This window comes from Chaetodon auriga, chromosome 5 (genome assembly GCF_051107435.1).
Source record: "Chaetodon auriga isolate fChaAug3 chromosome 5, fChaAug3.hap1, whole genome shotgun sequence".
Classification (NCBI taxonomy): domain Eukaryota; kingdom Metazoa; phylum Chordata; class Actinopteri; order Chaetodontiformes; family Chaetodontidae; genus Chaetodon; species Chaetodon auriga.
The window spans coordinates 15832462-16117251 of NC_135078.1; the positions used below are offsets into that span (position 1 = coordinate 15832462).

The following is a 284790-nucleotide window of genomic DNA, read 5'->3' on the forward strand; positions in this document are numbered from 1 at the left end:
TTGACGTATTGAGGAGGAAGCAATTAATTAATTAATTAACACACACACACACACACACACACACATTTGTGTTAATTAATTAACACACACACACACACACACACACACACGGGTGCAAATGCGCGCTCCTTACGTCTCAGCTGCAGCATCTCTGTGCACAATTACGCATGTGGTGTTGTCTGCTTGTCTTTCGTTTGGTGTCATACAAGTTCGTCAAGTTCGTGTGTGTGTGTGTGTGTGTGTGTGTGTGTGTGTGTGTGTGTGTGTGTGTGTGGCCAAAGAGTGTTCCTTTTTTGGAAGAACGGGGAAAATGGGGTGAGGCCGTTAGCGAATTAAATTAACTCCCGCTCATAATTGTTATTATTGTATCATCAACATGGTCTGCGACGACTATAAATATGCGCGTTTAACCCTCAAAATCATATCGACTCATCATGGATTTGGATGACATCGCTGTGATGTGTGCTGTGCCCGCACACAAGTGAGCAATTTCTCGGCATCCATGACGGAACTAGGAAACAAAGTTACATGCGTTGTTCTTTGGGGCTCGCTCGAGCGAAGGACACCTCTACTCTGATTGGTTGCCGCCGGTTGCCGCTGAACCGCGTCATAGCTAATTACCATAAAGTTAACCAAATTTCAACTTTTCATCTGGTGCCGCTTTGGACGCTTTAGCCGCTTTGGACGCTCTAGACGCGCGGCTGACGGCGGCTACGCTTTGGCCGCTCAGGACGCCGGGCTCTCATTGAAAATGTATTAACTTCCGGCGTCCTTGCCTCTTTTGCCTCTTTTGCCTCTTTTGGTGTGAACGCACAGTAAGGGTGGGTGGCATAATGGTTTTGTCACGATTGTGAGAGTCACCTTCTACCATGACACTGCAATACTGACATTACCATGATACATTTTTTAGCATATTAAAAATAATGTGCTTTAATTTGGCTGTTATAACATGCCGGTCCTGGGCTATAAGCACAGAACTGGAGTTACATCCAATAACTAATACTGTTTTACTACTATTTTCCTCACTGCCAATTTCTCTGTTGTTGGCTGCAAGAACAAACACAAAAGTCTTCATCTGTTCACACCATCCTAGGAAGTGAGGACCCAGCAGATTAACTTGATGGAAATGTTCCAACAACAACAACAACAACAACAACAACAACAACAACAACTAGGAAGCTCTTATTCCACATGTGTGCGCTAATTATTGTATGTCAGACTTCTTTGAGGGCCAATACAAAGCAGGATTTGCTACTTAGAACCTGTGATTTTTCATATTTTATGTTGCTTTACTATTTACTTTATTGGTTAGCCTGTTAAATTTGCCGTTAGCATGTTCCGCAGCTAATGTGGCTCGTAGCATCTATTATAAACCCACACGCTGGAGCAATGTTGTAGTATTGAGGCACAGTCGAGACACTGTGTGGACATTAAGCCTCATTTGAAGCTGATTAAATAACCAGAGTAGTAGCTTGGACACGGGAAAATGTTTTTTCACATTGCTTTTTGTGTCGTCTCACATTGCCAGAACTTTATCTCCACACTTCATACTGCAACCCAAGCTCAGCTGGTTTTGTTGTTACAGGAAAGCCCCTTCTGCTGCGTGCCATGTTGGTGTGTGTGTCTGCTGCTGCCGTGTGTAAATGCACTTGATCGACATGTCCCATGGTACACTGACTGTTGTACTTGTATACTTTGGGTTTCTGCCAAATAATGCTGCTGAGATGCCTAATCCTACCCCTTGTCTAACTCTGAGAATGAATCACATTACGTTACATATATAAGCCTATACCTCATTTTCATTCCTATTAAGAGTCAATAAATCCCCCTTTTTATTTTATGCAATACCAAGACAATACCGTCTCAGTGAAAAACAAAACAAAAAAAATAATGTGATATAAATTCTGGGTCATATCACTCACCTAAAATACCAACTATCTATGACTGCCTATATGTAATATGGCCCTGCCGATATGTAAAATGTATTTATAAAATGTATAAAAATCCTATGAGTCTGCTGCAGAATACAATATCAAACAGACTAAGCTCTGACCTTTGCTGTACCTTTGAACATATGACAGGGGGCTCCTCTGTCACAGCTCAGGTATCTCTCAGCTCTATCTGCTTGCTACCATTACACACTGCTGTACAGTCACATTTGGGGAAAAAAAATAATGAGCATGTTAAGGTTTTTCAGCATGAGTCATGCTGCCTCTTGGTCAACCAATAGACACATTCAGTTTATGCAATCCAATACAAACAGAAGGTTTGTGCTGTTTTGTGAGGGAAATGCTCAAACTCTGATTCTAAAATATAACTATCTGTGGTGGATTAACTCAATTAAGCTTGTTGTTGGCTTTATCTTTGAATTAAGGTTGCCCAGAGCCACCATGTAAGCTAGTTACAGGCATTTCCCACACTTTGAGACGTTGATCTCACACTGAACTAGGAGTCTGCATCAGTTTGTTGCACATCAATTATACACTGTGGTAGGTTGCTCAAGGGATTTGCTGTTATTAATAAGGTGGTTGAGATAGCAACATTAACCAAGGTCAGGTGAGACTTAAGATAAGGCAGTTACTATCAGCATCTGAATAAATTTTCTTAAAGACAGATTCCAGCTATATTGGTCATATTTTGTTTGTGTTCATACCACACAAGCCCATATAAAACTATGTGTACATGACTAGAAGATGTACGGTTGAGAAACCCTTTCTGTACTTCTTTTCTGTCTGTCTGGCTGATAATTTGTCAGGTCTGATCATACTCAAAGTATTGGTTAACTATGTATACACTAGACGCTGTCATATGTCAGTGCTTTTGAAAAACAATCAAGCAGCAGCAAAAACCCCTCAGGAAGCTTATCTCAAGGATTTATACTGCCAGTAGCTCTGCACACAGGAAGTAAATGTATATCTACAGATTTATAGGGTGAGGAGAGAAATTACATTTGGCAGAAAGAGAGCCCTGCAGGAGATTTAACTCATATGAAATATGCCTTCACCTCTGCTGTATCCATGGAAGAAATTACTATTTTATATGTCTCTATACCTGAGGAAAAAAGCATATGCTACCACAAAAATGAGAATAATTACTATCATCATCATGTTACTCGGTTGTACACCCACATATCTGTAGACGTGCTCATGTATTTGGCTGATTAACCTCAGGTGGACATTTCCTAGAAAAGATTAGTCATTTGACTGAAGACAGCAAAGGTTGAGACGACCCTCCTCGGGCCCAGTGGAATCCATTTTAACTTTTGTGTTTTATGATTATAGCACATTTTGTTCTCAGAAAGAGGGTCTAATGTGGTGGATGAATGAAACTTCAATAATCCAAGATATTCAACACAACAGTATGATTCATCAAAGAGATCTGCAGGACAGCCTCCTTATGAAGCTTGAACACAGTGGGTAAGTGGGTCTGACGAAGGCTATTCTCACATTCTGGCAATGCTCCTCCCGTTTACGATGCGTGAGCAGAAACGAACATCGCTTTTTTATTTTTTTTTACAACAGAATATCTGACTGTGCAAACTGCATAGTTTTTTTCCTGTTCATTCCACTTCAGTGCTATGATAAAAATCCATATTTTTATGAACTGCATCCACGTTTTGGCAATTTCCACAATATTCTGTGTTTTACAGTTAGTTCCATTTTTATTATCAAGTTCCACGATTCTGTCTGTGTTTTCTGCATAACAAAAATCATAGGTCCCTAAACCCTCCTACTTAACATCACCCGAGTACATCTGACTTCAATACACTAAGAAATTGGGCATTTAAATAGCTGGCCCTAACATAAAAAAGAATCAAAATTGAATGCCATTTGGAGCACATTTGTGAATTTTCCCCTTACCCAGTATTACAGCCCCAATGTTTGCCATTTAGCAGCTTGTTGGTACCTGTCCAAAGAGACACATTACGTTTTAAGCTTGACCTCTGAGTACCTGTGCACTCGTGTTATTGAACTTCAACAGCTCTGCGTGCAATTTCAGTTCTGTGGGGACTAATAGCAGCAGTTGCAATTTCATCTACCAGTAAGCTTTCTATCCAGGCTGTAGGCTGTCTTTATATATTTTAGATTTTATGTGTTATAGGCTGGGAAATGTGTTGTCTATTACAAGACACCTGGTATGACTTGGCACCTGTCGACAAAGAAGAGCAGTGTACTATGAGTATGACTCTACAGTTCTCCTGATGTTGTTCATTAAATAATTCTAACAGTGACCATTAAAAACACTTTTAAATCCTGTATCTGCTTTTCTGCCTTGTCAAACTAATCCTCACAAGATCCTTCACAGCAGTGTTTTATTCCAATCGAGCCATTTGGTGCAGTTTTCTGATTTTAATTTTAGGTGTCATAATGAAATTTTCATTATTTATGCTTATGTGGCAGCTGCAATAGAACCCAGACAGATGGCCCTATGTAGGGGAAACACTGATGTCAGTGTTGATTCTTGAATCTCCTAAGTCACTTTTACCAAATGTGACTTTTGAGTTTTTATATTTCAACATCAGTTCCAACACATTACTGAATTATTAAATCACTTCAAAAACAGTTGGCTTGCATGTTCATTTTCATTCTATTTAATTTATTGAATAATGCTCAGAATATGATTACTCAGTGATTTTTATACTGTTCGTATGAACTGAGACAAGTGTTAAACTGAAAGAGAGGGGAAAACGTAAGAAAGATGTGCTTTGGAAAATGGTTGGCTAAAACTTTTGGCCAAAGGTGATCACCTCTTTGTTCAGGTCAAGGGTCATCCACCAATTCACCAGGCAATTTCGCTGAAAGGTAAGTTTGCTGCTATGTTATAATCATTTCAGCTCGAAGCTCTCTTTTTTATTCCCCTGGTATAGTCTGCAGTTATATCACTATGGCTGGTATTTAAAACATTTTTTATCATCAGATGATCTGCTTAATGAAATAGCTTCAGCACAGGCTATAGGGAGGAGACGTAAGGAAAGATGATTTGAGTAGGTAAAGATGGGCTTTCCATCACTGTTTACAGTATATTTTGGGAATACAAAAGAGGCCAAATTTTCACAAAAGTGGCACATTTTGAGCATTGGTACACCTTCAAAAACAATTCCTTGTTCATTTATGAAGTGTGAACCGGTTTAAGATACACCTTTGTTCAAAGTGAAAGAGCCCCAGAACTCCTCTGTCCTTTGTCATGACCCCTTAAGCTCAGAAAAGTTGGGTTCAAGACTCAAAATCTTTTTCATTTTTTTCTTCCAATGCAATTTCAGTCAAGCTGAAACTGCTACAAAAAGACACAGAAGTCAGACATATGGCACTATGAGAAAGTTGTTCGTCTACACACAATAGTTTGAGATTGTGACATCATTCTTTCAGAGTATCAGAGTTTCTTTCCTCAGATCCTCTCAGCCAAATGCAGTTTTATGTGACACAAATTTCCAATAACATGTCATTTAAAGCATGAAGTATACTGTATTAGAAGAAGAGGGCGAAGGGAACTCCAAGACAGACGGATGTACAGGAAAAAGGGAAAAAAGACACTGGTCAAGGAGCAGTAATAAAATGTTGGAGATGTGACAGCAAGGCTCACAGACAATGGGAGGCACTGGACTGTAAGATCTCTCAGATGAGCTCTGTGAGGCCAGACCTCAATCACCTATATCCTCCTCCACCAGTCTATGATTAAATCAGACAGTGTTCACTAGCCAAGACTGTTTTTAAGATGATAAATCCGCATTAAGGTCTTTCACTCTCAGGCATGTAATCTTTAATAAATAAAACCTGGTTAAATAATTAATCAAATATGTGTTTTTCTTCTCACACACTGTTGTTTTCGCAGTATGGTCCCATGATAGCAGCTTCTTAGCAATAATTAAAAAAAAATTTAAATAGTTTGAGGTGATTAACCCATATTAAGATCATTAAATGTTCAACACTATTCACCCAATATGGACGTGAACAACCTTAAAGCTTCAAGTTTGGAATTTAACATCATAGCCATTGTCTCATTTCAAATTCAGTGTGCTGGTGTACAGAGCTAAAACATCTAACATATTGTCGTCCTAACAACATCTGACTGCACTGTAAATCAAGCTGAAGTCAATCCAAAACAAGAATATCTGAACTTGACACCTAAGCCACAATGCGAGTTACTATTCAACATTAGCTACACACCCCATATAGTGTATGTACATGACGTCTGTGTGCATGTTTTTTTCCTACAAAATAATATTTATCTGTATTGTCACCAGGGCTTCCCGCAGAGTATTGTAGCAGAAGCACGGCGCTTCGCCTGTTATAATGAGCACCTCAGGTAACAGCAGAAGATATTATTACACTTTCATCAAATGCAATATGAAAGTTTGAGCAAAAAGAGCTGAGGTGCTATATCACCCAGCACCGTGTATTTAAAGAGTCAGGCAATTGTTGATTTGGTTTGGTCACACTGTATGCTCACTTCGTCATAATTTATCAGAGAAGTATGTCACAATGACAAGTTTTGTCAACAACGTTTTCCCAAAGTAAAGGTAGATGCAGCACTCTCATTTACCCATTCACACACACACACACACACACACACACACACACACACACACACACACACACGCTCACCCAGCAATGATGCCAAGCTACCGTGCTAACCATTGGGTGCAATTAGTGTTAAATGTCTTGTTCAAAGACGACTGTGCACACAAAACACCACAGATTTGGTGACAGATTACGCACATTTAATCTTGACTCTTGTACAAAGGAAAACAACATGACTGATACTTCTTTAGTCAAGCACATCAATAAGCAAGCAGATACTGAAAAGGTAATCAGTCACTGCGGTGCATCTTATCTGTCACAGCTATGTGAGTCTGAAATGAAGACGTCAGAGAGCCTGAAGTGACGGTGAAGACACATGCCATAGACGACTGATAACAGACTGTAACGTAACAGGTATGCTGATACTGGTCTGCCAATCAACCAACTATTAGTCACTACCTCTTACCAAAGACATTCATTCTCTTAGCAGGTGTGACCCTGTCTGCTCAAGGGAACTATTAAAATAAGAAAACTATCTGCAGAACAATTATTATACTAACTCTGCTATTAAAATATTTTCACAAATCAATATGTCTTTCTGAATGTCTTTAAAATGCAATCATCACCATTATTATTATATAAACCTCTGCATTTATTTGAATATCATGGACAGAAATATGCCCACTTATTTGACATGATTCACACTTTGTGATTGTCATGCTGCTATGCATCTGCTAGTATCAGCTAAGGTTGTCAAAAGTGTCAATACTTCAATACTTTTTGGATACCAGGTGTTTAAAACGATACTATCTCCACTAATTATATATTTGAGAGTATTCAACTAAATAAAGCTATATAAAAAAAACAAATCTACAATCAGATTTCAACCCAAGGCTGGCTATTGCTGACATATTCAACGAAAAACATACTGATTTAAAATCGGCACATTAACATACTAAACTGACTTTGACATTATCATTATAAATAATTTTACAAAATAATGCTAGCTGGTCTATGTCCTGCTGCAGTCTTAAGCCCTATTTGCTAGAGACGTATACTGGGGAACCTATTTAGAAATTACCCCCTGTTTGGTGTGGCACGGGCGTCTGTTCTTCAGCAGCCACGTTAATGATAAACTTATTTTGTCCACTTTCTGTCTGTATGTGTTTTAAGCATAAAATACAGATTTGCAGCTCATTTAGATATAGTAACAACAGGTGCTTCGTGAAGGTGACTGAATATGACAACCTTTAGTTATGTCATCACTCATGTTTAACTCAATGTCACAGCACAGCAGTTGACTGTTATTCTCAACATATTCTGAGCCACGATCAAATTTCATCGCTGTCTGACAACAGAAAACAGATGGAAAAGAAAATATATGACCCCAAATCACCAGCACAGGGAGCTGATAAACTAGCTCTTGCCATGCGACGCGCCATTAACAGTTACCCAATAATTAAGCAGAGACACTGATTTTCAAAACACAAAAGCGTCATGGTTCAAGTGACTCAATAAACAGGACAAAACACAAGGTCAAAGAACGTAGAGGGACACTGTGGCGACAGCCTGTCTACTAGCCAGAAGCAGAGAGCTCATACTGAAGTTAGCTAACGGCTAACGTCAATTAGCTAACATTAAGCTACCTTACTTGTCCTTCAAAACAAAGAAAACAGCCCATTGCGCAGTTTCCCCTTAAAGTTACAGAACAAAAACAGGTTTAGCTACTTACCACTTAAATTGGTTAGTACTGGTCCTGTGTCTCAGCATCTGTTCACCTGTCTCACGGTGCTCCGCCGGCTGCTCCGCCGGCTGCTCCCATGGCAACTGCGCCGAACTAGCAGCAACACCTATAACCATGTCACCGTAACATTATCAGCTTTAGTCAATCCCTGGCAAACTTTCACACCCAGTCAAAAAATGTAACAACACTTAACTCAGTTTTAAAGATGGGATGATGAGTAAAATATTCAATCCGTAAAACTTTTTTTTTTTTTTTTTTTTTTTTTTTTTTTTTACTGTAATTGCGTCTTCTGATCTAAAGATGGTTGCCGGAAGTGACATCGCATCTTGCTGATGCGAACAACGTGAACCTAAGTTTAAACGTTATATGATCATATAGTTCATATTTACATGCCTGTCAGCCCTTGCATTTTTCTCAATATATCCCGTATTTTACTTTCTTTCCCGCTGACAGGAAAAAAAAAAAAAAAAAAAAAAAAGTGGACGGGAGGCATGAGATCCTATTTGCTTGCTAAATCCTCCTCCGGTCCAGCAGGTGGCAGTATATAGAACATTACACACCTCGAATTAGAAGAAGAAGAAGAAGATGATGATGATGAAGAAGAAGAAGAAGAAGAGAATCATGCCACCTTCTTCTGTCAGTTGTCTCAATTGCCAGTAGTCTCTCTCAAAATTACGCAGGGATGTTAAGAGCATTTCACTTTTAACCAGATGTCCAATTTTGACCATCTAATTGTAGTCTTAATGTAGAAACTAGTTAACCCAATCTTTGTTGTTGTCTTATTTTAAAGCAAGTGGTTGCTTAGTGGTAATTTTAGGATTCACTGTGTGTAGTCTTGAGTAAATATAAGGCATAATATGGACAGTGGTAAGGGTGATGGGATGGCCTAGGGTGAAGCACTGAGAAAAGTTGTCTTATTTTCAAATCCAAGTGCTGACAGTTATGTATTTTTAGCATTTGGCAAGGCACAAAGCCAAATGGAGTGCACATACCATCAATGGTAGCGGTTTGGAGATAACACTGATCTAAATACAAACATAAGCAGTGGAGCTTTTAAGTTCATTCTTGACCTTGAAAATCCTAATAACTGGGATTCAATTCAAGGTCCACTTACTGGCTTTTTTGGAGTTTTCAGCCACTCAAGATACGACTATTTTCTGAGCTTTCAAACTTTTCAAAAACAATACCATCCTTTGGCATGAGTCCTGTATTATTTCATGTCAGTACAAAAAGTACACATTTCTTGCATGCAACTGCCAGCACAGTAAATTAGAAAAATAAGTACAAGTAAACAGTTTGGTAGATATAATATACCATACAGCGTGAAATATTGGCACAGCCCTGGGTTATGGAGGTTCTTTTATTTTTAAAAGAACTAGTCATTGCCAAATAATGATGCATTTGTGCATTTATTATGCTCAATAATGGACAGTGTGTGAAGCGATGGCTGTTGGCATTTAAAAGTTTTATTATGCCCATTAACAAATTTCGTCTTTCCTATCTCATCTGTTTCCTATAATGTAAAGCCCCCAGCCTGACTTTTAACCCTACAATGAACAAACGTTAGTGTGAATGGAGCCACATGTGCAGATTTTATGTCTGAGTCTATTGTGGAATCAGGCCACTCTCTTGTTTGAGTTCCACTAGTGACACCTCTGTCTGTGATTTGGTTGCTTCAAACAGAGCAGGTCATCACGCCAAGGCAAATAAATTGTAGCTCGTCTAAAAGAGAGGCTAAAATGAGAATAGGGACAGACAGATAAGAGAATCACAGTCAGTTGACTCATCTTAAATATAGAAGCGCAGACACTGTAGAGCCAAGACATTACAAAATCAAAGCACAGGAGGTTAAGCTGTCAATAGAGTACCTAATAAAATGAATAAATCGAACTTGACTCAATGGTAAGCCTCAAGATTCTCTCTGAGTATGCATCCTGTTTGTAGTGTATTACTGAGCCAGTTTAAACAGATGGGGAAATGAGGTCGCGCACACATTCGATTGTGCACACAACATCATGCATTCAGTGCATCTCAAATATTTCTTTACCCCGTTTAATGAGAAGACAAGTCCATGACACCAGGGGGAAGGATTTTCTCCCCTTCTTTCTTCCATTGTAGTATTGGCCAGGCATTGATAGATTTGAAATTCATCCAAGGTAATTTTACTGATTAGTTGCCGCTCTCTAGGTGAAGGTATGTTAATCAGTGAAATTACCTTGGGTGAGGCCAAAAGGTCCAAAAATCATTCCTGTTTTCCTCTGTGACATTAAAAACGATGCTACTCCTGAAGTAAGCTATGCACGAGGAACAGATGCTTCCTCCCCATAGAGCCTTTTCAGTTTCAAATCAGTGGGCTTAACTGGGACTACACGCAGCATTTGATGCCACTGACAAAACATAATTAACAAATCAGAGATCAGTACATCACAATATGTGTGATTGGTCTCATTTTATTCCCGTTTTAGATGAGTCATTTAATTCCTGTTTCAAAGCTGCATTGATTAATTTTATCATCCCTGGGGGATGAGATCACCACGCTGACATATTATCACCTTATAAAGTAGTTATGTGGAAACATTGATATGATCCCTGCCTCCTTGTAGGCACAATCGCCTCACCTATCTCAGACGGTTACCCTCCACACCCTGAAGTAAAGAAATCATGCCCACAACAAGGCAGGGATCATTTCACTGGGCAACACTACACCTGGCATTCTTTTGGTTGGGTGTGAATCGATAGTTCATACTCTAACATGAAAGGACCACACTCTTAAATAAAGATAGGAAAAATGTAATAATACGTTAGTAGCCATTTGCCTATTTACACATCCAACAGATGTGAACCAGCATGAGCATTCATTCTGAGCTATGTCTCTTGTCACTTCACCAAAGTAAATCCAGTATTCACTCATCTTGTAGCTCTGGTTTGGTCTCTGCCACAGCCTGAGAAAAAAATATCTGGCCCCTAAGCTGCTAAACCCTCAAATATGTTCACCAGCTAGTCACAGGCTTTGGCTGCCTGCTAATTGGTGCTGGACAAGTACTAGTTGTGGGATAATTCCCTGTGAGTTCATCATTGTGAGAGAGCACTTTCATATGCATATACCAATGTGATCTGTTGTTAAAATATAGTATTGATTTTTGCGACTTTAAGTAATTCATCATGAAGGTAAAGGGAAATGGTTTGAATACTGTATGTCCCAGGTGTGCATGCCAACAGCCCCTCCTACTTTCCACCTTATTTCTCTTCTTGTCTTTACTTTGTGGGACAAAAAGTGTGACACTGACGGCGAGGAGGAGAGGTGAAGGTCCTATTGGAATTACTGACTCACAATAATTATGTATTTCCTAATAACATACTGATTTTAGGCATGGAAATTTCACAGGTTTTTTAAGCCAAGTGTCTCTCAACCATCTTCATATTGCAGACACATCACAGACTGACTCTGACTCACCATATATGCTTTGAATATCTTTAATTGGTATCTATTGCATGTTGGTGTTCATCTGCACCCTATACATGATGTCAATAAAGTATTTAGTTTACTTTCAGTCAGGCAGAATATTGAGATAATTAGGCATCCACCCACAGATGAATTGCACAGAGGGCCCACATACACACACCAAAGCTAGGCTGGTACATGATGAGCCTTTCCAAGATGTATCAGGATATATCACTGTGATAATTGCCTCAGACAAAATATGCTTTGGCACAAACATGCCACCGTCGTCATTACAAGGCTCACTTGTGTGTACAAAATTACCTTCAAAGCTAGTTACCAAACTGAGGAGATTTTTCCCGCAATGCACCAGTGTGATTATATCTGGTGATGCCATTTGCGTGGAAGCCTTGTCTCCAGTTACGTCAGGCGTTAGAGGATGACTCTTCAATTGCATGTTTTGTATTCACCAAGGCTCAGCTGATTTCAGACTCAGTATGCATCAGTAGGTTCACTGGTCTGTTGGTCTGCTGCTGCTGCTGCTGCTGCTGCTGCTGCTGCATGAGAACTTGCACAGTTACTTTTGCAGCTAAAGAAAAGTACCAGTCTTAATGTGACTGTGTTCTGTGTGTGCTCACACAGGAGTGTGAGAAACACACACTCACAGGTAGATAGAGAGTCACATATTCTCCCTGCCACAAGTACCAATAGATGGCAATGTGTGTTTGCCCTGTGTCATGTTTCATTATTGATCATTCCATCACTCAGTGGCCCAGATGCTTAATAGGCAATCTAGAGAATTTCTCTGCTGTCAATCACTAACACCCATCCCTATCAAATTACCCTCTGCTCTGCTGGCTTCACTCTTGTCTCTGATCACACAGTTAGCTGCTTCTGTCACCACGCAATGACAGCGAAAGGAGGAGAAACAACCCCCCCTCCCATGTATTATCCTGGAATAAGTGTGTGAAATGTCTTTGAGAGGATCATACATAAAAACATGAGCACACACACGGGCACATTTGGCTCTGTGAGACAGACTGTAAGTATACTGTAAGTGATAAGCTGTGTACAAATGTGTACAAGTATAAAATTTGCAGTCTTACATCATTAGTGTTCTTAGGTGGCAGGTAAGTGGAACTTGAAAAAGTTTGTCACTTATGTAAATTGTTCCATCTCACTCATTTGCAGTGTGAAAATCCTCATAGGACTGAAAACTTTGTTCTATCACGATAACAGCCATTAATAAACAGGCTGTTTGGAATTAATTGACTTAATAATAGCATAAATAGTAAACTAAAAAAGGGCTTGTGCTGTTTATGGCTTAGCCACCTCCACCAAAAGAAACAGTAACTGCTAGATTTAGAAGCAAGACAGTGTCCAGTAGTTTATAAATGTCATTTAGACCCTGAGGGGAAGAATTAGATACTGAATATCTTAGAATGTCCCTGTGTGATATCACACAGAGGGGTGGTTTTACAGTGCTTAAAAATACGTATTTCTGGCAGCACTCTAAACTACATAAATCTTGTCTTTAAGCTGATAGCTGGTGGAAGCTTTATGGTTTTACTCTTTGAGGAAAAATCCCATCAACATCTTATAAAATTGCTTTGACATTCAATATTACCAAATGACTGGCATGGGAACACTGTATGTGAATCCGTGTTACCCTTTTCTGGAATAAGGTTTATCTCCTTGGCACAGGGAGGCTTACAGGAAATATTCATCTTAGACATCTCGTATGACTTGTCTCAATCAAATCTATCACCATGTGATAGATAGCAAACAAGGGTTTCCACACTGTGTAGTTAGACTCCCACATGTCTGCCTGAACACTGTGGAGTGACAGACATCAGAAATATTCAAGCTTCAACACAGAGTCCAGCTGTAAATGCCACCAGAATGGAGCGTGTTCTTCCCCCGGTGTCATCACCTTTTTCAGGCAATGTGGATTAAGTGAAAATGTAATATTCAGTGCTGTGGGCATAAAAGTACCCACACAAAAATACATGAATGTATGTGCTGGGTGAATGTTTTATGGGTACAGGAGACGACATCTGAGACCTCTGTCATTGAAAACCTAGCAAAAGAGAACCTATGTTGTGTTAACAGAGGCCAGTGTCTGTACTGTCTTTGTCTGCTGGCCTCATTCTTGTTTTTCAAAGTGGACTAAAAAAACATATTGACACAAAAAAAAGGAAAAAGTGAAAAGCTTTGAAACCCTAAAAGAGATTCTTGATACAAAAAACCTAAACAAAGATTGAGTGTTGAGACTGTGATAAGGAATAAATGCCTCTTTCTCTTTGCTATGCTGGATGCTCTCCTCCTGTTAGTCACATGGAGGCCTTCATCCACGCTAATGATGACAGGCCAACCACTGAAATCAGTTACTGTTAGGGCTTCAAAGCAGGGAGGACAAACTGTGGGGTGATGCCAGGAAGCTAAGGTCAGCACCGTCTTCTCTAAAATGGTGCTATAGTTAAATTTCTTCTCTTGTTATGGTATGAGCAGAAACCCACAATCAGGTTGCTGCTCTATTTGCAGTATAAAAACTTACTTTTTAAAGCTGTACTGTGTTTCAAAGAACAACCTCAGATGGGTTTGAGTCAAGTTTTCTTCTGGTTGTGTTGGGTTCTTCAAAAGTTCAAATAGATCACACCATTGCTATACATTTACTGTTAAAGGAGAAGAATTAATACTTAAATCCAGTTTGTTTTTGTTCAGGGTACAGTATGACATTTTGGAAACATGCTTATTTGCTATCTTGCTCACATTTAGATGAGAAGATGATCTCACTGTCATGTCTGTATGCTAAAAGTAAGCCTGGAGGCAGGAGACAGTTAGCTTAGCTTAGCATAAAGACTGGAAACAGAGCCAGGCTCTGTCCAGAAGATAAAAGGATCTGCCTACCAGGCCTCTAAAGCTCACCAATTAACACACTGTATTCCATTTGTTGAATCCCATGCGATAACCAAAGAAAGTTTTGGCCTCATGACATGACAACAAAACTCTAGGGTGAACACATAACCTGCATAAAACTGCAATTTGCCATTTTTACTTGACATTTTTTCCCCCTAAATAAACAGACAAGATATAACATGTTAATTAACGAGCTTTAGAGGTGGTGGTAGGCATGTTTTGTAACTGCTGAGCATAGCCAGGCTAGCTGTTCCCCCTGTTTCCAGTCTGTAGGCTAAGCTGAGCTAACTGGCTCCCGGAAGTAGCTTCATGTGTACTTGCCAATAACTCTCAGCAAGGAAGTGAAAAAGTGCTCAACTTTTCCTTTGAAAACATGACATAAATTATGAAAAATGATTTCTTTTTGTTATAATAAATAGACTTCCAAATACTGTAAATATTTGTTCAATCAAACTCAGGAACCATGCCAAAACTACATCTGTTAAAGTAATCTCTGTTCTGTTGGATATAGTTCACTTGAAGTTCATATACTGAAGGTTCTTATTGTGTCCCTTACAAAACAGTCGTATGCAGTGTTTTTGTTCTGTGTGCTTTTTGTGAATAAAAAATAGGCGTCTATGGAAAGTGATTTTAGAACTTACATTTAAGTGTAAAAACACACCACTTTTAGCATTTCATTGAACCAAAATGGTACATCACGCACCTGGAAGGAGTCTCAGATTGCAGACATCAGCAAAAAATAAAGAGAGAGTGTGAACATGGTGGTAAAGATGTTGGAGCTCCAAACAGCCCACTGTATTGACTTCAGTTTGTCTTGTGATTATTTACAGAAGATTTGTGATGGAAACTGTACCCAAAGTGCGATGTCCACTTAGCTTACTGTACTACTGTATAGCTAAGAAAGGACATGACACTTCACATCTAAACATCCTGTTCCCCTTCCTGTGCCAAAGTCTCTCTCTCTCTCTCTCTCTCTCTCTCTCTCTCTCTCTCTCACACACACACACACACACACACACACACACACACACACACACAGTCCACTACAAAAGGATTTTAGAGAAAAGTTTGTGATTGATGCACTGATTACTGTGGATCAATAAATGAATTATACAGTAGAACATTACGAATGCTTGAGCTGAAAATGACTGTGTCAGAAAATCAATGAGGATCAGGTGAATCATCTGTAGTCTATTTTATTTTTTGCTGCGGTCTGCGATGGTGTGTGTATATGTGTTCATGTGACAGCATACTGTATGTGTGTGTGAGTGTGTGCTGACATTCATAAGTGTGTATCTGTTTGTGCAGTTGAGTGTAAGTCATCTGTTCCTCTATTTTAAGCTTGAGTTTGTTTCTCTTTGTGTGTGCTTTGTGTGATTTGGAGTGTGTGTTTGCCTTAGTGTGTGTGTGCATGTCTGAGGGTATGGACGTGCATGTCTGCGTGTCAAAATGAACTTTCTGACCTCTCCATGAAGGCCCGGCTAAATAAAGACACAGCCGTCTTTCTCCCCTCTTCATATTGGCAACATTGCTTGGAAGTCTCACACAACTTCACAAGTCCTGTTACTTATTGTGTGTTGATCAACACATCAGCTGCAGATTTTATGGCTGTTTCATAGCCTGTGCCCATACTTTTCAATAAGATGGTTCAGTTCTGAGTTAGATTCTTCTCAGAGTTGTGGCTTGGCTTCATTTTTTTTTTTTTTTTTAAGAAATACAGTGCTAATAGAGTTATTACAGCAGAGCCTGATGCTGCACATGATAATGTGACAATTTTGTCCCTTGATTATTTTCTTTACCAACACCAGAAGGCACAATAATGCGTCAGAATTTATATCCATGAAAAACATGAAAGAAATTGTGTCTACAGGGAAAGCAGAAATGAGGCTCATTCCTAATTCAATGACGAGGCCACGCAAGAACATTTTCCTTTCAGCTGGGAAACTGCACAGCTTTTATCTTGACTCATCTTTTGTGCGTCAATTAGTGAACTTTTATTGTATCGTCGAATCTGGTTTATTCAAGCTCATACACTCACATAACCACATCTGTACTTGTATACTTGTGAGGACCCTCACTGACATAATCCTTTGTCTAACCTCTAAACCTTATGCATCTGTTACGCTCATCCACAACATGCAATAAAAACAGTAACGTATAGAGCCGTATCTCACTGGAACAGTCTGCCATACTTGACACTCAGGAATCTAGTAAAAAGGGTCATAAAAGACGATATGTCGTGGTCCTAGCGGTGATCAAATTCAGAGCCCCTGCACTGTGGACCCCCTGCTACTGAACTGAGACACACTCAGTCTCTAAATTCTTTTAAATCTCTGCTTAAAACTTTTCTCTTTGTGAAAGCCTTTGGAAAAGTTTGGTATATGTTTTTTTTTTTAAAGCTGTTTTTATTCCTATTTATTTTAACTTTTTCAGTTCATTTGATTCTTATTCTTTAGTCTGTACTTGCTCTGTGCTCATGTTCTCGGCCTTTTTCTTATTTTGTCTGCCTCATCTACTTTTATGTTTTCTTTTGTAAAGGACTTGATAGCATTGTTAAATAAAGTGCTTTATAAATAAAGTTTGTTCTTCTTCTTCTTACTATTATTATTACTTTGATATTTGATGTAAATTCATTATGTTCGGAACTCAGTTCAGTTCACTTCAATACAACTTTATTTGTCCTTGCAAGGGCAATTGTTGGCAGTGACTGCCATAAAAAAAAAAAAAAACAAACTTCGACACGGAAATAATTTTTCCTCCATGCAACTTTCACGTTGCTGGCTCAATTGAAATTCCCTTTGATTATGTGTGGCCACAGGAGGGCATACATAATCAGCTAAAGCCAGGAGGTGTTCGTAGTCAAATCGCCCATGTCTTCAAATACACACACAGAAAAAAAGGCACTGTTAATCACAAAGCTAGAACAGTCAAAAGCTGTGAGCTTAAACACTGTATGTGGATTGGTAATAAACACACTAATAATATTATATGTATAAGTACACTGAAATAACTACACAGGCAGATAGAGCGACGTGACATCCTGAAGGCAGCAATGAGAATTCACTTGGTAAGACGTGATCAGGAAGGCATTAGTGTATTTTATGTGTAAGCTTGTCTTAATTTTGTATTTTTTTTTTACCTCAACAAAAGCAGGTTGTTTGCCGAGGACACGACAAATGGAGAGTACATGTCTAACCCAGGACCTAATTGTTTCCATCACTTTTGGGGACATTACAGACTTTATTTCTTGGAGACTTACCATAACCATAACCACGACCCACCTGAACCATAACCCCGCAAGTCTTCATTCTAAAATTCCCCACAGTGTAACTCTGTAAACAGATTTCCCACAGTGTGAGTACTACAAATCCACACACACACACACACACACACACACATTGAGCATTGAGTACTACTCCGTTAAAGTGATTCTAATCGTAATTGCCTGTGCCCTCTAAAAATGATGTTTTTATCTCTCAGTTCACAAAGAGCATTTCAGTACCTCCACCTTCAACAGGGAGAGAGATCCTATGTAAGTTCTGTCTCTCGTATTTCATCCTGCCTCTTGGGTGTTTTTAACAGCCAAATTACAGTGAGGAAATCTATCTGGCGTTATAACATGCAGGAGATTGGAAATGGAAAATGCTCAGCGCTGGAACGCCCTCTGAACACATACATATTCATATGGTGGAATGCTACATCCATCATAAATTTGAAAATGAAAGTTAATGTGCATCTTCCTGTGTTTGTGTGTGTGTACACCCCTCCTCGTGCAGGAGCTCTTGTGTGCATCTTTTTTTTCTTTGGGCTACTATCTTGTGTAAATAAGAAGCGAATGAATGTGCTGTGTTTGATGTCAGTCGGACTCTCTCCATCCTCTATGTGTCGGGTCCACAGCCACCTGCTTTATATTCCAGCTGAGGCTAGAGAATAAGGAGCTTAGGGACACTGTGTCTGCATGAATATACAACACGGTAAACATACACCTCACGGCTCCCTACGCCTGGCAATGATAAGTTATCTGCTCACCTCCTCGTGCACCTCAAATCACTGCTTAGCAATGAATATGGAAATTAAGCGGCAAGGACGTAAATGTGTGCCATCACTTGATGGTGTATCTTCTTTGAGTGGGAATGTGTGTGTGAGAAAAACAGGACAGGGAGGCATGATTTGGTGCTGAGAAATCCCTGAACTGCCCATCAGCATAAATCAATTACAATTCACCATAGGCCCGCTGACCTCAAATACAACAAGCTGTCACAACAAGTGTGGGAGAGTGTGGCTGCATGTGTGTGCGAGAGTGTTTCATGACTGGAATACAGTATGTGATACTTGGTGCAGGATGACACATTCAATATGTGTGTGTGTGTGTGAATATTTGATATTTGGCAGCATGATCTAATTCCTTCTAGACTTGGCCTATGTTGGCACTAGACAACATTATGCTGCTTCTGCTTCGGCCTACTTCTCGTGTCCCACTGATAGGAGATTTTCCAATGACATCTTGAACTGCCATCAGCTCACAATGTTATGGACTATTTCCTGAGGTTGTGTTGCCATTCAGGGCTATTTCATAACGGCTCGAAATTGCTTTAGATTGCACTTCAGGTCAACACGTATGTGAGAAAACCATCGTTTGGTTAAAAATCTCATATTTGTGAAACATCTTATTGCCAATTCTGTTTCTGGAAATTATCCATTTTTTCCTTTTCCCTCATCCCTAATGTTGCATCATGCGGAAATATATGAAATAAAAAAAAAAACCAAACTGGGAAATGACTCATGCTTTTCAAGTAGCTTTATTTCTGAAACTGGAGAAAGATGATGACAGATGGGAGATAGAGACTGTAAAGCTCAGACCAGTTTGGCCCAAACATTGTAGGAGAAGAGACAATACAGGCAGTTTCAGGGGAAAAGATGGTGATCAAGAGGCAGATTACTGCATCTGTCACCTTTAAGCCATAATTCATACTTTTTAAAATAAACAAAGCAGCTGTCTCACCACATAAAGCCATGGTTGGGGGGGGGGGGGGGGGGGGAGCAGCATTGTAACTCATACTTGTTGGAAACAGCCATGACCTCTGTGGCTATTTTTGTCGTAATTACATTGCTATAGATGTTTGTATTTCTGGAAGGAAAATAATCATTTCAGATGAGGACAGGGAGCAGATGTACAAGTGCACGGAGCTCTTGATCTCAATCATTTTGTTTTTATTGTGTTTGTTGAATCTCCAAGCAGATGTGTGTGGTGTGGACTGTAGCCTTAATGTCCTGCACAAAGCCTGCAGATCATCCAGCTGAAACAAGCTTCGGGTGCTACTGACATTTTCATGTTTGCTTACTTTTTCAAGAAAGTTCTGACAAAAAACACAGAAGAGATTTTCCTGCTGTATGCTTGATGAATTGTACATCCATTAATGGGTTTGTATCTCTGATTTAAAATCTTATTGTACTATAACTAGATGAAACAATAATGACAAGTGTTGCATTGCAGGTTCTCCACACAACTCAAAGTTCATGGTCTGTCAATGTAAATAGATCCACCAAGCTCAAACATAGCTCAGTCTCACATAGCAAGAGCTTGATGGCGTGAATCAGTTTTGCTCTTATTCAAGATATGAAAAATCTGTACAGTGTTCTTGCTCTTTGATCAGTTCCACTTTGCTTGATTTTCAGAGTAAAAGCACAGTAAATGAACAATAAATAGGTAACAGACAGAGAACACAAAATGGCTTAAAATAAATAATACAGTGTTTTCACTCTTCAATCAAAACAAGTCATTCAAGCAGAGAGCCAGATGTTACTGAGTCAGGCTGGTGTCCGATAAGGCTCTTTGGTCCTTTGAGGGTGATCACTAAAAAGCCATGTACTCAATATCGCCGACAAACATTGACTTTCACTTCAATAAGACTTTCTTAACATCGTGATATAATACTTCCCATCGAGTAGAAACTTTCACATGACAGACAGCAAAGTGATGCCTGCACCAGGAAATCTGGTCTCTATTCTTATCAATTTTACAGTAGATCTGTAGCACATAGCAGCCAGAGGAGGCACTGACACTTTCTACAGAAAAACATCAAAGTCAACACTCACACACACAGACACACACACTCACACAGGTCAGCAGAATTAGACAATTAGTAAATTGAAGTGTTGCTGCTGACAGCCCTTGTCCCATGAAGTAAATATGCCTGTGTGACATTCACAGTTACATACACATTTTCTTTTTTCCTTTTTTTTTTTTTGTTTGTTTATTTGTTTGTTGAGGAAACTTACAAAGCCTCAGCCTATTGGTGAGAAAAATAAATGTATCATTCATCCTCTCGCTTCTTAGAGACAAACCAAATGTGCCATGTGGAGGTCCGCTGCAGGTGACGATGGGCCAGAGGCGTTGGTAAAGAGTGAATCAGTGTAATGCTTGTCAGAATAAACCATGTAGTCATAATTAGGGGTAACCTTACACATCGCAGTGATAGTGTGTCCTTTCAGTCGATGTGAATGTCTAGCTGCTAAATACTGCTGCTCGTCATGAAGCAGGGTAGACTTACAAACTTACAGAATAATGTTCACATGTTAAATAGTCAGTCTTCAGCAGATGCACCTCCCATTACTCCCATTACATACCGTGAATAACCCCTGAAACACTTTCCAGAGGCTAGACACAGTTTTGATTATTACTTAAATGTCCAAATACTGAGGCAATTCAATAGAGGGGTTGCTCAGTCCGGTCCATTGATAGTCCAGGATAAATTAAAAAGCAGGAAACAACAGATTAAGAGAATGAGGATGGGTCATACTATTTTTCTTTTACATGTCAATAACATACATGTAGTCCAACACCCACCCCACTTCAGCTTATTCTGTATTTTAATGAAAGGTGAAAGCCAAACAATGTCATTACAAACAACCTGAGTGTCCATTACCACCCATACTGAGCCAAGAGCAAGGGGTCTCACGTGAGGGCTTTCCACAAAAAGGTCCACAAGCTCAGTTTGAAAGGGTGCCCTTGTCTGTGCTATCACATTTGAGACTTGTCAGAAACCTCCTCTTGTTGTTTGCACTTTCAGCTAAAAATCGAGGACCACATGTTTGCCCTGCAGCTGGGCAAATTAAGACTGCAGACGTAAGAAATCACCACTAACCTTGTGTGCTCCTTGTGCTCTGTATTGATAAATAAAGGGCCCTAGGCTCAGAGGAATCAAAGGCCATTTTTCCTTCTTTTTGCCTGTTTTCTTTACCCATTAGTCCTGGAGTTCTTAATAAGTACAGTACAGCACTTGTTCAGGAGTTAATTCTTGTTTGTTTCCTGCATTCTTCAAGACCTTCTTCCAGTTTTATCGTGTGTGAAAACCACTTCCGTGATTCACCACCACTCCCAGTATGTGACCTGGAGATAAAATGCTGTAAATTGAAGTGCTGACCCTTTCAGTAACACTGCCTCTACTCCATGTTCTGTTTTCACCCCACACCCTATAAGAATGTATGTGCGTACCAGCTGCAAACTGGGATTTCACAGTCCATGTTGCCTGTTTGCACACACTGTGGCTGTAAAAGAACAACTCTCAGCTCTGATTCTGAAATTTCCACATTTCAACATGTTTTTAAAACAGCCCTTTGAGTTTTTTTCAAAAATGGAAATGATTATTTTTTTCTCTTCCTCAGAAATTGTAATTTTTTTCATCCATGTCCTGTACATTGGATTTGGATGCTAAAAGAAAGTACCCTTTGTGCCTCTGCACAATATCTTTTTGAAGGCCTTCCTGAAGTCTTTGTTGAAGATGGTGTATATGACTGGGTTGAGTGAGGAGTTGCAGTAACCGATCCAGAAGAAAAATGTAAAGAGTGGATCAGGGATGGCGCACGTCTCTGGACAAACTGCCTGTAGAGAGTAGGAGAAGAAGAACGGGAACCAGCATACCACAAAGACACCGATGACCACTGCCAGAACAAAGGTGAAACGTTTCTCTCTGTTGACCATCGCTTTACGCCTCGCTGCTCCTGGGTTGTTCTCTATTTTTGACTTTCTTCCTGGCACCAGCCGAGCCCCCTTTGAAGTGGCGATCATGTCCCGGTAGCGCTTGACTGAGGCCGGGGAGTGGATGCCCCCTCCTGCAGGTGACCCTGGCATGCTGGTGCTGCCTCGGCCTCCTCCATGGCTGTGCTCCATATCACTTTCTGTGCTCGAACTGTCACCATTGTTATTGTCAGCTTTTTTCCCTCCCTGCCGCTTGCCCTTCCTCCCCTTCTCTTTAGTTTTGGCAGGGGCAGACTGAGGCACAGAGGAGGGAGTTGAGGGGTCGTGAGGAGAGGTATCAAGGGAGGCTGTGACAGGGGTCATGGCTGGAGAAGGGGATGGAGGTTGCAGAAGATTATTGGAGGTGGGATTCTGGGAGGTTTGAGACTCTCCAAGGGAAGGAGAAGGGGTGATTGCGAGGGTTGGGGGTCTGGCGTTGGAGGTTTTGTTGGATGAAGGGGGTGAGCTTTCTTCATCATCTTTCCCGTTGGCTTGTACATGTCGTGGAGGCTGACTTGGTGTAGCACAGCCGACCCCATCCTTCCTGGGCTCTCCTGGGGGGCAACGTGTCCTCTGTTTGGCAATTTGGTAGATTCTTATGTAGACCAGGATCATGATGAGGCATGGAGCAAAGAAGGAGCCGATGGTGGAGTAAAGGATGTACCAGCGCTCATCATTCAGCTGGCACTGAGGTCCCCTCTCACTCGCCTGGTCCCCTCCCTCACTTTTGTTGAGTGAGAGCAGGGGAGGAAAGGAGATGATGGCAGAGATGAGCCACACCACCACAATAGCGGCTTTGATGCGTTTGGGAGTCCGCTGACGCCCGTAAGTAACCCTGGAAATTGACAGGTAGCGGTCCAGCGAGATGGCGCACAGGTGCACAATGGACGAGGTGCAGAACAGCACATCCAGCGCCAGGTAGATCTCACACCACAGAGACTTAAAGTACCAGTACCCAAGCAGTTCATTAGCCAGGGAAAAGGGGATGATGAGTGTAGCCACTAAAATGTCTGCAGCAGCCAGTGACACTAAGAACAGATTCTGCGGACCTCGGAGTGACCGGCTGGTCAGAACAGCGATGATGACCATAATGTTCCCCACGATGGTGAAGACGACCATCAAGGTTATGGCTGTGGCAAAGGCCGCCGTGGCTTCGGGGGAGTAAGGGGCGAGCTTCAGCATGCTCTTGTTGCATGGAACGGAGGCTCCGGCGCCGCTCACACTGCTGTTCCAACTGCTCAGCTCCATGGAGCAGCCGCTGTCCGGAGCCGAGGCCATGCTGGGTTTATCTTTCCAGGAGTCTTTATAGATTAAAAATATGTTCGGTCACTGAATAAGATTTGCTTATAGAATGTTTTTCACTGTTTTAATAACTATGTTTGTGCAAAATAAAACACCGTGTTTACATTTTAAACAATATACAGTGAATATAATGAATGATAATTTGCGTAATATTTACCTCAGTTGTTCTCGTGTTGTCTCTGCGCTGTTTCCAAACGTTAGCTCCCTCGCATCCTCCACGGCAGGTCTACAAAGTCCATTTTAAGCGCACAAACCAGTCCTGGACAATGCGTCAAGACACGGATCAGTGCTTTTCAATTAAAAAGACTTGCCACTTTGTAGAACAGATTTCCCCAAAAAACAAATGTATTTTTTTTTTTTTTTTTTTTTTTTTACACTGACTGCTGTGCATCAGCCTTTGCAGAGCTACAATACAGCCCGAAGAACTTAAACTTCTTTTGCGCACGAAGTCTAATCATTTTCCCCCCTTAGTGGATTCATGGTTGTCTTCAAAATGTGAAGATTTGATTTAGAGTAATGTGATTTAGGGTCGTCTACAGCGAGGCGACACTGAATATAACAAATCGAGTCGGATTAGAGTAAATAATGACGACACTTGTGCGATCTCCGTGCGTCCTCGTTTGGAGACGCAAAGTCTAACCTGGATAGCCAACACAGAAAGGCTTCAATAAAGTTGAATAAAGTTCATATTTACAATGATCTACTTATGAAAAGATACCAGTATGTCCCTGCAAAGGATAGTTTGACTGATGACAGCGTTTCCAGTCAGAAGAAAAGTCAAAGTTAACCTCAAGCTCTCCAGCCCTGCAGATATGCAGTCAAAACGCGCTGTTTCGTCAGTAGTGAAATGGTCCCCGCAGAGGGGCGATAGTTTGTGCGTCTCAGGAGTTGTCTCTCGGTCCTTGGTGCTTCCGTCTCCCCTGGAGTTCACCGGGATGCCATGATTCAGCCTCTGCGCCGGGGCACATCGCAGGCTGCCTCACAGCGACGCAGCAGCATCTTCACTTGTGAACAGGACCTTAGCGACGAAATCTAATAAGTGGGGTGCCTCCCTTCTCCCTCTTGCGCTTCTTTTTAGACCCGGTGATGTCACTGTGGAGATGTGGGCGTAATGGGATCCTTACTTTCTCTATCCCTGTAGCCCCTCCCTCCCCCTTTGACGCTCTCTCGCATTAAATCTTCACCCAAGCCGCTCAACCAACGCAGTTATATTAGAAATGGCTTGTTAAGTGGCACCGCTCCGGTCAAGTGACGCTGAGGTGTCCAGCTGAGAGCAGGAGAGAGCAGAGAGCAGGAGCTGGAGCCATCTGCTTAACGGAAAACATTAGCCCACTTCCAGGGACTCCTGCACTTTTTAAAGCTACTCAGTGATTATCATCATCATCATCAACAGCAGCAGCAGCAGCAGCAGCAGCATCATTATTATCATCAGCATCATCATCGCCATCAGTCGATAGAATACACTGTGGGGCATAGTGCACGATCAATGCTTTTCATTAAAAAAAAAAAAACCTGTGTGATTTCTGCAACGTGATTCTTCCCACCAGTTTATGTAACCTCCAACAACTCATTTTGAGTCAATGAATGTGTTTGCTGTTACTCAAAGACACCGATCCTCACTTCCACAAAACCTGGTCACAAGCCCGTTGAGAGCAATGTTTGAGGCTGCACAGGCCCAAATACTACACTTAAATCTCTGAGGCAAGGGTAAAATTTGTGTACATGCTGCAGTGTCATGTTGGGAGTCTTATAACACATTGTGACAGTTATCTATGTACAGATACAGTACAGCTGGAACACATGAAAGAAGGGCACTCTAAGTCAACCCTTCCAGTACATAAAAGGTGCACACATTTGGGATTTTCTAGTGAAGTGAAAACCCGCATTTTGAGAAACGCTCCCCTCGAGAGGTCTTGATCATTGAAGCATTAAACTGAACCACATATTTTATGAGGTTGCATATTTTGCATTATAAAACTTTATTAGAAACTGCCAATTACAACCACCATATAAATGTTACAGTAAAAGTGAGTTACTTCCTTATGAAATATGGTCCAGTGAATTTCTAAAGCCTCCTTGTGCTCAGTTATTTCTCCCTCAAAACTGAGGTAAATGCACTGTTACCTTCCACCTCTGCCCATTGTGCGAGGTGCAGGGCAGGGACATAAGGCGCTTGCTTTCTGTGCTCATGCATTTACATCATCACTTGACTTCCATTTAAATCCCTCTGCAGTATGCGCCTTGCATCACTGCCTCCCCCAAGAAGCACATAGAAGTCCACAACGCCCCTCATGATGCGTTCCCTCCACCTGAGGTCAAGTGCTCGATTGTTCAATTATCGAGTGAAACTTACGTCACGCTGGCTGTTTTACTGAGCCATAAATCAAACAGTAGCAGAGTTTATCCCATGGTGTTTGAAAGTATGTAGGTGGCGTCTGTGATATAAACTCACACAAATAAACAATATACACGCACACACACACATTCACCAACCCACACATGCACACACACATTCACCAGCCTACACATACACACACATTCTTATGAATGGTGTGTGGGTAGGAGGTCCTGTTTACTTGTTTTTGTAGTGCGTCCCCCACACATTGCTGCTTTAATGAGAGAGAAGCCCAGTTAGCCACCCATGGAATTACAATTGGAAGCCCTGCTCTGTGATTGTGTGACCTGAAACCCGCAGCCAATAATGGTCGTACATTTTTCTCTCCACGCTACACATTCTAAATATAAAGGGAAAGAGAATAAAGCTTTTAGTGGGAGAGAGCACTCCAATCAAGTGTCTCTGTTTCCATGGGTGAACCATGCTTAGTAACACGCTGAAAATGCATTCTGGGGGAGAGGGGTGTGTCACTGATGCCGAGGTTATGGAGACCGAGAAGCAAACAGCATTCAGTGCACAGTACATCACTTCTGAAGTGCTTGTTGTGTAAGAACATGTGGTGTACAAATGTGTACACGGACATATCACAGGAGTCCAGAGGAAACTCTGCTGCCATGCGTCACAGTGGTCACAGTGAATCTTGCCTGACATTCAGGCTGGAAAAGTTTGCACCTGGTCTGGAAAGGAGAACTCACTGTATGAGAAAACTTTAAAGTGGAAAAGTCTTCACAACAATTCCTGAAAATCTCTTGGTGTAGTAAAATGAAACAAAACTAAGATGAAGTGAAGAGAATTTGTCTTTAAAGGCTGTTTCCCAATTGAGGGCCAGATAACTGCAGGTCAGCATGATGCAGTACTTTGGTAGGAGTGCACGTTATGGTTCAGGTCCAAATCAATTACAGCTCAGTACTTTCAATTGAGACCTTTTTGAGTTATTGGCTTGATTCTGCCTCCTGTTTTCTATGTGTGTGTGTGCCCATGTACCTCTACCTTTGTGAGGACCAGTTTGATTTTTAGAAACTGAGAGTGAGGACAGATTTGGAAAGTGAGGACATTTTGGCCAGATGCTTAAGTTTGGAATCAAATTAAGGTGCTGGTTGGGGTCATGCATGTAGTTGTGATGTTTAAGGTTAGTGTTGGCTTGTGTGACCTTTTCAAAGAAGTAATGTTGACTGCAAGCAGGTCAACCACAGTGATTTTCTCTTCTCAGGTTTTTAGAGGCATAAAGAGGTAAAAGTAGTCAAATTTTCACAATAAAAAAAAAAGATTGGAAAAGCAGTCAGAAGAAATATATGCAGCAGAAAATGTTTTTATTTTATTTCCCAACCGCTCATGCTCTTGGGACGCCTTTCTCTGGACTCAGGCATGCATTGCATTAATGAAGGTCCTCAGAAGTATGTGTAGCATTAAACGTGTGTGTGTGTAACCTGCAAACAATTACAGGGAGCGCTCCCAGATGGTCATACAGTAATTTTCCTGTCTGCATTTGTAATCATGACAACTACTGCTTGTGTTTGTGCCTGAAGGCCAGTGTGTATGTGTGTGTGTTATATCACCACATTCTAATTCTCCAGCTAACAGTATCACACATATTGCTCATTTTGTCTATTAGCATGTTTCTCCGCTGGGAATTTCTTGTTTGAGTGACACAGTGTTCAGCTGCAAATACTGTAATTTATCACATTGAACAGAGGTGCGATACATGTGCAAATCCCTAATCTCCCATGCTCTAGTTTTTATACGTACAGCACAGGCACATGTACACACATACACACACACCACTGGGTGGTATCACCACTGCCTGATCTAATATGATTGATCATGACATTAGTTTAATCTGGACATGGGGCGTGAGTAACGGTCTGAGTCTGATTTTATTAGGGAGAGAGAGAGAGAGGGGGGGGGCATTTGAATGAAAGGGAGCTGGAACAGTGAGCTCCCACAGATGAATAAATGATCAAGTGAAATGACACCAAAAGTCATTTAAATGTGTTAATGCACAATCACTTATTAGGAGACAATACAGATACAGGACGTGTGTGTGTTTGTGTGTGTGTGTGTGTGTGTGTGTGTGTGTGTGTGTGTGTGTGTGTGTGTGTGTGTGAGAGAGAGAGAGAGAGAGAGAGAGGTGTATCATCTTGATGATAAAAAGATTCCCACATTTAAGACAGTCTGCTGGCGTCATCTACAGGACACTTTTGAATCATCCCGATTTCTGGTCATTTCAAAGACTGTCACTAGAGTGCGCTGTCTCACAACAAACTACCAGCCAATGCTGGTTGTGGCTCTGATGTGGCCTGAACAGGCACTATTTTGACTGAATTTCGTTTTTTAATCTACCTGCAGTGATCGGAGAAGTACTCAGATTCTTTACTTAAATATACCAGAAGAACAATGTAAAAAGACCACTGTGTGATTAAATATGAGATTATTCATTCTGATGCATGAATACGTCAGTTTAATCAAGCAGTTTCCTGCCAAAGGATCATGAGATAAATATATCTTCACACATTTTGTAAACTTTTCTCTAACTGCATTTTTTATGAAAGATTGCATGATTTCAACTCTTTTGGCCTCAAATTAAACCATGTAAGAAGTTTAAAGGGCAAGTGCAAGTTTGGTGGAACTGCTAACAACTCCAGAACATGTGAAACATGACGAGGCCTCAAATAGACGGTGTTTTTGATGAAGGTGTCACAGGCCAAAAAGGTTGAAATCGACCAGTTCAATAACTAACCATGCATCATATTTTATAGGCTCACTGGTTTGTAAAACCTTATCAAATCAAATTGAATAGTAACTAGTAACTATAGCTATCACATTAATGCAGTGGAGTAAAATGTACAATGTTTCTACAGTACTATAAAGTAGCATAGAATGGATATACTCAAATAAACTACAAATACTTCAAAATCATACTTGAGTAAATGTAATTACTTTCCACCACTGATGACCTGTACAGTCTATAATAACATATGCACTAAAACTGACTTAATATTTATTGATCTTCTAACTTTCATTCTTCCTGTTTTTATGACTTTCATTAAAAATAAAAAAGTTAGAGGAAGTTTCCATTCTTTTTTTTTCTTGGCATACAGTAAATAGGTTAATATTGCACAGATTACAGAGTGTGGATGTTTCTCCATCATATACAGTGAATCTCAGCCTATTTGATGTAAATATCCATTAAAATGTGTTAGAATTCATGTATATACTTCAAATGATATGAACTGAAAGTGACTGTGACAGTCTAAATGAACACAAACAACAGCAAATGTTATTTTTCTGAGTTTCAGTTGAAGTGAACTCAGTCTTAATCAAACCCTGAAAACTCCAAGGTGCATTTCTCTGCCCTCTGTGGTGAAAACTGTGGCTAACAGAAGGAAGTCGAGCATAACGGTCATGCTTATGTACATGTTGAGCAAAGGACACTTACTAGTGATAGGAAGTGGATTATTTTAGCTATGGCTGACACAGTTGTGTGGGTGGCACAATTGTCATGAGTGGGACTAGCTCTTTGACATTTCTACCTGTTTGGCCAAGTTCACAGTTAATTGAAATTTGCTTACAAATACAAGGACATAATTTATAACCATTCAGTGATCAAAATAGTGACTTGCTGTGAAGTGAGAGGAAATTCATGTATATCAAAATAACTGAACTGTCTCTGATACTTGTGTGACCTATGGTTCATCTGAGACACAGTTGTTGACATGTTTGTATGTAGGTCACTTTGGATGTAATAATAGTAAAACTGGAATCCTACAAACATCATTTATTCAGACAATAAAGTAATAAAGCAACACGCAGTACGTAACAATGTTTTACTGGTATGTTTGTGGGGTGAATAGTTCTTCAGCTGCCTCCCTGGACTTCCCAAACTTCCTGATAACAAACGTCCTTTATGTCCTCTCATTGTTAAAAATAAAAACCTTGCCACAAATGTCCACAACTTGATTAAGTGGATGTGAATTTTTTGTTGGTGGCTGATGAGGTCAAAAGGACTTCATACTGAAAAACCCATTCTCCGTGGATAATCCTCCAAAATACTCAGCAATGCAGTTTTAATACCTTGTGGTTCAGCAGGAGCGAATGGAGTGCAGCAAGGTCAGTGTGTGAAATTGCGCATTTGTAATTTGTTCTGCAGAAAGACTGCAACACACTCGGTGCTAACGGGCCTGAGAGCATTGTCTGTCTGCAATGTGTAGCGCAGCACAGAATGTATGGAGTAGGGCCATTACACAGAATAAACAGACTCAGTGTTCTCTCCAGCTTTTTTTTATTTTAGTGGAAAAACAGCAGGAATCAGCCAAACCTTGTAAGTATAAAGTGCAGTGACAGACAGTAATAATGTGTATACTGTCATAACAAATGTTGAAGTAATAAATAAAAATAAAAACTCTACTTACACAATAAAAATAACTTCTTCCAATTTGAGTGTACAAAGTATAACATGTCTCAGGATACAGAACGATTAGACTCACAATTATACACCAACTGCAGTTAGTGCATTTTTATAAATTAGACAACAAAACTTGAGATTCATCCAGTATTGCCTTTAAGTAGTTAACACAGTGTTGTCTCACAAAAAAAAACAGTCATGTCACAGTGGTCGCAACTGTGAAGGAATGACTTTCAGTATGAAAATAAAGACAGCCCTTGCAAAAGGTCAGGCACGTAAGTCAAACACAAACACACACAAAACCAGACAAGCAGGCACGATTCCCTCAAGTAGAAAACGTCAGGGAAATTACCTCATAGCTGCTCCAACTTGCTGGCTCAGAATCACAATTGTTCATAATGTCGTTCTAACAGTGGAGCTTATATTGCCAACGGCTGTTTGTTGTATCAGGGTCCCATTTGTCAGTTTCTCCTGAAAATAGGAAAGCCACCAGATTTGTGATGCCAGCAGCACAAGTAGCTTTCCTCTGAATGTACAAAGTATACACTTCTGAAATGTAGTACTTTCCATAGTACAAACAGTACCTTTGTACATATGATTTGAGTCCTAATAATGCTCTGAGTCCAGCACAATGCCTGCAAGAGGCAGGAGAATTAATCAAAAAAGTACAGTCACGTAAATGTCCTCCCTCTCAATGGGCTTTCATCCCTGGCAGAGGACGTCAGTCTCAAACTGCAGCAGCTGTCCCATGAAGGCCAGGTTGGGGGAGATGACTTGACGCCGCTGCTTCACAAAGTCAAAGGCCTCGTCCAGCTTGACGCGCCGCGTGTGCATGAGGTAGGCCAGACAGATGGTGGCAGAGCGGGAGATACCTGCCTGGCAATGCACCAGCACCCGACCACCACTCTGCTTCACTGAGTCTGTGGGCGGAGCGAAAAACACAGGATGGAAAGAGGAAGAGTGATCAGCATATTATGTTCCATTTCACATCTGTTTCTTTGACATCACTGAGAGTATTTGAGAGAGGAAATGCATATGGCGCTTTAAAGTGTTTGACTGAAGCACAAGTCTGCGCAGAAATGTGTTATTATTCACCACGCTAATGGAAATTCAACCAAGTTACGTCTTATAAATTGAACTGTGTCCTCTCCTCAACTAACTTTGCAAGGTGAAGGGTTCAAAACAAAGAAGAAAGAAACGTACATGTTAATACATTTCTGTTGTGCAGTATAATCCAGTTGTTTTGTAATCAGATGATTACACCGTTGGCCCGTAAGTCTAGGCTACAAAATAGATTATGGTGTACAAGCTGCTTAGAGAATTTTTGGAATGTTTTATGTTTCATCAAGTGTGTAAAAAAGATGGATTATTTAACCAAGATGAAACTACGTCACTGTGTGTTCACTACTTGTGTTTCTGGTGGTTTATTAGAGGGGAAACTCACCGATGAAGGCTATGGCTGTGGAGAAGCAGGCTCTGATGTCAGCAGCAAGGCTGTCCTCCACAGTGAGCCGCAGGTACTGAAACTCCCCCTCGTAGAAGTTGGGGCACGTGGAGGAAACATTGAGCACAGCCGTGATGCCTGCTGCTGTGAGGGTCTCTCTGCGGGAGGAGTGAATGGCACTGCCCAAAAACAGGAAGGGCAGCAGCTCCACTGGACCATCCTGCAATTTACAAAATCGAGACAGAGTCCATGTTTAATGTCAAAAACAGTCACTGTGAAGTTTATGCTGTCTTTTTCATACTTAGAGAGCTTTTGGATACTCAAGTTGTGTTGAATTATGTAATTTATCTTACCTGATCATACGCTGGTGTTGTCCTCCCCGTCACTGTTGGCTCCGGTTCCACTGTAGAGAAGTGCTTGCTGGCAGAGTTGTAACACAGCTCTGGATAGGCCTCTGAAAATCCCTCAAATCCACCTAAATGGAGGTCACATAAAATGAGCTCAGCCACAAGGTTCCACCAAAGTCCTCCTTAAAAATGTGTTGAATGTGTGAAACAATAATAATGAAGTCGTGAACATGACAAGGAAGCCTTTATTTCCATGTTTTAAAGCACAAGTTTGTTTATTCTTTTTTACACTTACAATCAAGTTACAGTCTTAAATGGATAAATATTAGTAAATATTAATAGCTCACGTTTTTTTTTCCCCACTAAGTCAAAATCTTAATTTCCTCAGAAGCCTAAAATAATATTTTGGTGTATAAAAATTGATCAAAAAAGTCGTATTACCTTGTAGAAAGCAGATCTGCGTCTGAACTTCGTTTTCCAGGGCGGTGAGCAGCATTTGGGCCACACTCTCTGCCTTCAGCTCGGCCACAGAGACACTGCGCTCATCCACCACCACCACCGGGGAGAACTCCCCGCGCCGCAGCCGGCCCAGGAGAGACTTGTCCGGGATGAGCCACTCCAGGGCCACCACCGAGCTTTTAGATCTGCGGCGCAGCATTGAGTTCCAGTTGACGTTTCGGGACTCGCAGATGTGCGCAAAAGAAAAATCAAGGAACGGCCTGCAGTCCAGCACCACACACCCAGCAGAGGTGTACTGGTCCCGGGGGGTCCTTAGTATGTGAACCAGCTCATTGCCAGTTATTTCCAAAGGCTCGCTGCTTGAAGTCATGGCTGAAAAGGTGTATTTAAAATAATAAATAAGAACTGTTTGTTCTTCACAACGATAAATGTCAAAGAATAAAAAAAATAAATCCGGTTTTAGTGTTTTCCTGTGAGAATTTTACGCGCAATAGTTGCTAAAGTACTCTTGGAAATGACTTCAAAATCTGCTGTAAGTGCACGGAGAGCTCTGGTACTTGAATTCTCCGTCAGGTCTGTTAAAATCAGCTTTAGATTGAGAGTTTCACTTGTTCATTGATAACAGCTGTGCGAGGGGCGGGGCAACGGCGACCCCGCCTCATGTTCCACAGAAAGAACGTCGTCAGAGGCGGAACGACCATATATGGCCTGCCCGGCACTCCTCATATGGACACTGACGTCAACCCTGATTTTCCTACCGCGCACGTGGTTGTTTGGGGTTATCCCGTGTTTTTGTGCTGAATGACGTTATGCCGGGAGTTTAAACCCAGCCCCCCCTCCCCTGGTCTCAAACAGCAGCCTTCAGAGGAAAGAGAGGAGGCTGACTTTGGTTATTTGGGCTAGATTAAGCCTGAGCTTCTCTGAGCCTCTGCATTACTGCTCCTGTTTTCTTGTCCACTGCAGATCACATGCAAGAAACACTTTCCCGTCAAAGCTTTGCCTCTGTTTCTCTCTACCTTGAGGAAAAGTAACATGTTGCAATAATCAAATACCAGAACAGACTTAAGTTGTTTAATTTCTGCTCTGCCGGGAAATCTAAAGCATCTATAGCTACTGGAGGACACTAGAAACTATCAGACTGAAAATCAGATGCACAGCGCACTGGTGTCAAACACACTGATACAATACAGCTATTATTTAGGCTCATTTCATGAAGAGTCAGGCCTGTGCCAGTTATGGATTACATGTTTTTTTTTTATAACTCTCCCACACACACATGCACTTCATTTTGCATGTGGGGGAGGTGGAAAGTAATTTATCAAAAACAGTCCCTTATTTCTAACAGAATAACTTTTTCATGCACCTGGAGTCCATTTGACTTAAAAGTCAAAGAATAAGTTTGGACTAAAATCCACAATGTGTCATTTTAGTGCACTGAAGACATCAATCTTGAAAACAAAGTCAAGAATTAAGACTTGAATTTCTTTAAAAGGCAAAATAATTTCCTCAGCGGTGGAGTTGGTGCAGTGGCGAGAACGTGGGACGGACTTAAAATTAACCACAGTGCTTCATCACAGCGCGTCTTTGGCTAAGACCAATCACAGCTCCACAGACAAGACTTCTGAGTGGAATCAATTTATTGTTCATTTTGGTCTTTTCCAAGATTGTTAACAAAAAGAAAAATATAGATTATTACCAGACTTACATTTAGACAGATCACTGGTGAAGTGTTGTGTTCAACAAGACAGAAATTTGAGGGAGGCCTTGTTCAGCAAACAGGATGATTTTGTCAGTTTTTTGTTTGAAAGCTTTCTAATAAGGAAAAATTGGTCACCACTCATCAAACTCAAAACACCATTCACTTTTCAATTCGTAATGTTAAATATTAAAGATTAGACATCACAGAGTACTTTGTAAGGCAGTGAGGATCCAGAGATGGCTGCTGGGATGGACTCATGTTGAGGTGGTCATGGTCTGGATTTTCTCAGTTTCTTGCTATGAGTGTTGGGGTCCTACATGAACCTCAACCCTTCTTGGGACAGTTTTGGTGATTTTGCATGAGTAATTTCTGTATTTAGTTTTTGTCTGTCATCCTCTCACTGGATTCATTGTTGGCGGGGCTCCGTTGGAGGAGGTGATGTTATCTACTTCTGTGCTGCAGTCAAGTTTTAGCACTATTTGGATCAAAAAATAATGTATACCCATTTTAAAGAACTTTAATTGTTGCTTAATTAGTTGTGAATGTTTAAAGATATATAAAACTTGAAACTAAGTTTTAGAGGCTGTAAGTACATCTCAAGAACCAGCAATTCTAATTCATTCACTGCCCTGTTACACACAGAATATACTTTACGTGCAGTGTGGGATAGTTTACATCGTAATATGTAATGTGACGTCTTCATTTCCTCATAACCCACATTCAAATCATCCTGCCTTCCCACACACATCTCCCACTCAAACCTCTGACACCACTTTCTTCATGTTCCCACTTCCCTTCTCCCCCTCCCTCACCGCTGCCTGCCAGTCCCTCAGCAGCACTCCCACTTTGTCATGCTCTCTCCCTGCTGAGGCTGCAATTTCAATCCACAGCAGTGCGCGCACACACACACACACACACACACACACACACACACACACACACACACACACACACAGTTTATCATGGCTGTCAGTGGAGCTGCTGAGCACGCATTTACTGTAGCCTCAACCTGCACTTTCGGCTTGAACACACATATATAAGCCCACAGTGAAGTGATGAGGTCTGTTGAGTTGCGTGATTATGACTGGAGTGTGTCTGTATGGTGGGCGTCTTAAAAGAAGATTGTTGTTTTTTTTCATTCACCCCCATCTCAGCAGCCCGACAGGAAAACAGCACCACACATGCATCCTGCTCGACCTCAGGATCCCCACCCCCCCCACACACCTACACTCATACTGTACCATCACAGCACTTGTTATATTTGTCATGGCTCATGTGACTTCAAGGGTAAAAAGGTTTGTCAGGAACTACCCTAAAAAACCTGAGCAATGATTAATTACTTCAGAGGTGACTTGGTTACTCATTTCCTGGATGAGGTGATTCATGAATAATCAATCACTCGCTTTCATTTGGTTCAAATGTTTCATTATCTTTCCAATGTTATCAGATCATTCGGTCCTATTAGCAGAGAATCAGCCAAGAATACATCTGGCCTGAGACAATGCTGAGAGATGGGTGTGCATTGGCTGCTGTTGACGATGATGACCTTTTACCATCCTATTGCCGGAAACTTGACTTTCACATCGACAGCGAGCTAAAGCACTGACGTAGCACCAGACATGAAAGATGAAAAAGGCAACAGCGAGCAGAAATATGACACGCGAGCTGATGACGAGGAGGCGGTGGAGATCATGACAAAACTTGTGTGAACAGAGGTGAATATTTTTCGAATCAGAAGCAGCTTATGTCAGACTGTGGGCAGACAGAAAGGAAGAATTACAAAGTCCGGTGATGGTGTTGCAAGAAAACAGTGACTTCAGTATGATAAGATTATTACCAGTAATGCAAAAGTTTGCCCTTACTCAGACTCTCTGAATGAATATATGGGTAAGTAAACATTAAAGGAAATCCTGATGAAAACATCTGCTGCTTTTACCCCCTCCACCCGCCCCCCTCCTCCCACAGGGGATTATCCAGGATTATTTGGATGGCTGGGGCTATTAATCTCTGAAAAACAGTAATCCAGAAGATTGACCTCATCCCTGATTTCTCTCCTAAATGCCCACGTGACAACGCCATCGCTTCATTCAGGGGGAACGTGTCCCTGCTGGGGTCAGATCATTGATGTGTGCTGGCGAGCTTGTGCTTAATGCTGCGGAAAGTTGAGTGGTTTCAGGGGGATTTTGTATGTGTGTGTGTGTTAAAGTGTGTTGTACGCTCTGGTTTTATTGCACCACAAAATCTCTGTTTTATGAGTGAGAGCTCAGAGTTTGATTCACCATGATTCAAACACTGAATCTTGAGTTGTTGTTGTTTTTTCAAGGTTTAACACGGCCACCCTACATGATTAATGTAGCCACATGTGCAATAGCTAACATGTTTTCTCACTTCCATGTCATCCCCAGACCTGACTCGGCACTTAGTGCTGGGAAATTTATTTAACCACTGAGAGAAATGTCCAACCTGAACTGAGTAAAACCCTCCTGTGTATTTACGGTACATCGTATCTTTCATTGCACCGTGTTCTGTGCATTTTTTCCCTCCTTCTGCCTTCTTCTTGTCTTCTCTGCGGCGCTCCTCTGATTTATCATCAATCTATGAAGATCACAAAACACAGTAATCCTAACTAAACGCAAACATAAACGGCAAATAACAGACATGGCAGCCCATTGTGTGACCTTTGTGTGTGTTAAAACCTACGCTAACACTTGTTGATTTTTGCGCTGAGGTAATTGACGTCACTTCCTGGAAGAAGTCACGATACTTTCAGAGAAAACAACTTAAGGGCGTGGTTGGTTCAATGGTAAACAATGAAGTTATTTGTAAACCTGCCTTATTCTCATAAATCATGATTAAATCCTCAAACTATATGACTACACGGCCACTTCCTTCGTCTAGTATCATTTAGTTTGTCTTGCTCTCCGGCTGCTCCGTTTCACCTCTTTCACCTCCACCCTTCCTGCTAACCTCTCGTGCCCTCTTTTTGTCCCCTCCACCCACTTAATGTCTCTCACCCCAGGACAGCTGTAAGGCCTACGCTTGCTGCCAGACTCAGTGCAGTAACCATGGCGATGACTGGCACCAGCAGGCTCTCAGTGGGTTGAAAAGGTGAGTAGTTGTCTCCGTGAGGCAGAGGAGGCAGAGCGATGATGGGTCGGCGAGTTTGGTCAGGCAAAGGGGCGACTGTGAAGAAGGAGGATGAAAAAACAGAGATGTGTGAATAGAGGTGTAGAGAAATATTTGTGTAAAGGAAAACATTCGCAGGACTTAAAGCTTTGCTCTTGATCGACCATTAGCAGGCATATTCACATATTCACCACCTCCAAACAGACGCACAGTTGACCATGTACCTCCTTTACAAAAGGTTTTCTCTGAGGGATCCTCATACTCTGAGATTAATTTTGTTAATTTATCAGGTCATTGTTGGAACTGTAGCCATTAGGCACCATTGGGGAGAATGGAACTACTTTTTAGAGGTAGCTTTTATGCATCCTCTGGTTGGGATTAGTTTCTGAGCAAATTTTACTTACAGTACAAATTTAAAGTATATAGCAGATTTAAATACAGGTAAACCCACCATGCTTTTTATCTAAATCTATACAGCAATCAGGAACATGTATGGAAGAATAAATAAAGAGAATAGAAAGCCTACGCAGCAACATGAGATGAGAGAAAAACCATCCACCCTCTTAAAGAAATTGACACACCCTGCATCCACGCCACAAACACAAACCACAAACACAGCAACGAATTATAAGCTGTACAGAACTGAAATGTGTTCAGGGTACTTTTCAACATATATGCATTTGTTGGAAAATTAACTGCTGTGTTTCTAATTTTGCTTTGGGCCTCCTGGATATCCTGAATATCCCCCTGGGCCCGAAAGCTAGATTTAGTGGCTCTTGTAGTAGAATACCAAAACTGGGACATTTGTCTCATCTCACAGTTTTACAGCTGCGACAGTTTTAAAGTGTTTTATTCAGTGCCACTTCTTTATAGCTGACAAACGTTGATTGGAGAGTTTGTTCTCTTATGTGAAAACTGTTCAAAAGTGGTAAATTAACTCGGATGTGCTGTTGCCTTTTGCCCTTTCAGACTTAAATTATCTGACAAATTTCCTGCGATGATGAATTTAAGAGCTGTACTCTACCAGTGAGTAGGAAAGTGACTCTGTAGAAGATGGTTCCATTTCTGCCCTGCACAGAGCAGCGATATGTTCCTTGTTCGTCCACAAGCAGCTGATTTAAAACCACAGATGAGTCGTCTGTCACTACCAAGGCTTTGAAGTCACCCTCATTCAGCTGCACGCACAAATTAGGAAGTGATAGTTAAGTGGGTGTAAAAGCTGGCAGTAAATATGCTTATTCATGATGATACTGTATGGCTAAATAAGGGACACAACATTATACAGGAAGCATGTAAAGTGGGACTCTATTCAAGTGGTTCTAAAATGGTAAGCTACTACTTATGCTTCTGTTAGACCTTTTTAGTTCCTGGCACACCAGGGGCCCAGGAGTAGTAGTACTCTGGTCTTCCCAACAGAAGACGATGCCATGGGAGGAAACAGTTCAGCACTGCCTGGCCTCCCTCCTCAGCCTGCACTGGGTACTCTGGAGGAGGGGGTGGGGGGGAGATGCTTCATTCATTTGCATCAGGATTACTTGAGTAATCTTTTTCATTAGCCTTGCACATGGACAGGCAGCATCAGTGCCTCGCTTAGGAACACATTTACACGCTCGTGACAGCATGTGTCCATGCATGGAAGGGTGGTGTACCAATACGTATGACTAGTCCTAACTCGCTGACCAGCAACATGCATACACACAAGGGAACAGAAATAAACATACCACCGCAGTCATGCTGGCCAGAGGGAGAGGGACAGATGTACATCTTGTAGCGGCAAGTGAAGCAATCCATTACTCTTCTTCTCAAAAGCCCTGAAAACCATAGCACACACATGCATACACACGTGTCCTTGTACTGAATATATAGCATGCGCACATTGTGGTTCTAAAAGGATTTATATACGCACAGAGGGCAGGATCACACATAACTAACTTACCACACTTGTTAGGGCACAATCCTGAGGGAGAGACAAACAAATGACCTGAAACTAATGCATCTCGTACACAGCAATGGCTTACACAAAGTGCCCTGCCTCATACTGTGCAGAGCACTCTGTTATTTATGCCAATTACCATCACGGCTGAATGTGTCCAAGTGTTTCTGTAAGATCTTCCGCCCCTTCTCCATGATCTGGATGGCTTCAAATGTTACAGATCCTTTAAAAAACAGGGCACGCTTCTTAAAATCTGTTGAACGCTGAGTTTGTTATGATTAACATATGTCTAACAACTACTACTTCTAACAACTACTGTTTTTTACATTTGGAATGAGTAGTCATGATAATGACTTTGATGATTTTTTTTGTTGTTGTTTCTCACCAGTGTGCTGGGTTTTCAAGAAGCGGTCAAATTCACTCTGGTACTCTGTTCGGGTTCTGTACAGAGTGGTAGCATCTGAGGAATGAGAGACACACTGATTTTTATCCTGTACAAAATAAGGCCCATAGTAGTAAAAGCTTCAGTTGCCAGATCATCAAAAAACTCCAATGGCATGACAGTCTTTTAGAAAGAATTACCAGTATACTTCACATTCTTGCCATGTCATATGGCTCAAAAGCCAGTACTTCATCTCACCAATGACTCCCTTCCTTTTCTGGCTGGTCTCTCTGTAGGTCACATAAGCATGGTCACAAATCTTTTTCATTTCGATCTGGTCGTCCACGGTGGGAGCAGACAGGACAAAGTCTTCATGAAGGAGCCTGATCCTGCGGTCACACTGCAGACAGGCCTTGGCTGCAGGGACACTGCAGAGCAGGGACACCAACATGAGCAGCATCTCCATCTGCACCCTCAACCTCCCGCACACCAGGATGAGTCACTGTGGCTGATGTGGTTCTTCAGTCTGTGCAAGTTCTGAAACAGAGTTGCCAAATATTATTGCTGATACAAACATGACTATGTGTGTGTTTGTATGTGTATATATGACTTACAGCAATTGGTACTTTTACTCTTAGTACTGCTGCCACAAATACTAGTGTTACTCCGATCACATTACTATCATTATATCTTCTGTAGAGTTGCAAATTCCCCAACTAAACTGCAGTCATGAAATTACCAGATATCAACTGGCATGTAGTGAAGCTGGGACTTTTGTGGCCCCTGATGATCTGGGGCCCCAGGGCAGTTTCCCACATCACCCAGATGGAAAACCAGCTTTGACCTGCTTCTGCCTCTAATATACAAATACTTTACAGATACAACAACTCTGCTGCTGCTTAAGCTAATGCTACCACAGGTGCTACTAGCATTCTGTCACCAGTGCTTGCTACAGCTAATGCTAATAGCTAGTTTAACTTAGCAGTTGGTGCCTCAGCCAATGATGTTAGCAAACAAACAAACAAACAAACAAACAAACAAACAAACAAACAAACACTAGTACAGTTAACTACTAGTTAAATTACTTAACCTTTGTCAACTGGCACAAGTACTACTAGCTAAATGGAACAAATATAACAGCAATAAAGGGCAATAAAGATAAAGAAGGATAAAAATAGAGCTCTACCATGTGTCGTCATTGTGTCGATCAGCGTCTGTGCTCATAGCTTGTTGCTGCCACACAGTGGTAGAAATCACGGACATGTCACAACAACATTATTTGCTCTGTTTGTTCAGGACAGCACTGCAGTCTTGCTCCCCCGCCAGGCTATTTGGCACACGGTCAGATTCTGCCACACAAACCGCCCAAAAAATTGTCCATTCACCCTTCAAAATCATCAAAGACAAGTAGTTAATAACAACAAAATGCTGGTAAACCACACAACGCTATATCCACAGTACTCAGTAGGTTGATAAACCCTAAAATACCGCGAATTGCTTTTGATATTTGAAACGTTTCCATGGACAACGGTGACATATAGAATTAAAAAAAAAAACACAAAGACGATAATTTCAAACTAAGGTTGATAATTTAAGTTAACATTGAATGTCCTTTTTTTCACTGTCCTGTGGGTTTGACAAGCTGAGAGGAAAAAAAGTGAAAGCCATGGTGTGTGTGTGTGTGTGTGTGTGTGTGTGTGTGTGTGTGTGTGTGTGTGTAAATGTACCTATGACAGTAGTCTTTTTGGGGAAAAAATTCTGAAGACTACCTTATTATCACACTACATTTCCCAGAAGCCCACTGGATGATATAGTGTGCGAGTGACAAATACTTTGACGAATCCACGTCTACGTTTTTCGATGTTGGGCGGGACCATAGAACTTCAAACCGCTCTGCAGCTGCGCAGAAGTCTACTGCGCTCACAGCTGTACACATTGACCCGAGAGAGTCAGATGCGGAGGTAAGATAAACGTATTTGTTATGATCACAGTGACTAAAATGACTGTTAATGTGTTGTGCAACTTATTCGTCATACGTCTACTTATTGAGGTAGCCACCGGAGCTTTTCACTGTGAACATAACCGTTTTGAAACCCAGTTCGTGACAACTAGTCTGGCCGGTTACATTGTTACTGTAATGTCCCGATACAGCGTCGACAGCAGTGTAGACGAGTGCTTGTGGGTTATCGATCAGGCACATTGGAAGCGTTTTGTCAGTGAGTTTCACGTCTCCTTGACATTCTTGTTTACTACAGCGCTTTGGTCATTTCAGCAAAGTCAGGTGACGGTGTTTTCAGTGTATATCTTAAGCAATTAGCAGTCACTACGGAGGAAACGTGTGCCTGTGTTAATTAGCTCACTGCCCGCTAAGAAAAAATACATAACCCACAGAGAATAGCCTCCTGTACTGCCCTGACCAGAATGGTTATCTCCTGCTGTGTAATGAAACAGTTAGTACTTAGCATTGCATACATTTGGTCGCCAAATCCAGCAAAATGAATCGGAGTTCTGGTCACAGTGTGGAGGCTAATTGACATGGACTGAAAATGGTCTGAAGTGAGCCACAGAGGATCTCAGTCTGAGCCATGAATTCAGAATTGTGCCCTAAACTAACCTAGAATTTCCATACACTTTAAGAGCAATGAGGGCTAATATTTGGGACTTGGAAGTCAAAGGCTAACACCCCATCATTGAATTGTGCCATTGAGATAACTGTTTTTTTTTTTTTTATCACAAGAAACCAAGTTAGAATTGATCCAATAAAGGAGCCTTGAAAGGGTGGAAGGTCTTGTGTTCATGCCACGCAGAGTGAGATCTCTGAGGCTACAACAAAGCAGAGTTCGATTATAACATGCAGTGCAAAGTACAGGAAAAAATCAAATTAAAGCTGGTCATATTAACACAATAGTGCAGTTTTGTAATTGTACACACAGAGGAGGTAAAGGAGCATATTCTAATGAAACTAGCTAAAAAGATGAAGACATGCCATGCAGCAGTCTGTCTGTGAAATACCGGTTTAAGTCCAGGAAACCAGTTTTTGCAGGGTTTGCATTTGCAAGGTTGCAAGGTTTCCTTCCTCTCCTGCTGCATTGACACTAACCTACATCAGAATGAAATGATACGCTGGAACATAATGATACCTGTTGGGAGGTTAAATATGGTTCTGTTGTGGATGACTGGCCTGGGCTCTGTCTGAAATCTGTGGGGTTGCTGCATCACACATATTTGAGGGCTGCCTCTTAAATATTATTTACTCATGTCCAAGGTGCTCTTACGTGGGAGGTGAATGTAACTGACCCATGCTGACATGGTGTCTGTATTTTCTCTGATCATAGCCTGTGTTTATGGTGTCACTGGTTCTGTTACCACCAATTCCTATGTGGCTACAGGGCCTGGCTTCCTGCCATTTACCAGAGTAAAGCTTCTGTGGTCTTTCTCTCTCTCTCTCTCTGTTGGATATTGCTGTTGCTGCTGCTGCCGCTGCCTAACTATGCTGCACTTGACAGCAAGTGCACACAGTACAGTGTCATGTAGCTTTATTGGAGAGACGAACACACAAAATGCGCTGAGGTTACAGACATGTTTTGTGAGTACGTTTGTATATTATGTATGTTTTTTGTGTTTTGAAAGATTCAGGAATCATTGCACAATACATGTTTTTTTAGAGGCATGCAGTGTGGAGAGCTCTAGAGCTATATATAACTATAGTTTCTGGATACTGTCAGTGGTGATAACTGCCTCCAAAATAAAGAACATGTCCTGTGTGGTGGGAGATACAATAGAACAGCACTGGATTTGAAGGTCCCACACTAATAATTTGGAATTTAAAGGACCAGTGTGTATGATTTTGGGGGATCCATTGGCAGAAATTGAATGCAATATTCATCTGTATGTTTTCATCAGTGTATCATCATCTACCCTTGGTAGCAGGTGGTGATTGTTGGAACAGCATAGAGATGAGCCAGGAAGGTTTTGGTGAGTTTTATTTTGCACCTGTCAAGTTGGAATGAAGTGTGTTTTATGATGATAGAATTGCTGTTTCTCTGAATGGAGTTTTGTGGCTTTGGCAAGAGCGATACAGCAGCTGTTCCTGGTTAAACAAAAACGTGCTGTAAATGAAAAACACTGCAGAGCACCAAAACAAAAACAACACAAAGTTTAAAAAACAATGCAAACTTTGAGAACAGCAACAGAAAACAGCGCCATATCCAGTTGGCACAATAGAAGTTCAAAGATTCTGTTGTTTTTTTTATGTTATGTCACGTCTTTACTCCACCTTTCTCTCCGCTTCAAAAACAAATACTGTCATCTGGTCTCTCTCTTTCTCTCAGGTCGAAAATCAAGCTGGTTCACTTAGTGCTCCCCTCAAAGGCCTGGAGAACTTCTGTTGTGTTGGCAGGATATGGAGCATTTTTCTCGCTCTTGCTCAACACTGGAACAAGTACAAACATTGCTGTTCTCAGTAGTCACTTTCACAAAACCGACACAAAAATAATGGTGTCCATAAACACAGATAATTTTTGACCATGATTTCCCTCATTTGTCCACGTGTCCGGGACATTGAAATCATCCCGGACATGTGGACCAGCTCGAAACCCTGATGCACAGTGCAAAGTGCCAAGTTTGATTACTGAAGAATGTGATTAATGGTTTAAAATGACTCTTATATACAGACAATGTTTAACCTGATAGATTAAATTGTGCTAACGTTTGACTGTTTTCTGAGTGTTTTCTTACTTTTAGACTAGTTGACTGGTCTAAGCCTAAATGTTTGTTTAACTGTCAGGGAACATCCTGGGTTTCCAGAGTAGCCCAGAGTGGACAAACCAAACGCTGGCTTTTGAGAGGGCCTTTTGCATTTTTAGCATTTTTAGCATTTTTAGCATTTTTAGCAGCCACTGTAGGTTTTCCTACACTCTTGGAAAGGGAGGGTGATGGGAGGCCTTTTCAATTGCTTGCAATCTGCAATGCCACCACTACATGCCACTAAATCCTATACAATGGTCCATTAACCAGTATGTCTGTCAATATATGATTTTGTCACTTTGCATATACACAGTTTATTTGTGTTTTCTCCCATTTGGGAAAATCAGGTTGATCATATTTGCAGTGGCTCATTTATTTTTCCTGACCCTTTTTGACCTTTGGTTTTACACGCTGCACCATAACTGACTGTTGATCTCTGCCTCTGTCTGTCCCGCAGGTTTGGACAAATCGGCCCGCATTCTGAAATGGAGACTTTACTGAAGATCTGCAGGTAGACACTCGGCTTTCCTTCACCTCCACTGCTGCCAGTGTGAAGAAGATACATTCCAGACATTTTCACCAACACTGACAGCAAGTTAACTAGAGCTGTCCACTGCTGACAGTCCTCCTCCAAACCTGCCTCCCTACTCACCTCGCTGACTAAAGCCTACAGCATGTATCAGATTGTCCCGGTGGCTCCTGGAGAGCAGCAGACGGCCGGTGGAGCTGGTGGTTCTCCACTGAAGAAGAAGCTGGCTCATGAAGGCCGTCCTCTGGTGATGGCCGGCATGTTGGGCTGTGTGTTGGTGCTGGCTGCTGTGGTTGCCTGGTGCTACTACTCAGCGTCCCTCCGTAAAGCTCAGTTGCTGAAGGCTGAGCTGTTGGACCTCAACAAGGATGGTTTTATCATTCGTAACCAGGCGGGGGCAGTCATCTTCAGTATGACCTTCAGGTGGGCATTGAGGGATTATTTTCATTATTAATTAATATGCTTATCATTGCCCTGTGGATTTTTTTTTTGCCTATAAAATGTCAAAAATAATGATGACATATGTACATCGCAGTTTTCCAGAGACCAAGGTGACATTCACGTTCATAAATCTCAAAACAGATTCAATTTACAATAAGAGAAAACAGATAAAAGCAGAAAATACTCAGATTGGAGAAGCTGGAATCAGAGAATCTTTGATATTTTCTGCTTGACTCAAAGGATTAAATGATTATCAAAACAGTTGCAGATGCATTTTCTGTCATTTAAATAATCATTTCAGCTTTACTAGAAAGTTAGGGAAATGTAATATGAACATGGTAAGGATGGCCATTTCAGAGCACTCAAAATAGAGAGTGGCCAGAAAAATAGGAAGATTTCTGCATTGTAATGCAATCCAGCGCGTTCCTGTAATAAAAGCTTTTGCTTGTGACACCGGCCACCAGTAAATCTTGGCTAACAGTAACCCTTGTAACATACTGTATGTGACTCTTTTTGTCCTCAGCACAGTTGTTCCTCTTTGGGTGCTGAACCGTACTAAAACGCTGCACTGTGTGGATGGATAATGGAAAACCAGACGAGACAGACACATGATTACACCCTCAGGGAAGACTGATTTAGTCACGTCCTCTATCAGCAGAGCTCACATCGACCGATTTAGTATAGTACAATTCCCACACTTGCAGAGAAATAGACTAATATAATATAAAATAGAGCAATAGTATATAAGATATTGAATGCTATATGATAACTTAGAGACGTAATATTTTTTTATTGTGTCCGCATTTCTTTTCTGTTCTCGTATTCTTAGAGTTGCAATCATTTTGGTGAGCTTGATATCTTTTCACCAAACACAAATATGACCTGCTAATAACAGTCGCTGGCAAGTTCATTCATTTTTTCTTCCCTTCTGTCAATGCTCGGTCTCAGGTCTGGCACTCTGGATCTGGACTCCTGCTCAAAGGAGGGAAATATTCTCAGCTGCACTCAGTCAGATTCTGGCAAGCTCAACTTCTTTATCCAGACGGTTCGACCAAAGGACACGGTGATGTGTTACCGTGTTCGCTGGGAGGAGCTGCAAAATGAGCATTTGGTGGAGCACGCCATGGCCTATAATGACTCACACTGGTACGGAGGGGCAGAGACAGCAACTCAGTACTGGCCTGTCAGGATCCAGGGAGAGGAGGAACCACAGCCCTTCATCACCGGTGATGTCTACTCGAATCGGAATGCTTTTGGGGGAATCTTAGAACGCTATTGGCTGTCCTCGAATGCGACTGCCATCAAGATTAATGACTCAGTACCGTTTCATTTGGGCTGGTCAGAGAAGGACAGGACACTCAGGTTCCAGGCCCGGTACCAGGACTCTCCCTTCAGACCACCAGAGGGTCTGCAGGCCTTCCCTGAGCTCAGCTATAGAGTGTGCGTGGGGTCAGATGTTACCTCTATTCACAAATACATGGTGAGTATAGACACACTGTGTTTGTTTTGATGAAAAGAGCAAAATCACCCAATTATATTTCCTATAACACTTTCATTATTCATGCACATCACTGGTACACAGGTATGCAAGCATGACAAAAATCAGAAATGCGTAATGGCCATAGAATTTCTAGTTATAGAAGTGAAAGATCGTGAATGGGATCACTTTGAGTGGTCACAGTAAATAGTTTGCACTGTGAAGCTTTTAGTCCAGAGTCAGCTTCTCCCAGTTAGGATTCACCCAGGAGGCTTCTACCAGATGCTGGGCCACCTGCAGACGTCTCCTCCTCTCCAAAAAGACCAGACCTCATGATTAAATCTGAAAAAGAAAAAAAACAACCCACTGAATAAGCAGTTTCATGTTCAAATCTGTGTTTCTCACACGCTGTTTGATGAAGCGAGCCAGCCACAGTTACGTTGTCACGACTGTGAGCGGTTCTTGAAAATAACTTTAAAATCCATGTTTGATGACTGAAATCTTCAATCTGATTGAAAGATGTTGTCACAAACAACCAAGATCTAAAAAGTGTCTTGTAGAAAGTGGCCTAAACTGGTTAAAAAGCCTCTGCTGGGTAAACACAGACGCTAATGCATGCACTCTAATTATTTTGACTCATCAATAATGGACCGAGTGGGTAGTTGCTTATGTAACAAGGACTTGAATCAGATTAGTTTGGATTTGGACACAAAACTGCTGAAGCCTCTGCAAAGTAGTATTTGAAGGAAGAGTTTGACATTTTGGAAAATATGCTAAATTCTTTTCTTGCCCTGGTTTAAATGGGAAGAATCTCATATCTGTGCTGTAAAAGAAAAAACTATAGAAGTCTCTGCTCTGTTTGCATGTGTTTCTCTCAGGTGCGTCGGTATTTCCCGAAGCCTATCAAGGTCCCGTCTCCTGAAGTGTTCAAACAGCCACTGTGGTCCACATGGGCTCTCCACAAGACGGCTGTAACTCAGGAGAAGCTGCTGCGCTACGCCTCTGACATCACCAAGCATGGCTTCACATGCTCCCATCTGGAGCTGGATGACCGCTACACTGCCGACTATGGAGAGTTCGACTTTGACCCACAGAAGTTCCCCAATGCTAGCGGTATGTTTGACAAACTCAGAGAGGACGGGTTTCAAGTGTCACTCTGGACTCATCCTTTTATCAACTACGACTCCATCAATTTTGGTGTTGCTGTGGAGAAAGGACTGTTTGTCCGGGAGCCAAGTGGTGAGCTGCCCGCTCTGGTTCGCTGGTGGAACGGCATCGGAGGAATCTTGGACTTTACCAACCCAGAAGCCCGCGAGTGGTACTCCTCACATCTGCGTATGCTCAAACACCGCTACGACGTGACATCCTTCAAGTTCGATGCAGGAGAGACGAGCTACCTCCCACGCCAGTTCAGCACCCTGGTCCCACTGTCCGACCCCTCCACCTTCACCCGCCGCTACACAGAGATGGCCGTACCGTTCAGTGAGCGTGCAGAGCTGAGGGTGGGTTACCAGAGTCAGAACATCTCCTGCTTCTTCAGGATCATCGACAGAGACTCTGTGTGGGGTTACGAGCTCGGCCTCAAGTCCATCATCCCGACTGTTCTGACCATTAGCATTCTGGGCTACCAGTTTGTCTTACCTGATATGATAGGAGGGAATGCATACCCCAACCGCACCACAGGTATGATACTCCATAACATGTGGCTGCAGAGAGTTTTAGAGACAAACGTGAGTCTGACATTTGTGTTGTATTTTAGGTGCTTCAGATGGCAAAAATGGTCTGCCAGACCGAGAGCTGTACATCCGATGGTTGGAGTTGTCTGCTTTCATGCCTGCCATGCAGTTCTCTATACCACCGTGGGCCTATGACAGTGAGGTGAGCAAAGTGAGACTCGATGTGTGATATTAGTTGTAAAAAACACCAATGGAACAAATTAAAACTACTTTGAGTACAGTCTTTATGTGATAATTGCAGCTTTACAAAGGGTTAGGTTCCAACTTTTTTGGAATAGCAACAAAAGACAATAAACTGGGAAATGGGATTCAAATATTTGGAATGTCAGATAGAAATGAGTGGGATCTTTGGGAAGCATTATTTCATCTTCCATTATCTGAAGGGATTTGTTTTTCCTTGAAATTGTTGCAGCATTCTTCTATTTTCAGTCTTTTTTTGAAGAACCACCAGAGGGCGCCATCACTTAAACTTTCAGGTTGTACACACAGTGGTTTTAGGTAATTTGGGGGTATGAAACATAAAATTTTACAGTGTCAGTTTGAGTTATTCACAAAATGACCACTGAGCTGTGTCCTCTCACTATCCAAACACCAGAATCCAGATGGGTGAAGCTCTGAGTTGATCAGAATGTTTAACTGCTAATCTGTGTATATAAATGAATACAAATACAAATACAAATGTATATAAATGAAGAATGTGATGCTAGTGCTAACAGCATATGCTTGTGTGTTCATTTGCAGGTGGTACAGATAGCACAGAAATTCACCGAGCTCCATGAGAATCTGGTGGCCCCGAGGGTTCTTGAACTAGCACATGAGGTTCTTGATACAGGGGACCCAATCATAAGGCCTCTCTGGTGGATCGCCAATGACGACGAGGCAGCCTATAAGATCGACTCTCAGTTCCTGATCGGCGATGACCTGATGGTGGCTCCGGTGTTAGAGCCGGGAAAGCAGGAGAGGGACATCTATCTGCCTGCAGGACGCTGGAGAAGCTACAAGGGGGAGCATTTTGACAAAGGCCCCATGTACCTCACTGACTACCCTGTGGACCTGGACGAGATAGCTTTCTTTACATGGGTTCACTGAAAACACTAAAGAATTAAAGACACATAAACTCACACGCATACACACACGCACACACACACTCTGTTTGCACATGTACATTCTCGTGAGCACACATGCCAAGAAATAGCGGAAGATGTTTGTTTTTCTAAAGGAAATGACCACTAGTGACCTGCTGCCGCGGAAGAATGTGATTTTGTTAAAGACTAACCTCATGTCTACTCTGACCTGCTCTTTATGTGGACATCTGCCTGCAGATAATAACCGTCCATACAAAGAATCAGAATGAAACTTGTGTTCACTTCCGATTCTCTTGTTCCATCCTTAAGCTGATCCTCATTCTCATGTGCCTTCCACAGCCAACAGTCAAACCGATCTCAGATTGTATCACCATCGCAGTCTTCCACCTGATGGACATCTAGATTTCTAGTCCCACAGCTTGAATGGTTTGGTTTTAGGGTGAGAGTTAGCTTTATCCTTCTGCGTGAATTTCAATTAAATGATGGATAATAAGTGTGATAAGGTAACAAGCGTATGTCTTAATTTTGGCTTGACAGGGTTGGGCGCCGGCAATAAATCCGCACTTGTCACCTGAGTTGGGCAGGTGCGCTCCAGCTCAGCCTCAGCCTCAGCTTATGTCAACATGACCACTGTTGTATTGTGTAAAATCTCTGTGTTAGCTAGCTATGTTTAAGCTAACATGCATTAATTTGCATTGCACTGACAATAATAATGAGTAACTCATTTGTGATTCACTTGCTCTTTATGTTAATTAACTCTTTTCTTTAGATTTGTGGATAGTATTTGATTGTATATACAGGAAGTTCGTGTTCTGGCTTTACATTTTGAGTTCTTCTCATGATCAACAGACAAATAGATTTATTTTCATGTTAGTGTGCTTTGACTTGTAGTGCCACTCTGCCATTTCACTGCCAATATCTATCTACTGATTTACGCTGTTTTTTCATCTGCACAAGTTAAATTCCCAGCTCAGGGTAGATTCAATAGAAAACACATGTTCTGTTAGAATTCATTTTGTTGATCCACAGTAAGAAATAGATTTATTAGACTCCTGGTTTGCCTTGTAAAAACAGGTCTCAAAGATGCCATGATTAAGTGCTGTCCATGTCTGCCTTGTGACTTTACTTGCCTTATCAGTTGAATTAAGCTATGCCAATATTAGCACAGAGAACCAATAAAGTGATAAAACACTCCTTGAAAAAGAATCATTGAGGACGTGCCCTCATTCCCAATGATGTCATGAGAACAGTTGCAAAACATTTACATAAAAACGCACACAAAAACAAAAATGAACGAGAAAACAAACATACAACAGACTGACAGGTACAACTGTGTGAAGTATGAATGTGTGTTGTGAGCTGTTCCAAGTGTGTGCAGCTCAAAAACTAAAAGCTTTGAGTACCATCTAAACACCTGAATACTGATTATTGAACCAGTTTAATAAGGAAGTGATATATGATGGCATGTTGCCATTAAGGGCTTTATGTAGAAATAGACACACAGTGATCAGCTCGATGCTTGACACGGTCACATTTTTAAGCACTGACATTGCAAAGCTCATGAGTAGTTTTATTGTAAAACAAGCCATCTGCCATCTGAATACATGTCTGTCTGCCCTTACACAGTGTTTGCTGACAAGAGAGTAAAGCACACTATTGGCAAAGTCATCAAAATACCTTATACAGTAAGCAGTGAAATGTTAGATAGAGTTGTTATGGGATTCTAACATATTTCAAATTATTCTGATGGTTTTTGTTTGTGCAAAAATGAAACAATCTTGCTGTAAACTGATGGTCTTTGTGTTGCTTTCTTGCATTGTTGATACGACCACAAAGTGCTGCCAAAGTTAGATATGCTCAAATCTTGGCACACACTGGCTTTGACCCCTGAATTAGACACAATACCACAACACCACAATAGTATGTTGTGTAATTTGTGCACGAAGACATGACTTGGTCAATGTTTTACCGTTAGAGGTTTTTGTGAAATCTGTGTGGGCATTTCCACTGTGACCCAACAGAGTTTGAAATGCTGAAGGGAAGTGTTTCTTTGGTAATATTAACACTCCTTTTTATTGCTGTTGAAGAAAACTCCCTGCATTATAAAGGAAAATTGCCAAAGAAAACAAGAAAATTGGTTGTTGTGCATCGTCTCTGTACATACACGAGATGTTGCTGTGCAGAAAGCTTGACAACCAGTGAATAATGACAGAGGTTTCAAAGGTCACTAATGGTTGTTGCCACCCTAAACATAACTAATCCTTACAGTGAGCTAAAAAAAAAAAAAAAGTTTCACAAGGCAACAGCATTATGCTCCATTTTACGTGGATTACTCAATGAATTCACCTTTATTTAAGGTCCGCTGAACAAACTAAACTGACTTTGGATACTATCAGATTTGACTCACTATGTATTTCCCTCTTGCAAACCACAAGCTTTTTGCTTTACCTGACATTATTCTCAGTGTCATTTATGCCACATTTCCTGATTTCTTCATTTTCCAAAAAAAGCTAAAGAACAAAAGCTAAAATAATACCTTTAGCAGGTCCAAGTGCATAAAGAAATATGTTATTTGATGAGTGCATCCAGTTTCATCTCTTATCCAGAGCACATCAAATCTTTTCTGCATTTTATTTGTGAATCATTTCTGGTCAGTGTCATTACTCCTGAGGATTAACAGTTAACCATGATTCATTTTTTTGCTGTCAATAGTGAGGTAAAATGCAGAGTCTAAAGAATTAAACAATTCAATGATCCATCAGATTGTGATTTTATTGAACAAATCTTGATCTGCAGTCATTCACAACTTTTACACACTGAAAATGTGCTGATTCTTCCTGAGTTGTGTAGATTGGATAAAAAAAAAAAAGTGGAATATTCTCCAGAGCCTCAGAGAAAGAGTGTGATGATAGCTGAGGATACCAACAGGAGGAGGACACTGGAACCAGTGGGTATGGCACCGTTACACAGGTCCCCTTCACAGCATTTTATGGGGCTTCTACATGCTGTGCTGGCAATGCAGGTCTTGACGATGGCATCTGCAGGATATGATGGGAAAACCTCATTTTCAACAACAACAAAAGCCACCAAACATTCAGAGCTCTGTCTATTTGAAATGCTCAATATGAGCTACAGATAATTCAGGTGTGCAACATCAGTTTACCCCCGTTCTCGGTGTGTGAACAGCGGTCGAATCCGAGAGGACAAGTTAAAATGTTGGTGCATTCTTTGTAGTTGGTGGTTGTGCATGTGTAGCATCTCAGTCCATATGCTGCACAGAGATACAACAGATTGTCACACATGGTTCAAGTAATGCTATTCCAAAACTAAAAATCATGCTTTTAAAAAATTCTCACAGAAAGCACCATCAGTGTAAAAAGATGCTTTTTAAAACCATGTTGGTTTCAGGTCCTCATTCAAAAACCACAGAATATTTTCCAGAAAGAGAGAGTGAGAGAAAAAGGAAACCAGCTGCCACACATGAATCCTAAATCCCTCTAAAACAAAAGAAGCAATCATTAGACTTCAGATATTTTATGTTGCAAATCTCATTTTGTTCATTTCCCTCATGTTTCAGTGTCAAACAGGCTGAAGTGTGTCCTCTTCTCCTCCCTGACTGCTCATTAACAACCAGACTGTTTGCTCTCCTGACTCCACAGTGATGGAGACGAGCCCTGACATCAGGACCACAGCCACTCTGTACATCTTCAGTGGAGGACTGGAAACTCATCTGTTCAGACTGAACCTCGGCCCGTAAGACGCACTCTTTCCAATCTCTCACTGTTTCTGGTGTGGCACATTTGTTGAAGTTGATGTACTGTAATGATTCTTGCAATTTCTGGGTTGTGTCCTCGTGGTTGAATACACTTATTATACGTTGCTTTGAATAAAAACGTCAGCTGAATGTAATGTAGGCTTATGTATTGTATGAATCATCGGCTTACCTGCAGACAGAGTCCCCATCAGGACCAGAACTCCATAAAACTGCATCGTGAACTGTGAGAAAACCTTTGAATCTGTGAGAGATGAACTGGAGGGAAAATGTCACGTCTTCCAAAGCCTGTCTTTTATAGTCCAACTGTCTTCTTTCAAAACTTCACAGTTACATTTCCTCACAAAGCATCCTCCCATGTGAGCTCAACATCCCAGAGACAGCAAGGTCGATCTGGCCCTGGAAACTGTGGTATACATATATAGGCTACAGGAACTGAGAGTGAAATTAAAACCATCTTCAGTGGCAGATATAATCTGTATAAATCAGGACATAAATGTTACTGTATTCCACTTCAAAATATTCCATTGATTACTACATTAACATCCGACATTACACATTTATTTTGTAACCTATGTACAAATTATAGGCTACCACACGAGTGATGTAACTCTGAACGTAATTCTTCCCCCCTTACAAAGTAATGCTCTGGTTTAAAGATGCTCCAGCAGCTACAGTATGCATAGGAGCAAGGGTGTGGGATGGGACGTTACGGATGAGGGGGACCAATGTGGGAACTTAAAGGTGACTTTCAGTACTCAGATTTTTTACTTAAGTAAAAGTAGAAATAATACAGTGGAAAAATACTTAGTTTCAAGTAAAAGTCATTCAAAATCTTACTTTAATAACAGTAGAAAAGAATTGGCGTCAAACACTTCACATGTTCATAATGGCCCCTTTCAGACCAGCTTTTACTGGATTATAATGACTAATATTAGAATACATGCCCACAAGTTTAAAGCACTGACAATATAAGCTCTGTATAAAGTTTACCAAAATGTAAATTTGTAAGTTTGTTTTCTTGCAGTAGTTCATGTAGTTTCACTGAGCCTGCCAGAAAGACGTGTGTGTGGTTCTTTTCCTTATTATTCTTTTGCTGCTGTTCATTTTCAGAGATGTTGCTTTGTCTGCACAGCCACTCTGCACAAAATGTGAAAATCCCTTTTTTTTGGTGCCATCTTGTGAACATCTGATGGTAGTAAGTCTGAAAGGCTAAAGTCTCCAAGTGAATGTTCATCAACCTAGTTGATGAATTTCGAACGACATGCAGAATATGTTTGTTGTTTGGTCTCAAGAATCTGCTTAAAATGTCAGTTGAAGTTGAAAATAAATGAATATTTGAAGGGTTCAAAAGCTGCAGAGGCCAAAATTTTATTGTCACCTCGAAAAACAAACTGTGTGATCCTTAAAATGAGTTGAAAACGAGCATCACCAAAACTGGAATCAGAAAGTTTCACATGCAGCAATATGCTGCATCACACGAGTTATTCAATGAGGGTGTTTTTGTTTAATAACAAAATTTGCTCCTGATTCTTAATATTTCATGTCATGTTTTTTCATTTTTCTTTCTAGTGAGCGCCTCACAAGGTCATAATTTACTTTAAATAGGTGAAGGTAAGAATAATAAAGGTCAGTCGTTGGTGGTCATGTGCAGCTTTTTGGCTAATTATAAACTCTACATTAAAAGTCTTCAGCAGAGAAGCGGCTATGTATTGTCATGTATTACATTACATTTACTTTATCTAGCAAACAATAAATTATGATGTAGACGAGGAGGGAAGGAAAGGAGGAAGCTGAAAAAAGGAAAAGGAGGAAAACCAATAAGAAGTACAGGAGGGTCCATCAGCAGAACTGTCCAGAAAGAAACTGCCATTAAACCTTGAAGTCATGTGTCTCTAATTCACACAGCACAATGACTGAGTAAGTATAAGATGCTCATTCTGCATCACCTGTGTCCTGAACTCACAACTGAGATATGGTGAAAATGGAAATGATGTCAGTGAAGTGAGATGCCCTTGTGATGAGATTTGTTGAATTGAGTCTGACATAATGATGGTATGCACTTTAATTTATGGGTGAATGGTTCAAGTGATCTGAGACACCAATACTCAAACTACAAACAAGATGAAGAATGAGGACCATTTTCCAACTACTAGAATGCGACAGAAACAGCAACACGTTTGTAACATACACCAAAGTTAAACTGCTGTACTACAGAAGTCCCAAAGGACAAAGTGTGCATAAGGCTAATAGCTAAGCTAAATGAACCTATGGAAAAGTGTGCAGAAAGGGTATTTTGAGCAGCAGAGAAGAAGAAGAATGGGAGGATGTGGATGAAGAAGAAGTAGAAGAGGAAAAGGAGGATGAAGAGGAAGGGGAGGAGACAAATGACAAATCGGTCAGTGGAACTGCCTGGACCATAACTTTAAATTAATAATTTAAAAAAATCCTTGATAGCATGTCTCTCAAATCCACACAGCGCAATGCCTGAGTAAACATTAACATGAACTCCAAGTCACAACAACCTCTGACACTAAGCGCAGGCCATGATCTTGTTGGGCCACATGCCAAATGAGAAACTATAGGTGACTTCACACTATGACCAAGACAATCACAAGTGTTGCATGTGGTGGTGTATTTTTAACTAGTGCCAATAACAAAATTCTGAGAATTTGTGTACCTCATCCAGACAACATAGAGATGCCTGTAGTTTATTTTTACAGTGATTAATTCCTCCATAATTGACAAACTGATGTTTAAAGATGCTCTATTCTCATTGACTGCCAGAGTTTACATGAGGATAAAGGTCAAAGAACACTGACAAGTAGGACAAATTGTCCCTCATAAGTGTGATAAGATGACAGATATGTCTTTATTGTGGCCCACTGGCAATAAATCCACTCTTTGAGTTGGACTGATGGCCTCCAGCTCAGAGGTCATGTCTCACTTTATGTCAACATAACTGTTTCTACTTTCCCATTATGTTTCAGATAACATGCATTCATTTGCATTGCACAAACAACTTGCTCTTTATATTCATTAACACTTTTCTCCAGATTTGTACAGAGTGTATGACTGTATATACAGTGAATTCATATGGTTCTGGATTTCATAGATTCTCCTGGTTTGCCTTGTAAAACAGATACAGAGATTGGAGAAGAGGAAAATCTGACTGGAATTTCTTTTCAGACCAAGTCATATTCTCCATCTGCTATATGTAACACAAGTTAGAGGGGAGGCCCCATATTAGCCCCTCGATGCCTGCTAAAAAAAACTTTGATCTGCAGTCATTCACAGCTTTTACATACTGAAAATGTGCTGATTCTTCCTGCGTTGTGTAGATTGGATAAGAAAAAAGTGGAATATTCTCCAGAGCCTCAGAGAAAGAGTGTGATGATAGCTGAGGATGCCAGCAAGAGGAGGACACTGGAACCAGTGGGTATGGCACCGTTACACAGGTCCCCTTCACAGCATTTTATGGGGCCTCTACATGCTGCGCTGGGAAAGCAGGCCTTGTTGATGGCATCTGCAGGATATGATGGGAAAACCTCATTGTCAACAACTACAAAAGCCACCAAACATTCAGAGCTCTGTCTATTTGAAATGCTCAATATGAGCTACAGATGCTTCAGGTGTGGAAGAACAGCTTACTTCCGGTCTTGGTACTTGAACAACGGTCCAATATGGAAGGACAAGTTTGAATATTTGTGCAGGAATCAGGGTTGGTCGCCAGGAAACATGAGTAACATCTCAGTCCACATGCTATAGAGAAATACAGCAGATTGTCACGTGAAAAGCTTGAAATCTGAAATCCAATCACTGTTAAATAAGTGATGCTGTTAAATTCATTCATTCAATAAAAACAAAAATAATAATTATGCTACTTGGGATGACACTCCTTTTTCAGGTCCAAGCATAACTTTTAATAACATTTGTTTCTTTGTGTTACAATTTCAAGTCAATGCAGGAGAAGCGTAAGCTGCTCTTACCTGCAGACAGAGTCACCAACAGGACCAGAACTCCATAAAGTTGCATCACGAAAAACAAAGCAAACAGACTTTTAATCAACCCTGTGAGAGGAGAATTAGAGAGAAAGTGTGGACTCTTCCCAAACCTGTCCTTTATTGTCCAACTTCTCAGTCTTCTTCATGTCCTCACCAACGCCCCGCCCACCTGAGCTTGAGACAGCCATGTCGACTGTTCAGTCGCGTTAACAAGAACTGAAAGTATCTTACCATGAAAGTCATCTTCAGTAGCTGATTTAATCCGTCCAGTGAGCGATACAGCGACATCACACACTTCACATTCACTTTGCAACCCAAGAACAAGTTAATTCAAAAAGCTTTGTCTGATTTATCAGTCCAGGCTACTCTGCACAGGATGTGAAAATCCCTCAATTAGGCGCCATCTTGTGAACATCTGATGGTAGTAAGTTTGAAAGGCTGAAGTGGAAGTGTTAAAGTAAATGATCATGAAAATGGTTGTTGAACAGATTTACGGCTGCTGCATCTGCACAGGTGAGCTGTTACACACAGATTCAAAGTTTATACAGTGGAACTGTTTGTAATAAAGCAGCTCTTATGGATGAATGATGAGCTCCATCAGAGCTGTAAGGACATTTTATTTTAAGTAGCTAAAAGTCAAAGATAACCCTAACACCCCATATCCATTTGGTCTTCTGACTGAAGATTTTGCCCTCAGTGTGACATGATTTTTGCAATGTCTCTGAGTTGAAAAACAAAACAGGATTGAACCAATTTTTTTTTTTTTTTTTTTTTTTTTTTTTTTTACATGATATTCAAATTTCAATTGATGGTCAAATATAATGCCAAGACTCCCAGAGTGCAGATGACAGAACAGGCAACAAGACCAAAAATTTCCAGGCCCAATAATGAGAAGCTCAGTTTTTTTTTTTTTTTTTTTTTTTTTTGTCAGATTTCATCTGAATTAAGTTAAGGGACATCCAGTTGTTTACAGTGGCTGACCCAGTGTGGAGAGTGCCCAAGTTGCTGAAATCATCAGATTTTTATTGAAACAGATAGATAAACTTTGTCCACATAACAATGATATACCATCAAAGCAACTGATTGTCTGGCCCAAGGGAAGCATAGACAGAGAGAAAAGAATAGGATCAAGGATTGACCCCTGAGGAGCCCCATATGACAGCGGAGTGGATGAGGACATAGTTAGTATTGGAGACCAAAAAATGTGTGCCCTCTGTGGAATCCTCTTCCCGTTAGCCTGCACAAGAATGCCATTCATGCAAAACAATTTTAATACTGTGTCTTTGGCAAAAGTGTATCTAAAATATGATTCTCTTGCACAACTTGAAGAAGCTGCTCAATGACATTTGTTTCCAGTAATTAGAAGACAGTTGTTAGAGGGTTGAATAGATGAGAAATGGCTGGTTATAAAAACGCGAGTACATACTTCTTGCCTCTGAAATGTTGCCTGGATGCAGGAGTCAGAATACATTCATTATAATATGGTCTTGAACAAATATTTATTGTCACTCCAGTGTAGTTGCAGCCAGTACAGGGACATTATTAATACTTAATATTTAAAATTTCTTTATTTCAATTGTACAAATTCGGTCAGAAAAAAAACTCCTGCATAGAAATAACAAAATTCCAGAGCTTCAGAGAAACAGTGTGATGATGGCTGAGGACACCAGAAGGATGATGACACTGGGACCAGTTGGTATGGCACCGTTACACAAGTTCCCTTCACAGCAAGCTATGGCTCCACCACATGCCAGGCTGGTTTGGCAGCCCTTGGTCACCATGTTATAACCTGAAAGACGCCATGAGAAAACTCTCAGAAGCCAGTTTCCATATGATGCTTTGAATGTACATTTCACTACAGCAACTTATTGTGTCTGCTGTTAGATTTTGCTGTGTGCCTGGAATTCTCAGTATTAGCTATAGAAAATATTAATGTGAAAGAAAACTTACCATCTACTCTGAGAGAGAAACAACGGTTGAAGATGACAGGACAAGATTTGGTGTCCGTGCAGGATTTAGGCTCAGCGGCTGTGCATGTGTAGCATCTTAATCCACATGCTATACAGAGACACACAACACACAAGTTCAAGATATACCACTCGTCACACATCCATGTATTTTAAGCTTCAGATGTTTTGCAGGAAGACGCTGTCTATGGAGACAGAGTATCAAAAATAAACAAACACAAAAAGTATAATCCACAAATATTTCACAGTGCACACGCAAACACCTCTCAATTTGTGTTTCGTAAAGCATCATTTGAATGAATGCAAAAATATATTCACGAAGGTAAATAAGAATTTCAAATGTGTTCCTGATATTTACATTTACAAATTAAAAGCTTTGCTTGTGAACTGGACAAAACGTACATCTGTGGATCAAGGAACAGGCTTGATCTCTCTGTGTAATGTTGAGACAAATATTCTGCTTCTTCTCCCCGTGTGGAATCACACAAAGCTCCTTCTTCTTCAGCGCTTTCTGTGGGTGTTTCTTTTAAATGAACATTTATTTGTTCAATAAAAAGTCAAACTGTGTAGTCACACTGACACAGGAAGTCAGAGCAAAAAACATTGTGATCCCCCAAAACCACAAACTGCGATTTTTTAACACGTTTATTTTTGCTTTAGATCAAACAAAAGAGAGGAAATATGTCTTAATTTCTGTTTCCAGCCTTTGTGCTAAGGCAATCTGAGCGATCCAGCTGTTGTAGTTTCTTACTTCAGACAGAGAGTGGTATCAATCTTCTTATCAAATCAGGATATTTTGTAAAATGTTGAACACTCTCTTTCACTTTCAGAACTTTTTATATTAAACATCAACACATTTCTTGGAGTTGTGTTTAGTAACTGTAAGTTTAATGTTGAGTCAAAGCACATTGCCTGAATTTGAAAGCTGTTCTTACCTGTAGACAGAGTCATAAACAGGATCAGAGCTCCACAAAGCTGCATCGTGAACAGAGAGACAGAACAGATTGTCTAAGCCAGAGGAGAACGAAAGGGAAGCCTTCCTCTTTCAGCCCAACTCCTCCTCAGTCTTTTTTTCATACATTTGCATTTCCTCACAAAGCCTTCTCCCAAGCGACCTGAATAATGTTAGCCCTAAAGTGACCTCATTATCCCTGAGACAGCCTTGTATTCTTTGGAAACGAAGACAACTTAATATTGTTAGACAGCGTATAAGATTATCTTTGGTCGCAGAAAAAAGGGTGAATATTTTTATGTATTAAGGCTTTTATTTTTCGCCTCTTCCTCACCTCTTTGCAGTCTGAACAAATACTGAAAAAGCACATTCACTTCCCTCGAGTGTTTCTCATAATACATTTTGTAAATCAGCAAAAAAAAGCACTTCCTCTGGTGCTGCATCAGCTGAACAAGTGAGGCTCTGAATGACTGTCAGACTCAGAAATAGAGTGGGCATGTGGTACTGAAGTAGAGAAGTTTAAGTGAAATGGAAAACTGATGAGGCTGACCTCACTTTCTGATCTATTAGTCATCCGTCTTCCACACAGTGTCAGTTTGCCATGCTGGAAATATCAGGTTAAAATAAAGCCTGATTAAATGGGCCTAGTTCACAAGAAAGGTTGCACCAGCTGAAATACTTCCAAGGCAGACACAACTTCAATTTTAAAATAACAGTCGGCATGGAGCGTCATTTTGAATTGTGCGATGACTTGGAGTATGTGGAGGAGTGAATTACACTGGCTGTTATGTATCAGCAACGTGCTCTCTGTGACAGTCCACAAAGTAACGTTAACATAGCATTACAGTATGTTACAGGTCTCACAAAGCTTATAACTTCAATACAATAACATTTCATCTGCCAGTCACAGCGCTGGTATACTACCCTATGATGTTGCTGATGGTTTCCCCACGCCATGCTGCTCTTGTGATTTTGCACTGGATGTAGTTTATAGTTGAACAGTCACCAAATCATAATGCTTTGAATTGTTAACATAAACCTTTTGTCTTTGTGGTGCAATCACACAAAGACACAGTGTTAGTATCAAACTATCTAGTTTCAACGTACCCTTAAGTGTAGATTTTGCACCTTAAGAGGGTTTAAGTAAACCTCCCACTGAGCTCTTGATCCTCTAAATAAACTCATAAGCACTGATGGATCTTTTGTGTCTACAACCCGAAGTATCTCTTGCCCAGAATAATCATATAAGTCTAAATATTTTAGAATAATCGCAGTATTTTTCACTGGATTATGACGCAGTAATTTAATTTCAATAAATGTATCATTGTTTCATTTATCATTATTATTACTGTTTTCACTATGATCCTTACAGTATTATGGTTTTCCTGTACATGTCTATCTGTGAAACATGGGTGTACGGCAGGAAGAGTGGTGGTGCGGTTCGGTGTCACGTCACGCGTCATGAAACCGGAAGTAAAACAAAACGTTTCAACATAAAAGCGTAACAAGAAGTAGATGCTGCAGGAGGAGGCATAGCTACTTAAAAATGTTATTTTATCGGCCCCTGTTGACCTAAACACATGCATTAATGTAAGGGAGGATGTCCGAGCGAAAAAAAGTAGAAGAAAAAAGTAGCTCGAGCGTAAGAAAAAAACAAAAACTTGTCTACCTGTATCGGACTAAGTGACAAACAAGAAAAAGGCTACAACCACGCTGTCAGGATCAATGGTTTAATTTTTCCGAGTTGTAACCGGAAACCTTCTAATGTTCTGATTGGCTTAACGCCCCCTGCGTCATTTACGCGCCAGCGTGATCTCAGCACATGCGCCGCTATGTTTTGAAAACCCGGCCAACTAAAGCCTCTTTCTCCTCTGCTTAGCCTCGCCTGCGCACACATTTCTATGTGTTTTCTTCAAAATGAATGTCATATGAGGGCAAATTAAAACATGCCAAAGTCTCTGAAGAAGTCGTGCACCACCCAAACCTCCATTAGCAGCTACTTCGGAGGACAGAGCAGCAGCGGTGCCTCCAAAACTCAAAGCAAAAGTAACCAGAACCAAGCTAAGCTCCAGCTTTCAAGAAGCAAGGTGAGACGTGCTTCACCGAGTACATCACACACACGCTCAGATCAGATATGTTTCACTTAATGTCCATGCTAATATCTGACCCTCAGCTGCTTTTGTCCTCCAGCAGAAGCTTTCTCGTGATGATGATGATGCTTTCGGGTTGCCAACAAAGCGAGCCAAGCTTTCTCCACAGGACCTGCAGGTGGGGGATTTGGACTGTGAGCCTCCTTCCGGTCAGAGCACTGAAGGTGAGTGCGTGCGCCTCAGCCAGATAATCCATTCATTTCTTCTCAACCCTCACAGCAGGAGTCCAAAAAGTGTGACTCAGACTGATGTGGACGAAGTACACTGAAGACTGGACAGTGGCGCGTCTGCAAGGAATTGTGGGACAGCATTGTCTCCTGTTGTAAACGATGCATTTAGAGGATTCGAACAGCTCTTATCATGACTGCCACTCAGATACGTCCGAGGCAATATACCTCATAATCATACATTAACGGCTTTTCTTCTCTCCTCAGAAACAGCGTTAACATCGAGCAGAGGAGCAGGCGGCCTCTGCTCCTCCACCCTGGAGAAACTGAAAGGGTTCACCTGCTCGGCTGAGCACAGCGTCGGGTACAGCGACACTCAGAGGCCAGAAAAGAAGACAGATGGTGTGAGCAGTAAAATCTGTGACCAAGGAAGCAGCGTTTGGCCTCCTCGGGACGTTTCAGATGATGTTTCAGAAAACAGACTTCAACACCCAGAGGAGGAGCATGAAGATGAAGAGGAGGAGGAGGAGGTCAAAGAGAAGGAGAGTTCTGGGCTGGCCGCTGCAAAACAGGTGAGCAACCTCCATCACGTCGCTGTCATCTGAGTATGTCTTTGCTGATAAGTAAGCAGAAGTTTGTGTAAAGAAATGCCAATGACACGTTTGTTTAAGTGTGGTGACACTTAAACAAACCCCACACATTTTAGGGTCCTCTATTAAAAATGTTTGTGTATGTTTTTTGTTTTGTTTATGCACAGTATGATGACCGGATGACTGGCCATTATATCATTATTGGATTTTTAAACTCTCAAATGTCAGCATGTGCACTGGCCATAAAATCCAATGTTGTATGGCCATAGACAACAACAAATAGAAGTGAAGTGACTGAACTTGTATGGAGAAGTAAAGTTTACATGAGATGTTATTTTCTCATGTCTGAGTGGGGAAATAGAGAACTGAAAGGTGAGAGGAGAACTGTTGCTACTGATAACACTGATTTTGCATGTTTCATTTGGATTGTTTTTTCAGGGTTTCCACTTGTCTCAGTTTGCCAAGTCAGGAGGAGAAGGAAGGGTTGCAGTGCCGAGTCCTTTGTTGGACTCTAACGCCCCCTCTAGGCGCTCAAAGAGCGTGTACACTCCACTGGAACAGCAGGTCATCCAGCTGAAGCAGCAGCATCAGGACGCGTTGCTGGCTGTGGAGTGTGGTTACAAGTACAGGTTCTTTGGAGAGGACGCAGAGGTGAGAGCTGGAAACAGTCTGTGCTAACGGTGCAGGAGGGAGGTGAACAGATCACAAAAATCAAAGTTGAAAGGCAGCGCTTTATTCTATATTAAAATGGTAAATGCACTACTTTCAGTTGTCCTTTACGGCAGCACAGTGGTCATCTTCTGTGTGTGTGTGAACAGATTGCTGCAAAGGAGCTGAATATCGTCTGTCATCTGGATCACAACTTCATGACGTGCAGCATCCCCACACACCGTTTGTTCGTCCACGTCAGACGGCTGGTGTCTCACGGACACAAGGTATGAAATATGGCTTGCGTGCTGTTTGTATTCAGAGTCACACGTTCTTTCTTTATCTCCACGCTCTACATTGTCTTTAATTTGCAGGTTGGTGTGGTCAAGCAGACAGAGACGTCTGCGATCAAGGCCTCAGGGACCAATAGGAACGCTCTGTTCGCTCGTCAGCTCAGCGCTCTGTACACCAAGTCCACTCTGGTGGGAGAGGGTATCCTGTTAGACCGTGACTATCCATCCGTGTTTCCTTAAAACATTTTATTTTTTTGATCTCTACCTGTAAAGCTGTGTCCTTGACAGTTGTTTGAGATGTGAACCCGGTCTGCAGACTGGGGGATGTGGAGGAGGGGGCCTGTGGTGACGTGGTGTTGGACCCTCCTGACAGCTTCCTGCTGTGTGTCAGTGAGACCTGGGACAAGCCGAGGAAGCAGCTCACTGTCGGGCTGGTGGTGAGTCTGATCAGTGCTAATTCATCAAAACTACCGAGGCATTCAGGCAGTTTGCTCATCAGGTGGTTCAGTTTTAAGCAGATTAATATTCATCGTTTACAGCTTGTTTTTCAGTACACATTAAGAGGTTGTGTTCACTGCATGAGCCAGAAACATGTATTCTCATCTGCTTATTCTGTCCATAAAGAGTTTCTCAATTAAATGTGTATATCATGATATACAAGTGTAACAATATCCCAGAGTTACGTTACGCTCTAATGGAAGATTGTATCCATAATACCCAGCCCTGATATGGAGAATGAAGTGATAGTGTGTCAGAGTAATTAAATACAGGTTAATGCTCGTCACAGCGCAGCACCAGAGAAGATTACTCCTCTCATCTGTCTAAGCTCGAGGCAGCAAAATAACTTTATCTCACCTTTTCGCTGTTTTTCTAAGTAGCCTCAAACATGGAATCTTATTTCCCTCATACTGACTTCATGTTTTTATGGTGCAGCTTCAACAAGGTAAAGTTTGAGCACGAGCTGTACTTTTTAATAATCTGATTTATTAGAAGAGCATCCCCACAGGAAATACCCAATTTTATTAAAAAACAAATCATTTTGAGCCGTCGTCATATGAACAGTGTGAATGCATCTTTTCATAGAAACATAACACTGACCCTGAAAAATGATCCAGACACTTTTGAAACGTTGTCTAAACATATCTTTGTTAGTTCTTCAAGGTGTGCTTTCGTTTGATGTTTGTGTGCATGCAGGCGGTGCAGCCCAGCACAGGGGACGTCTTACTGGACTCTTTCCCTGATGGCCCCTCTCGCTCTGAGGTGGAGGGTCGTGTCCTAAAGATCAACCCTGTGGAGATCCTGGTCCCCTCTGACCTCTCCGAGCCAACCCTGCGCCTCCTGCAGAGCATCACCAATGCCAGGTAGTGTGCTGTCAGGACACTAGGGGGCAGTCTGTGCACATTTACTGCATGACTGTTTTCTTACTGAGGTGTTGAACTGTGCTGTGTGTGTTTACCAAAGTACGTGTGTGTGAGTTTAGTGTATTTCTTTCTGAGGGATTGTGTTTGGATCTCACCTGGCAGGTAGACAGGTGTTTTCTGTGGAGCGCTCTGGGCTCAGTCTGGATGAGGAAATCAATGCGGGCTCATTGAGAGGTTATGTGATAAAGGCCCTCAGCACCCTGGGCCCCACCGCAGGGCTAAACAGGGTCCAACCAGGACTTATTTATTTTAAATGTTCATAGACTGACTTTCCCCCTAAACCAGTGTTGTCTTTAATACTTATTTTACAAAGAAAATTCTTTTTGGGAGATGATATGTTGAGGTGAATTCATTCGTCAAACCTGTAAAGTAGTTATAAATGTTGAAAACAAGTTAAAGTTAATAAAAGTTTGCTGCTGGCCCCAGCAGGCTCTAGTGCTGATAAATGTATTTGTGAGCCTTTTCACTCCGGGTCAAAAGAAATAAAGTTTTTTCCCAAACAGCTGCTGGGAAGTCCAGCGGAACCTATGGGTATAGAAATACATCTAGTTTTATAATGCGCAGAACATTTCCTGCACAACATTTGCAATTTGCAGAATAACAAGCAGTAGATGCTTCTACTCTGACAAGATTTGAATGTGTCAACATCATTAAAATGCAGGAAATGAAAGGAGAGGCTCACAGTTTTCCCAGCCTGTCTTAAAGCAGTTGTCTGGTGTCCATGTGTGCATTGAAACAGGTTTGACTTGCTGTAATCGTTCCTCCTCTTCATACTGGCTTAATGTGCTTTCAGTGTAGGTGATGGAGGAGAAAATTCCTCTCCTTGTTCTGTGCAAAACTGTGTTCAGAAGTTTACCTGAAGCTAATATGAAACAAATCTAGTGATTATCTTCTCAAGTTTCAGCCTTTTTAATACAGAAAATTCTCTTTTTGTCACTGTCTTTTCACTGCTGCTCGGTGGGGAAACATCGTCCAGGGAAAGAAAAAGACTTGAGAAGATATTCACTTGATTTGTCCAACTCGGTCGTCTGAAGCATCATATCAGCTTCAGGTAAACTTTGGACTACATCCTTACACAGAGTGAGGACTGTGGATTTGGTTCTCCATCTCTTACATTGAAGCTCATTAGGAAGGAATCTTTTCATGGTCAGTATGGAGTCAAGCTGCTGTACGAACCACAAGACTATAAAGGGCGAAACAGTTTGCTCGTCAGCTGACTAACCAGCGACAGTGACGTCGAACTGATCTATTACAGAAACCTGTTGCCTCCCATCGCGCTGCCACTGGGCTCATCTTTGCTGACAGTCTGCACCCGGCATGTTCACACCAGTGGGGACGGGGTCCTCAGGAGGCTGCCTGTGATTGCATTATGCTGGGAAAATGAAACGAGGGAGTGGATTTGATTAGAGGGGGATGGTTGGATAAATGGGAGGGATGTGGGAGGTCTTTTGTCTTTTTTCACCTTTTATTTTATTCCACTGGCTGTTTTCTTTTCCGTTTCATTTTTCCTCTTCAGTTTGAATTTGATTGTGGAAAGTTTGGTTCATTTGTATTCGTTCCTCTGTGTCTTTCTCTCTCCCCCTCCTCCTTTTTTTTCAGCTGTCCGTGTTGAGTGATTATTGCAGAGATGGGTCCGTAAAGGCCAGTGCGGTTATTGTGTTTGAACAGCACTGCTCTCTAGCGTTGTGCTCATCAGAGACAAGACTCTTCTCGGTTCGCAGCCTGTATCATTCAAATACGGAGCAGCTTTGTCTGTTCAGCTCAGACAGGAAATGTATCACATGCAATAGGTGGCTATGCCAGGCCCATCATAAAACACGGCTATTGGCGACCTCCAAAGATATTTTTCTAGGTGATTTGTGTTTTTTTCTCAGTCATGATTCATCAGACTGAGACTCTTAAAATGCAAAAATGATTGTGAAATAGATGTTTTGGTGGATATCAGCATCGACATGACAGTAACGTTAAAATAAGACCCACCCAGGTGAACATTTAAAACAGTTTTATTTATTTTATTTTGTGGCCGCTGCCGTTGGCTCAACAGCCTCCTTGTCTCTAGGGTGGGCTGACGAGATGGGCCCCCTGGCAACAGGATTCATGTGTGTCCATGGAGCAGCCGGTAATGAGTCCCTGGGAGGTTGGTAGTAGCTAGGTGCAGTATTGGTTGCTTTACTCATCCACAGCCTGGAGTCATGAGTCAGGATCAGAGCGGGGACGGGGATTACAGCAGCCGAAAAGCTCACTGGCTGACGCTGTCAACACAAGTGTTCTCGCTTTCTGGCTTTTCCTAAGACTTTAAGTCGATGACTGACACTCGTGAAAGTTAATATTACATCCTGGTACACAGTACGACAGCAGTCATGTATCAGGATAGATCCACACAGGTTCGTACTTATATCCTTGTGAGAACACTTATTGACATGATTAATTCTCTAACCCCTTACCCTAACCTTAACCATCACAGCTAAAGGCCTAAATCTAATTCTAACCTTAACTTAAAACCAAGTCTGTACCCTCAAACTGCCCTTTGAAGGTCTGCCCAGAAGTGAAGACTGGCCAAAATGTCTTCACTTTCAAGATGTAAAATAAAAATATAGCTGCAAACGTGTACATACACACACACCAGAAGACATAATTTGTGTATTTCGTGTGCGTGTGTGTGTGTGTGTGTGTGTGTTTTAGATTTAATGGCCACTCTCAGATCTTTGTATTCACCCTGCAGCAACAGATACTAATCAAGAGCCTTAATCTGTTGTGCACATTAACCTCTGATCTGTGGGTCACAGCAGCTCTGACTTAGCCTTTAGCCATCCCTGCTTTTGATTGATTATCACTATCACAGTGCTCGAGCATTTGAAGAAAAAAAAAAAAACAAACTGATTTCCAAAGAACTGGTCCATCACCTCTTGGTGTGAAGCACCCAACCCTGCACTTCTGCAGTGTAATGAAGTAAAACCCTTTAACTTGGAGCGGAGTGAGGAGCAGAGCTCCAGCCTGTGGTCAGTGTCCAGCTTCAAACTCAGACAGAGACTTCCTAAACGTAGGTTCACGACGCTGGGTCCTGCCAGGTTTTCTGCCTGCACCCCTCTGTCCCCGGATCAATACCAGCAATTGTCTCTGCTCTTGTGAACCTCATAATTTACTTGAATTGACAGGAAAAATGATTAATGATCGTAGTTTGACTGCACAGCTTATTGATCACTTTTTATACAGTCTTTGCTCCCAGTTTGATCATTGACTGAAGGGAAAGACGATGACTCTTCTGTGTGTGTGTTTGTGTGTGTGTATAAGCATGACAGTAGGAAACGGACGAAAGAAAATGCTCCAGTGCTGCGTTCACAGCCACGTGTTTACCTTGGTTGCCCTGGCAACAACAGAGCGGACAAAGCAACCGAGTCCTTGAAAGCAGCAATGCCGAGAGAGTGAACTGAGCAATAGGGAGGTGTGATGGCACAGTGGGGAGCTGCAGGGAAACTGTGTGTGTGTGTGTGTGTGTGTGTGTGTGTGTGTGTGACTGAGGTTTGCGTGCATGTGTGTGTCATGGAGTCGAACCACAGGACGACTGGAACACGCTGTGCTGCGCTGTGTCATTTTCTTCTCACAGACAGGAAGATGATGAGATATCGGATGTTGCGTTTCCTCCGGTCTGTGCAGTGACAAGCACCACTAACCACTCGAATCAATGCTGCCATGTTGTTCCTCACCAGTGCTCAGGCTGATGACCGAGTGAGAGTTGAGAAGAGGGACAGCGCTCAGTTTGAGTTCGCCTCTGCAATGAACACAGTCACCGAGTTTTACTGCCACAGCCAGGAGAAAGGTGTGTTTGTGCCACTGTTTGCCTCTTTTCCTTCAGTCCTTTACCTTACATTCCCTCCAGATACCCACGTACTCTCCCTGAGACCAAGATATTCATTGAGCTGCAAAGCCCTGGATATGTCTGAGGAGCGGGCCTGTGACTCATAGCTGTGTTTTATCTGGGAAACTGTGGCATGTTTGTGCGTCTGTGTCCTCCAGGCTCTCGCTCTCTGTCGAGTGTAGCGTCCTTGGAGAGCCCAGTGATCTGTTGTCTGGGGCCGCTCATCCACTACCTCCAAGAATTCAACTTGGAACGAGTTCTTCGGAGTGAAAGGTAGACACATACTCAGCAAACCAGGCTACGATCGACAGACAGAGAATCGTCAGCTGTTTTGATAATTGGTTAATTGTCATTTTTCAGGCACAAATAGTGATTGCATGAGTGGTTTCACCTTCTAGTTTCTAATTTCAACTGAATCTCTTTGCGTTTTTACTTTTGGTTGAATGAAACATTGAAGATGACACCTTGGACTTGGAATATTCCACAATCTATTATTCAACTTCAGCTTCTAGCCCATAAGCTGAGCTCCAACATTTACAAGCCAGGAGGTTTTCTGTCATAGGATTATTTGGATTTTCTTACTTTTAGTTGTCACTTTTTGAATGCTCTTCATCATTTGTTGCCACAGCTGTGCTTTGATTTTGTGCTCCATGCAGCTCGTTCCAGCGTCTGTCCTGTGCGTCGGAGGGTATGATCCTCAGTGCTGCCACCCTCAGGAACCTGGAAATCCTCAACAATCAGGTAAAAGCACATCTCAGCTGCCAGTCATGGCCACTCATCAAGCATGATGAAGGGGTGAGGTCTGTCTGAATGATAGTGGGACAGTGACAGTGGGAACTTTTCCTCTAGCGCCACCATCAGGTTGGCATTTGTGTTTTGAGTGAAATATTTCAAATTTGGATGGCTCGCCCTTAAATTTGGTGCAGACATTTATGTCCACCTCGGGATGAATTTCCATCACTTTGGTCATCATGTTGAAATACCACTATGTCCAATACTTTAGTTTATGACTAAATACAGAGAAAACTGACATTCTCATCAGCGTCAGCAAGCTTTGTGCTTAGTGCTAATGAGCAGATGCTAGCATGCTAACAGTAAACATTATACCCTGCTAAACATCGACACGTTAGCATTATCATTATGAGCATGTTAGCCTGATGCAGTACAGCCTCACAGAGCCACTTGCATGACTGTAGACTCGCTGTCTTGTTTATTATTTTGGGTCAAAATGTGAAACTTGAATATCTTTGCTTTCAGTTATTAAGTCTTGTCATCAGGGAGTTAAATTTAGCTGTTTTTAATCCTTAGCTGCTAAAAGCTCCCCTATGTTCACCTGCTAGTTGCTGACTTTTAGCTGTTTTGATGCTGAGCAGGTAATGTTCAGTAAGAGCTTTTCACTGAAAACAGCTGCCTGCTGCTGCACAAACCATTGTTATCACAAAAACATAGATATAGCCGCTTCATAATAAGTCCTCATTTTCATGACTTATGCCTGACTTTGAGTCCAAGGCTGAAGACAACTGCCCGGGCTACAGCGCTGAAGTGGAGGGAGATTGCTGAAGAGAACAGACATGCACGGCAGCGAAAGTTAAGAAGCTTGAATATGATGTTTGTTACATTCACCTCAGTAAAAAAAAAAAGCTCGGGGAGGAGACAGACTGACCTGCTTTGCTTGAGTTTTCCATTTTTGGCAAGCTTTCAGCACATAACAATGTTGACAGCCGGCCAGCTAGAAATGTTATGCAGCTGTGCCAGAGCAAATACTTTCTATGTCAAGACTGTCCAGGTTACCCAACTTTCAGAAACCAGTTTACAGTCAGGGCTGCGTGTAGGACTGTAAAAGTGTAATGGGAGAGTTAACCTGTTGTTTCTCGGATCAAGAGAAGGTGTTCAGTGATTGGTGAGGCTGCCGTGGCGTGTGTGTCGCACATGGAGGTCAAGCTCACGTCGTGTTTATCACATCATAACGTTATTTTCTTCCTCAAATGTGGCTCATTCGAGTGATGTACATGTGTGAGATGTGTTTTGTGTCGGTGTGTTCTTTTGATGGCAGACAGATGGTGGTGTGAAGGGCAGTCTGTTGTGGGTGTTGGACCACACTCGCACTCCGTTTGGGAGGAGACTGATGAGGAAGTGGGTGAGCCAGCCCCTCACAGACCCGCAGTGAGTACAGGACCCTCTGATGAAGCCTGACTATCAGTGCTGACCTGTGTGCCTCCGGCTTCTCTCTCTATTCTTATTATTTATACAGTTTTGAAGAATGAAATAGAAGATTAGCGTCTTGCTTTGTGACTTGAAAAGATGTTAAATTATAGCAAATTACCTTATTTTGCTAAGAAAAATTTTGCTAATTTACACTCGCTTTCCATAGAAATAGTCAGTAGTTATATTGAATAACAAAACTTAGATTGCATTAAATTCACCTCAGGGCAAAAGGGAAAAATGAATAGCAATTTAATTAATTTCGTCTCAGTCTGAAGGATGTTGATCTATTAATAACTACACACACAATAGTAAAAGTAATAACAATATGAATGTGACCATTAGTAGGCTAAATGCTTCCATGAATAAATACAAAGAATACAGTGATGAACAATGAATGAATAAATGATTGAATGAGTGAAGTCTTGAAGTGAGGACCATCAAACCTGATCAAGCATGTCCTCTTAATCAGATGCACAAAAGAACACGTGGAAGAAATCTTCAAGTCCGAGCAATAAAATAAGGCTTAAGGTGCCGTTCAGCAGCTGAGAGGGACGAGCAGCCAAAAGAATTCATATGAAGTGATTAGATATCTTCACTGTAATGATGGGAAATCCTAATGTCTGATCTGAAGTATCCCTGTTAGTCTTTCGCATCAACCCAGCATCACAGGAGAAGTATTGTTTCACCTGTTGCATGATGGCTGCTTCTCTCTGTGGACAGCTCTCAGGTGTGTTCAGGCCCTCGTAGCAGCTCGGCCAGCTGATGTGTCTCTTTCTCTCGTCTGGAGCTCTTGGATATTTTCTGGCATCTTGGATCCCGCGTGGCGACTTCGGCTTGAGTCGGCCGCCTCTCAACAGGCGGCGGGGTGATAACCTCTTCACAACACACCCACTTGGGCGTGCAGGAGACGCAGTGGCAGCTTTGACAGAATTTGTCACAGTTCTGTCTTTTCTAACTGATCAAGCTAGAAATGAAGGCGTTGAGCAGACTGGAGTCCTCAAACAAGGTTTCTTCCTTTCAAGTTAGCCGGATGTCTTGAGATGTAGCTGATCTCTGCGCTGTGGAAGCGAGTTGGTCTCTGGATAAACAGGCCAGAGGCCAACTCACTGAGAAAGAGGCTGAAGTCAGTACACTGAACGTAAGCGCAGCCGAGGTGCAAACTGAAGAAAAGCAGTGGCTGCTGTCAGAGGCGTGCAACTTTACTTTTTTACTTTTTTTACTTTACATTTTTAGAGTGGAAAAAGTTTTACTAATGTCTCTGACCTGAATTAACCTCTCAGGACTCTTTATAAACACTTTGACTCCTCAAACTTTGTCCTAACAATCAGAAACTACGGGCTCCTCTAAGCGGCTGTCTAGCACTCTGAAAATTCAGTTTTTGATACTCACAAAGCAGGAGAAGACAGCAGAGTGTTTTCAGGTTGCCCGGCGTGGATTGATCATGTATTGGGTTTATCTTGCAGTCACATTCACAGGGAACATTTGACCGGTAGAGGGAAGAATGCATTCAAAGAAATACCAACAAGTTCTGGGAGAAAATGGAGGATAATGATCGTAAACACACCTCAAAATCCACAATAGACTACCCCCAGAGACCCAAGATGAAGCTTTTGCAGTGGCTCTCATCATTGAAGTCTGTGGATAAACCTCAAAAGAGCAGTACATGCAAGACGGCCCAACAATCTCACAGAAGTAGAATCCTTTTGAAAGGTAGACCGGGCAAAAATCCCCCAAACAACAACTGAAAAACTCTTATCTGGCTGCAGAAAGCGTTTACAAGCTGTGATGGTTGTCAAAGCTGGTGTTACTGTGAAGCACTGACCGTGCAGGGAGCCCAAACTTTTTCTTCTGGCCCTTTTCCCTTTCTTTGTTGTTATGAAACTGTAACCTGCATAAAATATTGAAGAAATGTGTCATCTTTAACTTATGCTGTTTGGAAATTAGGTGATTTATTTTGTTCACTTCACAATGACAGAAATTTAGAGCAGCTGTGCCCAAACGTGCCACTGTTTAAAGGTATACACACAGTCAATTCAATTAGTAAAATAACTACTAATAACCCTACTTTCTCCTTCCTGTCTCAGAAGAGGACCAACAGGCGTCTGCACACATGTACACACACACACACGCACACACGCGCACACACACACAGGCGTCTCAATCTTACCTTTACCCTTTATGACAAGCTGCCATCAATTTTCCGGTTAAACATGTTAACAATTTTTGCGTCATTATCTACTCAGAGGGTCTAATTGCACCGTCTAAGCTACAGTAACCCGAATGAGGACATAATGAATCTATCATACACATTATAGTAATGTCAAGTAACCTTGAGACGTATGTTTGAGGTTAAGGAAAACCAGACATCAATTTCGAATATTCTTTGAAATCTGTCATTAGCGTGGAAACGAGGGCTTAAACTCATGAAATGGTTTCCCAAATGAGCAGAAATGTCACTGAAAAATAGGTTTGTGTCAACTACAACCAAATGGTGAACCATGATTTCTAAAAATATCACGTTTCTTCACATGTGGAAATAGTTCCTGTTAGTTCAGGGTTTGCTGTCCCTGCATGCAAACTTTATTCTTTCCTCTTGTGTAGTTAATCAAACATACCTATCAGTTAATGCTGATTGATGTAGCTCTGCTTTGTAAAGTCAGTTCCTTTGTCCCTTCTCTCCTGTGTGAGTCCTGGATGAAGTCCAGATCAGGAAATATCGGCTCTTAAAAGGATCAGCTGCAGGTCAGTGCCAGCCTCTCCCGGCCGTTGGCACTCAGCAGTCCTGTGCTCATCCTCCATGACTCTTTCAGGCCTGTTCTTTGACCCAGAGGTCATGTGGATGACAGCTGCACTTCTCTTCATCAGTATTGATGTTGATTCACGCAGAAGTCGGAAAAATTACATTTTTTCTTTCTGATGTTTGAATTAATATTTTGAATGGGAATCTTTACTCTGACATATAAAATAAGTCAGTGTTGTTAGAGAGGATATAGGATGGAGCCCATAATGTGAACACTTACTTATTGTTCAGCCAGCAGAGCAGGCGCTCCTGTTTTCAGAAACGCTGCAGGGTGAAAACACATAAAAAGTGTTCTGGAGGCGACCTCTTAAAATAAAAACGCTGATACTGACTCACAGCACTTCTGCTACAAACAACCTCGCACTTTTAACAGTGTAGTACTATTCCAGTTCTGCTCTCTGCAGGGTAGTTTTATTATCCATATATTGATTGTGTGAGTAGTTTCTGTGTGTGTGTGTGCGTGCGTGTGTGTGTGGGTGGCCCTCTCCCTCCCCACGGTGCAGGGATTATAACTGTGGATTGGACACTGCTCTCAGATTATCCAGATAGCTCCTCTACAGAATTTCAACATCGGTAAAACCCAGATTACACTCAGGCACATTAATTCCAAGATACGCAGTGCAGCAGCACATGACACAAACACTCATGCATGAGTGTGAGTTCGATGTCCGTCTTAATGCGTAACTAAACTGGACTTTTGCGGTCCGTTTTTTTCCAGATGCTCACAGAATGAATTTGTACCCTTTGTGTCTTGAGTCATCAGTCTACAGGTTTTAAACACTTTACAATCTAACCTTTCATGTTTCACATAGCTACATTGTAAAAAGCACTTAAATGCAGCCTTTTTTAATTAATGCACACATCTTATTACTCCAGTAAAACAAATCTAATGCATCACCAGAAACGATGCCCTAAAGACACTGTAAACTAATGAGGAAAAAACTGAGGAGATTTGACACTGTGATCACTTCCTTCCTTCCTTCCTTCCTTCATAGATGGTTGACTTCAAGTAGCTCAGGCTGCTAGCAAACCTCAGCACACCACCGAAGAAGCTAATCAGCTGTTAGCTGTTTGTTTCAAATCCAAAGCGTCTTTTTGTACACTTTAAGACAGGTTTCCTACCGATGATGGGATTGAAGGTTTTGATTTCTTTGAGTCTTTGCCTTCCTTCACTCCTGTCTCCTTTCTCTCCGTCCCTCTTTCCTTTTCGTCCATGGACCCACAGGTGCATCTCAGAGAGGCAGGATGCTGTGCAGGAGATCCTGGAGTCGCACTCTCTCACTTTAAATTCCATCAGATCTCTGCTGTCACATTTGCCCGACCTGGAGAGAGGCATCTGCAGCATATACCACAAAAAGGTGAAATTATACACACACACACACACACACACACACACACACACACACACACACACCTCTCACCCCAAGGATAATATCTTTGTCTTATTTTTGTAGAGTTGGTAATCAGTCCTGTCAGTTCTGACAACACTTAAAGATGAGGTCTGTGGGTGTAGTGCCACAGTTAAAAACTGGTCAAAACTACAAAAAGCACACCTCCTTCTGCTGCTGTTTTGCATAAAAATAAAAAACATTTTTCTCTCCCTCTGTCCTGCTCTCCACCTTTTTCTCTCTCTCTCTCTCTCTTTTTTTTATGACGTGCTTCTTGATTAACAACAGGGAGCAGTCACCTCGGTGGCACTTACCTGATTGTCTGACACAATCTCATTTCCCATCAAACCCATTTTTGAAATGTCAGAAGGCTTCATCCCACATGTGTGTCTGTGTGTGTGTCTGCATGTGTGTGTGTCTGCATGTGTGTGTGTTACACTGGTGAGAGAAGCACTCTGGGCTGAGCTTGTTGTCTTGTTTCATGTTCAAATTCCAAACTCCTTCATATGTTGATAAAAACAGACTCACACACACACACACACACACACACACACACACACACACACACACACACACACACACACACACACACAGGCCTTCATTGTCATTTAGCCCATATGTAAATGGGCCTGTGTGTAATGGCCTGTGTCTCTATGGCTCCATTGACATAATGGGCGGGAGGGCATGCTCATGGTCTCCTGTCGCTGTCTGTGTTGGTTCATAAAAGAGCGACTCAGGGACCATTTGAGCTGCGACGTGATTGACACCATAAAGCATCGTCACTGTGGCTCTCATTAACCTTTCATGACTTGGTGCTATACTGTGACATCACTAATGGCATTATGAAGTCAGTGTGATCTACAGCATCACCTGTTTTAGAGGTATTTCAACACGGCGCATTGATTTGTCATTAACTTGATTTCATCCTAAATGATCAGCGGTTCTATTTTTAAAGCTGCCACATTGATTGTGAGGAAATAAAAAACAGTAGCTGATCTGAAGTTGACACAAAATAGACTGGTGGTGGAACAGTAATGGCAGCCTTTGCTCATAACTGAGCCAGAGTCGCCTTATTCCAAAGTGATGATAAATGTAAATACATCTGTTTTTTCACAGGTGATGTTTTATTTTCTTTCGGCCATATTGTGAAGACTTCAGCAGTCTGTGCTGCTGCTAATGAGTGGCGTCTCTCAGTGTTGGCTGTGTTAAATGTTTGCTCTTTAAGCTTGGCTCCTGTATCCAGTGCGGATGAGATTTAGTGATTTAATCTCGCTGGTTTACAGAATCCTGCCGTAACACAGCTGACACACACTCACACACTCATACAAAGGAATGCAGAGAACATTATTTGCATCTTGCTGGAGAATGAAGAAGGTATTTCTTAACTCTGGTTTATAGGTGACCTTCACCTTCTGATCAGTTGCAGCCTCACACTTCATCAAACATGACATGCATTTGTTTGTGCGTGTGTTCCAGTCCTCCACGCAGGAGTTTTACCTCATCAGTAGCAGTCTCTCTCGCCTGGGGCTGGAGCTGCAGGCCTTGCTCCCAGCTGTCCAATCAGAGATCAGCTCGGCGCTGCTCCATGGACTCTTGTTGGACACTCCTGACCTGCTGGCTCCGGCCCACAGCTTCCTCAAGGTGCTCAATGAAAAGGCCGCTAAGTGAGTATTAAGCAGCACGAGAGGGAGGTCCCATTTTCAGTTTTTGCATGAACAGCAATACAAAGAAGTACTTAAAAAAAAAGCATCGTAGTAAAAAATGCTACAGGATTATTGAGTTAACGTAGAGGTATCTCCATAAAAACAGCTGATTACTGTTACAGTAGATCTCTTAGTGCTGGCAAAGCTTTATGCCGCTCAGTTCATGTTTAGAGTCTTGAGATGTTGCCTGAGTTGTCATTGTTATTGATTACAAAAGAAGAAAGTCAGTCAAATCAATATTTTATTATTCATCAATTGCTCTGCTGTATACACTCACTGTAGTCTGGCAGATATGGACTGCAGGCCTGCAACTAACAGTTACTTTCATTATGGATTAATCTATTGATTTTTGTGTGATGAACTGATAAATTGTTAATCATTTTTGACTTAGAATGAGTATCAAACTGTTGTTGATCAAGGTTGTGTCTTTTTTCCAGCACTAGTGAAGGATTCAGAAGAATTCAGTTAGTTTTGGGTAGATTATCTTGCTAATTAACTTATCTCGCTCACTGTGTTGTGTGATGGTATCTTGAAATGAAGAAGAGGAGTTACACATGTTACATTATGTGTGTTTTTAAATGGACATGTATCCAACAGCCACCAGATCTGCATCTCTTTGACTCTTCTATGATGGATTCCATTCAATTCAACTGTTTCTTTTGGTTTGGTTGCAGAAAGTTTAACAAGTTCACATCAAATAATATAAATACACCACAGCAACACGAACTAGGCCAAAGCAGTGTTGTGGGTAATGCGAGGTGCCTGGTGTCACTTCACGTAGTGTGTGATCAACAGCTGGCATGGAGCTGCATGGACGGGTACTGTGACATGTGACCAGCGGCTGTCACATCTGAACTGTGTTTTTCTGTGTTTGTGGAGGTCGGGAAATAAGACAGAGCTGTTCTCAGATCTGTCCGGCTTCCCGGTGCTGCAGGAACGGAGGGAGCAGATCCAGACTGTCATCAGTGAGATTCAAGACCACCGCAGAGAAATCCGACTGACGCTGAAGGCCCCGGCACTTGACTACACGGCTGTCTCTGGACAGGAGGTACCATCTGTGTGTGTGTGTGTGTGTGTGTGTGTGTGTGTGTGTGTGTGTGACTGAGAGTGAAAGACAGGTGGGAGGAGATTGATGTCCTGATTTAGTGGAAGACTGAGTCACAGCGATGATCTGATGTCTCTACGTGTGTTTTTGTATCAGTGTGTGCATCAGTGTGTCAGTTTTAATCAAATGTGACACATTCTTTTGTCCGTCTGCTGCGGTCTTATTTGTCAAAGTCCTCCTCCTCTTCCTCCTCCGCCCTCAGTTTCTGATAGAGGTGAAGAACTCGCTGTCGTCCACTGTTCCACCTGACTGGGTCAAAATCAGCAGGTGAGCTCACCGATGCAGCTCACACACCAACACACACAGAGACGAACACACACACACACACAGTCACAGTCGCCAACACTTTTATCGGTTTTTCTCAACTGGAAGTGGCACAGAAGGTCTGTGGTGTTAAATATCACATCTGAACAGACTAACATGCTTTCTGGTATCAAAATCCGATCTGTACACGGACACATTTCTGGAAAAAAGCATGTTGTTGTAGGGTGTAAATGCGTTGTGATTGGAATATAATGGGCTCTGCCTGGAGATGGTCTGGCTCATGTTGTGTTCAGATCTGAAGTAGGTGTAAACGCAATCTGTACAGCTTGCTGTCATCCATACACAACATACAGATATTTGTCTTCCACTAACGTACAATATAGGTTTTTGTTCACATTTAGGGAGCGAGCAAGTGAGAAAGCTGAAAGAGACAGGCCTCTAATTACTGTTTCTACGTCTATTCTGTGCCAAAAAATGTGTTGTTCAACAGAACTGTGTGAAAATGAAAGCAATACAGATGGAAAATGAATGATATGCAGTAAGAGATAACTGTGAGCTGCACTTATCTGTGCAGCTGATCCGCTGTAATCACAGAATAGCCTGCAGTAGCTGTAGCACGCCAGGCCAAAGTGATGCAAACATAAGGTGTACATTTTCTACTTAAGAAAGGCATTAATGGATCACATTTGGGTTAGTCCTATCCCTAACCCCCTACTGATGGAAAAAAGTAAAAATTAATGATAGATTAAGATGTCAATACTATATTAATATATGTTGTCCCACAGCCATGAAAATGCATGTTTCTGACTGGCTGGCAGATGTATCACCTGACTCTGAAGGTCCTCTCACCTCTATGGAGCAGTGAGCCTTTTTTTGCCTCATTTTTTTGACCGTCACCATCTTAACTCTTTTGGTTCACTTTCATGTCTCTCTATAACCTTGTTTCCAGAGGCAGGCTGGTGTTTTCAGCCAATAAAAGCTGTATACTACCAGTCCTGCACCATACAGGCGTTAGACAAAGACAGCGACTGGCTGAGGGACATAATGGAGCATTTAGCTGCTAAAGAGACAGATATTTCCCTCAGGAGCTGCTGGTGAGCAAAACAGAGCTGAAGGAAGGTGAATAATGGACTTTAATTCATCAGCTGGCCAGAAACATGACTCCATGTGGTTACCAATATTTCTCCATGTCTGCCGGATGTGTAAATCGGCAACTGTTTGCTAATACGTTCCCATCAGCAGCTTTATAAGGTGATAATGTATCAGCAGTGTGTTTCAGCTTGTTCAGCTGCACGTCTCTAAAAACATCAATTAATGCTGACGATGAAAAGACTGCATCCGTTTTCAGAAAGTGGCGAGTTGCTTCTGATCTCCTGTGAGAAGGTGTGAACCATGATGGGATAACCAGTGGTGAAAGATGGGTTTTTAGTGCTGGAACCAGTTCAACATTTGTCAGATATTCATTGTAAATAAATGAGTTTATTATTCAGAACATTCCAGTCAGATGCAGCTCCTGCACTGATCTGTACCACTACAGTCAGATATTAGAAACCTTCACTATATTCTAGAGCGGTGGTTCCATCCCATGTGATCCAATGGGTTACAATACAAGTCAGAGGATTTTACCTCTGCAGGCCTCAAAAAATGATTAAATGAAAAACAGGAGACAAAGACAGTCAACTCGTGGACATACACAACTGGAGATGGTAACAAGTCCCAGCACTGGTTGATCCTCTGTATGTATCTTCTACTTTAACAGTGATTGCTGTGATTTCTTTTCTTGCCCTTCCACCTCACCTCGTTGTTCCTTCATCCCTTCTGCAGCACCAAGGCAGTCAGCAGGTATCACTCTCCTTTCCTGGTGGAGCGCTACAAGAAGCTGCTGCAGCTCCGAGAGCAGCTGCTGCTGGACAGCCAGAGGGAGTGGACCAATTTTCTGGAGTACGACACACACACACACACACGCACACACACACACACACATACACACAGAAAATCTGCTAAGAACATGTCTGTCTCCCCTGCCAGAATTAGTGTTTTACTCAAGTACACTGTCAGTCTGCTCAGAACACAATATGCACTTACCTTAATTTATATTTGACAGTCTTTTTCCTCTCTCTCTCTCTCTCTCTCTCTCTCTCTCTCTCTCTCTCTAGTCAGTTTGGGGAGCACTATCACACCATGAAAAGGGCTATTAGTCACCTAGCAACCATGGACTGTCTCTTTTCATTGGTTGAGGTGGCTAAACAAGGGGACTATTGCAGGTGATGTCCTCTCATGATGACTGTAAATATTAGCGTGCATGCACGTGTCTGTTACTTCATGTTTGCATGTTGGATATTGTGTGCGTGTATGTGTGTGCGCGTGTGGGGGTGTGTGTGTGTGCGTGTGTGTGTGTGTGGGTGTCCTGTGTCGTGTCCTATAGTCTCAGACAGGCTGTGTGTGGGAGTGTGCACTGGGCTCAGCAGCGTGCTCAGCCAAAACGCCAACATCTCTCCCACTCACTCACTCACTCACTCAAAGACACACACACACACGCACACACCTTTATATTGCCTATTTCTACCCATTTTTGTTTTTTTCACTGCACATCCGTCCACGTCTTCCTGCTGCAGTTCCTCTTTTTTGCTGTATTTGGACATTTAATCCATCCTTCCTGCTGCTTCTTTTGAAGTCATCATCTTCTGTTTTGCCATTGGTCATTTTAATTCGCTCACTCTTCCTCTTTTGGTGCATGTCACTGTGTGTTATTTAAAGGAGTAGTTTAGACTTTTATGGGAAATGCACTTATTTGCTTTCTTGCAACATGTTGGATGAGATCAGTACCACTCATATCTGTATGATAATATGAAGCTATGGCCAACAGCCAGTTAGCTCAGGTCACATGGTATCACTGTTAATTACAATCTCTGGACATGTATGTATGTACGTGTGTGAATGTGTTTTCTTTGATTGTGTGCATGTGTGTGTGTGCACACACACACAAGTTACTGAGTGTGTTGTCTGTGTTCAGGCCAGAGGTGTTTGAAAGTCAGCGTCAGATAATGATCAAGGACGGCAGACATCCTGCCATCGACTTACTGATGGGGGAAAACAACCAGTATGTGCCCAACCTCACCGAACTACAGGTAAACACACACACACACACACATTCACATGCACAGGCTCATTCAGAGAGCTTTGAGCAAATTTGAGCCAAAACACACAGACGGTTTGCTTGCTCACTTACTCATTGAGACAGTTCTGAAACAAAATTGCAACAGCACACACACACACACACATAAATACACACATGATGCACAGACATACAGACCTTGCATGACACCACACACGCTTCCTTGCTCAGTGTTGGAGTAGGTGTGGGTTAATCGTGCAAGAGAGGCACAAGCCAATAGGAAGAGAAGCCAAGCTTTCAGTCCACCCACCTCTTCAGCTGTGCAGGACAGCATGAAAATATCTTATTCTGTCTCTCTCCTCCATCGCCTTCTGTCTATGCCACTGTTCTTATTCTCTCCTCTCCTCTCTCCTCCTTACTCCTCTCCTGCTACAGGGTGATGGCAGGAGAACTATGATAATCACTGGTCCTAATATGGGGGGTAAGAGCTCCTATATCCGCCAGGTGGCCCTGATCTGTGTTATGGCTCAGATGGGCTCCTACGTCCCGGCCTCTGAGGCCCGCCTGGGCATGCTGGACGGCATTTACACCAGGTATGATCACAAGCGCGCTGAACTCTGCCTGTGCAATCCTTACATGTGTCACAGCTGTGAAATTAAAGCAGATGACATTTAAGAAATCATCAAATCAAAGTTCACTCTGGATCGTCCACAGAACACTTGGTCAGCAGTTCCCACTGGAACTGCTTTCTTCTGAAGAAATGCTCTAAATGAGAGCTGTCGAAAGCTGTGAGAGTTTACTGATTATGTCTTTTGGAGTTTGGGTGAGCTGACACTCATCAATTGGCTTCATCGAGCCATATGGATTTCACAGAAACATGAGCAGAATTAAAGCAATCATTTGAGCCACACAGCTCGCCTGTTTGGCCGATGACGCCAGCATGTAGATATTTGTGTTCCTGGCAGCGTATTAAGGTGAGACTTCCATAAAGAGTGACACAGTCACACAAACAAACAGGCTCACTCATACAAACACTTGCATGTATCTGTTCCATGATGTGAAAGTGACACAACAATGGCATCACAAGCTGCACTGTTTCTCTCTTTCCACTGATGGAGACACACTCAGGAAGTGATCTGACTTTTTCTCCCATTGTCTCCGTCGATAGGAAGACGAGGATAGTGACCATGACAACACAGACGGAGCACAACACACTTTCACCTCTGCAGATTCTTTCTTATTTGTACATTAAACATAAGGACACCAGTGAAAAAATCACTTTCCCCTCAAACTGCTCATTCACCTTGTGTCACCCTCTGTCATGTGAGACATACATGAGGTTATTTCTAGGACTGACACTTAAACTAATCCCCTCTAATCCCATTGTGGGCCTCGCCACACAGGAAGAGGAGAGGGCGAAGAAGAGCCGTTTGACGAGGCTGGCTCCATTGTTCTGCTATGGTTCGGTACGGTACAGTGTCGTAGGAACCGGCAGACAATAAGGCATTGTTGGAGACACCCCCCCCCCCCCCCCCGCTGATGATTATTCTCATTATGATGAGAGTAGCAGTAAGCTCTGCATGTAGCTTCCAGTCCTGACGACATATTAGTGTGGAACACAGGCCAATATATGGTCTCTTTTATCCTGCCTCTGCTGCAATACGTGATTAGACCTAATGGCTTGCAGATGTGTGTAATTGTCTTTTTTGTGGGTTTAAGCATGTTCTTATGTGTTAACCCAGTAGGAGCCAGAGTCTTGTCAGCACACAGAGGGTGTGAGTGTGTGTGTGTGTGTGTGTGTGTGTGTGTGTGTGTGTGTGTGTGTGTGTGTGTGTGTGTGTGTGTGCGTGCGCGTGCGTGCATGTGTGTGTGTTTTTACCTCTGTCCTTGAGAGAACCACTTGGGGCATTTAGGCTTCATATTAGTGTAATGGGGTGATTTTGCTCCTCATGTATGTAAGGGTCTACTTTAGTGTGGTTTAGGATTATTAGGTTGAGTTGAGTGGATAGGAGTAAGGAACAGATCATAAAACATGGAGATTTATTAATGTAATATATATTATACATTTTGTCATCCAATAAACAGAAAACAGGAGATTTACACTAAAACAAAATGCAGTTTAGTGCAACGTAGAAACAAAATTGTTCGAGTGTCGATTTAATTGGATTGATTAATAGAAACAAGTGTAACAATATGAAGTATATGCATTTTTATAAAATGGTGGAACATATTTACTTTGAATGAAAAGGGCTGTAAATAGATATGAGATGGAAATAAATGTCATATCATGATTTTAGTGGCCAAAGTGATGAGGGCTATCTATGATATTGTGGTTATGTGTTAAAATGCTGTTGTGTGCGGTGGGCAAGTGCAGTGACGCGCTGCGTGCACCAGCACAACAACGTACATCATTGAAAGCTTCAGTTTACATTATTGACAAGCTATTAGCAAGTTGGACAAACCGTGGCATTACCTCCTATTCTGAAGCTCCCACATCATGCATGGAGCTACTGCCTTGCTTTTGCTATAAAGTAGTGGGTGGTGGTCGCGAACATGACTCATGAGATTTGACGTGACGTGACGGGGCGGACGGGGTGACCATCTTGATCGAGTTTCCCTTGTCACTTTTAGAAAAAACAAAGTCCGACCACACTTCAGACTCAGACTCTTAGACAGCTGAAAGGCTGTCACTGCTTTCTGCCATGTTTTCACTCACACGGCCGCATCTGGGAGACTGTGGCTAACATTGGTTGGTGTTGGACAGGATTTACTGTGAGTCTTTCAAAGTGTGGTTTAAAAAAAATGGTTTTAACATTTGAAACCTTAACACTGACTGTTGGAAATTTTACTCTGGTTTGTTCCAAAGCGGTAACCGTCCCATCCCTAGCTGTAAATTTGATGTTCAAATCCAAAATCAAGATTAAAATCAGACTCAACTATAACTCAACTCAAATCACCGCTGTCTTCTTTCGGCAGGAAACAACAACTTTTAGGAGTAAGGGGACATAAAATCTGAGTGAAAATCAAACTAATCTGCTTTGTTTGGGCGTTTTATGCTTTTATGTTAAAGAGAATTCCAGCTAATGAATGTCCACAGAGAAAAGACACACACACACACACACACAGCATCCGCGATCCTCTCTTCACCTCCTCCGTCACCTCCGTCGTCCTCTCTGTCTCTAATTGGACTGCTCGGCCTTTCTCTGTCGTTGAGTGTAAGATCCTGAGGAGAATCTGTTTCCATGATAAATGCTCAATCAATTCCCGCTGTGAGTCAAGTGTTTTAGACACAGGGATGGAAATTGCTTCATCTGGTGTGTGTGTGTGTGTGTGTGTGTGTGTGTGTGTGTGTGTGTGTTTATGAGCGAGAGGGAGACAGACATGGAGTGAGAGCTTATGAATTTTAGTAGAGCGCAATAAGCAGACTTTGTGTGTTGCGGGTAATGAGATGGTGCGTAGGCGTCTAATGGGATATCCTGTCTGAAATGATCCAGATGATTGATGATCAATGAGAACAAAGTGAATAATCTGGAGTTTAGTTTGGAGCAGCGTGTCACCTCACAGAGCCTTGGTTTTATTTCGCTGCTCACTCCACTGAGCCGCAGTGTTTTTACAAACATGTACCACGGCGGTTTGAGCGTAATTCTCTCTGTGCGTGAGCGAGCGCCTGCGTGTGTTTTCCGGTGCCTGGCGGATGCATATATGCACGTCTGCAGCTGCTGTGTGTATTTTCTCATCAGCATTGAGTCCTGAAGGTTATAGAGCACATTCTTCCATCCCTTCACGGTTGTTATGGAAACAGCAAAGGAAGTAGAATGTAAAACTGTTTTGAAGGGACCTTTAATCGACCGTGGACTCGAGCAGCGATTATACTGTGTTTTACTAAAGTCTTTCACGAGCTCCCCTCGCGTCACAAATGTGGCTAATATCCTGAAAGACCTCACAAAGGGTGCTGAGTGTTTCGGTGCCCACAGGTCTCTGTGTGACACCGTCACCTGGGTGGGTGTTGTACAGCGATGTGAAACGTATTGAGCATGACGACAAATGCCGTGTCCTAAATCGACTCGTTCGTTCCTCAGAGTTTTTGTAGTTCCTGTGCCATCTTGTAGGCGGCACGCAGGGCCGGGGGGGCCTTTAGTGGTCTATAGGACCTGGAGGTTTATGGTGTGAAGTTAACTGTGCAGAAATAAATGATTCAAAATGATCCGACACGTCTGATGAAAAGCTAAATAATTGAGAATGATTGAAAAATAATTGGCCTCGTGCTGTGTGCTGTCTTTGATCATCTGGCTGTACGAATCTAGATAAGAAGACGGGCTCTTGTTTAGTTTTATTCTTTATTTGGGTTTCCATTAGCTGGCTTATTAGGTTGCTAGTCCTCGGGTGTCCACATAAAATAATGAGAAAAAACGACGAAGAGCAAGCCAACATCAGAAAACCTGTTGACTAATGTCGCCTCAGTACACGCAGTAAACAGCTAAAACAAGTGAAACAAGACTCAAGACATAAAAAGTGATTTAAAAGTCCAAAGTCCAACATTGAAGCCAAAATCCAAAAACAATTAAACACTGTTAAAAGACAGTTTTTGGTGATATTCCTGGCATTTTGAGGCTTGTGTCATCTCTCAGCAGCATATGTGTAGTTTTTCTAGAGTTAAATGTGATATTAGAAAAATATCCAGCTCAGCTACAATGAAGTTGAAGTGAGTCAGGTTTTTGTGTCAGTCTTTCCGATCAAACAACAGTTTTTAGACTTTGTATTTTTACAACGGTTGCAACTGATTTTGTGGGACAGAGTCGCGTCTGTAATAGTCATGTGTGTTCTCTCATTTGTGTTTGCCGTTGCGAAATGATTAGAGTCCAGTCTTGTGATACGATGTAAGGAAATAAGTGGACAGTCCTGAGCAACAAGACTGTCTGAAAAACACTGGAATTGTGTCTAAACACGCTTTCCGAGAGGTGTGAGGTGACGAAAGACTGACTCTATTTTCAGAATGGGTTTATTTGGCGGGAAGGAGGGACTCGGCGAGAGCAGCAGGACACCCAGCTGGTGGAGTGTAGCTGTGTTTCTGCTGTGCGTCCCCTCATCAGTGGACAGACACAGTGTGTGAACGACACTCTTCCCTCTCATCTCATTCGATCTGTCCGCTCTGCCACGCAGTATAAATCTGATTGTCATAATTTCCCCTGAGTTCGAGGCGTACATGCACACACACACTATAAATTGGCTAATGAAATGCAACAGCATGTCTGCCACACCCCTCGCTTATATGGCGTGTGGTGTAACCATGGTAACCCACGAGCTGGAGGCTCTCGTCGGCAGTTCATTGATAGGTACTATGTTGAAGGTCACTGCGAACAGGAAAGACAGATTTAGAGGTGAGAAACACTGACTGGCAGAGAGATTTTGCATCTGTGATCCAGCTGGAGTCGGGTTTGTACCAGATGAGTCACCGCTCTGTCTGTCAGCCTGTCGGAGCATCAGAGGAGCTCTCAAAGCAGCTTTGAGGCTCGTGAAGAATCCAACATGGTGTGATTTTATCTCTGTAGTGGGTGAATCTCTGTTGACATGGACACAGCTGATGGTAGTGTTCAAGGTAGCCTTCGTTCCTCTGTTGTTGTCTCTTTGATTTTCCATCACTGGCTTTAAATTTTTGCCTCCTCAGGTGACAGCAGGACATCATCAACCTTAACTTAAGATGTGTTCGTTACATGCATTCTAGGCTGTCTTGTACATTTATTTAATGTCTTGTTTCTCAGCACACTTGGGAGTCCTGCAGGAACATTTTTATTTCTTATCCTAAACCTCTCTCATTGTTTTCTGTGTTCCCACTTAGAGTCAACCCACTCTGTTAATTGAACAAACATGGTGTAAATTGCTCTTTTCAGCCTGATTAATACAATGTGTTCATGAGGAGGTGTGTGCGTATGACACTTCGTCATTAGCATAATTGACACCCTTAAAATTGCCATGTAATGCCTCCTGTTCCCTTCTGTCTGTTGGAAATCTTCATTCACAAATGCTAGCAAACAGGAGTGAAGGGTTTTATAGTTATGCTCTCTCACTTCACACCTCCATCTCACTCTTTCTGTCTTGTCTTGACATCTAAGAAGTTTTTCCAGAGGAAGAGGATTCAGGTTCACTGTGGGTGTGCCTTCAACTTTCAGAGCAAATCATTTAAAAGCTTTAGACACACTTATTGTTTCATGACCTCAAGGTTCAGGTTCAGCTTACCTGAAAATGGCCCTCTTGAATCTTATCGCTTCCTATGTGTGCCGTTGCTTTAAATATTTGTGCCTTTGCGTTATTTACATTGGTGAGTTTAGAAGAAAGTTAGAGAGCTTTCTGAAATCTAAAAACTTTTTTCAACTTTGTTACGTGCACACTGTGACTGTATCAAGGCCAATTGTAAAGATGTAATTTCTTGTAATGAAAGAACTCAACAATAGAGATATAAAGGTGATAAAGACTGAATGAAAACCTGAATAATTAATTCCTTATAGGACTCAGACTTTGAGTCTAACCGTGAAAACAGATAAAGTCAGCCTTGTTGTTGGCCTGACCAGCGTGAAAATTACTTTCCTAATAGTGAACAACCTACGCAACATCTGGAGCCTTACAGAAAGACGCGTCCCTGTTTTTTGGTTTTTGCCTTCTCTCACTTACTTTCATAACTTCTACAATGTGTTCTGTAACATTGGCCCGTATCAGCACACATGCGAACAAAGCAAAAGAGGAACAAGGTTTTATTTAATTCCAGTGGATCTGTAACCGTCTGACTCTCCCTCCTCTGGTCCAGAGTGTTACGCTGTACCAAATTAGTCACACCTGTGAGTGCGATGTCACCCTCTGCAGACATGTGTAAAGTAGGCTGCACACCCACACTGTTGCTCTCTCACTGCAGAGTGATGATGAATGGCTGGAGGTTCACTTTCATTAATAAAATCCTGATTATGTGTGTAAAGATTTGTTGTTGGTGCTGTCAGTTCTGTGGAACGCTGCAGCGTGCAGTCTGCCACATCGCTCTTAAAGTCACAGCACCTGTTTATGACTCCATGATGAAACAGTCCCCATCTCCGAAAACAAATATCATGCAATCTGATCTCAGAACCACTCTCACCTTGTTAGTTTTGACCTCTTTTTCTTTGTCTGATTGGCTGTCAGGATGGGAGCTTCAGACAACATCTACAAAGGGCGCAGTACCTTCATGGAGGAGCTGACGGAAGCCTCGGAGATCATTTCCCATGCGACTGAACGCTCGCTGGTCATCCTTGATGAACTGGGTCGGGGCACGAGCACCCATGACGGGATTGCCATCGCCTACGCCACCCTGGAGTACTTCATCAGAGATGTAAGTGTGGGTTTCTGAATGAACACTCTGTGCTGATGACATGGGAGCAAGACAGATTTAAACATTCAGGTGCAGGATTTAGGGGCATCTAGCGGTGAGGTTGCAGATTACAGCTGACTCAGTACCCCTCTTTCAAACAATTGAAAACATCTGTCTGAACATTATATCCATTTCTGCCAATAGGTCCCTCTAAATCCTGCACACTGGACCCTTAAAGGGACAAAGAAAAAGAAATGAAAAGGAAGGCACTGATGGGAAATTTGGGTCAGTGTGTCTGCTGAAATCCATGCGACCGTCAACCACACACACACATTCATCTTGAGCTGAATCCAGCCCAGTTAACCATCAAGTTAATGGCCTTCATTAAAGAGGCGTGTGTATGTGTGTTTGTGGTCATGCATGTGTTTGATCGCATGTGCGCGTGGGCTCTGCAGACTGCACTGATTGTTTTGCAGGGAGAGACGAGGCTCCAGGGAGGCCTCTGCAGCGGAGCAGCTCTTGAAAACTGAGCAGAATTATCGACAAGCTTTGATCTATAACGTTAATATGCTGTTGGAGAGCAAGATGCAGGGGAGAAGGAGGGAGGGAGAGATTGACCCAAAGATGTTGAAGGGATGTAGGTTACACTGCAGCAGGCTTCATGTATTCCACGTGAAAGACTCACAATATCAAGGGTGACGACAGGTTGTCCACTGTCCACTGTCAAGGGGTTGCATGTGTCCATATGAGTCGAGCTATGTGTGGCTTTACAGCCCTGAGTACCTGGACTCATTATTCCTGTGTGTGTGTGTGTGTGTGTGTGTGTGCGCGCGCGTGCGCGTGTGGTCCGCTGGGATTGGATTATGTGAACTGGCGCAGTCAGGAGCCCCCTGGGTGTTGCACAATGTTGTGTACTTTGACAGAGCAGCTGAGTGGTACCCTGAGCGGGGAATGGGGGGGGGGGGGGCGTTTGTGTTAGTAAGGTGCTTTATCAATACCGACACTGGCAACTTAATCCTTGTTTCCTTATGGAGAATTTACAGTGTGTCTACATGCCAATTAGTGACGAAGAGTCGGATCAATACTGTAAGCACGAAAAAGTCATTATTACAGGGTGACATGGGCTGCGTGCTTGAGGTTGTGGCATCAATTAAGACACAACACAGCTGTTCACTTTCTCAGCTGTTTACACTCGGAATATTTTCCACCTACTAATATAAAAACATGAGGCTTCCTGTTAGATGTTTGCTAATTAGCCTGTCAAATGAGGCCATTTGGATTTGCAGCTGTATCTCCGCTGTTAGATATCACGTCAAATACGTCAAATGGTGTGACTGCACATTTAGTAATGTACAGGCGGACTGTGTGTTTCTTTGCTCGTAACACAGTTACATCTGTAACGTCTGTTTCAGGCAAGTTTCGGAGAGATCTAAGGCTCAGACGTTAAATAGATTTGAAACAGATTTTTTTCTAATATCACAAAGTCTACCATGATACGATTTTGATTCAATTCCTTCAATCTATATGGGATGATATAACATGCCCATTTAACACAATTCGTCATATGCTGACGGGGATGGTTGAGTGTAACAGCTGTCTGGCAGCCATAAATATGAGCAGTCAGATTTTGAATGGCAGCAGTCAGCAGAGGAGGGAGGAGAGTCTAAACAGTCGGTTCCCAGCAGTTCAACAGGGCTGTCAGTGTGAAACAGAAGATCATCCCTCACTCTCTGCCTGCCTGGTCGATCGCTACCTCCCTTCACACAAGTCAAACAATAAAGTTATTGTGCTCTTTTCTGACTCACAGTTCATCCCTGCTGTGAGATTTTAACAACAGATTAACTTTCGCTCAGTCCCAGCAGCAGCACAGCCCTCAAACTAGGAGTGAAAATACAATGCAGCGATAAAATCGTGTCTAAAACTCTGTATTTACTGTTGGGAGTACTCACTTTCAGTCAGTGGGGCTCTTCTAGCCAGCAGCAGCACATGATAAAAAACTGATTGTTATCTGGATGCTATGCAGTAGATGTATAAATAATGACCGACTTGCCTGAAGTTTACACCGCCCTTTGCATTTGCTTTTAATGTTATAGAGCATCCACAGCCGTTTTTTATTTCAAATGAAGCAACTAACTCCTGAGTGTAATGAAGCATTTACAGTATGAGCGACAGAGCCAGATATTCTTTGTGAATCTATATCAACTGTGAAGCTATATCAACTTCATATGGTGACAAGATGTGTATTCAGCTTGTTCGGATGTCCTCAAGTGGCCAAGAAATCAGTTAATGCAGCTTTAATACTTGAATTAAGAAAAATAAGGGTTTCTGTGTGCACATCTGCCAAGACTCACACAGAAACTGATTCCTACTGTAAGTAATCAGTTGATGTTAGCTGATAATATCGGCCTGCCTGTACCGGTCAAGTTCTAATTTGAATTGTGGTCTCGCAAAAAAGACACAAACACCGTTGAGCAGAAGCAGTGCAGAGGTCTTGTGTTCCTGTGTTGGGTATGCATGTGGTGTTAGTGCCCTACAGACGGCAGCTTCTCCGGGAAGAAAGGGTTTATGAAGTCAGATGGTCCATGCTGACCTTAGGGAGCGTCCATTTAATCTCTCACTCCCTCAGCTGACAGTCCATGAACTACACAAACCACTGATTCTGACTTCGGGCCTCCCGGTCGGTTGTGAAAGGATGAGCGCCAGAGTGCAGCTCCCACTTCAGTCCACAGTGACAGATACTGTACCATTGATGGAGGATGTTTACTCTACCACTGCCTTCTGCGTAATTAAAGCTTACAAACTGTATCCAATCTATGAGAGCTGGTATTTTGGTACTTGTTTATTTCATGATCTCCAAGACCTTAGTCAGAGAGCTCCAAATTGCCCCGAATTACCCTTGTTCAAATATAGATGAATAAACATTTGTCTTTGAAAAACCGCTTCCAGTTTTCATGTTTTGCCAGTTCCACATTAATCTTTGGACAGAATCTTGGGGTTATGTAATGCTGCTGGAGAACGTAGAATGAAAATGTGTAAGTAGCAGCTAATGCGGCAGGGAGCTGCGGTTGGCAGCAGGAAGGAGCTCTCCAACTACCTGTTGTATAACAGCATTGATTTGTTTGAAAAGCCTTGCTATTAAAGGAAAGACAAACAAAAGAGCGCAAAAGAAGTTCTGCTCCACAGCGAGCGGCCTCCTCGGTGCAGGCAGACCTGCACGGTCTTTCATGCTCGCTCGTCTTCCTCCTACTCGTCCTCCTCCTCCTCCTCCTCTGCCCCGTCCTCAACCGTTCGCGTCAAAAGTCAGTCGGCTCCTCCTTTGACTCGGTTGTCATAGCAACACACCTTTCCCTGTCCCCGGCACTCACCTGAGAGGTAGTTAAGAATGTAGATGGGTTTCATAACACCTCTCAATAATAGAGGCAGCCTTGACGCAGAAAGAGAGAAAGAAAGAGAAAAGCGGAGAAGAGAGGAAGGATCTCTGCAACGAGAAGATGCTGGGTGTCGTGGTGAAACCACAGTCAGCACGCCGTTGGCTCGGTACACGTCTGGGTGATTTAATTCCTTCCTAGCTGTGATATGTGCCTCACACTGTCCTCTTCTTTAGCCATTACTCACTCTCAGACTCACTTGGACTCTCACTTTATTTGCTCTGACAGCAGGTCCTGCCATTAGCTTCACACTAAGCTCAGCACTACACATCGCTCTGCACTCGTACCGTGAGTCAGACCTGTATTTGACTGCGCCGGCATTGTAATACTGCACTGCGATAGCAGGCAGGATCAGGCCCGGCTTTACACTTGGACTCACAGGGGGACTGGAACTCACTGAAGCTCACTTTTGGCTGCACACTAATGGGTAGATTTTCAGAAGAACGTATTGCTCCGCGTGGGCGTAAATGGTCCGATGTGCTCACGCTGATGCACAAAGCTCCCACAAAGACCCACATGTGCTCCACTGCACTCTGCACTGTACTCACAAAGAGCACGGGGACAACATGCTTCTGTTTTTCAAGTCACATTGTGGAGTGCAGTGGTTCCTAACATGCAGCTGGGGACCCCTGAGAGGGGTCTCAGGATAAAACTCAGAAAGGATGCAAGTTGATCCAAAAAATATCAAAAGAAAAACAATACTTCAGTCACACAAAATCAAATCATTTCCAACTTTACTCCAATTTTTTTCTTTCCTTTTGAAATGCTGAATACTTTTACCTCTTGAGGTGAAACCACCAGTGGTGGAATGTTACTCAGTACTACTGCGCTTAAGCACAAATTCAAGGTACTTTACTCAAGCATTTTATGCAACTTTATACTTCTAATCCACTACATGAGGTAAATATTGGACTTTGTACTCCACTTCATTTGTTTGACAGCTTTACTTACTTTTCACATTACATTTTTTCACATCTTTGCTGCCCAGTGAAAACCATTTATCTCCATATTTGGTGATTCTGAATTTGAATGTTGTCTGACCAACAGTTTACAATCCAGACATATTAAGTGTATACAAATAAACAAATCCAAATCATATATATATATATAAACATATTAAATATAAATGAAATTAGTGTCTGCATCTCTTGCTGCTACTTTCCAACTCTGCTCTGTGCAGCTTCACATAAATTACTGTACTACATCAACTGAGCTTCAGACTTTATTAATTAGAAGTTATTAATGTTGTCTCAACAAATAAAAGGTTGCATGAATTCATGTTTGCTATTCTCATGGCTGGATATTAAACTGTGAATACTCACTGTTTAATATAATATACACTGTGTATAATTTTTACTTGCACAGTCATGCCAGTGGGTCTGCTCGTCCTAACATAACCAACATTATTTTACCACATATAGCCTATAGAACTAATTTGGGGGATTGATGAGTTTTCTTCAGAAATTCTTTAAAAACTTGGTGCCTACATTACCCACAATGCAACTTTACTGCAGACATTTCTGCCAGAACAGAGGCATTGATGTACCAAGTATATCCACTTAAAAAAGAGGCAAAACATCCCCTGAAGGAAAGGTCATCACCTGTGCACCTGTCAGTGACCCTCCCCCTTGAATAATTTAGGCCAATGAGAGAACAAGATTGACGTTCAGCCAAAGTCAGAGGTCAGCGACACACACGCTTCATTCACACCAAATCTCTGTTTCTCTCTCATACGCAGCTCCTCATCCAGACCCTTGTTAGTTGTGAGGTGAGAAAAGGAAATGTGTTGACTTGAGTTAGAATTGGGTTTGTGTCTAATTGGACAGGAAGGAGGAACAAGACAGACAGACAGCAACTGCGGTGTTGACACCTCGAGCCCTTTCCTCAGGATCAGATTAGGGCCAGCACACTTGCATGCGCGCACACACTCTGGTCTTTGACAACATATCGTTATAAAACAGCGGGGGAGAGTGGTGATGCGCTACAGGTGTACAGCGACACAGACACCAATTTGGAGCTCAGAAGATCGGAGACATATTACAGGAGAAGAAGAGGTGGACGACGTGGAACAGTGCAGAGAAAGTGTTATATGTGGCAGATCGGCAGTCTGTCAGAGATGCTGTTTTATCTGAACCGTCGTGTCAAGTGGGCCGAATGCACAGCCTGTCCCATCTGGACCCGGCCACCTTGTTGTCTGACTTCTTCCAGCATTCCTCTGTTTGTTTAGAAACATACAGCAGATTTGAGCTTACATTGAGACTGGATATTTATAGATCTCTCATTTTTTTCATGACCCAGACTACCACTTCTCATAATCAGAGAGGCTGAGACGTGTTCCCTGCAGCCCCCGTCCCCCCTTTATTAATTTCTCTTCCAGTTATATATATTTGTGTTTATTTCACAGTCAGTTTGAAGGGCTGGGAAGTTTAAGATATACAACATTAAAGCCGGATCATAGTTAAGGAAGGGCTACTGTTTGTTTCTTTAAACTACTTGTTCAGTCAAACCAGCTGTACAGAGATGGATGTACAATATCACAGAACCAACTAATTGTTTGGATTTTTGCTCGATAATGACTTCAACAATTATTGAAATAGCCTGTGAATTTTCTGGTTATCGACTAATCGAGTAATTGACTAATTCTTTCGGGGCTAATTTCATCAGATCGTGCAGCTCTGCAGAGTGTGGCTGTCAGTGCACCCTGGGGTGGTCTGCTAATGAGCTGCCATTAGCACCTAATCAGACCATTATCCAGGCTGCAGCCTCCATCTGCAGCACCCTTTGTTTTTACCTTTTTAGTGTAGGTGGACAGCACTGATTGAGGTGGCTGGTCTATGTGTGTGTGTTTGTGCGAGTGTGAGTGTGTTGTGCATGTGTTTGAGCAGGTGCGGGTCTGTGTGTCTTTGTTTGAAGCATGTGGGAGTCACCATGCACGTCTCTTTGAGAGGGAGGTATTACTAGTGACGTGTGACCTTTCTTAGACCGAGCGGTTAGCGGGCTGATCCTGGAGCCAGCCGAGTCCTGCAGCCGCCTGTCTGCAGCGATGATGTAAGACTCATACATGATTTGTTATCATTACTGTCATCATCAGACTTAATGGTCATGAAGGCTCACAGTTTTTGGGATAGTTTAGCCAGCACGAGTTATTGGGTTTCAAAAGTGTGTCACACTTTCAAGACTGTTTTCGAGGATGTGGGAGATATGATGGTGTTTTGTGTTAATGCGTCCTCCACACTCCCATTTACATGTGATTGGGCTGTTACAGTAAACAGTAAACAGGAAAAGGAAATTTGTTTTAGTGGAGAGCTCTCAGCAGCTGGCCTGAGAGTGCAGCGCTGAGAGGTAAAATGTTTGTGCATGCATTTGAGAGAGAGAGAGGCTGAGTGCCTGCACCGCCCACTTTTTGTGATTTTCATGTCTTAACCTTAATGCCAGAGTTCAATCATGTAGCCTTTGGGTGGCTCCCAGGCCCGACAGAGATTAAAGAACAGCAGGATGAGGTGAAGTGCCTTCACTTTGCTCGCTCTCTGCAGATCCTGAAAAGCCGAGTGTAGCGTTTACAGTGAGAGGCAGAAAACTGGAGGGATTGACTGCAGAAATCATTAAGAGAAAGATAAAACAAGAAGTGGATAGAGCGACGGAGGAGGGAGTGACACACTACTATATATACACATGTGTTTATACTGGTAATGCTCACAAAGCATGTTTTGGTGTATTTGCTCAGCACTCTGCAGGCTACAGAGGCAGTTAAGTAACACTGGGCCAAAGTACAGTAGATGTAGAAGTTTGTTGTTCAGCTTCAACTTTTGCTGAGTTGTTGTAAGACAGACGGTGTTACATAATGCAACATTTGTTATGATACCTACCATTTGGTATACTATGTATTACTTTATCACTCTTCTTTGTCCTCTTTCTGTTCTTTTTTTCCTTCTTTCTTTTTTGCATGAGGCTTAAAAATAGTACAAAACCAAATTTGATTCATATTCAGAGGCCAAAGTGCAGAGAAGAACTTAGTACGATGAAATCTCGGCATATTAATCATATAGTTGTAGTCAGGGTAAAGGGTAAAGATGTATAAGAGCTGTTAGAGTGAGTGTGCAGTGGGGAAGAGTTTGTAGATTAGTTCAGATTTTAGCCGCACCAGCAGCATGTCAGTAAGTTGGTCCATCACTGAAAGACATTCGTGGTCCCCTGAGGATGTATCCTCATGACTTTGGTGACTTTTCCTCCAGTTTCACCAGCAGTTCAAAGTTTCCTCCTACCCACTGAAATATTGGACATTTACCACAGTGGCTGCCAACCATAACACCAGTCCACATCTGCTTGTGATCCCTTGTCACAGGTTGCATGGCCATGACAGATAATCATCTTTTTGTGCAGCAGAATTTAGTTTTCGTTATCTCCTGCACAAGTTATTATCTGGTGACCCCCTAAAAATCATCTCAGGACCCCCTTGTGGGATCCAGCCCCCAGGTTGGAAACCACTAATTTAATACATGGAGTGCCACAAATTTAGTGCAGACATTCGTGGTCCCTACTGACTTCAGTGACCCCGTGACTTTTATCTTTCCAGCCATTTACAGGTGGATATTTGTAGTTTTGATTGAAATGTCTCGATGACTACTTGATGGATTACTATGAGAAGTAACGGAGACCTTCATGCCCCTCGTTGAATGAATTGTAATAACTTCTCACCAGGTCATCAGGTCAAAATACTTCGATTTATGACCAAAACCTGCAAAACTACTGACACACCCATCAGCCTCAGCTGTGCTTTGTGCTTAGTGCTCATCAGCAAATGTTACAACAATAGCAAATGTCATATTCATATTCAGTGTGCTTTACCTAAATAAAAAAAGGAACATCCAAGGTTAGCGTGTGAGCAAACTGCTGTTTATTTTATAGTTATGTCAGTGTATGAGAATATATCTGTTTCACTATTGTGTTTTGTTGGACTTTGGTTCATTGATTTTCATGTGTGATCATTATCCTATCAACATGATCTCTCTCAGGCCTGGTAATCAAATAATGTCTGCATCCGCGTCAAACAGATAAGAACAAATACAACAGCAGTATTTTGACATTTACTGGAGTTTCACTTTCTTGTGTGCATTCGGTGCACACTGTGATCACAGGCGCCGTGCAAAGCTGGTGAGTAGGTGGGAAGGTGGTATTTCTGCTATCAATAAACCCAAACGTGGCAGGTGGAGGGTCTCCACAAGTGACATTACTGTGCAGCCTGTACTTACTATTCTTACTTTTACCTACCAGAGAAACATCGTGACATTGCTGCTGACAGCTGTGCAGTTTTCTCCCCCTTGGCTGGATATTTTCTGACCAATATAAACACAAAGTGCAGACTGCATTTCCACCTGACTGACACTCTTTATGCAGCTTTCCTGATGCCAGGTGTCAGAGCTGCCACAGGCCGTGTGTGCGACATGATCCTGGATGTTAACACTTCAATCTGTCCTTCCTTCTCTTAGGTGAAAGCCCTCACCCTGTTTGTGACCCATTACCCTCCTCTGTGTGAGCTGGAGCGTGTGTATCCTGAACATGTGACCAACTACCACATGGCTTTCCTGCTCAATGAACCTGACGTTGCTGCTGACACTGACGGTAGGTGTGTGTGTGTGTGTGTGTGTGTGTTCGTGCGTGCGTGCGTGCGTGCGTGCGTGCGTGCATGTGGAAATGCCTTCAGTGTTTGTTAACAATCTTACTTTGGCAATTTCCAAATCATTATCAGTGGGCACTTGAGCTTTAAAAGTGAATACTATGTTGGCAGATGGAGAGGTTCAGCCGGAGTTCATCACTTTCCTCTACCAGTTAACTGAAGGAGCTGCAGGCCGGAGCTACGGCCTGAATGTCGCCCGATTGGCTGACATCCCGGACCCTATACTCCACACCGCTGCACGCAAAGCCAGAGAGCTGGAGAGCACGGTCGATGCCAGGAGGTACAGCGAGCACACGCATTCACCCTGACTGTTTCCCAAACAACTCAGCCTGTAAAAGCATTCATGTAGTGTGATCTTAGTTTGGGTTTCGAGACCAAAAACAATATAACAGAAAGCCTGTGTTACAAACTGAAGGCGTGAAGATTGAGAGATGTGTGTGTTTACCTGGCAGGGAGGGTCTAAGTGGGTGTTCAGACTGAAAACAGCTCTGCATTAGAACAACACAAGGGGCAGCGTTGGTTGGGGTGTCTTGTTTCAAGTACCGGTGAGACATTGAAATCCAGGAAGCCCAGCTTGTAGTAGAAAATGGATCAGTGAATCTGAAGGCTGAAGACACTGAGCAGTGATTTGTAGTGCTCTCACACAGAGTTTTAGAACTGGAAAGGCAGTTATTTTACTGTTGGCTGCAATGATTTTGAGGTAAACAGTAGAAATACACTGTTCACATTCCAAAGTAATCTGTTCAATGAATCAAAAGTAATAGATCTAATACCGTTGTGTCACTTTGAGGCAAAGGTTGAGCCTGATTTAACTTTTTTGCCGGCTCTGAACACAGCTTAACACATGAACACTGTCAAGTTGCATTATGGGAAATGTAGGATCCAGTGTTTTTGAAGCCTTGCCCATATTAAGGACTGACAGTCAGAATATCTTCTCCTCTGCTGCTGGAGCTGCTGCCGTTAAACTCTGTCATAAATCCCAAAATATCCTGTTCCTGTGCTTTTGGAGAGTTTCTTGAACACTGTCAGCTGAAAACTAAAAGTCAAACATGCATCATGAAGAAATAAAACTCTAAATTGAGTTTTTATTTAAGCTTTAACACTCAAATGAACCTGATTTCATTCTTGTGCCAACACGTCTGAAGCAGAAAATGTGCCAATATTCCTGGAAAATGAGAGTGGGTACAGATGAAGGAGTTTCACAGAGGAGAGAGAGAGAAGCAGCTTTATGTCAGGAAGTTTTCTGCTTCAAACACTTGGCCTGTTTGATTCTGAAACATGCAAAACCAATTTTAGCTGAGTGAAGTTTTCGTCAAGAAAATGTTTTGGTGTCCACTTCAGTTTAGTTGTTTTTAGAGACTTCTCGTGACATCTCCAATGGATGCAGCTGGCTGTCAGTTCAGCACCAAACCGCAAAAAAGAAAAAAAATGTCGTGAGTTGCCAATATCTACTTTTATTTTGCTGCGTTTGTGGTGCAATTTTCCATTAGCAGAAACGGGCTAAGCTTTTAGAAATTCTTGGTTTAAAGTTAATGTTGCTAATCAGGTTATTTGTTAAAAGACTATTTTAATTAATATACATGTCATGGAATTGTTAATTCAAACTTAATTTAGTTGCTTTTGTTAAACTTCTGTCATGCATTCCTTCTTCAAGGGGGTCCAACTCTTGTTTTACTTTGGCTGATTTATTTTTAGATGAATGCATTAGTGCACACTGATAGGGGAAGGCAGAGAAAATATGGTTTTTAATGCTGATGTAGACAAGTTTTTCCATTAGGATGAAGCACATACTGCCAGGCAAAGACGCTCCACTTTCGATAGAGTTAGGAGTCGGAAATACTGCGAATTCTCAGACATTTGCTGTCGAAGCATCAGCATATTGCTCTTTCTCCAAATACAGTTTTCTGTCTGTGTAAATTTGTACACAGCGTCTCCTCTCTCTATAACAGACAACCTGCTGGGAGTTGAGTGCTGCTTAGCCTCTTCCTAAGTAATCCTCACCATATGAAGTATCCGTCAGCGCACGCACACACACACACACACACACACACACACACACACGCACAGAGCCATACCTCTCTATCAATGTAATCCTCCCTATATGAAATGTTTGTCCTTTGTTGGAGTGAAGCCATGCTGAGTACACAGTAATCGTACACAGAGGAGTTGAGCTGCTGGCTGGAGATTGAGAGCAGGGATTTTATTGTACTCTCACACACATCTGTGTGTGTGAGAGTACAGTGTGTTTAGACTCAACACATGCGGGACTATGTGATACACAATAGATTTATGTACAATATTTTGCTTAAGCAACTTTTGGTGTCTTTGTCTCCGTTTCTCTAGGAAGAATAAGAAACTTCTCTCAGACCTGTGGAGCGTCTCGGACAGATCGTCCCTCGTGGAGTGGCTGCAGTCAAACTCTTGACGTCGCTGAAGTCAACACCATCACAACAGAGGCTGTCAGTGAATGAGCAGGCTCAGAGAAGAACAGACATGCTCACAGAAGTAATAACTTGGTTGATGCACCTGGTTGTTGTGCATCTCTTTGCTGATGTTTTTTAGTGTGTGAAAAGGATTTTAACCATCTCAGGTTCTGGTTGTCACCATCATCATGTACTGTAACCTAATTGTCATAATATTAGGTCATACCAGATGTTCATCAGTGTGTTTGATAAATTAAGAAAAAAAACTTAAAACATTTGCTGCTCTTTGTACCAATATTTGTCAAATAACACTGATTTAACATTACACTAGGCTAACGTCACAATGGACAGTTAAAGGATTAAAATTGATGCAGCAGAACAGTTTTTTTCACTCCACTTGTTCGTCTCCCTTGTCAAAATGTGGCACCTACATTACCCACAATGCAGCTTGACCGCTGACACTTTTTGTGCTGGTACCAACTAATGTAGCTGTGAGCCGCTAACCTCAAGCAGAGATAAGGTAGTGGGCCGGTCACCGCACTTCTTTCTAACTTCACACCACCTGATGGTTTTTTTCAAACTGTTCAGCTCCCACAGATGCTGACTCAAGTGACATCACTTGAGCATTTTTGACCATAACTGAAGGATTCATTAGCTATTTATGACAAATTTCACGCAAATGTCTCACAGAATAAAATGATGAAGTGATGACTTTATATCCAAAAGGTCAAAGGTTAACATCACTTTGACATAATAACGTCCTGCAAAAACCCTTTCCTGCCATAATACATGCTGAATTAATGACACTAATCTTGGTTGTCAACCTTGAAACTGTAGCCATTCAAACTTTAACTTCAAACTTTATTTATTTATATGGCATTTTTCATACTTAAAAAGCAACACAAAGTGCCTCACAGAGGCTAAAAACGACAGAGAAGAAAACCCAGCCCTCCCGCCCCCATAACTACATACAGAAACACACACAGACACACACGCACACGCACCCATATGGATAAGACAAGTAGTAAGCCACCTTTGGGGGCCATCCACACTGAGAGGGCCCCCGGCTCATGACCGGGGGGCGCCGCCCGAGACCACCCCGACCCAGGCAGACAGAAGGCCCCACACCAAGGTGCGGAGGCCTCCAGCCATCCAGGCCAGAGCCGTCCCCTCAGCAGCGCCCCCATCAGTAGGCCAGAAGCAGTTACCAGTGAGGGGGGCCCCCATGAGGAAACGCTTGACCTAAAAACCAAGGACCCCCATGAGGAAACACTGGAGCTAAAAACCAAGGGACTAAGACATAAACACAAAATTAAATAAAATGAGTAAATGAAATAAATAGCAATTAAACATGTCGTTAAAACATGCAACTAAAATAACAAAGATAAACATGCTAAGAAGCGTGATTAAAGGAATAAGATAAATCAAACAAATCAATTGAAAGCCTGATTAGGTGGGTCTTGAGCCTCTTTTTAAAAACATCTACAGTCTCTGCGGCACTGAGGCTCTCCGGCAGGCTGTTCCACAATCGGGAAGATTACATGTTTAGATTACATCTAAACATTGTTTAGATCTTCTGTGCTGCTAAAGATGTGTGTGAAGCATCCATTGTTTTTTACAGTCAGTAGCTTCTTTGCAGCAGCATCCATATCTGAAGCACTGTATTCCACCACAGGCTCATTGGTTTTGTTGATATTGAACTTCAGGTGATTGTTGTTGCACCATGTGATGAAGCTCTCTATCAGTCCTCTGTACTCCTCTGTCTCTAAGAGAAGACAGCGTGTTTCTCACTGGAAATTATTCACTGGAATCATACATATCAATATAGTGATAACTTCCATTTTGCCAAAAATTACACCACCACACCACACATATTATATAAGTCTGGACAGACGTGGATGTAAAGTGCTCCTTAACTGGTTGGCAGAGGCATACAACCGTGGTTATTGTACTTTCTTCATCCATTAATGTATTAGTGTGTGCTCTCTGGTCCAACGCTATTAATAATGCGGAAACAAATCACAACATTTTCTACTGAGAAAATCTGCATTGCATCTCTCTCTCTCTCTCTCTCTCTCTCTCTCTCTCTCTCTCTCTCTCTCTCACACACACACACACACACACACACACTCACACACACACACGCAAAACCAACTCACGCTCCGCCTTTAATTCCGCCAACTCCAAGATCAGCGCGCATCACCGGAGAGAGAGAAAGATAGAGAGACCTAGTGGGCGTGAGTGTTTGTGTGCGAGAGAGAGAGAGTTAACCACTGTCAAAGCCGATTACAGTTTATCGGGTCTGCGTTTCTGTCACTGTCCGTCTACTACTTGAGGGTTCTCCCCTTTATGAACCACACGCCCCTCGCGTTCTCCTGCTTGTTAGTTGTCGCTTCTTTATAGACGCGCGCTTTTTTGGCGAGCAGCATGGATTTCTTCTAGTGCTTGCGGGACTCGGACATCTTTACTATGAGTTCCTCTGCAGAAGCGCTCCCGTCAGCGGGGCAACTTTTCCGTGCGCCACGGCACCGCTGAGCCGCGCGTCTCGGTGGGAAAGTTAATACGTCACCCCCGGCGACCATGGGCTCGCGGTGAAACCTCTGATTGTCCCACTTTTTCTCTTTTCCAAAACCGTACGAAAAAAATGCAGAAGAGCGTCCGCTACAATGAAGGGCACGCGCTGTTTCTGTCAGTGGTCGCGCGTAAAGAGGGGACTAAGCGCGGCTACCTGAGCAAGAAGACGGCGGAGAACAGCCGGTGGCACGAGAAGTTCTTCGCCCTTTACCAGAATGTACTATTCTACTTCGAGAACGAGCAGAGCGCGCGACCAGCCGGGATTTACCTGTTGGAAGGATGCACCTGCGAGCGCGCGCCGGCGCCCAAGATGTCCACCACTGGGAAAGAAGCGCTGGAGAAACAGGTGAGAGGTTTAAAACAAGCAGGAGGTGACAAACCACGAAACCCTGCTGAGTCAAAACTCCCACATCGTTTCTTATCTGACGGAGCAACTTCCCAGAATGTGATCAAAACCCACTGACATCATTATAGGGACAAACTGGTGCAGTCGCTGATTGTATAGAAACATGATTAATAATTAACAGACATGCACGCCACACAGATACATATCTGAAAGCTACTATGTTGCTTTTTTTAATTTGATTTTTATATAATTTACGGTTTCCACGGAGATTTATGTTGATCGTTGCTGGTTTACGGCACTTCTTAAAATCAAAATAATGAAAACTACAAGATCACATTGTTTCATCAAGCTCATCAAACTGACGCCCATGTAAAGAGAGCAAGTGGCTCATGCGGCATCGGACTAAAGTGGCTGCAGCAGCTCAGCCTCTCTGCTCTCTACAGCTTCACCAAGCCCTGCGGTGCCAAGAGCTCCAAGTGCATCTACCCAGAGCAGGTGACCGTCCCCCACAGATTCAGCTGTGTAGAGGAGGGCAGGCTGGTTGGAGAGAGAGCTTTCTCAAAGCATCTTTTTCCATTTCAAAATAAACTTAAAAAAAATCAGGCGTCAGTCACACTTAATTTTTTTTTCTTTCACGGGTCATGAAATTTGCTGCCTGCAGCCACAAAATGTACTTGATTTTCAACCTGTTGAGTGTGAGCCTTATAGGCTTTCACATTTTCATCATAAACAAAATAAATTAGTAAAATTAGGTTAAAAGCCAAATTCATTAAGAGTATGACAGTCGGAGGCATCTATAGCAATGCAGCAACAGGTTCTTGTGTTAACCTCGTGGATTTCAATAAGTCCATATTATCTCTACATTAAATTCAGTGTTCATTCATGGCTGCTTTAGAGTATTCTAGATGTCTTGTGCTTTATTTAGTTTCTCACACTGCAGCGTGGCACATTTAGTGTCGGTAGAAGCCTTGATATCTGAACTACAAGCTCTGTGGGTTTAAGTTATGCATGTTGAGCAACTTTTATTTGCCATAATAGACTCACTGTGGAATCCTGCAGGGCTGAAAGGGGTTGGGGTTTCATGACTTTAAAACAGTGCTATGCTGGGAAATATTTTGGGCAAATCTGTTGGTGACTGAGCTCCTGGAAGTTGCCTCAGCACTGTTGCTCCAACAGTTAGGTTGGTCTTGTTGCTAGGAAACATTTGAATTACCATTTGCACACGTATTTCATTGAGAAAAAAAAAAATGAAACACACATGTATTAGTCAAAAGACTGTCATCAATCCCAGGGTTATATCAGGCAAAGAATCAATCTTTGTTATAGTAAAAAAAGAAAAGAAAAGAAAAAAAACTTGCCTCTGCTTCATGAACGTAATCTGAGAAAACTGCATGATTTCTGTTTCTGATCCCAGTTTTCAGCTGGCCTCAGGGACTGTGTGCATGTGTGTGCACAGGCATCATGCCCATTAAAATGCAGGAGGAGGGATACACTGGCAAGCATTGACTTTTTACAGTTTGAGCAAGTTATTAACAAAACACTAAATGGATGCACAATTAATCATATGAGTGGTCAAAAATAGCTACCAATCATCGTCACTCAGAAAATATTCATCTCCACAAACTCTGATCGACTTACACTGTCGATGTGTGTCTCTTTAAATGTACAGTATGTGTAAAGACAATTCATTCCAGGTGTATGCAAATGGTGGAGAAGCTTTAGGAAAGCCAGGAGATGGTGTAGTTGAGTTAATGAATGTGGCTTTAATCAAGCCGTTATTTAATGGAGTTATTATGATGATGACAGGACAACAAACCTCTCCTTACTGACATTACAACTGTTAATACTGAGACTAATGTAAGCGTGAAAGCTGTGTCTTCCGATGTTACCGAGCATGGTGAAGTCTTATTTCCTCCTCAGTTTTTACACTCTCACATGGACTGTCTCACTCTCTCTCCGCATCTGTCTCACTCTCACACTACAGCTGTGATGTTTAATTAGGGTTATTTTCAATCTGCCTTCAGCTGAAGCCTTGTGTGCTGCCATGTAACCACTACACTACATAGCCATGCACGCAGGAGGACTCAACCAAATACCAGTGACATTTTGTCTGGCTTCCGAGGCTGCGTGTGTGTTTTATGTGATCAAAAATGTCAGAGTTTGGTCTGATCCTGGGTTTTATTCCTTGTGCGAGGGTTTGAAAGGGTAACATTAGAGAAGGCCCTCCATCTTTCCATCTTGCTCTTCACTGTTTTTCTGTGCAGTAGAGTGAGTCTGCCAGCAACCTGCAGTATCACACCCCCACAGTGAGCCACAATGCAGCCACACATATAACACACAGATACCGCCTCTCTCCTCCCTGTTGTACTCTCAGATAGATGCAAACCCTTCAAATAATTTGGAGAGCCTTTACACTGGTCTGAATGGTTTCCACAGCGACTGTGCACCTGTATTGCTGATGTGAACGCGTGTGTGTGTGTGAAGGATGTGTATAATTGTCAAACTATCCCTCCCCCCATCATCAAGCGTCTGGTTGGTTATTGATCCCAGAGAGAAGCACAGTTCATCAGAGGCCATGAACCAGGGGAGAGGACTCTTACGTACAGTGTAGTCTGTTTCCAGATTGCTGCACATATGTCAAATTATCCTGAGCGATTCAAAGGCCTGGTGTTGCTGTCTTGAAAGGCCATTTGCCTTGTTGTGGAAACAAACGAGCCAATTGGCACCTTTGTAGAATTTCATAGCCCTATAGGTTGGGAGTATGATGTAACTGTGCCAAAGCCAGGATCCAAAAATCAGTGCAGCTGCAGAGACTGTTTTTGATTGATAGTCAAAAATTACAGCTCTAAAATCAGAAGGCTATGCATAGAAAGGGGTTTCTTCTTCTTTTCCTGAAGCAGCCTACCGATTAGTTTTTCCTGGATTTCATAGAATTTGTATTAAATACAAGAAGCTGAAAGGACTTGGCTTGATAACTGCATGGCTTAGAGCGCACAGCAACAATTAAAGCTATAGAGCCACAGGGATCGATAAATCAAATGCTCAGAGAAAAGAAGGCAGGGATGTAACAAGCCCATCCAATCATTTCAGTTGGCCTGAATGAAGCAGCCGTTCCTGACAGCAATTTTGCTGGTGTTTATATGATTATGGTTTTTAACATAGTTGTTTATGTATTGATTAAAAGAACTGGTCTTCTCATCACTCCTCCTCTCCCAAACACACTTTTGTTCGTGTACTTTCAAAATCTAGTCTAGTCTAAAATAGGCACCTGGAGACAGAGCAGTCGAAGGTAGAGCGTGTCAAATCTCAGGGTTGACGGGTAGCGGTTCGATCCCCAGCTCCTTCTATGCGAAGCCAACTGCTTGTGCCACTAACACAGCAATGTTGGTGTGAAAATAGTGAAAATAATGTACGAGAGACTGAATGATATACTGGTACAACACATTCACAAAACAAAAGTTTCGTAGAAAGAAAATTCAAAAAACAACCTTGCACAGGTGTTTACTTTGCATTGCCTGTCACATGGTTCCACCCACCCTTCTTGTATTTTATTTTGCACTTATTTCTGTGATTTGCAAGCATAAAGTTGAAACATGTCCTTGTTCATTTCTGTGACAGTGCGTCTGGCAGCCTTTTTGTAAAAATGTACTGTGAATGTAACAATAAAATAAAATTCAGCATTAGTAGCTTCGTTGTTACTAAGTTCAGCCAGACTGTTGTGTATACTGCAGAAAAAAAGTTTGGTTCACTACCAAACTTTTGATATTACACATGTGAAATAATCAAATCGAGCCTTGCTTAGTTATTGAAGAAGGAACTGTTTTCTAACATGTCTTTGTTTTCTGAAATATGTTCATTTTTGTCGAGTTGTTTTCTGAAATGTTATGTTTTGCACCTCAGGGCTTCCGTACAAGACTTAATCGATGCTTCAGTGTCAGTCTAAATGTGAATTAGGAAATGAGAAGTATTTTTCGGGTGTTCCTCCAAAACATGGATGCTTATTATGTTCAAGTTTCATGTTTGCAGAATTTAAGGCTCAGTATCATCAGGGATCCTTGGAAATGGATGGACAAATTGGCTGTTAAGGGGATTCAATTTGTGACTATCTCTCCAATCATGCGTAATGTGCGTGGCTGTAGTACAGTGAAGCAGAAACTTAGATTGGAAACTTTAAGCATGGCACAAATGAATTCAACACCGTTTGATGTGGCAGCATTGGCTTTAATAAAGTGACTTTCTGTTGCTCTGTAGGCACATAGGGGCTCTTGTCAACAGTGTCCTTCCTCATCAAAGTTGATGCAAATAAAGGTGGGGTGACACTTTAGAGTTGAAGTGTGAGTGATGACTTCCTGGTGCATGTATGCATGTGTATGTATGTGCGTGTGTGTGTGTAACTATTTCACATTAGAAAACTCCTCTAGCTCAAAACCCCCCACTCAGAGCCTCAAGTTTTTCTCTTGCTTTTACTAATCGTCTGCATCAAGGAACCAATTCTTCCCATATTCAAGGAGTCTGATCTGCCCTCCTCCGCAGGCTGCTTTTCATTTTCCTCTAAATTTTCTGCCAAGTGTTAGAGCCATTATGAACCTCATTAGTGTCAGATAAGAATTTAAAACTGGCATCTGTCTTAAAATCTGTGCCCTGTGTTTGAAATACTGCACTAATCAAAGTATGCAGACCTGTCGCAAGACAACAAGGGGCCCTAGACACGATTTTCTTTGGGAGCTGTCCACTTTGCCTGAGAAATATGAAATACAACAATATCTATATCTCTATATATAATACTGCCTTATACTTTTCTTATTGGGCCAACATGACAACCCTTTGATATTGTACTACTACAATGTGGCAAGAACATTCCTGCAATCTTTAAGGTGGGAATGATCCTTTACATCGATACAGAAAATACCCATTAGTAGTAAACATGCCTTTGTTAAAAAGATGTTCATTAAGAATTCAGACCTCAAATCAGATGTCTCAGCATCATCTTCAAGGTACATGCATAATAATCACATATAGGCTCACAAACAATACAATATAAAAGCAGCACACATGATTATTGAACGTGGAAATTGTTGACAGGAGAGAGAGATTGGCTGTAATAAACTCTCTGAAAAGGCAGTAGGGACACAATCTAAAGAGTAAAGTACCTGCATTATACTCCTTTCTTATACTCCATTATACTCTCCTGGGGAGAAAGTACCAGACTCCCTGCTGCATTTTGTGAGTTATTTAGTTAGGGAAAATCTTTATAAACTCTACAAACTGAAAGGCTTTCTACATCAAATTCTTAATCATATCTCCATTCAGTTATTTCTTTGTGTAAAAAATATGTAAAGATGTTGTTGAGTTAGGGAAAACTTCACTGTGCTGAACGGTGTCTATAACAAATTCTTAATTATTTGTCCTCTCTTGTAAGTTCAGCAAATACCTGAATCTCGACTTCTGCTCTTTGTCTTAGTTTTTTAAACGTTTCTTTTGGTTGCACAGGAGTTTTGGAGGCACCATCATGTTGCACTTATCTGTAAGTCAAGTACGGACCACAAGTCAGGAGACAATTAGCTTGGCTTAAGAAGTAGAAGCAGAGGAAAAGCTAGCCTGACTCTGTCCAAAGCTCAAGAATAAGGCAAAGTTACGTGCTGTAGGCTAACTGTTTCTCTGCGAACAACATCTGGGAGCAGTGACTTCCCAGAGTCTCTTCACTGCAGGGTTGCCGGGCAAACAGCTGCAAAGAAGTGCCGAGCAGATGGATAAACTATTGAGCCTTAAAGATACTGGAGGAAAAAGTTTTGAACTTTGAAGAGAACCAGTCTAGTTGTTTCCTCCTGCTTGCAGTCTTCACGTTAGACTTGCTGTCACGCAGTCATGGCTGTAGCTCACACTTAACGCACAGACATGCTATCAGTCTTCTCAATTTACTCTCAAGAAAGCAAATAAGTGTATTGGATCAGATGATTGTGTGTAATGAAGAAGAATTTCCTCATAGTGGAGGTTTTTAAGCATGTTTCAGATCATTGTCTGGTTTTGGTTTTACAGTTTGCATCTTGACCATTTTGGCTCACCTTTTGAAAAGTTGGAATTTCACAGGAAAGCTGTGAAACTCCGCTGTGAACTACCTGCACAGCATCTCCAGCAGACACAGTTGAAGAGTATCTGGTGAACATGGTGGACCATTTATCTGCTAAACTGGATATTGGACTTAAATTTGTCAGGTTGACACAAACAACTTCAAATGAACGCTACCATTGCTACTGTCTGCTTGATGTGTAAATATGGCACTGTTTGCTAACTTGTTCACCACATCAGCCATATTATGAAATGACATGTCAGTGGTGTGTTGACAGTTTGTGGTGATGCCCTGAAGGCGATGATGGGCTACAGGGGCTGATGTGCAGAGGTGGCACAGAGAGGCACGCATACACACACACACACACACACACACACACACACCTCACGAGGAGTGTATAAAATAAACTGTAGCATCAGGTAACAGGATTGTCAAGTAGTTTCATGTGTCTTTGTTGCTGTTGGCACAGGGGCTCAAGAATATAGTAAAACAGAATTATGGTGCATTTAGACACCTGCTGTTGAACTGTGATAGTCGTAAAACAAACTCTCCAATCCAGCATTGACTGCGTTAAGGCGGCAGGATGTTTCCCAGCAATCCCTTCTGGCGATGAAGTGACAAAGCAACAAATGTGTAAGACGTGAGAAAAGGCTTGATAATAGCTGTGTATTATATGTGTGTATACATGTTTGCTTCGGATTTATTTTGAGTCAGAGGACAAGAGTGAAAGTGGAGGAGGGGAGCGATCTGTTTAATCTCCAGATAAAGAGACAGGTAATCCCTGATCAGCGTTCTGAGCAGGTTCAACAGTTATTAGTATACTGAAATACAGTGTGTGTTTGTGTGTGTGTGTTTGTGTGTGTGTGAGCTCTGCGTGAAAGTTTTATGTTTATGTGTGTGTGTAAGAGAGAGAGAGAGATGGCCACATACTTTGTTATAAGAACTTCTTCGGAGGAAGTGAACAGCATGGAGGGCAATGAAGAAACAGCAGGATGTGGGATGTTGATTCAGTGATTGTCACATTAGTTGGTACATCATTAGTTGGATCCAGTGCTTACATAAAGTACTGCCGCTGCCGCTGCCGCTGCAGTCGGATTAATGTTTTGTATCTCTTCACAATGACAACTCTCCGGGAAATTAAAAATCTGTTCTTGTGTTCTAAAGTGAAGTAAAGCTTTCTGGATTTTTGAAATTACGAAACAGGTCTGACAGGGACGGACATATAGAAAGAGGGCAGTTTAAACTCGTGTTAGGTGATATACTCGACTCTAACGTTTACTACTTTATCTTTGGTGGCTCTCCTAAAACAAAGGAGAAGAAAACATTTTAAAGGAATAGTTTTGCATCTTGGCAAATAAAGCTTTTTCACTTTCTTGCCAAGACTTAGATAACAAGACTGATCGTGCTGTTAGAAACAGCTAGCCTGGCCTCGATAACTTCTGCAAGAAACGAACAAGATTATTTCTGTTGAACTATTCCTGTAATCTTCAAACAGGCTTAGAAGAACAAGTGAAGGCTGACCAAAATGTCTTCACTTTGCTCATTTGAGTACAAAGAGGACATTTTGCTTTTTTGTACTTTGGCTTTTGTACGGATGTACTTAACAAAAGAGATATGCCAACTAGTGATCTTTAGAGGTCCTAGTAGGTGGATTACGTTACCTCTGGACAGAGCCAAGCTTGCTGTTTCACCCTCTGTCCAGTCTTCATGCTAAACTAACCTAAAGGGCTGCTGGGTGTAACCTTATATTTAAAAATATGTGCATCAGTTTCATCTCAGTCACAGCAAGAAAGCAAATAAACATGTTTTCTAATATATCAAACTATTCCTTCATTAAGAGAAAACACTTAACTATTCTACCTACTGCATTATTTACTATGGCAAATATGATGGATGCCACCTGGCCACTTAAAAATTAAAAATTAATTTGTAGTTTTTGGTTTTATACATAGATGGGGGGGGGGATGCAGTTAATAGTCTGTTGCAAGTAAATTAGGTAAAATGCATGTTATTGGGGGCACAAAGTTTTCATGACAATAGGAGTTGGTTTCTTTGTTCTTGTCCAATTGGAGCATTTTATGACGCTCCATTCTGCACAAAAAAGACATTATTACCCCTGTAGGAGCACGACATGGGAGCTGAGGGATGAGACGAATATAAAGAGGACAGAAGCAGATTGTGAGTCTGATCCAGAAGACTGGTGGGTGGGAAAAGTGAACCCATACCCCTCTCTCTCTTATTTATCTCTCTCAAGCATCTTCTCACAAATGACTTTTATTGTTTCAATAACTCATTTCATTCTCCTAATGGGCGTTAATATATTTTACAGCTTTACATGGAAATTCTAAAAAAGCACAGCACACATGTTATCAATGAAGTTTTAGGCCGTTGCAAAAGCCAAAACGGTTCTGTCAGCAAGATATCTCAGCTATTAAAACACCCACAGTGTTAAAATATTATGTATATTTAATTAGTCTTATTGGGTTTTTATGCCTATTTTCCAATTTTAAAGCAATCTTATTTCCTTTTATGTGCTGAGGCTTTTCCAGTCGAACATGTTCATACCATGTGAATGGTCATTTCAAACCTAAATAAGATATATACACGGTATCTGCTGTGAATATGAAGCCAAAAATCTGTTGCTGATATGTTTGCAGCATTGTGTTCTCACATGAGAACTGCCAACAACAGGTGGTTTGAGATTGGCTCTGTATAGATAATCACTGCCCATCACTACAGGCGGTTCTTTTGCAGCATCTCATTGAAGTATTTCTAAGAGAAATACATGGTGTATATACTCCCACCTACACCAACAGGAAATCCAGTCTATGGATTATATACAGCAGGTTTCCTCTGTAGTCTCACACACACACACGAAACATGGTCTGCTCTCTGCTGTATTTCTCTATGATGGTAATTATCACCCTGTGGGATTCACCATCTCTGGGCAGTCCGTGCCTCACCACAGCAGTACAAAGGTGGAGACACATTAATACATGAGCTTCCAGAGGAGCCCGCTGTGTTAAAACTGCTCGTTAATGATTTTTCCTTTCCACTTTAATCAGCATATATGGATCTAAGGAATAAGATGAGACTAAATCCTGTTTCCACTCTGAAATGTGTTAACTGCAAACACACATGACAAAGTGCAAATTATCAGCCAACCTGTGACTAATTTTCCCTGCAGCTTTGGATATTTTATAAACTGATCTTTCACTTATTCCCTGATGCTCTGCAGTGAATTGCCTTTTTCTTTGCCATGCCTTCACAGTTTGCGCCTGTCCTGTTACTTGCTTACAGTATTTTTTGCTCAAAGGTGACAGTGTCTTCTTCTAATTACTTTGTTTTATGCAAATCAAATTCAAACAAAGGCTACCCTTAGTGTACAGCCTTAATCATATTGTGAAGCACAAGGCAGCATGATGATGTACTTTTTGGACCGGGCTGCTAGTTCTGCTAACACACCGTTTGTGATTAAAAAGGAGCACTTTTATATACAATTAATTACACTAGTACCAACACAATACGGCTTCAGAAGTTGTTGATGTTGCAACAGGTGTGATTTGTGCTGTGGAACACACAAACATTTTTTCAGGATTTGTTAACGTATTTTCCCGCTGATACTCAAAAAACCACATCGGCGGTTTTGCATGTTTTAGCCCATTTACTGCGCTACAAGATATGTTCAGTCTGCTATACCTCACAGTTAACCATTCACAAACCAGACTGCTGAGCAGAAATAATGCTGTTTTTTCTCCTTCTATTCAGCTTCTGTTCCATTGGTTGCTTTTTATTTAACTGTATCATATTGAACATCAAGTTTGCAGCATTTTTTCCACTTACACACAACAAAAGCAAAATAATGACAAAAAATAATGCTAACTGTAAATCCACTATGATGGATTAAGCAACTCAAGAAGATTTAAAGATGCTTTACTTACAGTCCAGTCACACAGGTGTTTTCACTTACGCTGCTGCCTGATAAGACCTCTTCTCAGGACTCTGTGGGCGTGTACAAACTTTGCTTGTTTGACATAATCAGATAATTTGCATCAGACTGTTTCAAGCAAAGCTCCACCCAACTTTCACCTGACTAGAGGTCTAATCCGCCAGAGTAACTGAAAACACCTGTGCAGGTGTACAGGTCTTTAAGGGACTACCTGCTGGTTTTCATGCTGTGTGGAAAAAGCAGTGAGAAAAACTCAGTGGTGGTCATCAAAAACACAATATTGGCAGCCAAATGTAAAAAAATGGTCAGTGGAGAAAACATTTAAATCTTGCTGAGGAGCCTTCATGGCTGAGACGCAGCACTTCCTTTTGTTCTGTTCTGCTGTAGCCTACAGTGTGTACACTACATGCTCTATGTGACTGCAGTTTCTTTTCATTCAACCAGGCCTTCAGAGGGGATCAAACCTTTAACACGTTGAGCCTCTTTCTACCCATTGAAGCAAACAACATCAAAGCAGTAAAATGCCAGTTGCTTTGAAAGGCTGAGAGTGAGATTCAAGGGAAAAAAAACGAGGTCCATCTGTACTACGGTACAACACAATTTGGCCTCTCATCAGTGCAGATGCCAAAGCAGACAGCAGTGTTGCATCATTAGTGGCTATTCCAGTCCCAAATCATCATCAGCGGATCTGAGCAGTGATTCTGTCGTCTGTGCTTTTAAATATTTATAACACATGAGTATTTCTGGATCTCCCAGCCATCGTTTGCCTAATGAATCTATTACCACCAAGTCCAGTTTCATCTTTGACTCTTTAATCTTTAATAAAGAAGAAAGTATCTCATCACTGTGCCACCACAAACCTGAGGGTGTGTGTGTGTGTGTGTGTGTGTGTGTGTGTGTGTGTGTGTGTGTGTGTGTGTGTGTGTGTGTGATAGGTTTTAATCTCCTGATGTTCAGTCTCTGTTGGACAGTGAGAAGCAGTCTGTTTTGGCTGTGAGAGCTTCTCACTCCTCTCCTCTGTTCTCACAGCGAGCAGTTTTAAATGACTGACCCGAAATTGCTTCCAAATAATAAAATGTGCTGCCCTTCATTGTCCCTGTTTCTTGCTCAGTGGTGGCAAAACACAGTCCTTTGTGTCATGCTGTCACTTTCACAGCCTCATTTTCTGTAATAGCTGTTGCTCAGATTAGACAAAAAAGAAAAAGAAAAAGAAAGAAAGTTTCAGGTGAGTGGTGAATTGGTTGTTAGTGACACAAAGAGTGAAGGAGAGAAAAGAGTCTTTGCCTCTTTGTTTCTTTTGCTTTTCCTCTCTGTCCTTATTTGTTTAAATGAAATTTCTTACAGTACAGTGGAGGCCCTGAGGGATGGAGGGTACATTTGAGCCGATTTGAAGGGAGAGCAAGCCGGTAGTCCTGAATAGTACTGTGGAGTTGGGAAGCTTCCTCTTCAATTAATGAGGGCACAGTATAGTGTTAAAATGTATTCATTGCAATGTATTGTGAAAGTCTTTAATGCCACGTGGGCCAACATGATGTAAAATCCTCTGTAAAGGATGCCATACCATTAAACTTTAAAGATTGCCTGGGGCCAACTGGGTCACTGCTGCATCAAGTAGCAGCAATACACAGCAGGGGTAAAACAGAATATACATATGAAAGTCGCAGCAAAATATATGAGTTATTTAAACATACAAAATGACATCTTTAGTTAAGCAGGAGGTATAAAGTGGACGACTGGGCAAAGCATGTACATTATGTAAAGTATCCTGAAAAGAGAAATAATTTAAAAGAGGATAAAGTAACATCAGTTTATGCTCTGTGCAGTGTAAACAGTGGTGGATTCTACCAGTGAGTGAGTGCCTTCACTTCAGCACTGTGCTTAGAGATGTTCTGTGGAGTTTTCAACCAAGTTCTGTCTGCATTCAGTGTTTTTTCACCAAAACACAGTGTGCATCGTTGATGTTTTGTGAGGAAGGAAATGCATTCAAACATGATTGCTTTGAATATTTAAAATTGTGCAGTGTTTAAATCCATGTTTGCTTGCTTGCCCTTATTCTTCACTGCCTCTGTGGACACACTACAATGCTCTTCTGCACATTACCATCACAGGGTACCTTTTGAGGTACTTGTACTTTTGCTTGAAATTTCCATTTTTTTCTACTGCACTCCACTGCACTTCAGATGGAAATATCATGCTTTTACTCCTTTAGATCTGCATTTATTAGACATAATCTACAATTACTTTACAGATTAAGGTCTGACATTCAAAGCATGTGATCACATTATGGCACGTGATTCATTATTAAAGATTCAACCACCTCTGTGTATGTAACATACCTCTAACTTAATGCATTAGCAATATAAATCAAATATTTTAATATATATTAATGTATCACTGACAGAAGTTATTCTGCCTGCATACTGAGTACATTTGCACCTTCAGCAGTTAATACTTATATACTCTTACTTAAAAAACATTTCTAATAACATTTATTGCAATACAGTTTTATTGCTACTTTCACTTCAGTAAAAAAAAAAAAAAAAAAAAAAAAATCAGATTATTTCTTCCAACACTGCGCATAAAATAACAGAAACCATTACAATCACTCCAATTATCTTCTCTGTGTCAGTGTAATGATAGGGACATCTGTGTGATCAAAGCAACCATGTGAATCAATACCAACGTGGAGTGAAAATGTGTGTATTCACTTTATTGAGGCTATAAAAGGCAGATATATTATAAGCCCTCACTCATGCACGGTATAAAACCTCATCAATATATTGCATAAATGTGCAGAGAACACAGGCTCAGATAATAGATCTCTAAAATCTGCAATAGAAAAATTGTTCCATTGTCTTCCTTCCTATGTCTAAAATTGCAGGATGGATCAATAAAAGCATTAAAATGAATAGAGGCAGCACTATAAAGCAGAAAACATGGCAAAAGCGTGAGACACTGCGTTGCCATGGTAATGTTATCTTGTTAGGTGGTGACACAATTTAGAGATACGTACATGGTTAAGAAATATTATGTAACCGCTGCCTCTCTCCAGCCTTCTCTGTCTCTCTTTCTCCCTGTCAAAGACTGTTAGAGCACAAATTATTGTTGATGTAATAAAATCCAGCCAGCCAGTGAATTGAAATGACAGACACATAAAATGCACGGGTAGGAGGACGGAGATGGAGATGGAGGAGGGTCTCTGAGGGTATGTGTGTGTTCCAATAACCTTGGTGACTCTGTCCCCAGCCCATCCCCACTGCAGGGGCTGAAGCCCGTCCATCCTCCTGCGGGGTAAATGTCTCTCCTCTGGACTCTGTTTGGTTCACTGAATCCTTACTGAGAGAGACACAAAGAGATGGAAGTATGAAGGGATGTGGGGATGGAGGAGGAGGAGGAGTGGGTTTCGACAACAAGAGAAGTGAGGATGCTGGTTGAGCGGGGCAGAGGAGGAGGAGTGGGATGAGAGGTGAAGTGCAAAGAGAGAGGAGGAGGAGGAGGAAAGAGGTGGCTGGGAGAAGAGAGGAGGAGGGGAGAGAAAGTCCATGCAGAGCTCAGTCTTCTCTGTTTTCCCTGACTAAGAATAGCAGCTCTTCTGGTAACCCAGTGCCCCAGGACATGACCATTTGAATAAAAGCCTCTATCACTTCACATAATGCCTGGTGTGTGTGCTCTACTGTAGGTGTGTGTCTCTGTGCTTGCATGTGTCTGTGCATAACTGTGTGGAAGCATTTTGAAAGGCAGATACTCAGGGAAATTCATCAGAATGAAAAGAGGGACAGACAGGAAACAAGAGGGAGAGAGAGAGCGGGCTAATTGATGGTGATGATAATAGGCTGGTGGAGAAGGGAGGCACAGACGACTCTCACTGCTTTATTTCAGCGAGCAAATAACTCTGTCATGTGTGTCGAGCCACCCACCCTCCCCCGTCCTGTACTTTTCACTCTGCGTGCTCTGCCTGCTTCATGTAAAGTCTGTGGAACTTTATATGCGATGAATCTGGACGAGAAAAGAGCGTGAAAAGCACACGCAGTTGAAAGCAATGTTTCCATATGTCTGTGCCATATGTGTGATTAACCGCCGCTTGCGTCTCAAAGGAGCAACCACAACATCTTCTGTAAAGTGCGACTGTTGGCACAACTGAGGAGCCGTAGATGTGTTTGGTCTCAGGGTCACAAAGGAAAACAACTCTTCTCTCTTTATCTCTCTGTCCTCAGCACTACTTCCTCATCGTGTTTGGTCACGATGGACAGAAGCCTCTGGAGCTGCGGACCGAGGAGGAGGCTGAGTGCGATGAATGGGTGGAGGCCATCCAGCAGGCGAGGTACACATGTAGATTTGTATAAAAGGGGATTTGTGTAGCAGGAAATATGACATCAGACTGCATGACCACAGTTTGATGTGATGTGACAGAACATTAAGATTAGAGAGCATTAGTATGAACTTTAAAGGCCATGATGGTGTTTTTTTCAAATGCTATAGCCCACTGCATATAAATCATGTATAATTTACTCCGAAGCTGATGGTGTTCCAAAGAATACTTAACTTTTTGCACTTGTTTCCTGCCTTCCACGAGCCATTAGTTTCAGTTTATTTCAGCAAGATTGGAAAATTTGATTTATATACACAGTAATCCATCTTTCTTTTTGTCAAACTGACATTATTGTGGCATGAAGTTACTGCAGCAGCTTTCAAAGCTCTTGCTTGCTGATGTATTCAAGAAGGGTCAGACATCTCAGGTCTTCTGTTGAACCATCAAAAAGATAATATGCATTTGATCATTTCAGAAGAAGCTTGTGTTGCTTGTACTCTCTGTACTTCTGAACTGAACCGCCAACTTAATCCACATTGCACTATGACCCATACCTTTACAGGTCCGCCTAAGGTAGACCTGCACAGGTGTTATGACTTGCAGTGCCTGATTAAACCTATTCTCTGGACATGTGTGGGCGTAGACCACATTCGCCCGCTGGCCTTTTCCCCCTGACATCATGCTCAGGGTGGGAAGCTGAAATGTTATTTTGCACAGGATAGTGTCATTCTGTTATGTTCCAGGTTGCAAGTTGAATACATGTAGAAATCCAGAGGGACATCGGGCCATATTTCAAGGTAAAACAACATGTTTTACAACCAATCAATCAATTCCTAACCAACAGCTGTTGTATAACTGTATCTAGTGGATTGCCAAATGTGTTGTTTTCCCTCCAAACATGGCCCAATGTCCCTCTGGATTTTCACTATCCATTGTCCTTTCAGCTGCTGATTATTCAGTACATTTGTACGACTTGCAACCAGGAACACAGACGTACGACGTTACGTTTTATACAACACCATTTCAGCCGTCCACCCTGAGCATGACGTCAGAGGAAAATGGCCACTGTGTGAATACGACTGAATCTCTGTCACTCTGTTAACTCTGCTGCACCAGGAAAATCTCACCCTTATTATTCTTATTGGTACATGTAGTTTGATTGACTCCTAGCGTTTTGTAGCCTTGTCCATTGATTTCAAACCAGTGATGAAAGTAAGGACAAAAATACAGAAATATCTCATGGCATAACCAGACTGATCAACATCTAACAGGAGATTTTCTGTTTTTCTAAGAACCCCGTTGCGCACAGTGAGAAGCTGGTTGAGAAAATTGGTTTTCAAGACCTTTAAGATTTTAAAGCTTCACACAGCATGGACACCTTAGCATTCATTTCAATGCACTTTCAAAAATGTGTGTTTTTGGTATTTCCTCATTTTCTGCCATAACACACAGTGGGGGACAGAAAAAAGGCATGTAAATTATTTTCTATAGGCCGCTTTTCAGTCATGTTGATGATAAAACCTGCTCTTCCCAGCGTCCTGTTCAGCTGATATCTCTGCATATATTTGTGGACTCTTTATTTTCAGTTACTCCGACATCATCATTGAACGAGAGGTTCTGATGCAGAAATACATCCACCTTGTCCAGATAGTGGAGACTGAGAAGGTGGCGGCCAATCAGCTGCGTACCCAGCTAGAAGATCAGGACACAGAAATTGAGAGGCTCAAAGCAGAGGTACAGCACGAATGTGTGGACACTCAAACACACACACCAACACACCCAAAACATATAAACCTTAAGATTTCCATCAAATCAAACTTTTTCAGCAATAGACATTTGATGTTGGTATTTAAATTGCATGAAACAATGAGTACACTAAGTCATGAGCATTGGATGAGGAAGGGAAGTTGTTGATGACTTCCTTCTTTGGTGTTCTTTAAAAACCTCTGTGCTGTGCTGTGCTGTGGATTCATGAGCTGCTTCCCCTCTGTTACATTTCTAGTGCCTTCAGACATGTTTCCTGCCCCTAGAGGTCCATACAAGTATGATTTTGAATGGAACTCTGGGGTCTGTGTTACTACAATGTGCCTGCCATAAACACGAGGAACCAGACGTGTTGCCAACTCAAGCATGAAATCCTACTTGCAACTTCAAAACAGTAAAATGTCTAATCATCTCGGTCATAACTACCATAACATAAGAGATTATGGTCTTCTTCCTGTGGCCCTTCATCCCAAAGGTGAAGTTAAAGGTGCCTGATGGAGTTTTCTTGAGAACAAATTTGTGTTAGCTCTCACTCTTCTCAAACAAATATGTGAAATGCACATCCTGCTTCCTAAAATGTTTGCAAAGCTAATTTCTTGAATATGTTAAACTGTGCATTGTTTACATCCACATTTACTTGCTTATAGTCTTCTTGGTCGGCACTCGACTGCATTTCTTTGGGCACGAACTGCTGCCAGTTACTGATCAGCAGAATAAACTGAAGCTGGTGGCAGGAATTTATTGCACTGTGCACATGCAAAAGCATTCACCCATAGTGCTTGGGTGGTCAAAATCTCCACAGGGTCTGTTTAAGACCACATTTCCCATAGTCATTTTTCATAGCTTTTTATAGGCATTGAAATACAGTATGCATGCTTAAAGCTGGCATCACTCACTCGCTCACCAGCACGCCCACACAGCTCTGTTCTGTGATCACTCTCCTGCCATGAATCATTTGAAGAGTGATCCAAGGAGAAACACATGTATATACCTGCGTGTATACGATATATACACATATCCTGATGTGTACGCTGTGTGTGTGTGTGTGTCTTCTCACAGCTGTGTTTGTGGCGGCAGAGGAGTGGGTGTGAACGGTACTCATTCACCTCTAAGCGTAGGAGGAGAAGCCCGCCGCTCAATAAAGACAGCCCATCACCGTCCTTACAAAACATCCACCGTTACGTACGCTTATCGAACACAGCACGCTTCTGCTCTGCTGTCACAGCACGATAAATCGGATGTGTACACTTACACACAAAACACAACTGACCTCTACAGCATTGTTAATTAGACCTAATTACAATTCTCTCACACGCACAAAAACGACAGCCGGTAACTATTGGTTTATGGTAATCAGATCAACAGCTCTTATCTTTTCTGATGTAAAATAAGTGAGCTTGTATTGGATCAGGACATCGCTGTCAAACCGCTGAGACAACGCCTGGACGTCCCTTAGATTAGAGCTGGACAATAATGTCTTATTGTTTATAGTCTTTGACTGGAATCTAGTCCAAATAGTGATTCTAATGTAGGTGCTGACATTGACAAAGACATGTTGCGTTGCAGTTAAAATGTTATGAATGATAAAATGATTTTAACCATTTCACCCAGCCATAAATGACTGTGTACAGTATGTATGTACTGTAATGTATTTTGGAAATGCTTCATTTCGTGCATCTGTGATCTCTTAACAATTTTTTAATATGTTTCCTGAATAGTAAAATAGCTCAGTGTAAATCTCTTCATGCATTATTCTCCATATGCTAAGTTGAATTGTATGGTTGCCGTTTGACAACTTCCACTGGTTTCCATTAGTTTGCTGTGCTGCATGTAATTGGAATTAATTAGAGGGAAGTGTTCTAGTTGTTGATGCATGGTTAGATAGAAACGTTAAATAGGACGATACTCGGAAATTATTAAGGCGTGCCGTGATATTTCTGATTTTTGACTATCTCTGTTGGATCAGATGGAAAATAATTCCTTTGTACGTGTTCTCTTATGTGCCACGTAGGTGACCAGAAGGCTTTGCAGTTATTCGTTATGTACAGGTGCTTGATTGAAATGAATTCTGGTCTGTGCAGCATTTGGCTGTAAGGGAAGCCATTTGCTCACAGGGCCAGCTGCTAACATCTCCATAAATCACAGTGGAGCTGTCATTTCCAATCCACGGCTCATCTGTGTCAAAAATGTATAAATATTTTACTTGTATGTGCTGCTTCTGTCTTCAGGAAACGATAACACTAATGTTTAATGGATTTGGCAGTTACGCTGTTTTTAGCTGTAATTCTCCCTTAGAGCAACAAGTGTATGGCAGATACTTCTCCCTGCCGCACACTGTGATTATATCTCACTGGCAGGATACACTGAACCCTGCTGGTAATGAAAATGCTAACGATAGGCATTTTATATTAGGAAACATCTGCCTGTGTAATTGGGCCACTCATGAAAAAAGGATTAGTCTTTGAGAGCCAGTGTGCAGTTGGTGATCCATCTCATTAAAACATATAGTCTTGTTTGTTTGTTTTGTGTGTGTTGCTCCATGTTTATGAATAATTAAACCAACTAGCCACTATAACTGTCAACAGTTGGCAGACTGACTCCTCTCTGCTGCCATTTGCATGATAGCACTTGCGAATGAGGAAATAAAGATGAAATTGTGAGGCTGAAAATGGCTTTGGTTTTGTCTTTGATGTTTTTCTTCATCTGTGATAAACTGCTGTTATAAAGAAGCCTGAAGGTAAAAGCAAATGGCTGAACGTAATATAGTACCAGAGCCAGTTTCCGGTTTGGCATCTGCCAGGTTTATTCCCTGTGATGTGTCGTATGTGTGCCTCAGTTTTCAAACCTGGAAGATGACTTTAAGCTTGTGGTAGGCGGCTGGCTTTTCTTACCTGCAGAGCGTCTACAGGCTGATCTGACTCTGGCTGTAAAAACGATACAAGAACTGACATAATTAGATAGATTAGGTCTTTAAAAGGCCTTTATATTACGATTTCCATGGATTTGTTTCAGCCAGAAATACATCATTTTTAACTACACAGGATTATACTTATACTGTCTTCAGTACCTGCTGTGCCCTACAAAGCACTACAGGTAATCAGGCACATATAAGCCTTAATTTGCTTACTGCCACCAGCTGATAGCAGCCCTCCCCCTTCTCAGTCATTCTCTCTTTCTGAACGAAGGCACCAGATTGCCAAAGATGAGGAAGTCTGATGTCTATCTGGTGCAAACACACCAACAGTTCAGTGAGCACACTGCATGACTATCACATATACAGTATTCATCCAAATGACTGTTGGTCCCTTTAGGAATAGAATACCCTCATTAATGAAATCGTATCATTTTCTGCTATACCTGAGAAGACCATTGCCTCTGTTTAATGTGATTTAATGGGTCCTCTGTGTAGTCACTCACATTATTCTCATATTGTTTGTGTCTGAATTTCTTTAAAGATTGTAGCTCTGAACAAAACTAAGGAGCGAATGCGGCCTTACCATGTCAACCACGAAAATGAAGACCCGGATATCAAGAAGATCAAGAAGGTAAAATAAATATTTTTCTAAATTCAGGTTCACCTTTGGATTCATGTGTTTTCCTTTTTCTGTAACCCGTCGTGTTGTGTGAGTGCATGTTGCATGCGCAGTGTGCATGCAAAAGTGAGTCTAAGCTACCTTGTTTGCATCACCTCAGGTGCAGAGTTTCATGCGGGGCTGGCTCTGTCGGAGGAAGTGGAAGATCATCGTCCAGGACTACATCTGCTCTCCTCACGCTGAGAGCATGAGGAAGAGGAACCAGATCGTCTTCAACATGGTGGAGGCAGAGACAGAGTATGTAAATACATTATGCCTAGAGAGCCAGTGCACACTGTTGAAAAGTTGTCACATTTGTTGAGCTTTTACAGTGCATGACACGCATCTCAGTGAGAGTAACTGACGCTAGACTAGGGCTTAGGAAAGGATGCTATGAGTGATGTGTTAGACTTCAAGCATTGAACAGTAGCCTGGTGCATTTCTGCATGTGTTTTCAGGATAAATCTAAATTTCTGAACATTGCCAGGGAGTCTCAAGCCTGTTTAAGTCTAAACCCAGACATTATAAGTTGATATACAAGTGTTTTTCTCTTTGTCCATGTGTGATGGCAGGTACGTCCACCAGCTCTACATCCTGGTCAACTGTTTCCTCAGACCTCTGAGGATGGCTGCCAGCTCCAAGAAACCCCCCATCAGCCATGACGATGTCAGCAGCATCTTCCTCAACAGGTGTGTACGTCTGTCTGAATGTATTCGTGTGGGATTGAGCAACATGTTCTGTCCATCTGAATCACTGAACTGTCAGAGGTGCATGTAGAGACGGACGCTGAGGACTTAAAAATCTCTTGCCGTTGTGTTTTCGCACTGTCTCTTCAGTGAGACCATCATGTTCCTGCATGAGATTTTTCATCAAGGCTTGAAGGCGAGGATAGCCAACTGGCCAACTCTGGTGCTGGGTAAGCTGTTACTTAACCGCACACAAAATACACAAATATATACACACTGCATGCATAGTCTCTGCAGCCACTCAGTTACATCAAGGTCAGGTTTTCAATGGTCCTCCACATCCAGTTTGTCTCGTTCAAACGTCAGACTGACGTCTTGCTGCTCCGTTCTCTCTCTCTCTCTCTCTCTCTCTCTCTCTCTCACACACACACACACACACACACACACACACACACACACACGCACACACTCAGGCACACTCATTTCCCTATCTCAGTCTGCAACAAGTACGCTCATTGTCTTGACAGACAATGACCACCCGGACCAGAAGGCATCCCACATATTCACCTCCTAAAACAGAAGCCCCCTCGACAGATAAGCATCACCTAGGAGACAGACTGCTGAAAGACACAGCAGCAAATTACTTGTGACAAACTCAAAAAGAAAAAGAGCTGAACGTCACCGTTATCTGACTCTCTGCTTCAGGCTGACGTTGAATGTGGATTTTTGATCAACAATATGTTTTACATCAAATCAGTGTCTGCAGTTTCTTGAGGACAGACTTTTTCCTGATTGTCATTATCATTGAATATTTAGCCTCCAATACAATGTGCTTTTAACGTCATTCAGATTATGTTCAAATGAATAGAAGCATCTATCTGTGACCAATATAATGAAGCCTCTAAGTCTGTCTTTACTCGTTTCTTCCATGGCTTTGTTTCTTTTGTCTTTTTTGAGGGCACATCAGTTGAAAAGCATTATGATCTATACGTTTGGTTTTCTGTAGTGAATTAGAAAGTGACATCTGCTCCATCCATTTACATGTGTTCTTTACGTTAAAGTGAGGTTATATTGATTCTTTGAGTAGACTTTGTACTTAACATGGTGATTCTTGGTGTTTGTTGTCCAAGACAGAGACAATATATGATCAATAAGAAACACTAGATGTGTTTACTGAGTTTGGTTTTAAAGAGTCAGTTTCCCAGCTGCACATCTGAAAAGCTAACATCAGTTTCCCCATTTCCCTTTAACATTACTTTGGCCACATCCCCTCCACCACCTCCTCCCTTGGACAGTACTTTTTGTTGGTACTGTTTGTGTGCTGCTATTGCCTGTAAATTGAGTTTTATCACTCTCCTCTCAAGTCCTAATACAAAGTACAGAGCAGTAAATGATCTGGTAAACATACACAAAGAAGTCCACAAGAGTTAAAATAACATATCATCGACGAGTTACCTAGAGTGTTGTATTAGCAACACATTAACCTCAGACAGCTAGTTTGGTTAGCAGTATACTCAGCTATTAAATATCACAAGTCAACAGCTGTAATGGAAAGAGTATGTCGATCTGATGCTCCAACAAGAACATTTGGGGAGTAGATAAAAGGCGCCTGTCAATATTTGATTGGTCACAGATCTGACAAAAGGCTCAAATTAACATCAGTTAAACTGCCGTGGAGCTGTGCCAGCAGTGGTTGCTATAGCAACACACTTTTCGACTGAAACCAGCTGCTGGTGGCAGAATATTTGACTTCATGCCCGGATTTGTACCCACATGTTACTGACAATACTGTATGTGTGCACGTGTGTGTTGTTGTTTGTAGCCGACCTGTTTGACATCCTGCTGCCCATGCTGAACATCTATCAGGAGTTTGTGCGTAACCATCAGTACAGCCTGCAGGTTTTGGCCAACTGCAAGCAGAACAGAGACTTTGACAAACTGCTCAAACAGTATGAGTCGAACGCCGCCTGCGAGGGAAGGATGCTGGAGACCTTCCTCACATACCCCATGTTCCAGGTAGATCATGGGCCTTTTCACAAACAAACTACTACACAAAAGCAGTTTTTTTTTTTTTAATGTCAGTTCTTGTCCTCATTTATTTCCACCACGTTGACTATCATTTATGAATTGTTCATATATTTCACCATTCCTCCTCTCTCCCACAAGATTCCTCGCTACATCATCACCTTACATGAGTTATTGGCGCACACACCTCACGAGCATGTGGAGCGCAAGAGCCTTGAATTCGCCAAGTCCAAATTAGAGGAACTGTCCAGGTATGTGTCAGAATGGTTTCCTGATACATCTTGATATTGAATACCGAACCAAACAGTGTGTTTGTGTGTGCCCAGAGTAATGCATGACGAGGTGAGTGACACGGAAAACATCCGGAAAAACCTGGCCATAGAGAGGATGATAGTGGAGGGCTGTGACATCCTGCTGGACACCAGCCAGACCTTCGTCAGGCAGGGTAAGTTTCCCTCAGCTCACAGCACTGTTCACCAGACAGCAAAGCTCTGGATGTTTTCCTAACAGGAAGACCCTCCTGCCTGTCAGCCGGTGATCTGAGAGCACAGTTGTGGTATCTTTGTGGAGCTCAGTCACTGAATCATGACATGAGCTACTGTAATACTTTCCACTCAGGGACATTTGGCTCTCTGTCAGCTTACCAAGTGAAAATGTGGTTCTACAAACTCGTTGTGGTTCAGATAACAACAACTAGAATCATGTAAATGAAAAAGACTGATTGATTAACAAGAAAATATTTTCCTAATGAATTATTCCCAAGAGTTTAAAACAAAATGTTGTACTTATTTTGTTTAATCACATTTCATGTACTTTTTAGCTGGTTCCTATATGCTCTAAGCACTTGCACTGAAGCACTGAACACACTGTTAGCTGTGTGTTTTAGAAGGATGCGCTTCCAAGTTTTGATGACATCCAGCTCTTGTTCCTATGGACTTCCAAAGCACTTATTGTGAGTTGCTTTGAACAAAGTGTATGCCGAATTAATGTAACGTAATGTAAGATAGAATATCTAACACCGCTACGCTTCTCGTTCTCCTGCAGTGGAAATAAATTGATTGCCTGTCACCACTGGTGTAAGCCAAGTCTTAGCGTGGATTCATCGTGCCAGAACCAACAGTCTGCCTAATCTAACAAAGTCATGCTTGATCACCAACATCTCAAATGTATCACATAAATTGTACTGTATTTATCAGGAATTGCTTCAAACAAGTGGTTGGAAACACAGTCCCATAAAGACACTGGTCCAAGACCTGCAAAGTCTTCATACAGTTGATGTGCTCTTGAGAAACACATAGCTGCAGCAGTGGTTATTAATTGCTACAGTGTGCAAACCCTAATGAGCTATCTGATCTCCTGATTTGTTGAGGATACTTAGATCAAGTCGAAGGTAATTTTCCATTTAAGGTGCAGTAAACGTACTGAGTGTGCATGCCTGCTACGTGGAACATGGGCTGCTGTACGACTGCACAGGAGAGCAGACTGTGATGTTCCTCCAGCAGTTGTTAGTTTTACGTAGTTTTTGCCACCCATTTAAATAATCTCCTCCATCTTTTAATGTCTTCATGTCTGCCAGGTGCGCACACAAAATACATGTGTGCAGAAATGCTCAGCAATGCTACATTCTGTACATGTATGTTTGCTTAGTAAACATGACCTTCAGCCCAGTGTCAGCTTAGTGAAATATAATGTAATCTTGTGCCAATCCTGCTCCTCAGGCTCTCTGATCCAGCTGCCGTCGGTGGAGCGAGGGAAACTCAGTAAGGTCCGTCTGGGCTCTCTCTCTCTGAAGAAGGAAGGGGAGCGGCAGTGCTTCCTCTTCACCAAACACTTCCTCATCTGCACACGCAGTTCTGGAGGAAAACTGCACCTTCTTAAGGTGGGAACATCTCAGAAATCAGAGATTAATTTTAGGAATTGATTTAAACTTTTATTTTAAAAGCCAATAAACTATTGTTAATATTGGTATTAATCTCTTGCAGCAAGGTGGAGTTTTGTCCCTGATTGACTGCACACTCATAGAGGAACCAGACGCCAGTGATGAGGAATGTAAGTTTATTACATCAATGGAGCGGTGCTTCCACGATGGTCGACACACAGGCAGCTCTTATTGGCCCATTTAGGCCCTTCACCACTCATGGAGGTTAATTAGGTGTCAGATGATAAGTGTCCAGAAATTACTTCCCTTTAAATATCAGATGCTCACCCCTTCAAATGTCAGGTTTTGATCTTTTGACATTACAGATCCATTATTTTTTTTCCTGAGGATTCATTTTGCAAGTATGGAGACTGATGAAACATCCATACAGCCACGCAAACACAAGTGCTGAGACAATCACATGCATGTGCACACTTCCCTTCAACACACACCTTCACACTTAAGCCTCAGGGGTGTGTAGAATGGAGATTGCAGGTCCGCTTAATTAACTCTGTGTGTATGTGTGTGTGTGTGTGTGTTTGTGCATTTTTTTTTTACTATCATCATTAAGAGGATGGCTGTACTCCATAAAGCTCTTTCTTTTTGCTCTATCACGCAGCTAAAGCTGGAGGTCAGGTATTTGGTCAGCTGGACTTCAAGCTTGTAGTAGAGCCAGCAGACTTGCCTTCATTCACTGTGGTGTTACTGGCACCATCGCGGCAGGAGAAGGCAGCATGGACCAGTGATATTAGCCAGGTAAAACACAAACACACACCCATACACAGAATAACAAGAACCTCCAAATAGCAAGAGCATGTTCTCCACCGGGTATTGAGAGGGCTTAGTGATAAGTAAACACAGACACGGGTGCAGTTCCCCGGGGGTGAGTTCAGCTCAGTGCCTCACTGCTTCACAAACAGAGCACCACGATACAAGCGTGTCAAACTGGATTCAATCTTATCAGACAAAAAAAACACACTGACAATTTTAATATGCTTATTTTTCCTCAATTCCATGACAACCTGACTTTTAATTAGTGTTTTCAGCATTAGTTTTGATGCTGAGAATTGAGTGCATAGATAAGCAAATCAGTATTTTTCTCCCTCATGTGTTTCGAGGTGTTGCAGACCATCATCTGCTTTAGGTTTTGTGGGTCAAACATACATGAAAATTATTTGCAAATACTCTCACTTTTTCCCTCTCATACTGTCATTTCTTCACTTTACTCTCTCAGTATCTTCCTTTTCTCTCTGCCTCTGTAGTGCATAGATAATATCCGCTGTAATGGTTTGATGACCAGTGTATTTGAGGAGAACTCTAAAGTCACTGTGCCTCATATGATCAAGTAAGTATGTTTGTGTTTGTGAAGAGGAATACTCATGTCTTCATGCCACTGTTGCAAAACATAAGTTTATAATGTAGCTTATCTGGGTGAAAATGTTACAGTTGTGTTGATGTACAGTAACCTCTTAGGCTGTATGTTATGTATTATGCTTTTTTTTTATATTTATTTATGCTGTTGCTGAAATCTGCTTAAGAGTATTCTTTGGTATCCACTCTTATTTTTAGCTTCCTTCTTTGGATTACATGGATTTTGTTTATTGATTTCCTTCTTTCACTTGGCTGTTTTTGCTCAGCTACTTTCGTAACCTTTTCCTTGCTTAGCAGCCCCACCCATCCTCGGTTATGTGTGTGTGTGTGTGTGTGTACGTGTATATCCATCAGATCCGATGTGCGTCTCCATAAAGATGATGTTGACATTTGCTTCAGCAAGACGCTCAACTCCTGCAAGGTCCCCCAGATCCGCTATGCCAGCGTGGAGCGGCTGCTTGAGAGGCTGACCGACCTGCGCTTCCTCTCCATTGACTTCCTGAACACCTTCCTGCACACGTACAGGATTTTCACCACAGCAACTGTGGTCATGGACAAACTGGCTGACATCTACAAGAAACCCTTCTCCTCCATACCAATCAGGTCATACAGTGCAAACACACAAATACTATGTGCATTCACAAACACAGAGAAGGTGTATGCGCAGCTGACATGCACACTGTGCTCACACATCACCACCACAGACCTAAAGGCACCTCAGAAATCTTCCCACACATCACCTTTACCAGAATGGACAGTGAAAGGAACATGCATGCATTTGTTTACAAGGATGAAAGGAGAATTTTTATTGGCCTCTTTATTAACCTACTCAGTTTTTTGGATTCAGCATGCAATGCATCTCCCACCTCTGTCCACAAGGTTGAGTACATACTGGCTGAAATACATACCAGCATGTGTGTGGAGGCCAACACAACAGATGCTTCCACAAGGTTTTTGGCACAGCCATAGGAATATGTGTCAGATGAGGAGTTTCTCTCTCTCTTTATTTATGCTCTCTCTCTCTCTCTTATTAGGACTCTGGCTGCATCATAATTGTATGTTTATATTCCTTCCTCAGCTTTACTTAACTCTCCCTTTTCAATTGGAAAAGTCTTGTGCTCTGCCCAAGGGCAGGTTTGTATGTTCAGCCTAACTGGCCATGGCCTGTGGCGGCCTTCACTGGAAGAGAACAGGGAGGAATCGTCCAGAGACCAGAGGTGTGCAGGAAGGGTAGTGTGGGGAAAGTTCACTTTCTCAAATCTTTACTTAAACAGGATATGCTTCATTTTTGCCCTTAAAGTCACTCCAGGTGGGCACTTAAGCAGCCAAAGTACCCTTTGAGTCAAACCTTTCCACTTTTTTTTTCTCTCCTTCATCCACAAGAGAGCAAGTACAATAAGTGGTTTACAAAGAGAACATGCTTTATTGTATTTCAGTGGTTTCTTTACTGTTTTTGTGCTTTTAGCCATGATGTGGCTCTAGGGACGGCACTGTCAGTTGTCCCTTAACTTTTTACCTAACGCCATCATGAGGTCAAAGTTTGATTATCAAGTGAAATATCTCAACATCTCACAGATGGATCAGGCAGTCATGGTTCCCAGACGATGTGTCTTAATGACTTTGTTGATCCCTTAACTTTTAATCTAATGCCATCGTCAAAACTAATGACATCCCCATGAGCCTTAGCTGTACTTAACTTAAGTGTTCAGTGCTAATTGGCAAGTGTTACCATGCTAACATGCCTCATGAAGCTGCTAGCATTGCTGAGGAGCTGAGGACTCCTGTGTATTTATACGTCATGGCCAAAGTTCCCTTTTGGTTGGCTCTAACACGCCTTGATTTTCATTTTTTTCTATTTATCAAAGAAGTGCCCCCTGTTTAATTTTTGCAAATTAAAAACTCTTTCTGCCTCCTTGTCGCTCTGGATTTTTCTCCCATGTGTCAACATCTGGGAGACTGAAAATATAATGCTGTTCTCTCACTCACACCTTTCCTCTACCAAGAGATTCATTTATCATCCATCCAACACCTTCCCTCCAACCATCTTCTATCTCCATCACATCTCCTGCTTGCATCTTCATGTGTCAGTCCAACCATCACATCCATTTAATCTTTGTTCTGTGTCATCCACCCCCCTGTCTCTTCATGTCCCCTCCAACTACAGGGCGCAGTACCACTCATTTGACCGTCTGTCCATCTCATCCATCTGTCCTGACTACAGTCTGAAGATCAAGAAGATAGCCATGGATCAGTCCAAGTAACCAACTCTTTCTCGCTCTCTGCCTTCATTCTTACTCTTTCCAACTTTTCCTGCCTGTGCCTCCTCTCCTCTGGTCTTGGTCTGATACCTTACTGATGCATGATTTTCCCTTTTATGCTTTTCAGTCTACCTGCTATCTATCTCCTTGTATGGTCAGCTCACAGGGCTTGTAACTTCACCAGTTTGAAACATACTAGGTTGATGATTCGTAAACAGACATAGAAGAATGGAAATATTTTGGAGTCTCTGCAGCTGGTCTGTAGCATGCTCTCTCATTGGTGCATCACTTCCTCAAAGCTGTTTTTCTCACTCTCTCCATATTGATCCCTTTTTGCCATTCCTCTTCAGTCTGTTTTATATTCTCCTCTTGAGCATCTTCCGCTGCTTGGTTCCTCTTTTTCCTCTGCCTGATTCAAAGTTCTTCAGCATTCCTCCTCTCTGCTTTTCATGTATCTTTCCTTCCTCTATATCCTCCTTTCATTTCTCCCCCTCCTCTTTCAATCTGGGATGAAATTTGTTCTCTTATTTCCTGCTGAATAACAGGCTTGTGCAAATAAATGATGGCTGTGTTTGTCTATGCATGATTGCTCCTCCCTTGATGTAGCTCTGTACACATGACTCTCCGAGCAGTGATAATGTCATCACAAAATTGACAACCAAAATGCTGTTGATTAAAGCTTTTGCACTTCCATTGCCTAGTAAATAAGGCGTTCAAATGTTGCAAATATAATCTGCAATGAAAGACTGATGTTTTTTTCTACTCTAGTATATGAAGTGGACATATTTTTGTCAGCTGTAATGTTCCTGTTTTAGACACATAATCAGGTACTAAAATCATATTCAGTAAATTCCAACTTATGGGGTTTTTGAGGGTGTTCACATGCCTGCTTGCTGAACAGTTTAGGTTAATTTGAACGCTTTTTATAGACCCACAATTTTAGGACAGTGCTGCTGCTGCTGCTGCAAAAAAAAAAAAAAAAAAAGACCTAAATATTGGATAAGAAAGGAATTTGTAGAGCTGAAAAGCAACATTTTCTCCACTGGTCAAGACAGTCACCTGACTTTGGTCAAACTGAGCATATGTTTCCAAACTGGAAGCTAAATGCACCTTACAAAGTTTATTTGCCATATATGTTAGCCCAGAAGCAACATTAGCATTCATTTGGACGCTTGTTCTGTTCACTTGATGAATGTAAATGCAATATTCACTCTCTATGAGGCTCTGTTTTGGTCACCACCAACTGAAGGAAATCTGTAGCTCTTTAGCTGTTGAATTTTCCATTTTCATGAACTAGTCACTCACTTTGCCTGTCAGCCACTTGAAGCTGGCCAGATGTTCACGTTAATCAGAGCTTTTCATTGAAAACAGCTGCCTGAAACCAACAGTGCTGAGAGCAATGAGAGTGAACCAAAATAGAAAACCCCACAGAAACAAAAGATTGGCTGATAGATGATGTCACTATAACCAACTCCTTTCACGTTACATGCAGTTCTTTCATACTGTGATTGATAAAGATAATGAGTAGAGCAGCTTCAAGTGTGTGTTAGCTCATCCAACTACTTTCTGTTCATTAAACCTGAGGAACCATGTACACAAAACTCTAAAATACCAACACTGTTCATCAGATGTGGATGTAAACACCCTAAAATTAAAGCTGAAAGTCAGCACAGTAACCTCAAAGACATTGTTTTATTTCCAGCCCAGTGCGCTGAAGTGCAGCAGCAACCCAACAGAAATCGTGTCACTGTTCTAATTCTTTTACTCTGACTGCACTGTGTGCCCACTCATTATAAGTCACTCTGGATAACTACGTAAGCTAAATGCTCTAAATGTAACACTGGATGCCTTGTTGTCCCCAGTACGCTGTGAAATTCCTCTGTGATTCTTCTGTTCGTTGTGAATTCTGAACACACAGTATGTCATTTTATTTGACCCTAAACCAGACATTTGTCTGTAATACTGGAAAGCTGTCTGACAAAATACATTTTCTATTGAACCTTTCTCACTTTAAGGCATACAGACAAACAACAAACCAACAAGCTCTTGTTTCTTATTGCATTTTCTAATATCCTCTTACTTTGCTGACATATTGCTTTGTTCCCCTTTCAGGTCCTTGGAGCTGTTCTTTGCCACCAATCAGAATAACAGAGGTGGTGAGCACATAAACGACAAATCTCCCCGTCTCTGCCGCAAATTCTCCTCTCCACCTCCTCTGTCCATCCCGTCCCGCACCTCCTCCCCTGTCCGAACAAGAAAGCTTTCCCTCCACTCCCCCATCACTGCCAGGGTCGGAGGCCTAGACCTAACCAGTCCTCTGTCAAACTCTGGCGTCAACCATAACACTTCCCAGTCTGCAGCCAGTAGCCCCACATCTGCCCACACCCCTCAAACCCCGACGCCTCAGACCCCGACTCCTACCACCTCCTCTCCTCCACCCTCATCCACCTCTCCACCACCCAACAACTCCAAGCCACCGCAGGACCAAGTTCCTCCCATTCCCTCATCCCCAGACCAGAGTCCCTGCTCGACTGCCGAGGGGGAGGAGGTGCCCAAGATCGACCCATTTTGTGGCAAACTGAGACGTAGCATCCGCAGAGGTGTGTCATAGTTTCCACGCCAATACAGCGCAAAACCATTTATACTGGACAGAACATCAGAGCTGTGTTCTGTCTGAAATATACCGATATTATTTCCAGTGTAATGCCTGAGCTTTGAGCCTGGTCTCATTCCCAGAGCCTCAGCCATTTTGTCATCTCATACACAAGGTATCCTGTTGCATCGGTATGACACGCACCAGGCTTTCAACTAACTCCACTGTAGACCCATCCAGCAAACACACAACAACATGAGAATGTGTTTGACTGCCAGTGGATTTGTTCTGGTTGTCTGTCATTGCCACAGATGGGCTTACATTGGAGTTAGCTTAGAGACAGATATGTCTCATACAGATGCTAAAGGGTAACCTGCATGCCCGTATGAGACGCTGAGAGGCGTTACAAAGCATCAGTATACCTTACTTTGAGAAATATTGACATGATTTTGGACAAAGCCATTTTTCACTTGTCAAAAAACTGTCAGTACAAAAACCTTTACTTAAGGTTATGGTCTTCAAGCAGCAAAACCCCGATTTAAACCAGGAATTTTCTGGAATTTCCCTTTGCGGGACAAATAAAGGAATATTGATCTTGAATACCATCATCAGAGTTTTGAAAGTGGTTTCAAATCTGTTTCATCTCTGACCATACTCAACATGTGGTTTCATATGGTCAGAAGTGAGCTGTTTTGCACCTTTAATCATATGATGTCACTGTGTACTGACACTCCCTGCAGTACATTTCTACATCAAATGGTCAAATGGTGGTCACAGGTCACTTAAACCAGGTCACAAATTGTAGTTTTCCATAAGATCCATGGACACATTTTATAGGTTTTAGTGATGATCTGCATTTAGAAATTCTGTCAAACAATGATTATTGTTCTTTTTAATGATACGGTAATTTTGAGAGCAACAGAGATGAAGACTTAACTCTAAATTTTGTGGGCATGTCATCAGAGTGAAATTAAACAAAAATTGTATAATTTTAATTATTTTTAATGGCTGTTACAGCCATTTGGAGGGTTGTAAAGCATTAGCAGATGATTGAAATTCTTATAATTTGATTCTGCATTGTGCTTAACTTATTGCCATGTGCACCTTGACAACGTGTGCAGTTTGTTCTGTAAGTGTGCAAAGTATATATTCTCTATGACTGATCATCAACACATCAACGCCTTACTGGCAAACTGAAATGCTTATAAAGAGCTGGAGGTCACTCATGAAATGACACAGTGTGAAGTGTTGCTTGTCAGAGCAGAACACGCGTCTGGTGGGACATCATTATCTCCTTGCATTTGTGTGCTATCAGACTTCCCTCCACACACACTTAGATCTTCTAATAGTGGTGTTAAACAGCCCTCTCAGACTGGAGAGTGATAGCGTTAGGACATCTGAAGCAGCACAGCTAAGACAAGCTACAGTTAGACCCTCATTAGCATGTGTAAGAGTGTGTGCACGAGTGTGTGCATGTGTGACAGCTGCTAACCGTTTTTTTCACTGTCACTGATAAATTGCCAGTGTGACATTCTGAGCATTATGTTTAAGTCATGAGGTGAAACCGCTGTGTTTTTAAAGTTATGTCCAACTCAAACAACATACTCATTCTCAAAGCAAAACACCAGGATATAAAAGCAGTACCAAGGGCAAATACAAACAAATTCAAACAGGTGACAAACTAAAGGAAAAACCTGAATAAACTGCAGAAATGTGATGAATACAGATGCTTCCATACAGGAAAATACAGGGAAGTGTGAAAGTGATATGAAACCCAGAGTGTGCCATGGCATTCACAGCCAGCAGATCTCAGCACAGTCAATGATCATCACTCTGGAACGCTCAGGGTTAGGGTTGGCAAGGACTGCTGAAGCTGTTCTGAAGCCACTTCTTTTTGTTTTTTCTTTTAATTTGTCACGTTGTCGTTTGTGTTGCTTACAGAAGAATCAGGTTTTGTGTGATACCTGCTAATTTTCCAACACAGACTTGAACTATTGTTCCCTCCCTGGTCACTGCTTGTGTCTGTGCTGGAGTGCACATCCAAAAGTTAAATGCATGTTTGCATCTTGCAGAGTGAATCAAATATTTAACATGCATGTTTGCCAATATGAATGCAGCTACACACAGTACATGTCAAAGAACATTTACTACTAACATTTACTTTACTTGCTCACACATACACAAAATGTGCAAGGAACAAATTAAAGTCTTATCCACTGGTTACGCTGAGAGACCAGTGGATAAGACTTTAATTTGTCATGACTGTGAATCTAAGTACAATAAGTTCTCCTCTCCAGTAGTGCAGCAACAATAATGGCCATCATCGCCATCATCATCATCATCATCATCATTATTCTTATCCTTCTCCTCCCCAGCTGTGCTGGAGTCAGTGTCACTCGAGAAAATCATCCCAGAGTCTCCTCAGAGCAGTGAGGCAGGAGACATGTCTCCATGTCGCTCCCCTTCCACACCTCGCCACCTCCGCTACAGACAGCCTGGAGGTAACAATGTGTGTGTGTGTGTGTTTGTGTGGTTTATGACTCATAGGCCACAATGCCATTGCCAGAGGCCCTTGCAGTGGGCAGTTCTGTGCCCACTTAGAGTCTGCTCTGCAGAGCCAGGCAAAGATCCCTGACCCTGGAGGATGACATCTTTACTTCAGCAGCACAATACAAAGCTATAGAGTCAGACCTTGGCATAAATGGTAGCGTGTGAGTGTGTATGTATGACTGCAAATGTCTTGGGATTGTTTTCCTTGAGGTGAGCCCAGGACAGCTGCAGATCCAACAAGCATTTGGCAGGCTGTGTCTGGTTTGGATGATGATGATGATTTCAATGGCGATTTTAAAGGTGATGAACAGAGGTTTGAGGATTCCAACAATGAGGAGTATATTTAATTTCTACAAAGGGCCTGCAACAAGGGCGACAGTGATGATGATGATGATGATGGTGATGATAATGGTGAATAGCTACATTTTCAGATTTGTATTTTTACAAAGTAGAGATTATGTAGATGAAAATCTAATCATATGTGTCTTCAAACAAATTCTCATGTAAATTACCGTTTTGAAATTGGTTTAGTCATGCCTATCAAATTTGGCACAGAGCTTACTAACACAAAGCCTGTAATTTAAAGATTAAGTTTTCAAGATTCTACTTTTTTTATATATAGGCAAGGTACATGAATAATAAGGCAAACATTGGCTCATTTTATATGTAAATACTCATGGGAATATTTCAAAGCAAATTACTAATTACTGTTTAGTTAATGATTCAGTTGACACAATGTATTTGCAATGAAAAAAATATTAGTTAATATAGAAGATATTTGACTTTAGGTAAAAAATAAGTTATACTACAAAAGGTTATTTGCTTTTGTGAACATTGTAATCATTATTCATTATGTTCAGATGAAATGAAGGCTCATTTCAATTCACTTGTGGCTACTCCCCTCACTGATGACAATTCTAACAGTATTTCTGTCTCTGGTGATAAATGTGTTTTTGTGTGTCTGCAGTCCAGTCAGGGGAGAACTCACGCTGCTCCGTCTCGCCTGCTTCAGCCTTTGCTATTGCCACAGCAGCAGCAGGACATGGTTCACCACCAGGTACTCACACGTACGCACACGGACACACACACACACACACACTGAATCAAGTCTTAGAATAAAGTCTTATCTATCTTATCTTATCTTATCTTAATTTAACAGATTCTCTCCCTCTCTTTTCTTTTTTATCCAGTGTTTACAAACTCTGAAAGAACTTGTGATAAAGATTTCATCATCCGCCGAGCTGCAACTAACAGAGTTCTCAACGTGTTGCGGCACTGGGTGTCCAAACACTCACAGGTTTGTCTGCACCCACCACCTTCTGCTTGTGTGTGTTTGTCTAAGTGTGTGTGTGGGGTCCCCTGTTTCTGCTGGGGCAATCAAGTCTGTGGTCTCATTAAAGCAGGTGTCAGATGCATTCGCTCTCTGCTCCACTGCTCTCACTTGGGCATGTAAACAGCCATATGCACGCAAACACACACCGAGTGTCGTTGCTGTGTCAATTGGACGAGCTGCTCAGCCCGCTTCAGTCCACCTACCTACTCTTCTGCTAAACAGCCAGTGTTGCCTCTAATGAATTGAATATCACGGTAATTGCCTGACTCCCTGCTTAGAGGTCTAACTGCATCGATCTGTTTTATGTATTTTTCTTCAATAACACAAAATGCTGTGATGACAGGCCAGTTTTAGTAGACTTACTAACACAGAGGCGAGCACAAACACATGCATGTACACCCACTCTCTTTTTTCTTTGGGAGGCCAGAGAACAAAGAGCTTGTTAAGACTGACCTTTGAACAAGAGTTCAATTGGGGCAGGAGTGAAAGGGAAAAAGTGAAGAAAAAGAAGGCGTAAAGTTTGGGAGGCATGAGGGGATTCAGGACTATACATAATCTATGTATAATCTCATTTTACTTAATCAACTATGACAAGAAATATCATATGTCACTGTCTAAACTGATTTTGTTCACTCCAAACTTGACTTAGTCTTCACTTCTTTGGTTAAGGTCTAGTGTTAGAGTTTAGAATCAGGATTAGGTTAAAGCTGCGGTTCTACTTGAGGTTCAGCATGTAAGCGGTGTGTACAGGGGAACCCTTCGTGTATGTCTGTGAGAGCCTGTTTAATCATAGAAGTTGATTTGTGTCTGTGTTTAGGACTTTGAGATGAATGGGGAGCTGAAGATGTCGGTGATTTGTCTCCTGGAGGAGGTACTCAGAGATCCAGACCTTCTGCCTCAGGAGAGAAAAGCTACTGCCAACATACTAAGGTACACTACACGTACAAATGTACAAACAAAAACACACAAAAACATGAAGCACATGCACTGCATGAAATCAGAATGCAACACTTGAAAGTTGAACAGTCAAAACATCTTCACATAGTGTTAAAATCTCCTGCTTGTTCTGCTTTACTCTGTTCTACTTTAGTGCTCTTTCTCAGGACGAGCAGGACGATGCCCAGCTGAGGATAGAGGACATCTTGCAGATGGTGAGATAACTGCAGCACATAACATCCTCTCATACGTTTTTTCATTGCAAACATCTTATGATTTTATGATTAACTTGTTATTATTCTGGTGGATAAATTAAGCTGCGGGGAGGAGAAACTCTGCCTTTTGCTGCATAACGTACACCTCTCGTTATCGCAGACTGGCTGTGTAATACAGCTTCATTTGAATTTGAATATTTATGTGGTTCTCTATGGGATGACCTGGTTTTACGAAGCCCGCGCCCCTGAAGTACTTACACATTAATACACGCCTACCCCAAATACTTATTAATTTACCCTCCTTTACCAGTTTCCTGAGATGAAAACAACCATGAGTGCCCCTGGCTAATTGTCTTGGCTTAATAATGACTAGGAATCACAAAAACACACGTTGCCATTGTAAGAGGTGAAAAGCCTCGGTCAGAGCACGCTGTTCTATCCTCCATTCAGACGAGATAAATACACCCTCTCCTGACTGTGACGCTCTCCGGGGGACTGCCAGCTGTCATAAAACATATTCATCATAGCCGGTCTCTTTATTAGATATTTATATCTGCTTGTTATTCGTGTTTGTGTTGTGGCATGAGCATTTATTTGTTCATGACTCTTGTTCGTGCCTGTATGTGTGTGTGTGTCCGTGTGTGTGTTTAGGCGGACTGTCCGAAAGCAGAGTGTTTTGAGTCCCTCTCAGCGATGGAGCTGGCTGAGCAGATCACTCTGCTGGATCACATTGTCTTCAGGAGCATTCCTTATGAGTCAGTCCTTTCATAACACTCTCACACTGTGATCTGCATCAGGCCAAACAAAGCTAAATCACCTTAATGGATACTGCTTATTATGAGGCCAGTTAATCACCACAGTATCTCTCAGCAGCACCAAAGGAAAGCAAGCTTTCAGGAGGATGACGAGGAGCACTGAGGGCATTTTAACTTTATAACTCCAAGTTTGTATTTGAAAAGAGTAGAATTTTACTGTGTAATATGTAACTCACCATTAGCACGCTTAATTAAGGTGTGCTTTAATTTCACTTCATTTTAAGTATATTTAGGTATATTTTCAACATACTTGTGATATAACGTAATTGTATTGCAACTGTGTTTTGACTGCTCATGAATCATGAGTTTCACTGGTCTAGTTTGTGAAAAGTTGTGCAAATTTAGCATACTATTTACACTTAAAGTATACTCAAGCACTACTTCAGTACACTTAAGTAAACCTGGAAGCGACAAAAATAGCACAAAATGCATTCTTCAAAAAGTATAATTAAGTATAATACCTGGGTATTTCCCTGCCATTACATCATTATCATACAGCAGAGTAAAACAGGTTCAGTGGCCTCATTGTGTGTCTAATGTGTTTTTACTCTGTTGTCTTCTCTTAAAAATCTTCTGTTTGTGAAATTAAAAATGAAAATACAGAAACAGCTGACTTTGAAATAATTCAAATTACTGTAGAAGCAAACCTGTTTTGTAGTCTCTTAAACCTTTATATCTTTGACTGAATGGAAACATTTAAGTTTTTATCCAACAATCATGTTACACACACCTATTTCGATCTTCATTTCTCAACAGCCTTCAGACACCTCTTTCTTTACTCATGGTGTTTGATTAGTTCAAGAAATCCTTTTCAGTGCCTGCTGGGAGGTGATAATATCTGTAAGTCAGAGGCTGTAGCTGATGTAACTATCCTGTGAGTTTACTGCGTTCGCTGTATTTTTCCTCCCTCTCCAAGAGAGTTCCTGGGCCAGGGCTGGATGAAGGTTGACAAGACAGAAAGGACGCCGTACATCATGAAAACCAGTCAACACTTCAATGATGTAAGTCAGCCCTTTCAGTGTCTTTAAGCACCTTCTTTTTCCTGATCCTTCTGTGAACATCCAGTACATGTCTGTTTATATTCTCTTGTCCTACTGAAGATGAGTAACCTGGTGGCATCACAGATTATGACCCATACCGATGTGGGCTCAAGGGCCAGCTCCATAGAGAAGTGGGTTGCTGTGGCCGACATCTGCCGCTGTCTCAACAACTACAATGGAGTCCTGGAGATCACATCTGCGCTCAATCGCAGTGCCATCTACCGTCTGAAGAAGACGTGGGCTAAAGTCAGCAAACAGGTGGAATAATTAATCATTGTTAATGATAATCAATCCTCTGTCTATATAAAACCTGAGTATGGTACTTAAAAACAAGTGTATGTAGGGTTTTCCTTAACCACAGAGATTAGAGGAAAGTTATCTTCTCTTAATGTCTACAAATGTGTTTCCTCCTGGTAGAATTGATGTCGTTAGAGAGCTCAGAGGAAGATAATGCAGAGAGGCATTTACCCGTAATGTTCAGTATCTGCTCTTAGCTTAATTCTGATGAGCACTAATTCGATTAAAAGCCACAGTCATCCAATCACCAGACAGTCTGTCTGTCCACCAAGCTATTGCTGTCGATTCACGACCGAAGCAAATTCGATTTTTTCATTTTATTACGATCTTGGGTGGATCTTGGGTTAATGCAACTGTTTTGTTGGTCCCATGTCATTCATAATTATCTTTTAAAGTAATTTTAAAAGTGTATTTGTGCTCTTGTCCAGACTAAAGCCCTGATGGACAAACTGCAGAAGACCGTGTCCTCTGAGGGAAGGTTTAAAAATCTGAGGGAGACCCTGAAAAAGTGAGACTGTTTGCAGATGTTTTCAATATACATATAGCAAAAATGAAAACAAAAATGAGCTTTTATTGACATTTTTATGTTCATTATTCCTTCACACTTTCTTCCGTCAGCTGCAACCCTCCATGTGTGCCATACCTGGGAATGTATCTAACAGACCTGGCCTTTATTGAAGAGGGAACGCCCAATTTTACTGAGGAAGGTCTTGTTAACTTCTCCAAAATGAGGATGGTAAGCACAGACGTTCATAAAACAAATGCACAAATGGGATGCAAATCATCTGTACATCTACACTGTGTTTTAATTAACTTAAACTCCACATTTTCTTTAGATATCACACATCATCAGAGAGATCCGACAGTTCCAGCAGACTCCATACAGAATAGAGCATCAAGCCAAGGTACTTATCTCTCCAACATGTTGAATTTGAAATAGGATAAAATTAAAGTGCCTTACAAAACATAAACAGAGGGGCAAAAACATTAAAATTAAAGATTGAATGATTGAAAATGTCAATGATTAGCTTGTATGTTGAAGTGAGTTTATAAAAATATCTTGACATCAGGATCCTTTATGGAAGTGCTGGTCTCAGCTGCTGTTGGATTATTGAAAATCCCTTTGATATATGTCAGAGTGTTGAAAACATGTCTCTGCAGTATGTTTCTGAGAGCTAAAATCATGGCCTTGTGGAAGCCATCTTAAATCAACAATCCTCTGTTTCTGCTGCAAGACATCCACTGAGCATCACTTTAACCCTCTCAGCTATTAGCTGCACCAATTAGAGAACCGCAGAGGGCGATTTAGAGAAAGATGACTATGTGATCTCAAATCAATTTGGCTCACTTACAAGTCATTTTATTCCCAGTTGAGCCTTTCAAGACCATGTAGTCATCTAGTTGCTAAAAACATCAAACATCTTAATTAATTGAGAGCAACAAAACAAACCCTGTAGCTGGAAATATACTACTATATACTTGGTGTTCTGAAACATGCCCTCTTTTATGTTTTCTGTCCAGGTGACCCAGTACCTTCTGGATAAGACTCTGATCATGGACGAAGACACACTCTATGATCTCTCGCTGAAGATCGAGCCCAGGCTTCCTGCCTGAGTTACAGCTGCCTGTGGCCAGTGGGAGCCTGCCGAACCTGAACCCCCCTGAAGGGCAACACGCCCACATAATCTCATCAATCAAGAGGAAACCGCGAAGTTTTGAGAGCGACGTGGATATGGAAATAAGAGCGATAAAGACTGAAGTGAAGGGAGGAAGAAGCTTTTACAAGAGCCTAAGGGAGCATGAGACACAGTTTCTAAGGATTGGTTGTCTTCAGGAGGACAAGAGGAAAAGGTTTTGGTTGCACTGCATTGAGGGTTTTGAGGAAATGACATGTCTCTGTGTGTGCTCATCATTCCTCAGTCCAGAGTGTGGTGCACTTGACATCACACTTCCTCAGACCAGCCTGAGAGCGCAGGGAAGGCTTGGAGCATGGAGAGGATGAAATGGATGAAATACAGTGGACATAACAGAGATGTAGCACACACAGATAGTGTGACAGAGAGATGTCTACGCTCGTGTCTCCGTGCTGTTGTCTGTGTTCTGTTGCCTGTGCATTTCTGTGCCATGTCCTGGAGCAAGAGCCCCAAAAATGCTTTCTGTCACGATGGTCACTGCATAAAACTTGCATGATTTCAGCTTGGGATGTAACTGTCTAAATGGCCTTCAACCTGCCCCCTGACCCTCAGCTTAGCATGCTTCACTCCTTTGAAGGGTGACTCTCTAAGCCACTATGCATCCTGAGTGGGCTGGGAAGGGCAACACGCCTTTAAGCCTTCAAATATGTAGAAAGAACCTAAAATTAAACACATAAAGATCATGTCAAATGGAAAATTTGATATATTTTGACAAAGTGGCTTACTTTTCCATTAATAAAACATTCAATTCTGCATTTGTCTTTAGTCCGTCTTCGCCTAAAGACTTCCCAAAAAAATTAAGAACTCTCCTTTTATAAAAAATGTCCACATGAATGATACAAAATTAAACATTTCATCAGTGCCTTCCACTTGTGTAGGTCAAATTCCCCGCAACTGCCAATTTACATACATGAAATTTCTATAGAAATCCTGCTAAATCTTAAGATTTCCTGTAAAAATCGGACTCATTCTTTTGTCAGAAAATAGGTCATGTAGACTAAACAGTAGCATGTTAGTGTAAACACAGTAACGTCCATTGCAGCGTCGAACTGTCGGCAAATATCTCCCTCTAGTGTTTAAACATTGCTATATACCCTCTACTGACCCAAAGCTTTTGCGGCGTTTGTGTGCAGTTTTGATTTTTCAGCTTTTACAAAGTGTCACATAATGAAGTGTGTAGTCAGGTCCCAGTGTGTAACTCTTGGATGTAGGCTGGGACAGTTTTTGCACTCTCTGATATGTAGCTTTGCTTGAGTGACAGTATGATCGTTATTTACCATGCTATTTATTTCATCAGATACTGTATCCTATTTTTGTATATAGTGACTCCACACATATCATATGATTGATGAAGAATTGTCATGCTGTGAATATAGAGTTTGTTTTATGTTTTTTTTTTTTCTTTTCTTTTTTTGTCTCGTTTGCATTTATGTTGAATTCTAGTTTTGCATCCCAGGCTCTTGTATTGCAAGAAATCTGTTTAACTTTATTCTAAAAAAAAAAGAAAAAAAGAAAAAGAAAAAAAAAGTCTTCTTAAGGTTAAAAAATGTAGCATTTGAATAATCAGAATTTGTTTTCTGTATTGCTGATATGATGAACATAGCTGTCCTGCATGCACACAACAGCTGCATGTTGTGCATGTCTGACCGGATGCTCTCTGTTTGTTCTCCCTCTGCTTCTCTATATTAATATTGTCTCTGTAGCTGGCGGGAGGCTCTGCTAAAAGGCATAGAAACAATATATTTTCCATCAAATCTGGCACGTTTGTCTCTTAGTGTAGCTCACACAGCCAAGCATAATCTTTAGGCTATGTCATCTGCAAAACAGCCTGTTGTTATGCAGTAGCAGTGTTTGAAGTTATGCAGGCCTCAGTGAAAAACTTTCCTCATAAAACAATAACCTTGTTCCAGATTGATAAGAGGAAATGTTTTCAGGCTTTGCTTTTGGAAAAACTCGTCCTTTGCACTGCGTCTGTAATTCAGAGTGTCTGTTTCACACACAAGTTTGAGAATACAGGATGCTGTGTTTGTATTGTAATATTATGTTTGTGTATTTGTTTGCATTTTTCACTCGTAGGTGCAGGGGAAATAAATTCAACATGCCTTATGTGTTTGTGCATTTCTTTGGACATTGCAATAATTTCAATGAAATTAAGTTTGCCTCTGCTTGTGCCTCCTCAGGCATTCCTCAGCTGCACTTAATGTTAACTCCAATGTCACTTTTCAACATACTGTAGAGCTCCAAAAATCTCTGGTGCGTCAACAAATTTTGGCTGCAGTATGAGACCAAACTGCAAAGCTTTGGGGACAAAGGATTACCTTTGTATGTTTTGATTCTTAACTAAGAAGAAACCGAAAGCATCTGGTACAAAACAGCAACAAAACAGTGTGCATATGTTTACAAGGGAAGAAGTAGTCCTGTATCAGAGCACAGTTTCATTATTCAGAGGTTTTATCTGGTGCTGAGGTCGAAGGCTAGACTGAAAGTAGAAATCACCAAATTTAAGATTTAATTTTCTCCCCTTTGTCTTTGTCCACCTATTAACCCGCAGATTGAACCAGATGTTGCACAAGATGACCAGATACAGTGGCATCCCTCTGTGCTCTCACAGTCACATTTGAAACAATACTAAATCTTCATCCAGTACTGTTATTCAGACAACACTTGGAGATGCTTCAAAGAGACTGGCGAGCTATTTGCAATGTAATTTTCCATAGAACTTGTTTAGTTACAGGTTTAAAGCCTATTCCTGTTGTGATGGTAAAAGAGACAATTATGTTCACAACAGTGAAAAACTGCAAAGCAACTGCAATAAGAGCTCCCATTTCAGTGTATATTAAGGCTATTCCTTAGGCTGCTGTTGTTGAAGAGCAGTCCAACTTTTGGCTAGTGCTTTGAAAGGACAACCACAGCTCTTGCATGTCCAATTCACCACCATTTACACTTTGGCCTATAAAGACATTTGTTACTGTGTCCTTCAACAGGAGCAGCAGGGTGGTGGAACTATGTGCCATGCCAGGACTTGCTGTCCTGCAGTGTGACCCAGCACTGTGGCCATCCTGCCACCCTGTGGTCATGAATCACATTGTCTCTTTGAACCAGTGAGGAAAAGCCAAGAGGAAGGAAACAGTAAATGTGCAAGTAAAATGTTTTACATTTGAGAATGAAATAAAGCAGGATGCATTCTCTATATTATCCACCCGTTATTGTTTTTCATATAATGTATATAAGAGGACACACTGGTTTCAGTGTCTACAGCAACTAACATTTCTATTTGTGTTTGTCTCAGGAAATAATATTAGAGTGAGGGAAAGAGTGAGAGACAGAGTGAGACAGGCCAGACTGAGACAGAGGGAGTGAGAGAGAAAAATGGCACAGTGTGAAGGAACTTGAGTAAGTGTTTGCAACGCGATAAAGTCATCGTTCCAAATGTTGTCGAGGGGATGTGCCAAGTTGTTAGTGTGGGATCGGCTGTCAGTTTTTAGTGCACATAAATTGGCTGGAGGGTGGCAGTTGTAGGTTGCAAGCATTTGTCTCTCAGTAGGAGTTTTACATCAGATCAGCCAACACGACTCCTGTTTGTGAGGGACAGATGGATGGCAGTTAGTTGAAGTTTACCACAACACTGTGGCTGTGACATCTTGGCCTCATCGGGTCAAAGACAGCAGCTCATGAGCTCAGTCAAAATGAATAATACTGGACCTGATGAGTATTGTATGTAAAGTTAATTATGCTAAACTCCTTTTGTTTGTGAGGTATTGTGCCTCCTTGAGAAACTTTTCTCCACACCTTCCATGTCAGTACTGAAAGTGGACTTTACACAGACAGATAAGGTGACCCTGACCCACATTTTGACCAGTCTAATTAGGCCTATAAATATAATACATCATGTGAGTTACATGATGTCTTACAACTGATGAACAGTCATTTTTAGGCGCCTTGTTTTTGAGGCACAATACTGAAAAAAACCTTTTTTGCACATGATGGCCTTTATATAACAAAAGTTAAAAAAAGGTGCTGCATAACATGTGCAGTAGATTATCCCTGTTGTTTGGTTGACATTGGCTTTACTTTCTTATTCTTCCTAGATGTGCATGTAAAAATAATAATGATGTGCTAAATCGATCATTTTTCAACATGAAATATGTTTTTCTAAAACCCAATATGTAGAAAAATACACACTCCCTACTGGACGTCTTATGAACAAAAGTTACTTAGTTTGTGTTACTGGAGATTTGGGAGAAGTAGTGCTGTGTTAAAGGAACAAGTCAACACCAATCACAGATAAAGAGGGCATATTAAAGTCCATTGCTTTACAATTGTGACACCGAAAACAGAAATGGTTTGTACATGTTTTAGAAATCTGTAGAAGATTGAAAAAAGGAGTATTTTTAGAAAGTGACATTGCTGCTTTCACTCAAGTAAATAATTTGAGTACAGCACTTCTTCCACCACTGTCTGGATCAGTGTGGGCCACAGTGTTTATTCTGTTGACTTGTCACAAGAATAACTGTAAGTGGTACTCCTAAGACTGACTCATCACCCCAGTTATGTAATGACCATGTGTACAGGAACAAAGGATTCAAGGTATTTCATGAGTGTCATAGTATAAAGACCTTCATATGAAATGATAAAAGAGCATTGTGAGTTTGTATGTGTGTGTGTGTGAGCATGCATGTGCAGGAGTGCATGTGTGAAGAGGCAGGCAGACATGCTGACTGACAGTAGCAAGAGGATTTTCAGTCTGTTACCCAGTGAGAGGCTAATCCTGAGCCAGTGTCCCCATCTCTCTCTCTCTCTCTCTCTCTCTCTCTCTCTCTCTCTCTCTCTCTCTCTCTCTCTCTCTCTCTCTCTCTGATCCCATCTCTGTTCTTCAGTCTGCTCTCAATCTGCAGATCGAGCCTCTCTGGACTGCACTGCGGGAAACACACAGGCCCTTCGCTGCCTCCACTCTTCAGACGAACCTCAGGTGAGTAAGAGGTGAGGTGATTCTCCCTCCTCACCTCTCTGCTCTTGCAGGTCTTCTCTGTCTGTGTTTGCCCACCTCCTTATCCTGGCATGCTTCCCCTGGAGGAGTAAAGTAGCTGTTGCAGCAGTAGTTTAGGCTGACCTTGAACCATTATTCACTGGCGTTTTTGATCAACTTGAAGCATCAACTTTACTCTGAAAAAAGTGGGATATTCTGAAAGAAGGCATTTATATTGTCACAGAGTTTGCATAAAGAGCTAATTAGGATTGAATTCAATTTCAATGTTTTTAATCATGTATGGTAGAACTGAAGCTTTGTTTTCCAGTATCTACACACACGCCAAGAGACCAGAAGCTGTCTCAGCCTTTTGTTTTCTGCCGGCTCCATGGGTGAACATTTACAGCACACTGTGTAGCCTACACAGCAGCCTTCTGCATTAGGGCCTCTTAATCTGCCTGATATTAACAGGGCACAGCCACCTGTCAACAACTGGTTCCCTTCATTTGTCCCTCTGTCAAAGCTCCAGCCTTGTCTCTTACACCTAAGACTGGTTGTCTTATTCAAAATACCTCATTTCCTCATTTCAGGAAAGGTCAAAGGTGCAGGTACTTCTCCTCATTACGTTCCCTCTTCATTTAATTTTCTGTTTTTGCTCTTTTAAGTGTCCTCTTCTTGTGGCCTTAATGTGACCCTGAACACATCCTACGCTGCCCCTCACCCTTCACACTTCAGTCACCCTCATCCCTCCTCTTGCTCCTTCTCCTTTGTGAGTCTTTCTGATTTTTTTCAGTGAGAATCTCTGACATCCCGTTTTGCCTTTGAGACTCTTCCTATCTATTTATCTTGGGTGTATTTTTTCCACAGCTGTTCTCAAACTCATTGTTTTTTTCTCTCTTTATTCGACGCCTCCTCACCGCCTGCCCACTCTCTGTCTCTATTTTCTTCCTGTTTGTCTTGTGTAATCTCAGATGACCGTCCCAGGATGTCAGAAAGGATCATGGGTTGTTTAGGACTGATGCCACCTCTAAAGTGGCACAACAGCTTAATCTCACTGACTGCTACTATCAATACCATGACTGTGTGTGTGTGTGTGTTTGTGTGTGTGTGTGTGTGTGTGTGTTGTGTGTGAAAGGTGACTTCGTGATGCAGAATTTGTATTTGTATTGTGGGTACTGTGCAAAAAAACAGCCACATCACATAGGATTGCTCTATTATTGATTTATTGATTTGAATATTGATTTATATTCTAGTTTATGATGCATTTTTCCACTTTAAACGTAAAATAACAGGGAATCCTTAATGTGATGTCACTGTCAGTTCTGATATTTGACTTGATCAGACTGACATGTGTTAGAAGGGGTGATGACATATTAATGTGACGGTATCCCTCTCAGTATCCAATCACAAATCATTTGATCACCTGATCTGCTGGCTCACCCAGAGTGACCAATGAGACGGCTTCTGTCTGCTTCCAGAATAATCTGACCGGGTAGACTGCAGGAGTATCTCTTCTTAAGCATTTGATAGCTTAATGCAATTAGTAGTTTTGTCTTAGTATGTTCTCGTGAAGAGGCTTGTTGATACATCTGACTTTAAGATAATTGTTGAACAACATGGAAAATACAGCCGTGATGTAAATTCCTGCGGCCTGAGAGCAACAAAAAGTAAAATATATTTCAAGTGTTGCAGCATTGTCAATAGTCTTTTTCAATGCAAAAGGCATATTTTAAAGGCTTGGATTACTAGAATCCCTCTGTCTTCATACTGATACACTTACATAAGACTGTAATCTTGCCACTGTGAGATTTCTGAAGAGAAATACACAATCCTGTTATAATGTTGTATAACAAACACTCTGCTTTGATACGTATAGATTGTTGTCTTTCTGCTCTCCTCTGTGCCTGTGTCCAGTCTGACTAATAATCTGATTCCCAATTATCTGAATGCCATCTGTGACATTCAGGCAAGACAGCAGGTTTTAAACAGTATCTAAGTAGTATGCTACAAAGGAGGAATAAACACACGCTCATATTATAATGAGACTGGAACCAGCTATTACCAGAATCAATGTGAATATTTGCACTTTGGGGGATGGAAAATCACATTTGCCCTCTGACCTTTCACCAGGTAATAACCCAGACCACGTGACAATGGCGAACTCTTTCACCCGTATGATGTCAGGCCGTAACACGGCAGTGATGTTTGCCAGCTTTGGCGCTGGCACACTGGCATCTGGATACCTCCTCAGTGACAGCACTGCTGCAGCTGAAAGGAGGAGGCTCTATCCACCCAGGTACATGTGTGTGAGTACGTCTGTGTGTATTTGTGAGGTGTTTCAATGACACCCTGTGCAATATTGTCATGATATTGCATGGTCATGTCTGAGTTTACTGAGACACAGTGCCTGATATACATACAAGAAACTCCCTGATTCAAAGTGAATGGAGATGAACTGAGATAAATTTGTGTGTTTTTCTTACTGCTGAATTTCAACAAGACTGTTTCTGTCACCAGAGAGACACTTGCATCTGTCACTGCATAATTTCTTGGCAAAGCCTCCCTCCTGAATTATAACTCATGTTAGCCCATCTTTCAGATGTGGTTAATCATCTCATATCAGAAGGGCCAACATGAGATGATTAACCACCAATGTATTTGTAATGTATCTAATAAACTGACTAAAACTAAACGTTATATGGCGAAGGATTACAGACTAGACTGACAGCTCTACTTGTCATGAAACTTGTTCATCCAAACACTAAGTTAGTTGTTGATAATGTTCTACAGTGCTGATTTCCCTGACCTGAGGAAGCACAACAACTGCATGGCTTCAGCCCTGACCCCAACTATTTATGGACACCTGAGGGACAAGACAACCTCCAGCAACTGGACCATAGACCAGTGCATCCAGACCGGGGTGGACAACCCTGGACACCCTTTCATCAAGACTGTAGGAATGGTTGCTGGAGATGAGGAGAGCTACGAGGTTTGCATTGATGTTGTTGCATTGACTTCTTGTGTCTTTAGTCTTAAAATTAGGAAAAGTGAGTGTTTGTTTTGTCCCATCAGGTGTTTGCTGAGCTCTTTGAACCTGTGATCAAGGATAGGCACAATGGCTATGACCCTCGGACAATGAAGCACCCAACTGACCTGGATGCTTCCAAGGTTGCACTCTTCAGGCCTTTGTCCTCTGCATCACATGATATTGACCATTCATCCATCACTTCCTGTAGCCACACATATAATGACCTAATACTTTCTCCGTCTCAGATCACCTCTGGAACATTTGATGAGCGCTATGTGTTGTCAAGTCGTGTTCGTACCGGTCGCAGCATCCGTGGACTGAGTCTGCCCCCTGCGTGCAGTCGCTCTGAGCGCCGTGAAGTGGAGCGTGTGGTTGTGACAGCTCTGTCTGGCCTGAAGGGAGACCTGGCCGGTCGCTACTACAGCCTGGGAGAGATGTCTGACAGAGAGCAACAACATCTTATTGATGTTAGTGAATATCACACACACTCCCACACACACTCAGAGACATGGTTAGTTTCTGTACTTTTTTGTTTGATGACCTTTGCCATGTTCTGTCCCTTTACCGGGCAAACAGGAGCACTTCCTGTTTGATAAACCTGTGTCACCTCTGCTCACGGCAGCTGGGATGGCCAGAGATTGGCCTGATGCTCGTGGGATCTGGTAAGACTAGGAAGTCAGTTTAGAAGAAGTGCTGATGTTTTTGTAGCTTAGAGAATCTGAAACAGCTGTAGTCACTGCATAGTTTGCCTAGAGTGCCTAGAAACATAGATTTGGAGAAAACAGAATAATCCCTTCTTCAGATAAACGAGATATGCCTCAGAGGTTTGCTGGTTTATGGGCCCATTCATCAGTTTGTGCTGGAGACAACTGGGTTATTATTTTGTGACCGTCTTCGTTCCATAACGAGTAAGGGTATGTATGCCCTTGCCGCTCCTCCAGACCCAAACAAATATATTATGCACTGATCAAAATACACTCTCATCTACAACATGCCTCTATTCTTATTGTTAAGTCCAGCCTCAGGATCATTTCCTTTTTGTTAAAGTACTGCTGCTTCAAGCCCTACGTTCTCACCTGTGCCTTCATGACACTGGAGGCATTTACACTGCTGACTGTGATTGAAAATATGTTTTCTTCTCAAGTGATTCAATTGTACCAACAGAGGTATTACCATTGACATCAAAACCCATCTTTGAGTTTAATTTTGGCCTCCTGATTGTCTCAGGCACAACAATGACAAGAACTTCTTAATCTGGATCAATGAGGAGGACCACACAAGGATCATATCCATGGAGAAAGGAGGAAACATGAAGAGAGTGTTTGAAAGGTTCTGCAGAGGTCTTAAGCAGGTATGCATGTCTGTTTTTAAAACAACCTCAGTCATTCCTTCCCAGTTGAAATTGCGTATCCATGCAGTTTTTCTAAAGTACTGTAAAGGACTAAAATTACTACCAACAAGGCTGTACTCACTGACAAAGACCACACCAGTAAGATACAGATTTAGAATAGTTTAATGCATATTATGGATGGAGGAGGTCTGAGAGGATGATGGAGGGATGAATAAGAATCCGGACAGAGGGAAGTGACATGATGGGATTAGGGTAGAGGGATGAAGGGATCAGGGGATGAAGGGTGAGGAATGAGGGGATGAAGGGTGAGGAATGAAGGGATGATAGTCAAGGGGTGAGGGGATGAAAGGTGAGGGATGAAGGGATGAAGGGAGATATCAGGATTGTGAATGGATGGAGGAGTGCAATGATGGACCAGTATCAGTTGGAGGCAAGAGGGCAGGAGGGAAATGGGAGTGTCGAAGCTCTGAGAGGGGGAGCCATCTCATCATGTGCTTTGATTTTATTTTGGTTAGTTAGTTAAGAAGCAAGATCTTATTATCCTTCAATTATCCTTGATATGTGTGTTCCAAAAAGAAAAAAAAAACATGAAGTTTTCTTCTTTGAGGTGGAGCATCTAATCCAGGAGAGGGGCTGGGAGTTCATGTGGAATGAGCGTCTGGGCTACATCCTCACTTGCCCCTCTAACCTCGGCACTGGGCTCAGGGCTGGTGTGCATGTTCGCCTACCCAACCTCAGCAGGGTAATGTCGCAAACACACTCTGAACACATATTGTCCCCATTTTTGTAGTTTTCATGACTGACAATTTATGTGCTGTTTATGATCTAGGACCCTCGCTTCAAAAAGATCTTGGAAAACCTGAGGCTACAGAAGAGAGGCACAGGAGGCGTTGACACTGCTGCTACTGGAGACACCTTTGATATCTCTAATCTTGACCGCCTGGGCAAGTCAGAGGTAAACACCAGAAGAGGAAGGTAGTAACTGAAGTAAAAGTATAAAAGAGCAGCAGGTAAAGAGAGACAGAGTCAGACAGAGGAGTGCAGACATCCCAACAGGTGTGGGCTGTGAATAACTGTATCCCCTGCTGTTCTTTAATCTGTAGTCCAGGCAGGGATGTGGCAGTTGAGGTTAAAAGACTTCTGTTTCCTGAGCAGAGCCTTTCATGCTGCACTTTCCCACAGGCTGCCATGAAGGCCTCCCACAGGCGCTACCAATCAAAGGTTGTTAAAGGTCACAGATGGTCAGGGTAATGTTTGTGGTTAGAGTCGACCCATCACACCCATGCAGAGAAAGTTCTAGTTGAGATTACACGAAGAGAATTTAAACTTCTAAACGGACAAAGGTCACTGGCTCTCAACTACATGACATGTAATGAAAACAGTGCTAGTATAGGAGTAGTTGGGTATAATGACAAATTTACTGATGTTTCAGGTTCAGTAGAAGCATACATACTTGAAAGAAAACAAAACAGTTGCTTTAACACTCCTGATGTCCAAAAAGACAAAAAGTACCTGCACGCTGCTCTCTGTTTCTCATTTCAAGTAATTATCAGAACCATAGTAGATCCTTTGCATCGGTATGAATTGAAACATAACCTGAAGCCGTGTAACAACTGTGTAGTTATATCATGATGGTGTCATTTTTGACACTAGTTACCATGTATCCACAGGTGGAGCTGGTGCAATTAGTGATTGACGGTGTAAACTACCTAATCGACTGTGAGAAGAGGCTGGAGAGGGGGCAGGACATCAAAATCCCCTCCCCCATCCCTCCGTTCAGGAAGTGAACTGAACTTCTGCTGGGAATCCTGGTATAGAGCAGACGCTCCAACCGCTGGTTGCTAAACTGTTGGTCTTACAAGGCATGTATAGCTCTGTACTGACTTATATGCACAACAAATTCGTGACATGTTCATGAATTCTAAGCACAATAAAGTCTCTTGATCTTGACCATTTTGGTGCTTGTTGTCCTCTGTGGTGGAAAGGAAAAAGTACCTGAAATATAAAACAGAGCTAATGTTTTCAACAGCGGTGGACAGCAACTAAGTACATTTACTCAAGCACAGTAGTTAGGTGAGAGTAGAGTATTAGAGTAGAAAGAGCTATCAGAAATCCACAATACCGGTAAACAAATGCAAAACAGGGTATTAAAACACATCTAGGTCAAACAAAAAAGACAGCAAAACTTAAGTGCACACAAAGTACAAGACACACTCACACTTGACCTCCCACTGCTGAATACTTTAACATTTGCGTATTGATACTTTTACTTAAGCAGAAGATCTGAAATGTCTTCTACCACTGCTTGTCAGTCCAATCAAAACAAGTCATTTTTATTTACCACAAAAGCACACACAAACGTGACCAACAGATAATTAGATTAGAAATTGCTATCATAAAGCAGTGTACCAGCAATCAAAGCAGGGCAATAGAGCAGATGTAGGTCACAGAAAAAAGAAAGGACATACTCACACTCAGACCTGACCTAACACTGCTCTGCTAGTTCCTTGTCTCGCTCAGACATGTTGTTATCAGACCATGGCCGACTGCCAGACTTAATAAAATGGAGCTATATTGGACAATAATGCCACGACCTTTGCAACTCTATAATTAAGTGCTGAACCCTGCTTGTCCTACACTATGACTCACAAAGAAGAGAATAACTACTATAACTGCAGCAAGCTCATATTCTTCTTAAGATCACATTTTTGTGACAAAAAAATAATAAAAATACGACCGGGAATAAAAAAAGTACCAAAAGGATGGATTACTCCTCAGCAGCTGGTGGTTAACCTGGCATTCAGACCTCACCTGCATCCTATACAAGGCCTTTAATCCAGGGGTAACAGGCCAAGCTCATTACTGACAGACACCAGACAGGCCAAACAGAGGTGGCTGCTTAATACAGTAACATATCCACTTTCATCTTATTTTACATGCTCAGGCAATAAGAAGTGGGGATTATACCTGATAAACAAAGGGACCCTGCCATGAGAAATTAGTGCTCTAATTATTTGGGAGAATGGTTCTTTTAAATCCTGCTGATCAGAGAGTCTTTCTGTGTTGCTCTTCCTTTTCTGGCAGCAGATTAATGACGTGGATCTATTAATGCTATTAGAGATGTACACTAAAGAGCTCAGAAACTGTGTGTGTATGAGTGTGTGTTAGCAACGACTTCATGCTGCAGTTATTGCATTCTGAAGGAGGCTAGGATTCATTTAATAGATGCTAAAATTGGATTTTCTGAGCAGGGATAGTGAATAGCCCGATCATAGTTTACGTAAAACCAATGGTACTGTTTAAATGAGAGGCACTTTGTTCTTTACAGCTATAAACACGTATTAGTTACACATTGACATCTCCAGGTGTGGCGGCTTCAGTGTCAGCTTTACCACATACAGCTGAAGAGTTTCGGGTAAATATCTTGCACAAATACAAGACAAACATGCAGTTTCAATTCAAGATAAGCAAACTCTTTTTAACACTGCAAATCCTTTGAAAAAAGGGATCAATGATAAATGTGTGGGACTGTAAAGAGCCATCAACATGTACAGTAAATAGTCAAAATTAAAGATTACATATGACTGGTGGACACTCCCCAAATGTGAACTGCCTTTGCGGGTACTAAACCAATGTGCTGAGGCTATAAAACACACAGGGAAGTAGGTAATGTTCATTTGACATCAGAGGTCTGGCACGTTTTCAGTTCTCTACACTTTCCCATTTCAAAGGGTCAACATGAGGCTGTGTGTATCTTTGGTGTTCATCGGCATGTTGCTGCCAGCAGGTAAGAGTGATAAAGATCAACACAGAAATGAACACAGAAACTTTATTTTCGTTGGCCTTTGTGAACATTTTGCTTTCCCCTTTGTTTGCAGTGTGTGGCTTGAAGTGTTTCACGTGCTGGGGGGTAAACCCCGGCGACTGCAGAGAGATTTGGCCATGTGCAAGCCATTTCGACCGCTGTTCCTCCACCATTGGTAAGCTGAATTTACTACCACATGTGGCTTTAATGTCACATACTCTAAATGTATTTTCCTATTTTCTGACATGATCCTTACTGTTGCGTCAGTAAAAGTTAGTACAGCCATAGAAAACCTTATGTACAACATAGTCTGAAGTTCTGTGACTCCTATTACATATTTCAACATATTATAACATATTTAAGGGAAGTTTACTGTCTTTCTCTGTTGCAGTCTCTGAAAATCTCATCACCAAAGATTGCATGAGAAGTGATATGTGCAATAGGGAATATTCAAATGGTGTCACATGCTGTGCTGAAGACCTGTGTAATGGAGCAAAACACACAGGAGTCTTTGTCCCTCTCCTTCTAGCACCCTTAGCCACCATTAAACTCTTCATTTGAAGCTTAACATCCTCATTTTTACGTTCTCATGTGGTGCAAAGAACTTTGAGGCTGTGGTGATCTTTGAAACATAGACCCTTGAAGGAAGCCTTTGCAATCTAAAATTTTGATGGACCATGTAAAAGATTTTGCTTCTTGCACTGTATCTCTGTAATTATTCCAATGTTTACATGTATAATATATTTTTCTCTTACTTTTGACTCTCTTCCATATTTAACAGACATTGTATATGTTTAATATTTGTGTACTATATATGACATGTACCAAATATAAGCTGGATGTTACAAAATAAATGTCAGTTTCTTTGAAAATAGTGATGACAATTTGTCGACTTTTACTCATATTTAAACATCTTTGCCACCTTTTTCCTTCAGACTGCATGTGGTGCTAGAGGTCTTTTTGCTCCTTTTAATAAAATCTAAACTCCTACAAAATAATAAAATAAAATAAAATAAAATAAAATAACATGTATCAATGTAGGTCATGAAATCAGACAGTAGAGGGCAGTATAGGAAAAATCACAAGGTGGTGCACCAACTCCTTCCAGTAACCAACCAAGTCCCACAAGCTGATTTGATTTGACAACTTATTTTTTTATTTTTTGGCAATTTCTTGCATAAAATTTGTCTTCAAGGAATAAGTTGAAATACTCATTCTGAATAATTTTCCTCTTGAAAATCATCCATTAGTGAGATGTGATTATGTAAGCAGTGTTTTAGTATAAGTGGTCTATGTTGTGCTGGGGTTAGGTGCTTCAAACTTCAGCAGTACAATGATTTAGGAACATATGCATGTAAAGTAATCATAATCTAGTAAGCTATGACTCATGTAAAGTAACAAAATTCTATATTAAAAGCTGCAGACCAATTTGTTAAAGCTTTCAGACCAATGGCAGCCACGGGTCACAGTTTGATTTACTGGGGTAATTATATTGCAATTGTATAATTAATGGACATTTTTGAATGTGAAGTCATAGCCAAGAAATTACCAATTGACCTGGTTTGCACCTCTGAAAGAGCAGATCAAGACCACTCCCAGCTGATTATCAGCTCTGAACTCTATTCAAAGTGATCTATTACACAGTGACTGCATAGAAATAAGCGTACCCTTCTTTGTTTAGTCAGTCTTGAAGTCATGTGGTCTGCAAAATAAAAGGCAAAACAGCTGGTGTTTAACTACTGAGCCCTGCCTCCTTGAAACATTTACACTGAACAAATTAACAACAGCAAATACATTTGGAAGGAAACTTAATGAGACTGAATTACCTTTTGTATTAACATAATGAGAAAATGTAGTTAATAAACATACCTAGAAAGTAGCAAAAATGTTGGTACAGAGTGTATGTTTTACTGACAATGTATGTCATTTGTTTCCTGCCAGAATAGGCAATCATACAATGCGCTGTTCACTTGTAATGACGACACCATTATTCAAGTTTCTATGGTTATGTTTAGGCACTGACTGCACTTGGTTAAGGTTAGGGTAAGATGATTTCCCTAACCTTAACCTTAAGGGCTTTTGTTGCCTATCATAATCCAGGCAGTGATTACGTTTGATTATGAATGCAAATTACTTGTAAATAGACATCATTTCTGGGAGACAGGGGTGAACCACTAGATACAAAGTAACAACTCTATGCCTGTGTGTAAATCATCATGGTTCACATCAGTCACAGAGGTCATTCTCTGATGTTTGTGGTTAATATTGATTCATGCCATCAATAAAACACAAATCTACATTAAAAAAAAAAAAAACATTTTAACACTATATTAGACTCCCACACACCTCTAGTTAATCTGTACGGATAATTTAGATCAACATGAAAATCTTTCAAATCTTATCACATTAAAATAGCTATGCATAAAAAATATTTCCAATGAGTCACTCAAGGAAGTCAATGCAAAAAAGAGCTAATGCACATCGGGATCTCCATCCTTGATTACTGTAGATTTAGCTTTATGAGTCATGTTGTCAATTAACGGAGCAGTATCAAATTTATCAATGTGAGAAATTGTTCATTATTGTTATTGCCTATAAATAACAGCTGGCAATCCCCAAACGAATCTGGACAGATGCATTTCTAAAGATATGTAAATAACAGTAAATCACATAAGCAGTGTGTGAACAATTCAAGTCAAACAAGTCTGTAATTTGTTGTGATGCGTTCACTCTGGGGTCAGATGTTAATTGGTGAAGCAGATTGATTTAATGCTCTCTAAAGAAGCAGAAGGAGATACAGAGCTGCATAAACCGGTATCCAAAGTGTTGAGCAATGGAAGCGCATGTTTTTACCAATGAATGTTCATTGATGGATGTCAGTGCTTACTATCTGTACTTATGTTGCTGGCATGTTGAAGAACTAAGACGTCAATGCTAACTCTTTGACAGTTTCATCCAGCCAATCCTCATAAGAAAAACATCCATATAAGTCGTTTGTGCAAGTAGGTTTTTGCAACCCCATAACTAAGTTTATTGTTAGGTGGCGACCTCTAGTGGCTGTAGTACTTATGACGGGAACGAATGAGGAAGTCAGGTGACATCGCATGGAGAGTCAAACAAAAACAGGCCAAACACCCAGGAGACCAATACCATCGACCTGCAGAGCCGGAGTGCCCCTTCAGTTCTAGTTGCTGCTGTTCATATTTAGATGTACACATGTACTACCATTTTTTCCCCCTTTTTTAAACTTCATTAACAGCACAGTAATATTGCAATACACCACCAGTTTCTTGAGGTGTTCCCAAAACATGAGCCTCATTGCTGTTATTTTTGCTTCTTTGATAAAAGGCATTTGATTGACTGAATGAAAGTCAAACACACACCGCAGACATGAAAGGAAAAATGGTTTAATGTATTAGAAATGTCACTTAAAAAATGTGTTCATAGACGAACATCAGTATTTGTGGGACATGCTGAAATAAGGCCTGCCACTGAAATCTGTCGAAGGCCTTTTTCGTGCAGACGACTGTGAATGAATGAAATACTGCTATATCATTTGGCTACTGTTGGTAACATATTCATGAATTCATGCTAGCAAGCTACCTCAAGTTATAGCTGGTTCCCAGGAAAAGATAGGCTGACATTAAGGTAGCTAGCTAACGTAGCTAACATAGGTATAACCAGCACTGCAAGACAGGGTCAACCCTAACCTTCTATCTATGTGGCTCTAGGTGTAACGTAATCATCCACTGCTGCTTAAACTCGCTGAAGCTCACATCTGAAACTGTGGGTCTGTATCTGCAGCCTCCAGAACTGTGGGAGTGTCTCTATAGGCCAGTGTTTCTTCTTTTCTCTCTCTTTTTTAATCCAAATCATGATCTTTTCCTAAACTTAACCCAGGCATTTGGTGCCTAAACCTACAGTAGTGTTGTTGTGTAAACCTGAGGAAACTGTGACTGTTTCACAGTGTCAACCACATGATGACGAAGGTCCAATTTGACCTAAAGCTGGGAACACGCTGTATGATTTTAGACATGTTGTCCTACTGTATCAATGAGTTGTCACCAATGTAAAGCCAAAGCTCACGACTTGAGTGCTCACACCGTACAATCCAATCATCAAGGCCTGCATGGCCTGCAGCACGCCCACACTGTACGTGTATAAATAGAAAATAAAATGGCCTGTCAGCCTCTGCAGATGTTTCTGGAGGCTGACTAGAAATTCAACAAGGCGTCCAGTGGCTGGTTGGGAGCGTATGATTGTGTGAAATGGGCTAAAATCATACAATGTACGCCCAAAAAACTGTGACCATTAACCACGCGATGACGAAGGTGCGGTACATCTATCACTGGTATTCTCCACTCTTGTGTGCCATTGTCATTGTACAGAGGTGCTGTTGAGGACAACCTTGACCTCCTCCTTTCAGTAAGAACAAACACTAAATGAAAGATAGGAGAAGAGACTTTTCTGTTTGGGGTGTAGTCACTAAGCAGTCCAGTGTGAATAATATCTTAAATAAACATAATTTCCTGCTTGTGCTACTTCAGTGTTATTAATAAAGCAAGAGTGTCTCTTTCTGTAAAGGGTCACATCTCATGTACAAAGACTTGTGACCCCTTTTGGCCGGACAAGTGACAAACTCATTCCCAGTGCACCATCACAGGCCGCTATAAATACATCACAGAGTATTCAAGACTGCTGTGCCCAGCGTTAGAAACAAATAATCAGACTTTATCCCTTTCGATGGCATCCAAAGTGTGTTTCATTCTCTAATGAAGACTGAAAATTGCAACACATCGAGCGAAAAAAGACATCCGCTGGTTAATTGAATCATCATGGCTGAGCAGGTTTGAGATTAATTCCACGTAAGGAGAAGATCAAAAGCGAGCCGGTTAGAAGGATGTCGAGGGGAATAAGAGCAGTGAGGCTTGTGGGATAATCCCATTAAGAGCTGCACATTCATTCAGACTGAGGATCCACAACTGTACAGTATGTAAAAGATTAGGGATAAACAGTCAGTGATGGAGAGGGGTCACAAACAAACCTGTATTCTCACAGTTTTAGAACTTTGTGGTGCATCATTATGTGCTTTCAGTATTAAGCCTTTTCAATTATTATTTTGAGCAATGATCAGCCACTATGAAAGCTATTTCAGAGTTTGTCTCTGGAACAGATTGGATTACAAGAAATAAGAGAAAAGCATGCGTCATTGCTTAATACTGATTGCCAAGGACATATTTTAATACACTGGATTATCGCATTTACATTGTACATGTGTACACACATGTATCATTGTAGGGTATATCAATGATGTCCTTTTGATCTAATATTAGGATGGAGTCTAAGGTGTATGTGTGAGCATCTGTGCATGAATATCAGCATTTCTAAGTCAGCATTTAAGCATCTGCGACAGACACAAACCCGTCATTGGCAAGATCATCAGCTCAGTGTCCGAGTAGCATTATGACATACATGATTTTACCACAGCACATAGTATTTATCAAAACCATACTGATAAACAACAGTAAAAGTCTCTAAATTAAACAAGATTAAGAGTTCTCAGCCATGCTAGCAGCTATTTGAGGCTGCCCTTAGTCACAGTGGTGCTTTGAGCCAAATGCAAATATTAGCATACTAATATGCTCACCATGAAAATGCTAGCATGCTGAGGTTCAGCAGGTATAATGTTTACCATGTTCATTATCTTAGTTTTGTGTGTTAGCATGCTAACATTTGCTAACTAGCACAAAACAAAAAATACAGTTGAGGCTGATGAGAACTTGATTAGTTTTGCAGGAGTTTGGTCATAAGCCAAATACTGGACATATAAAAATCTGGACCTGATGACTTTGTTAGATGAAAAGTTAAGGAATCACCAAAGTTATTACTGTTTATCCTTTCATGCCAATCCATGCAGTAGTTCTAGAGACATTTCACCATGAATGTCTACAAAAAGTTTCATGGCAATCCACCCAACAGTTGCTGAGATATTTCTGTCTTGACCAAAGTGGTGTCACTTGTCTGGATAACACTTGAATACTCGTCCTTGATCAACTGCCCAAATCAAAACCATTTGATGCTCAAGGCAGCTCATGGGTATGTGTGCAGTATACTTTTACTAGAAACATAAATAGACCGTCTGACTTGTAAACATTAAAAACCCAGACCCACAAAAGCACATCATGTATTGTATTTTGAGCTGGACTAGACTGAAAAACATTCCTATGTTTTCAGATCTGAAGAACATATTGTGGCTGTGGGTGAAATGGACACATCCTGCAGAAGCATGCTAGTAAAATAAACTCCAAGTGAGCACGTACGTCTATAATGAAATGGAAGACGGCTCATAAAAACAGAGACTCATAAAAGCAGAACATTAAAAATGTGCTTTATCATGCAAGTCATATTTATTTTCAAATTGTCAAGGCAAGTTAAACAGAAGAGACAGCGGTGATGTAAAACCTCCCAAAGAATACTGAAACTGATATAAACTGAGAACAAGAGAAATTAATGGTCTTGCCAAGAAGTAATATACCACAGAGTTTCTTGACAAACGACTAAAAAGAAAACAATTAAATCCACCATCATCAATAAATCTGAGATGCATTCAAATAATTCCTCAAATAAATACCCTACAATCAAACCGAACATAATCTGGACACTAAATAAAATATTTGGCAAAAACATTACAAAATATTCATTAATTTGTCAAACTCGTATTTACAGTGAGATGGATGAGTGTGTGTGCGTGTCCACAAGTGTGTATTTGTGTGTGTGATCTCATTCCACGGCGCAGAAGTTGTCCAGACTGTTCTCTCGGGTCTTAGGGAGCTCGCGTTGTTCCAGCAGTCGGTACTGGAAGGAGACACGGTTGATGAAGTTCCCACTGGACACCAGCCTCACCACCGAGTTATCACAACCAATCTTCATCTGGGCTGGAGGACCAAAGAGAAAAACCCAGCCTTTACACTGGAGCACAAATAGAGCATTTTGTTCTCAAACCAGCCCTTCTTAGCCTGGGTGTGATCCAAACAAAAACAAACAAACAAACAACAAAAGCCAGCTTTCCAAATTGTCATTGGTCTGATGGAAACCTTACAGTGAAAATCACAGATTCACACTGGAGGCAAACTGGAGGGACTCACCGAGCCCACCAAAGGAGAAACACAGGTCAGCTACAGGAAACATCTTCGAGGTGTCCACCCCGTTCCCCCCTAGCAGCTCCACATAGTCGCCTGACCCCGAACAGCCCGACCACAGCTGTCTCTGTAAGAAACAAAGTGCAGCTAAAGCAAACAGGTAACTTATCAAGTCTGCATGTGGAAGTGCCATATGAAAGGTAGCCTGTGCAGTTTTTGACCACTAGTGGCGCTATCGGGCAATATGTTAATGAGCAGGTCCCCGTTTTGTTTGTTTGCATCTGCTAGCTGGGTAGCTTCCATGTGTAGCACATGGAAGCCTTAAAACAAAGGATGAAGAAAATGACCTGGGATTTATGCTGTAGTTCATGACTGAAATGCATCAAAAATGTAACAATGCAAAGCTAAAAAAAAAAAAAGGACAGAAAAGGAATGCTAGCCTATGTGAGCAGGTATGTTGAAATGCAGGTTATGAAGAATTAAAAAAAAAAAAAATTGGTGTCAGGTCTCAATGTGTTGTTGAGAAAGACTTAAAGTAATCTGTGTTTGTTTACAAAAAAAATCAACAGGGTACCTTTCAAGTGCAGCTTGCTCTGCATACTGCTGGTTAATGTGTAGTACTGATTAGAGCAATCATTAGAGTTGCTGCTAAGACACAATTCTAACAGTCACATAGGCAGTAGTCTGATAATGTTGTTCAGAATCAAGCTTTATACCCTAAAGCTCACGGGTATCTCACATTTCAGTCTTTAATCTATTTTCTATCTGTGCTCTTCTTTTATTACATCCGTTTTATATAAAATATTACATGCACTGGAACACTTTAGGAACAACTTTGCCCAACGTTTGACTAGAACTGTCAGGTTGTTGTATTTGGCTCAGCAAATGCAGCACTTACAATTGATCACAATGTCAGCAGTCTGGCAGCCAGTGTCGGACCAGCTGCCAACATCTTCAGCAGTCATTTTGTTTTGTTCAGTCTTTTTACCAACATGATTTACACCATTTGTGTCCAAACTTGAAGAGATTTGGAGCTGGTGGTATTTTTTACTCACAGTTTTTGGAACAGTAGCTCTTAACTATTAAGTGTATATTCATTACATTTCCATACTTGTATAATCGTATTATTTTGTTGAATGTGATTTTTTTATTTTTTTCATTTACGCCAGATGTTGCAACTTTGTGAACACAATTTATAGGATTTTTGGTTCACTTCTAGTTCAGCTTTTAACTACTACAGACTGGTGGTTGTAGTTGACCTAGTAGCACTTGTTCTTGTAATGTTTTGTTTTCTTGTACAGTATTTGGGAAGCCTGCTGCTGCAGCTGAAAACGACGACGTAACACAACAGTAAAGTTGAGGGCTGAGCAGCTAAACAATGAGAAACTCACTTTAAAGCTCACTGTAAAGCCGACAGGAGCCACAGATTCAGGTGATAATTATCTGTAGGTTGATTGCTATGAGCAACCCCTTTCACATTGTTTTCACAGTCATTTGATAGACTGTTTGTATTTTCATTTAACACAATTTAACTGATGTTATTACATTATACATCAAAAACTGAACAATATCTCTGTTGGACATTCGGTATGAGGGGTGGGTGCGGGCCAATCTGTTTGCCAAACAGAACATTGATTTTGGACGACTCTCAAAAACCTTGGATCATTCACAATGACAATATTTTTTAGAAATTCACTGCCAATGCTTTTCAGTCGCTGCATTATCCATGCATGGCAAATACCATGTTGGTAAGGTCAAACTAGGACAAATAGAACTAATTGGTTAAAGGAATAGTTTGACATTTTGGCAAATATGCTTATTTGCTTTCTTGCCAAGAATTAGATAAGAGGGTTAATACAACTCTCATGCCTGTATAGCAACATTAAATATATAGCAGGAGCCAGAAGCTGGTTAGCTTAACTTAGCATGTTTCCCCTTCACCAACTTACAACAACTTGTACAGCTGCAATGCTTGTTTTTCCATTGCTATTTTCACTAATATTGTTATTTGAGAAGATAACATCCAACTTTTAATCATACCTACTAAGCTCTGATTAGTCAAGTGTCTATGACAGGGAGAAACACCCATCAATGAGCACAGTGCCTGACCTATGTCAACTCCAGAGTAAATCTGAGGTCATTCAGAGATCTGGAACCGGGCTGTTCCCCTCCAATGAGAGTTAATGTTCAGGTAAATGGGATTAGTTTTGACCCAAGGTTGATGGATCATAATTGTGGACTGAAACTTTGCTTAATCGAAGTAAGATTGTGCCAACATATAATAACATAAACGTTCATATGGTTATTACGGCTGGGGCACAAACCAACACATGCACCAACAACTGTCTGCGATGACATTTGGCACTGAATTTCAGCAAAGTGAGAAGTTAGAGTGCCTCTTTTTTCACTGTGAATCGGGACTGTTTGTCTTGTGTGTGTGTGTGTGTGTGTGTGTCTCACCTGTGGGCTGAGCTCATTGCTTTTGGCCTGCCCCAGGCTGAGTTCTGTCAGTCGGATCTCCACGGGGTAGATGACGGAGAAACTGCAGTTCCTGCGCTGGTGTGGTATCACCATGGTGAAGCTGCCCTCTGGACTCTGAGACATGATGTTACAGGCTTTACACACACACACACACACACACACACACACACACACACACACACACACACACACACACACACAGCAGGAGAGGTTTCAAATTAACAGTTCCCCATCACCAGAGAAACTCATTACTGACACCTCATGTCACAAATTGGACGTAATCAAGGCTGACTGCGGGGAGGGGACACAATTAGGGCTGAGCATGGAAATCCAATTCCAGTTCTGACGACAAAGATAAGAAAATAATGAAATTTGAATTGATAACAGTATGGTACACTAGACAGGCACCAACAGGAGTCGGAACACTTTACTCCAGCGGGCATGTTGCTCATTTAGAGACATTTTCGTGGTGAAAGAGCCGTAAAATCAAAACTGAGTAAAGAATATAGGAATAAAGATTATGGAGTGTTATTTGTTCTGTACAAGATTTAAAGACCGGATTAATTACTGTTAACTGCTGTGTATATGTGCATCATTCCTCCAACTGTCACTCACATTTGCAAAGGAACAGAATCAATATAAATAAAATCAGCTTTTATTTTTGGAGTGGACTCTCCCAAAGGGTCTACACTTGTTGAAGGGTTTTATAACATATTTACTATTGCTAATTTATTTATATGTGTATATCAAATCATTGCATGTACAGGTATGCTGCTTTATGGCCAGTGTTACCCACTCACAGCCATTTGTAACACAGCAGAAGCATGTGATCAGATGAAATGGTGTTTTTATTGTGGACAGGTGCAGTTAATGGTCAATATATGGATAAAACCCCACACACTGGCCTCAGATTTATGCTGTTTCCCTTGGATAATCCATTCAAACTCCCTTTTTTGAGTCAGTACTCTTTCTTTGTCTGTCTTTGTCTTGCAGCCAGACTGTGATTGTTATGCTGCTTGACACAGTGTTAACACCGTGTTTGTCAAGCAGCTGGAAAACAGGTGCATCCCCCTCATTCAATCTCTTCCTGTCGCTCTTGGCCTTGATTAATGCTCCACCAAGCGCAAATGACCAGGAAGAACACACATGCATGCACACAAGTAGCCCTGATTTTAAAACACACATATAAAAATAAAGAACTCAAATCTGATTCAGATGCAAGGCCTTGCTTCTTATTTACATTTGTTTATTTGGTTACAATTTAATTCTATTTGTCTAGATGTTGTTTTTGTTTACTTTGCTTTCAGACTTTTTAGCCCTCAAGTGACTTCAAGGATGTGCAGCAGGACTCACGGAAGGGGTTGTGTAGCTTTTTGACAGCGAGGGTGAAGCCGCTGTCAGGGCTGTGAATTCGGAAGAAGATCATGGCGACGTTCTGAGAGGAGTGGCTGGTGGCTCCTGGTGCTGTGGAGGAGCAGTAGTCTGTGTAGCGCTGGTGCAGAGGGAGCTGGTGGTCCTGCCTGCTGGGGAACTTCTCTCCCTTCAGAACCCAGCCATCAAACATCTGTAGGGGGAATACGACATTTTTTCTCATATTACTTGACTGAAAGTGTTGAGCACATTGACCCAAAAATGATCCAAGTTAGGATAGGAACTAGCATGTTTAAAGCTAAATGATAACTAACTATGACATATGTGTCACAAAGTGGTGAACCTCGCTCCATCCTTGCTTGTGAACGACTGATTCTTTCCAGGATGCCCCTTTCATACCCAACCATGATACTATCACCTGTTACCAATCAACCTGTTTACCTGTGGAATGTTCCAAACAGGTGTTTTTGGAGCAAATTATCACATTGTATTTTATTAATGTTTTACAGTGTCCAACTTTTTTGGAATCTGGAATCTGAGCTGAATATGTGTTTTCTGACTTGAAATCTGAAATGAGTACATCAATTATACTGTGTTCAATGAGTTGCTCAAAATCCTTGTGTTTTCTATTAAACTTGATTTAACTTGACTTTTTACTTTGCTTCACTGTCTTTTCTAAGGCTTTTAGTCCAATATGATTTACAGCACCATCTGCACTGCTGTGTTTTGAATCATATTTAATTAGAACCATAATCCAACATGAATTTTCTTCTATAAATATTCTGTAAATCTCATCTTTGTGTTCAAAAACAAAGAGGTGTGCTGTTTGGTTGTGTTTCTCCTGCTAAAATGGATTGATCTGTGCAGGGCACATGCAGTTATCTTCCAGATGACGCCTCGACCCAGCCTCTTATTAGAAAGTTAACCAGTGCTTCTCTGTGTCGAGCCTTTTAACTCTTTGGCCCACATGGACTGAAACTGCGATGTGACTGGCAGGCTTGGCTTCAGAACTAAAGCCTTCTCTTCCCACACTTGCTCTGGGTAATGTGACCAATGCAGAGAGGATCCAGTGTTTGTGTGTTTGGCCCTTAAACGCTGCCTTAACCCTGTTTGGCACTATTTTAATCAAACGGAAGGAGATGAAATAGAATTCAGGGTTTAAATGGCAAAGCCTTGAACTTCCTGCCCTCCACTCGCGGAGGAGTTGGGGTTGCGTGGGTGACATTTTTGGCGAGTGGAGCCAACCTTGATGAAGTCTCCGGCGCTGCAGTCGATGCTGACGTCAGACAGCTCCAGACTGATGACCTCACTGGGTTCAGCGATGATGAACGCAGCACAGGCCAGTTGTGGCTGAGTTGCCACGAAGGTGAAGTAGCCATTTGTGGCCAGCATGTCCAAACATCCTATGAACCACACACACACATACACATTACATAATGACAGAGGAGGGACTCTAAAAACCGCCACTCAGCTTTAACCACAAACAAACATCCTGGAGTTAGTGTCAAACATTGGTCATGACCTCAAAGCGTGCCGGTAATCAGCTTTATGGTCAAACAGAACAAGTCTTCCAGTGTTCAGTTACACTGGGTTGTCTGGAGAGTTGTTTTTCTTCTCATAGTGGAGAGCTGATGGCGCTCTGGGGAGTTTGTGCCAAAATTATCAGGAAGTGTTAATTAATTCTGATAAAAGTGGACTGACATAAAACATTGGCACAGCTCATCTCTCACATTTCTGGCATTTAACTGGGTGCACTTTTGGGAAATACTAAATGGATGCCCTCTAGTTACTGCAGGTACAGCATTATGTACAATAAAAATGTATGCATGGATTGATGAAGTGATTAATTGACTGATTGATAGCATCAAAATGTGTTCTACCTACCTGGATACTAGAGCTGCGATGAACATGTCTGCATGTTTTACTTTAATCCCTTCAAATATTTTCAATCAGCCCATTTTAAGGATTTGCTTGTTTTTTGGTAAAGAGTGTTAAATATAATCAGCTACTGAATAAAGCCATTGTTTACGGCAGCACTTACTGAGAGGTCGGCGGAAAATAAAATCCTCTGATTCCCTTTTCTGGTCCAAATTGAGCAGAGAATATAATCCATCTGAAGCTTCGTTGTCCTGCATAAAATAAAAAAAAACAAAACAAAACAAAACATGACATAAATAGACTTTACATTTCAGGCTGTAAACGCAGAAACTTTACCAGCTCAACCTGCCTGACTTCACCTAAAGCAACGTGGACTTACGGATTAACAATCAAAACTCTCACCTCAATGTAGCGACTGAGCCCCATCCTCGACGAGACGGAGATGAGGAAGAGGAAGAGCTGTGTGCGCAGAGCGGCAGTCATGCTGAAGCGCGTCTGTCGGTGAAGTGTTTCCTGAAGCTGAGGGGGGAAATAACGGCGCTGCCTGAGAGGTGGCAGCTTTTATAGCAGCGCAGACAGACAGGCCTCCACCAGAGGGTCCCTGAAAAACACTGAGCCGTACCGACGTTTTAATCATGTGTGAAAACCTGTCATTCTGACCACTGTTAGGACACTTACATCTGCTTGGCGGTGTGGGAACTGATTATAGCTGCGTATGAAGAGGAATCCAGATAAAAGTCATCATGTAAACCTGCCAAATCTGATAAAACTGTTGCTCAACATACAAACAGTTAGGCCATTATATTGTGTGGCATTCTGGTGGCATTTTATTCATGAAAAAGCTGACATGACAAATATTGAAATACAAAAACCACAAAAAAACGTGAGTGTATCAGACATGAAACATATTTCAAATCTGATCTACCATTTTACACTTAATGGTTTATTTATAGAGTGCCTTGGAACATTTGCCTGGATGTAAATCAACCTCACTGGCTCATTTACACTTTTTCTGTGGGTGAATGGGTATTGTCCCTGATAAATAAACACAATATAATAAAATCACATGTAAGAACATGTTTGGTTTTTTTTTTTGGAAATCCCATATGTGAATTGTATCTAATATTAGACTAAGGCAAGTACATACTGTACATACTGTACATACCAAAATGGGCTTCTACCCTGTGATAACCTGGGTTCAGTTCCCAGCAGCAGGAGCTTCAGGCTGAACCAGGCGTAAACACAACAACTTGCTCTGCTTTTGAGGGGAAGCTGGTGAGGGATCATGGGGCACTGGTGGCCTACATTTGTGATGCAAGCTTGTGACTGGGCGGTTGCCACTACAATCCGCTGTGAGGTGCAGGTCTAACATCTGTAGAACAAGTTCTCTGATAGCTCTAATGCTGGACTAAATCATCGCTCCTTCCCAGTGTGTATCATAGTGCTTGATTTCTCAAGCCCTCTGTTATATCAGCCATTTGCAGGAGACAGGGATCATCTGGACATAGTGAGGACTGTCTGCACTGATACACATGGAGGTCAGCTGCACCTCATTGTGCCAATGATCTCCTCCTCCTCTCTGTCTTGTCCCTGTTCTGGGGTCAGTCACTTGTCAGTCACTGGTTAAACTGGTTCATTTGCTAAATTCTGATTCACTGTGCTGGTTGCCAGCATGGGAAAGACAGGAGAGATATCCAGGGAAATTTGTTAAACATACTGTTAAACAATCTTCTCAAATCTCTGTGTCATTAATAGAGAAACCATAGCAAAGTTTTTGTGATCCGTAAACCAACAGATGTGGCAGCAAAGGGCAGTCAACCCATTCAATCAGTATTTCTATCTTTATATTCAGTATGGAGAGTACATTCTGCAATCGGTTAGCTGGTAACGCTAGTTTTGCACACAAAGATAATCACATAATCAGAACAGAGGATAAGAGAGGACAAGAGACTGGCCATTAAATACATGGTTTCATGGTTCCTTATTATGTGTGTGGAGAGCTGTTCACAGTATGGTCACTTGTTCAATGACGCTCCACCCAACCGGACAGCAAGAGCACTAACAGGTACAGCTGAATTAAATAGCGCAGTATTAACGACATCTTTTAACAAAACAAGAACATCAGCAGAGAATCACATATTGCTCAAAGAACAAAAAGGACCAGGGTGTAGATGTGGGAAAGCAGAAAGGGAGAAAGCATCAGAGAAAGAGAAGCTGTGATGTAATCTGGTTTGTAGAGACAAACTAGATTCATTTAGATGAGACTAATTGTGCGCGCCCATGCTGCTGTTGTGAAAGGTCAAAGTCAGACGTAGCTGAGTGTAAGAGATGATCATCATCCTGTCAGCATTCATGCACACTTCTGATATAACAAGAGACTGTGTGTGAAACTCTGGCCTGCAATTATCTTAAGCTAATAATAGCTGACATTTTCTCACAGTGATGAAGGTCACCAACTACACACTGCAAACTACAGACAAAATAATAAATAAATAAACAAAATAATGAACTTAATGAATAACATTTGGCGTAACAGCCCCTCAAACTGTTGGCCTACAATGCTGATGACCTATTCAAGGTGTATTACTTTCATTTAATAGCCAGTGGTCAGTGATAATAATGAGTTGTCTTACGAAGTCCTTGTGTTAAGAAGATGTCTGAACCTATTAGCCAGGGTCCCGCTGCTTAAGTGTGTTTCCCTAATGTGAATGACAGCAGAAGAAAAGGAAAATGTTAGCAAAAATGCTCGATGGTGTGTGCGCGTAGGCCCATGTGTGTGTATTTCATGCGCCGCCATGTGCTACAAGTGCTTGTCCCTTGGCGATTACACACAAACGCTGCGATGTGTGTGATGTGGTGCCGTGATACATACTGTAATTGTTTTAATCCAATTTATTAAATGAATCGATAGATTTTAATGAACAAGTAACCCCACAGTCTCATTACACTGCTCTAAATGGTGAACAGATATATCAATTCACATTATACTGGTCTATTCACAGAGCTCATTGTCTAATCTAATCTAATATAATCATATCTAACCTCTCTTCCCATACTACCTCGCTCAAACCCCCACCCTCTCACTGAAAGTCCTGAATGACTGAATGAACATCCTGTGCTGCCCAGAGATGAACTTCCTGTGCACTTTCCTAAAAAATGCAGTATTGGCCAGATTAAATCAACCAACAATTACATTAGGTAAACATGACAGCATACAAAATGTCCCACTAATATGTGATATAAAAACACACCAACTAACACATCCACATTAAAATCAGCCATTAGAATCAGTGAACTGTGTTTGCTGCACAAATGTTGGTATGTCCCTGCCCCGATGGTGGTGAAAACACAGCATGAAATTCAGATATGTTTAAAATGAAATTAAGGTAAGCTCCATCTCCTCACTATCAAAATAAATCTGTCTCAACAGAACAAAAGACTATAACACCATCTGGTGGTAAACGTGGGAACACCATTCATTATTTTGGGTCAGTGAGGTTTATTGCAGTGCAAGATATGCATGAAGTACATGTTTCTTAAAAATACAACTGACTCTGCTCATCAGAATTTTCTTAAAAATAGAAGCAGCGCAGAAGAAAACACAGGCAGAGCGCCCTCTGTGTCGGTGATGGTTGCCTCAGCTGGCCAGATGTGACATTCACCCCTCCATGTGGTCAAAGTTAAATCACAATGATTGCTGAGTCCAGACGTTAGCGTCTTAACCCTGCCTTGTAGCCCAGCATGCAGCCTCCTTCTGCACACCTGCTCCCTGGCAAAGATAGCATGTATAGCTAAGTGTTTGGCTCTGTCGTTCATTGTGTGTTGACTCCCTTACACACACACACACACACACACACACACACACACACACACACACACACACACACACACACACGCACTTCTTGTGTGAATCTGTCTGTCAACTCAGCGGTCCAGCCCGGCTCTCCTCACTGCCTGACTGACCCATTCATCTCCTGCGGGGGCCCTAATGAGCCGACCCTCCCCGTTTGGACCGACCTGACAGAGAGAGATTACTTTAAAGCCAGCATGGATTTTCTCCCTTGTCCCCTCCTCCCCATTCCTCTCCCCTGAAAGTGTTTAATTCAAAGTGCATTAATGAGGAGCGATGGATAACGCACTCTTCTTTTAATTACCTTCCAGCGGAGTTCTTCAGGGGAGGCCTGGTGACTCCCATCTCATGCCGGCCTGTTTGTTTGGTTAGCTTTTATCTAATGCATTTTGTAGTCAGGATAAATTATAATAAAGCATGTATGGGCCACTCATAGATATACTGCATATCAAGGTAATAAATAACGGAATATACAAAATAAAGAACAATTGTCTTGCTTTGTTTGTGTAAGCCTGTTTAATGTCTCTCACACAGTTTCCAGTATCAACTAATTATTGTTAGTTATTGGATAAACCTTGATTTTGTTGAATATTAAGAATATATGGATATTGTTCAAAATGACTTTGAAACAGCCACTGGAACATCTTGCAAAGTGAGCTTTTTGCTGCCATTGGCCTGTTTAAGCAATAAACACTTACAAATTGCGCATTGATGATTGATGGTGCATGCAGATGATGAGAATAATTCTACATAATAGTATAATTACAGAGTGTAGTGTGGAATAATTGTGCTGGAGCAGCGAGGGACCTCTTTTCCCGAGGAAACACAATCAGATGGAGTGACACAATCAGCGTGCAGTTGCCAAAAATTTAACTAAAGTGCTGGGGGAGCTAAGTTGTTGCTTAAAAAATAAACAAGCAAGGAAAGAGTTGGTGCAAAGTCAACATTTGTGTAATCTCTGTGGGATTAATCCAACTAGATCCTGTCATAATGTCATTTGTCCTGATCACTCATTTCTAACCCACTCAAGCCTGATTCTAAGCCCTGATTAATGTATAATGTGGAAAAACGAAAAGAATTAATTGAAATTATGAAGGGACACTATTGAACATCATCTCTTGTAAGATGACTTGTTCTCAGACAAACAATTTGTATCAGAGTTTGTTTTCCGTCATGCACGGGTCAGTCAGAGGAGTCCAAAGAAAACTAATGAGAGACGATTTCAATGACAGCAAACCTGCTTCAGTGTTTCATCGGGTTAATGATTTAGGACCACTTGCTCTTTTTAAGAAACATAGTTTTATTTCTGCAGGCCACACTCCTATTTATACAAAGCCTGAGGGGGCTCCTTCATGTCAGACAGCTGCCTTTTAGCTCATTTCTTGGAAATCATACTGACAGTTGCAGGTGGTGACCATCTCCAATTACTGGCATTGAAACAGCAGGGTGTCATCTGAGTCTTTGCATCTGGAAACTCTTGTCTGATGCTTTTATCCAGTTCCTGAAACACCTATCAGCCAGAGTGGACTGTGCTACCCAGTGCAACCAGGTTTCCATGATAACTCAGATCTCAGGTTTTGGTGCAGGAGGAGGAAGCCGCTGGAGCTGTTAGCATAAGAAAGGAAAAGAAAGAGAAACGCTGCTAAGAGTCCAATGGCTTTTTCATTTGTTAGGCCTGTCTAGTAAGAAGCACCACAAAAAACAAGGATTAAACCAAACTCTTCCTCTCTCTCGTATTTTACTCTCCTTCTGTATATGTTTGTTGCATTTCCTTGGACCTGCAAAATCTGCCTCCTTTGACTCAGTTCTGAATTTGATACATAAACTGAATTTGGATATAAAAACTGCGTCTAGTCCCCTAAACATGTAGTTTGAAGTTACCTGATTGAAGTTCCATCAAACTCTGAAACATGTCCACTCAGGGCAGGTGGGTGGGCCTTTGATGCTCAGTAAATGTGTTCCTTCATCATTCAGCCTCCACTGTGGTGTGGCCAGTCTTTCCCAGCCTAATAAACATTGATTAGTCCACATAATCAATGCACTCAATGACAATGATTCAGTGCACTGCATAAATGTATCGACTGCAATCAGCTATAAACAGCAGCCCTCTTTTTCATGCATTTTCTGTGTTTTATTAGCTGTGTTTTGATGGAACAATAATTGTATGACTCTCTGTAGAGTTAACAGACATATTTCATTAAGTGACACCTAGATGAGATAAAATCAATTGACCATCTGTCTAGATTTTTTAAATTAATAAATAATTGTATGAATGAATAAAAAAAAAAAAACATTTTTGCACAACACTGCGCTCCTCTGGACTGCCACCACAAGGTGGCAATGTTTAGCTGCTGTTGGCATCAAAGTGTTGACAGCTCTTTGTTGCTTTCTTATCCTGGGGTGTTGCACACTGAATTATATTTTCTGTATCTTTGCAGAGGTGAAAAAACTGAATAGAACAAGAAACTGGAGCAGATTTCTGACTTTCCCGTGCTTAAAACTCATAATCAGGGGGTTCAAATTAGGAAATGAAACAGAACATCTACTGGATATTGTAACCACAGAACTATACGGTAATACAAATCAGATAAGCCACCTGCATTCAGGTTCAACATGTAAGAAGTCTGAGAGAGGAGAGTTTTTGGGGAATACCACAACACACCTCTCTGTTCATATAAAACACACCTAAGATCCAAAAGAGAGCCTTGCGTTATATCATCTTTCACTTAACAGTTGAATTCAAAGAGGAAGTGCAGTAGGAAAACCCCAACAAGAAGCATGTAACTTTGCTCCTCCTGGTTTGCGTGGCAATGCATGACCAGGTCATGTAATGAATGTTGATAAAGTAGAAAAGCCTGTTTAATCAGGACGGATCACTGTGCAGAGGTGGAGAATGTCAGAGAGAGCAGGCACAGCTGCTTAGTGAGAAATCCAATATTGACTGTCGGGATAAATGTCCTGCATATTCTCTCATCTGTCCCAGGGGCCGTGGTATTATGCCTCTCACGTTAGCACTCCTAATTGGATTAAAAATGGCTTGTTATTGGGAGAAAAATGACTGAGAAAACTATCATGATTATTGCCTCTCAACAATGTTGGCTCCCAGAGCTGAAGAGGTGAAGTAATTGTCATGGCTTTGGAAAATGTCAAAATCGGGCGAAACAGTATGTTTCGAAACAAACAGTTGCTTTGATTGATTGTGTTTAATTTCAAGCTGATGGGATACAATGCAGTCACATTCAGTGCCTCGTTCATTGTCTCATAAGGGAATAAATGTCATATCAAAATCTGGCATTCGCAGCATGTATTTGCAACATCTTGTACTTCTCAAATGGTTGAAATTGTCACCTAGACTTTGTGTGTGTGTGTGTGTGTGTGTGTGTGTTTGTAGGTAGACATGTACTGTATGCATGCACTCATGGCTGTGAATACATGCATGAACAGAAACGAAACAGACAAATCCATCAGACGTCCGCTGGGTTTTGGTTTGTATACCACCAGGAGCACCCATTAACAGAAAATAAATGCTTGACGCCATAAAGCTGACAGTGTCTCATTCATACTGACACTCTGGCTAAATTACACATAAAAGCACTGATAACATCATCATTAAATATTGATTTTAAGGATGGCTGAAACGAAAACACATCCACACATATTCTGCAGACGAGGGAATTTGGATGAGAGTCAAAGCAGATTGACCGGAGCGGTAAAAAAAAAGGCAGCTACTGTGGCTTCTCGTGATAAAAGGACAGACAGAACAGGAGCGGAAGAAGGAAGAGAGAGAGTAAGAAAGGGGGAGCGAGGGTGGAAAGTAGAGGGAGGTAAAGGGTTGGGGGGGTAGAAAGAGATTTAAGGCTGAGGCTCAGAGCAGATGTTAGTGTTGATGATGATGGATGCAGGTTGTTGAGATGCAGAGTTGTTATCATGAGAGGCACTCGCAGCCTCCTCACAGCACACTTTCCCCCCAGATGTCACTGTGTGTGTGTATGTGTGTGTGTGTTGCACAGCAGTGGAGGGGGAGATGCTGAAATGAGCAAGCCACATGCCCACAGTTGACACTAAATCTACTTTAGCTACCTTGGTTTTTATGAAGTTTCAGATTTAAAATTCTTTAATAAAAGAAATTCCTTCCTCCATCTTAACTTACATCACCTATTAGTAATCACAAAAATGAACAGAAGCAACGAGATACAACAAAGGAGAGTTTAAAGACTGATTGGCACAAACGAGGCTAATGAACAGCTATCTTCGACACTCTTAGGCACAGACACAGTGGAAAGCAACTTCCTCTAAAGGCCTAAATTGGATTAGCTAGAAGATTTTCCACCTTTATCACACGGGAGAGAGGTCACATTTTCTTGCATTAAACCTTGTATCACCGGGTTACCACATACATCCCTGCAATAATCCAAATTCAGCAAAAACCACACACGTGTGCCGCCCACACACACACAGGCAGCAGGTGGTGTGTGTGCATGAATGGGACATGTTGAGTGGTAACCTGCTCTACACTCTAACCAGATAAAAGGAGCAGGACAGAAACACGTCGGTAATTGATTGCTAATTAGTTCCTTTGTTGTCGTCCATTGTGTCCTGACAGAGCTTTGCCCCGGGCTGTCTATTCACACACAGACTCTCTGGCCTCACAGCAAGAAAATAAGCATTGCCAGTCCATAATCAGACAGACTGATGTAACCCCAGCAGGCCTCTGTTATTGAACTCTTGGATGCAAATGCAGAAGGCTTGACAGTGTAAATGGCGGATTCTCAGACAGGAAAACATGCATGCAAGTCTCATTCCATGATCCATGATGAGGTGATAAATGTCCCCCCCCCAACTGTCCAGCTGCAGTGTCCCCCCGCCAGCTGCATTCTGCTTTACAGTATGTGTGGCAGCAGACTATGTGCCATTTCCACTGAGTTGCCATACCCACATCTCTCTCTCCCTCTCTCATCAGTGCATGAGAAATTACCTAATGAGGAATGGGTCGCACATTTCCACAAACTCATTAACCCGCGAGCGAGTGAGACTAATTGCAGCGTTTGGGTAATGTGATTTCACATCTGTTACTGCAGCCCAGGACACAGTAGTCAGCACAGGGCTGGATCTGGTGGGCTGAGCCATACATAGAGCTAGATTTACCAGAACCACACACACACACACACACACAAAGCCAGGCTGACACTACTGCAGCTCCAGCCTGGATGGGTGGAGCAGCACTCAGTTTGGCTGTGGTTATAATGTTTGATCAACTGTTGTCACACAATATCTTGTAATTACATGCCTCTGCAGGGTAGGTGGGCCACCTGCATTCACTCTGAAAAAATTGATAGACTACTGCAGGGCTGGAGGTGGGGTGGGTAGTATGGAGGTAAATATACACTATAAGACAGATAAGCAGTGACTTAGAGTTAGTGGCCATCGAGAAGCAGTCACTGCTGTGAAAAAATTGCATTAATTTATTTTTTCTGTGTTTCCCCTAAGATGTTCATTTATTTGGAAATTTCATGTCAGATTGAGACAGTTTGTCCACTGCTTCCCACAAATAAATGGGTTTAACACCCATGTACGAGGCAGATTTACTCTGATACTGACTGTAATGTTCAATGAGTGCAAACAATTCACAACATTCTGATGTTTTTCCTCTCGCTCACTGTGACTTGACGATAAATTTAACCAAGATTAAAAGAGTCTTCCAGTTTGGAGAAAACTAAAATGTGTCCTGGCCATTGTGTCAATCTGTAAATGTAATCACAGTGTGCTCCTGTGTTATGCTGCTGCACGGCACACACATGTTAATAACTTAGAAAATAATGTCAAAATTGTTGTTGATTGTATGTTGTAAAACTTCAGGCTATTTCATTTGAGCTAATTATGTATAACTGAAACACAGGGTTACACACACACACACACACACACACACACACACACACACACACACACACACAAATGTGAAAGCGCAGAGAGGAATAAATGATTTTTTCAGGGTCTTGACTTGGGTTGGTATTTTCAATAATTCAGTAAATTACTGCAAACAAATTCATGTTAATAGAAAAGGTGGGAACCAACTGTTTAATATGGGAAAAGTAATATACTTTTGTTAATTATGATTAATCCTTTGTTTAACCCCCCTGCATTGTTACAGAAACTCCAATTATAAGTTTACAGGCAGTGGGACTGCTTATGGTAATGCCATATCTCATCAATTACCATCCCGTGACCGTAAATTGGCCTCAGCGCTGACAACGAGATGAGGTTAACACGCTGATTAATTTGAGCTGCTGTGATTTCAGGCTCAAGTTGACACTTATAATCTTTGACACAGACAGTGAGGTCCGCTCACTTTCATAATGGGGAAATTTTATTTACTTCTTTCCGAGCTGAGTTTATAGACATTACATCTCACATCAGGATAATTTGAAATTAAAGTAACGCAAGCAAGGTGAGAGTTTTGCTTATTACAGAACTGATGGGCAAGTAATGAGGAATTTAGATAAATGTCAAATGATCAAAAGGTGTAAAGGCTAAACTGTGTGTAAACTATCTGTATTTTTATTTTGTTATGATATGCATGTAATGTAGTAAACACTATTAATAATATCAGAAATAATGAAAAAAATGTCAGTTTACAAACTTCAGGATGATGATGCGTCGGTTTAGATTCAGAAGTTTCTCAGAGGATCGTGTCCATTGCTTTAAAAACATATAACTGATGTCTTTAATGTTATTGAAACTACAGCCAAATTAAGTGTCATCACAGAAATAATAATATATGCAAAAATGAAAACAATATTTTATGCATTTTTTTCACTTCTTCCCTATAACTAGCCTGAAATAGGCCCAGATCAAGTGTTGTTATTTATATATTGAATTGAAATTTTGTGTATTCCTTGTTGGATTTGTAAGGGTACTGATTGATGAGACAGCTCCCTGCATAAAGCCGCTGTTTGTGCTACACGAGAAGACTGAAGTCAGCCAATGAACATGTTATGGAAAATGCTTGTAGGACTGTGGTGCACCATTTTTAGCACCTATAGGTAAACTACATCAATAAGAGCGAGCAGCAAAAGGACTGAAAGTCTAAAAATGTACCACAGAACCAACAATACAGAGGCAAACTATTGATTCCTGAAGTTATTCCTTACAATATGTATGTGTGGATCTTACAACTTCAGTTTTACTGTAACTGATCGAACATCATATTAACAACGTTGACCTTAAAATGAAGACTGTTAAAACTATAGAGCTGTATATACTGTAGTGTACTGTAGACACAGACACACACAGGCCTGTGATTCCTCCCGTTTAGTTACAGCCCATCCAGTCTGCTCAGTGGGATGACCGTCATGGTTAAAAGCAATGACCGTCACATCACAGCACTGACATCTTTACCGCTTCTGTCTGCCACCATGGGACCAGTCACCCTTCATAAACCCTTTAACCCTGTCACCTCAAACACTGCAAATAACAACATCAACAACAACAACAATTAGAATGATAATACTTTTAAAAAGAAAAAAACAACAAATATATAATGTGTATAGATACTATACAATATCTATATTTATCTTATCTTTCTCTCTCTCTCTCTACACACACACACACACACACACACACACACACACTCACAATATCTTAGCAGTCAAATCTATTGATACACTATAAGTTTAGGGGAAATGCAAACCAATCCTCATCCCATTCACAATCCCATCAGTATCTCTGATGATTATTATCCAAAAGGAAGAGAAATCCTGTGAAGAACCATCAACAACCTCCTGAGTGCCTATAGGAATTTGTACAAAATGGTCATTAAGAAATCTTGTTAAATTCAATGGAGACATGAATCATTCTTGTTTTGACATTCTTGAAAATTACTTTTATTTGTTTCTTCAATTTAAATTGGTACAAACCCGTCAATGTGGTGCATTTCGATGTAAGATCAAACATTTAAGAAATGTGTCAAGTAATAGCACATACAATAAGTTAAAACATGTCACAAAAAAGACCAGCGGGTACATAGCAAGAATGTTTTATCTACACAAAACATCCTAAAACAGAGTAGGCCTACTGAAAGATCATTGTATTTTTTTCCTCTTTAGATTTTATGCTCCTGTCTCATGCAGACGAGGCTGGGGTCGTCTAGCGAAAGTGCCTCTTCAATCTGAGGGGGCACCGTTTTCTCCTTTAATTATCCAAGCGTTTAAATCCACATGCACAGTGCATGCCTGAGACTCAGTTCAATAGGCCCACCTACAGTATGGTGCGTGTGCGGTAGGCTGTTACCAAAATTTATACCCAATCTTATAAATAACCGTTTGACATAACACAACTTCACCTGAACACAATAACATGTGTGCGTAAAGACACACTCAGTGAAAACGTAAATACGACGATTGTTTGGCTCCCAGTAATTAGGGCCTATAGTCTAGAGATCATTACAATAGTATTTATTATCAATAGTTGATAAAATCCTTTTGAATTAACAAGATAAATAACCCCAAAATCAAGTTATTTTTTTCTTCCATTTGTCCAACAGTGTTGTCCTTTTCTTTTTGTCATTATGTCTAGATGAAGTCACATACAGTCTCCATTTTCTCACATTTCAGGCCTGATTAGCTCGCTCGTTCTCTCGTTTTGATCTAAATAGCGGGAATAAAAACAGAAAAAGAGCCGTAGTTTGGGGGCTGGGGGAGGGAGTTTGGAGGAGAGGGTGTAATGGGCTGTTTTTGAAAAGTCACTAAGTGAAACTCATGGACACTGTGTGCTCCAGTGCTTTGCGCCGCAGTGACGCGATGCTTGTCCCTCTCCACACGTCACTGTCCGGGGAACTACACAGCTGCGGGGAGCCCGCTACGTTCGTGGGGCCGGAGAGAGAGGCCGACATTCCGGGGAAAGGCGACTGGTAGAGGTGGGACTGCAGACCGGAGCCGTTGGAGGACAGGCCGTTGGAGAGACCCATGGAGTTTGGTGGCGGGCCTGGACCCAGACTGCACTGTGACAGGGACTGTGGCATGCCCGGCTGGCGACCCAGGGCTGGTGGGAGCTGCAGCTGGGACACCCCCGGCATCCCCGTGGCCCAGCGAGAGTCGTTGGCATGGAAGGAGCACAGGCTGTTCTCCATGGCGGCCGCGGCAGAGAACTGTGGCAGGCCCGGTGTTGGGAGCAGCGTCCCCGGAGCGCGGAAAACATTAGTGGTCTTCTTCCTTTTCTTCCACTTAGCGCGTCTGTTCTGGAACCAAACCTGCAAACAGAAAGACAGGACCGTAAGCCACCTGAACGATAGACTGACGCACATATGTCTGTGTGGTGGCGTAACCATTACGCACGATAATCTCACTAAAATCCGGCCACACTTAGAAAAGGTTAGGGCTCTATCAGGATAATAGAGTTAAATAAGATTAATACAACAAAACTGATGCACCCTGCTGCAGTAACCTCGAGCAGTCATGGGGCCTAGTCTGGATCTCACCCTTTACTATCTGACCAAACAAAATTAACAAGAAACAAGTAAACGCACATGGCCTTTGGACCTCTTATCAGAATAGTCACTGCCATCTAACCTTAAGTCCAAACTTTGAGGCAGCACTGTCCAATAGCAGGTGTAATTCACGAATCCTGAATCGGCTACTGGCAGCATATTAGCCAGTGTTTCTAAGAGGCTGGATGGAACTGAAACAGTCACAATGCCAGGCTTAGAAAATTCACTGTAAATAAATACAATAGGCTATACAGAAGGCTCTTTTTATTACCGATGTTTCACAGCAGTGGGCCGAACGATTTGTCTTTCTAACATCTTATTTACAAGCAGACTGACTGAAAATTAACCTAAATATTGTGTGGCCTTAAATACAAATGGCCCGCATTACTGTACACAATATAAGTGGGAGGAAAAAAAAAGAAATCTACCCATCCACGCGCACGCGCTAGAAACCACAAACACACCAAGACCACGAACACAACCTAAAAAAAAAAAAAAAAAAAAACGCACGCGCGTCCCAGTTGAGCTTTATAGAGATTTCATCATCTTCGGGTGTGATTAATGCGCGCGCGAGGCCGTGAGTCGATGCCTCCGTATTAAAAGTGAAATCTCGCTCTCATTCCGCTCAGCCATCCGTGAAACGTCGCCCAAACCCATTACACTCGGGGGGAAAGAAAATGCAATTTCTCATTCCATTAAAAAAGTACAATATATTCTTGAGTCCTATTAAGACGTCGCTGATAGAGCATTTTAAAGGAGAGGCAGTGGAGGCACGCACGCGGGCCAACACGCCCACTGAAGGCTGCACCTGCACGGCCTGCACTAATGTTTACCAACAGCGAGCACGAGCCGAGCCGCGCTGAGCGGGTAGGATCCTGCACCACATAGAATAAAGCATTGATTATTAAGGTGACTAATGATTATACTGGCTTTATTGCTTTCAGTGGGATAATTTGCATGAATTTCACATCACTGGTTAATAACCCGTTCACTGTTATAAATAAGAGCGAAATTGGTTGATAATGTGTTTGGTTTATTAGACTTTGGTATGTTCCTGCATGCTTGTTCAAAAATAATTGCTGTCTGTCTTTAAATGTTTTAAAAATGATTCCCAAGTTGAATTCCTAAAAATACAAAATTATATAATACATTTATGAATGTCGAAAAATATGTGCCACACATCCCCACTATAATAGTTGAGTAAGTCAGATTTTGAAAAGGATATTCTTAAAGATTTAATGTAATGGTCACTATTCTGTTCAGGGTAACTGCATGTATTTGTATTATGGTTGTGTACATATACTGTATCTATCTATCTATCTATCTATCTATCTATCTATCTATCTATATATATATATATATATATATATATATATATATATATATATATATATATATACACACACACACACACACATATATATATATATGGCCTTAACAACACCAATTTAATTGCAAAGCAATTGTTGCAGGTTCAAATTTCAAAATTGAACTTTCACACCCCCAAATTCAATATTTCTGTCAAAGTCACCACAGGTGGTGTTATACAATTTTTTCTAAAAATCATAAACGCCACCTGAATATTTTGGACTCTATGAGCACCGGATTGCTGCTCGTTATCCGTAGGCGAGAAATGTTTCAGCACCCTGGACAGAGCCCTTTATATATTAGATGGGGCACGGCTTCTTAAAATTTAATATTGCTTACTATCGAGCTAAACTTAAACAAATGATGGGATTTTTGAACCACATAATTCAATTAAAAGAGGCTTGAGTCGGTATAAAACCACTGCGATTGGAAAATCACAACCAATTAAAGTATCTTTAATTTTCTTTTCAAGATGAGGGGTTTTTTTCATGCACTGTGCCTAAAACCTAAAAAAGAAAATATTTAGGTAATTCCTTCACTTTAATGACAATTTAACACACTATGTTATGGTTTGATGTAACTTAATTGAACCAGCGGCGTCAGTCCACGTTAGCTTTGATATTCTGAGCATTTTCACCCAAAACTTAACACCTGGTGGCCACAAAATTTCAGGGGACAAGAGGACAAGTGACAAATTACTGAAAATACATTATGGTAAATGGATAATTATCAGAATGGACGAAACTATCAGCCATTGTGGGAAAATGTGTCCTGAATCCTCTCCTGATGTGAATCCAGCCTATTTTGCTCACTGCCTTCCGGATGGATTTGAGGATTTTTGAACATTTATACGATGCTGAAAAAACCTACAAGAACCAAACAGGACCCCAGAACCACACCCTGTCATATCACTCCGGTGTTTGCAGATCATCCACATTGCACTAGTGTTTACCTGGACTCTGGACTCCGTGAGGCCGATCCTCAGCGCCAGTTCTTCCCTCATGAAGATGTCAGGGTAGTGGGTTTTGGCGAAGCTGCGCTCCAGCTCGTTGAGCTGCGCCGGGGTGAAGCGCGTCCTGTGCCGCTTCTGTTTCTGCTGGCTGGAGGTCTGCCCGGAGCTCTGCTGCGGTTGCTGCTGCTGCTTCTCCTGCTCCTTTCCGTTCACCGGCATGCCGGCAGAGTTGGATCCCACGGTGGCGATGTCTTCTCCCGGCAGGAGAGTGGTCCCCTCCACAGAGTCTGAACCAGGGGCCATGTCTCCCGGATGCCCCTGGTCTGGCACCCCACCACCCAGCCGGCACTTGAGAGCCTCTCGGTGTCCGAGTAACTCTGCAGCATCCTTCATCCCTGAGAGGATGAGGAGGAGAGACGCTTCGAGTAAATACATGCCAAATCTTACAGCGCAGCATCTTTAAATGAGAGTTACATGAACTAGCTGTGCTTCTTTACATCAAGAGGTAGATTAACTTAAAGAATATACAAATAAAGTCAAGCTAGGGTCGTAATTTTACACCAGAATTTTCGCTGTCAGATCATTTCTCAGTCCTGATAAATTACTATAAAGAACTGCTTCGACCAACAATAAACCACTTAGCTGTTAACACAATTAACTACACAGTCTATCTATCACTTCATAAGGTTAAACAAGAAGTTGAAATCTTACACTGGAGTTTAGGGCCGGAGTTTAGTGATGATAACTCACCGAGCCGAGCATCCAGGAGGTCGGCGTGAGAAAGCATCGCGTACCGGTCCAGGGTGAAATGCGCTCCAAAAAAATCCTACAACTTTGGGGCAATTTAAAAAGTATATATCGTCTAAATGAACGAAAATTCGGTTTGTGGTTAAAAAAGGAGGTCCCTTGCATTATAATGTCCTTTAGAGCGATGGGGAGGCGCTTATTAGTTGAAAGAACCCGTGAGCTTCCTCAAATAAGAGCCAATCAGAGCAGGAGCTTGGAAATGTCAGCGACGTGACTCCCCCTCCTTTTTTTTTCTCTCTCTCTCTCTTGACACACATACGCACGCACGCACGCGCCCAGATCCAAACGCGCATGAAAGACTACAATTCAATTCCATCCTCTGCCATTCCGTCCTCTGATTTATTAGCTTTTCATGCTTAAATTATTCCACGTTAAACATCTTAATGTGTTTGTTTAATCTCATATAGCCTGTGTCATGACAGGACTCCTGTTTGTAGATAGATATACATGTAAAATACTGGAGGTGAGCTCATGCGAAGGCTTGTTTTATTTTGCTAGAGGAGATAGGAGCTTCCAGTTATTTGAGCCTGAAAATGTACTGCCATTAAATAATTAGCCATATCAAAATCTCAATTTTCAAATCACTGGACTGTGTCAATTAGCCTGTTTACAAACAGTGAGCCTGCGCCAGAGAGGGAAGATTCATTTCCCAAATTACTGGAAAAAATCTATAAATTAAAACAATTTTCAAGCTGATTACTCTTTGTATATTCATTTATTTATTTATTTTTTCACTATTTAGAGAGGTAGCAGATTGAGTGTATTCTGTGCAGATCAGAGTGGACTTAAAACTAAATGTGGGAGAGGAGAAGCCTTATAACGCCAGGCCTCCTTTCAGCACCCCAGAGCCCCTCTTCCCTCCCGTCCTTGGCTCACAAACAAAACGAATATCGCTCCCATTCCCCCATGGCAGGTGATTTGTGGAGACAAATCGAGGAAATAAATAAATAAACGAGTACAGATGGATTTGAGCTCTGTTAGTGATCGGCCGCTTTAACTCTCATCGACTTTTCATCAACGCGGGCGCAATTAAAGGTATTTAGGCCTGTTTGGTTCAAACAAAATCAGACGTGGTAGACCCTAAACGATTGTGCCCCCTTAGCAGGGGTCCATAAGTAGGTCTATTATACAATTAACAGGACGGCCATTGATCTGCGCTCCACTCTTACTTCTCCAGACAGTGTTGGTTAGAGAGGGCTTTTGGCAGATGTCAGGGTGAGCCTGGTGAATAGACCACCGCCTGGGACTAAATAGGTTTCTTTGCAGGCGCACAAAGGAGGCGTCCGAGCGAGGACTCCTCTCTCTCCTCCTGCACCGCATAGGCAGCTCATCTTTTATGCTCTTCAACCGCAATCTGCCGGGACGCGGGGAAGTAGCCTTTATGTGGCACAGCGTGAAAACTTTAGGAAATGGACTGGTGCATGGTCCGCTGAGATGAGGAAAGCTGTGACCAGCTCCCGAAGGTTCGGGAGAAGCAATCAGCAGCAGCAGCAGCAGCAGCAGCAGCAGCAGCAGCAGAGCCTCAATTCGTTTGATTCACACATGTAAACCAGGACAGAAGAGAGGACTCTGTGCTGGGAGTTGTAAGGCCAGCTGTGAAGGGCTTGAGCCTGGAGAGACGGTCTGTATGCTTTGGAGGCTGTTTGATTTACAATTAGTATGAAGACAACTGATGTAACATAGGCTTACATAAAGAAATAAAAACTTAACTGTTGGAAAGAACTCAGCACATGAAGGTCAGAAATTTTTCATGTTTGCTTAAATACTAGCTCTTGTTATACAAATTGTGCATTAAAAAATATATGAATGGTATGTCAATATGATTATGTAAATCACAAATTAAGAAAATGTAATAATAAGTTCAATCTCTCTTCAGTTCAATTCTATCTCAGGATTATTTAAGCCATTACTCAATTTATTGTCTGTGTAATTTGGTGAAATTATGCTTATTTGTTTAACAATTGAAAAATAAAACGTGCATACTACCACTGGGCTGCCAATGGAATGTAATTATTATTATTATTACTATCACTATTATTATTATTGTTATTACTATTATTATAAATGCTTCTACTACTACTACTACTACTAATACTACTACTTAAAATCGTGTTGTGAGAAATAATTTTTAATTACTTCCTGTTTTTAAAATAAATGAACAAGATACATAATTATACAGCTATTTTCATAACTACTACTACTACTACTACTACTACTAATAATAATAATAATAATAGTGACAACAATCATCAGCACCACCACCATCATCATACATGTATATAAGATTATATTTTTGAAATTGTTAGTGTGATTTTAAAGGAAAAAACTTAATTCAAAATCATTAATATGGACGCCCTGTTCACATAAGACAAGGCAGGTGTAAAAATCAAAGGTTGTAGTTATTTTATACATATGTGACGACCTACATGATAAATACTGATGTTGTTGTTTGTTGCTGTGAAAACAGCCCCCGGATAGCAGATATCCCCTCAGCTGTCCGGTCCTCAGTCTGTAACTTATTGCTATAATAAGAGGAACCCACTTGAAATGGGTCTATGTCTCACTCAGCCTCCCTAACTGGACCGCATCAATCTTCCCCAGTAAAAACACACTCACATACAATTCTCCCGGGTTAATGCGGCGCATCTGAGTGCGGAACGGCTGTTTACACGCGAGGAGACACTTTTAATGGAAGCGCACCAAAAACAAATGCAATTTTGTAGAGCAATTTCAAAGATCAAGAATTCCGTGTCCACCCTCTCCGCGGTTTTTTTAGCAATCAAACTGCGTTAAATCCATTGCTCATATGGGCCTTTGCAGAGCAGGTTAAAATAATACAAGTAACAAAAGGCAGATGCAGGTATGAGATCCTTTACACCAACCACATTTTAACATGGACCAGCAGGCGAACTGCTTGTTTCTCATGTTCAGGCCTATTGCATCGCCTCGTAGGCATCTGCATTCACTCAGTTATAGATATCTAAAAGGAAAATCGATTTTCCAATCTGCAGAAACGGCTCTCTAACAAATCACACAGTAGTTTTGTGCAGCTGATTTGATGACAGTCGGAGGAATAAGAAGCAGACCAATAAGTGCGTTGCATCCGAGCCCGAGAGCTGCAGTGAGAGGCGGGAGCGGAGAGCCACAGACAGGCAAACCCATTAGAGGCTCCCCTCTTCGGCCACCCAGCCTTGCTGCACCACCCGGCGCATCTCATGCCCCAATTAGACCCGCTGCCCTCCGCCTGGTCTCCGTTACTGCGTGATCTGGTGCACAGAGCGGTAATCACGGCTTCAAATAAAATAATCAGCAAAGAAGAGCGATTTCCTTAATGAGGAAGAAGAGGCGTGTGTCACGGAGAGTGTGGTGTGGTGGATGCGTGCGTGTGTTTGTGCGCGCGCGCGGGCGTGTGTGGTTGGTTGGTGGTTGGGAGGTTATTAAAATAGCAATGAAAGTCACAATAGGTGTCATTAACACAATGGTGTTCAGTCTCAGCAGCTTTAAAAATGTCTCATTACTGCTGCTGCTTTTAACCCCCACCCTCAGGTGCTCTATGTTTAGGATGTTCAAACAGCCAGTGTCAACTGTTAAAGTTAAGGCATATGTGGTTCATCAACATTAAGTTCAGCACCTCGTGTCAGTGAAAGTGACATAAATCACATTACACAAAGGTGGAATGCTTCAACACGTCCAACATCCCCGGAAGAAAGGTGCATTCATGAATAAATACTTTCCAAAGTGTTCTATATTGGGTGGACATCTGCAGCTCATCTATCTACTGAGGATTCTGGAGGTTCAATAAATTCCCCACCACCTCACACATCCTCACACATCAGAAATACAATTATCTACACTTAAGCTCTTAACATAATCAGAACAAATCCTGGCTCTGATTATTTCTTCAACCCATCAGTTGGTAAATTCAATTGGAAAACCTGTCAAATTGTGTCCTCAGTATCATCCTTCTGCATTCACCTGCAGAAGGGCCCCTTAAAACCTCATAAAACTGTACCATATTTGTGATGTTGTGATTATTTAATGATTTATAACAGCTTGTTCTTCTCAAAGAGACCATAAATATTGACTATTCAGCTAAAATGTTCTTTCTTTAATGCCTGATTAGTCACTTAATTGACTGAAAGGTGGCGGCTCTAAACATCACACACATCCATTCAGAGTCCCAACAACAAAAGGCCAGTGGGACTGCTGATGCTGGTTAATATGCCATATATACCCAAATCATAGATGCTTAAATTTAGTTATCATATCTTACACTGTAAATCAAAGGGCCTGCCAATATCTTGTGCAAAAAAAGGGTAATTTTCCAACTGTAGTTTAATTTAAAGGATCTCTTCACATTTCTGCACAATTTAAAATTAATAAAACGCTGACTGTCCATGAGAAAAAAAACCTCTAAACACACGGTGATCAATTTGAAATCAAAGCTGTTTTCCTCTCTCACTGAAAACTGGACGTTTTAGAAACTCAGGGTTTAAGGCCAACAGCAAAACAAATCTTCTTTGAAATCTGTTTTGACAGCTTATTGTCTCTGAGTATCTACTGAGGTTTGCTGTACAGTTCTCATAAAAGCTTGATTCCACTTGATCATGAGCCCTGTACGTTTTCATTATTCCTCACACAGTGTAAAGCAGCGCTGCTTGAATGTGCTTTTTGTGCGGGTTAATTTAATTTCTATGCACAAATACTCTCAATTATTTAATTAATCCTATCTTCCCTTAATCACATTTAAAACTGAAGCAAAATATTGAACTAACAAGGTTAGAGTATTAAGCCTGTAATCTATTGTATTTGCAGTCTGACCTCAGTCATTTAGGCTCCTCCAGCCGTCTGCAGATCTAATTCCTTCTCCTCCCTGACACCTTGACTTTCCCTCCAGTTCTGCTCCAGCTATTAGAATATGTTCTTTCTTAAGTCCGGTCATTAGTTAGGTCCATTACTGTGGCTCCATCATTAGGAAGCTGTAATGCATCATTGAAGGTAATGAGTGCCTTACATTACAGGTGCCAGCGAGCCTTCGACGCACTGAACGAGACCCTTTTCTACTCTGCAGCCACAAGGCGACTCCAGTTCGACTCATTTTAACCACAAGTATGTCCGAGTGAGCTGATGGTGGCGTAACAAAAGGCTAACCAATGATCTGACGTTTAAATGTGCTGTGAATGATTTTATTTAGAATAGCAGAGATGTTTTGTGAGGAGGAAGAGGACTTAATAAAACATCACACCGAGGCTTTGAATCACTTGTGATGATTCTTCAAACACATACAGTATATGCTCACACACATACCTCTGACACACACACACACACACACACACACACACACACACACACACACACACACTTGTGCTCCTAAAATACCAGATAAAGGGGAGGACTTGGGTCAGTAGTGTCTCTGAGTAGCTTGAAATTAGAAACATGTGCTGGTAATTATCAAACTGCAGCAAAGCCACATCATGCAATTTAATGCCTCAGCAAATTAAAGAATAAATGGGATCAGTCTCTTTGACCTTGCTCACTCTGACTTGCCGAACTTGATCTACCTGATACTTCGAGTGTGTGACTCACTCACTTTGAGACATGTAGACACACACACACACACACACACACACACACACACACACACACACAGAGAGAGAGAGAGAGAGAGAGAGAGAGAGAGAGAGAGGCCCATATAGAGAGAAGGGAAGAAGGATATAATGTGCACATAAACACACACCCTGAAAATGAGCTGATTGTGTGATCACAGGAAAAATCACAGCAATGCAGTGAAACCTAGAAAATAAAGAAGCACAGAGACAAACACACACACCCATACACACACACACACGTATTTCTGTGTTGTCACCGTCCATAACACCTTGCAGCTTCCTTGTGATTTCAGTGCGTTACTCATCCAGCCAGTTCAGCTCGTCTCTCACTTCACAAATCCCACACTTTCCCCATCCATCCAGTCTCTTTATCATCCTCTCCTCCCCCTCTCTCTCTTTCTCTCCTTCCTCCCCTCCATCCAGTCCGCCACATTTTCTGCTGCTTCTCTGCTAAACACAGCGCACTACCCCTCCCAAGATTAATTGATCATCAATTTAGCTCTAATTTGGACCAAGTCAGCTGGTAAATGGGGCAGTTTTCCCTGATTGTTAGTGAAATGTGTGCAAGTACATTGATAAATTTTGATTATTTATCAATTACAACCAAATGAACTAAATCTATTGAATAAATTCTAGCCTGATTGCCATAATAGAGTTTGAAAATATGGCTATTGATAATGATTCCGGCTAATAGTCTTTTCCGGCCGTGGTTGCCGGCTTGTCGGAATGACAACACAAAACTCATTTTTCACAGAATCAGCTGAGTGAGTGCGAGGCCGATCTTTCATTAATCAGTCACATTACGGAGCTGATACGCCGTAATACGCAACGCTTTCCTCAGAAAGACTCAAACACTTTGTCATATTTTATGTCAATTACCAGTCATTTCGTTGTGTTCCATCAAGACATCTTGTAATAGTTAACATATGCTAAGGTAAAGCTCCCCTGTCCCGCCCTCCGGGAGCGCCATTGGAGAATGCCATCTCTGTGTTTGTTGGGGGGAGAGAGAGAGAGAGAGAGAGAGAGAGAGAGGCTGATGATGAAATGGGCCCTGCTCTTAATTTCTTATTTTCCTGAGCTGAGGCGCTTATGGGAAGGGTGGAGCACAGGCTTTTTAAATGGACCTGCCACCGTGTTTTCCCAAAGTTAATGGAAACGCAGCTTGCTGGAAAATAGAAGAGGGAAAAATTGGAATTAGGTTCAGAGGCTTTCACACACAATAACAAGGGGTAACTATGAGCCTCACAGACATACAAATTAGTGCTGTCATTTTATCCGCAGGCTATCAGCTAAAAGTGATCTTTTATCTTTTTTTTTTTTTTTTGTTTATAATGTTATCAGAAAGGTGCGTGACACGATTGTTTGGTTTCTTTAGAATAAAGGACAACATGCCATTAACTACAAACCAAATGGTAGCATGACTTGATCTTACATGTGTCTTATATTTGCCCTCTCTGGTCTGACCGCATGGGAGAAAAGGAAGGAGCTGAAATAACTGCATTATCAGCCTTCCTTTTTAATCAATGATATGAGCCCCTCTGCACCAATCATGGCTGCTGGAAGCAACTTAATGATCAGCATTTAGACTGGGCAGGTAAACCACCGCACTATAGAGCTAACACAGGGGCCAACTGCAGGTGAATTAACCCAGTCCAGATCTAATATGCTGGTGTCAGCTCTGGTTAGTTCATGGCTAACTGTGGCCTGTATTGGCAGTGGCATAGCATCCAACATTGTCTCCCTCATATGCCAGCAGGCAGCTATCTATAATCGATGGCCACTTTTAATTGGACAGGCTGTCTGTTAGTGGACAGCCGAAGGTTGTGCAGGGGGGGGGTTATTGTGGATAAATAGGCTGGGGACATCGGAGGATTTCTCAACGAAGAGCCAATCAAGGCTTCTGCTGTTGCATGACAGTCAATTATATTTGAAAATTTCACACAGTGACCCTCAACAGTTTGTACGTATCCAGTCATAAATGCTGTTATGGGAATGAAATGCCATAGATTGAAATATTAATATGTATATTCATCATTCAGAATGCAATGAGGTTTTTTAAAATGCTCCAGGCAGTGAATAACCATTATTTGTCTAAAATTTTTGCAAAGGCAATGACATTAAGTTAACACAATCAAAACATTAATCCAACAGTTTAGTGTCTTAAAGACAACTATGGAAGTGTTTCCAGTGCTGCAGACATAAAGAAAATACAACTATGCAAATGTTATTTAAGCCTACTTGAGCTGAGTGCGCCTGTACCCAAACACAATTCATTTTCACACCTCTAGAAATAAAAGCGGACTGGTGTTTAAGATATCCAATCAATAAGGTTGGACAGAGATATCTTCACTGGTCAATAAATGAAATCAGCCGCTATTAGCCTAATTTCTACCGAGGCAAGCAGGTCAGAGAAGAGGAAAAATGTGAATTAATCTCTCCATGCCGGAACGACCTACTGATGCTGGGTTGAAAGGCTTTTCATTCCGTATCCACATACTATTCATTATTACAAAATGAACTCCGCAGAGGTAGGCGACACTGCCTTGACTAATATGCCTAAGTGACTTTTCCCTTTTATTTCGCCTCTTGATGTGAACCTCTGAGGTGCGGTTAGATGTATCACCCACATCTGTGGCTGCATAAGCTTAAAATTGGCCTACATGTTATTTGGAGTTGCTGAGGCACCAGCTGATGAACATCGCCTTAACTGTCCTTTCTCATTTCTCCCTCACGGTTGATGATTGTAATCCCCAATTCCCAACCTGTACTCTGTTTTATTTTGCTTTCTTTCTTTCTTTCTTTCTTTCTTTTTTTAATTATTATTAGAATAGTAGTTTTTTAAGCGACGGATTGCCAGCGCTGTGGGGAGGCTGGAAGCAGGAGACGGAGGGCCACCGGCGGACATGCTGCTTTTGGCGCAGCCTCTAATTGATATTGAGCGGGCTGCTGGTGAGGAGCGCACAGGGCCACTGCTGGCTAATCTATGCTTTAATCAGCGTGTGTAATGAGAGTGGCGGCACGCTCGGAGAGAAAAGAGACTTACAAGCAACGTCTGTCAGGGTCCGGGGGAAAATATTGGGTCTAATTGTCGCGATTAAAGAAAGCTAGAAGACTTCTTTCTTTTCTGTCTTTTTTTTTTTTTTCTTTTTTCTTTTTCTTTTTTTTTTTTTTTTGGAGGTGCGGGTGAGTCTGCTTTCCTTCAGCACCACCTGAGCTGAGCCTTGAGCGCTGTCCAAGGTGCTGAAGTTGTAGGTTTCAGGTAACCAAACGCGGGCTCTGTAGCTGCCACTGTGGACCACGACTGAAAATGTCGCCGCATCTCTTTGAAATCTTGATTCTCGCAACTGTATCGACCATATATCTTACGAGAACCTGATCACAATTCTGGTGAGGTAAGGTAATTAGCGAATGAGGCTGCTATTGTAACGGAACAATCCGTACCGAAGGGAGAGGGAGGAGGGGAGGCAGGAGGAAGGAGGCCGCAGAGTGAATAGCAAGCGGAACATTAGTAGAGGTGTGTGTGGGAACACTGTCAGGCAATTAACAGGGCATTAGAGATGACGCACACACACACACACACACACACAGCTCACGCACACGTACCCATGCATGCACGCACACAGGTCTGCACATCACATGGCACAGCCTCTCTTTCACAAACATACAGTGAAATCCTAGTTGTTGCATACACACATTTGCACACACATTGCAGGTGTTTGCGACCAGAAACACAGAGACCCCTGGTCTGCAGATTACACCAGCTGTGTAATGAATCTAACGTTTGTGAAACTGCCGTGTGAAACGTCAGCAAGTGATGGCAATTTGCGCTAAACTGGAATATATTATGTACATTCGGAATAGTTTTGCTCCTCCATAGACGTATATAAAACATTAGAGGCACCACAAAAATATATTTAAATTGCAGGCCCACCACATGTGTCCGAATAAGTAACCAAAATAAATAAATAAATAAAAGAAACACAGTCTTAAAAATAACTGAGCATTCTGAATGAGTCAGTCTTGATTTGATTAAACGCATGCCATCGTGCAGGTGTTTCTGTTTTTCTGGTCACTCAGTGTACGACTGACAGACAGAAAAAGAGAGAGAGGGAGAGGCAGAGGAAGAGAAAACAGCGCAGGGCTGCTGTGCGCCATTTTACACCCAGAGCCTCAGCAAAGCTGCCTGACAGTCTGCCTGCGGCTGAGATTAGCCTCATCTATCCGGTGTCAGTGACGGTCGTGTCCAGAAAATCACAGCATAAACGGGTCTGACTGGGGTGAGAGAGAGAGAGAGAGAGAGAGAGAGAGAGAGAGAGAGAGAGAGAGAGAGAGAGAGAGGTCAACTGATTACTCATACAAACAGACTGAAATAGACTGCGGTGCTGTGGGAATGTGCGGGGAGGGGAGGGATGGTGGGATGAAATGGGTCTCCATGTGACAGAAACAGAGCACACCTCAGTCTTCTCCGACCGGGTCCACTTCCTGTCCCCGGTGCCAACACTTTGTCCTTTCATCAATCACCCCTGCATGCATTTGTATACACAGTGTAAGACCAACGCGCACATTCAGGCTCACACACGTACACGTTCTTGTTTCCTTTTCGTATAAACGACTGTGTAAAACACAGCCTTTATTTCAAATAAATAGGTAGTCTTTATCATCACATACGCGAAGAGGGATTTCCTCCACCAACAAAATGAGATATCCATCAGTTCACAAAAGTGACAACTTCCCTAACAAAATGATTGATAGCACAAACTGGAAAGAAATCATGGCACTTTTTAAAGGTTAGGAGGCACCTGGAATCATTGGCTGACAAAATGATTACACCTGCACAAAGTGGATCCTGTAAATTTAGGAGATATGACTGATGGGCCCTGGTTGCCGTTGTTGTTATGAATGATATTGTGTTTGGAAACTCTTTAATCGTCTTATTTAACTGCGATCATTTGCTAAATGAAGGGACTGCTGGTAAATTTGAAATTACATGTTGTAAAATGTGAAAAAGCGTTGAATAAAAAAATCTGGAGCTATAGGTTAAACCACACACTGTGAATTTAATCTCTAAAATGTCACTAGTAGAGAATTTCTTGATTAAACAACTACTTTTGTAGAGGATTTAAACGGTTTTTATTATTCAGATATTATCATAATTAAGATTTCCAAACCTAAGCTATTAAAAATATGTTATTCTTATTTAGCTTTAATTTTCATTTTTTTAATATTTTGCCTAAATGAACTGAAAAACAAACTCTGGAGCGCTTTCTTTCTGTATCTGTGCTCCCCATTTGTAAAATGTCCGGCGGGACGGAGAAATGGAGATATCAGGAGCGATCGTATTTATGAGGCTTTCTGACAAATAGGCGCAGTTACGCTCCGCCGGCGCACTGGCTGTTTACATAGAGCAGCTCCATTTCAGCGCCAGGCGTTTATGGACCGTGTATGTGCGCGTGTATCGACGTGCGTGCGTGCATGCTTGTGTGTGTGTGTGTGTGTGTGTGTGTGTGTGTGTGTGTGTGTGTGTGTGTGTCGTCCACAGATGGCCTGCTGACCTTGGAGAGGGTCACCTGTGAGGAGGTGATGGATCCCGGAGAGACAGAAGACAAACCAGAGCGCTGCGGGCGCAGACAGCTCCGGCAAACCTTCAAACCTGTGAGGCTGCTGAAGTTTTGAAGGTGACTGCTTGATTTTCCCTCATGCATCTGGAAATGCCAACGTCCTGTATGCACTCTGCCTCTCCTGGGCTCCCCTGCGCTCTAACTACCTATTATGGCTCATATTGGAACGACCCGGAGTTATTTCCTATACAAATAAAGTGCCTTTGAAAGAGATTAGAGAAATATGTATGAATTTCAGCTTAATTTATTTGATCATTCCACATTACAAAGCAGCGTAGTGCTCAAATGTGATAACAAGTTTTCAGTTCCTTTCATTATGTAAGAGAAATTAGACCTCGATAGGATTTCACTGGGGCGCGGTGGTCCCTCGGATGAAATGTAATTTGTGAGGAGAATTTGTTGTATCTGTCACAAATATTCCCAATTAGCTGCGTAATTATTTGAGGGTTTCTGCAATTACGGCTTAAACCGGTAAATTTGAAGCTGTGGCTGTCCCTAATTGGTCTAGATTTGATATTTTGCATATTTGCATAATGAGGAAATTGGGAGGAAATTGTGTTCATCCATTTGTGAAAAATTCTATGAATTTTATGAATCTGAAAGCCATCCCCTTGCGGTCGGTGACTTTGCCTGAGCTCCCAGAGGAAGCAGGGCGGGGGCGCGCAGGGCACGGTCACGTCTCCATGTGCGCTCCAGACGCACTCAGGATGAACGCAAGAGCTTTACAGTTCTCTCCGCAGGAAATGTTGCAGAAATCCATGCGTTGCAAATAAAATAGAACAAAAAAATATTTTAAATGATATTCAGTCCAAGCCATAAAAGCACAATATAACTGCAGCGGGATGTATAATAATATACATTTGTAATGGAAGCTGTGTAATGGAATTTGCTTTATGCCTCCGTTCGCTGATTTATTAAGCATTAGCAGAAGGGCCTTGGTTATCTTTTTCATTTTCCATCAGTTAACAAACAATATGGCTGTATGGGTTTTATTAAGAAGTCTTTGATTTTGTCATTAGGTTTATATTAGATAATTCATCCAGATTGGTCTGTGAGACTTAATTATGCATTATCACAGTGTGCTGATTGATATTGAGAAAGCTAAGTGTTCTATGTAATTGGTAATAAAGAAGGTAATTTTAGAAATTTGTCCAATCAGTAATGATTATGAGGCTGTGAGTAGGTAATGATGTTAACCCTAGCTGCCTTTTACAGTCCACCTCTAGCATATCAAATATTAAATATAATAAGCCCTACAAAAAGAGGAAATACCCTGTTCACACACATTAACACTGTTAGAAATATTTCTAGTTTCTAAGTTAATTTAGAAAATGAGTTCAAGAGGCCAAACCTCAGGTAGAGTCACCTTTGTGGTGTTTCTAAGATACAATATCACATGAGGGCTGCACGAGGTGGTAGTGGTGGTGGAGTGTGTGTCCTACTCATGTATGAGGGCTTTAGCCCGCTGAGAGCCGTATATCAGAAAGCAGTAAAAGAGAGACGCTAAGAGCATTGATGAATGTCTGAGAGATAGATGTGTTAAGTGACCTTGGTACATTACACTCTCCTTCAAAGCCCAAGCAATGAAGATTAGTATAGTCTTATCTTGCCATGCCAAGTGTGCTTGTGTGTGTTGGCGTGTGTGCGTGTTTGTAGTCTGTAGGCTGCATCATAGCCACTTTTCAAAGAATATCTGGACTCTTTTACAGGAGTGATAGCACTTGAATATAAATGTGTTTAAGTCTTCCATTTATAGTTTATTTTTTTCCTCCTTTGTGTGCGCCTTTGCCATGTCTTTAAGTGACTTTAATACTTCTAATTGAAATATGTTACTGGAATAAAAAAGGTGAGAGCTTAACTGATGTCCCATAAGCCAACATTTTGCTTCTTAATGTAACTAACTAATGCTGATTTTAATCAATTAATCTTCTGATTATTTTCTCAACTAATTGTTTGGTCTTGAAATGTCAAAAAATAGTGAAAAATGTCTTGTTTTGTTTGACCAACCCTCACAAACCTAAATATACTCAATCAACAATGATATGAAACAGAAATAAAGCAGCAAATCTTCACATTTGAGAAGCTTGAACCAGAGGACGTTTGGCAGTTTGGCCTCACAACAGATTGAAACAATTAATTGATTACAAAAATAATTTTCTGATTCATTGTCTGCCAAATCAACTATTTCTTGCAGCTTTGTTTTAATGTTAATTTTAATTGTATTTAATCTGAATCATAGGATAATATAGAAAAGCGACACTTACGTCGTATACAGTTGTTACCTAACAGTTGCTATTTTAACATAACATTTTGCTCGTGGCGAGAAACTTGGATTGAGCCTCTGGATCTGTCAGCAGAGACCCTGAATTACTGCAACTGAGGTTTTATTAAGAGGGAAGAAAGCAAGCCAAAAACAAACACAATCACATTGATTTATGAGAGGGATATCACACAAAATATCCTTCTTTAATATTCACAGGCAGCTCATAAAATAGGCTGCATAATAATTTCACCATTTCATGGGATATTAGACCATAATGACCACAGTCCACCCCTCTACACCCCACAGCCCTACAGGCACACACATACAGATATACACCTCAACCCCTGGGCAGACCAGTGTCGGGGCTAATTTATAGGTGAAAATGAAAGGCAAGCTTAATGTAATGGCTCCTTACAACCAGGAGATATTATTCGCACCATCACTCCATGGGTTCAAGAAAGAGGAAGACTTGGAAACAAGAAGGAATGTGGCTTAAAGAAGAGAGCAGGTCAAGAGAGAGAGAGAGAGGGATAGAGAGAGAGAGAGAGAGAGAGAGAGAGAGAGAGAGAGAGAGAGAGGGCTGCAGAGACTAAACACATCAACACAGGGACTGGAGGGCTCACAGCACACATTCTGGGGCTTTTTCCAGGGAAAAAACAACAGCAGCCATGAATGTGTTCCCAACGAATCTACAACTACAAGCCTGAACAAATAGAATCTCACACACACACAAACACAGCGGCAACAACAGCAGCAGCAGCTGAAACTGGCGTATTCTACTCTTTGAGTTAATGGGAATAAAATACCTCAGTGGATGAGTGCAGATGTGTTTGATACAAATAGTCATTTTCCTATTTGCTGCCTCATTGGGCATGATGAATGATGGAAGTCATGGAGGCGGTGTGATAAATGGCAGCACCTTGGCTCTACTGCATGGCCTATTGATTCTCCTTCTTTATTACCCCTCCAACCCAGCTGGCTGCTCTGCCCCCCCCCACCCCACTCCCCGCACACACATACACACACATACGTGCACGAGCGCGCACACACGCATGCAGTGAAAAATACACACGTGCATGCAGCCATGTGCTCAGTGAATACACACGCAGAGAAAACATGCAACACATGCACATTTGGAGGTACACAGAGCGAGGGAAGGTGATGTGAGGCGGCAAGAAAAGCAGGCAAAGAAAAAGTAATAAGAGGTTGGAGGAAGGGTGAAGGGAGCAAAGCAGAACTGTGTTTTCATATTTATGGTTTAACAAAGCCGTGAGGTGGTTGGCTCAGATGGAAATCTACATGAGGAGGATGAGACGCATAGTGAAAACGAGAGGAAATCCAAACACACAGATGACTCAATTAAAGTGTTTCGTGAAGGTGATTCAATCTTCCTGAAATTGTTTGGTTCATTTATAAATTCCAAGCTGTCAAAGACCGAATAGTTTGATGAGGGATTGGCCTGTGAGTACAACGCCATCAGTCACACAGACAAAGCGGGCAGGATAAATCAGTGATATGACCATCTACTGAGCTCTTCATCATGAGGTAATGAGGGTAATATCCTCCTCTGCAGAGTAACATCCAAGCAGGTTTCAAAAAGACAAACAGATAAGCTCCGACCACCTTTACTGTACATATTCCCACGGTGAAAACACTCACACACACATACACAAGCATGCCGTCAACGAAGCAGAGTGATGTTTGAGTAGCGGTGACAGACCTTTTCTCTGTGACACCATGAGCAGAGGTGAGCCGAGAGGAATACTTCCTGTTGGAGAGCAGGAAGTGACACGGGTCAGAGGGAAATGAGGTCAGGGGCCTGTCAAAGACAAGTCAAGGAGATGTCTCTATCATAACTGTCATAAAAAAAAGAAAACACCAGTCTTTTTTTTTTTTTTTCCTGCCCTCATCTCTCCAAAGGAAGAAACAGAGTGATCAAACTGGGCTGACCCCTCAGAGTTCAATTTACCTGCTGCATCTCCTTGACCTTGAAGCACAGAGATAATAATTCAGGGTCTTGGGCAGGTGATAAATGGTTTGTGTGTGTGCGTCTGTGTGTGTATGCACGTGCATGTGTCTGTGTGTGTGTCCATATCTAATTCACAAAAGCGAAAACAAATGGAGAGGCAGTGAGCTAGACAAACAGAGGCGAAGCGCACACAGACACACACACGCACGCACGCACGCACGCACACATGCATGCACACACGCACGCATGCACGATCAAAAACACACCTGCTACCACTAATCTGTGCTTTACTAGATTGTGACAGAAATTGCTGTTTTTCAATTACGATCAACTTTGTTCCACTAGGCTGCAGAATAATAGAATCTTTGTTCGGTCTGCAGCCTCATTCAATGTTTGCATTATTTTGCTTTAACTTTTCCATTATTTGGATCTAACTGTCAGTGCAGCTGTAGTTAAATATGGTGCTTTGCTTCATTTAATGTGTTTTGGTACTACTTCCTTATAAAGGCCTCTTTAAAGTGTACATACACAGTAACTAATGGTTTAACAAATGGTTAAGTAATAATTTACTGAAGCTTTTATAAATCAGTCAGAAGTCATTGATAAGAACATGTTTTGGATTGCCAGTTTGTGAAAAAGCTCTTTGGCTGACGTTGATCTTTTCTTTTTGTAATAATTTGGTGAGATGTGTTGGTGAAGCATTAATTAACACATGTGGGTCTCCCACTAATGAGCCATTAAGTCTGCAGTTAAAAATGTAAATATTTTCATATACTAAGAGGATTCAGACCATTTATTAAAAAAAATGTAATACTGCAATATAAAAACAGTTTATCCAAAGTCCTGCAACAAAAAGTGAATTAAAGATCAAAATCAAAAGTATTCTTAATCTATTAAAATAGCTGCTATACTATTAAATAGTATGTTACTGTATTATCATTACTGGTGTATTAATGTGTCAGCAGGTTGTTGGTGGAGGTGGGTCTAATTTTAACTACTTTATATGCTGTTGAGATATTTAATCTGTAATATTGCATCATATGTTATGAGCTCATCACGATTCATATGTAAACTTTAATTTGTAAAGTTACTTTAAAGATGACAAATATTTGTAGGGGAGTAAAAACATTATATATCTTTGATTTAATAGTGGGCTTAAAGGAAAAAGCAGCATGAAACGGAAAGCTGAAATTTGTACTCAAGTCAAGTACATGTACTTAACTCCATCCCTCCACTAATATTAATGAATGTTTTTACAGTCCTCACTGATTAATCAAAGAGCTGAAAAGACAAGCGGCAGGAGGAGGAGGAACAGCAGCTATTTCTTTTTTTTAAATAAACTGGCAATCCTAAAGTTGTTTTTATTAATGGTCTCTAACAAAAATCGGAAATGCACGAATTAATATTTGTTAACTATTGATAAAGCCATTAGTTACAAGCTAAAAGCCCTCTATAGATGGTGTCTTATTAGAAATAATAATGTAGTAAGACACAGTTGCAATAATAGAAATTATGTTTTCATAGGAGTCTGTTGACAAATGCTGTATGTTGATAAACACATTACATTGTAGAGTGTTATAAAGCATTTATTAAAATTCTATCAAAGCTAAACAGGGAGGTTAAAGTCAGGTATTTTCCTTTTATGAGATTTAATCAATATTTTCAAGTTAATCATTTTTGGATCACATAGCAACATAGTTCCACACAGTTTGGTGAGGTCAGTCCCCCAACATTTCTTTTACGCTGACTGCTTTTTACCTTACCTGCATGCATATGTGTGTGTATGTGTGTGTGTGTGTGTGTGTGTGTAAGCACCGCGAGCATGTGCGTGTACATGTGTGGGCTTGATGGCTTCAACCTCACGCTCCCTGCTTTAAAAGTCCATTTGGACTCCTGCCTACAATCACCTTCTCGTCGTCGCTGTGGTAACGGAGCCAGGCCTAATTAGTATGCATTATCAATTAACAAACTTAATAGCCGGCAGATTGATTAGATCCTCAGTTATAGGGGCAGAACTCAGGCGAAACATGGAATGAAAAATAATCATACACACAGGCTCGCATGCTCACTCTCTCTCACTCGCTCTCTTTCACTCACACACGGCTACAAACACACACACACACACACACACACACACACACACACACAGCAGCAGCAGCAGCAGCTCACTAACCTTCTCCTCCTCCTCACTTGTGTAATTACTGTATGCATATGGCGGTGAGTGGATTGGGAATGAGGCAGTGTGAGGTTTTAAATAAACCTTCAGCTTATAATGAGTCAGGCCGCCATGGCTAGTTTAGCTCTGATTGTGCTCCACTCTAATGAATGACAAACCTTCTCCACTGCACATGCATGCACACACACACACACAAACACAGAAAGTGTTTAACTGCGTATCAATACAATAAAGACATGTGCAGTGTGTGGAGAAATGTACAGGGTGCATCTTTCACTCTCACTGTCTGTCTGCACACAGACAGAGACACACAAACTCATACCCACGCACACTGAGAATGTAATCAGGCGTTAGGTTTACCCTCCTATCAGTCTAATGGAGGTTAATGAATAATTAGGTCTAATAATTCTAGAGTGGAGCTCTAGCTTAGCCACACGATGCATCAGATGCTTACCAGAGTGAGAGCGTCAGCGATAAGAAACAAACTCACCATCAGTGTTGTGACGGTGACATGAAAGCAAAATGTCTTGTAATGCAGGAAAACTTAATCATTAAATTTTGATTTTTTTTTTTTTTTTTTTTGTCTTGAATGTCCTGATTTCTGCTTGTGCTATCTGTGTTGTTGAAAGGTCAAAGCTGCAAGTTAGAGTGAAACTATTCTGCCAGTAAAATAGATAAGAATATTTTATATATTCAAGCTGTTTTTCTGACTATGCTCTCCGTTCAATGTTCAAATGAACTAACACATCAGTTTGAAACAACAGGCACAAATAGAGAATTGGACTGTCGAGGGGAGAGAAAGCCTATAGCTTATCAGAAGACTGACAGATTTTTGACTTTTATTTATTTGCCTTTCTTTGGGTAAAATAAGCTTAAAGTGATAATTTTTCTTCAAATCAAGTCTTATAATATTCAATATCTCAATGACACCATGATATTTTTTATTTTGAATTCATACGTTTAAAGGCAAAGTCCAACTCAGAGAAATAAATTTGACCAAGTTAAAAAAAACAAAACAAAAACAAAACATGAACTAAAATTAAATTTAAATAAAACCTCCTAAATTATCCAGACTGGATCTGATCATCCTAACTGCAGGCTACATAATGTCACTGGGAAGAATAATTTTTTTTTACAGGTCTCTGACATGAAAACACACTGAGGGAATCTTTATAACACAAGCCATCACATAACAGGTGCATTTTAAAATGACCAGTAACTCAATTTGTTTTGGAAAATTGATGGTTTACTGAAATGTGTGGCTCTCACAAGAATGAAGACAGTAAGGTAACGGTCAATCAATCAGCGCTAGGATATGGGTTTCCTTCATAAGCCCTGGCTACTAAATGCAGGGCTATAGGCACATAGGCCCAGTATAGAACCAGTGACCTACCACATCAGTGAAAGGCCAATTCATGGGCATTAAAATGCAAATGCGTGCATATTTCAAAGTGTTAAATTTTATGAAGCATTTAAAGCACCATCCCTCCAGTAGTAAATCCTAATGGTCTTATTTCCTATTCATAATATTCATACTCGCCACCTCTAAGCAGTGACATTAAAAATGTTTGCATCTCCACCAACTTAGAGGTTGAAATTAAACTGAGTTTGGCAGTGAAGACACATACATATTAACACATAATCACACACACAGGCGCAGACACACACACAAACATACACAGTGTGACTTTAGTGCAGATGTGCGCCTGGTCTCCTCTGCTGCATTGTGGCCCAGTTTGCAGCCATCTCCCTCTGATGTATAACTCGTTGTCCAAGCCTTAATGTTGATTTATTATCCATCCATAAATTAGAAAAATATGTTTGAGAATTCCGTGGCGCAGCCAGGCTCTGCGGACCGTCTGGGGATTGGCTGACGTGTCAGAGGCGCATATTGGCTCGCCAGGCAGCCTTTTGTTTCCCTGCACCAGCAGGCATTTAATGAGTGCTGATGGCTTAAGGTAAATGTGTTAGGACAGACAGCAACAACAGCCACAAAAACAGCCCGCTACATGGGAGAGATGGGGACCCACTCAACGGCAGAAACCTGCTCCTTTTGTTCACAGACGCATGTTAAACAACAGCGTGATTTTCTTTAGAAATCGTTCAGCTCAGAGAGTGAAAATAAAGTTTCATAAGCAGTTGGTGACGATAAACTTCAGGAGCAGCGTCTTTACCCTACCTTAAAGACTGCTTTGCTAATTTTACAAAGCTTCGGCCTTCCATTCAGCAGTTCAATAAAACGCCTCTCCAGAGCAAACTCATCATATTAGCTCCAGTTTCAGCAGTATGCAAGCCTATTTTTCTCTTATCCTGCTATTATCGAATAAGGTTGATTATTACTGGTGATGATTCTCCTGCTGGTCCTGGCTGACTTGTGTACCGACATACATACTAATTTCTAATAAAGCCTCAGACATCTCTGGGGGTAGCATGTTGCAGCACAAGCCAGACTGTGCCACGGTCTTATCAGGAATGTTTTTGTGCAGTTCGCATTAATCATAGAAGTAATCATAGGTCAAGGTTTAATTTTGTGACATAAAAAGCTACCATGATGTACGCCGGCACCATCATTCCCCATTTATCCAGAACAGCGTCTAGCTCTATGAGACACACTGTACAGTGCATAATCAACACACTGAGACAGAAACATCATTGTCATCTTGTCTTGAGCTGACACTGTCACTTCATTGTCATGGCTGTTAGGTCTGCTGTGCTGATGTCCTGCTCTACTGTTTATGTTACAGATGTTGCAGTAATCAGAGCAGCAGCGTGTGAAGGACTCAGCCTGCAACCCTGACCAACATCACGCCTGCAAAGGTCATTGTGGAAATGCTGGGTGATGGTGATGGCTGGGATAGAATGAGACATGGTTCCACTGAGATAACCCATTTTTCTCACATCGATACCGCAGCCATCAGTGGCTCACTTAACTCTTTTAGAGACTCAAATTTCTCCCAGACAAACTTAAACCAATAAAAGAATGCAAAAGCTTTACAATAACTAAATAAAATGAGCTAATTTTTCGAACTATACTGTCTGCCTCAATGTTAAACATCTTGTCTTGGTTTGTGGCTCTTGGTGCAACATCACCAATTAAGCTAATTGGACAGTAATAATCAGTTGGACAATAATAAGGACAGTACAGTGCTCCTGTGTGCTTAGTGTCTGTTCATAACTCATTATCATATTTTAATCATCTTGACAGAATTCTGAATCAATTTTAGTGCTTGTCACAACATTAGCTGGTCAGTTTACTCGCCAATCCCATTAGCTGGGATTTTTAGTGCCTTTCTTCTTATATATATATTAAAAAAAATTTCTCCTAGAAACCCATATCAGTCAAGACACAAGTGCTATTTTGATGCCAGTCTGGGTTGTGGAAACAACTGATGCAGCTTTGGGTGGGGGGAAAAATGATGCCTGTGAGGCACACTTATTGTCCGTCAGCAGGGTTAGCTATGTCTCAGTCTGAGCATTTATCCTGGGCCATAATGGGGTGCTGAGTTGCTAGTGGCGGCCATTGTTTAATGATCTCCTTGGGCTCTGGGAGTAAACTACTGCGGTAATCAGAAGGGTAAACTCAGCTATATTTCAATTTGGAGAGCCGCTCTTCCGTTCAGAGAGGCCGCTCTGAGACGATAAATAATAGGACTATTTAGCCTATCCCACAGGCTGCCTCTCTGACACCTACCCAAACACACACACACACACACACACACACACACACACACAAGTCAGCCTATAACAATTCATGTCTCTTCCATAAATCAGCCTCACTAAAAGCTGGTGATTAGCGACATCATTTAGCCCCTAAAACCCAAACAGCGACAACTGTTTCCTTGCCTGTTTTAGGGAGAAGATGGAGAGATGCACAGATGGTAAATTGGTTGGAGGGGGAATGAACTGTAGCTGAATGACTGGACTTGAGGATGTAGGATAAATTCAATGCAGGTTTCAGTTCTGGGGTTGAGATTATTTGCACTGTGCATTGTGGCCTTTGACGGTTTTGACCTTGCAGATGATGACATGGTCGCTGGGGGATGAATGTGTCCTTTATGAAGCATTTTGTTGTTTGTCAGGTCACCACAATTTTTAAAGTGAGCGGAAAATATCAGTTGAATCAAACGATTCCTAATTTTATTATGCTTGTACTTTATCTTGTACTCTAAATTCCACTTCAGTGTACTGTTTACTTCTCATAATGTGCTTTGATGTTATTTAGTTTAATTTAATTATGTAAATGTAAATTGTGAAAACATCTGTAGTGGGCAAATTTTAGCACTTTTAAATTTTGCACATACTTCATTATCTTTCTTCTATCGTCTGCTCACAGAGGCGCAAATTGAGATAAATTAAATAAATAAAACAAACAAATATTCACTTGTGTAGCTCACCCCTTGAACCCACAGACCCACAGGGTGTCAAACAAGCAGTAGACATGAATCACCGTTGTTTTGCACTCTTGTGTTCCTTCTCAATCCCGGTCCTTGTATCAATTCTAAATTCATGTTTTTATCGTGATATATGCACAATTGCATTGTAATATTCCTCTGCTTCCGTTCTTATCAAGAGCTCAGTAAGTCCATACGATGATTTTTTTTATATCATCTGTACATCAGCAGTGGAAGCAATTTTCAAATTATGTTTGGCCACTGTGACAGCGTGAAACACTCCTGGTGTTTATTTGTGTTTGAGAGTGTCATGTTGAGAAGTGGAAGACTAAAGTCCATATTGAAAGCGGACATTGAAAACAAAATAAAAACAGTTGATGGCGCCACACTGTGCTTTATGAATGCAGTATATTATGTTTGGAGTAAAGACAATGAAACAAGAAATTGTTTTTATGTAGACAATCACAGAATAAATGAGTATTTACATCTTTACTTTCAACTTCAACTGCAGTTTCTCTTTCTTTTTGCTTCTTGTCAGGTTTGTAAAGTATGTTGGAGTAACTAATGGCCGTACAATAAGATAAGACTTTATGCTTTTTACGATTTGCATTGTATTTTCTTTCTTAACAAAGAAGAAGAGGAAGAGGTGATCAGGCCAAAAAACAAACGAAAACTATAGTATAGCCTTACTGAAAATCCTTAAGTTCTTCAAGACAGACCATTCTACAGGCATTAAGCATCCATGTTTTTTGTTATTTTTTAATTACAGGCATGAATTTTTTTATTGACCTATATTTGTCCACTCAAAAGAAGCAAAAGAAGCAGGTAGTTAGTGAGCTGAAGAGAAATAAAAATATTTTCCAAGCAATAATATACTCATCCTTCAAACCAGTGATTTACAGACACCAATAAAATCAAACAGATTAAGCGCCCTAACCAACAATTTTCTCATCTACGATCCTGCAATACTGTTCTGCTGGTCTCAGTGGAGAAGGATCAGACGTGTGTCTGATGATGGCTTCCTAAAGAGCTTCAATTAATGGCCTGTCACTTATCATTAGGACTGCTGAAAGGCGGGACGCCAGGGAGCACGATGCAAACAAAGGCACGTTTTAGAACGTCAATTCTAAAAGCACCCATCGACTCTCTGTTCTAGCGGCCGGCCTCTGAGGCCCTCGTCCCTGCTGGCCCTGAGCCCTGCTGTCTCTCCTGTGGGGATTAGAGGGATCTGGAGAAATTAGCCGTTTGGATGACAAGCAGAGGCCAAAGGACGAGCGGGTGTTAATGTCCCCTTTTACGGGAACAAAAGCAGTGGGGATTTTAAATAACACGTCTCCATCGCCGCCTGCGTCCACTCCAGCCGCTCTGTGTGTGTGGTAGGTTACTCAGCGGTGTTAATTGATTGAGGTCGTGCGCTAGCGCAAGGAATTGGTGTGTCTGATAGCCTACATGGGCCTGCATCTGTGGCTCAGAAATCCAGCTCATTCTCAAAATGTTAAATCACACGACTGGTGCCAATTTTAAAGCAATGCTCCAAATATTGTGACAATGAGTGTCATTTTATTAACAGCTTCTCAAAAACTGTAAAAAAAAAAAAAAAAAAAATGTTTCTATTAAGGGCTAAAGGTGCAAGATGCCAACATTCATCCTAATGCAGCCCAACTATCTTTGGTCTGGCACTAGCAAGCTTGTTTACTCTTCATTACAGTTTCAGACAGAGGCAGGGAGATCCTCAAAGAGAACATCCACAACAACATCCTCTTGACTGGGGCTCTGCAGTGCTGCTTTTGTCCATTACGCTTGGCCTCCTCATTGACAGCCAATAAATCATTCATTTAGAGGCAAAGCAGGGAGAGAATCAAACAGCCATTTCAGAGCCTGAGGCCTTTCACTGTAGTGGCTGCTGCAGGCCACAGATCTAATGTAGAGTGGCTAGGCTGCAGGCGGGTGGAAGGGCTCTTAAGAGACAGGAGTGCATTGTTTGTAGAGACGGGAAACGCAGCTCTCATTAGACCTGGAGCTGAAAACCAACCTGAAAGGCCTGCTTCAATTTACCTGCCCTGTGCTTGGAATAAATCACCCCTGTGTGTGTGCATGTGTGTGTGTGTGCGCGACATGCACACATACAAACACATGTACAACTGCTGACATAAACACACACTCATAAGCAGACACTTACAAAGAGCTTTATACATGCCTTTCAGAGCGCACCACTTCAGGTTCAGAGTTGGTTTAGCGCAGCGCTTGTTAAAGGTAAAACCTTTTACCTCTCTGCCTCCGATGGCCCTTTTATTAAGGTGCTTTCTCATTCAAATCAGAATCACAATTAAGCATGTCCTGACAAGAGCTTTTTTTTCCTGTTCTCCTGTAGATTTGAGTACGTCTTTGCTCAAAGTGACTCGCTGCTGTGATGAGTAGCTCATGCATGAGCAAGACTGCTGTCAGAGGCATCCAGCAGCTGCAACCAGAGTTTCTTCTGTGTAGATTAAGTATAAGCGTACAAAGATCATTTCTAAGGAAAATTGTCAGAGAGATTCAGGATAATTTTGAACTCAGATTTCAGATTTTGGCCTGTTGCCATGCTGAATTTCACTAGAGCCAAAAACTCACTCAGCGCAGCCAAAGTAAAGAGAATCTAATACTTTACACCAGGTAGTCAGGCACAGCAGGTAACACTCTGTGACAAATTCCAACACATACTGAGGCAAAAGAAAAGAAAGGGAATAAATTACACAGTCACTGATGTAAAGACCAGAGAAAAGGAATTGGCAGAGCACGAGAGTGGCCTGGTAGGAGAAGAAGAAGGATGCTGGATGGTCTGAGGGACGGATAAAGGGGCAGAGAGGAGACAAGCTAGAAAAGTGGGAATGGAGAGTAGGTGGCAGCAGGTATGTGGTGGCCAAGACGCCAGACTATTTAAATACTGATGAGGCCCTCTGTCTCTCCTCGTCTCTGCTAATGACATGCTCGTCAAAGCCAGACAGAGGAAGCTGCAGGCTGCTCCACCATGCCTGTCACAACACACACAGTCAACCCATCAGGGTGCATCTGTGTTTACGTGTGTGTGTCAGGGGGATTCTCACATTGTCGTTCTGTCAGGGTGCGAGGTACCACTGAGAGGTGATAAATCTCCTCCTCCTTGTCAGAGAGTGCTGGCACTGCATCCTCAAACACAACTCACACAAACAAAGCAGCAGAATCTCTACTTGGGTCACTTAAGCATGAATTTCTTTCCTCTCTCCTCATTTCTCCTTTTTCTTCTTCCCTCACTTTCTCATCCATTTGTTCTCTTAAGCCTGCTGTGCCTCCACCAGCATTCAAAAATTAAGGTGTCAGACTAGAGCGGATGGATTACACACACATGCACAGAGTCTCACACACTCACACACACAACTCATAAATGAGGTGAAATGGAATCAGACTCTTATTGAATGCCTGCTTGAAAAACTGTGTTTTGTCCATAAGCACTACCCTCTGTTTCAACCCATATCGATCTCTCCTTGTTATTTGTTTTGAACTGAATAGTACGTACCTGTTTGGACTAACGACAAAGTCTTTGTCTCTCAGACTGCTGACAGGAAACAGCAGGTGATAGAGCAACATCATGACAGGAATGGCCTGCTGTAAAACCGGCAATAAGCACCACGAAAATGGGTGTCTCGCAAAACACATAAGGCTGTTTGATACATGAACACAGAGTCACGTCAGACAATAAAGTGTCCGTGCAACAGACACTCAAATGGACAGCGGGACATATATTTGTTTGGGTTTCACAGTGTGACTACATTTCCAATTGTTATTGCAGCTGGAAACAAAACTTTTGCTCTAAATTGGCTTTAAAAAAGACATCATAAAACTGTCTCTCCATCTTTCATCGCCTATCTTCTCGTTCGTCTTTCGTCTCCTCTTTGTGACTTTAGCTCTAAAGCAGAGGAGAGTGTCAGCGAGCGTTCTGTTTGATTCAGTGCTATCTAACCTTGCTTTATGAAAGCATTAAATTGATGGTTCCAGACCAGCCCAGAGAAAATGCACATAAAACTGAGACTAACTGAGAGATAATAGTCCTCGTAAACTGGTCTAAGAGCTCTATAACTCACAACGTCCTGAACTTGTTCCGTCTTACACAGCACAAGCTGTCGCATCCAAAATACTGATGGCACAAAGGCACAAACTGCAATGCAAACAAAAGGGAAAGCACACTTCAACAAACGAGAAAAGCACAAGGCTGGAACCTGATGTCACTCCCAAATCTGTTGATTTAGATCTCGTCAAGTGTTGGTTTAACAGTAGTGATGCTGGTAACTGTTACATCAGAGGTTAAACAGATTGTTAATCTGTTATGATTGTTAATTTGAGATATTTTCTATATATAACTCAAATCTTTAAGAAAATTACTCGACACCTTGGAAAATATCCTCGCTTTCTGGTGGAGAGTTGGATGGGATGATCAATACCAATACCAGGGTCATGTCTGTCAATTAAATATGAAGCCAGCAGCCACTTAGCCCGAGTCTGTGAAAGTAACAAAATCCACGTACCAGCATCTCTGAAGCTCACCGATTAACACGTAATTTCATGTTTAATCCGTAAGGGTAAAAATGTCAAATTGTCATTTAGTGTATGGTTATGTGCCAGACTATTTCTTGGCTGGCAGTAGTAACTTGCCTGGCTGGCAACTGCTCCCCGACAAGAAATAATCCAGCATACACTGCGCATAGAACAGTAAATTTCAATGATTAAACAAGACATACTGTGTTAATTATTGATCTTCAGAGCTGCTGGTGGGTGGACTTACTTTACTGTTACTTTGGATACACTCGGCCAAACTGTTCCCCCTTATTTCTAATCTGCTGGTTCCATGTTCATATTTAACAGGAAAGCATGAGAGTGGTGACAATCTTCTCGTCTAACTCACTGCCAGAACGTCAATAAGAGTCTTTCTCAAAATTGCATCCTGTGTGTGAATGTGCAACACATTTGTTGTCCAAAAATGATAGATTGAGCTTTTATTACAACATCTTTTTATGTGATATGTTTAAGTACTCACATGTGGGCCATTTCCCTATTGCTCTGTTAGATTACTGTGTTTTATCAATATATCATACAAACATATTTACCCATAATGTGGAGGCATATTGCATATCAGCAAACATGAATATGATTTTTCTACATTATTTATTGTTGGTTACAATGACAACTTGAAAAATGTGTGTGAATGTGTGTGTAGCGAGTATTAGCAGCTGCTGTCAGCTAGAAGAGTGATGAGCCATGTAAGGGCAGCCTTCATAAGAGAGGGAGGATAAAGACATTTTCCCTCCAGCACTTAACACTTTCTGCTCAGCACCCATAAGCCGACTCTGGATCCTGGGCCTCCCATGTCTTAAGTCTTCCTATTCCCTCCATCCTCTGACTCATTCTGCCTTTGCAGGACAACACAAATCTCACAACAGTGTGAAAGGAGTTGGGATTTTAAAGGTCAAGTTTTTATAACATCCTCCAGAAGAAAAATTGGACAGGACAACGAGTGCTTCTGTATATGCAGACGATATGTAACGTGCACAGTGAGCACATGAAATCTGCGAGTCTATTGTACATCTTTGCAGGTTGCACAGGGTGGTAATGGATGACCGGTAGGTGCCCGCTGACGTGTTATTCTTTTATAAAACATTGCCTCTGCGTACCGGAGCGCAGGGGAGAGTGTGTCACGCTTGTGATGAATGACCAGAGGGTAACATCTTCACTCCTGACCCCTAAACACTGTGTGCATGCTCACACATAGACACAGACGTACATAAAAAAATCAAGCATGCACTCACGCACATTCAAGTTAGTAAACAGATTTTTTCCCCCCACACTATGAAAGCACACATAAACATCTGACGCAGTGAATCCACTAAGCAGATGGTGATCCAGATGCAAGTTGGTGACCTCCCTGTGCGTCTTCCCTTTTGAGTGTGGGGTGGCGAATACAGAGACAGTCTCCGTCTCTGTATTCTTTTCAAGGCTTTTGGTTTCATTGCTTTATTATTTTTCTTATTTGATCACAGATCTGTCATTAAGAAGACTCCTTCCATACTTCCTCTCATTTGTCACGCAGCCTGACTAACAGGTCTGCAGTCTTCAAAGGTATCTTCAGCTATGTCTCCAAACAAAGCATGAAAGACCTGCATCAAACATCAAAAAGCAGCTCCTATTAACACTGGCAGAGCTGGAGCTGCTGGACAATACTGAGGAGCTGGAGAGGTGAGTAATAAGCAGTGACCCTCGGCTTTTACATGCACACCACCGACACTTGAACGCAGCATACAGACAATATAACAAATAGCAAAGAATGCTTATACATCATAAAGCTGAACCCAACACTGCTATACCTGAAGAAGTGCTGCAGCAGAAGGAGAAAAGAAAAAGAGAGACAGAGGAAGAGATAGGAAGAGAAGGAGACATGATAGGGAGGAAAGCGAGACAGAGGGGATGAGGGGGGAGACAATGAGACAAGGAGACAGAGACAGAGTGGGTGAAGGTGGCGGCGGAGGTTTGGTGCGGCGGGTGGGGAAGGGGAGCAGGCAGCCAGTCTATTATCAGGGGTCTATAGAGAAGCATTTAGGGACAAATAGGACACCACCCCCCTGTCACCCCAAACCATTCAGCCCCTGTCAGCCCAGCCCATTCAGCCAAACCCCAGGGGAAAGTGTCAGAGGGGGGGCAGAGGGGAGGAAGCAGGATCAGGGTGGAGATGGTGGTGGGGGGCTTGAAGATGGAGTACCCCGGCACCACCCCTCCATGATGCTTCAGATGCTGTATCCTAGCAACGGCACTCTGGGTGTGACCCGTAGTCATATGGCTCCATTCAGTTTCACACCCCTTGAACACACGCACACATCCAGGGGCCCTGCAGCGCTTATCAGGAGCCAAAACAGGCTCTCATGTACAACAATTAGCACAGATCATGCCCCCCACCCTCCTCCTCCAACCTGGCCATACCAGCAACCCCACAGGGAACACACGTAATTACCACCAACAGACAGAGGGGAGTTTATCTTTACACACTTAAGATGATCCACTTTGCACACACTGACAAACACACACACACACACACACACACACACACACAGAGGTCGTGTCGTCCAATACAAAAACTCTCTATTTCAGCACGCTGTCAATCACATGCTAATTAAAGCAGCGTATTGATGGCATTCTTCTCTCCCCGATTTTCATATGGAATTAGTATTTAATGAATTGTGTGCAGATTAATTAAAACATAATGATATTTAATTGTTACCATCTAATTGTTGTGGCACTCTTTGTTTTGCAGTTGCTGGGAACTTTCTTTAGTTTTAGTTCAGAGAGGAACAGTTGGCTGGAAAACACATCAGTGAGCATTGTTCAAACTTGCAACATTTCAGTAGAAGGAGACTTTTAATCACAATCACACTTTCTTCATTTTTTTTTGTGAAAAATGAGCATGTAATGTTTCAGTCGAGCTAACGATATTAAAGATGGAAGGTATGTTTCGAGTGAAGGAAATGTGTCAAGAAACATGCTTTGATTTCTGTCTGCAGTTTATCTCCGCTGCCACATTTATAGCGAAAGATAGACACAGGCACTCATGGACTCTCTCTCGTTCACACACACACACACACACACACACACACACACACACACACACACACACACACACACACACACACACAGGGTCTTAGTTTGGTAATCCCCCTTTCAGAGGGATAAATGTCTTTATCAGGCTTGTTCGGGCTAATAGATTTATATACTCCATCTATTATTTATCCAAGGATTATCACTGTTGCCTGAAGGTAGTGATGTACAATGTTTACCATGACCTTGGGCCACAGACACACACACAAGCACACACATGCACACACACGCACACACACACACACACACACACACACACATGCACACACAGACATTTCTAGCACAGTCAATTTGGCATGGAATTGGTGAGTGATAATAAACAGGCGTGCAATAATTGTCCCAAAGTCACTTTGTTCTTTTTCAACCCTGAGGACCCTTGCAAGCCAATTCTGAGGCCTATTGAATAAGATTGTCTACTGAGTCTTTATGACTACTCATTAAAACACACTTTTATCATTTGTTATAATATAGCACACTCCTCTCCAAATGACATCATTAAACATAATTCAATCTTTACCTCTTCTTCATGTGCGCTGGTTTTCCTGATTTATCCACACCTTTATTTCATTTTCTCTCCAGGTCCACAGTTGCTGCAAACTGCTGCACTGCCCCTCTGTGGATGGTTACGGAGCTGCATGGTTGCCAACATAGACAACTGCAAAAATAAAAAAAATTAAAAAAAAAAAGCAAACACCACTGAGGAAAACCAAACAGTCCACTCAAAGCAAATTGATCTACAATATTACTGGAATACAAACAGACAGCATCAAGTTTGTACAAATGTTGCCAAGCACGAACATTAGGAACACACATGCAGAAACACACACACTCAAAAACACATTGCTCTGTGTGTGTGTGTCTCTGTGTGTGTGTTTGTATACACACACACGCATAGGGCAATTTAGTAAATGTCATCAGGTCTACAGAAAGAGAGGGAAATAGGCCTGCCCCCCATCTTTGTATCGGGAACACAGGTGAGATTGATGAGTAGCGTCTGTTTATGATATCGGTTATTCAAGATGAAAGATGAGGGTTTGTAGAGGGGTTCCTCCCATTCACTGTCATTGATTTACACACACAAACGCAAACAAACACACACACACACACACACACACACACACACACACACACACACACACAGAGGAGAACATACCCACAGTGAGTGTCCTTCCTTTGTCAATAGTCAAGGTTATTTCATATGCAGTCGAATTTTTTGACTAATACGGTGACATCAAACAAGAAAAAAAAAAAAACAACTTTTGGTCATGATGACAGAACAAAGATTGACTTCTTAAGGGACGTGTTCTCACCAGACATGCAAGTAAGTACTGAGTGAACATCCATCAGGGAAGAAAGAACATAAAACTGTGGTTTAAAAGCAATAAAAGACGGCAGGGAGATTTGTGAAGAGCAGTCAGGGTAGAAAACGAAGCACTCAAGGCAGAGCCAATTCTGTTCTGGTGAATTAAAACCTAAACCTCTTCCGCATTAACATCCACAGAGAGACAAGTGCTGCGGTAAGTGAATGTGTTGCCTGTGTTTGTGTCAAAAGCCTGTTTTTCTTCCTCGGCCAATTAGAGTGACTACAGCACAAAGGCAGCTAATTTTGTCAAGCTCCTGTAAATGGAGTGATGGATGCTGACGTTTTGGGGGGGCACTGTGAGTGAATGTATGCTTCGTGGTTACTCAGCAAGGCCTCCTTCATTAAAGCTTCTTGTGGAGAAACACATACAGACAGACACATTGAGAGAGAGATGCACAAACATCCCCTATTCAGGATGAATTAAAAACCTACAACACACTACTTTTCACAAGAGAGCATTCATTATGTAGCCCTAATGTAATGGCATAAAGCACAGGAGCAACAGCCTATCAAGTGCAGCAATTTGGCTTTTTTCACTTGTGCTGTTTCGTTGCTATAGAGTAATTTGTAGCACTCAGCAGGGCAGGGGAAAGTGAATCAAGATTAATTTACATGCAGGCGAACACTTAGGCAAGGCAGAGCGGTAAGCAAACGCACCGTCTCTGCGGCTGAGCAGGAAGAAGAAGGCAGCAAGGCAGAAGGGTGGGGGGTTGTTGGATAATTAAGGAGCATCAAATGTGATTGCTGAAGGCAGTTAAAAGGCCACAACATGCCGACTGTGGTTGCTCTCAGAGTGCAGCCTTCGCGTTCTAGTCGGGCTGTATTGATGGACGCATGGATTCTGCTGGAAACACCAGCCGTACAGTCAGCCGGCCGCTCCAGATTCAGTCTTTATTAATTGTGCTTTAGTGTCTCTCCTCTAAGCATATTATTCCAATACATTAGTTTGTTTTCATTTAGGGAAAAAGAGTGCCACGCTCCCCACTGCACCAAACAAGACAGTGTACTGCTGCAGTCTTTGGAAGAGTCGAGGAAGCTGTGGATGAACCGAACGGCAGAGGTTATTCAATTTGAAACACTTGATTTGAATAACACATTGCTGCACATCACGGTGACAGAAAGACAAAGCAAAGAGTCCCCGAAGATGCAAGGCTGAAGTGACAAGGCTAACTTGGACAAACCGCCGCAAACATTCAGGCACAAATACAACTAGCAGAGCACCAAGGAGAGGGGAATGAAAACGCTAAATGAGCTGTTTGAGCTGGACACACATCTTGGAGAAGCGATGGAAGCCGAATCTTTGCCCCACTGAACAGGTTTAACATATCAGAGAAAGAGATCACTGGGATGGGATAAAAAGAGAATAGCTGGTAGGCTTTCTCCCCTCTACCGCTCAGTGGTAATGGACCCTGGACCAAGCCTGTGGCAGGGGAATCTGATCAAGCATGCTATCCTGGAGACACGTGCACACACTTCACATGCACGCACACACACACCCAGAATCATTCTGTCAAATCTGAATAAATACAAACACACATCAGGAGTGTGGGGTGCAGCTTGGGGATTTGGGCCGAGCGTCTGGCATATTTGGCCATCTCAGATCTCCTGTCAGGGCCTGAATGTGGGATGACAGCAAGAGAGGGCCCACAGCGTCTGGAGACCTGTCTCCATCTATGCATCTCTCACATAAACAAATTCTCCCATCGCTGTATTCAGACTAGCCTCTCTGCTCTATTACACACAACACACAGCTGCCACAAGCACTCAGACACCCAATCAACAACCACAGAGAGAGGGAAGGGAAAAGGAAGAGGGTAGGGGAAGAAAGAGAAAACGCAAAGGGGGGAGAAGAGGGCAGCAGAGGGAGATGGAGGAGAGGAGAAATCAAGATGGGAGCAGCGTCCGGGGAGATGCTGAAGATGAGAATGTTGAGAGGTGGGCCAGCGCTCCGAAACTGTGCTCAGCGTTCTGTCTGGCCGAGCAGGAACCTCCTAAAAGCAGGACGACGATCAGCATGGATGAAGCAGAAATGGGCTCTAGTGGGATGAGGAATAGACGAGGGCAGGAGTGGGGGGCTAAGGGTTGCAAACACATTGAACGCATGAAATATGAGGACCACCTGCTCTGTCCATGAAATAGGCTGAGCAGGAGAATACAACGGCTGAGGCCAAACCTCAGGAGAGAGATCCGGGTGTTTTGTATAATCTGAGGGATCAGGCAGCTCTTGGTAGTGAAGGAGTTTAATGAGAGATTCCAACAATTTTGGTATTTTCTGAGCATTTGTTTTAGTTCCATCCGAGTGCTTTTGACAATCCGGTGATAATCCACATCAGGATAATCCAAGGTTAAAATTGTAATTTCTATAATATTATACCACTCACCTTGAATTTGTGAATTAAACAGCTCTTTCTGTTAACAAAGCAGATAAAGTGTAATGTCTTCTAGAGACAAATCCTTGACCTGCTCCATTGACACTGTTATATGTTGTACAGATTGCAAAGCACTTGTAGGACAATGTGCAGCTCCTGGATCAAAATAGTATAACCCAGAAGATTATAAGGTTTTCACAGCTGAAGTGTCTTACATTGAAATAAGACTATGATTATTTTCCTCTCAATTAATCTCTCGATTATTTTCTTTAATGTCTATAAAATGTTAAAATACTAAAAAAATGCACATCACTATGTCAGAGAGTCCATCTTAAAATAGCTTGTTTTTCCCTACCAGCAGCTCTAAATCAAATATAATTATACAATGGTTTAAAAGAAAGAAAATCACTCATGTTTGAGAAGCTGGAATTTTTGCATGATAAATGATTTGAATTTAAATTGCTAATTTGTTTACTTAAATTTGAGTCATGTCAACACACAACGTACCTCGACACCTTCAAAAACTGACAAAGGAGCATCAGAGAAGGAATCCTTCTGCGATGACAGAAAAACCTGCGAGAGGCATCGCATCTGCTGTGAATCAACTTTCTGTTAATTGACTAATCGCTAAATTTTCGGAATTCTACAAATTTTACAAACCCCCCTTTTAGTAAGTGTGAATAATCATGGATATTGGCTTCTAAGAGTGGAATTACTTCAAAAACAGACGGAGACATTGTTGCAGTTTCAAGCTTCAGGAGCAGGTAGAGGTGACAGAAAACACCAGGCCTGTCAGCCGATTGGTCAGATATAACTGAGCAATCAGCTGTTATTTCTTGTCACTTTTACCTGCTCGTTCATGATCCGAACATCTGTGTCTCTCCTGGTTTCTAGCTATGGCCTTACTGTTATGAAGTTCGCATCACGTATTCAACTTGCAGCATCACCATGTCGTCTGGTGTTTGTCTTTCTAGAGTTTCTAGTGACCATGAGCCCCTTCTCAATCCAGATATGTGGCAGGCAGAGCAGCAAAGTTAAAATGGGCAGCACAGTGAATGTGATAGGTGGACTAGAACACACCCAGAAACTGTGCTGTTGGGCCAGATTGATCTGCCACATTACAAAACATCCCCTCCTCCTTCCTCTGCATCCCTACTTTCTGCTCCCACCTCTTCTGATCAGAGTATCGATCCCAGGACCAGTCGATCAGTTGCTACTCTGTGATCTGGGCCGGGCCAATTACTTCAGTGAGTAATAGTGATTAGTTTGTGTCTAGATCAATCGACAATGATACAGGCAGAGAGGCTGCGGACAGGGGCCAGGGGAACCACTGACTATTCACATCAACAGCACATTTGTGAAACAACAACAGTGTCGTTGCCGAACCCTGTGCTTTAGTATCTTGGATGTAATTGTTTCATCATGCTATCAAACCACTACAGTACATATCTGTGGGCTCTTGGGTAAATTCAAGGCCTACAGAGGGTTTCTGGAATTGCACAAATTAAAAAAGTTTTTTCATATAGATAGGGAAGAAGTGTGAATAGCCTGAAGCAGCACTACATCCATTTCTTGCAGCCCATACCAAACACACACATGAAAGTACACACACAAATCCATCACATACGGTTAGTGCTTAAACCTCAGCCTGTGGCATTGGTTTGACATTGTACAGGTCATTATAGGAAAACTAGTACTAATGTTGAAGGCAAATCTATTTATGTTGATAGTATTCATGGGCAATCTTTCCATAACATTGATCAACACAGTTTGTCTAATAGGAAAATAATAAACAATTACTCCTGCAGACGAGAAGGGTAATTGATTTTCTTCTGTAAATTACCACCACCATCAGGCCCGCGTACACAGAAAGGTGATCATCTGCATAAAATCAATGGGATATGATCCTATCTGTATGATAATCATGGACTGTAACCAAGGAGCCTTCATTAGCTGCAGAGAGAGAAAGAGGAACGTGGAGGGTAAAACAAAGAGACGGACGAGGCGAGCAGTAAGACTTCAAACAGATGTAAAGACAGCTGTCCTCTTAAGATAAATCTATGTTATGGTTGGTGGAGAAATCCTCAAATTTGTGTACATCAGTAGTTGATCTTAGCTCTCGAATCAGCTGCAACGATTGTATATGACATTTTCTGCAACTGTTAGATGCTTTGGACCAAATCTGAGCACCACCGTTCTCTCATTTGCTGATGTTTCGCTTGAAAACTGGAGTCAAACTTCACCCAAACAACATGCTGCTGTATGAATAATGTGAGAACTGTACGAACTCCTGAAATAGCAGAGACGAAGGCTGCATTAAATCTCTCTGATTAATTTCTGATGGGTGCTCACACCACCCCTGGTGTTCCCAGCCAGACACTGACTTATGGTGATTGGTAAGCCCACCACCGGACAGCTGTATGTATGACTGTGTGCTGGCCTCCAAATCAATACCGCCACCGATATTAATATCGCCACATACTTCAAGAGGCGAGCATCTGCCTACAACAAGGACAAAGAATGAATGGAATGACTCACTAACACTATCAGTTACTTAATTCACAACAAGACCAAAGAAAAATATTATTTGCGGCTATTCTCTCTCTCCTGCGGTCGAGGCAGAAAAATGACAGCACTGGTTATTTGTTAAAATACTTAAAATTACCCAAATTTATGTTTTCCTGACAAGCAACTTGTTTGTGCAAATTGTGAGTGTTCTCTCTCAGAAGTCAAATAAATCTGGGGGCTTTAGCAACCTGGAGTGGGTTTGCACTCTACAGTTAAAAGTACACACATGGTAGGTATTTTATAAACCGATTTCAGCACTGCTTTAAATTTGTTTCTATTTGACCGTAATGAAATCGAAAAGGTTTCATCATTTCCAAACTAACATTACATTCCTGTTAGTGTAAAGAGGGCTTGGAAACAGCACTGAGACCCTCATCTTCTAAAATTTAACTACAGAAAGTACAAATGAACCATTTCAAAATAATAACAATAATAATAAAAATAAGATGATCATATCAACCTTTATGCAGTGGCCATACAGGCTGTTTTGGAAGGCAATGGAAAGCAGCAACTTTGTCATTTAGGTGTGAGGTTGCAGACAGTCTCGGTCTCCTACATCTAGTGCAGGGCTGTGTTAAGCCACTATGTGGTGCTGGGGAAAAAACAAGCATTTGGGCCTCTATCGAGCACCTGTTCCTCCTGCTCTCTGTGCATTGGCTCTTTCAACTCCAAACAGCTGTCAAGTGCATACTGCAGACTACACGTCATGACATTATACTTCACCTTAAGACCCAGAAACAATTAGTACTATGTGGCTGTAAATCCATTAAGTTTTGGTCATTAAAATCCCCTTTTTTATTATTTAAGAATATGCTCCTTGTAAACACAGTATCTATGTTTGAACCCAGGTTTTGACTGAGGGCTCCTCAGCTAGGCTGTCTGTGGCATTTGCTGGTTTTTCCTGGTTGGTAATCCAGCCTTGAAGTACTGAGACACTTTGCAGACAGTCCATGATGTCTGAAACTACACTATTTGGAGAGACTATAAGACATCTCAGACAGGAAATGAGTGGGTTTGACAGCGAAGCACAACCTGCAGCAAGATGGGGAGCTTTTAGTGCGATTACTTTACTGTACCTCCATATCCCTATGAATCACCTTCCATCTTTCCTGTCTATTTAGACGCCAAACACAGACATGCTGTATAATGAATCTATTTTAGGCTCCGATGGCACTCAAACCCTTTTCATTCTGTGTTCACTGAGGAAAATGTGGTACACAGTTTTGTTAGACCCTAAAACCAAATAGAGGCCTTTTCAATAATAGGCTTTGGGCTTTTAAAGCTGAGAGAATGAGTAGCTGGAGACAAACAGCAAGAAGAGGCTTTCAGTATATTAGCTTCTCAAATCAAATCACTGTGAAGGGAAGATAGAGGCAGCATTTAACATAGTAAGGAGCCCTGGACAAAAAAGAATAAAGTGAATGCTCTGTTTGAATCTGTCCTCCCTTCATAGATTTTAATGGCCTATGGTAAAGTGAAGTGCGTTAACACTTGATAACTACATTAGCCTGGGACTATTTTTTAAAGTACAGAGAGGGCTTAGCCCATTTACCATCTCCATTTGCATTACTGCTGTAACTTGCACAGAATGAAATCAAGACCTTTGGCACACTCAGTCCGTGGCCTGTTATCAAATTATATTGATTTATTACAACTAGTTAATTTGAGACACTTAAGTGCAATTAAAGGCATGGAGATGTAGTGGCCACTATGCATGGCCAACACATCACCTCGCAAGGCAAGTTTGCAGGTTTGAATATAGTATATGTGTGGCTGAATTCTAGTTGTTGAAGAAGTAGCTTTGTCCAGATTGATGTCCTGCTTCTGTCATGACCGGCTGGAAGGCTGGGATCACTCAATACTAATCAACAGGCTGGACACGAGCTGGTCTTTATCACTTTGTCCCCTTTATATGACTCCCAACCTTGGCTGCGCGACCAGTTGCCTGATTTCTCATTTTGTTGCACTGCGACTGACAGTGAGCGCCTCTGATTGAGGGGATCCATTAGGGATCAGCCTGAGGAAAGCCTGTTTGATGGATGAGACCAGCAGTCACCTTCAGAGCTTGCTAACAACACCTGTATCCTCCCTGTCACACACACATACACACACAGCACACTTTTGCTGACATATAACAATCTACACACAGTGTACTGTGTGAAGAGTGAGAGACAGAGAGAGATTTAAAAGAGGAAAATCTATACGGTCTTATCAGCAGAGAGGGCTCAGTTCAACCTGTAGACAAAACTGAATACCGGCGAAACTACACATGTAAAACAAAGGAGCTGAAAAACCTCTGATTTCCATTTTAGAGATATCTGACTCATACTGAAGAGAGATGATGTTCCATCCATTTACCGAGGGGACATAGCGAGTACAAGCCAACATGTCAGTGAATTTCTTTTTCTTGTGTTGTATCCATTGACTGTGTCCAAACAAATCTGGAGTGTGCCCGATAATGTTAGCCGCCATTAGCCTGCCAAGTCACATGAGTCATGTCAAATGCTGACAGGACATTTTTTATGAGTTGGGGGAGAAAGTTTGTCAGATAGTTAAGGTTGATGCTTTTTGATGAGCAGTCGAAGCTGTAAGTGAGCAGCAGAGGGGTGGGTGGAGATAGAGATAGATCCACACTACATGAAGGCAAGGTGTAGAGTTAGATCTAAGCTAATGTAAGACATGAAGGGATTTATTGTTTTTTATGGAAAAAACTTCTAAATATTTCATTTTGAAGAACAGAGATTCATTTTTGGTGGTTTAATCAATGCCTAGAGAGGAACTTTAATAAATCAATTAATGAAACAGTTACAGAATAAACTGAAAAAAAATTAACATCCTGTGAAGTTACAACAATAGCTCTTTTAGTAAATTACTATAAGAAACTAAATGTTAAAATGTTTATCCATTCATCTTCTGTGTGATCTTCTAAGATTATAATTTCAAACAACGAGCGATGTTACACTGTAAGTGTCTTCTGTCATGTCTTTCTACTTCACTTGGTGTATTTAGGACATTCCTTCCAGATAGAAAAATACCAATATGTGCAGAAAGAGATGTTATTTTACATTTGAAAGGGATTTTTGCACCCACTAGAAATGTGATTAATAAGAAACCAGAACTGTTTTTTCTCATTTCTGTGGTGGTGGAGGGAGCAGCATGTAACAGGTATGAGTGGGAATAAGAAGAGTGTGGTGTCACCTGTTTAAATATAGTTTAATACCAAGTGTTTTGAGTTGCTTAACATCATTAGAAAATGTTAAGATCAGATGAAACACTGTGCAGGACAAACATAATGCTCATGCAACACCATCCTGTAACAGCGTGGCCTTCTTTTTAAAAGACACCTTGAATAAATCATCAAGTTGTACATTAAAAGCAATCCTTATTTCCCCTTTAAGTGGCAGCTGTTTTCTCCACTCAGCAGTGTACAGTATAGAATTGCATGCACACACCTACTGTATATGTGTGTGAGTCTACTCGTGTTGATGTGAATAGTCTACTCTGAGTCTAGCAGGCTAATTGCTCTCAGCAGTATTATCTCATTAGGGGCCATCAGCATTTGACATTTAAATACAGAGCTGCTAAAAGCCTCTATGCTTATTTAATATTAACATTACCATCCATCACATCCTCCAGAGAGGCAGGGCAGGCACAGGGCCTTGGTCTTGTTAGCTCCTTTTCTCCCGACTCCCAGCTCTTGAAGCCTCTGGGTAATTTTTTTCTTAAATCACCAATTGATGCATTTAATAAGAATAATGTTGTTAATAGCGACAGTGCGAGCGTGGCAAAAGGGAGGGCACCATCATATCACATGTACAGTCAGTGAGCGGAGAGTAAAATAAGGAGGGAATGCTGTGATGAGTGAAGGCAGGCAGGAAGGTGAAATGGAGGAAGAGAGACAAGGAATGGGAGAGGGTGAAAGAAAGGTAGGAAGGTCAGCAGAGCAGTGTTAGAGAGGGAAGGTAGAGCCTGATGGGCACCAAATGAACAAATTATGACGGGCTCCATTTTGTAGGATGGGGTCACCCCCCCTCCGCCTCACCCCCCTCTCTCCTCCACTCCTCCTCTCTTCTCTTCTCTCTCTGACAGTTCAATTTCCCCCCTCTCGCCTCCCTGCTCCTGCCTGCTAATTGTGAGTGAAGCCTTATCATTGGGCCCCCCATCCACCCTCGGTCCGAGGTATCGCAGTGTCTGAGAGAGGAGACTGGAATGTCAAAATGTTATCTGAGACAGCAAACAGCCAGAGAGACGGAGGTCACACACAATAAGACCGGACGTTCATCTGAATGCACAAGCACAGGCGTGGCACCTCTCACAGGATGCACAGACAAAAAGACAAGGAAACGGCGCGGTACAATTCTGTGTGGAAAAGATCGGTCAGAAATTCAGGGTTTAAATTAAAGAAATGATCTCCACATGCTTTTTTTTTTTTTTTTTTTTTTTACTGCCTGTCAGTGGTCTGAAACATTGGTTGCAGCAAAGGATAACTGAGTGCCAGCTGTCAATCAAATGTCATCATCAGAAAACACCTCCGTTACACTGGGGGGAAATAAAACTGTGATTCTGTTCTGAAACATATTGGATTTTGAGACCAAGAAAGCAAACTCACGCATTCACAGCAGGTATTGTTAGAGCTGGATTGATTCATGTGCTTTATAAAAATGCCTGAATGGTGCATGTACTGATGTCTCATTGGGTAAAACCCACACAATCACATACACACACTCCTCTACTCCAATCTTGGCTGAGAGCACTTGACTCTTGTGTGCAAAGTGGAGCTAAGGCATGTTATTTACAGACTAGAGGAGGCCAGGTTTAAATGACACCTGAGGATAAAGCTCATCTCACACCAGCCCTCAGCTCCCTGCCTCTACTTTGTCATTTGAAATTGAAGCATTGCCGAGAAGCATTTGCTCATGGCTTCCTTTTTAGTCACACTGTTCCTCCTGTTCATATGAGACAAAGACAGATAGACAAACAAACTGAGAGATATGAGGCAATCTTTACCCTGTGGGGAGCAGCTGGCTGCTGGGTAGGTTGGAGTTTAAAGTGCTTTAGTGGTCACCTGATAGGGCTGATCTAAGGTCAGAATAATCTGAATGCAGGAGGAACCATCAGGGGCGACACAGGACAGAATCACTGACCCCAGACGTCCTCCATCACAGAAAGCTAGATGGAGGGTAAGAACGGGATAGAAGGGGAGAAATTTCAGAGCAAGAGCAGGAGAGAGTGCACTCATCTATATTCCAACACAGGTAATGAGGGTTAATTCATTGGTTAAGGATTAACAAGGTGCAAGAGCATGATAGGCAAGCAGTTGCCTTCTTGAATATAGGTTTAAATCAACCCCATTATGCGTGATGTAATTTCAGCTCCAGAGCCCCGCCTAGTGGGAAAGTAATTACGCCATGACTTCAGGGACTCCTCTTAAAGTAAAACTACAAACCTGTGGTGCACTGACACAAACGAGAGCTGGTACATTCATAAGTCAGTCCTTCTCTTTGTCTTCATCCCTAAGACAGTCCCTCCCTTCATAAGTCACACAACTTGACTCTTTATCTGTATATCTGACAGTTTCAAGATATAAGGGACATTTTAAATGAGGCCTAATATTACAGGTGAGCACAGCAATTGCATGTATCTTAAATCAATACACAATTTAGAAGTCATCCACATCTTTACAGTAAGTATGATGTAGAATTGAAAAGTTACTTACTGTTTACTGAGCATATAAAATTATCCATAAAATGAGGTGTCTAAAGATTCAGTTGCATCTTTTTCACAGCAAACATAGGGACTTTCCTCAACTGCATTTTTAGCTGAATGCAAATGTCAGATATTTACAGTTCTATATAACGCTAACTTTCAATCTCACGTGTCATATATTCACAGCAAACCCTGTTAGTTCTGGTAATCTGGTAAGTGCAATTTAGGATACTTCATTATTAACATGTTATAATGTCTGTGTTTGCACCTCTGTAAAACAATCTGGTTAAGATAAACACAACTGCACAAAATAAGCTGAGGTAACTAAATTAAAGCAATTACTGCCACATTTGTTGGATGTCATACCCCCTCTCTCTAACCATGTTTTCATGTCAACCTGTTGTCAACTGTCAAATAAAGGCCAAAAATTGCCCCCAAGAGAGTGCATCAGGACTGTCCAAGCAGGCAAAAGAAGAGAAAATGATAATAAAACCAGCAGATTTTCAATTAATTTCAAGATCTTTTTTACAAACTAACAAAATTAAGAAATTAATCTGCACATTCAGTTCATAATTGGGTTTGATCTCCACGTGCGAGAGATAAGATGGACTTGACCTCCAAGGCAAGCCCAGACTATCTAATGACAGCCTGAGCTAAGCTAATATTTCATCATCAACTAGCCGGTGTTGGAATGATCTTGATGCTATTAGCAGACAAATGGCTAAATACTCCGGCGCTGCTAAAGGGGAGCCGGCCACTGACACACTTAGCATCCGCTGGCTCGTTTAGCATGGACATAAATGAGCATGTAAAATGGAGACATGAGAGGGATGGGCACACCAGTGACCCCTACATATATACATGCACATATACAGACACATACACCACCACGCACACACACACACACACACACACACAAGCATGGACATGGTGACCCCTACACGGTTGATGAGACGGGAGCTGATATGCGAGTCAGACGGAGCCACATTTGTAAAAAGCGATAGCCAATTACGGCAGCCCGGGCTGAGGGATAATAGCCTGCCTGTCAGGCTCTGTGTGCAGTATATGCGAGTGCATGTATGTGTGTATGTGTGTGTCTGCCTGAGCACGTAGTACCCAAGAGTGAATATCGGGTTCCTATTCTCATCTATTTGCCCTATATCTCCATTCCTTAGATATTAATTTCAGAGCAGTGCTGCAGCACAGGGCCCAGGTCGTTAGTGTGATTCATCTGGGCGTCATCCAAAATGGGCACGAAAAAGACAGAAAGAGTAAGCCAGGTCTGCCAAAATGGGAGGCATATTTCTGTAAAAATTTCAGCTCCATGGAATAATGGGGAGGTTTTATGCATAATATTCGCTATCCCTGCGTTATATTACAAATGATGTGCAATACTGGGTGAAGCAGAACATAAAGACGGAAAATATAAAGATTGGTGAAATATAAGGAACGCATTCCAGAGCAACTGAAAGATGAGAAAGAATTACATTCATAAGATATCATATAAGATAAGGTGGATAAGGACTTCCTACACTGTATATGATACTTCAAAGCAATCCGACAATGCAAAATCGCTGCCAAGTCACGGACCTCATGTCATAGAGACATTGGGAATGAGACGCAGCAGAGACAGAAGGAAAGAGGCAACAACAGGGACAAGCTCAAACATCAGTGCTTGTCCTGTACTTTCCACCGACACATGATCTCCTCAAGGACTCGGCCCCGTCAGCCACAGTGGCCAGCCACCTGAAACAGAGGAATGATAGACTATCAGAGGAAGGGAAACTGTTCAAGGGAATTGTGTGGATTTAGTGGTCTAGTGCTGACACATGGCTTTGAGCATGGTAGAAAAGCACTTTAACTCTTCAGTGCTTTTATCGCATGTACACACCCCATAAAACATGGGTCTACGTTGCAGCATGGCTCACACGAACAGTACAGTAACACACACACACACACACACACACACACACACACACACACACACACGTAATGCATACATAACACTCCCTTGGAAGCAGCAAGGTTGTCAGAAGAAACCTAAATCTTTGCGTTGCTGTAAGTGTCCTCTGATGTGGCCTCATCTCTACAGCAGGAAATCGATAAGAAGAGGTTCACAACGGACAGATTGTCAAAACGGCTTTTGAAACTGCTTCAACTTTTTAAAGTTCACATCATGGGCGACGTAGCTCAGCCACTTCAGTAAGTTTACACTTTCCACAATGTCTGCAGAAAGGATCAAGCAATCATTTGTTCCTGGGGCGCCGATACTGTGGATTGAGCATAATGGACTTTTACCTGACCTTTTCCCAAAGTGCTTCAGTGGGAGCAGCAACCTGATTCTGCGTTGTTATCTGCATTTGTAGCGTCTCAGCTGCAAACAAATTTCCAAGCGCTGAGACTCACACAGTCAGAGGATTCATGTGCACACGCAGCCAACCAGACTCCTGTATTTACAAATGCATTGTCCCTGCAGTTGCCATCTTATCATTTCCATAAAATCAAATCACAGAGAAGGTAAAAATGAAAAACCCTACAGAACTGAAACACACCACCGCAAAAAATGTTATGGCGCTGATTTTTATAGCATTATTTGATTGAATTCAAAGTAGTTCTCCATAAAAATTGATTAACTGAAAGTAAATTATTTTTCAAGGGCTGGCAGCATACAACGCATGAATTTTAAATCTATTCTGAAGCTGTAAATAGTTTGCTCTTGTTGCTCGTATCTATTTGTATTGTTATATTGGGGAAAAATTGAGCCGTGGTGGCGACATGGTGGATTATAAAAGTTTTGACGATATGATTTGTCATCAGCAACCTTCTCCTTGTATTTTTCATATACATAATTCATATGTGCTTAAAGAAATCCCAGATTGAGGCTTTAATGCTGAAAACAAACAATGAAGTTTGAGCGTATCCTATGCGATATTCCCCTCTCTCCTATTCATCTCCGTAATAGAGATGCAAGCTCCGTAATGCTCGCTGGGAGCCAAGCATGAGATTGAGGATTTCTCACACACCATGCATTATTCATAGTCCAGAGCAACAGAGTGTGTAAGATGAGAATTACACAGCATGAAGAGAACAGGGGAGAGGGGACTGAGGGGAGAAGGGGGGGAGAGGGGAGGAAGGAGAGGGGAGTAAAGGTGAGAGACTGTGTGGAAGAGAAGGAGATAAAGGAGAAGAAAAGAGAGCGAGACAGTGGACACTGGCAGACCTCCATTTCCTATCCCTTTCAGGTTAACCCCTGGACTGTTTTTGGAGTTTGTGAACAGTGGGGTGGAGGAAATGAATATGGAACCGGCAGCCCAGATAGCTCGACCAGATTGGCTCGCAATTTGCATTTGTTAAATGTGCGGCTTGTGAGTTGGTTTGTATTCTGAGCACAAACTGAGTAGTGAGCAGGAAATTTCAGGGTTCTGTTATGATTCGTGTCCGGCCTTCGTTCTTCATAATGAAAAACAATGGGAAGTGAGTCAGGGTTGGAATTGATTTGTTTAACAATGGAAATGAAACAAAGTAGGAGGCATGGACCAAAATAGGAGGCATGCTATCTTAAATGAAAGCTCGGGACCAAGAAATTGCAAGATATTGGCTGATACAATTTGACAAATGACTTGTACTGAATGATATAGAGCATTTTTCATCAGAATAATTGGTAGATGGATACAAAAAAAAAATGATTTCATGTCCATTACAGTGTAAAAATATTCCTGCGCTGACACACGTGAGGCCTGCCCATAAAATCTCAGTGCACTTAACATACAGCTCCAAAAGTTACTGGTACAAAAAAAAAATGATGCAATTGTACAACGTAAAAGCAATTTATCAGCAACCATTTTCTGACTGTAATTATTAAATCATAGTGGGATATGTAATATGAAATAGTAGCAATAAAATTTTACTTATTCCTCTGATGACCCCATTTGCTTGGTCTGAAAGGCTTTCACAGCAGAGACTAATGTTATTAGTTTGCCAAGTTAATGGAATAATACATTATAGATTTTTCCTTCCAACTTAAATACATATATGAGCATGTGTGTTTGTGTGTGTGTGTGTGTGCGTGTGTGCACGTACGCATCTCCTCAGACGCAGCCTTAATGACAAGAATGTGATGGTTACTGGCTTTTTAACTTCCCAGTGATGAAAAGCCAGTATTAATTTGGGCTACAGATTTCATTTGTTCCGAACAGGAAAAACAATATAAATCACTTTTAGAGTGATTAGAGAGAGGGTTAGATTAATCCAGGCCTGATTAGGGCATTATGCTGGCTTGTTATGGACACACAGGGTGACTGACGGTAATTACTGTCTGTAATAGGAGAGCACACACTCAGTCAAGGCACGAGCCACGGCACGGTGTGTGTGAATTTATGTGTGAGTGTGTGTGTGTGTGGTTATGTACTGTATGTGTGCACATAGTTTGACTAAAACTGGGGTTGATAATATTTGCTTTTCACCAATTACACACTGAAATATGTAGACTGTGTGCAATCAGAGGACGAGCTGAGAGCAGTCTGGTGTGAGAGGCGGTCAGGGCATGGAGAGGGGTATGCAGAAGGAGAGGTGAAAGAGTCATGGCTTTGTTTATGATTATTGATATCCTTAGACAAACATATTCACCGGGATAATAAAAACAGATGGCCACAAGGTAAGGCAAATATTACCCTGCGGAAAATTAGAGAGATGCTAAATCAGCAAATCGAACCTTGTTGCGCACAACGGGCGTGCGCACACACCTGAATCTAATCCATACACACAACATAGACAACACATGAGCGGAATCTCTTTCTCTACAAAAACTGCAGCGCTTCATAATTAAGGGATATGCGATTAGCGTCATTCACTTATCATTTCCACGCAAATATAAAAGTCAAATATAACCTCTAATGTAATCATCTTCCTTCTATTGAAGCTGCATTACTACTATAGGTGTCCTGACAGCACTAGAGAGCATAGAGCAGATTCTGCAAAGTCCCCATTACGCCAATATTGTCTTTATTATGGGGAATTTCCTGCAGGTGTAAAGCTAAATATCTTTTATAGTTTGGAAGCAGACATAAGGCGCCCAATGAGATGTGTCCCATTAAAGGCATAGAAAATAAGTATGCATATTTAGCAGAACGCTGCACATCTCTCCTCCAACTGCACTCTCCCTCCTCCCAGAGCACTCCGTCTCTCCCCTCCATGCTCCTTTTCCTTTTCTCCCCGTCTCCTTTCTCTTCCTCTCTTTCTTTATGGCGACAATTGTTCCTTTTCATCACATCATTGGTTGAAAGAGAACTTTAACACACCGTTGGCTCAGCAAGAGCCCGACATGATTTGATAGGCTGAGAGGCCCCCCATCGGTCCCTTTGGGCTGTAAAACAACAGTCTAGAAGCTTATTTTATGAGTGCACGCCTCTGCTCTTTGCATGTTTATGTCAAACATTTGGAACAAATGGCATCCATTGGCTGGAACAACACAGATAAATCTAGTCAATTCACAGGCAGGGAGAGCGGCACAGGCCACTGAAAAAGTGGCCCACTTGATGGCTGACAAGAGGAGTGCTTGCATTATTCAATTAATACCTGAAAGGGGTACATTTTATGCAGCATTTGCTAAAGCATCCACTCGTCAATGTACGCATGGCACACACAAACACACACATACTCCCACACAAACACAGGGGCTTGTGTTTGCATCCTGGGAAAAGACTGGACTCCCCTTCCATTTTGCCAAATCAAATATACAGTGAGAGCAAGCTAAAAGGCACTTTCAATCAGCCGCTCTGGGTCTGTCTGTCAATCTGGGAACAACAACAATCTAGCCTACTTGGAGTGGTCTAGTCAACATCCATTCCCCAATAAATTCAATCAGTGATGCTTTGTGTGTGCATGTGTGTGTGTGAGTTGTGTGTGTCCAAGTGCGAGTGTTTATGAGAGAGGCAAAGCAGAAGAGAGAGACTCTTCCTGACAGGGTTGTTTTAGAAAAACAAAGGATCATTTTAAAGTGACACCTGCATGTATAGAGGGCATTGAATATTCAAGGGAAAAGATATAAAGATATGCAGGTTGGGAAATAGAGGAAATATAGAAATGAATACATTTTACTTTGAGCGTAATCTTACTCCTCATTTAAAGTGACAATAGGAATCTCTAGTTCGCCAAATAATCTTAGAAAGCCAAGTAGCAGAGTTAACAGGCCTGAGCTAATGACATTTATGTGGAGGGCTGCACGCTGGAGTGATTGTCTGACTGTTTGAGACCCAAAAGCAGCACTAGCGAGCTCATCATGGACCCGCACTCTCATTATTTGGCCACAAATGGAAATGCAAATCGCTCGCTTTGCTGCGGACGCCTCAAATTTATTAAACTAAAAGGTTTAATTTCCATTTTTCTCTGCATCAGCTTTATTTATAAATGTCGTGCCCTATGAAGACCCTGTTATTTTCTCCTTCTCCTGCAGGCTCTTAACAAATCTGCTCATTAATATGGAAATGGAGAATCAATCGCTTTTTCCGGCGACAGAGGGCTGTTTCCCTCTGCGGTGTGTAATGCGCTCTGACTGGTCAACAGCACAAACAGATTCACATGCATATACACACCATATATAAAGCTATACAGTGCCACATATCTATAGACAGTATCTCTTTATATCCACATTCATATACCTGTAGAAGAATAACACACTGTATTTTACTATATGGTCGTAACATCAGTTCAACGTTGAATTCTCATTCAGACGACGATCAGACTATTGCCAGAATGGCACCAGATGTTGCAGCATTAATAACCCATAATATCAAGTCCTGCTTATCCAACCTTTTCAGAGCCCTAAAATAACACTCATAGACCTTAATGAGATCTAATTATGCACAAGGTTCTTATTCAGGGCAATATGATGATAATTGCATCTGTGGCTTTTAACACTTGGTCGTCATGTTGGCCAGTAAATTGCCTCTCTCTCCATCTGTCTGTCGGTCCGTCTGTCCGCCTCTCTCTCCCCTCTCTCTGACTCTTTTCCTGTCTTTCAACAGTCAACAGCAGGAAGTGAACTATCACACCTAGCCACTCTGGTCCGTGACCTAATGAACATTTCTAAATGGCCATGACCAGCTGGTTAAGAGTCTAATGTAGCAGCTATTAGCCAAAGAGGTTGTTTCCACACAGAGTCATCTGTGGAAAGCAGCATAAGAGAGGCAGGAGAGAGTGGACAAGGACAGACAGGTTCCAGTTTTCACAGCATTCCTCTCCATACGCACACACACACATATAGAGTACATACTGTACACGCACACACACATTGCACAGCCTGGCACAGCATGTTTATCTTTCACATTCTGCAGCAAACAAACCATGTGACGTATTCTCAACCCACAGTGCATTAGTGCTTATTAGGGCCTCAAGGTGTGTGAGTGTATGTGTGTGCGCGAGTGTGTGTGTCTTATTAGGAAAATTCAGTTTCACTCAAGGTCTCAGCACTGTGGTTGCAGACCACTGGCCATTGATTATTCATAGAGTCTGTGATTGGGTCCATTAATACAAGATTAGGGAAGGAACCGATGCTCATTTTGTGTGTGTCTGTGTGTGCGTGTGTGTGTTTGTGGGCCTGCTTGCATGTGTTTGTGGACAGGAGTTGAATTGCAATGAATCCATAGTTTGTGTTTATCTAGAGTCTATCACTGCAAAATATTACATAGATACAGTACATACTGTAAGGCAGAGGGAGCACATTAGCGCAGTATGAAGGTGTTAGTTACTTATTAACAAAAGCACATAAGTTAAACGTATTAGATTTGAGGCTGCTATAAAACCAAAGGAACACTGTGCCTTTGTCTAAAAAATGAGCTGGGATTCAAACGATAAAAAGGAATATTTAAACCTCCATCATTCACCACATACTGTAAGATTTCCACCTAATAGCATTTGTTCTTCAATTGAAACTTAATCTGGGTAAATGGTGCTTAAATGTTTAAATCACATTTACAGGCTGTCAACTGATGTGATGTTCTTCACATGGTCACCCTTTGTTTGAATGAAAATAAATTGACGGCAAATGAGAAAGGATTCTGCAAAACGGGTTGAGGAGACCTATTGGAATCGTAGCGCCCCCAAGTGGCCAATTTGGGCAACTAAAAGACCCTAAAAGCTAAGGTGGAAAAGCACATACGCCGCAGGAGCTCTCTCAGGGGTCTGATACTTCTTATAGGGACAAGTGAAATAAAATGATTTCCAGTAAATTGCCTGTGATTGCTGCTGAGAAAGAGGTCACTGTTACATATCATGAAAGCGGCAGTCTGGGTTCACCTCTCCAGCTCTTTCTCACAGGCATAAGAAACCGACAGCCAGCTGACACTTCCATATATCATCATCCTCATCATCATTATCATCATTAACATAATCATCATAATCATCAAGTGGAGGAGATTGCTGTGGTATTTGACCTACAGGAGATCAAATACCATGTTGTGTGCATACAGTATATGTACAGGAATGAACACAAGGATGATATAAAAATCAGACCTGGGATAATAATCGGAAATTCTTCTTTGGTTTAATCAGCCTCACAGCCGAGGTGTGCGGGTTGCCTTCTAGTTCCAATTGTGTTTTGGGGTGGTAAAGTTTTCATTTGGAGAAATATTCCCTTCAGTGTACAGTAAAACACAACTTTGTCCTTTGAAATTTTTTACTGGATAGAGATGGTCACAGTAAGTAACAAGTAAAAGATGGTAGTCTAAATCTTTGTTTGAAAGAAGAAAAAGTCAAATTGAATTCACTGCACTACTGTGTGTTGAATGGTGGAAGAAATATTAAGAGTTAATAGCAATAATAATAATAGCAATAGCAATAACTCAGTGCAAAAATAATGCACTACAAGTCCTGCAGTCAAATTTTTACTTAAATGGAAGGAGAAGTATTATGAGCAAAATTACCTTGAAATATCAAAAGTAAAAGTACTACAGAATGACTCCTGTCAGAGAGTGTTGTATCTTGGATTATTATTGATGATAGATTAATGTGTCTGTAGCTGGCCAAAGTCGGGTTAATTTTAACAACTTAATATCACTTTTAACATATTTATATAAAGCACTGCATCATATTTTGTAAGTTCATCATATGTTCTACATTGAAACTCTTAATCTTCAAAGTAACTGTAGTAATCTGTACTTCCACTGTAGTTGAGTAAAACGTGTAATATTCCTTCTGAAATGTACAGGAGGACAAGTATCCAGCAGCATAAAAACGGAAGGTAAAAAATACCTTAAAATTGTATTTAGGTACAGCTGTTGAGTAACTGCCCCCATACCAAAAGGACAGAGGGATATTTAAGGATATTACATGTCATTTTCACAGATTTCACATATTCTTAAACAAAGTTCTGTTTAATTATCCTACCACAAACAAAACAGAAGAAAACAGAAAACATGGGGCTTGACAGTAGTATTCCAGCATTTGAGTACTGGCTGATTTTTTTTTTTGTCTTTGGGTCAAAAATGAAGCTGCTGTATAGTGCTGCATGCACTGTACTTGGAGGCAAAGTACATGAATTCACAATGCACAGAAGTGGCATGGGGGGGGGGTTGGGGGGGGGGTTGGGGGGGGGGTGATGGTCAATAGGGATTCAACATCAGACCCCTTATATGTTAACCTGGAATGAGTAAGGGAGGTTTATTTCTGTTATTTAAATATAATCATCAGTGACCAGGTCTCAGCTATTAGAATTATCATGTAAGATATGAACGTACATTGTACCAGAGAAACAAAGGACAGATGTTCCTCACGCCTGCACACTGCACCGGTGTGCTCACATGTACTGTACCTGTGCAGACGTCATGCTGTCCGCGGTGCTGAAACAGTGACGTAGAAGGGTGCTGCTCATCACGCATCCTCTCATCTGCTGCCATTTTTGTGCTACTGGCTAAGTTGCTAAGCAAGGGGTCTCCATCAGAGGGAGGCGGAGAAGACTGCAAGCTGCAGAGAGAAGCAGTCATATCACGAGAGTGAACCTTCCCTGGAGAATCAGGGAGCTCTTCCACACAGGAAACCGTTCTTAGAAAGGCTGTACAATGTCCGACTTTGACAGCAACCCGTTTGCAGACCCGGACTTCAGCAATCCCTTTCAGGTAGCTAACTTAACTTAGCTAGCTAGCTAGCCAGCGTACGCTTCGAAGCCCAATGAGGCCAAGCGTACTTTGGTATCCCTGCTAACTGTCTTAGCTAGTTGCTTGACAGCTAGCTAGGGGCTTTCCTTGGTATACGGCTAGGTAGCCGAGAGAGCTCATCACCGTTCACATTATTTATCTTATCACTCACACGTTATATGGCTGTTCACTTCGTAAAATAAGCTATGAAGACGTTTGTAGCATGTAGTTGCTGGGGATGTTTTCAACGTTGTAATAACGACAATGGCAACTAAGAACAAAGACACATAATGTTAGCCGGCTAGCTGTTCCCACGGTTAGTAAACAGTTGCTGGCAGCTGCTAGCTTAGTGAATAGCTAATAGCTGGTTAGTACCAGTTAGCTAGCTACATTGTGTGCCTACAGTTATTTACGAATTGTTCTGGGACGCAGGGTGAGGACATTTACACGTCTTATTGGAATTGTAACGCTATATTGTCACAGTGATACTGAAACATACACTTAACTTGCGTTAGTTGAATACACTGCACGTTTAAACGTCGTAGACAGGGTTCACAACAATGTCTTGAAATATCGTCTTCCTACTCATCTTAAGTGTGAAGGGACACAAGATCGATTCCTCGAAAACGGAAAATCTGATAGTTAACATTATGTTAGTTTGTCGTCCATCTAGCTTCTTTTTCATTGTAGGCCAGATGCAGCGAACACGCTGTTTATTTGTGTTGTGCCAGTTGTGAACAGTAGATTTATTCTCCCTCGAAATCCTACCTTGTACCATAGACCAGGGCCCGCCGACAGCCTGCAGGGGTTTACCCCAACCTTACACCTTGGTAGGTGATTTAATGTTAATTCCCTCCCTGCAAGGTGTGGTAATGAGTGGGTGGAGTCTTGGTTGGGAAAACCTGCAAACTGTTAGTACTTCATGGCACATTTAGTGGGCCAGCATAGACTATCCTGTCATGCAAGCACACAGTTAGCAGCCCAGTCCTGTTCCCTCTGCACCTGATGCCATTCATAGTGTTTCAAATGGCCACAGGATCAGAAAAGACCACTTCTAGTAGAGTGTAGTAACATGAACATTTTTACTGTGTTGCATGTACATCCTGCTCTGTTTCCAACCCACCTATTGTCAACATGTTCATAATAACTAGTTAGAACATGGGAAATAATAGACCCGATGAATGTGTGGAGATTTTGCTCTTGCCATCCCGTTCAACCCTTCATGTTCCTCTCTGTCCCCTTAGGATCCTTCAGTGACGCAGGTGACCCAGTCTGCCCCTCCTGGTGGTCTGGAGGAGTATAACCCCTTCACAGACGCCAGAACGGTCAGCTTAACTAGCATCACTAGTGATGAGTGTGTGCATGGATGAGTTTATGTGGCTCTGAGTCAGTGACCTCATTTTATCCACTACCCTCTTTCTCTCTTCCTCCACCTCTCAGTCACAGAGGATTTAACTGGCAAAAATGACTGTGGCCTAATTACAGTTTTGATTCATTGTCCTTTGATTGCACAAATATTAACATAGCAGGTCTATGTTGCTTGCAGGCGGCCCCGGGAAATGCTCCCAAATCTACTCCTGCCCCTTCCCAGAACACACAACCAGCCATCATGAAGCCCACAGAAGAGCCGCCGGCGTACTCACAGCAACAGACTCAGGTACTACCCACAGAAACATGTTTATATACATTAAATCATATGTATTTTTTGACTTGGTTGAAGTCTATGTCTTTAGTCTTGTTTGGCTGAAGACATAGATTTTCAGCACTTTTGTTCCCAACACTCTAATGTCATAGACACACTTTGTCTTGGCCACTGGTTCACATTTCCTCTTGTCCTTCATTTATTCATCTGTTTTCTGATGGCCAGCAGCGACGTAATGAGGTACTGTCTTTCATCTGATGTGTTCTGGACCCCTTCATGCCACTGTCTTGAATAGTGTGAATTCATTTAATGCCCTCTCCCCCACTTGTAGCTTTCCTCGTGTAGTGCAGTTTTAGAGCTAGTTTATGACTAACTTAAGGAGACAAGTGAGTGAACAGCAGTAGTTGAAAGGTTTTCCCATGGTAACCCCTTTTTTCCTTCTCAAACTCATGAACCCAAGCTTACCTGGGTGGAAGAATAACCTCAATACTGACCTGATTGGATATTAGATCTCCTGTCAGATGTTGGGTAGTGAGTTTTACGATCAGTTCTGTGTCTGTGTTAGGACCAAGCGCGTGCCCAGGCTGAGTTATTGAGAAGGCAGGAGGAGCTGGAGAAGAAAGCAGCAGAGCTCGATCGTCGGGAGAGAGAGTTACAATCCCACGGAGCCGCGGGAGGTCAGTCAGTCAGTCAGTCCATCACTCACTCACTTTACTCACTCAGTCATTCACCTCAGGGTCTGGATGGTCTTTCCCAATCAAAGCTGGATTCAGTGTTGATAAGACTCAGAAAGTTGTGTGTTGTGTTACTGTGACAACAGAATGATTTGGTTCAACGTTCCATTTGTGATGAACATTCTAACCCTGTGAGTCACATGTTACGTGCACACAAGACAACATTCATTTATTTATTAAGCAATCTATGAAAGCACCAATATACTGTGAGTTTTCTCTCTGCTGCGAATGAATCACCTTATTGGAACGATTCCATTCATAATAATTGAATTTTCTGCAAAATATTTGTGTCATAAATGTTTGGTTTCCAGTCTCTCTCAATTAGTGTTTTCAGAAATACAACTTGTGACAGAGTGGGGAAAGTATCCTTGAGCTTTATACAATGTGGCTTACATCGTCAGAAGGCATGTAGAAACTGGGAAGAGCTCTGGTTGAAAAAGGCATGCTCGCATCAGTTTGAAAATACATGTAGAGTAGGTTTTCCACTAAAGGCTCCAAATTAGAGTAATGAAACTATCCAGTCCATTTCCAATAAACTGCAAGTCACAAACACGACTTCATTCTTTTGCTCCTATCCTTGCACACACACACACACACACACATACAATTTGCTTGTATGCTTCATATTAACTTCATGAAAACTCTGTTACTGTACACGGCTAATCATCCTAACCTTTGTTGCCTTTTTCTACACAGGGCGTAAGAACAACTGGCCTCCACTACCAGAGAAGTTCCCTGTTGGCCCATGTTTCTACCATGATATTGCAGTGGACATTCCTGTAGAGTTCCAAAAGACCGTCAAGATCATGTACAACCTGTGGATGTGTAAGTAGAACATCAGACACACCCCAAAAGGAGTAGTATACACAGTCTAACCAGTGACTTAGGAAAACAAAGAGATCTATATCTATTTTGCAGAGCATAAATTACAGTTTACTGTGTTCCTGTACTCACATGACACCAAAGGTCTTCATTTTCATGTTGTTCTTCCAGTTCATGCAGGCACACTCTTCGTGAACATGTTTGGCTGCCTGGCCTGGTTCTGTGTGGATGCCTCTCGTGGTGTAGATTTTGGCCTGGCCATGCTGTGGTTTCTGCTATTTACCCCCTGTTCTTTCGTCTGCTGGTACAGACCGCTTTATGGGGCGTTCAGGTAAGCAGATACATGGAAAGTGACTCAGCCTTCTGCAGCAGTAGAAAGAAGCAGAAGCATGTCTCTGTGGACAACCATTATGTCCTGATAAAGAAAAAGGCAATAATTGCCCCAGTTATGAAACTCGTAAAAAGAGGTGGGCAGTTGCCTTTGAACATGCTGTTATTTCTTGAGGTTGTAGGAGCTCATCATTTATCCGCCTCTCCTTTTCTAACCCTACGCTTTCTAATTCCCAATAATATTTTGCAGTATGGGAAGAGAGTACCAAGTAAAGACATGGATAAAGGCAGACTTTCACTAACTAAGGAAAGTAGACAGGAATTATTGTTTAGTGGAGGCTCAGTGTTGGAGTTGAAGACATTTTATTGCCTCCACATTGCTCTCTCACTTCCTTGTTCTCTGTCTCCACTACAGGAGTGACAGTTCATTCCGCTTCTTTGTCTTCTTCTTCGTCTATATCTGTCAGTTTGGAGTTCACGTCCTACAAACTATTGGCATCACTGGCTGGGGAACTTGGTGAGTATTATGTGCTGTCACTGATTCTGTACCTGTGGGTTGTGCACTGAAATTCACTCACATTGTAATTGTTTTATTTTGCCAGTGGTTGGATCGCAGCTTTAACTGGTCTGAACACCAGTATCCCAGTGGGCATCATCATGTTACTGATTGCAGCTCTGTTCACTGCACTATCTGTGGGCTCGCTCATCATGTTTAAAAAGGTAAGGCAATCACAAAGAAGTGCAACATATCGACATCAGCTGTTGTGTTTAATAGACTGTACCTGAGATTTAAGAATCCAAATGGCAGAGAGTGGACAGATGTATTCTAACACACTGACAGTGACAGGAACAGACAGAGCAGGCACAAGAAAGGTGTCAAGAATCAGCAGGATGCTGTGTGTCATTATTATTGATTACTAATGTTGAGCTAAATGTCAGTATTATTAGCCAGGAAGTGAAACATCTGTGTAACTGAGTCATTTGTTGCTATGCTAGAGGCCTTGTGGTAGATTTAAATCACTTGACTTGATTCCAGCTAATTTTCTTTCTTCTCCTAACAGGTGCATGCACTGTATCGTACCACTGGTGCTAGCTTTGAGAAGGCTCAGCAGGAGTTTGCAACTGGGGTCATGTCCAACAAGACCGTTCAGACTGCAGCCGCCAACGCTGCAGCTAACGCTGCATCCAATGCTGCTCGTGGGGCCTTCAAACCTCAGCCATAAACTGACACACATGAACATGCACACATGCTCACACATACAAGCATACACAAACACACACGCACGCACACAAAAGTTGGAGGTGCACAACTCTGGCCCTGCAGGCTCTCAAATCAAATTGATTCTTTTTATGAATGTTGTTATGCTAAGATTGCCCTGCACACTTTGCTTCAAAAGTGCAAAGAGTCAGAGACCAGAAATAAGAGAGAAATCAGTCAGATAAAGTGACCAGAGTTGTCTACCTTCACTTAAAATCAAGTTTCAGTAAAAACACTCCTACATCCTTCTTGTCTGCTCTTCAGTCAGATGACTGTCTGCTCACATCCCTCAAACATCCACTAAGTGACTCAAGGTGTGCTCTGAGTGTGTGGGACGTCATCTCACCCCTTCGCTTTCCCTGCTCTTCTGTCACCTTGAGGTGATCCTAGGTCAGCCAGAGGTCGCAGTTCTAGCATACCTTATTTTTGTCATGGTGATGACCTCCAAACAGCTTCCTGCCTGGTTAATACAGTATAGAGTCATGACAAGTGATAATATGATCATGGTGTTTTGCACATAGTTCTGTTTTCTTGGTCACTTTTTGAAAGTACAGTGTATGTTTGAATGGCTGGGCCTGTGTGTGAATGTGTACTTAAAGAAAATCGTGGCTCTGGCTTTTTTTTAATAATCCAGTGCTTGGTCATTGAGATCTGAAAGGTAAATTATACCTTGTCCTATATCTGTGCTTCTATTCTGAGACTCATGATGATTACCATCCTGGTAATCCGTATAAAAAGAAATATGTTGGTATGCTCTTATTTAAGGACCTGCCCACAGCCCCCAGCAGTGCTCCAGTGACACCCATCAGTTGAACAATTACTCCCAGTCTTTGTGCTACTTTGATTGGCAAAGTGGGCTGGGTCAGCATTTCTGTGGCTTACTAAGATCTGACAGCATGATAACGACAAGCATGTTTAGCACAATCCAGGTCGCTGTTTCTTTGGCAAAGTCATTCTGTCCCCTATCAGCCTTTTCTCTGGCTACAGGTGGGAGCTAGCTTTGGTGGGGGGGGGTGTCTGCCTCCCTATTTTCCCCTTGGTTTCTGTGAGAAGTGAGCTGTAAAGTTATTGCATGTCCCAGTGGCTGTTTGGCTGATTGATGATGTTTGGACGTATGTGTGACGACTGAACACCGAACACCCAGGTCACCAGTAGGTCACCATCAGTTCTCACCACAAACCTAAAAGAGGTTCAGGTCGACGCTGTCATGGCCTGGTGCTCTCAAAGGGGAGAAAAACGTGAGTATTATTCACATTTTCCTTGATGTGTGTATGGCATTAACAGACTACTATGTGGCTTTCCCTCAGTTGTTTTTCTAGCCCCTCACACTCTGTTAAAAACTAACGCTGCTATGAATCTGAGAGCCGCTTCATTGTGGCTTCCTGCTGTCACGTTTCCTGTTGAAAAGGACACGTACCATTCATAGAGAGAACTGAGAGAAGTGGCCTGCCTTTTCTCACTGAAGATGATCTGGACAGTGATAAAGCTCGGATTTCTTTCTTGAGATTAACCTACATACATAAAATAGTAAAAACATTGATACTGTGTATATGTACTCTACATAGACTAACACTGCGTTTGCATTTTTACTGTCAAAAAAGTCCAGTGGTTCTTCCTCTGTCAGTACTGGATTACAGGCATCAGACATTATTAAGATAAGCTACCCTTAATTGATCCCACACCGGAGAAATGCACTACAATTGGTGCCGTGGACATTAGACCATTTACGCTCAAGACATTTGCACTATGGTGTTGCTCGGCCCCAAAGCTCATCCAAGAGTGCATTGGTGGAGCCTCAGCCTCGGTGAACCACCTTCTTGACCATGGCATCACCCTGCCCTGTTAAGTTAACCATTCGTAGCCAGACTGAACAGGTAACGGAGATTGGACTTGATGCAGTGATATCACAAAGATACATTAATTTATACATGATAATAACAGTGTTAATCAGCACTACGTTGTACAGACTACTGAAGTGAAATATGGAAGTGGGTTTCATTTGTGTCATGCTTTAGCACCTCTCATAGTGGTGGTGATCGTCTGATGATGTGCATGATAGATGACTGATAACTGGTACTGCTGTTATTATAAATGTATGGGAGTGAACATTATGGTGGATAAAATACTCTGGTCAGAAGTTGAAGGTCAATAATTGGACATGATATAATAAGGAAACATCTTGGCAGTATTGTTTTTGTTTGGAAATATTGTTTTCAATCCATTGCACATTTCTTGTTTTAAGTTGACGTTAGTGCAAAAGACAAACATGTTTTTATTTATGGTTTAATTTAAATTGTTTGCATTTCGGCTTTGTTTGGTTCGATATCATATTATGTATTATGTTTGTGTGGTTTTGTAATGACATGATCATAGCATCAGCTAGATTAAAAGTGTTAAATGACTTTGCAACTCGACCCTGCAAGAGGTGTGCTTGTGTGGATGAGGATGTGCGCATGATTTGAATGAAAGGAAAAAAAAAATCTCCCTCAAGTGTTATTCTATGTCCTGAAAAGCTGTGAGAAATCTACCAAATGTCCATATAGATTTGTTTTGAAATCTTGGTTTGTGATGTGTTCCCTTGCCACTTTTTACTTTGAAGATGTTACACAACCTTTCTTTGCTACAACACCCACATGATTCCCATGCATCTATAGTTTAAAACAGTTGTTACATGGAGCCATGCCACAGTGGGTAATCTCTTGATGGATCTGGCGAGCTGGTCTGCAGTACAGAATGATGTGTCTGTAGTTCGCCGGCACAACACTCTGTTTTTGACCTGTGACCATGTTGTTTCACTGAATCAGAGAAGAAACTCATTCAAAAGGGACACTTGTATATTTTGTAAAGTTGAAAATTTGATCCCCATTATCAATCACATGTAAAAAGAAAACATGATGCACTCTTGTCTGGCCTTTGTTGCATGTGAAATAGTTTGAGTTTTGTATATTTATGGTATTAACATGAAATAAAATTTCAAAGAAACATTTGTGGATTTTCAGAGGACCATTATGTGGTTCATATAACTTTTATCTGCTTCTTATCTGTGTGAATTGACAAAAAAAGACTGGAACTGGAGATTCGTCATGGCTGGTGTGATCCCATCACAAGGTGGTCTCGAGTTTCAAATCCAATTTTTCTTTACCAGATATTTGATTAGTCAGTCATAAATGCCAGTGCTTTCCAACTTTTTCAGCTTGTGACCCTTTAAAATGAAGCAAAGTCTTCCTCCTCGCCACAATTTGTGTTATTAACGTGTGAGCAGTTCAAATAAAAAGTTGATGTCCGCTGGTCAAACTCCTAAATTTAAACGGTTCTTAGATGAAGTCATGAAAATTTCCATTTCTAAAATGAAATCTAAAATGAAGTTACCTTGCAGCCCTGGTTGCTCTGTGCTGTCTACTTTTCCATCTCTAGGTGTCAGTGTTTCCTCTGGAAGTTTTCTTAACAGAAAAGGAACATGTAAGTAACAACAGAGTAAGAAAAGATTTACCTGCATTTCACAGATTTACTACAGAAGGCCTGTTTTATTTGAGTACAAAGTACAGACTGTGTCTCTCCTCATTCATATCAACCTGTCATACACGCAGCATCGTAAAATGTGCCACAGATGCTGTTACTCTTGTTAATGTAACAAAAACAGCCGGACAGTCAATGTATTAATTTCGGCACAGACAGACTAAAAATGCTGTTTTTTATACAAATCCATGTCATGATTTCACTCTTCAGCCTCATCCTCTCAGTCCACTCACGCTCACAGCACGCTATGGTCGAATTATTGCACATCTCATCTACAACGAATAAAAGCAATCACACAATGTTACATTTAAAGCAAACTAACGTGGCATCGTGGAGAAAAACAATGAAAACAAGTGAACCAAATATGTAGCAAGGTGAAATGAATCAAGGACCAAGTGCAAAACACAGTATCAGGTGATCTTTAGGAGGACTCTAAATGTACCAAACAGACAAAGAGGTCTGCCTTAATCAGCTTTGAGATAAAGCACACTGACGACTCATTAGAGGTTTCTGCATTAATCCAGCAAAGCCTCGATAAAGGCCTTTCCAAATATTTACTCATTATTTGGGTCTTGGACATATTTACACAGCCAGATCTTGTCTTTATGGTATGCCATAAGGTAACTCATGATAAGCTATCCTGCTTTATCTCGCTGTGAGCAAACATGCCCTCATCAAACCTCACCATAGTCTCTGCTCGTTCTCTGCACGCACTTTCTGCCACTTAATAAGCTTCAACAGACCCTCAAACAATCCATTTAACAGGAGGAACTCCCTTTAAAGTGAACAATCTCTTAAGTAGCACATTTAAAAGTAGTTGGGGAGTCTCGCTGCCCTGCTGTGCCACAGTATCAGAGCATTTGGACTATTAGAAACCTCAACAGTTAATGTCTATCACACACACATACACACAGACACACACACAGAACATATGCAAGCTGTTGTTGGGTGTTTTCGCTGACACATCTGCTAGTATTCAGTGGTTTGTTGAGGTTTGCAGGTGAACCGTGTGAATGAATATTTTACCGACATTACAACCCTACACACTGTTTTACTGGCAGTGTTTAAATTGTCCTCAATAACACTAACAGCATACCCACTACTATCTTTTGAACTAATGTCCTGCTATTTCAATACAGTGGTTTAAGGCAAGACTTATTACAAAAATAAACAGTATCTTGGTCAAAAAGTAGATAAATGTACAGGTAATGTTCCTTAGCCTGCTGCTGTACCAGAGCCTTTCTGTGGCAGTTTAATCTGAAGCTCCTTCATCAGCATGTTTCAGAAGAGAACACTATGTCTAACAATTAACCAAACTCTTACCAAGGCTTCTAACTTTTCAACAATCAGCTGATCTTATGCAGGCTATGGTGAAGAAAAGCACTCAGAGAAACATCTGTCCCTCCTCCCCTGACGTGTGCAGGTGTCCATATATTTCCCAAGGTTTCTGAAGGCTCAGAGCAGGCAGATCAGACTCTTCCCTTCCTCAATCTCCTCCTGAACTTTATCGCTGGAGGTGGCAATCTCAGCCTGTGCAGACAGAACAGCACACAGGAAGCTTGCCAGCGTCCCTCCTATCGCTGCGTAGAAGGCCCAGCCGAGCGAACACAGAGCCGGCCTGAAGGGCGAGGCCTCTGGGCCACAGTAGCTGATTACCTTCTCTGAACCCCAACCAGCAGGGTACAGCATGAGGCCCACCATCAGCAGCAGGCCTGGAGGGAGAGCACACGACGAGACGAGGGGTTTAGTCACGTACATGTCAACATCGCGGATGAAAGCACAAACAGATCACAGAGCAGCTGGGAACACGGTGACTCAACTCTGCTGAAGAATACATCTATTTTTCACCTCACAAGCATTTGATTTGTGATGAGGAAAGACCCCGTTTGACCGCCCCTCCAGTTACACATGATGATAGATTACCCCCTCGACAGACATGTCCAACTAAACACACCTGTGGGAGCCCATTGTAGACAGAAACATGCAAAAAGGCTTAGAGAAGTTTGGTATATTTGGACTGTCCAATGTCCAACGTCCAACCAGGAAAAGTGAGATGGACGGTGACAAGACGTTGCCAGCTTGTAAACTCATATGTTTCAACTTGTAAATTCAATAAAACACTCAAAGTCCCTAAAGGCATGACTATAAAACAAACAGGAATATGCTTGCATAGTGTAAATACTTAAGACTATGTGTCACAGAGCCCACACAGTTAGCATTAGCTTTGGTAAAACTGAGATGTAGCTGTTCAACTTCTTGAGTTCATCCTTTATCTGAGCTCAGTCACCAGAACATGTCCATTCCTATGTGAGCCAATTATACATGCAGAGTTTACATACATGCAGGATGCAATTTTTGTGGGAACTCCCAATTTCCTTCCAGGAAGTTACAATTTTTTAAACTGTCAAAAAGGGTTTTATGAGTTTTATGAAAGTTTTATGACGTTTTATGAATGAATGTTTTATGTGTTCAGCTGGGGACCTTTGTCACTTCCTGTTTCCTGTAAATTTCTACTGTACATACATACTAACATACAAACATACTTTCTACACTAATACATATTAGCACTGAATAAATGCAAAATGCTGAAAATACTCCATTAAATACATTCTAATTCAGTGAAAGTGATTTTTGAGATCACAGTTCGTGTGGATGATCCACACAAAGCACTACTTTTTTCTGTGTCAAGACATCCATACACCCTTACACATGCAAGCACACACACACACACACACACACACACACACACACAGATAGATGTCTCACCTGCAATAGCCTGAAGCAGTCCACAGATGTTGAATAAGCTCTTCTTCAGGATGCTCTGGAAGCACAGGCTGAAGATGGAGATGCAGGCCACTCCTCCTAACACTAACGTCCCTGCTGCCAGAAATAACATGGCAGCCTGCCAGAAGCCGCTGGCCACTTCTCCAAATGTCCCAGCGTAGGGCCCGCAGCTCACCCCGACTCCCCGGGTCCCGATACGGAGGCAGCGGCTGTAGAGGCCGAGAGACGGCCGGTATTCCCCGGAATCCACTCCCACCCCACTCGTGCTGGAGTGCGACCGAGGGAATCCCAGCAGCCAATCAGGGCTCATGAAGGCAATGAGCTCAGCAAAGGCCACTAAAATACTGAGCAATGTCCAGAGCATGGAGCGGCATGTTACAATAACATGGCACATGGCGTGAAGTCTTTCTGAGACGGTGGCAACTGATGATAAAAAATACAACACAAATCTGTGAGGCCCTTTAAAGCTCCTCCGAGTGACAGAGAACTGTTATTGAGGAATTCCTTTCCTTACAAAGAGAAAGGTCCAGTAGTTTCTTTGTTCAGGTCCAGATGGGCTGCTGATCTTATCCTCTCTGAGCAGATGTTTTCCCTCCCCTACGATTCTTTCTTCTTCCCTTTCCCTGCTTCTCCTCTCAGGCAAAGCTCGGCTCTGGTCATCCCAAACAGCTACAACGCACCGAAGCAGCTCCCCTCAGCCATGGTACCGCCTTGAAAAGCACACCTACAGACACAGAGACACAAGAGGGTCAGACACACAGAGACTCTGTATACATATGAAGTGGGAGCAACTGACGTGTACAAGGGGGAAGGGACAGAAAAAAGACCCCTTTTCACACATAGTTTCCAGTAAATTAGTGGAATAACCTTTCAAGACAGTCATTTTCACTATTCATACATGCTGTTACATTTACATTCACAAAAAATTGGCAGCACGCATATCCCTGAATATCGATCCCGACTCCCATTCACACATGAGCCCTTGCAGGAAACGTTCCTCAACATTTCAGGGACTGCATGTGTGAAAAGGACTTGAGAAGGATGAACAGCGACTGATTTCCCATCCACTATGAATCATCAGGCTCCCCCGTATTTGCTGGGTGCCCCAAGGGATGTCTCATTTGTACCACTGTCATCAAACAGACCCATCCTCACCCACCATCTTCCCACAGAGAGCTACTTCAGATTCACTATCTGCCAGCTGTGAGTGTACCATGAGCAACACTTCCAGATGTTTGTTGGAACAGCCGAGATGAATCACACACACGAGAGTTCATACTGTCGTCATTTTACTCATGATTACGAGGCCTTTGTGTGTTTGATTTTTATCTGCAAAATGACTGGAGCCTTGTGTGTCTTGCCACTGAGCAGCTGTCAACACAGATCAGCGCGAGGCTCTGTTACAGCACGCCGCATTTGACAGTAACACATGCCAGATCCTCACTGCTGCGGCAAGCACACACGACATCAACCGGAGCTCCATCATTCAGTTCACTATTTAAATTACAGCCTCAATAAATGCAATACATTAGAGGGAGCGGGTATTGGCTTTATGATAGCATTTTATGATGTTATTTTTGATGCTGCTGTAAAAAAGAGAAAAGCAAAAAAAAGAAAATGTTCTTTATTCAGAAGCAATTAAATCTTGATTACAAATGACTTTTGTAACCTGTAACAGATGACATTGTCTAAGCAATCCTTTCTTTGTGCATCTGAGTGTTTCTGAGCGTGCATAGGTCCCAATCAAAGGGACTGTGATACTGTTGCTATGTTATGATTTAGTTGTGCCGTGACCACGCTGGCTTCGACACAGCCGTGGTCTCATGGGAGCACAGAGGTTTCTCAGAAGCCGTCTGATGTCATGATCCAGCATTATGAGACACACAGGAAAATATGTGGGATCTGGTTTACAGTATGGTCGACTCGCTGTCTTGGTGGCTCTCGCTGGTGGAGTCGGGAGGAGTCCTTGATATTTCCAATTCTGTGCGTCCCCTTCGAAAAATGTTGGGCGACGTTTAAAGGGTTTATTCACCCACATTTTAAACTTATCTCTACCAGTGTCTAGCTGCAGATATTGTTGGTTTTATCTGGTTATGAGACATCAGCCTCCACCCAAAAAAAATGGAGATGAACCATTCCATTCATGTTCAGAGATGACCCTGATAATCAGACTGAATTGCTATTTTGTCTTATGTAATTAGTTCAGCTTGGCATTGGGTTCAACTGATGTCTTTGGCTCTTATTGCCCTTTTTGTGTCCATTTCTTTGGCTTTTTTGTCATGGACTTGGCTATCGTTACGACTCTATCGTAGGAGGACAAGGTCCCAGTGGTCTCCAACTGGGAGAAACAGGGACCTCCATTGAACTGCTGAAAAATCAGAGGCTCTAGTATTATCATTCTTTAAAATTATCTACTGAAGAAATAGTCTCTATGAACTGTTGACCTCGAGGTCTGTGTATCATCCAGAGCAGCAAAATCTTTCATTTCCACAAAAAAAGCTGCTGTTGATTTACTTAAATGTCATGTATTAATTCTGTGAGCACCATCCACAAAATTTCATTCATGTCCATTGTACTAGAGTTGGGGCAGAAATCTTGGAGACCACTATCTTAAAATCTGGGAACATAAAACCAAACATTTTTTGCATGGCTTGACAGTGAGAAGTGATTTATCTATTTTTTCAACTCTTTAAAACCGACTCCAGTCTGTATCAGTTATGAGATGTGCTATAAATAAGGCTTTACTTCAGTCTAACAGAGCCACAAGTTTCACATAAAAGGGAAGGGAGGCTGTTCCATCATGTTACCGTTCTAATTCTTACTGAATGTGTCATTTCGTTGGTGATGAAAAGCTGAGCACACAAACATTCATTAAGAGTGATAAGTCACTCTGATGACCTCAAGGGAGTTAGTGTGGAATTAGGTTACACATAGCCTCGCCACCAGCCTGCATTTAGGATGCTAAATCACCCCACCACATCTGTAAGGAATGAGTGGTGCTGTTGTATGTTGTCTGATATGATCTGACTCAGTTCAAGGCGAAGCACTTGGGACGTTTCCCAGGCCGCAAAATAAGAGAATTATCTCTTGCAGCTAAAAAGGCTGACTGATTCAACTCCAGTCTGGGTTGAGTATGAACCAGCAGAACTGGGTCATAATAACAAAGTCACAGGCATGACAACATCTGAGGAGCAGGTAGAGATTTGAAACACTTAAGACAGGGGTGTGATTCAGTTCAGCAGGATTCAGTCGTGTCTGCAGTTCACGGTTGTGTTTTCAGGAAGTTCTGCTGTTATGATCGGCATGAAGGATTGCTTCTAGTTTTGCTTTGTCTCAGCTTCGACAGCAATGCCTATCTGTAATGTGTCACCTATATATCTTTTCAGTGGCATGTCTCCACCTAAAATTTGCTCATTCTCATTCTACAGTTTTGCATCCTAATTAGAGATTACACGAACCCTCCGCCAAAATACACAGTCTACACATAATTACCCAGCTTGAAGATAAACTGAGGGAATGCATTTCAGTTACAACTGAGCCAAGTGAAGTTATAGCAACAGGATAAAGACGCTACAACAACGTGACTATTCATTATCAGCCAAAAAAAGGAAATGGCAGAAGTAAACAGGAAGCAAACAGGAAGCATCAGTGTCTGTACAATAGCGTCTGAGGAACAGTCATGCATTGTGAAGATGATCTGTCAACCTATCTTCTTTCAATCTAAACCGTCGACCCCCACACAGGTTTCTGCCAAAAAGCATCAAAGGATCGTCTTAAGAAGCATGTTTGTATTTGTGATTCCACCTCCAGGGAATTACAACTCTTAGGTAAACAGTATAATCCCATATTTGAAGTGTGTTCATGTGTTTGAGAATGGTTTGGGGTGTGCCCTATTCTATTATAGTCCTTGAGTTTATTCCAGGCATCCTCAAAAACCATGGCTCTCCTTATTGTTATCACAGTTTCCATTCTGCAGCAATACAATGGTTTCACAGAACAGCACTCATTCAGCGTGATTCACCACACAGATTGTGTTTAAGCGCTTTCTATAGCAACTATTACAAAACAGAAATGTAGGATTCTCAGTGTGTGCATCCTGAATAAATCTATGTGTGCAAATGTATATATTTTTGTGTATGTTTGTTTGTATGAGTTTTTCTTTTCAGCCACCCAAGCTCCAATTTTAGTTTCTCTGTGCAGTTTGAAGCTCATTATAGTCCACCCAGGCCGGGCACGGTGCTGTCTGTTAAGACTACAATGCCCTCAAATTAGCAGCTCTGCCTCTTCAAACTACAGGGATGGAGCCTAAACATACCTTGTCGAGGCAGTCAGCAGGCACCTTGTGTGATCTCCCCCAGTTCTTACTGGAAATCTCTTCACTCATTCCTCATCGTGGCTGTCTGTAGTCTCACTAAGGGCTGCACTCAGAGGGGGATGAAAACGTTTCGTCTTGTGGGGTAAAGAGCAGAGTGTCTTGAGGAGGTGTGCCGTAGGTTTCTTGCCCTTTTTTGACTATGATTTTGAAATTGAAGAGTTAGAGGGCTTGTAGGCTTAATCCCTATTACCAACTTCTTTTAGATACAAGGATCATCAGCACTGTGCAAATATTGTCTGATAATCTAAACATCTAATATGTCTTTAGCAAGATCTTTCTAATGTTCCAATAATTAGAAATTCTGGTAGTTTTACATCCTACTCTGCTCATGTTGTGATTTGCATGCATATATATATTGTGTATGCGGGCTTGAGTGTGTGTGCTGAAGTGCAGAAAGGTCACTACATCCTGAAACTGATGAATACTTTCCGCTTGTTTGCTGGTTGTTGAACAGACTTCTGGGAAAGTGCTTGAGCAGCACTTCCTTGGCAGGGTCAAGATTTTCTGTGTGTTTTTGTGAGTGCTGAGGGAGGAGTATTTTACACTTGACGGCACATGAAACACTCAGAATTATGACTTATTCAAAACCCGGCGATCAAGGCGCTGTGGGTGAGAGGTCTCTGACTCCCAGTTGCTTTTGATTGATAAGTATCTTCAAACTGTCAGATCTTTGTTACTGCAGCTCTCCATGTGCCTGTGAGTCACTGTCATGGGTATGTATCATCACAAACACTGACGGGTCGTGGGGTCTTATGCTTCTTTCATGAGTCCTCCATGATGCTGAGTTTGACTGATGATATCGTAGATATGCTGCATCTGCTCCTTCCCACACAGCTCTCCTGTCCTGACACAAACCAAGCCTGCCACACAGGACTACGTGCATGCACCGAGGGCCCGAAGCCAACTTACACACCGTTTTCCAATCCTTCATTCTGCGAGCCAACATGAACAGTCTCCTTGCTGCTATGAGACAAACTTTCTTTAACGGAATTTACAAAAAATACAATCGACGGGCCAACAGCCAGCCATGTGGACTACGAGTTTGGCTGTGAAAACCTGCTGGCCTGAGCAACCTGTATGCTCAATAAAAATGTCTACTAATGAAGCGCAACATCAGTTTGAGCGGAGCCCTTTCAAACCTCCAGACAAAGCAGTGGATACGAGGCGTATGTGGGTCAGTCAGTTGGCTGTTATTTAGAGGAGGTCGCTGAGTAGTAAATCTAGAGTAATTGGTCTGAGATATCAGCAAAGGCTCTGGTAGCATGCCAAGGTGCTGAGGTAATGAGTGCTGGCCACTGTAGTCCGTTACAAGGGTGAAAGTGAATGAGGACTGAAGGTGGGTGGCTGAGAGATCTAAAGCACAGTTGACCCAGATTGGTGTATAAAGGGGAGGTTAGACACAACCGTTAAGGAGTTTGGAAGAAACAAGTCCATTCATGGACACAAATTTAAAAACTGTGAGAAAAGATGAAAACGCTTTTGTTTCCCACAATGAGCACAAGATCGTCCCTGTTCGGGAAAGCGTGTTTCAGCTGGTGGATCACCCACCCAGAGAAGATGACCCCCCAGTTGATCTGAGCTGGGAGGACTCCATTAGCTCATTTTTCTTAGCTCACAGATCCTGAACCAGAAACCTCAAACCAAGGCAATCTGTTCCCTGAGCTGCTGCGCCTGGTCTGGTCATGCATCTGGACCAGCCAGGAGGAAGGCCCTCAAACCAAAACCACATGAGAAGCTGTTTCACCATCTTCAGGGCTACACAGCTACTCAAACAAGATGTGGACAGTGAGGAAATCACAGGCCACCGATGAGGGTCTAATTTCCCTCCATGAATCAGGAAAATAAAAACCCCCAAGAGATATGAAACAAGTATGATACCAGTCAGAGTTGGGCAGGACCAAACAAATCCCTCTCTCATGAAGGAATGCATGAAGGTGAAGTGAGGAAGAATGAAGCAATGTAGCTTGAATACTGAACATACACCACCCACACCCTGGGAAAATATCACAATCCCTCAACTCTCAATTTCCCAATCAATTTTCTATTGATTTTCAAGGGAACGCTTCCATCTCATGCCTTCATCGGGACTCTGCTGTGGCATGAAGAAGTGGATTACATAAGAACAGCAGGCAAGCCGTAACATTAGCCCAAATAGAGACACCCATGCCCTGCAGTGATGACTCGTAAATTTTAATCACAGCTTGTTGGCATCTACTGAACAGCAACAGAACGACACCAAGCTCTCTTTGCCCCTGGCAGTCTGAGAGGCAGTTTTGGGAACTTGTGAAACTCAAACCATATCTTCCATCAGAAACAGAGAGAGAACAAAGCCTTTCAAACAAAAAAGATACGAGAGAACTTACTCAACACTAATGACTTATACATTATGGCTCCCTTTGATTGTCACACCTAAACCTGTAGCCTCAGGGAGGCAAACATCCACCTGCTTTCACAGCATGCTTCCTGCTATAGACAGAGGACAGATAGCGAATGAGTGAGTCATGCATAACACACAAAGCACAAAGAGAACAAGCACAAAGATGAGTTCAGTTTCTTTGGTTTCCATGAAGCTTTCTCAACCCTCCCAGATATTATGAAACGAGCCAAGCAGCGCTCTTCAAGAACTCTTTCTTGCTAACCATATCCATGTGAGCCACTGCTCCATAAACAGCGAATGAAAGAGTTGCAAGAAGAGAAAATGTTTCCCATGGATAGGCATTTACCACAACTTGTGTCTCATAACTTCAGCCAGTGAGTGACGGCGGCATGTTTAGTGCTCCAGAGTTAGGTTTAGATTTATTTTACAGACCCAGATTAAACACTATAAAACAATTCAAGCTGTAAAAAGCAATCAAATGTTATTCCCAGACTGTGTATGAAGAGTGAAGAAATGCCAACAGTTCTGGCTTTCAAACACAACCAGGGGGCCTGAGGTTTCGATGACAATGGGAGGCCCCAAAATGTAAACAAGAAGTCAACAGCGAGAAGCCCTCCAACAGTGTGCAGAAACAATCGAGCCCACTTCACTGATGCACAAACACAAAAACAAATACACACCCATAAACTGTGGAAGGTGCCAGCCTGTGCTCACTCATCCAGGCTGTAATTGCATCAAAACGCATGACTTCCCCAGAGAAAAGTATCAGCCAAGCTTGTTTCTGTACGTGTGTTTGTGTGTGCATGTGCCAAGAAAGCCTGAATAAAATCAGCTCTCCTCATCTGGTGCGACTCAGCTCAACAAAGGCTGCACAAAGACATGCCGACACCGGCCCCCTCACTCACTCTTCAGCTCTCAAAGACATGCCACCGTTGGCCCAGAATGCACTCCCTCATTCTCAAAGACAGGCCTCTGTGGCCCCTAACCTATTCAATCTGTGCAGCGCTCCAGCCCCTCACTCCCCACGCTGACTCTGGAGCGGCCCCACAGTTTCTGACACACAAAGCCCCTCAGTGACCCTCACATTTCACTTACACAAAGACAGGCATGACATGGCCTCGCCCTGCTCCCTCCTCACTTCTTCACTTGTCTCGCTTGTTTCTAAAAAGATGATGGATGCACAAACAAACTCTTCTTTTCTCCTCTTTAAGAAGTCTACACTGTCTCATTCACGGTGATGCTTGAAGGGCCTCATGGGTGTTTCTGCATGATAACTAGTTGCTTATATGAACATTACTTTATATATTACATCAGTTTAGATTTCTACCTTAATTCTCCTACACTATGAAAACTTGCTTGTGATATAAGTAAACAAACATTTTTAAATGTAATGTTACCAGAGTGGTAATACAGCTGTGAGTGGGTACAAAATCTTGTTGGTGCACTCACAGATGTTCCCTATCCGAGATGAGAATGAGTTGCCAATGAGCTAAGTTGGCAGAAAATCACAAGTAAAACACAAACAATCACGAAAAAAGATGAAAAATAGGAACTTTGTTGCATTAACGGGATTTTACATAAGAACATTAGTTTACCTAGCATGGACAATACCATTTAGCTTGTGAAAACAGTTGTATAAAGACGTTCAGGATGCAGCTGTGCAGTGGCTGCCACTTAAGTTTACATGTCAGGGCATCCATTCAGGACATTTTATAATTTGCAAGTTAATTTCAGCACTCTGGGGAATTCAATGGAGACCAGTGGCCTTCTAGAAGAAAACCAAAAACCTATGGTGGAAAGCAACAAGAACTGGGAATGAGTAGTTAACAGGATAACAGACACAAAACTATTTATATGGGAGGTTTTTAGTGTTTTTTCCAACTACGTCTGATGTTCAAAAGCACAGACACACTGGATGAAATCAATCACAGAGCAGGCAGCGTTGCTGATTTCTCTTTCTGTCTGGTATAAACCTCAATAGATCACTTTGACACACAGCAACTAAGAAGCACTTCTGCACAGTTTCTCCCTCTGCTATCACATTGCTGCATCCGCTGACACGTAACAAGTTTGCACTCGTCATCTGAGGGCTGTCAAAAGTCATTCTAGGAAAGGCAGACAGCTTAGGAAAAGCACACTAAAGTCGAACACAACATAACTGCATCAGAAAATCGGTTCAACATTAAAAACGGTTGATTTGCAGTCGTTTTTAATGGCCGATTATTCATTTGTTGGTGAAAAGAACTTTCTGAGAGATAGTAGTGAGTCCCTCCTCTCATCACTCCACCGTAGCTCGTCCTTGACCTCAGCTAGAATAAACACTGAACGTTTTCCTGGTTTTGTTTAGCTCATGATGTAGTACCACTTCCCCTCATGGTGCAGTGTGTATCAGGCGGGGAGCTCCATGGGTGGCTCTCACACAAGTTGGACCTCCTCCCTGCACTCCAAGGACATGGGGTTGTGGTGGAAAGGGAAGAAGAGAGCAAGGGCTGCTGTGTGGACGTGTGCGAAAGACAGATTAAGAAACAAAAACAAAAAAAAAGTGCTCTATAATAAGCAGTTGGGCTTCTCATGGAGGTGATTTCTCTGACAGGCACTGTGCGGTAATGTTAGTGCTACCAGATGTTGTACCTGAGCACACAAAGCGGTCAGAGCATGGCCAGCTGCACATCCCAACAGCAAACGCTAAAATACCATCATTCAATCAGGCGGCTGCTTCAGCATTATCTCTGTGATGAAGACTCAATGAAGCATGCACTCTGTTAATAAACACTGCTATGCAAAAGAGGTTAAATGAGCTTTGACCAAAGGAACATTAACTATGAGCAAGACTTCTTTCAGAGTGTGTGTGTGTGTGTGTGTGTGTGTGTGTGTGTGTGTGTGTGTGTGTGTGTGTGCAGCTGTGACTCAATCCAAGAAGTTTAATTAATGACACCTCCAACCGGACTCATATCAGCCAGACAAACGGCAGCTGTGTGAAGTCAGTGCCTGAAGCAGCTACATCATGTGTCCTCGTTGCATCGTCTTCTACTTACAGGAAGTCAAAGTGTGGAGATGTTGCAGTGTAGAAGCTTCGTTTCTGAACCGCTGCTTCTTCTTCCTCTTCTTCTTCTTCTTCTTCCTCTCCTCCCGGCACGGCCCTGCTTTCCAGACGCTCATTCACCGACGCTCCTTTCTTCAGGACGTTTCTTCTCTTTCCTTCTCGCTCACATAAAGCCATCCCACCACCAGCTGACGTCGGCCTTTCTCTTCTTCTCTCTCTCTCCTCCCTCCCCCTTTTCCCCTCCCCCACTCCGTTTGGCAGAGCGAGAAGACGAAGAGGAAAAGTGATGAGGAAGATGATGAGGAGTTCCTGGATTGTTCCCGGAAACTCCTCTAATAAACTAGACTGTTTTCTCCTCTCGGCCTTCTGTCTGTCTGTGTCATGCAGTTCAGCGATGTTTGGGAAATAAATTACAAATTGCCCCTTTTCTTCTTTTGAAAAGTCTTTATGAGCTGCTCAGATACGAAGTTCAACGCATTTTCTCACAGCTCTTGGACGTAAAGAGGACACACTCAGACATACTTACTTAAAAGTTAAAATTAGATATCCATAATTATAACAGTGAGTGTTGGAAACAATGACTACAATACAACATACTAATCATGGGGAACAATTAATAAGCTTACAACATGAAACGAGGTATTGCACCGGTTGCTTCTCTGCTTCAAATACACTTTATATGTTCCTAAAGTGATAATTATAATCCAATAATATATATTTTTCTTAAAAAGTCATTCTGAATAACGAGCACGAGCATGTTAATAATATGCAAGTATTTCTACAGTGTGGCATTATTACTTTTATTTAAAGTTCTGAGTATTTCTTCCACCACTGGCAGGTGTTGATTACTGGCAAAGCTTTAGACCTCAGTCAGACTTGTGAGTTCAGACTTGACTCCCTGAAGACGATTGTTTGAGTCTTGAGAGGGAAACCTTCAAATATCAGGTTCTTACTCAGCAGCCTAAAATCTCAGAACAGTGTGGACTTAAATAGTTGCACTTGAGTAGTGAATTACTATGAATATGAATTGGAGGACCGTAGTCTCAGCTGTGTTAGAACAAACACACACTATTAACACAGCTGCTGAAGGAAAATGTTAAAAATCTGTGTCATTTTAATGGTTTAAAGGGCCACGACTGGCTTCCAGTTTGCTTATGAGGATTTGTGGCGTTACTTGGATTTATCCTGACAGGACTAGGTTAGTTTGACATTTTGGGAAACACACTTCACTCTCACATTTATCCACTGAATGCAAAGTTACAGCCAACTGCCAGTTAGCTTAGCTTAGCACAAAGAGGGAAACGGGGAAACGGTCTGGCTCTGCTCGAAGGTAACACGATCTGCACATGAAGCACAGCACATAACACCATATCAAAGCACCACTTTTATCCTTTGGTTTTTGCACAGATTAAGCGAAGTTCTAACATGTTCATGAGCCGGTTTTAGACTTTTCTGTCACTCTTGGACAGATCCAGGCTGAATGTTTCCCTCTGTTTCCAATCTTTGTGCTAAGCTAAGCTGCTGGCTGCAGCTTTATTCTTACCGCACAGACATGAGAGCGGTATCAGTCACATCATCAAACTGTTGGAAAGAATGCAAAAAAACATATTGACCAAAATGTCCAAATGACTGTATAACTAAGGAATTGTGATTTGACTTGAGATTGCATGCTTGAGACTTCACTTTGACTTGACAGCTCTGATCATTGGTTGTGGAATCATACAGTTGCGTTCTTGATTGAAGGCCTCAGGAAAGATTTCAGATATTAGGCTTCCCTCTGTGTCTCCTCCCGCTCCATCCTCTCTTCTCACTCAGGGAGCTGAGCTCAAGGCATAAACCACACTTATTACATTGTGGTCTGTGGAACTGTGACAGCTCAGGGAAGACTGTCACACTGGGACCACGTGAGCGTTTCAGGGAAGGCAAGCACTCTGCAGCTGAATGACACTGGGCTCCATCTGCATGTTGTGAGGGATTGTGTGGCTTGTAAGCAATGTTAATGGTGATGGCGATGAACTGCTGGAGGAAGTCCATATAGATTCATGTAGGGCTTACACAACTGTGTTTAGAGTCACTTGAGTCTCATTGCAGTACAGTAAGTATCAGTGGTATCATCTAGAGAAAGATTTGGAAAAACATGTTAATGCTTTGATGCATGATGGGAAAGACTGTCTTTTCTTACGACTCACTTTTATACCACGGCTCAAAACTTAAACTCTCCATTGTGTTAAAAAAGTGTTAAACACCTGCTGCTTCACAAAGCACTTTCCTGTGGTGTGTATTGTCTCTTCTGCCTCATGACAAAGACTGTGAACTGCCTTTGTGCATGAAATGCCCTATAATTAGCTTTGCATTTATATCATTTAAAGCATAGCTACAGATATGCCAGTGGCCCCCTCTTTTCCGAATTTTTATGAGGAGAAGAGAAATTACTCAGGTGCAGGGATCCCAAAGCCTTCATGAGGTCTTGCACATGTTCAGCTTTGATTAGCTATTCCAACAGAGAATATGCATCCAAATCCAATAAACATGCTTCAGGCAGTGGAGAAGCTGTTATGTTATGTTACTGTGAGCAAAAGCAGCTTGTGTGCTACTCAGTGCCAGATGCTCATATTTCCTTACTGTCTAAATGTAGAACGTTTCCCTGATGCATTTTTCTGTCTTTTCCAGCAGAAGTGACTGAAATACAATTAGTTCAGTCAGTTTGTTGGACGTCTTTCTCCTTCTCAGTAGATTTCCTCACATGAATCTGTTATTAAACACGTGTTTTGTGAGAAGATGGACAAAACTGCATAAATACTTTACAGTACACTTCAGTTTTGTTGAGATTATCAGAAATGATGTTAAGCAAAGATCCTGCAAAGTGTCAGCATTGGTGAGGGTTTACTTGCAGTATGTTTGACATCCATCATCATGTTTTATTTAGGTTTTACCCCCTTATTTTGCTGCGCTTGTGACTATACAACTCAAACATTATGACTTTCACCACATTGGTATTTACTGCATTCTCGCTGCATGCTATTTCTGTTGTTTTCTACAAGCCATATACAAAACCTAAAAAAAAAAAAAAAAAATCCCATCAACTCCTCTTCCCAGCCTGTTAACACCCTCTCTCATTTCCTCTCTGGGATGCTGCAGTAGGAGTTTGTTAAATGCAGGCCTTCATGTTGCCCTCCTGACATTCTTCATAGCCTCAAACTTCGTACTCTACAGTTTGTCTCCTCGCTCACACGGCGCCTCGCTTCTCCACTGTGTCATTTGGTTGAGCCTTCAGGACTTCCGCTTTCCACACCAGATCTGTCTGTGTGTGTCGTCCTGGTGAGAAGACTGTGGGAGGCAGAACATTCTGTAAATAGATACGTGTGGTCAAGTCAGCGCTCCGGTCTCAGAGGCTGGAAGATGATCTGAGCTGCAGGGCAACTCCATGGGAAATGCAGACAGGATTTAAGAGACACTCGGAGGGATGACTGGGCTGGATGGTTAGTGGCTGTGGGGAGGAAGTTAGTCGCTGTGCAGAAATTATGCCATGATGCCATTCCTGGTACATGTGTGTGCAGACACGTACGTGTGTGTGAAAATAAGGGCTGGTATAATTGTGTTAATTGCAGGAGGGCTTTAAATATACAGCTGCAAATCATGTCAGAATATTTAAAATAAAGATGTTAGTGTGTGAACAAGGGCTTTGTATACTGATTATACCAAATATCCACAATAACGACACAAATTAATTTTATTCCAGTTTCTGCAAACTTTTCATTCAAAAATACGTTGAGCTCATGTTGTTCTCACACACATGTACTGCCATCCCTCAGAGAAAGAATCCAGTTAATTGGGGGTTAAAGTGCCTCAGTCCAGTGAGGTAAACATAAACATACAGTAGGCAGCAGTGTGGTCAGAGTCCTGGCATTTAGAAAACAGGAGAATCCATCATTTCCGTTTTTGTTTGCAGGGATTTCCCAGCAGTATACAGTCTGATGTTGAAAATGAGGTCATTTCAAGACGCATGAGATAGAAATAAGGTATGACATAGAGGTGACACAAGACTTTGGACCACAAAAAACAGCAAAGAAGAACATAACAGATGAGTATAGGTCACCCAAACAGAGCACACAGAGCCTGCTGGGACAAGCCAGGCATGAGTGAAATCATGACTTTATAAGGTAGAAAATGATGTTTCTCTGTGGCCAAAGATATGGTTTCATGGTTAGTTAGTTAGTTAGTTTATCTCATTTCATATGAAAAACAAAAACAGCAGGGCTGTTCAATCTGTGTCTGACTCATGAGTGTGCATGCAAATACGTCAGCTGGAGATCATCTTATATGGTGATCTTGTACTTTGGGTGCTTTGGCTCGCCATTAGCTTTCCAAATATTTTGACTTGTTGCTTACCCAAATTTTGTTTATCTCACAAACCTCCTTCTACTAATCTCAACATATTCATCAACCTGCAGACACAAGGATTAAAACGCACCATCATCCCCTGACTCATACCCCCAAAACCACATTAAGCATTAAACCTGAACCAGCATCAACAGCGTCACACTGCCGCCATGACAAACATTAATCTTGGATGTAGGTGTCTTCGAGAATTGTGTTTGGACAACACGTCTGTGGTTGCTAACAAACAAAAGAGACACAACACACACCGGCTAACTTACTCTGACACATTGAGGAGGGTCATTCTCCAGGCATGATTTTCATAATCCTACAGCTGCTTCTTTTATCTGATTTCAAGCAGAGAAAATGCACACAAGCATATAAAGAAAGCTTTGTTTTGTGATCAAAGAACATAATCTGCATGACATATATAAAAGGCCATGATTTTATTGGACCCATCTGGCTAATATTTGATGATGTCTTTTGATGTGCGTTCAGGTCGCTGTACAGTTTTCTGTACTCATGCTGTGAAACTTCACCGTGAGATTAGAAGGAGCAGTTATAAGATAAGACTCTGCAAACCTTCTACATAGTTCTACATATTTACAGTGTCTTCTCGCCAAGAGGCAATGAAAAGAGGAAGGTAATGAAAAGCCGTGCACCTCCTTTATTACAGTGAACTACAACTAGGCTGGTTCAAACCATCCCTCTCTTCACTTGTAACTGTGTCACAAAATGTATGCTATGTCCATGCACCTCAAATGTAGCTTGTATACACAAACTAATTTGAAGATGACATGCTGAAAACATTAAACATTGAATCCAGGTTTCTTAGGACAGATTGCTATTATGATACAAATACAAACTTCTGACATTGAATGAAGAGGTATTTTAATATATTTCTGCACAAACAACACACAAAAACATTAGAATTATAGGTAAATGCCTGTCTGGGTCATCTTGACAAAGTAAGCACAATAAAACATTTATTCACTTCTCTGCATAAATGGTGTCCGCCAGTTTGATACTGCAGTTTTGGGATGGGACATTTTGGAGGCTGATCCTTCACTGAACCAATTCTCTGTCTGGGTAGCAAAAGCTAAGTGTCTTAGCCTGGAGAACAGCTTTGGTACTCAGAAGAGATGAGCGCCATTGTTCCGCAACATATTCCCTCATTTGCTCTTTTGATGATGGACAGAGGGACAACAGATCAGTCCAAAATGTCCTATGGGAATGTTAATGGGATAGAGATCTGCAGAGTCCTCAACATATCATTCACATCTTTTTAATACTGATCAAACCATTCATAGTACCTATATGGGAGCATCTTAACTGTTATGTTTTCTCTCATTTATTCAAGTTTCAGGCTTCTTGTTTGTGCAAAAGGGAAAAGTGTACGTCTATGCCCTCTAGTGTCTGAAAGTTGTATTACATTTTTACGACCTCATTTTGTTCAGCAATAAAAAAAGCAAGGACATGAAAAGAAATTAGTCACGATGACTGCCATGCAGCCAGATGCTATTTCATACAACCTCTGGCTTTATGCAAGATAAGAAAGATAAGAAACAAGCCTTAAGAGACAATGTTGAGTTTATTAGGTCACAGAGAGCTCTCTCCCTCTCTTTCTCTCACTCACTCACTCACTCACTGTCTCTCTCCCTATTTATCTTTCTGTGGCCTACAAATCCACAAAGAATGGACAGTTTCAGCAGAATGTCTTCCTCGGCTTGAGCTCTGATTGGACCAGAGAAAGGGGTGGAGGTAAACAGGGGGCTGCAGTGGCACAGTGAGTCCATCTATAACAGACGAGGAGAGTGAAGTAACTCAGAAAACAGAAGGTGAAGACTATGGGGACAAAAGACATCAAGAGGTGGGTTAGTGGTGGCTGCACAGGCTCTGATACACATGATGTCCTGGCTAAGGGTTCACTGCATTCAGGACAAGCTCTGTAGAAACTCATCCAGAAGCTTGAATGTGCAGGGACATATAGTTGCAAACTGAAGAAACTGGTTAAAATCATCAATAATCGACATAGAACAACAGTATTGCCATAAATTGCAACGCAGTTTCCAATGCAAAACCACAATCCTACGTGAAGAATAACAGTTTGGGGTTTAACTTTACTCTGTCCTACTTCTGTTGCCATCCAGCCAAAAGAACATGTGACAAGCCCAACACATTATCAGTTTGTTAGGAGTCAATTATTAACCACAACTTTATCAGTGTCAGCTCAAGTCATGTCAGATGTGTTTCCCCACACAAAGAGGTGGGCTTGCAAACTTGCAGTTTTGTGCACCCTCTTCCTCCACCCTCCAAATCTGGCCGTCAAAGCAGCCAGCCTCACTCACAATCTTTACCCCTTCAACCACTCCAGCTCCGCACACTGTGACAAGTCCCCCTCAGCCACCCACCTCCCCCCTCCCCACAATAAGCCGTCAGTGCCCACTTCTTGTCCTTTCACCCTCTGCTTCAGCCTTTGGTCCCTTTGAAACTGCACGGACAGCCTCAGTTCCAGCCTCGGCCTGCGAGAACTAGTTGTGACTGCAAAGAGGGAATGCTACTCAGTGCAGCTGCTGGTCAACGCCTGATACTCCAAGTGGAATAGCTGGAATAACTCAGAAGAAATGGGATATGGTAGAAACACAGCATGTAAATAGATTTCATAGAACTGAATCTATGGTGTAACCTCGCAAGGCCCCGCATGTGAAAACTCTTGCAGTGACGGAGAAGGAGGAAGAGAGACGGAGCTCCAAAAGAAGATGATCACTGGAAGAAAAAGATCATTTTCTAAAAACCATTGATCATCCCAATTGGTCCCTTCTTTCCACATTGCATAAGCCTTTAGGTCAGTCATCATGATGTGATACGGGCAGTGGGCATGGTGAGCAGTGTGCACTTTGGTGCATTTGCAGCTCTTTTCAGAACAGTTGTGGTTGGAACTGGGGGTCTCTTCCACTGTGAAGATCTGCTGCCTGACTCAGCGCTTCAGTGACACTCGACACATTTGAGCTATTTCTGCTCTTACACACAAACACTTGCAAACGTATTGACAAACTCTCCCTAAAAAACACATGTGCGCCTCACACATACATTTAAACTGTTGTTCAGACGGTTCCTTTTGGTGCTGCCTTTGCTCGTGAATCTGGTACACCTCAGTAAACAGACCACACCGCTCTAAATACAGCACAGAAAGGGAACATCAGATATAAGTTCCTGTGATGTAAAACTATGTTTTTCTGTTTGATGAATGAATGAATGTGTACAACTTTACTACCAGTTCGAGAGTCAGATGAGATGATACCACTCTCATGTCTCATATGAAGCTACAGCCAGAAGACGGCTAGCTTAGCTTAGCCCAACTATGGAAACAAGAGGAAACAGCGATCCTGGCTCTGTTAGCTCATTAATTAAAAAGTTCTATCTTGTTTATTTAATGTGTACAAAAAGTGTAAAAACAATAGTTTGTGGTTTTATTGGTGATCATGTCCTACTTTCTTTTGTTCTTGTCACCATGAGGTTGACTCCTGTTAACACTGTGCCCCGCCAAAACATAGTCAATTTGTTGTTTTTTATGCTTTTTTTATTTGCACAAATTATAACAACCCAGATACTATAATGTGTCACTTAGCAAGCTTCAGTTGGTAGAATATCCCAACTGCACTTGTGTATGGCCTTTGTGCTAAGCTAAGCTAATCATCGCCTGGCTTTAAATCAAGTCCTTCATGTTTTGAATAATGCTTTATTGGCCAGCATGAGTTTGTACTGACTAACCCACCAATGTGAGCAGTTTACTGTAAAATGGACAGCATTCAGCAAACTAGTGACAGGATCTGTTTTTGGAACTTCAGATCCTTTTCAATAATGCAGTAAGCACAGTTCTTTGAAATCAACAGGGGAATATGATCGGTGCAACCCCAATGCAAACTGATGAAGTCCTATGGTGAACTATAGATTAGAGGCGTTTTTCTGAACTTTGACTCTGTTGATAAACACTGTAGCAAAGCCTATCTGTAACATTCCTCCTGAAACTGGATAGACCCAGAGCTGATAGAAGTACACACCATCACCCTACTGAAGGTCAGTATGCGTGTGTGTGTGTGTGTGTGTGTGTGTGTGTGTGTGTGTGTGTGTGTGTGTGTGTGTGTGTGTTTGTGCATGTTTGTGCATGTTTTAATGTGTGTCTGTGTGCTGCACATGGAAAAAATAAGGACAGCAATGAAGATTGTGGCCAAGAATGGAGGTGTTACTGGTTAACCTGGATAAATGCAATGATCTACAGCAGTGGTTTTAAATTTAGAGTAATATTGGCTTCTATCCTTGCAACTGCACCAACAACTGTTTTCATTATTGATTAGTCTGGTCATCGTTTTCTTGATTAATCACTTAGCTGCCTGGTCTAAAAAAAACTTCAGAAGCATTGTCCATCACAGTTTCCTCAGGCCTAAAGTGAAGTGATCAAATGTCCATCGGTACAAAGCCTAAAGATACTGAGTTTACTATCATGCATTACAAGTAGGAACAGCAGATCCTCACAGTGGAGAGGCTGGAACCATCTTATTTTCACATTTTTGCTTGAAAAATGACTTTCATTGTTGCACCTCTACATCTGTTATAATATGTCACATATATGCGAAAGGCTTCTTTGCATAGCCTAAGATTAGAATCTCCAAAACACAAACCACAAATCTTTCTGTTCTGTTAGGAGACATTCAAAACTGGAATCAGAGCAATAAAACCACAACAAGCTTCAGTCAATCGGCACACATTGCACTCAGGTTTGAGCACTGCCGGTCTTATCAGTCATGTGTCCAAGGACTAAAAGGGAATGTTAGCAATTGGACAGAAGTACATAATACGGACTTATCTGTTAAGGCCTTTGCAGAGGGTTTCAAATGTGAGGACACCATATGTCCCTAATTGCATCAGACCTTGCAGGATCACACAAAGAAGACAAACACCTGAAGGACTTAGTGTGATATAACCAGGACTTTTAACTGAACATGCATGAACATTTTCACCAGTGAAGTTAGTTTCATTCAAAGTCAGCTCTCAGTAGAGTTGTTTGTGTTATATAATAAAGATGGCCACAATTTTCCGAACGGTCGTTTGCAACAAAGCTGGTTGGTTTGGTGGTAGGTTAATGTTTAAAGTAGAGATATTAATATAATCATTAAACTAAGAGATCTCTCATTCACATGTCCCTGTTTTACCTCAACTGACTGCTACAACCCATGCCATCCTCTGATCTGTGAGCCAGACGGTGTTACACAATTTCCAAACAGAAATGTGGCAACTATAAATGAATTTGGCACTGATGTGAAATCCTCCCATATTCACCCATGTATAAAACTGGTGAGGAGCAACTCTCAGCACTCTTCAGTCCAAAGAGGGGTTCGCTGTTAGCAAGTGCTTAGTGCTGCAACTGAAACTGGGAAAAAGAGATGGCACCTGGCAAGAAGGTAAAAATAAGAACTCCTCAATAAGATTTTGTTGATGCAGCATGCAAGGTTTTCACATCATGCAATGTTATTAGAGATAAGGCCATGGTTGTCATATTGGTCAATGGACTGTGGCGTTGCAAGGAAAATGTTGTTGTTGCAGGTATTATATGTGTGCGCATGCACTTGTGTGCACCTGCATGTGGTTTGTGAAGCAGCTAGTCTAAAGCGGTCACAGCTGGAGAATCTCAGGTTGAAAAAGGCTTTTATCTTTGCACCTTTGTACCGGAACACATAGAATCATAAAATTTTGCGCAAACTATGACATATAACACAAACTGTACACATATGTCATTTGTTCTATTATGTTGTCTTAAAATCAAATCCAGGATATCTGTCCAATGTTGTTCTTTTGTGTTTCTAGAAGCATTAAGTAATCTATAACATATCAAAAAGCATATAGTCAATAAAGGAGTTGCAAGTTTGAGTTAAGCCAATTAGTGAAGCTGGTGACTTGTGGGTATGGATCCTGCTGCTTCCACAGGGTATCCTTGAGCGTCTGAACGCTGGGGAGGTGGTAATTGGCGATGGAGGCTTCGTGTTTGCTCTGGAGAAGAGGGGGTATGTGAAGGCTGGGCCATGGACTCCTGAGGCTACTGTCACACACCCTGAGGCTGGTAAGACTAACAGCACACACACACATGCACACATACACAAAGTTTTACCTTTAAAATGACAAAATCTGCATGTTTCCGTCAGTGCGGCAGCTGCACAGGGAGTTCCTGAGGGCAGGATCTAATGTCATGCAGGCATTCACATTCTACGCCAGTGATGACAAACTGGAGAACAGAGGCAACAAGCTCACCCTCACTGTGAGTGAATTGGGACATCACAACACTTTCATAGGAATAAGCATGATAGTCTGTATTGAAAACAGTTGCTAAAATAACTCAAACTTCCACAGACTTTGAAAATCACTGTGAGTACCCAACTATAACACTTTATAGCCAACATCAGCAAGATTTTGCAGATCTTGCGAATTCCACCTTACCCCTTCACCAACTGCCAACTTACCAGCAAACATGATGTGCACAGATTGCACGGAGCATGATCATCAACAAGCTCATGTTGCCTGCTTCAATCTTTCAGGGGGCACAAATCAATGAGGCAGCCTGTGACCTGGTGAAAGAAGTAGCCAGTGAGGGAGACGCAATAACAGCTGGTGGAGTGTGTCAGACTCCTTCCTACCTGAGCTGCAAGAGTGAGACAGAAGTGAAGGCCATCTTCAAGAAACAGCTAGAAGTATTCGTAAGGAAGAACGTGGATTTCCTGATTGCTGAGGTGGTTTCACATCTTATTTCATTTTGCACAAGTCATGTCAAAATGACTTCAATCTGAAATACAACAAAACAAGACAAAAAATGCTCAGTGGTGACTGTGTTGTTTCTGTCACTGCAGTACTTTGAGCACGTTGAGGAGGCAGAGTGGGCTGTGCAGGTGCTGAAGACCAGCGGAAAGCCTGTGGCTGCTTCTCTGTGCATCGGACCAGAGGGAGACATGCACGGTATCTCACCTGGAGAGTGTGCTGTCAGGCTGGTGAAGGCCGGTACGTATTTAATCTACCCTGCATGATCTCATGCTTTATCCTTTTGTTTCTTTACTTGAAAGTCACCTGTGTTATCTGATATGGCAATAACCAGTTCCCTCTGTTCTCCAGGTGCCCAGATCATTGGAGTCAACTGCCACTTTGACCCCATGACCTGTGTGAAAGCTGTCAAGATGATGAAGGAGGGAGTGGAGAAGGCCGGGCTGAAGGCACACTACATGGTGCAGCCCCTGGCATACCACACCCCCGACTGCAACTGTCAGGGATTCATTGACTTGCCAGAATTCCCCTTTGGTAATATATTTTGCTTTGACACTAAAAGAAAAAAGAAACATCACCAGGTGACAACATGTGACAGCCTTTCACAATTGTCTCCTTTCTTGTTCTCATCTCAGCCCTGGAGCCCAGGATCCTCACCCGCTGGGACATGCACAAGTACGCCAGAGAGGCCTACAAGGTTGGCATCCGATTCATTGGTGGCTGCTGTGGATTTGAGCCGTATCACATCAGGGCTGTGGCAGAGGAGCTGGCCCCTGAGAGAGGCTTCCTCCCAGCTGCATCAGAGAAACACGGCAGCTGGGGTTCTGGTCTGGAGATGCACACCAAGCCCTGGGTCAGAGCCAGGTAAACCATCCAAACTCAGTTCAATGCGCTGACCTGCACGTGATTTTAGGATTTTAGCAGTTTAGGAGTGCTGTTATTTGACTCCTAACCTCAGACACCACCCTAACCCTAACCCTTTTCTTCTGTGTATAACCTGTATCTTTATCTCCTTCAGGTCCCGTCGTGATTACTGGGAGCATATCTTGCCTGCATCCGGTCGTCCTAAGTGCCCATCCCTGTCCACACCAGAGTGCTGGGGTGTGACCAAGGGCCATGCCGACCTGCTGCAGCACAAAGAGGCCACCAGCAGCCAGGAAATGAAGCACGTGCTGGATATGCAGAAGAAGGCGAAGTCCTCTGCATGAGCAAGAAAACCATAAACAAGAGAGGGACAAGGGGAAGCAGCGAAGTCTTTCCCAGTTCCGTTTGGAGATTAAAAAGCACTTGTAACAGCGATGCTCCAGTTGTGGAGTATTACTATGTAACCCCCCAAACAATAAACCTGAGTTTTTACTCATTTTTTTTTTTGCTACGTGTTGTCAATGTGGAATGAGTGCTGTTGGACTGGTGCAAGAAACACAAACCATTCAAAGGAACTCATAAAACTGTGTCTGTAATTAGAAACATGTCACAGATTCAGATATGCAGTGAGTTAGAAGTTACTCAATCCTCTACTCAGGGTCCAAAAAACAGAAGCCCACAAACTGACAGGAAGACAGACGGACACACCAACAGGCGTAATTAATCCGGACCAAACTAGTAGCACACATTCACAATACTCTCATTCAGTAGAAGAGGGGAGGGGAAGGAGTCAACACTGCAGTTGCGTAACTTGCCTCTTGCCAATCAGAGCAGCTCTTGCTTAGACCCCACCCCTCCTTCTGAGAAATTTATAGTGGCCCTCTGCTCCACTCTAATGTTGCTTCAGCATCTCAAAGTCTGAGCAGTCAGGGGTCAACACAGCTGCAGGATTATGGCACCAGGAAAGAAGGTATGTGTGGACGTCTGTGGAAAGGCAGGGTGTGCTATCAGGACAGTCAGGCAGAATATCTGTGCAGGGAGTTACAACTGGAAGTCTGGTGGAATGCCAGGAAAATTATTATGTGTTATGTCTATTTGTAAAGACTGTTGAGCTCCAAACTGAATCATTCTATTTAACAATTAAATAATTGAATGGTAGATTAACCCAAATTACAAAGCAACATATTTTCTCCCTTACTCTAGTTGTATCTAGCCATGCCGACAAGTTTTGCTTTTTTTGTGTCTGAGAGATTTGTGTTGAGATTTTGTTTGAGATCTCAATGCACTGAAGATGAATGAATTATTACATTTTAGCATAAATGGAATTTTTTCCAAAATCTCAATTTCCATTTTTTGGATATAAAGGCATGTTGCAGACACACAGTCTATGAGAAAGTAATAAATAGACCCTTTTCAAATTGAGGTGACCTGAGTGGTGACACAAAGCCTATATTTCACTTTGACAGCGAAGTATGTTGGAATCAAAAGGTGCAGGTCTATCAATCATAATGAGCTGTGCAGCTGTTCTCAGACATGTGCTGCTTTCTTGACGACTCATGATGATATGGGTGAGGGTCGGCCTGGGGGGGGGGCAAAGCACTGCATCTGGGAACTATGCATGAGGCACAATGTATGGACAGACAATTAAAATTATTTTTAGTGCCACATATATTCCTCCAGCCTGACTGGCATTGCGTTTTGTAGTTTAGCCTAAAATACAATGCTTGTAATACAGACTTGCTTTCAGGCCAAAAACAAAAACCCAACATGCTTGGCTATAACCACACAGTCTGGCCAGAGGTGGACCATGATGCTGTATCAGGCCTACATTATAGAGTCGCGTGATGGTGTCAGCTGGTGTCGAACATTCTTTGAATGAAAACCTGCAAAACCTTTGGCCTCAGTGGTGCATCTCCATCCTGACTAATCTGGTCAATCTAAACTAGCATTGATCCTTTTTCTCAGGGAATCTTGGAGCGTCTTAACGCTGGAGAGGTTGTTATTGGCGATGGAGGCTTCGTGTTTGCCCTGGAGAAGAGAGGCTATGTGAAGGCCGGTCCCTGGACCCCTGAAGCTGCTGCAGAGTACCCTGAAGCAGGTGAGAACAAGCTGTTTTTTTTAACTCAAAATGACGTCTTTAATATCCTCTGCAGGCGCTCGCTGTTGATTGCCTTCCCTTACACATTACGTGCCACAGTTGAGATGGATTTGTTTTATTGTTTGCCTTATGATATGATCTGTTTGTTTCCCAGTGCGACAGCTGCACAGGGAGTTTCTGAGGGCTGGTGCAAACGTCATGCAGACCTTCACCTTCTACGCCAGTGATGACAAACTGGAGAACAGAGGCAACAAGCTCACCTTCACTGTGAGTGAATTGGGACATCACAACACTTTCATAGGAATAAGCATGATAGTCTATATTGAAAACAGTTGCTAAAATAACTCAAACTTGCAACCCCTTTATCGACACGTTAAACATCTATAAACTGGTGATCTAAATTCTTAGTGACAGTCTTTTATGTGTGTCAGGGTTGTCTGTTTGAGTGTTTGAACCTTTGATTCACCATAACTTGTCTTCCTTCTGCAGGGAACTCAGATCAACGAGGCTGCCTGCGATTTGGCCCGTGAGGTTGCCAATGAGGGCGACGCTCTGGTTGCCGGAGGAGTGTGTCAGACTCCATCCTACCTGAGCTGCAAGAGCGAGACAGATGTGAAGGCCATCTTCAAGAAACAGTTGGATGTGTTCATGAAGAAAAATGTTGACTTCCTGATTGCTGAGGTAGACATTTTTGCCTTTTTACCATAGAAGAAACTGAATGTAGTCCTCATTTTTTTTTGCGTTTTCTGATTGATGTTTGACTGAGTGCTGATGTCTTGGTCCTGCAGTACTTTGAACATGTTGAAGAAGCTGTGTGGGCTGTGGAAGTGCTGAAGGAGACAGGGAAGCCTGTGGCTGCTTCTCTGTGTATCGGACCAGATGGAGACATGCACGGTATCTCACCTGCAGAGTGTGCTGTCAGGCTGGTCAAAGCCGGTGGGTACATGCTGCTCTAATATACAAAGAATCATAACTTGTTATTGGTCTCTCTCAAAAAGGGATTAAAAGCCATTTTTTATAAATGATCTAAATAGTAATCGGAATTCCAGTTCAGAAGACATTTGAGGTTCAACCTGTTCATATTAACTTGTCTTGTTCTCACATGACCCCTCTGCAGTGTGACTAAGCAGTGTTTCCTAAGATGGCAAAGGCAAGATTTCTAACTGGTAGACATGAGATATGACATGTTCTTAGTCTAGTGGTATCAAGAATTAATAACTGGCACCAGCCAAGATGCCAAAACTCTGTCCAGTGTCACCAGTGCCAAAATGCTCAGCCAAATTTGAAATGTCTTAGATTCAACCTGAACCTTGCAACCACAACTGCAAACCACAGTCGGTGTTGTCTCTTCTACATGTCTTCTTTCTATGCTTATCAGTAGCAGTCAGCTCACAGCAATGCACATTTTTCTGTAGGTGCCCAGATCATTGGAGTCAACTGCCACTTTGACCCCATGACCTGTGTGAAAGCTGTCAAGATGATGAAGGAGGGAGTGGAGAAGGCCGGGCTGAAGGCACACTACATGGTGCAACCCCTGGCATACCACACCCCCGACTGCAACTGTCAGGGATTCATCGACTTGCCAGAATTCCCCTTCGGTAATAATATACTGTGTTGCATTTAGATTTTACTATTCAGTTGATGTAATCATGTAAAAAATTACACTTTAAAAATAAGGGCTTTCTCAGTGTGCATGCACATACAGCCTCTGCTGGTGTATACATTACATTGCAGCAAGCATTCAACACAAAAACACACCAAAAGCAACCAACCTGCAAATGAAGATGTATAAACCTGAATCTTCTCTTAGGTCTGGAGCCCAGGATCCTCACCCGCTGGGACATGCACAAATATGCCAGAGAGGCCTACAATACTGGCATTCGCTTCATTGGTGGCTGCTGTGGATTTGAGCCGTATCACATCAGGGCTGTGGCAGAGGAGCTGGCCCCTGAGAGAGGCTTCCTCCCAGCTGCATCAGAGAAACACGGCAGCTGGGGTGCTGGTCTGGAGATGCACACCAAGCCTTGGGTCCGAGCCAGGTCAGAAGCAACTTTTAATCGTTAAACTGCCACTGAACACCATAAATTTGCACCTCAACTTTGTCAGATGTGAAACATTGGTGCTTCAGCACCATTGAATACTAACTGGTATGAGTATTCTTGTCTTTTTGTCTTATTCAGAGCCCGTCGTGACTACTGGGAGAACCTGAAGCCAGCCTCTGGTCGCCCAGAGTGCCCCTCCATGTCTGCCCCTGATAGCTGGGGTGTTACCAAGGGCCATGCTGACCTCATGCAACAGAAAGAGGCCACCACTCAGGACCAACTCAACCAGCTGTTCGAAAGGTCAAAGAGCCACTAAGTCAGTCCATCTCTTTCAGACCTGGCAGCAGAGCTGAAACAAACCACGGTGTTGTGTAGCTACTGATGCTGCACAGTGGTGTGCACTATCCGTAAAGAGTGCTGCACCAAACAAACACAACATCAGGGACCCAGTCTTCACTTGAGACTAACACTCTTCTGTGAATCTTCTGATTGTAAAACTGTAGTTTATGTGAAGCCATAGTGGTGTCTCAAGTTAGGAGTCAGCCCATGTTAAGATTGGGACCTTTTTGCTTTCCATGGACCAGTTTGTTTAATAAAATAAGATCTAATAAAATGTGAATTGGTCACTTGACTGTTGAGATGTAGTCTCTTGGTGTGAATGGGGGGTCACAACAGGGTTTAAAGATGAGGGTGGTGGCTATTACAGTAATAAAAAAATAAAAATAAAAATAATGAACACCAATAGAATAAGAGGAGGAGAAGAAAATTTGTCTTAACTTTAGGTTAATGTACCATTAAATTATGTTCAATTGTGAAATAGGATGATTCACAATTAGACATCCCACAGTTCAGTAAAAGTCTGGAAGTGGTCAGTTGACTGTTGAGATGTAATTTCTTGGTGTGGATCGGTGGCGGGAGGTGGTATTGGGGGATATATTATATTGCTGAATTCCATCATGTAGATATGTGATGCTCATGGGACTGTGCACACAGACACATTCAGTATAGCAAATAACTATTATGCCTGGACAAATGTAATATAGACTATTAATGATTAGGCCTATATTAGTGAGCTGCATAGCAGCTGTGATTATGATTTTCATTTTTCAAAGAGACTGAAATGCCTGATTAATTATAGGCTTGTTAGTCACCAAACACAAGCAACTTTTAACGACACACATATATTAAAACCCAAGTGGCTCTCTGCAGTCTGCACAAAAAAGAACTTGCCATAAAGGTTTTGAAATCTCCATGTCCCATATTGTGGTTCAAGGGTTGCAGATGGGCTTTATTATTCATTAATGTTTAATTACATATGAAGACTTAAAATGAGAGAAAGATTGACACTAAATATTACAAGACCATGCAATAAATAAGAAATCCAGTAGATGGCGCTGTTCTGGACTCATGTGTGATATACTTGATGTTGGCTACAAAGAGCCTTAATACGAAAGATGTTCCTCCAGCAAGCCGTGACAATAACAAGTTGCCAGTGTTATTTTTATAGCGATCCTTTATTCCAAGTGTTATTGGAACTTTGGACTTTACAAACGAATCTACAGCATTTGCTCTCCAATATTTTCTGTTCTAAATATTCATGTTTTGTATTAAATGGACACTTTACTGATTTTAAAATTTCAAATCAAGAAGCGCTTCGTTTTAAATACCATTATGGAAGGGCAATATTAAATAAGATATATTTAATCAAGGTATACTTTATTTAAAGTCTTTAATTGGACTATTGTACAGCGAGATGGTTGGATACCTATATATTTGTCCTTTGCAGCATGAGAGATTCATGGCAGCTTGATCGTGTTTAAAGTGCATTGTGAATTTTCTGCTAGTGATACATCATATTATGTAGAAGATCTCTGCTGCTTCCGTCGCCATTGATTGGACAAGCCTTGACCACCTGACCAGGTTTTCCGTTTTCTTTTTCAAGGTGGAGTGAAATTAAAGATACGGGATGATATTCGTCTTTGAACAGTACAGCAGGCTTGTATTACCATTTTCTACTTTCATACAGGTGATATTCTTGCCTTTAATTGTGTGGGAGGAATAAAATACTTTGGAGCCTTTCTGGACTGCGACTGGGGTTGCTTAGCATCGGATTAAGGTATTTTATTGGTCTATTTTTGTATGTCCTTTTTTGGCAGGGGGCTGTTTTAACGTTACAACCCGGAGTGATAAGGCTGCAGTATGGCCTGAGGATTTGACCTCGCAGGACAACCATTGGGACAACACATCTGTCGCCTGCCTAACGTCACCGTAATCGCCAAAAAAGGTGAAGACATAGCCAGCCTTAAGGTGTAGCTAATGAAATATTAGTAATTTACGACTTCGAGCCTTATATTCATGCGTTATGAAGGCTGATAATCCCGTTGTATCGTTTGTAAATGCGCCATTCACCTGTATGCCATGAGAGGCATGACACCCCCTGCACCATGATCATTTACTGCATTCTCTGGACCGCTGTGTGTTATAGCATAGACTGCACTGTTTTGATAACAACAGCGCTATCGTGTGGTGTGTTTCGAGCAGCTACGAGGACCTTTTTTTTAATACCGGAAGTAAACCTGAGGTCGTCATGGGGAGCAAAGTCAGCTCCAAAATGGCTGCCCCCGCCGCCCGAGTTATCCAGGTAACGTAGCTCCTGAATTTTTTATTACTCTAGACATCTGTGTGTTGACTTAAGATGAACGTTGTAAAACAATAATGTCGCCTTTCTGTTGCTGTGAATAGTTGCTGTTTCATTTTGGTGAGGCCTGTGTGGGTGACGTATCCTGTCGTACCCTTGTTGGTGTCCTTGTTCACTCGCAAAACACTCGGTCGTGTCACGTTTGTTATCGTGCTGAGACAACAGCACCAAAGCCTTTTACTGTCTAAATCAGTATTAATGGTAATAAACAGTTTGAGCTTTTAGACAGCGCTGTTAGCTCAGACTGTCATGGCTGATTTCTGGCGGAGGACAGTTCAAGAGGCAGCTGGAGAACTTTGTCCAGAGCTGGAAACTGACCTGAAATCAGTTGCCGAACAGAAACACTTTGTTGATAGTTATTCAGAATTAACTTTGAGTAAGGATTTGACTCCTTGTGTTCTTACATGCCAAGAACAATTTAGAGGAAGACGTTAATAAACATAAAGTTAAAGCAAGGACAGCAAAGCTGAACAAAGATCTGAAAGTAAATTAATGGACATAAAACTCAGTCAGGTGACTGCATTGTTGTTTTACTCGTGCATTAATTCCCCAGCAAGCATGTGAACTGTGTGTTTATTAGGACCACAACTAATGATAATTAACCTTTTGATATATGTTTTTTAGATTAGTTGCTGAATTTTGTTGAGTCTGTAATGTCTGAATATAGTTTTAAATGGTGCTTCTTAGTATTTTTCAGATAAAGGTGCCAAAGCTTTTTATTTTACAATGATGAAGAAAAATGATAAATACTTGAATTTGAGAAGCTAGGACCTGGATGATTTTCCATGTTTGCATGCTTTATGACTTCAAATATCAAAATTATAGTCCGTCACTAGTTTCCTGTGACTCTGACTGATTGTTTCAGCAACAGTGTGGACTGAACAGTTTGAGACGACAGTCATTTTTGTAGTGTTACCCCCTTGTATTTAGATGGTGACACAATCATTAGTAAGTTTGAACAGCCTGTGTTTTGAGGTGTTCAAGCCCTCTATTAATGTCACTTATCTGTTGTGAATCTGTGCAGTGAATAGTGATTTTTGTGTGCGTGATGCAGTTTTCGACTCGCCGGGTGTTACTACATCGACACCAAAAGATGATCTGTCAGACTGCCATTTGTTTTAGGCCACTGGCAGTCTGGTGCTCACAGCTTTAAGAACTGAAATTAGTAAAGGTGAGCAGCTTTGTGCTTTTTAAGAAAGTGTCCCAGTTACCCAGGTCCTCCACACACCTGGCTGCCCGTCTTTGCACTTCCTGTAGAATGTTTAAACAATAGTTAATTTGCCCACAAACAAATTCTTCTCACCTCCACCGTCAGCGCCTAACTCTAAATTTCAGCAGGTGAAACCAAAACTGATCTGCATGGTCAGATGCTTCATGGGAGAGTTTATTTTGGGTTAACTGACCCTTAAAGTAACACAAGACTCTTATTTCACACAGCTGTTTGATTTTGTGTGTGTGTGTGTGTGTGTGTGTGTGTGTGTGTGTGTGTGTTGGCAGGCTGTTCGGCCTCACACTCCTCTGATCAAGTTTCCCAATAGACAAGACATGGTGAGGCCCAATGGTGAGTATGGGCATCTGATGGTAGATGCCCACATATCAACTGTTGTTTTAAGACAATTCGCTGATAGACTCTTTGAATGTTTTTGGTTATTTCTGGCTTCTTGGTGCTTCCTGAGTTGCCTTTTATCACTTCTGACATTTTTTCCCTTTTCCCTCCTTTTGTAGCCCAAGAGGCATTGAAAACGTTAGCAGTTAACTTCTCACCACACGCCTCGGGTTCCCATCCAGCTACAGCGCCGCCTCCGTTATCAAGACCTCACATACCTTTGACCCCAATCCCTGGCACAGCTGACACGCTGGCCTCTATTCAGCTACTACCTGCAAGGTACCGCAGGAGACCGCTGACAGTGGATGAAATGGACTTCATCCAGGTGAGCAGACCACCTGCATCTTGCACTGTACTCAGAGCATTTCACTGACAGTTTGGCCTTTAAAATCAAATAGGGTGGATGGAGGCAGTGAAGCAGTCCATCCAAAATCATCGCTTGAACATTTCATTTGGTGTCAGTTAGAACTTAACCTTTGTCCTTGTTTAAAGATAAATCTGCACAGTAACCATGGGCCTTGAAACTCTTGTTTTAACTTTTGTTTTTTTGCCCTGGTACTGTGGATAGTGTAATGGTTCTGTGTACTCCAAGACTAACACGATGATGCTTTCATGTCACGTTCCTTATTGCTTAATGTTCAGTCTTTTACAGATTTGTCTTGTTGTTGTTTCTTTGCCACAGCGTGGTGGACCAGAGTGACACGGAGCGACTCGATCACCGTAACCAAAGTCCTTATCTGTTGGAGATCAGTATGCGTCTTTAATTCTGTTCCTCAGCACAAGAGAACCTGATGCCACATGATGTAGAATAAACTATTACAGAAATCCTGTTAAAATGTACATATGTTGTTTTTTTTGTTTTTGTTTTTTTTTTTTAGATGTTAAATCTTTATTGTATTTGAAGTTCATACTAAGGGACATTCATTGTGTTACACACAGCAAAGCCATAACAATAGCGTCTAGGTTTTTTTACTCTCCTGGCACTGCAACTATTCATTTAATTTTATCATGTAATTTGCTTGATCTACACTGGCAATACCACCATATTTAAATCCAAGCACAAAGTTCTGCTACATAGAGGAAAATAACTGGAAGGTTCCTTTGTTTTTGTTTTTTCTTCGTTTGGGAGCTAAATAAGGTTGAAAAGATGCTGGATATCAAGTTTCAATAGTACTGAGTGAAATGGTGCTGAGTTCATGTGAAATACTGGATTTAAATGATTAAAAGAATATTACATTTTGATTGTGGTGTTATCGTGCTTGTAGATCCGTAGACACAAAACAAACAGGATGAGGACATTGCTAATAACAGGACGTCATTGTCTTCAGCAGATGAACAACATTTAGGATTCGTTTTAGGCATTTATTGTTACCGTTGCTGGCATGCTCTATCTGGTAAACATGAACAACATTGACATTTCACAACAGTGCAGTAGCCACATTAATGTGTTACTGGATTTCTAACTATGAGATTCAGCAAGCTGTTTATTACTCAGATGAATATTGGCACAAGTTGTACAGACATGACAGAAAGGTGAAAGTACACTTCACCTGTCTGACGAGCAGATTGTCACCTCAGTCTCTACCGGAGCTGAGAAAAGCTCTGGATTGAATTTTCTCCTCTTTCCACGGATGAATCGAGGAGAAGTCACAGCCAGCAAACACAAGAAAACAGCTCTGCGTTAGTAAGTACACGTCTGCAACCGAACAACCAGCTCCTGAACACATGAATGCCGTTACTGAACAATTCATGGCTTTACAAAAATACCTCTTGATGTTCAAAACCCAATATCAAACACGTCCTATGAACTTTATGAACAAAGTGCATTATATTCAGATATTAATATAAACACTTACAGCAACGAGGAACTGTCAAGTCACAAATGGGCACAACACGAGAAACACTGAGGTCTGCACTGGATTACTCGTTATTTTGGGGAGAATATTCTTGTCTCGGTCACAACATAAACAGCGCCTTGTTACTGAGGAACATTTCTATTTTTTGATAACTGGATTTGAACGGGGTTTTTTTTTTTTTTTTTTTTTGCAAACGCCGGACTAAACATTGCACTTGAAATGTGGTAGAAGCAATCTGTGCTCCGTACTGGAGGCGGAGGGACACGTCAATTGCTCTGTTCCTCCAGTTCCTCAAAAGCAGGTAAGAAATCGGCGATGGTGTCCACCACGTAGTCGGGTACCAAGCTGTGGTTGGTGGTCAGCTCGCTATTCCTGTACTCCTGGGCCTCCTCGATCTGAGACACACCAGTGAGAGTGAGCATCGTGTCGAGGCCGCAGTTGGACCCGAACAGCATATCCGTCTCCAGGCGGTCGCCGATCATCAGGCACTGGGCGGGGTCCACCCCCCTGAACTGACTGGAGATGCACTCGAACATGAAGCGGCTGGGCTTGCCGATCACAGTGGCCTTGCGACCTGAGGACACCTCCAGGGCTGCAGTGAGAGATCCAGAACCTGCCAGGGTCCAAGATAAAACAAGGTGAGGTCAAAGTGCATCTTCTCCTCCAACCACCTGCAAACTGCCTCTCCTTCAAGTGTGTCTGGGTGCCACTGAGGTACTGTGACAAGTTTTGCATGTGCTATCCTTCCCACAAACCAAAAACTCACTTCTGGGGCCCCAAAAGAGTCAGGTTGATTTTGTGTCAGTTGGTTTTCAGTAATTTGATGAAGTGCAGTACACACAGCTGAATCCAAGGACAGGTCCTATGTGATTACCTCATGTTTTTAATATATTTGGGAGTTTTACAGATAGTGACAGGAAATGAGGAGGAGAGAGTGATGGGATGACGTGCAGCAAAGGCCCCAGATTGGACTTGAACCAGGGTCATTGCAATTAAATGGTGAGCGCCTTAAGCTGTTATCCACTAATCTTGAGGCCGTGCAAAAGAGTTTTAATACCTCTTCATTTTCGGTTCATGCTTCGCAGAGATGAAGCATATTCATACTACTAATATTCATAGTACTAGTTAGTGCCAGGAGTTCTAGAATAAGTATACTGTAGTCTGCTCTATGCACTGTAAATGGTGGGCCCCTGCACATAAAAAACGCATAGTGAGAGGAATGGCAGTCCCTGGGGGGCCACCTATTCAGCCATGGTGACCCATCACAATGTACAGCATGTCTGTTTGTGTTTTTCTGACAAACTATGCATCTAACACAGCAGAAACGCAGCAACAATTTGCAGGTTAACCTCAACTCTGCAGTTCTGTTGTTGGTTGGCTGTGCAGACCCTCACACTGACTCAGATACACTCACCGCAAGACTATAGCATAGGATGAATATCAAATGAAGGTGACATTTTCTAAACACATTTAAATTGCTTAACCAAGTTATAATAGAGATCTACTGTAGTTTAACTGTGCATTTAAATCACTTCAGGCTCTAGCTAAGGGCCCTCTAGACCCCTGGGCCTGTGGTCAGAGGGCCCTTACAGTGATGCATCCATGGTTGTCACTCATGCAAATATACAAAACACAGGTGGTCCTGAAATTGATTGGCAAGAGAGGGACTGTGCAGAACTAAACCTCAATGGACCGAATTAAGCTTCAATCATCAGAGCGTCATCTCCACCGTACCTGGCAGTATCCGTCCACCTGACAGAGGGTGCCAGGGATCGTTGTCGGTGGCCAGGAACAGACAGTCCGGGTCCCTCAGGTAGCACGAGGCTTTGGCCAGTTTGAGAAAAGTCAGTTTATCATCATGTCCCACCAGCACTGCCTTGACGTCCGGAGCCAGGGCGCAGTCGTAGATGGTGGCGTCCGGGTCGTCCGCCTCTTCCACGCAGGGGATGCCCGCCTCCTGCAGCTCTCTGCGCAGTCCGTCGCAGCCGATGACAAACACCTGGCCGCGGACCTTGACGACGTCTCTCAGGTAGAGAGCCGAGCAGTACGACGAGCTGAAGATCTGGTCCAGCATCACGTCGGTGAAGCCCAGCCGGCAGAACTTGTGCACATAATTCTCGCGGGGCCTGGTGCAGTTGTTGGTGACGAACACTACGTTTTTGCCGTGCCGGATCAGCGAACTCACCACCTTCGCCGCGCCAGTGATCGCCTTCTCTCCGTGCCATATGACCCCGTCGCAGTCGAACAGAATGAAGTCCTTCGCCTCAAGCAGACTTCTGATCTGCGGACCTCGAATTTTCTGGCAGCCTTTGAACCCAAAGGCGCCTGCCATCCCGGCTTTTTCCTCGGTTTCCTCCGTGTTTCACCTGCTAGTGGTCCCCCATGTCAGAGGCTGGCGCATAATGTGGTGAAGACAGCGGGGAAAACGATACGAACACAAATCAACGTCAGGAAATCACATTGCAGAGTCCTTGGTGCGGTTACATACACGAACATCGAGCTCCATAAACATTGACGTTTGACCACGCCCCCGCTGTCAACACCAGCCAATCAAACTACAGCACATCAACCAATCAGGTTTGAGTTGATCACAAGCTTTTCGTGGACAACTTCCACTCAAAAATGTCATTGCGCCGCCCTGGCAGCTGATGGACACTTTTATATGACATTTTACATTTAAACTTAAAAAAAAAAAAAAAAAAAAAAAAAAAAGTACTCTGAGTAACAGTGCGACACTTAAAAAAAATAAATAAATAAAATAATAAAAATTAAACAATAGTGGTGGAAGAAGTACTCAAATCCTTTACTTAAAATTACCTAAATAAAAGTACCAATGGGCAAATATTCCCTTTCAAATTTAGTATTCAAAATACAAAAAAGGCCATATTTGGAAAATAAAAAATCCATGTAATTTAATACTGAAATTAAGAACAAGTAACTTGATAGATTATTCTAATTACTATAGTGCTGATTATGCAGAATGCCTCTAAACTGCTGACAAATTACCCTTTAAACTGCCTGTTTATAAGGTTCATTAGCTAAAACTATTGCAGTCTAACACAACAGTCCAGCAGTAGGTCTTACCTTCATGAAGGTTGCAGTGCTTAAATAAATGAGGAGAGAGTAAATGTTAGAAACACCTTTTGGTATAATGCAGTCAAATTCCACCACAAACTACATCCCCCAGAATGATCATGCAGTTCAATCAGCACCTCTCTGAAACATTTTTAACATAAACTGAACAATGGAACCTTCATGAAGGTAGATTTTATTGCAGGACTGTTGTATTACACTGCAAAGTAGTCAAATACAGCCTTTGTGAAAATGTAAAGGAGTGAATCTTGTGGAAGAGAGGTGGTTAGTAATATACCAGATTCCAAAGCTGTAGCTTTAACAACACTATATTAATACATTTATTTGGTCATTTAATTTCTGTGTTTAAGTACTTTGAGGATTAAAATCCAGGAAGTCAGGATTTTTTTATTCACAAGTCTTAGCTTTTTCTCAGGTCAGTAGGTGGGGTTCTAACCCACAAACAGCACAGATTTGAACTACAGAACACAATTTG

The 284790-nt window shown here is 41.8% G+C and overlaps 18 protein-coding genes across 36 annotated transcripts; 8 read left to right on the top strand and 10 right to left on the bottom strand.

The window, feature by feature from the left end:
- Positions 1-20887: 20887 nt before the first annotated feature.
- adra2b (adrenoceptor alpha 2B) lies at positions 20888-24973 on the bottom strand. The gene is made up of 3 exons (XM_076731064.1): positions 24728-24973; positions 24097-24198; positions 20888-23938 (listed from the first exon to the last, which is right to left on the bottom strand). The coding sequence occupies exon 3, from the start codon at positions 23913-23915 to the stop codon at positions 22332-22334; it is 1584 nt and encodes a 527-aa protein (XP_076587179.1). The 5' UTR covers positions 23916-23938; positions 24097-24198; positions 24728-24973; the 3' UTR covers positions 20888-22331.
- A 5625-nt stretch (positions 24974-30598) lies between these two features.
- dusp2 (dual specificity phosphatase 2) lies at positions 30599-33578 on the bottom strand. Its single transcript, XM_076731065.1, has 4 exons — positions 32969-33578; positions 32534-32655; positions 32181-32400; positions 30599-31656 (listed from the first exon to the last, which is right to left on the bottom strand). The coding sequence occupies exons 1-4, from the start codon at positions 33354-33356 to the stop codon at positions 31439-31441; spliced, it is 948 nt and encodes a 315-aa protein (XP_076587180.1). The 5' UTR covers positions 33357-33578; the 3' UTR covers positions 30599-31438.
- A 3247-nt stretch (positions 33579-36825) lies between these two features.
- Positions 36826-40586, bottom strand: izumo1 (izumo sperm-oocyte fusion 1). Its single transcript, XM_076731625.1, has 9 exons — positions 40385-40586; positions 40130-40204; positions 39884-39967; positions 39748-39768; positions 39533-39622; positions 39168-39295; positions 38836-38986; positions 37700-37868; positions 36826-37280 (listed from the first exon to the last, which is right to left on the bottom strand). Exons 1-9 carry the CDS (start codon positions 40584-40586, stop codon positions 37196-37198), a joined length of 1005 nt encoding a protein of 334 aa, XP_076587740.1. The 3' UTR covers positions 36826-37195.
- A 1448-nt stretch (positions 40587-42034) lies between these two features.
- Positions 42035-52435, top strand: LOC143321204 (myogenesis-regulating glycosidase-like). 9 transcript variants are annotated; one of them, XM_076731405.1, is made up of 7 exons: positions 42078-42087; positions 44054-44101; positions 45330-45824; positions 46791-47322; positions 48198-49002; positions 49079-49197; positions 49797-52435. In XM_076731405.1, the coding sequence occupies exons 3-7, from the start codon at positions 45547-45549 to the stop codon at positions 50142-50144; spliced, it is 2082 nt and encodes a 693-aa protein (XP_076587520.1). In that variant the 5' UTR covers positions 42078-42087; positions 44054-44101; positions 45330-45546; the 3' UTR covers positions 50145-52435. The 9 variants fall into 9 exon arrangements, with proteins under 9 accessions (XP_076587516.1, XP_076587524.1, XP_076587520.1 ...); XM_076731403.1 differs by lacking the exon at positions 42078-42087 and adding an exon at positions 42137-42342; XM_076731402.1 differs by lacking the exon at positions 42078-42087 and adding an exon at positions 43605-43712.
- Positions 52436-52936: 501 nt separating this feature from the next.
- LOC143321205 (lymphocyte antigen 6I-like) lies at positions 52937-54190 on the bottom strand. The gene is made up of 3 exons (XM_076731410.1): positions 54085-54190; positions 53304-53411; positions 52937-53178 (listed from the first exon to the last, which is right to left on the bottom strand). Exons 1-3 carry the CDS (start codon positions 54128-54130, stop codon positions 53030-53032), a joined length of 303 nt encoding a protein of 100 aa, XP_076587525.1. The 5' UTR covers positions 54131-54190; the 3' UTR covers positions 52937-53029.
- A 2968-nt stretch (positions 54191-57158) lies between these two features.
- Positions 57159-58594, bottom strand: LOC143321012 (ly-6/neurotoxin-like protein 1). The gene is made up of 3 exons (XM_076731108.1): positions 57902-58594; positions 57564-57674; positions 57159-57438 (listed from the first exon to the last, which is right to left on the bottom strand). Exons 1-3 carry the CDS (start codon positions 57945-57947, stop codon positions 57290-57292), a joined length of 306 nt encoding a protein of 101 aa, XP_076587223.1. The 5' UTR covers positions 57948-58594; the 3' UTR covers positions 57159-57289.
- Positions 58595-58707: 113 nt separating this feature from the next.
- Positions 58708-61029, bottom strand: LOC143321011 (lymphocyte antigen 6G-like). The gene is made up of 3 exons (XM_076731107.1): positions 60819-61029; positions 59867-59974; positions 58708-59705 (listed from the first exon to the last, which is right to left on the bottom strand). Exons 1-3 carry the CDS (start codon positions 60862-60864, stop codon positions 59551-59553), a joined length of 309 nt encoding a protein of 102 aa, XP_076587222.1. The 5' UTR covers positions 60865-61029; the 3' UTR covers positions 58708-59550.
- Positions 61030-62664: 1635 nt separating this feature from the next.
- Positions 62665-101774, top strand: msh3 (mutS homolog 3 (E. coli)). Of its 3 annotated transcripts, none has more exons than XM_076731943.1 (24): positions 62665-62922; positions 63026-63149; positions 63420-63724; positions 64181-64393; positions 64561-64677; positions 64765-64882; positions 64981-65120; positions 65878-66044; positions 69812-69921; positions 70119-70233; positions 70617-70701; positions 72014-72123; positions 76191-76323; positions 77830-78017; positions 78936-79104; positions 79364-79428; positions 81250-81366; positions 81582-81689; positions 82439-82553; positions 82976-83133; positions 89705-89891; positions 98785-98917; positions 99084-99252; positions 101316-101774. In XM_076731943.1, exons 1-24 carry the CDS (start codon positions 62782-62784, stop codon positions 101395-101397), a joined length of 3369 nt encoding a protein of 1122 aa, XP_076588058.1. In that variant the 5' UTR covers positions 62665-62781; the 3' UTR covers positions 101398-101774. The 3 variants fall into 3 exon arrangements, with proteins under 3 accessions (XP_076588058.1, XP_076588059.1, XP_076588060.1); XM_076731944.1 differs by having other exon boundaries at positions 62668-62922; positions 63029-63149; XM_076731945.1 differs by lacking the exon at positions 101316-101774 and having other exon boundaries at positions 62680-62922; positions 98785-98921; positions 99084-99246.
- Positions 101775-103620: 1846 nt separating this feature from the next.
- On the top strand, positions 103621-145813 carry rasgrf2b (Ras protein-specific guanine nucleotide-releasing factor 2b). Of its 3 annotated transcripts, XM_076731793.1 has the most exons (29): positions 103633-104315; positions 118546-118652; positions 120227-120374; positions 123860-123949; positions 124098-124234; positions 124549-124665; positions 124813-124892; positions 126485-126678; positions 126829-126938; positions 127014-127132; positions 128406-128566; positions 128670-128736; positions 129225-129361; positions 129868-129950; positions 130331-130579; positions 132141-132233; positions 134347-134834; positions 137203-137328; positions 138345-138434; positions 138568-138674; positions 139528-139640; positions 139801-139861; positions 140513-140616; positions 141593-141677; positions 141777-141974; positions 142442-142521; positions 142632-142749; positions 142850-142918; positions 143535-145813. In XM_076731793.1, exons 1-29 carry the CDS (start codon positions 104040-104042, stop codon positions 143625-143627), a joined length of 3900 nt encoding a protein of 1299 aa, XP_076587908.1. In that variant the 5' UTR covers positions 103633-104039; the 3' UTR covers positions 143628-145813. The 3 variants fall into 3 exon arrangements, with proteins under 3 accessions (XP_076587909.1, XP_076587908.1, XP_076587911.1); XM_076731794.1 differs by lacking the exon at positions 132141-132233 and having other exon boundaries at positions 103621-104315; XM_076731796.1 differs by lacking the exon at positions 137203-137328.
- Positions 145814-148347: 2534 nt separating this feature from the next.
- LOC143321446 (creatine kinase U-type, mitochondrial-like) lies at positions 148348-155002 on the top strand. 3 transcript variants are annotated; one of them, XM_076731799.1, is made up of 10 exons: positions 148348-148676; positions 150804-150969; positions 151464-151662; positions 151746-151841; positions 151947-152168; positions 152278-152363; positions 152929-153052; positions 153660-153794; positions 153882-154007; positions 154723-155002. In XM_076731799.1, the coding sequence occupies exons 2-10, from the start codon at positions 150827-150829 to the stop codon at positions 154837-154839; spliced, it is 1248 nt and encodes a 415-aa protein (XP_076587914.1). In that variant the 5' UTR covers positions 148348-148676; positions 150804-150826; the 3' UTR covers positions 154840-155002. The 3 variants fall into 3 exon arrangements, with proteins under 3 accessions (XP_076587914.1, XP_076587912.1, XP_076587913.1); XM_076731797.1 differs by having other exon boundaries at positions 151746-152168; XM_076731798.1 differs by lacking the exon at positions 148348-148676 and adding an exon at positions 149342-149442 and having other exon boundaries at positions 151746-152168.
- Positions 155003-163240: 8238 nt separating this feature from the next.
- Positions 163241-170286, bottom strand: LOC143320932 (corticotropin-releasing factor-binding protein-like). The gene is made up of 7 exons (XM_076730984.1): positions 170129-170286; positions 169890-169977; positions 169094-169251; positions 167831-168041; positions 166457-166611; positions 164003-164123; positions 163241-163792 (listed from the first exon to the last, which is right to left on the bottom strand). Exons 1-7 carry the CDS (start codon positions 170207-170209, stop codon positions 163638-163640), a joined length of 969 nt encoding a protein of 322 aa, XP_076587099.1. The 5' UTR covers positions 170210-170286; the 3' UTR covers positions 163241-163637.
- Positions 170287-181436: 11150 nt separating this feature from the next.
- Positions 181437-186292, bottom strand: LOC143321105 (homeobox protein orthopedia B-like). 2 transcript variants are annotated; one of them, XM_076731248.1, is made up of 3 exons: positions 186128-186292; positions 185378-185772; positions 181437-182820 (listed from the first exon to the last, which is right to left on the bottom strand). In XM_076731248.1, the coding sequence occupies exons 1-3, from the start codon at positions 186162-186164 to the stop codon at positions 182317-182319; spliced, it is 936 nt and encodes a 311-aa protein (XP_076587363.1). In that variant the 5' UTR covers positions 186165-186292; the 3' UTR covers positions 181437-182316. The 2 variants fall into 2 exon arrangements, with proteins under 2 accessions (XP_076587363.1, XP_076587362.1); XM_076731247.1 differs by having other exon boundaries at positions 186089-186264.
- Positions 186293-237763: 51471 nt separating this feature from the next.
- On the top strand, positions 237764-245766 carry LOC143320809 (secretory carrier-associated membrane protein 1-like). Of its 2 annotated transcripts, XM_076730765.1 has the most exons (10): positions 237764-237978; positions 239241-239321; positions 239543-239653; positions 239864-239878; positions 240204-240315; positions 241069-241197; positions 241366-241525; positions 241940-242041; positions 242127-242244; positions 242586-245766. In XM_076730765.1, exons 1-10 carry the CDS (start codon positions 237922-237924, stop codon positions 242745-242747), a joined length of 1047 nt encoding a protein of 348 aa, XP_076586880.1. In that variant the 5' UTR covers positions 237764-237921; the 3' UTR covers positions 242748-245766. The 2 variants fall into 2 exon arrangements, with proteins under 2 accessions (XP_076586880.1, XP_076586881.1); XM_076730766.1 differs by lacking the exon at positions 239864-239878.
- Positions 245767-246280: 514 nt separating this feature from the next.
- On the bottom strand, positions 246281-259013 carry LOC143320364 (LHFPL tetraspan subfamily member 2a protein-like). Its single transcript, XM_076729911.1, has 4 exons — positions 258870-259013; positions 249597-249806; positions 249065-249505; positions 246281-248010 (listed from the first exon to the last, which is right to left on the bottom strand). The coding sequence occupies exons 3-4, from the start codon at positions 249474-249476 to the stop codon at positions 247754-247756; spliced, it is 669 nt and encodes a 222-aa protein (XP_076586026.1). The 5' UTR covers positions 249477-249505; positions 249597-249806; positions 258870-259013; the 3' UTR covers positions 246281-247753.
- Positions 259014-268646: 9633 nt separating this feature from the next.
- LOC143321395 (betaine--homocysteine S-methyltransferase 1-like) lies at positions 268647-271380 on the top strand. The gene is made up of 8 exons (XM_076731705.1): positions 268647-268713; positions 269237-269369; positions 269452-269564; positions 269842-270033; positions 270151-270298; positions 270410-270592; positions 270694-270922; positions 271077-271380. Exons 1-8 carry the CDS (start codon positions 268696-268698, stop codon positions 271264-271266), a joined length of 1206 nt encoding a protein of 401 aa, XP_076587820.1. The 5' UTR covers positions 268647-268695; the 3' UTR covers positions 271267-271380.
- Positions 271381-271812: 432 nt separating this feature from the next.
- LOC143321396 (betaine--homocysteine S-methyltransferase 1-like) lies at positions 271813-275686 on the top strand. Its single transcript, XM_076731706.1, has 8 exons — positions 271813-271892; positions 272888-273020; positions 273175-273287; positions 273510-273701; positions 273809-273956; positions 274436-274618; positions 274831-275059; positions 275201-275686. Exons 1-8 carry the CDS (start codon positions 271875-271877, stop codon positions 275376-275378), a joined length of 1194 nt encoding a protein of 397 aa, XP_076587821.1. The 5' UTR covers positions 271813-271874; the 3' UTR covers positions 275379-275686.
- A 1290-nt stretch (positions 275687-276976) lies between these two features.
- On the top strand, positions 276977-280608 carry kgd4 (alpha-ketoglutarate dehydrogenase subunit 4). Of its 3 annotated transcripts, none has more exons than XM_076730921.1 (6): positions 276977-277057; positions 277219-277346; positions 277604-277703; positions 279258-279321; positions 279486-279691; positions 280049-280608. In XM_076730921.1, exons 3-6 carry the CDS (start codon positions 277650-277652, stop codon positions 280064-280066), a joined length of 342 nt encoding a protein of 113 aa, XP_076587036.1. In that variant the 5' UTR covers positions 276977-277057; positions 277219-277346; positions 277604-277649; the 3' UTR covers positions 280067-280608. The 3 variants fall into 3 exon arrangements, with proteins under 3 accessions (XP_076587036.1, XP_076587034.1, XP_076587035.1); XM_076730920.1 differs by having other exon boundaries at positions 276996-277088; XM_076730919.1 differs by having other exon boundaries at positions 276990-277346.
- Positions 280609-280832: 224 nt separating this feature from the next.
- pdxp (pyridoxal (pyridoxine, vitamin B6) phosphatase) lies at positions 280833-283752 on the bottom strand. Its single transcript, XM_076730918.1, has 2 exons — positions 282957-283752; positions 280833-281835 (listed from the first exon to the last, which is right to left on the bottom strand). Exons 1-2 carry the CDS (start codon positions 283552-283554, stop codon positions 281489-281491), a joined length of 945 nt encoding a protein of 314 aa, XP_076587033.1. The 5' UTR covers positions 283555-283752; the 3' UTR covers positions 280833-281488.
- Positions 283753-284790: the final 1038 nt, after the last annotated feature.

What these genes read in the sequence shown, in the direction of transcription:
- adra2b (XM_076731064.1), bottom strand. Translation starts at nt 23,915, where the DNA reads ATGGCCTCGGCTCCGGACAGCGGCTGCTCCATGGAGCTGAGCAGTTGG.
- LOC143321204 (XM_076731401.1), top strand. Translation starts at nt 45,547, where the DNA reads ATGTATCAGATTGTCCCGGTGGCTCCTGGAGAGCAGCAGACGGCCGGT. An exon ending in ATACCCCAACCGCACCACAG is followed by an intron (nt 49,003 to 49,078) that starts GTATGATACTCC and finishes GTTGTATTTTAG; the next exon opens with GTGCTTCAGATGGCAAAAAT. An exon ending in CGTGGGCCTATGACAGTGAG is followed by an intron (nt 49,198 to 49,796) that starts GTGAGCAAAGTG and finishes GTTCATTTGCAG; the next exon opens with GTGGTACAGATAGCACAGAA.
- LOC143321446 (XM_076731797.1), top strand. Translation starts at nt 150,827, where the DNA reads ATGGCGAACTCTTTCACCCGTATGATGTCAGGCCGTAACACGGCAGTG. An exon ending in AGCAACAACATCTTATTGAT is followed by an intron (nt 152,169 to 152,277) that starts GTTAGTGAATAT and finishes CCGGGCAAACAG; the next exon opens with GAGCACTTCCTGTTTGATAA. An exon ending in ACCGCCTGGGCAAGTCAGAG is followed by an intron (nt 154,008 to 154,722) that starts GTAAACACCAGA and finishes ATGTATCCACAG; the next exon opens with GTGGAGCTGGTGCAATTAGT.
- rasgrf2b (XM_076731793.1), top strand. Translation starts at nt 104,040, where the DNA reads ATGCAGAAGAGCGTCCGCTACAATGAAGGGCACGCGCTGTTTCTGTCA. An exon ending in GAGGCCATCCAGCAGGCGAG is followed by an intron (nt 118,653 to 120,226) that starts GTACACATGTAG and finishes CTTTATTTTCAG; the next exon opens with TTACTCCGACATCATCATTG. An exon ending in AGGACATGGTTCACCACCAG is followed by an intron (nt 138,435 to 138,567) that starts GTACTCACACGT and finishes TTTTTTATCCAG; the next exon opens with TGTTTACAAACTCTGAAAGA.
- LOC143321011 (XM_076731107.1), bottom strand. Translation starts at nt 60,864, where the DNA reads ATGCAGCTTTGTGGAGCTCTGATCCTGTTTATGACTCTGTCTACAG. An exon ending in GTTTATGACTCTGTCTACAG is followed by an intron (nt 59,975 to 60,818) that starts GTAAGAACAGCT and finishes GTCTCTGTATAG; the next exon opens with CATGTGGATTAAGATGCTAC. An exon ending in TTTCTCTCTCAGAGTAGATG is followed by an intron (nt 59,706 to 59,866) that starts GTAAGTTTTCTT and finishes GGCGTCTTTCAG; the next exon opens with GTTATAACATGGTGACCAAG.
- LOC143321205 (XM_076731410.1), bottom strand. Translation starts at nt 54,130, where the DNA reads ATGCAGTTTTATGGAGTTCTGGTCCTGATGGGGACTCTGTCTGCAG. An exon ending in GATGGGGACTCTGTCTGCAG is followed by an intron (nt 53,412 to 54,084) that starts GTAAGCCGATGA and finishes ATCTCTGTGCAG; the next exon opens with CATATGGACTGAGATGCTAC. An exon ending in TTCACACACCGAGAACGGGG is followed by an intron (nt 53,179 to 53,303) that starts GTAAACTGATGT and finishes CATATCCTGCAG; the next exon opens with ATGCCATCGTCAAGACCTGC.
- pdxp (XM_076730918.1), bottom strand. Translation starts at nt 283,554, where the DNA reads ATGGCAGGCGCCTTTGGGTTCAAAGGCTGCCAGAAAATTCGAGGTCCG. An exon ending in AGGTGGACGGATACTGCCAG is followed by an intron (nt 281,836 to 282,956) that starts GTACGGTGGAGA and finishes GGACCCTGGCAG; the next exon opens with GTTCTGGATCTCTCACTGCA.
- dusp2 (XM_076731065.1), bottom strand. Translation starts at nt 33,356, where the DNA reads ATGACTTCAAGCAGCGAGCCTTTGGAAATAACTGGCAATGAGCTGGTT. An exon ending in CAACACCAGCGTATGATCAG is followed by an intron (nt 32,401 to 32,533) that starts GTAAGATAAATT and finishes TGTAAATTGCAG; the next exon opens with GATGGTCCAGTGGAGCTGCT. An exon ending in CACAGCCATAGCCTTCATCG is followed by an intron (nt 31,657 to 32,180) that starts GTGAGTTTCCCC and finishes CTCCGCCCACAG; the next exon opens with ACTCAGTGAAGCAGAGTGGT.
- izumo1 (XM_076731625.1), bottom strand. Translation starts at nt 40,586, where the DNA reads ATGCTGCTCATGTTGGTGTCCCTGCTCTGCAGTGTCCCTGCAGCCAAG. An exon ending in TGGCCAGCATGACTGCGGTG is followed by an intron (nt 39,296 to 39,532) that starts GTATGTTTATTT and finishes CCCCTCCTCCAG; the next exon opens with AGTACCCAGTGCAGGCTGAG. An exon ending in GTGTGCCAGGAACTAAAAAG is followed by an intron (nt 38,987 to 39,167) that starts GTCTAACAGAAG and finishes TTGTGCGTGCAG; the next exon opens with CTGAATGAGGGTGACTTCAA.
- LOC143321012 (XM_076731108.1), bottom strand. Translation starts at nt 57,947, where the DNA reads ATGCAACTTTATGGAGTTCTGGTCCTGTTGGTGACTCTGTCTGCAG. An exon ending in GTTGGTGACTCTGTCTGCAG is followed by an intron (nt 57,675 to 57,901) that starts GTAAGAGCAGCT and finishes ATTTCTCTATAG; the next exon opens with CATGTGGACTGAGATGTTAC. An exon ending in TTCAAGTACCAAGACCGGAA is followed by an intron (nt 57,439 to 57,563) that starts GTAAGCTGTTCT and finishes CATATCCTGCAG; the next exon opens with ATGCCATCAACAAGGCCTGC.
- LOC143320809 (XM_076730765.1), top strand. Translation starts at nt 237,922, where the DNA reads ATGTCCGACTTTGACAGCAACCCGTTTGCAGACCCGGACTTCAGCAAT. An exon ending in CATGTACAACCTGTGGATGT is followed by an intron (nt 241,198 to 241,365) that starts GTAAGTAGAACA and finishes TTGTTCTTCCAG; the next exon opens with TTCATGCAGGCACACTCTTC. An exon ending in CGCTCATCATGTTTAAAAAG is followed by an intron (nt 242,245 to 242,585) that starts GTAAGGCAATCA and finishes TTCTCCTAACAG; the next exon opens with GTGCATGCACTGTATCGTAC.
- LOC143320932 (XM_076730984.1), bottom strand. Translation starts at nt 170,209, where the DNA reads ATGACTGCCGCTCTGCGCACACAGCTCTTCCTCTTCCTCATCTCCGTC. An exon ending in GGCTCAGTCGCTACATTGAG is followed by an intron (nt 169,978 to 170,128) that starts GTGAGAGTTTTG and finishes TATTTTATGCAG; the next exon opens with GACAACGAAGCTTCAGATGG. An exon ending in TATTTTCCGCCGACCTCTCA is followed by an intron (nt 169,252 to 169,889) that starts GTAAGTGCTGCC and finishes TGTGGTTCATAG; the next exon opens with GATGTTTGGACATGCTGGCC.
- LOC143321396 (XM_076731706.1), top strand. An exon ending in TGCAGAGTACCCTGAAGCAG is followed by an intron (nt 273,021 to 273,174) that starts GTGAGAACAAGC and finishes TTTGTTTCCCAG; the next exon opens with TGCGACAGCTGCACAGGGAG. An exon ending in TGTCAGGCTGGTCAAAGCCG is followed by an intron (nt 273,957 to 274,435) that starts GTGGGTACATGC and finishes ATTTTTCTGTAG; the next exon opens with GTGCCCAGATCATTGGAGTC.
- LOC143321105 (XM_076731247.1), bottom strand. Translation starts at nt 186,164, where the DNA reads ATGCTTTCTCACGCCGACCTCCTGGATGCTCGGCTCGGTGAGTTATCA. An exon ending in CTCCGGCCCTAAACTCCAGT is followed by an intron (nt 185,773 to 186,088) that starts GTAAGATTTCAA and finishes TCATCCTCTCAG; the next exon opens with GGATGAAGGATGCTGCAGAG. An exon ending in TCACGGAGTCCAGAGTCCAG is followed by an intron (nt 182,821 to 185,377) that starts GTAAACACTAGT and finishes TTCTGTTTGCAG; the next exon opens with GTTTGGTTCCAGAACAGACG.
- LOC143320364 (XM_076729911.1), bottom strand. Translation starts at nt 249,476, where the DNA reads ATGTGCCATGTTATTGTAACATGCCGCTCCATGCTCTGGACATTGCTC. An exon ending in ACTGCTTCAGGCTATTGCAG is followed by an intron (nt 248,011 to 249,064) that starts GTGAGACATCTA and finishes CTCTCCCTCCAG; the next exon opens with GCCTGCTGCTGATGGTGGGC.
- msh3 (XM_076731943.1), top strand. Translation starts at nt 62,782, where the DNA reads ATGCCAAAGTCTCTGAAGAAGTCGTGCACCACCCAAACCTCCATTAGC. An exon ending in TCCAGCTTTCAAGAAGCAAG is followed by an intron (nt 62,923 to 63,025) that starts GTGAGACGTGCT and finishes TTTGTCCTCCAG; the next exon opens with CAGAAGCTTTCTCGTGATGA. An exon ending in GAGTGGACCAATTTTCTGGA is followed by an intron (nt 81,367 to 81,581) that starts GTACGACACACA and finishes CTCTCTCTCTAG; the next exon opens with TCAGTTTGGGGAGCACTATC.
- kgd4 (XM_076730921.1), top strand. Translation starts at nt 277,650, where the DNA reads ATGGGGAGCAAAGTCAGCTCCAAAATGGCTGCCCCCGCCGCCCGAGTT. An exon ending in CCGCCGCCCGAGTTATCCAG is followed by an intron (nt 277,704 to 279,257) that starts GTAACGTAGCTC and finishes GTGTGTTGGCAG; the next exon opens with GCTGTTCGGCCTCACACTCC. An exon ending in AGACATGGTGAGGCCCAATG is followed by an intron (nt 279,322 to 279,485) that starts GTGAGTATGGGC and finishes CTCCTTTTGTAG; the next exon opens with CCCAAGAGGCATTGAAAACG.
- LOC143321395 (XM_076731705.1), top strand. An exon ending in GCAACAAGCTCACCCTCACT is followed by an intron (nt 269,565 to 269,841) that starts GTGAGTGAATTG and finishes TCAATCTTTCAG; the next exon opens with GGGGCACAAATCAATGAGGC. An exon ending in TGGATTTCCTGATTGCTGAG is followed by an intron (nt 270,034 to 270,150) that starts GTGGTTTCACAT and finishes CTGTCACTGCAG; the next exon opens with TACTTTGAGCACGTTGAGGA.